General features: G+C 37.4%; 25 protein-coding genes, 1 long non-coding RNA gene, 4 other non-coding genes and 12 pseudogenes across 43 annotated transcripts; 12 read left to right on the top strand and 30 right to left on the bottom strand.

Annotated features, from left to right (window-relative positions):
• Positions 1-7,223: 7,223 nt before the first annotated feature.
• LOC148292515 (uncharacterized) lies at positions 7,224-7,760 on the top strand. The gene has a single exon (XM_088245846.1). It carries the CDS (start codon positions 7,224-7,226, stop codon positions 7,758-7,760), a length of 537 nt encoding a protein of 178 aa, XP_088101972.1.
• A 26,232-nt stretch (positions 7,761-33,992) lies between these two features.
• LOC110772321 (disease resistance protein RPV1-like) lies at positions 33,993-37,807 on the bottom strand (annotated as a pseudogene). Its single transcript, XR_015826347.1, has 5 exons — positions 37,313-37,807; positions 37,106-37,203; positions 35,552-36,034; positions 34,532-34,791; positions 33,993-34,330 (listed from the first exon to the last, which is right to left on the bottom strand). The product of XR_015826347.1 is annotated as a disease resistance protein RPV1-like (transcript).
• Positions 37,808-46,443: 8,636 nt separating this feature from the next.
• On the bottom strand, positions 46,444-54,515 carry LOC110772314 (putative disease resistance RPP13-like protein 1). 6 transcript variants are annotated; one of them, XM_088245985.1, is made up of 9 exons: positions 50,261-54,515; positions 50,090-50,164; positions 48,623-48,714; positions 48,435-48,544; positions 48,284-48,333; positions 48,096-48,173; positions 47,905-48,012; positions 47,457-47,479; positions 46,444-46,956 (listed from the first exon to the last, which is right to left on the bottom strand). In XM_088245985.1, the coding sequence occupies exons 1-2, from the start codon at positions 54,400-54,402 to the stop codon at positions 50,116-50,118; spliced, it is 4,191 nt and encodes a 1,396-aa protein (XP_088102111.1). In that variant the 5' UTR covers positions 54,403-54,515; the 3' UTR covers positions 46,444-46,956; positions 47,457-47,479; positions 47,905-48,012; positions 48,096-48,173; positions 48,284-48,333; positions 48,435-48,544; positions 48,623-48,714; positions 50,090-50,115. The 6 variants fall into 6 exon arrangements, 5 of the variants coding, with proteins under 5 accessions (XP_088102111.1, XP_088102113.1, XP_088102110.1 ...); XM_088245987.1 differs by having other exon boundaries at positions 47,905-47,975; XM_088245984.1 differs by lacking the exon at positions 47,457-47,479.
• Positions 54,516-58,547: 4,032 nt separating this feature from the next.
• LOC148292514 (uncharacterized) lies at positions 58,548-64,302 on the bottom strand. The gene is made up of 3 exons (XM_088245845.1): positions 64,073-64,302; positions 63,929-63,986; positions 58,548-58,604 (listed from the first exon to the last, which is right to left on the bottom strand). The coding sequence occupies exons 1-3, from the start codon at positions 64,117-64,119 to the stop codon at positions 58,548-58,550; spliced, it is 162 nt and encodes a 53-aa protein (XP_088101971.1). The 5' UTR covers positions 64,120-64,302.
• A 346-nt stretch (positions 64,303-64,648) lies between these two features.
• LOC110772318 (uncharacterized) lies at positions 64,649-65,785 on the top strand (annotated as a pseudogene).
• Positions 65,786-76,341: 10,556 nt separating this feature from the next.
• On the bottom strand, positions 76,342-83,619 carry LOC110772320 (L-type lectin-domain containing receptor kinase IX.1-like; annotated as a pseudogene).
• Positions 83,620-86,355: 2,736 nt separating this feature from the next.
• On the bottom strand, positions 86,356-88,630 carry LOC110772316 (L-type lectin-domain containing receptor kinase IX.1 pseudogene; annotated as a pseudogene).
• A 9,547-nt stretch (positions 88,631-98,177) lies between these two features.
• Positions 98,178-99,155, top strand: LOC110768071 (uncharacterized; annotated as a pseudogene).
• A 2,581-nt stretch (positions 99,156-101,736) lies between these two features.
• LOC110773655 (disease resistance-like protein DSC1) lies at positions 101,737-115,984 on the bottom strand. The gene is made up of 5 exons (XM_088245844.1): positions 115,844-115,984; positions 115,381-115,662; positions 110,715-115,279; positions 102,391-103,201; positions 101,737-102,246 (listed from the first exon to the last, which is right to left on the bottom strand). Exons 3-5 carry the CDS (start codon positions 110,822-110,824, stop codon positions 101,737-101,739), a joined length of 1,431 nt encoding a protein of 476 aa, XP_088101970.1. The 5' UTR covers positions 110,825-115,279; positions 115,381-115,662; positions 115,844-115,984.
• Positions 115,855-118,628, bottom strand: LOC110773656 (TMV resistance protein N-like; annotated as a pseudogene). Its single transcript, XR_015826403.1, has 3 exons — positions 118,409-118,628; positions 117,052-117,560; positions 115,855-116,933 (listed from the first exon to the last, which is right to left on the bottom strand). The product of XR_015826403.1 is annotated as a TMV resistance protein N-like (transcript).
• A 2,764-nt stretch (positions 118,629-121,392) lies between these two features.
• Positions 121,393-125,319, bottom strand: LOC110773654 (L-type lectin-domain containing receptor kinase IX.1 pseudogene; annotated as a pseudogene). Its single transcript, XR_015826402.1, has 2 exons — positions 125,056-125,319; positions 121,393-123,605 (listed from the first exon to the last, which is right to left on the bottom strand). The product of XR_015826402.1 is annotated as an L-type lectin-domain containing receptor kinase IX.1 pseudogene (transcript).
• A 2,537-nt stretch (positions 125,320-127,856) lies between these two features.
• Positions 127,857-131,124, bottom strand: LOC148292513 (disease resistance protein Roq1-like; annotated as a pseudogene).
• A 532-nt stretch (positions 131,125-131,656) lies between these two features.
• Positions 131,657-133,054, top strand: LOC148292512 (uncharacterized; annotated as a pseudogene).
• A 14-nt stretch (positions 133,055-133,068) lies between these two features.
• LOC148292511 (uncharacterized) lies at positions 133,069-137,889 on the top strand (the record flags this gene model as incomplete). The annotated part of the gene is made up of 2 exons (XM_088245843.1): positions 133,069-133,418; positions 137,616-137,889. Coding segments are annotated over 2 exons (624 nt in total), but the record flags the coding sequence as incomplete, so codon positions are not given.
• A 914-nt stretch (positions 137,890-138,803) lies between these two features.
• On the bottom strand, positions 138,804-140,530 carry LOC110773662 (TMV resistance protein N-like). The gene is made up of 2 exons (XM_021978183.2): positions 139,889-140,530; positions 138,804-139,745 (listed from the first exon to the last, which is right to left on the bottom strand). The coding sequence occupies exons 1-2, from the start codon at positions 140,389-140,391 to the stop codon at positions 139,079-139,081; spliced, it is 1,170 nt and encodes a 389-aa protein (XP_021833875.2). The 5' UTR covers positions 140,392-140,530; the 3' UTR covers positions 138,804-139,078.
• A 9,063-nt stretch (positions 140,531-149,593) lies between these two features.
• LOC110773657 (disease resistance protein Roq1-like) lies at positions 149,594-151,202 on the bottom strand. Its single transcript, XM_021978179.2, has 2 exons — positions 150,676-151,202; positions 149,594-150,537 (listed from the first exon to the last, which is right to left on the bottom strand). The coding sequence occupies exons 1-2, from the start codon at positions 151,167-151,169 to the stop codon at positions 149,856-149,858; spliced, it is 1,176 nt and encodes a 391-aa protein (XP_021833871.1). The 5' UTR covers positions 151,170-151,202; the 3' UTR covers positions 149,594-149,855.
• A 2,051-nt stretch (positions 151,203-153,253) lies between these two features.
• LOC110773660 (CDPK-related kinase 5-like) lies at positions 153,254-160,989 on the bottom strand. The gene is made up of 11 exons (XM_021978180.2): positions 159,876-160,989; positions 157,960-158,090; positions 157,654-157,695; positions 157,441-157,549; positions 156,423-156,501; positions 156,030-156,326; positions 155,836-155,948; positions 155,296-155,403; positions 155,156-155,218; positions 154,881-155,048; positions 153,254-153,793 (listed from the first exon to the last, which is right to left on the bottom strand). The coding sequence occupies exons 1-11, from the start codon at positions 160,416-160,418 to the stop codon at positions 153,656-153,658; spliced, it is 1,791 nt and encodes a 596-aa protein (XP_021833872.2). The 5' UTR covers positions 160,419-160,989; the 3' UTR covers positions 153,254-153,655.
• Positions 160,990-167,010: 6,021 nt separating this feature from the next.
• Positions 167,011-170,064, top strand: LOC110773663 (rRNA 2'-O-methyltransferase fibrillarin 1-like). The gene is made up of 7 exons (XM_021978184.2): positions 167,011-167,163; positions 167,397-167,728; positions 167,906-168,001; positions 168,099-168,176; positions 168,257-168,433; positions 169,510-169,578; positions 169,721-170,064. Exons 1-7 carry the CDS (start codon positions 167,148-167,150, stop codon positions 169,895-169,897), a joined length of 945 nt encoding a protein of 314 aa, XP_021833876.1. The 5' UTR covers positions 167,011-167,147; the 3' UTR covers positions 169,898-170,064.
• LOC148292510 (small nucleolar RNA snoR60) lies at positions 168,689-168,761 on the top strand. Its single transcript, XR_015827263.1, has one exon. It is a non-coding gene; the product is annotated as a small nucleolar RNA snoR60 (small nucleolar RNA).
• On the top strand, positions 168,911-168,983 carry LOC148292509 (small nucleolar RNA snoR60). Its single transcript, XR_015827262.1, has one exon. It is a non-coding gene; the product is annotated as a small nucleolar RNA snoR60 (small nucleolar RNA).
• LOC110773664 (small nucleolar RNA snoR60) lies at positions 169,210-169,279 on the top strand. The gene has a single exon (XR_002529343.2). It is a non-coding gene; the product is annotated as a small nucleolar RNA snoR60 (small nucleolar RNA).
• A 340-nt stretch (positions 170,065-170,404) lies between the features above and the next one.
• On the bottom strand, positions 170,405-171,180 carry LOC110773659 (protein DETOXIFICATION 35-like; annotated as a pseudogene).
• A 339-nt stretch (positions 171,181-171,519) lies between these two features.
• Positions 171,520-172,213, bottom strand: LOC148292508 (blue copper protein 1a-like). Its single transcript, XM_088244910.1, has 2 exons — positions 171,961-172,213; positions 171,520-171,782 (listed from the first exon to the last, which is right to left on the bottom strand). Exons 1-2 carry the CDS (start codon positions 172,211-172,213, stop codon positions 171,520-171,522), a joined length of 516 nt encoding a protein of 171 aa, XP_088101036.1.
• A 3,279-nt stretch (positions 172,214-175,492) lies between these two features.
• On the bottom strand, positions 175,493-176,279 carry LOC148292507 (blue copper protein 1a-like). Its single transcript, XM_088244914.1, has 2 exons — positions 176,024-176,279; positions 175,493-175,755 (listed from the first exon to the last, which is right to left on the bottom strand). The coding sequence occupies exons 1-2, from the start codon at positions 176,277-176,279 to the stop codon at positions 175,493-175,495; spliced, it is 519 nt and encodes a 172-aa protein (XP_088101040.1).
• A 3,167-nt stretch (positions 176,280-179,446) lies between these two features.
• Positions 179,447-179,985, bottom strand: LOC148292506 (uncharacterized; annotated as a pseudogene).
• Positions 179,986-184,100: 4,115 nt separating this feature from the next.
• Positions 184,101-187,537, bottom strand: LOC110762926 (protein disulfide isomerase pTAC5, chloroplastic-like; annotated as a pseudogene).
• Positions 187,538-188,280: 743 nt separating this feature from the next.
• On the bottom strand, positions 188,281-189,380 carry LOC110762928 (blue copper protein 1a-like). Its single transcript, XM_021965654.2, has 2 exons — positions 189,060-189,380; positions 188,281-188,752 (listed from the first exon to the last, which is right to left on the bottom strand). The coding sequence occupies exons 1-2, from the start codon at positions 189,310-189,312 to the stop codon at positions 188,490-188,492; spliced, it is 516 nt and encodes a 171-aa protein (XP_021821346.1). The 5' UTR covers positions 189,313-189,380; the 3' UTR covers positions 188,281-188,489.
• Positions 189,381-191,835: 2,455 nt separating this feature from the next.
• On the bottom strand, positions 191,836-192,955 carry LOC110762924 (uncharacterized). The gene is made up of 2 exons (XM_021965652.2): positions 192,634-192,955; positions 191,836-192,310 (listed from the first exon to the last, which is right to left on the bottom strand). The coding sequence occupies exons 1-2, from the start codon at positions 192,884-192,886 to the stop codon at positions 192,048-192,050; spliced, it is 516 nt and encodes a 171-aa protein (XP_021821344.1). The 5' UTR covers positions 192,887-192,955; the 3' UTR covers positions 191,836-192,047.
• A 1,953-nt stretch (positions 192,956-194,908) lies between these two features.
• LOC110762950 (ARM repeat superfamily protein) lies at positions 194,909-198,393 on the top strand. Its single transcript, XM_021965677.2, has 8 exons — positions 194,909-195,195; positions 195,400-195,690; positions 195,795-196,078; positions 196,208-196,336; positions 196,687-196,809; positions 197,184-197,291; positions 197,777-197,955; positions 198,095-198,393. The coding sequence occupies exons 1-8, from the start codon at positions 195,045-195,047 to the stop codon at positions 198,216-198,218; spliced, it is 1,389 nt and encodes a 462-aa protein (XP_021821369.2). The 5' UTR covers positions 194,909-195,044; the 3' UTR covers positions 198,219-198,393.
• A 1,482-nt stretch (positions 198,394-199,875) lies between these two features.
• On the bottom strand, positions 199,876-203,954 carry SQN (peptidyl-prolyl cis-trans isomerase / cyclophilin-40 (CYP40) / rotamase). 2 transcript variants are annotated; one of them, XR_002527650.2, is made up of 10 exons: positions 203,665-203,954; positions 202,517-203,017; positions 202,292-202,379; positions 202,135-202,187; positions 201,560-201,664; positions 201,237-201,312; positions 200,846-200,883; positions 200,693-200,767; positions 200,492-200,600; positions 199,876-200,139 (listed from the first exon to the last, which is right to left on the bottom strand). XR_002527650.2 is itself a non-coding variant. In XM_021965678.2 (9 exons), exons 1-8 carry the CDS (start codon positions 203,833-203,835, stop codon positions 200,711-200,713), a joined length of 1,089 nt encoding a protein of 362 aa, XP_021821370.1. In that variant the 5' UTR covers positions 203,836-203,954; the 3' UTR covers positions 199,876-200,139; positions 200,693-200,710. The 2 variants fall into 2 exon arrangements, 1 of the variants encoding a protein (XP_021821370.1); XM_021965678.2 differs by lacking the exon at positions 200,492-200,600.
• Positions 203,955-210,717: 6,763 nt separating this feature from the next.
• Positions 210,718-212,180, bottom strand: LOC110762942 (uncharacterized). Its single transcript, XM_021965665.2, has one exon. It carries the CDS (start codon positions 211,444-211,446, stop codon positions 210,979-210,981), a length of 468 nt encoding a protein of 155 aa, XP_021821357.2. The 5' UTR covers positions 211,447-212,180; the 3' UTR covers positions 210,718-210,978.
• A 2,274-nt stretch (positions 212,181-214,454) lies between these two features.
• Positions 214,455-216,419, bottom strand: LOC110762941 (Peroxidase superfamily protein). The gene is made up of 4 exons (XM_021965663.2): positions 216,130-216,419; positions 215,378-215,569; positions 215,113-215,278; positions 214,455-214,966 (listed from the first exon to the last, which is right to left on the bottom strand). The coding sequence occupies exons 1-4, from the start codon at positions 216,361-216,363 to the stop codon at positions 214,560-214,562; spliced, it is 999 nt and encodes a 332-aa protein (XP_021821355.1). The 5' UTR covers positions 216,364-216,419; the 3' UTR covers positions 214,455-214,559.
• A 1,870-nt stretch (positions 216,420-218,289) lies between these two features.
• TRNAI-AAU (transfer RNA isoleucine (anticodon AAU)) lies at positions 218,290-218,363 on the top strand. The gene has a single exon. It is a non-coding gene; the product is annotated as a tRNA-Ile (tRNA).
• A 371-nt stretch (positions 218,364-218,734) lies between these two features.
• On the bottom strand, positions 218,735-223,005 carry LARP6C (RNA-binding protein). The gene is made up of 10 exons (XM_021965666.2): positions 221,795-223,005; positions 220,770-220,851; positions 220,587-220,681; positions 220,399-220,470; positions 220,232-220,311; positions 220,048-220,126; positions 219,886-219,933; positions 219,749-219,817; positions 219,537-219,665; positions 218,735-219,289 (listed from the first exon to the last, which is right to left on the bottom strand). The coding sequence occupies exons 1-10, from the start codon at positions 222,110-222,112 to the stop codon at positions 219,056-219,058; spliced, it is 1,206 nt and encodes a 401-aa protein (XP_021821358.1). The 5' UTR covers positions 222,113-223,005; the 3' UTR covers positions 218,735-219,055.
• Positions 223,006-223,804: 799 nt separating this feature from the next.
• Positions 223,805-226,782, bottom strand: LOC148292505 (uncharacterized). 2 transcript variants are annotated; one of them, XR_015826057.1, is made up of 3 exons: positions 226,367-226,782; positions 224,869-224,930; positions 223,805-223,990 (listed from the first exon to the last, which is right to left on the bottom strand). It is a non-coding gene; the product is annotated as an uncharacterized LOC148292505 (long non-coding RNA). The 2 variants fall into 2 exon arrangements; XR_015826056.1 differs by having other exon boundaries at positions 224,869-226,782.
• Positions 226,783-231,891: 5,109 nt separating this feature from the next.
• Positions 231,892-234,910, bottom strand: LOC110762944 (transcription factor HHO6-like). The gene is made up of 5 exons (XM_021965668.2): positions 234,368-234,910; positions 233,779-234,032; positions 233,313-233,691; positions 232,717-232,793; positions 231,892-232,529 (listed from the first exon to the last, which is right to left on the bottom strand). The coding sequence occupies exons 1-5, from the start codon at positions 234,579-234,581 to the stop codon at positions 232,269-232,271; spliced, it is 1,185 nt and encodes a 394-aa protein (XP_021821360.1). The 5' UTR covers positions 234,582-234,910; the 3' UTR covers positions 231,892-232,268.
• A 9,873-nt stretch (positions 234,911-244,783) lies between these two features.
• Positions 244,784-250,466, bottom strand: LOC110762947 (uncharacterized). 2 transcript variants are annotated; one of them, XM_021965673.2, is made up of 8 exons: positions 249,885-250,466; positions 248,389-248,491; positions 248,099-248,273; positions 247,080-247,233; positions 246,448-246,565; positions 246,133-246,304; positions 245,517-245,573; positions 244,784-244,927 (listed from the first exon to the last, which is right to left on the bottom strand). In XM_021965673.2, exons 1-8 carry the CDS (start codon positions 250,190-250,192, stop codon positions 244,917-244,919), a joined length of 1,098 nt encoding a protein of 365 aa, XP_021821365.1. In that variant the 5' UTR covers positions 250,193-250,466; the 3' UTR covers positions 244,784-244,916. The 2 variants fall into 2 exon arrangements, with proteins under 2 accessions (XP_021821365.1, XP_021821364.2); XM_021965672.2 differs by having other exon boundaries at positions 245,517-245,570; positions 249,885-250,465.
• Positions 250,467-251,881: 1,415 nt separating this feature from the next.
• OTP51 (endonuclease) lies at positions 251,882-254,932 on the bottom strand. Its single transcript, XM_021965669.2, has 2 exons — positions 254,275-254,932; positions 251,882-253,960 (listed from the first exon to the last, which is right to left on the bottom strand). Exons 1-2 carry the CDS (start codon positions 254,875-254,877, stop codon positions 252,074-252,076), a joined length of 2,490 nt encoding a protein of 829 aa, XP_021821361.1. The 5' UTR covers positions 254,878-254,932; the 3' UTR covers positions 251,882-252,073.
• A 6,503-nt stretch (positions 254,933-261,435) lies between these two features.
• On the top strand, positions 261,436-266,553 carry OST1 (Protein kinase superfamily protein). 3 transcript variants are annotated; one of them, XM_021965674.2, is made up of 9 exons: positions 261,437-262,217; positions 263,393-263,467; positions 263,543-263,644; positions 263,716-263,769; positions 263,862-263,954; positions 264,299-264,391; positions 265,237-265,341; positions 265,424-265,522; positions 265,916-266,553. In XM_021965674.2, the coding sequence occupies exons 1-9, from the start codon at positions 262,041-262,043 to the stop codon at positions 266,204-266,206; spliced, it is 1,089 nt and encodes a 362-aa protein (XP_021821366.1). In that variant the 5' UTR covers positions 261,437-262,040; the 3' UTR covers positions 266,207-266,553. The 3 variants fall into 3 exon arrangements, with proteins under 3 accessions (XP_088101699.1, XP_021821366.1, XP_021821367.1); XM_021965675.2 differs by having other exon boundaries at positions 262,069-262,209; XM_088245573.1 differs by lacking the exon at positions 263,716-263,769 and having other exon boundaries at positions 261,436-262,217.
• Positions 266,554-267,283: 730 nt separating this feature from the next.
• On the bottom strand, positions 267,284-271,939 carry LOC110762946 (uncharacterized). Its single transcript, XM_021965670.2, has 7 exons — positions 271,600-271,939; positions 270,929-271,005; positions 270,653-270,838; positions 270,458-270,556; positions 270,304-270,375; positions 269,140-269,256; positions 267,284-268,346 (listed from the first exon to the last, which is right to left on the bottom strand). Exons 1-7 carry the CDS (start codon positions 271,811-271,813, stop codon positions 267,480-267,482), a joined length of 1,632 nt encoding a protein of 543 aa, XP_021821362.1. The 5' UTR covers positions 271,814-271,939; the 3' UTR covers positions 267,284-267,479.
• A 268-nt stretch (positions 271,940-272,207) lies between these two features.
• EMB1273 (embryo defective 1273) lies at positions 272,208-274,954 on the bottom strand. The gene is made up of 4 exons (XM_021965645.2): positions 274,628-274,954; positions 273,699-274,127; positions 273,029-273,295; positions 272,208-272,747 (listed from the first exon to the last, which is right to left on the bottom strand). Exons 1-3 carry the CDS (start codon positions 274,733-274,735, stop codon positions 273,053-273,055), a joined length of 780 nt encoding a protein of 259 aa, XP_021821337.1. The 5' UTR covers positions 274,736-274,954; the 3' UTR covers positions 272,208-272,747; positions 273,029-273,052.
• Positions 274,955-275,823: 869 nt separating this feature from the next.
• On the bottom strand, positions 275,824-281,351 carry LOC110762923 (Putative N-acetyl-gamma-glutamyl-phosphate reductase). Its single transcript, XM_021965651.2, has 14 exons — positions 281,081-281,351; positions 280,773-280,913; positions 280,493-280,600; positions 280,151-280,237; positions 279,997-280,047; positions 279,820-279,891; positions 279,448-279,567; positions 278,752-278,812; positions 278,567-278,647; positions 277,719-277,798; positions 277,536-277,625; positions 276,703-276,831; positions 276,456-276,593; positions 275,824-275,999 (listed from the first exon to the last, which is right to left on the bottom strand). The coding sequence occupies exons 1-13, from the start codon at positions 281,132-281,134 to the stop codon at positions 276,486-276,488; spliced, it is 1,182 nt and encodes a 393-aa protein (XP_021821343.1). The 5' UTR covers positions 281,135-281,351; the 3' UTR covers positions 275,824-275,999; positions 276,456-276,485.
• Positions 281,352-282,508: the final 1,157 nt, after the last annotated feature.

Below are 282,508 nucleotides of genomic sequence, written 5' to 3'. Positions count from 1 at the left end.
GAGTGCTCTCTATACTATATATATATATATATATATATACGTGCGCCATGCTTGTAGTGAACAGCGCCATGCTTGCGATGCTACCCCGTGCCGATCGAGATCGGGATGTCCCGATCAGAGTTTTCGACAACCAGAAGCTCAAGGTTTACGAGTTCAAATTATCCAGCAGACAACGGGGCAGATACAAAAAGCCAGTTTTCCAGTCTAGAGGATGGAGAGTGTTTGTCAATGATAGAGGGATTATAGCTGGGGACTTGCTCTATTTTTGGGAGGAGGATTACCAAATTCATGGAACTCGATATCGCATTGCACTCAGTGGCGGATCCAGGATTTGGAAGTTGAGTAGGCAGAAATTACACATTGCATGAATACGTGTACGGATATGCTGATACAGAAAATTTCCAAAAATGCAAGGCACCAATACAATAATTAAAATAATATAAATAGCAAAATTAATATTACATCCTTCATGTTATAATCATCCTAAGAAAAAAATATGAATCAAATGCATTTTGATTAAAAAAAAGATTAATACATGTAAAAACAATTACAATCTATTGCTAAAAAAACTACACTCTAGTGTTCAAGAAATTGGATGTCCAAACAATTTTATCCAATCCAAAATAATCATAGTCCTATACCACTTATATATAATCACGTGATTCTTTACTACTTTTATCCTTCTATCCCCCACTCCCCTTCTTTGTCTTTTTTTATTATTATTTTTTTCACTTTTCCCTAGGCTTGTCGATTCCTTCTTCTCTCTCTTTTCTATATTTTTTTTCTTCTTCTCTTTCTCGTTTCCTTCATCTTGTTGCTTCATATCTAACTATTTTTATTTCCTGACCATTTTCGGGTAGGCAGCTGCTTACCCAAAACATGGCTAGATCCGCCACTGATTGCACTGTACAAGCCAGATCTTTTTCCTCATCTTTAATAATTCCAATCAGGTGTTGTATGGTCCTACTGGTAGAAGCAAAGTGTATGGATTTCTAAGCTAAACTCTCATCTGTCTTTCCCTCTCTTAACGTATAGTATAGGAATGTCTTCTTTGTTTTGAGTGCAATATCTTCTTTTAGGAGAAGCAAAAGTTCTATTTTTACTGAAATTATCCGTTTGGTGAGTATTTTTAACTGATACAAGTGTATTTTTGGATGAATGGATGCATGTTGCTTTGTTAAGGCTTTTTGGATGGTGGCCGGAGTCGCCGGAAAATGCTCCTAAGCCACCGACACTTCCAGTCGTTTCAGCCACCAATTCTTGGGTTTCAGCCACCAATCGTGCTTGAAAAGGTCTCTGGATGACGAAAAAATCTCCCGGTCAAAGTTCGGAGTCGTAGAGAGGGAATAGAGAGAAGTCGGGGAGATAGAGAAGTAGCACGGAAGAGAGAAAATGATGTGTAAAAAATCTTAGCATGGATATTTAAATTTTAAATTCTCCAAAATTACTATTGGTCTGGGGCTAAAAGTTTGGCAAAGAAAAAGAAAAACAAGGGACCGATAAAAGCGTTGACAACTTAATGAAGGAATTTCAAATTCTGAAAGAAACCCATATGATTTGAAAATAAGGGGAAAGAGGTAAATTGACCTTTGTCGTCAATGACAACACAGGGTCTTTCGAACGGTGATGGAAGATGAGGAAGCCAGTCCCTCTGTGTCGTCACCATCCCAAGAGAGAAGTAGAGGAAACGAAGATGAGGAAGTTAAACTCAGGTTTCATTTTTCTTTTTAAATTATTTTATTAATATAAACCCCAAAAAAAATATTGTACTATGAATCTTACCAAAAAAAAAAAATCGTGTTATTTGAATTTCAATTTCCACTTAAATTATCCCAAAAAAAAAAAATTTAAACAAATAGTCTAATCTGATGTTATCGTGAACAGCATCAAACACAGTATAACTTAGTCTGACTATTTATCCGCAATAGCACCAAACACCTTCTAATATTATAGATAAACAGTCAGTACTCTCCGAAACAGATTAATACTATCCGACAGAAATTAGTCAGTACAATCCGACGTACCAAACAAGCCCCAAATGACTAAAAAATAAAGGTAGGCGTGGTCTGAATGGTCTTTTTATATATTGGCTGCATTGCTTTACCAATCCCACCCCTATTTGCAAATATCTAAACTCCCAGTTCACTTGAACTGAATCAATGTTAAAAAAATTAAATATTAGCAAAAGTTGGATGCATGAATTTTCAAATATTAGCAAGAAGAAAGGGTGCAGATACTTTGAATGTAAGCAACTATGGGTGCCAAGAAATGAAGGTGGCTGAGACTTTGGGTAGTGGGTAAGCAGGGCCGGCCCTTGGCCAGGGCAACCAGGGCCACCGCCCGGGGCCCACGATTGAGAAGGGCACAAAAAAAAATTATATTAGCTTATATATATGTATATGATCAGACAAAAATATATATATGTATATGCAAAACAAAATTATAAGTACTCATAAAAAAATAAAATAACTAAAAGTAATGGGTATGGCTACATTATATTGCCCCTATGCTCAACTGGTGTACATATTACCTTATTTTCATTTTCAACATTTAAGTAAATGTCTTTGTCCTTTTACTTTCATTTATTTTTATATTACTCCATTTACTTAAGTTTACAATGTAAATAAGGAAGTACCCCCCATTTAGATTCAAATAAAAATACTAGAAAATCAAATTCCTACCAAATAAAAATATGAAAAATCGGTTTTAGTGCAAAATACGATTTATGCTAAAAATGATGGCTCATTAAGTCAATATATACTTCATACTAAAATTCCATAAAATCAAGTTTTCTTATTTGATGTGTAAGGAATAAAAGCCGCCAAAAATTATCTTGAGAAAATGATTATTCCGAAAAACCATTTTTCATACTTAGTCCACCTTCGCTAAAAAAATTATGGGTCACCTCCGCTAAAAAATTTATGGGTCTGCCAACCAATGGTGGCAAGCATAAGAATTCTCTCTCTCTCTCTCTCTCTCTCTCTCTCTCTCTCACCCAAAGCACGCATCCCCTCCCTATGTTTCTCTAAACAAGGATTTTCTTATCAGGCTTTTGGTTTTTGTCTCAAATGGTGAGGAAGGCTATTTCAATCGATTCTCATACTTGCAAATTGCAATACACTAGTTAATGAGTTTTGTCAAATTGGGTCGGTAATTATTTAGAATGGGTTATGGATAATTTGGTTTGATGGGGATTAGGTGTCTTGAGAGCTAGCTGGGTGGGTGGGTGCTATTCGGCTTCTGGTAGATGGTGGTTGCTAGGTGGCTGGTGGTGTTTGGGTGGTGGCTTGTTTGGTGCAGCCTGGGAAGGAAGTGATGAAGTTTTTCATGTTTTTTTAATATTCTAAAATAATTTTTTAAAATTGTTAACATCCATGTTGGATTTACACTTAAGATGAGTTACATAAGTCCTTATAAGTTATTTTACAAAAAGATAAACTTGTCTTTAAAATTTTAAAGATATGATGGGTGGGAAAATAGGATAAGATGATGGAAATAGCAGCACTCAATTAATTATTTGATTAAAAAAATAATAATTTATGAATAAAGGGCACACTCTTAAAGTTTTGCCCTGGGCCTTCAATCACCCAGGGCCGGCCCTGTGGGTAAGGGAGGGGGTGTGATATGATGATGTGGTTCAGGGAGGAGGGGGTTTGGGTCGGAGAGAGAGAGAGAGAGAGAGAGAGAGAGAGAGAGAGAGAGAGATGTACCAAATCCCTCATGCCCAACTATCTTGGATGGATGCTTTTGCTAAATGATGTCATCCCTTTTGCTAAATGAAGTTACCTTTTGCTGCATGGAGGAAACAGTCAATTCGCCGACATTATAATTATTTTAGTGTTGCCACATAATTAACTAGTAAATAATATATTAGGCTCATTTTACTGCCGGTATTTTGGATATTGTTAGAATACTATCAAGATTGATTTCCTGTTTAAGCATAGAGTTAAGGTTGAGATAGCTGCGTCGTATCATTATCAAGGAATTAATGCAACAGAAGAATCAACTTAACTTAGATTCAAGTCCTCTAGGTCATCCTTTGGACCAGTCAATGAATAAATGCAATTCCTTCTGCATATTCCCTAATTTTAAAAATGTGTTTTGATTCATTAATTGTAAATTGTAATATCAACGAAAAAAAAATAGTAATATTGTCTTATTAGTTGAATTAATTGTTTATGAATTCGCAAGCATGAAAATACTAAATTGTCATAATCTTATGAAGATTCGAATTTGGTACTTCATCTGAAAACCTAATTTTAAAAATGTATTTTGGTTCATTAATTGTAAATTGTAATATCAACGATTGAAACAGTGAGAAATAAATTATGGAAGAATATGGTTAGTAAAAGAATCGCGTAAAAGTAATAAACAATGATAAACAAATTATAGAAGAAAATATAGTGGGCTTTAATTTAAATGTGGGGATGAGCTAAATTTATATGTTACAAATTTAGAAGAAATTTTAGCCCACGTGTTAGGACGTACCTACCAACTTTTTCTTTCCAAAGTATGCATGCACTTGGCGACCTTCATGTGATGTAATGGCTCTCACTTTGCATGGGAACAGTCAAAGTTAAACATGGCACTCTTGTCGTTTGGTTCGGATGGGGTGTATGTTTATAAATGGGTTTTGAGTGTGTGTAATGATGAGTTTTGAGTATGTTTATAAAGTGTTTTGGGTGTTGGGTATTTTTATAATTTCAGCCCCATTTTGGGTATTTTAGTGAAACTCCCTTTAAGCCTTAGTTATCCAGTATAACTAATGCTTTTATTTTATTTTATTCCTAAGCAACTCTAAAATAGAATTATAGGGACAAGAGCAAGTTACATCGAAAAAATGAAACTTAGCAACTAAGGCTTATTTTTATTTTTATTCTCATGTCATGCTAATAAGCAACTCTAGAATAATATTATCGGGACAAGAGCAAGCTTGAGGGTTAGAGTTTACATCGAAAAAATGAAACTTAGCACTACAGTATAAATGATTGGGAATGGATTATCACCATAAGCTTAATTTGGGCTTCCAATCATTACATGATTATATGTTCCGCATAATTAACTAGTACATAATATATGTTGTAATTAAAATATGTTTGATATTGGACGCTGAGTGTTGGGGTTTATATTTTGGTCTGAAGCTGGCAGTGGCAAAGGGGCTGTCTAAACTTATTGTGGAGTTGGACTCGGGCTGTGGCTGTTCAGCTTATCCACAAAGCTGATCACTTGGAATGCCATCCTCTTGCCCCCTTAATTAATAGCTGCTGTGATCTAATGAAGCAAGTTGGGGATTGTGTGGTCCAACACATTTACAGGGAGATAAACTGTGTCGCAGATAGGCTTGCTAACTGGAGCCACAACCTGGACCTTGGTGTTTGTGTCTTTGATACTGCTCCTCTGTGGGCAAGTGACCTGTTGGATGAGGACTTGATTGGGATTCCCAGATCCCGTTTGTTTTGTTCTAAGGTCTCTTAGGTGTTTGTTCCTGGGGCTTTGTCCCCTCTGTTTATCAAAAAAAAAAACTTATTAATATATAAAACTAATTAGTATTAGTTGAAAGACAAAACATTATAGTAAATGCGTTGAATTATCAATTTTTCTGTTCCTGTCTCGCTTGCCTTTTCAACTACAGAGGCCACCTAAATTAATTGTGACTAGGTAAATTAATTAAATGTATTTCCAGATGTGGACCATCCCCTCCGACACCCTCCTTAACTTTAAAAACAAATTATTAAAATAATAATAATAAAATGATCAAACCCAACCCCATTTGCCATCCCACACGCCAGCCGTCGCCACTTCACACTCTCTCTCTCTCTCTCTTCGGGGTCAAACCCAACCCCGTTAGCCCATCCCACACGCCAGCCGTCGCCACTTCACACACAGTCTCTCTCTCTCTTCGGGGTCTCTCTCACCGAAGATAGAAAGCAAATAATCAATAGAATATTTATTAATTAACCAACCAAAATCATACTATCCATTCATCAACCTCTCTCTCTCTCTTGAAGAAGGCATGATAAGGAAAGCAATTTGACCAAAACTAGAGATGGAATCCGCACTAAAAGCCAGGCCCTGACACTAAAAGTCAAATCTGTAAAGCAAGGTTTTGACACTAAAAGTGAAATCTTTAAAGAAGCTCTCTCTCTCTCGCTCTCTTGAGTGTATTCAATCTTATATATATTGAGATGTTCCTACAACAAAAAGTGCAACCGACCAGAGCAGGACAGAGAGAGAGCTCCATGGAGCTTGATCGTTTTGAGAAAGTGTTAAAGGCCTCAGATGTTAAAAGACTTGTAGTGACCACTCGAACTAACTTAGGTATCAGAGGGCCTTTGGCCAACACCCCCGGGTGTGGTCTATTTACTCAATTTTTTTTTTTACAGGAATCGAGAAGGAGAGAAAAGGAAGATCGAAGGTTGAAGGATCCAGAAGCGAATATTCGCCCGTGAGATTATTTGCACAAAATAGATCTTCGGGGCCCCCAATGATTTTTTCAGCTCTAATGGTAGAGTATGCGGAATGAGATGGTTTTTTTTTTTTTTTTTCTCTTTCTATACAAACGATACATGTTGTAAAATATGTCTGATATTAGGCTCATTTTAAACATCGCCTTCAGATCTTATTAATGCTATATTTCTCATGATAATAATATTTCTACATTAAACTTATATCAAAATAATTAGTACTAGTTAAAATGACAAAATAATTAGTACTAGTTTAAACAAAAGTAGAGATGGAAAGCGCACTGAAAGCGAAGGTACGTGTGAGGCCCGTTTTTTCTTCTGTACACGACCAATCGATCATTGGCTTCTATTTTAGGGGTGTATACAACGTATAAAAATTTCTCCTAGATATGAGATTTGAAAAAACGTGTCACGTATGCCTATAAGGGAAAGACCAATTTGGTCCATCTAAAGCATACTTTGAGTCCCCGTTTCCAAGGAAAATGACAAAAAAAATGAACTGCGGACGGCATACTTGAGTATGCAGTCTGACTTTGACATTTCATCCTTTATTCTTAATATGGCCTCTTAAAGCGTGTTGTATTTCTGCCTTATTATCAAAGGTTCACATTTCTAAGTAATAATTAGGGCAATTAAATTGACCAATTGAGTAAAAATAATAATCCCAGTTATTGAACATATATATGGTTGTCTTTTTCTTGTAAAATTTATATTGGATGGGTAGTTACTGCCTTATTCAATGGGCTGTTAAATAGTCAGATGTTAACCAATTTCCAAAGAGTTTGCGTTCTGTCTTTGGTGAGTTTTATCTCGTGGGAGATATGGAAAACAAGATGCAAATTTATTTTTGAGGACTTTACAATTGATCCCAGAAGTGTGGTGGAATATGCTGTCTCAGCAGCAGAAGAGTTCGAGGCGGTAAGGTGTCAAGCTGTCTCCACTGGGAATGAGGCTAGTGTTTTGACCTCGACAACTGATATTTGGAAACCGCCTGTCAGTTGTGTAATTAAGATCAATTTCGATGCTGCTTGGAAAAATCACGAGGCAGGCTTGGGTGTGGTGATGAGAAATCAGAATAAGGAATTCTGCTATGGTTTTGCTAGTAAACGCTATTGTAATAGTGCTTTGAATGCAGAAACTGAAGCAGCCATTGAGGCTCTAAGATGCGCAAGACTGAGAGGCTACTCTAGGTTAGTAATGGAGTCAGATTCAAAAGTCCTCATTGATAATATCAAGGGTAAAGTTTGCACGAAGGCATGGACCATTCTCCCTTACTGGATGAGATTAGGCGCCTAAGTGCAGGTTTCTCTGATGTGGAATGGTGTTGGATCCCTCGTGGAGCAAATCGAGCGGCTCATGTGACCGCGGCGATAGGTTTAAGGGCGGTGTGTCCGCAAGGATGGGCTAACCAGCCACCTCCGTCCCTAGTGCGTGTTCTGGTTTCTGATGGACTTCCAAGTCCCCCTTAAATTGTATTTTTTATGTTGTTTTGTCTCTGTGGGGAGAGTTTTGGTTTCTAGACTATGCGAGTTTAGCAACTTTCCCTGAGTCTTAGTTCTTTGTCTGTTTGTTTTCCTCCGTTGGTTTCAATGAAAGCTTCTTTGTCCAAAAAAAGAGTCAATATAGTAACAAACAAACAAACAAATTAATAAAGTCGACCGACCACCCAAGACGGTTTTTGATAGGGCTGCACACGGGTCGGGTCGGATCGGTTATGGGCCCAAATCGTACGCCGAACCGGGCCATGTCAGCAGGCCCAAATGGTGAACCGCACACCTGTTTCTTAAGCCCATTTTCGAGTTAAATCGAAACTCGAATTAGGCGGGCCGGTTTGGTTCGATTTGGATGTCTGCCGAGGCCCAACAAAAAGCAACAATTGTAGGATTTGTTTTTTAAAGTTTTCCAGGCCCATTCTCCTTTTTTGGTAAGATTTCTAGGCCCATTCTTCTTTTTTGGTCAGATTTCCAGGCCAATTCAAGTTTTAGGGTTCCTTACGTTTTTCTAGGTTGTTTAATTTTGCATATTTAAAGGACTTGGGAAAGCTAAGGATTGTGGGCTTTGTTGAATAGAGGAACATGCACTCATATTTGTTGGAGTGCCTGCAATTTCCATTGGAGATGGCTTGCATCCCTGTATCCAAAATAAAATAGACTGTTGGCACTAAAACTGAACAGATAGAGATGAGTGCAACTTACAAGCGAGATGGACGATCGAGAGATCGATTGAGTGTTGGATGCCGATTCTTCCTGTCCTTGGATGCTGATCCTGAATAGAAAGAAGTCGAGACTCGTAAGGTCTATGGAATCGGTGTGGAACCAGCCTAAGACCCTCCGATGCCGAAGTACGTTTGGTTTCTAAGAGCTATTGCTGTTGACAATATATTAGTATATAAGTCAAGCTGAAAAGTCTTACCCCTGTACTGTGGTGAAGGGGTGTATTTATAGAGGGCATTTTGTATGCTTAGAAATTATTGGCAAGTGCTATGCTTAGAAATTATTGGAAGAGTGTGCATTGCATGGTTCACTAATAATTGTTGGAGTCAATGCATTACGTGGCTTGTACGTGTGAGGCCCGTTGTTTCTTCTGTACACGACCAATCGATCATTGGCTTCTATTTTAGGGTGTATCTACAACGTATAAAAATTTCTCCATTTTAAACGTGTAACGTATGCCTATAAGGGAAAGACCAATTTGGTCAATCTAAAGCATACTTTGAGTCCCCGTTTCCAAGGAAAATGACAAAAATAATTAGGGCATACTTGGGTATGCAGTCTGACTTTGACATTTCATCCTTATTCTTAATATGTCCTCTTAAAGCGTATTGTAAAATTTATCTTGGATGGGTAGTTACTGTGGTGAGAGACAGGGACGGCCCCATTACTCATTTGTGAATAATAATTTCTGCATGGGAATGTTTGCAACCTGTTGACAAAGTCAGTACTTTAATTTTCAAATATTCAAATAGTGGTTTCGTCCCGCAAATTCATTACTCAACCCCATTCAAATAGTGATTAAATTTACTTTGGTGTGCATATTAATTCACTAGTAAATAGTATATGTTGTAAAATATGTCTGATATTAAGCTCATTTTAAACATCTCCTTCAGATCTTATTAATGCTATATTTCTACATTTAAACTTATATCAACATAACTAGTACTAGTTGAAATGAAAAAAAGAAGGCATGATAAGGAAAGCAGTTTGATTGCGAACTTGGACTCCTCGAAGATGATATGTCTGAATTATTACGGAGTCTTGGAATGTTCAATTGTCATCAAAAATTTGCTACATGTTTTCCTAATGACTGAATTCCTTTGTGTTTTTTTCTCTCTTTTTGAACAGATGAATTAGTTGCAAAGGTGCATGCATGGATGGGAGTACGTGTAGGCCCGTGGTTTGATTCCAACTAAACTAGGATAGTCTTTCCTATATATCAAAGATAAGGACATTAATTAAGATAGTCTTCCTATCAAAATTAAGTGGTTGGAGATCACAAAGGAAAATGAAAAATGTCACGTCAACCGTCCATTTCATTTTCATTACTCATTTGTGAATAATATTTATGCATGGAATGTTTACAAAGACTGACTTTGTGAGGATGAAGAGAAATATCTACTTAATTTACAAAGACAGTGACCTAAATCTATCTAGAACATCTACTTAATTTACAAATATTCAAAATGTGATTAAATCTACTTAATTCACTAGTAAATAGTATATGTTGTAAAAAATGTCTGATATTAGGCTCATTTTAAACATCTCCTTCAGATCTTATTAATGCTATATTTCTCATCATAATAATATTTCTACATTTAAACTTACATCAAAATAATTACTACTAGTTAAAATTAAAAAAAAGAAGGGATGATTGAACAAAAGTAGAGATAGAATCCGCACTAAAAGCCCAGGCAATGACACTAAAGTCAAATCTGAAAAGGAAGGTTATGTATTCACTCTTATATATATACATATTGAGACCAGAGCAGGGCGTATAACGATCAAAGTTGCAAGCTTTTTTGTTATAATTTTGTCACAGGGAGAGAGAGAGAGAGTTCGGGCTTATAGAGCAGATTATCAATCCATGGAGATGGAGCATGACCGTTTTGAGAAAGTGTTGAAGGCCAGCAATGTTGAAAGACTTGTGGTGACCACCACCATGCTTGAAATGCTGCCTCCGGTGGATCCAGATCGTGATATCCCGATCAGAGTTTTCGACATCCAGAAGCGCAAGGTTTACGAGTTCAAATTATCCAGCAGACAACGGGGCAGATACAAAAAGCCCGTACTCCAGTCTAGAGGATGGAGATTGTTTGTCAATGACAGAGGGATTGCAGCTGGGGATGTGCTCAAGTTCTGGGCGGAGGAAGACCCATTTCATGGAACTCAATATTGCATTGCACTGTTCAAGCCAAATCTTTTCCATTAATAATTCCAGTCAGGTGTTGTAACCCATGATAGGTATGTATCTTGTATGGTCCTCTTGGTATGGAAGGAGAAGCAAAGTTTATATGGATATTTGTAAGCTAAACTCTCATTTCCCTTATAATTAATATTTTTAATATTTTGGTATGGTCCTCTTGAAATGTGAATTTTCTGCTCAATTTTCTCTCTCTCTCTCTCTCTCTCTCTCTCTGTATGTGTCTGTTTCTGTGCTCTGCTTCTCCCAACAACATCAAGACATCCCCCAAATTGAAATTCGTCTCTTCCCCCATCAAAACTATCACTACTACAAAAATTGAAATAGACGACGGGGAAACACCGTCGTCTTTTTCTTTTTCAAACCGTCGTTAAATCGACAGTCATCTTTTTGAAAGTCAAACTACGACGGTAATTAACCGTCGTCTACTATATGTAAAAAAAACCGTCGTCTATTGAATGTAAAGACGACACTTTTTTTTATAGAACCGTCTTCTATTAAATGTAAAGACGACACTTTTTCTGAAAAAACCGTCGTCTATTTAAATGTAAAGACGACACTTTTTTTTGAAAAAACCGTCGTCTATTTAAATGTAAAGACGACACTTTTTTTGAAAAAACCGTCGTTTATTATATCCAAAGACGTCTATTAAATCTAAAAAAGACGTCTATAATTACAAAATACCATATCCAAAGCATTAACCTATGGTTGTTGTATCTTCCACAATTTGTACTTGTTCTCCGCATTCAGCTGTCATCTTGGAGTAGTGTTCTAAGTCATCTTGGTCAAATGGATCTTATATTCTTCTAAGTTGCCTACCAACTAGGCCTTTGAGCTGCACTCGATATAAGCTGCAGCACCTATTTGCCATGTCATCTTACCTGAGCAATCAAAAACCACAATAAGATTACATTATCTTGCTGTCATCTTAACTAACAAAAAATATGCATCATCTATACAAGCATAAGCTTATGCAGGAAAGTTCATTTGTAACACAATACAGAAGAACATTTTGACTAACTTAGAGTTGCTTTTGTGATGTTTGTACCATATCTGACCCTCCACTCATCTAGCGACACGTGGATCAAAGAAACTCCCCCAAGTGCCCAAGGCTCTGAATAATCAGCATCGGCTGCCGATGATATAGTCCCAAAACAGCAAGCGGTCGCTGCAGACCCAACATAGTCTACAATCAGTATGCCCTACCGATTCTGCAGATCAACCTCGAAGTACCCGCCTGAAATATCTAAGGACTCGTGTCAACCTCATAGGGCCCTTGATCGGTGCATATTTACATATCATTTTGTACCCTTCTAGCTTATGATTTGGTTATGTTTTTTAGTTAAACTTGTGCTTTTAATCCTTTTTGTGTTTATCTTTCAGTTCATTGAGCTTTAGGTAATAATGATGGCTTTAGAGAGCATAATTCATGCAATTCAAGCATGTTAAGGCCTAATTTGGATGAATGGATGAAGAGCTTAAAGACAAACTCATTTTGGCTACAGCCCCCTGCCAGTCCAGTTCCGTAGGTCATATTGCAAGCTTTGTTTCAACAACCTACATAGCTCGAATGAGGCCACATTCTTCATGAAAGTTGTTCCAATTGGTGTGTACTATAACATATCCAAAATTCAGCCCCATTGGATAAATCTGGAGTCCGTTACCTAGCAAACACAGAACCATGCTCAGGATGGATCTTATCAGCGCGGAAAATGAGTTAGCAATTTGTTTCGGCCTTAACTTCTTCCTCCGACTTTGGATTGGCCCAAATAACATATGGCTGGAAAGAAGACATTCTGAACTTCAATTTCGAGTGCTTAAAGTCCTAATTTGATTAAGAGAAGCCCAATAAATAGAGAAGCCTTCAAGTTCCTCCCTCTTAGCCCTATAAATAGAGAAGCCTTCAAGCTTCAAAACACACCCCAAGGGGGGGAGCTCTCAAACACTTCTCTAGAGCTCCCTTCCCTTCTCTCCCTCAAATTCTCTTAGTTTCATTTTCTAGTTTTCAATTGTAACAATAATGTTTTTACTAAATTTTCCTTCAAGTTTTCTTAGTTCCACTTTACTTTTATTTGTAATGTACATTCTTTCTTAAGTATTCAAGTTTAATTAGTTTCCAAGTTTCAATTATGGTTTTTGTTCTTATTCATTATGCTTATAAGTTAATATGCTAGTTTGAATGATTGATCACCATTTAGGCTTGCATGTTAGCTATCTTGGTTTGAATTAAGAGTAGACACCATGCTTTAATTCGAATTGAACTATGAATAGGAAGAGTATGTATGGACATTCGACAACAGGGATTAGATACATACTTGGTTGTTTAAATTGTTCTTCTATGCTTAATGGGTTCCTAATGCTTAATTTTAGGTTAGACAACAAATGATCAAATTAGGGAATTAGGAACACAAGGTTATGACCAAACACCATGGCTTAATCATACTTTAGCTAGAATCAATCCGTTAATCTAATTGAACTTGGGAACTTATTTGCTTGACTTATTTCCTTTTTTTTCTTGTTGTATTTATTTCCTTTCTTTTTCATTTCTGTTTTGTGTAGGGAAAATGAATTGAATCATTCAATCACCAATCCTCGTGGGATCGACCTCGCACTTACATACGCTATACTACCGAACGGCTCGTGCACTTGCGAGTATCACAAGTTGAGGATGCAACTGAATCCATTTTGGTGCAGCTGTATCTACACAACAGCCCTCCCACGAGTCCTACATCGAAATTAAGTACTAAGAGCATACAAAATGCCCTCTATAAATAGGCCCCTTCACTACAATACAGGGGTAAGACTTTTCAGCTTGACTTTTATACCAATATATTGTCAACAGCAAAAGCTCTTAGAAAACAAACTTACTTTGGCATCGGAGGGTCTTAGGCTGGTTCCACACCGGTTCCATAGACTTTACGAATTCCGGCTTCTTTCCATTCAGGATCAGCATCCCAGGATAGGAGGAATCAGCATCTCGCACTCAATAGATCTCTGAGATCATCCACACCACTTGTAAGTTGCACTCATCTCTATCTGTTCAGTTTTTAGTGCCAACAGATTGGCGCCGTCTGTGGAAATCGCTTATCGATTAGCCCATATCTCAAAACTCCAAACTCCGAGACCAAAAAATGAATCCATCCTCGGTCCTCCCTGCCGATGGCCCTATCCTCGGCATCGGCGGCGAGCCAGGTACTACTCCTCTGCTTCACACACCACGAACAGAAACGCCTGCTCGGCCAAAAACTCTGGAGGCTCGCATGGAGACTCTACAGCAGGAAATGACAAGGATGCAGGAGCACAACAATATTCTTGCCTCTAAACTGGATGACACCCAGAGGCAGCTGCATGATCAACAAACACACTCCACCCAGTTGCAGAACGGTCTAGAACGAACAATGCAGCTTCGGCAGGAGAAGTCGTTTAAAAGCGTGCAGAAGCCCATTGCTCAGGATAGAGGAAAGCAGCAAGCCGCAGGCGGGCCATCTGCCTCCCGAAGGCTGTTTGTGCCCACCCCAAAGGAGCGTTATCCGGAATATCAAGTTTACTCCGACTGCCGCGATAGGATCAACGATCAACGCAAAAAGCGACAGCCTTCGCCCATCAGGATCCAAGCCAGACTCAACGATCAACATCTGAGAACACTCGGACCGAAATCCCCTATACGCCGAAGGTATGACACGATTGGCTTGGAGGAAACGGACGAATCAGATTATGTTCCAACTTCACCAGGAACCACAATCTCCCATCGATCGGTAGGACCTTCAAAAGAGCACCATAGCCACCGGTCGAATAGAGAAAACGATCGGCACACGGGAGGCTATGAAAGAAGCCCCAGCCGAACGGCAGGTCAAGTAGCTCAGGGCCACCGCGCTGACTGGCGCACGGAGAAAGAACCAGAAGAACCCTTTGGTGACGATCTTCCCTCTACCGATCCTACCATCCGTCTCCTCCTCCAGAAGATGAATCGCATTGAGGAGGAACTGTTTATGCCTAATAAATCGCGGCCCTAAACTGGCCGAAGGAGCTCCTTTTCTCGACCCAAGCACTTCCTCGAGAAGCTGAAACGCGGCGTTTCGCCATGGCCCTTTCAGAAACAAAAGGAAAAAAATGCTAAGGCATGATCATCTCGGCCTCGATTATAGGCCGAGGCCGAGGCTGAGGCCGAAACAAAGTCACGGCCAAAGGTAATAAAGTCAGATCATCACGTGACAGCAGGGTCCCATGCTTCATTTAATGAAGTAATGACTCTATTTATTGCAGCAAACCCACTGACCACAAATAAACATTTAATGCATGAGGGAAGGTGGGAAGTGACTGAAGTCAGAATTTGGTGATGGAATCAGAATGATTAGACGTAGACATTCTCACAAGAATTCTTGCAGCTTGAGAGATTGGGTGGCTAACTATCAGAGCAATAAATGCGTCCCCAAGGCCAGAAGCGCAGAACCCACGATCAGGGCGGCGGCCGAGATTCACCACGATTTATGGGGTCACGCCACCATACTTCACGATCCCAAATGTCGATTAGACTACCCACTTGCTTTAATCAGGCTCCACCATGCAGATGTTCAGCCTCGATTACCCATCCAGGAGTTTTTCCTATAAATACAAGGCTCAAACAACATTCAAAGGGTTCAAACACCAAACCAAAGCCTCCCACGGAGCAACTTATTTTTTTCCTATAATGCACTTTCAATGTCTTTACTTGCTTTCCTAGGAGTAGTGTTAAATTGTAAGGAAAATCCATTCATCAATATATCATACGACCCTTGATTTTCAAGGCGCCGAAGCACCATTCTTGTTGTTCGCTCATTCACCCCATATATCATACGACCGTCGCTCCCTAAGCAGCGCGCCGGAGCACCGGCCAAAACCCACCAACACCACCACTCAACGGCCTTGTAGTTCAGGCCGTGAACCTAACAGCCGAGACTAGTTCCTCTCTCGGCTACAATCGTTTGATTAAAAGTCAAGTCCAAACAGGCGCACCATTTCACCACATCTCGACGCACGGTAGACCGTGCTGGCACGCCCGCGCACAATCGCACCACACCCAAAAGCAAGAAACCGCGTGTCAACGCATATCCCCTCGGCCCGGAACTCCAGGCCGTGAGATTTGCGCGGCAGGCACTTTTGGCACGCCCGGTAGGACTCTTGTAAAAAACTTATGGTGGAAACTAGGGCACAGGCAGGGCTCAAAGACAAAGCAGTCGAAATGACTCCTGAGACTCCTGAGTCCACCTCACCAATCACAATCACCGAGACCGAACATACGGTCGGGATCTCGGCCAGCGTTCCAGTAACGACGGATCGCACGGCTGAGTCCATGCAGGAACAAGCAGTGGGGGAGGATATGATGACCAAGCAGGCTTACAGGATAGAAACATCCTTTATGGCCGGAATGGACAGATTCTCCTCGGAACTGCGGACGCTTTTCCAGGGGAGGAGCCAAGAGCGCGAGAGAATCGAGCCTTACGGCGAAAGCAGCAGCCTCGGTGTTTCGGCCCACACCCAAGCATCAGGCTACGGCCAGCATTCTTTGCCGCCGACAAATAGCTGGGGGCAGTCCCAGCCGACATGGGCGAATTCTGGGCCAACCTACTCGGCAGAGACAGCGCGCGGACCGCTCCATGCTTTAGCCGTATCACTAGGGCACGGCAGCCTCGCGCATCCTGTGATCCACCCGCTCGGCCCAGTTCGTACTGCGGCTGTCCACACCCATCCTGGCCCAAGCAACGCGACCGCTGTATCATCACAATAGTACGGTCAGAGCAATCCGACCGTCTCGCCACCATTACAGGCGTCGTCGTTTCCGTTGGGCTCTCACCTTCACTACGGTTCGGCCAATCCGCCGGCAACGCATACGCACCTTGGCCAGACCCACGGCGCTCATCTGGCGTCAACCGGCTCGGTCATCCCGGCCTAGCCCCTTGTTCAAGTGGTCCAGCAGGTAAGGCCACAGAACGAGGTGCAACAGGTCACGCGGCCGTATGCGGCCCAGCAGGAGGCGCCACCTCAAGGGGTCCGATTCGAAGACGTCCGGCGGATGATCGAAGACGTCCTAGCCCAGAGGCGAACGGACGCACCAAGATATACGAGGCCGTACCCGCCAGAATTCATGCTATTCTCCGGGGATGGGCAGACCTCCTCCATTGAACACATAGGCCGTTTCACAGCCCAGTGTGGAGAGGCCGATTCGGACACCCAGATGCTCCGCCTATTTGTTCATTCTTTGACCGGCGCAGCGTTCTCATGGTTCATAAACCTTCCGCTGAACTCAATAAAGGATTGGTCTGATATGGAAAGGGTATTCCACGAACATTTCTATCAGACCAACCGAGAAATAACGGTCGCCGAGCTGGCAAGGATGAGCGAGGCGTCGGACGAATCACCTCGCGATTACCTACAACGATTCAAAACATGTAGGAATTGGTGCCGCACGAACGTACCAGAAAGGGAGTTCGTCAAGATGGCCGAGGAAGGCTTGGAATTCGAATACCGGAAGAAATTCGAGGGAATCAAATTCCGGGACATGCATGACTTGACCAACAAGGTGGACAGGTATGCGTCCTTGTTGAAGGAAGAGATGCAGAAGAAGACGGCCTTAAAAGGGACCTACTACAGGAATCCCATCATCAGCTACGCCGGAGCAGACGGCTCCGCGGAGGCCGAGGGTGATGAGGTAGAGATGAGTTCGGCCGAAGTCAGCATAGACAAACCCTTCGTCTGCAAAGGGCTTGTTAAAACTGACAACAGCCGCACAAAAATCCCTGATGCCAAGTTCACAACGCGGGAGACAAAGGCCTACACTTTTGACTTAACAAGGGCCGAGGCTATTTTCGACCTGCTATTGGCCGAGGAAATGGTCAAATTATCTTTCGGCAATAAAATTCCGAGACCCGATGAGCTCAAGGGGAAGACGTTTTGCAAATACCACAGTTCTTGGTCTCACAACACCAACAACTGCGTTGTCCTGCGAGACGTCATCCAGAAATTGATAGACGGAAAGAAGCTTCAGTTTCCGGAGAAGGCGGCCATGCAAGTTGACTCCAAGCCGTTCTCTCCACTTGTCGTCAACATGGTCAACGCCCAACTCCCAGCCGGGTATAGGGAAGCTCGGTGGACGGCGAAAGGAAAGGGGCCATTGGCCGAATTGGAGCCATTGCTTTGCGAGCAATGAAAGCATGAGGTCGGTCGGCCCAGGCCGCAGGAGAACAAGAGGAAGGCCGTCGAGCCTTCTCAAACGACCACAAAGAAAGTCGGTGGTCAGTACGACCATCAGTCGGCCAGCAGAGCCGTTTTCAGCCGACTGGGGCCACAGACTCCCGGTACCTCGGTGGGCTACAAAGACGAGGCCGCGACGAGACCCCCCGGGGATCAAACCATCCACAACCGATAGCCCGGGGACCTCAAAGCCTATGATCGAGGGTTTCGGAGATCCTTTCTTCGGGCATGAGGCCGAAGATGACCCCGCTTTAGGAATCTCCGATGAGGAATATGAGGGAATTCTCGGGATGGTCGAGGAAAGGGTCCTCGCCAAAGGCGGCTATGGGGCCGAAGGAGAAGCTGGTAGGGGAGACCCGCGGGAGCCGGAGGAGGTCGGCGTCAACATGGTCATGGTGTTACCATCTGAGTTTTTAGCCCCAGGAGGGCAGATCAACGGCTTGGAAGATGACGTGGCCGAGGAGCAAACTCAGATGACGTGGCTTTAGGAATCTTTCCAAGCCGTTGATCAACGGCTAGAGCTGTACTGTGGTACCTGTGCTGCTTAGTCAGGGCTCTCCATAAATTTGTTAAGGTTTTCGTATTTGAGAAAAACTCAAACTCTGCTTGTCTTGGCTTTTGCTGAACCAAATTTGTAACGAGAGAAATCTCATTTTTGTTGATTTGTGAACTGGGATTCGAATTAGAAGCAGTATTCTAACTGTCTTTGCTGGGAAAAAGCAGGATGATTCTGCAAGCTTGTTGAGAAGCTTTTGAAGTGCTTCAGACTCTGGGTCTGTTGGACTTTGTTTGGAATTTTTCTGTGATCAAGTGATCATTTTGAATGTTTGTCTTTTGACTGAATTTTTGGTTGTGTTGATTGATTGTCCTTTGCTCTGTTCACCCTCTCTTGTATATATAAGAAATGTTCTTTGAGAGTGGGAGTTTTGATTCTTTTAATATTGGGCGGTAAATAATCTCAAAAGATCTTTAATTTTTAAAGGAAAAAGAAGGGGGTTCTATCCATTTTCTGGCCAGCAAACACTCAACGATCAGTTCCTAAAGTGACCACTTCTCTGTATTTTTGATGGGGTGCCATTCCCTTCTTCCATTTCAACTGCTTTTGCAAGAGTCTGAAGCTTGAGATGGTAAGTTCTCAGTTTTCGAACAACTCCCTGTTTCCCGCTTATCTCCTTTTCACAGAAACAGAGTCTGCTTATCCTTGAAAATGGTGCATTTTCTGAAAATAGCAGAATGTCTTTAAATAAACTAAATGGAATTTGATCTCCTGGCATCAGAGTTTTTTCAGAGACGTTCTTCTTTATACCTGCCCCTGTTCAATCTTTAACTTCAGCCGAAATTGTTGACTTTTCCAAGTCAGGGGTCACATGGGTCTGTTCTTTTTTTATGATCAATTGAGTCCAGTTTGTTTGGAGCCCAATTTGAGTTCCTTCGAGGCCCAAGTCTCTCAACTGTTTCCAGGCCTCCTATTTTTGGGCCAAGTACATCGCTTTGGCCTTTTGTTAATGGGCTGGGCGCGCCGATGGGCTAAGGGCGTCAATTTTAGGTCCAGACAGGTGGCCTAAAAAAAAAATGTTGTGGGCCTTTGCCTTTGGACTGGGCGTGCCAAATTTAGGCCCAAACACTAATAGAGTTAGGAATCCCAAAAGCTTTAGAATTTTGTTTAACATATTATCAAAGTTGCTGGTCGAGTAAGTGTATTGAGTTCTTGATCAACTTGGAGTCCTAGCAATCCCTTAGTGATTAGAAGATCACTTTAATGAGTCAAAGATGTATTACCATCTTACAGATTTATGAGTGCTTATTATTTACCAGTGTAACAAGGTAAAGAGAATTTGTTAGAGATGTAAATCAAGTCCAATTTATAAGTAACACATTGAATACTCAGAAATCAACCTATGATTATCAAACTGTTTAATTTAATTTAAAGCAAGACTGCAAAACGCAGCATTAAAATTTCAACTTACTGAAGCAAGTTCTTCAATGACAATTGCTCTGTTTCCATCCCTCTCAAAAAGTTCACACACACATCGAGCATGTTGTTCGCAATGATCAAATGCCTCGAGCTAATGAACACTTAATGCAGCGGCACAGTGATAGAATTCATAGTTTCTGTAACTTATATTTTGTATTTTGGATCTGTTTGGGAGAAAGGAAAACAAACTTAGATGAAAAAAGGAGAGCGTTGCTCTGAATTTAGAAAACTGAAGAATGTGTGTACTGTTCATTCTATTTTACTAAGCAAAATATATCTGTTGAGGAGAGAGAGAAGAGAGATTCTTCTCTAACTGCCTTTACACAAGATTTGATCCTAGCTGTTAAAACTATCATCCTATGAGATGATTACATCTGTCACAATCTAACACAACACTTAAGAAGCCACTTGGACTATGATCCAACGGTCCATATTACAACCAGCAGAAATAGCATTTAAACTAAAAGAATAAAATTCAAACTGAAAATAAAGCTTTGGCGCCAGGGACTTCAGCTCAAAGGGTTATACATCAACACTCCCTTCTAACCCTTTGGCTGACTTTACTCCAAGTAGATCTCTGAGATGCACAAAACGATCCTTGGATAAAGCCTTGGTTAGGATGTCTGCAATTTGATCTTCAGTTTTGCAGTAGATTAGCTCAATCTCCTTTGCTTGGATAGCTTCTCGGATGAAATGAAACTTTCTGCTAATATGCCTGGATTTCTGATGAAAGACAGGGTTCTTTGCCATTGCTATGGCAGAGGTGTTATCACACAAGATTGGTGTGCCTTCCACTTGTTCCTCTCCAAAGTCTTCAAGTACAAACCTTAGCCATTTAGCTTGTGATGTTGCTTCAGCAGCACTCACATATTCTGCCTCTGCAGTGGACAGAGCTACTGTATTTTGTTTAATTGAAGCCCATGAGAACATACCAGATCCAATAGTGAATGCATACCCTGAGGTACTCCTTCTGTCATCTTCACTTCCTGCCCAGTAACTGTCACAATACCCTATCAAGGTAGCTGCCTTCCCCTTTTTAAACTCAATTCCATAATCCAGTGTGCCCTGAATGTATCTCAAGACCCTTTTGGCTGTTCCCATGTGTTTCCTAGTAGGATTGTGCATGAATCTGGCAAGCAAACTAGAAGCAAACATTATGTCTGGTCTAGTAGCTGTCAGATATAACAGGCAGCCTACAATCTGCCTATATTCACTCTCATCTGCCATCTCACTTCCATCTTCTTTGCACAGCCGTTCATTAGCAACCAAAGGAGTTGCCACAGACTTACAGCCTTTCAATCCAAACTTCTCAATCACTTTCATTGCATATTTCTTCTGATGAAGAAATATATATTTATCAGTCTGCACTACTCCCATGCCAAGAAAATGATAGAGTAGTCCAAGATCAGTCATCTCATATTGCTTCATCATGTCATTTTTGAATTCTTCAAGCAGCTTTGCACAACTTCTAGTATAAACAATATCATCCACATAGAGAGAGACAATAAGAATACCTGAACCTTCATCAGTTTTGATATAAAGTGTAGCTTCACTAGGACTTTTCTTGAATCCTGCTTTGTTGAAGTAGGAGTCAATCTCATCATACCATGCCCTTGGGGCTTGTTTTAATCCATACAAAGCCTTGTTCAGCTTATACACCTTGATTTCTTCATTCTTCCTCACAAAACCCTGTGGCTGCTCCACATATACCTCTTCCTTTAGAACTCCATTCAGAAACGCAGATTTGACATCCAGTTGGTATAAATGTCATTCCTTCTGTGCAGCCAGAGCTATCAAGGTCCTAATGGTGTCTAACCTTGCCACTGGGGCAAAGGTTTCATTGTAATCGATTCCAGGCTTTTGTGAGTAGCCTTTAGCCACTAATCGAGCCTTATTCTTCTGTACAGTGCCATCTAGATTAAGCTTGGTCTTATAGACCCATTTGACACCAATGACAGGTTTGTTAAAAGGTCTTTCCACAAGCTGCCAAGTGTTATTCTTCTCAATCATTTCTAACTCAGCTTCCATTGCCTTTCTCCATGACTCATCTAGATCAGCCTCATCAAAATTCTCAGGTTCCACAATGCACATATTGCACTGAGCCATAATGTCATTAATACTTCTCCATTTCTTTGGTGTATGATCAATAGCTTGAGAACTTTCTCCAATGCTTTCATCCTGCAGAGTAGTGTCTTCATCTACTTGTGTTTGTGAATCCAAGCTTTGACTTGATTCATCTTGTGCTGTGACTTCTTCATCTATTTGCAGTGGTGTATCCAAGTCTGGATTTAGAGCATAGTCTTGATTTCCAGTAGGCACAAGTACTGTCATTTCTCCTTCTCTAGCATTCTCCCATTTCCATAAGCCATTTTCATCAAATTTCACATCTCTGGACAGAATAATCTTCCTAGTATTTGGATCAAACAGTCTATATCCCTTTTCACAGAGACCATAGCCTACAAAAATACACTTGTGACTGTTTTCTTCAAGCTTATGCCTCAATGCTGAAGGAATAAGCACATGACAAGGAGATCCAAATATCTTTAGGTGTGCAATTCCTGGTTTTCTGCCAGTATAGGCCTCAAATGGTGTTACCTTATTGAGAGCCTTGGTAGGACATCTATTCAGCAAATAGACTGCAGTATTTACAGCTTCTGCCCAAAACTCATAAGGGACACCTTTCTCATGCAACATTGATTTAGCCATTTCAACCACTGTTCTATTCTTCCTCTCAGCTACTCCATTCTGCTGAGGGGAGTATGCCACTGTTAATTGCCTTTGAATGCCAGATTCTTCACAAAACCTGTTAAATTCTCCTGACAAGAATTCTCCACCCCTGTCACTTCTCAAACTCTTTATCTTGAACCCACTTTGCAGCTCAGTCATAGCCTTGAATTTCATAAAACACTCCAATGCACTTGATTTGTTTCTAATGAAATACACCCAAGACATTCTAGTATAGTCATCTGTAAACAGCAGAAAATACCTGTTTCCAGATAGTGATTCTGTCTTCATTGGTCCACAGATGTCTGTGTGAACCAATTCCAAAGGGTTTGAAGCTCTCCAAGTGGATTCCAAAGGGAAAGAATCCCTATGCTGTTTTCCTTGCATACAACCATCACACACCACTGTCATCTGCTCCAAGTGAGGTAAGCCATGAACCATCCCTTGATTCTCAAGCAGTTTTATACTTCTCTCATTTAAATGTCCCAGCCTCTTATGCCATGTCTGCAAGCAATATGTGACACTTGCTTTTAGGACCAACTCACTCGCAGGCATCATTGTCAATGGAAAGCATCTGTTGTTTGTCATTTGCACCTTCACAATCAAGTTTTCTATTGACTGATTATCATAAGCACTCACCATATTTCCTCCAAACACAAGGTGATAGCCATGTTCCATCATTTGCCCAATACTAAGCAAGTTTTCTTCAAGACCAGGCACAAGCATTACTTCATAAATATGCTTCTTACCCAACTTGGTTTTTATCACCAAAGTTCCTTTTCCAGCAACTGGAACCACTTCTCCAGTTCCCATCTTCACCTTAGAGGTCAAATCCCTTTGAATATTCACTAAGAGTCCCTCATCTCCTGTCATGTGGTTACTACAACCACTGTCAATATACCAAGAGTGATTAACCTTTACATCAGTTGCAGCATTACAGACATAGAACAAAGTACCAGTTTCTTCCATCTCATTTGCATAATTCACCCTATGTGCATTCTTATTTCCATTGCAGTCTCGGATCATATGTCCAAATTTTCCACATCCATGACATTTAGGCTTGCCTTCATACCAGCATTTGCCATAATGTAACCTATCACAATGTTTACAAGCTGCTATGTTTTCATCATTAGGCTTCCAATTTTTCTGAAAACTTTGATTTCCAGGAAAACTTTTCTGAAAACTCTGATTTCCAGAAAAACCTTCATTCTTAGGCTTCTTTTCTTCAATATTCAAACTAGCAAAAGCCCTCTCTGAAGAGTTCTCAGTGTGCCTATCCAATCTGAGCTCAAAACTCTTTAAAGAAGCAACCACTTCTTGAACTTCCAGAGTTTCAAGATCCTTAGAGTGTTCTATCACAGAGCATATAGAATCATATGACTTTGGCAGACTAAACAATAGTTTCTGCACAATTCTCTCCCTAGATAGCTCTTCACCATAACTCTTCATTTGATTCAACATATTAAACAATCTAACAAGATAGACAGATAGAGATTCACTATCCTTCATGCGAGTATATTCAAATTCCCTACGCAACCCTTGCAATTTGACATTTCGTACCTGTTTATCTCCTCTGAATTCCAGCTTCAGAATATCCCAAGCTCCCTTCGAGGTCTCCTCATTCACAATCCTTGGGAATAGCTGATCTGAAACTGCACTTTGGATCAATCCAAGTGCACGAGCATCCTTCATCAGAGTCTGAGCCACCATGGACTTCTCAGTGTCTACAGCCTCCTCTTTCTTCTTCTTCAAATCTGAGTCATTTAACCCATTCTCGACCAGATCCCACAGACCATGCGATTTCAGAATAGTCTTCATTCGAATACTCCAGAATTCGTAGTTTTCTCCATTGAAAACTGGTGTTCGAAGCTCAGCTGGTCCCGATCCTGCCATATGAGACACCTGGATGCAAGAACTCGCCACTTCGATCTTCAAATCAGCTCAACGATAGCTCAGATCGAGCTCGATTTACTGTTCACAGATCACGCCCAGCTCAAACAATCGAACCTGGCTCTATGATACCATGATAGAATTCATAGTTTCTGTAACTTATATTTTGTATTTTGGATCTGTTTGGGAGAAAGGAAAACAAACTTAGATGAAAAAAGGAGAGCGTTGCTCTGAATTTAGAAAACTGAAGAATGTGTGTACTGTTCATTCTATTTTACTAAGCAAAATATATCTGTTGAGGAGAGAGAGAAGAGAGATTCTTCTCTAACTGCCTTTACACAAGATTTGATCCTAGCCGTTAAAACTATCATCCTATGAGATGATTACATCTGTCACAATCTAACACAACACTTAAGAAGCCACTTGGACTATGATCCAACGGTCCATATTACAACCAGCAGAAATAGCATTTAAACTAAAAGAATAAAATTCAAACTGAAAATAAAGCTTTGGTGCCAGGGACTTCAGCTCAAAGGGTTATACATCAACACACAGAACTCTTCAAAATCCATTCTTCTGTATTGAAGTGCATTTAGCTGTCATGGAAGAAATAACCAGTCAGTACTTTTACAACACATCTGATACCATAGAAAAAGTCATGGAACATCAAAGCAAACATTAGCAACCAAATTATTACCGATGCAATGAGATTAGAAATCCGAGACTCCTTCATTGCATCTGTAGCATTTTTCATCAGAGCCTGCCGAGGACAAAATGAAAAGAACAGTTTGAGCATTAAATTATCTGAGAGAGAGGGAGCAACCATTCTAATTGGGACTTGAGGAGTAAATAGGAGGCAGCCTCAGGGGTAAAACAGGAAGAGAGAGAATTGAGGTTGTGGAGATGGCGTTTGAGGTATGTGATTGCTTTTTCTGCGAGCAGGGTGTCGGAGGGAGCACAGGGAAAGGAAGATGGCTTGTGAATATGAGGTTTCAGGAGGGGTATTTCTGGAATCGAAGAAGTTAGATGTTTATCAGAAGCACAACGGTCAAAAACCATCTTCGTCAGTCAAAACCAATAAAAGCTCTGATACCAATTATTGTGCTTAGAGTGCCAAATGCATGGTCATGCATAATGACTACCATGCATGATCAAATCGAGCCATACGTTAACAGAAAACTCCTCTATGTTATTTACTCCCGCATTCTAACCATTTCCTAACATCGAGCTAAAACAGTCAATATAGTGAAAATGGACAATCGAGTAAGTAACAAACAAACAAACAAATTAATAAAGTCGACCGACCACCCAAGACGGTTTTTGACAGGTACACGATACACGAAGCAACACACGCATTATAATTGCAATGCATTGCATACCCATCTCCATCAGGGGCCCAACAAATGCAGAAAAACTAAAATACGTACTCGTTACGGAGGTTTGGATTATTTTTGCAGATATAAAAGCCATCTGGCGATTAAAAACAAAACTCCGTACATACACCGTAATGGAGAAGGCCCCGAAGAGGTTTGGATTATTTTTGCAGATATAAAAATTGAATGCTGGTCCCTCCCTCCAAACCCCAAATTGGTTTGGATTATTTTTGCAGATATAAAAATTGAACGCTGGTCCCTCCCTCCCCAAAGAGGATGCTGGTCCCTCCCTCCCCAAAGAGGTTTGGATTATTTTTGCAGATATAAAAATTGAATGCTGGTCCCTCCCTCCAAGAAAACGACATGCCTAAACTTCGTGGCTGATGGATTATGGAGAGGACTTGACTTGAGTGCGTAGTAGTAAGTATTATTGTCGTTTTGGCTGTAAAGACAAATATTCGAATTTAAAGACTTGGCATGCCGCCCAATATTCGTGGCTATATATATATATATATACAACCAAAACTTAAAAACCAAGCTAGCACAACAGGCATATTATACAGTGCAGTGCAGGTGATCAAAGTAGGTTTTTGGTTATAATTTTTGTACGAGAGAGAGAGTGTGTGTTGAGTGGATCCATGGAGCTTGATCGTTTTGAGAAAGTATTGAAGGCCACCGATGTCGAAAGACTTGTTGTGACCAGCGCCATGCTTGCGATGCTACCTCGTGTCGATCCAGATCGTGATATCCCGATCAGAGTTTTCGACAACCAAAGGCGTCGGGTTTACGAGTTCAGATTATCAGGCAGGCAACGGGGCAAATACCGAAAGCCAGTTTTCCAGTCTCTTGTTCTATTCTTGCTTACTCTCTCTCGATACTTCTAGTTTGAGAAGCTTGGTTAGGTTCATCCATGGCTTCCATGAAGAAAGCTTTCAAGAAATGCTTCGCACTAATCAATTTGTACTGTTGGAAAAGAAAAAAAAAGATCAACAACCACATCCCGCCCTCTAGGGGTGGGCATCAATCCGGACGAACTGATTAAACCGGCCAATCCAAACTATAATTACGGGTTTAGTTTGGTTTTAACCAAAAATAAGTTATACGGTTTAAAACTCGAACCGAACTTTAAATGTTTTGATTTTGAGCTTTCACAAATTTGCCTAAATTGAACCGGACTGTCTACCTATATTTTTATGTATTTGTATGTTATTATAAACATGTAGTCCTCATAATAATGTACCTTAATCTTTTTAATTTTTTACAATTTGGTTTCGGCGTTAATTAACTTCACTGTCAAAATTTACATTAATTGCCACATGGCAGACTTCAGTCCCACCTACTTTAAACTTTAAACCTTATGTTTCGTCCAAAAACAATTTGAAAAGTACTAATTTTTCAACACTTACAACTTTTCTTAGATGGGATTTTTATCGCATCTACGAAACCGATAACTTTCTCAAAATAAATTTTGTTTATTTTTATAAAATGATTGATACAGGCTACAGCAGTATTTATAGATGATCTCAAAAAAAGACTAAGACATCTTCAAACAAGAATGACAACTTGTTACCAACAGGAGTTGGTCCAAGTGGAAGGGGCTTGGATCCTTTAAACAAAAGGTCCTGGGTTCGATCCCAGGCGCTTGCGAATAGAGCAGACTTTGTTGGGAGAGGTCCCCGCTTTGCGCCCGACAGTACCTCGAGGGTTAGTCCCCGCAATCGCGCGGGGTATACCTTGGTTTTCACCAACAAAAAAAAAAAAAAAAAAAAAAAAAGAATGACAACTTGTTATTTAAAGTAGTATAACAAAATCTAACCAATGCGAGTCTGAGAGTTAGGTAATATAGGTGATGATGTTCCAGTGTGCTTAGGTCCATGTAATATCTCTCAATACCAATTCGTACGTGAGCATGCATGCATGCATGTGTGTACGTAGAAGCTTCCGATCATTACATGATTATGCCGCATGATTAAATTAACTAGTAAATAATATATATGTTGTAATTAAAATATGTTTGATATTAGGCTCATTTTAAAGATCTCATTGAGATCTTATTAATGCTACATTGAGATCTTTTCCCTTGCCTTTAATTCAATCAAGTGTTGCAATCAGTTGTTGAGATACTTTTTGTTGGAGAGAGAGAGAGAGAGAGAGAGAGGGATCCCAATTCAGGAAAAAAAAAAAATTTAAGAGGGAGAGATTACTTTTTGTTGGGGGGGAGCAGAGACGTAGAGACAAACAGAAGCCAGCTCCTTTGACCAAAGAAAAGAAATAAAACAACTTTTTTTGTGGGACCAAGACTCTTTAGCATTGGAAGAAAGTGTTATGATAATTTTAGCTCCCATGTGTTCAAGATTCTTCTGTTCAAAACTCTCCCCAATACAACGCGGTATCCCCAATACACGCGGTATCTGTTTCAGTTTCAGAGACGAATACTTGTCTTTTAGGTACTGCAAATTCTGTATTTTAACAAACTACTTTTGTGCGTTTTTAGGTACTGAAATTCCTATATTTTAACAAACTATTTGTTTAACAAATGAATCACCAAGTCTGCCCTACTGTGTGCCCCTTTAGACAAATTAAACACTAAAATTACTTTGGTTAATTAATTGAAAATAGTAATATCAACGATTGAAACAATGAGAAACAAATTATAGAAGAATATGGCTAGTAATAGAATCTCATAAAAGTAATAAACAAACAAATTATAGAAGAAAATACAGTGGGCTTTAATTTAAATGTGGGGATGAGCTAAATTTATATTTTTGGGTAAATGGATGAGCTAAATTTTTGTGTTGTGAAATTTTAGCCCGCACGTTAGGACGTACCAACTTTTTCTTTCCAAAGCATGCACTTGGCCACCTTCATGTGATGTGTTGGCTCTGACTTTGCATGGGAACACTCAAAACTTAAACATGGCATTCTTGTTGTTTAGTTCGGATGAGGTGTCTGCGTGCCAGCGCTTCAACTTACAATCAAATATTTGAAAATTACGTATCCAATCTAATTTGTTAAATTATCGAAACTGATTAAGATTGGATTAGATTTGATCTTTTACACCCCTAATTGGATATGTCATTTAGGAAGAAAAATTTGGGTTCAATTTTTTTTATGAATTGTTGATGATTGGTTAGAGGGAGTCTCAACCAAAAGAAACGAGGTTTGATATGCTATTAATAGGGAGAATTATTTATAATTAAGGAAGTTAATGACATGATTGAAAATAAATATAAAGGTAAATAACATGTATTGTAATTTAGTTAATAATACTATGACAAATATATTTCACATGACAACTTATTTTAAATTTGAGTTTTAAGTAATCCGACCAAAGTGCTTAAAGGCAAAACTAAACACATAAAAATATGACAATATCCATTTTCTTCTTTGATTCCACGTGAAATCTAGTCATTTCCAAGCTAACCTAGTCTAGTCCTCTGCATACGTGGCCTAACCTACACTTTTTCATTCAAGTTTTCAACGCGCATAAGACAAATGGTTTAGATTCAAGTTTTGCGGCCACAGTTCCAATGTTAAAAAGGGGTAGAAATTAATAAAAGTATTCTTCCTCTGTCAATGCAGCAACTACGTAATCACATGTTATTATATTTACAAGTATTCTTCCTCTGTCAACTACCTTATGGCGGAGGTCAGGGCAGAATAAAGATAATCTCGTTTCCTTAGCTTAATGTATCTATACAGGGCTGTTTATAAAATACTCAATGTCAATATTTTACACGGAACTATGACTTGTACAACCTGGGCTATAGCCTAGGTGAGTTTTTTCTTTCTTTCTTATAGTTAGTGTTAATGTTAAGTCCATTTAGAGTATAAATATCAATTAACTAATTGGATAATTGTAGTCTTACCTATAGATGTCGTGTGTCTATCTAACTCTCTTTGTGATGATAAGAATTTCTAAATCCTAGGCAACTTGCTGCAACTTCGAGAGAAATTATAAAGGCCTACAACTTCTAACATTTTATGGATATTTTTTTCTTATGATGAGTAGAGGAACATACTTTGGTGTTTTGAATTTGGTATCTCTTCTGAAAACTTAATTTTAAAAACGTACTTTGGTTGGTTCGTTAATTGAAAATGGTAATATCAACAATCAAAACAATGAGAAACAAATTATAGAAGAAAATATAGTGGGCTTTAATTTATATTTTTGGGAAGATAGATGAGCTAAATTTTTCTGATGTGAAATTTTAGCCCACACGTACACGTACCAACTTTTCTTTCCATAGCATGCTCTGACTCTGCATTGGAACATTCAAAACTAATTCCAGGGTTTCCGCTTGACGAAAACAAAATAATAATTTCTAGGGTGTCTGGGTGCCGGCGCTAGCGACAAAGATATTCAACTTTCCAACCAAAACAAACAAATATTAAACAGTTCGTGAAGTTCGCCTCCTGTGATAAGCTTATGGCCTCTTAATGTTAAGCATTAAATTAATATAAGATTTGATTTTATCTTATATTAAATAACATCAAATAAATTTTCTATACTACTGGTACAATCAGTTCTATACTATTTTAATGCCCAACTTGGAAACCATGAGCAGAGAAGATGACCCCCAGCTCCCAAAAAACGAAGAGAGCTCTCTCTCTCTCTCTCTCTCTCTCTCTCTCTTACTTATATATATATACGTGCATCTCAAGCCAGTATTATTATGAACTCAGAGTCTTTCTGTTCAAGGATCTCAACCTAAGCAGCTAGCCTAGCTACGTCCGTAAGGAGCTTGAAGTTTGAGTTTGGTGCTCAAACTTTGTAAAAAGAGGCCGGCCGGAGAGAAATGGAGCGCTGTGAAAAAGAGTTATCGCCCACTGACGTCAATCAAAGACTAGCAGTGACAAAGGACATGCTTGAATTCCTGCCCCCTATAGATCCAGAGAACGATGTCCCAGTCAGAGTCTTAGACGAAACGGGTAAGGTCTATGTGTTCTATTTATCTTGCAGACAAGGCAAGCACCGGAAACCAGTTTTCCAGTCAAAACACTGGAGAGTTTTTGTCAAGGAGAGAGGCATTGCTGCTGGCGATGTCATGTATTTCTGGGCTGAGGAAAATGCATTTCATCAAACACAATACAGAATCGCGCTGCTGAAAATGCTTTTTTCCTGACCAAGTAACCAGATCTTCAAGAATATTATAGTTATTCCTGCAATTTACTCTGGCTTTGTCCAGTTTGCTCGTTAGAGAGTGCCTAACTATGTTAGATAAATTAATGGGTACTGCTCTGCCCTATCTTGGTTCTGTTGTTTGTATCCTGTTGTGTATGCTTTGTTCCCTGATGGATGCATATGGTATGTACATATATATTGCTCCTGTAGGGGATTGTATCTTTTTGACTTAACGTTGGGTTTGTTTATATAGCTCTACTTCATTTTAAAAGTTGTACAATTTGTGTTACCTCAGTGGTTGAGGTCCTTCTCATCTCCCCTAATGGCACCAGTTCGAAACCCGCCAAGTGTGAAATTGTCTTGTTGGAGTCCAACATATTTCGCATTAGAATGTTCTTTTCTCTTTAATATTTGATTGAAATAATCTTAAAAACAGATAGTCCATGTGATCACCATTCGTGCATTCTCTTATTCCCAGAAATGGGTAACTCACGAACTGAAGAATCTCTATATCCAATATAAAAAACACTCTCATCTTTGTAGATCCCAGAGGAACAAATGGAGGATTCCAAAACTTGGTGGGACCAACTAATCCCACTCCCACCAAGTGCTTAAAGGCTAAACACATAAAAATAACCCTAGGGCCTCGGGTATTGGAAACATAAAACTTAGCACTACAGTAGAGATCAGCCTGTAGTGTAGCTTGGATTATAGCTAAATGATTAAATTTTACGTGTTTTAAGACATCAATTTTTTATGAATAATTCATCTACTCCTCTGAATTAAGAAGACAACATCCTTGTTCTTTTTTGATTCACGTGAAATCTAGTCATGTCCAAGCTAACATAGTCTAGTCCTCTGCATACGTGGCCTAACCAACACTTTTTCATTCAAGTTCTCTTCAGGGAGTGTCGGAAGCGGATGGTCTTCCAGGACCACCAAACTAATGTCTTTATCTATATTTTGTATTGAGTTAGCCCTCTCCACTTGCTTGCTTTGGCTGAGTGTGTGTTGGCTTAATTTTTATGTTCTGTTCGTGGCTCTTGCCTCTTAATGAAGTTTCTTTTCGTCCCAAAAAAACAGAAAACAAATTATTTGCTATGAATAAATAATGTCAAGAGTGAGCTGCCACATCAATTGGTATCCACAAATGAGTATAGTAAATTAGCATCTCTACTATATATTATTAATTACTCGACAAATTATAGGCCGAGCATAGAATTTGAAAATGTAGTTAATTGGTTTTGGTATATGTTTTTTTTCTTCCCATTTCCGTTCTCCAACTCTTGTTTGATACTAGTAATAACATTGCATTTTCTCTCATATTTACCTTTCAATTAAAAATAATAATGAAGTCATAAATCAGAAAACAAAATTTTAAGAACTGTGGAATAAAAAAAACATAGCATAATTGTTGCACAATCTAAGGTCTATTATCAATTTGAAATTCAGAACAGCAAATTGACACACATAACTTTAAATATCCCTATGGCTACTCATTTTGCTCAATGGTCTCTCATCCATTCCATTCCAACTCAATCTTGAAGCAGCCGAGCGCAAACATGTAACAGAAGAAGGATCTAAATGCACCGAGATGGGTCATGCCACCAACTAATCCATAAATTTTCAGGAAGACTACCACAACATTCCCCACCTCCTCAATTCATCTCTTTCCCATGAGCGTTGTGAACAAGCTCCCAAATGAAAACTGAGGTTACTTGGTGAGGAAGCCTGACCATGGGCACGAAAACAAAAACCCCACCACCGACCTCGCTGCCTCGAGCCAAGAGCTGGACCCTATTACCCATGATTATTTGGCTGGACAAATTCAAGATATATGATCAAGAATCCCACCAATCGTCATTAATATGCCCAACTCCAGAAAACTATGGATTCTTAGTTGGCCGATAAATTGATATTACGCGATCGTTACTGTCCATCTTTATCAGCCAACTCCCCTGTTTCCATCTTTCCTTTGACCAACGAGTCCTCGAACCAACCTGTCCCCCCCCCCCCCCCCCCCAAGGCTCCTGCTAGTGCATCCTCCCGGAGAAATGAATCGAAGGGCTCAATAGCGCCAGTGGCTCCATCTCTCCCTAGCCGATTTAATGCTATATTTAATTGAACCATCAGCAGTGGGAGATCTATAGTATGGCGTATTCACCAGGTAGGAAGGAAGGTCGGTAAACCACAGTAAAGAGACTACCCTTACTTCGTAGCCTTCGCATCTTTGTCCTATCGAATGCATTCTCAGCGCGGCGCTGTAGGAATCGGTCGGATTCGAACCGACGAATAGAAGTTTTGCGGACTCATGCCTTAGCCACTTGGCTACGGTTCCCTATCAATTCTATGTCTTTCCCCCTTAGCGCAAGCACTAAGTAAGCAAGTAAGCAAGCTACCTTTCCTTCCTCCTTTTATATATATATTTTTTCTCTCAAAACTGATGGCGTCACAGCTATGACTTTAACTATCTATAAACCAAGGACTGAGATTACTGGATCCTTAATTTCTTCGACTGGGTGTCTTTAGTAAATCCCCAGAGCCCAAGAGGCCCAATAACCATCTTTGACTAAAGTCATACCCATAAATAAAAGTGGCATATGCATGGTGAATGGAATGCGGCTATCAAAAACTGAGTTTTATTTTATTTTTCTAAGAAAAGAAATACAAGAAAAAAATTTCACAAAATTGTTGTCTTGAAATTTTCGTACCAAATCAAGAATTAAGAGAACCCTTTTGTGGCTTCACCATTTCTTTATCACATTGACTCTCTCATCAACATTGCTCACCCCAACTGCTACCTTCAAATTTATAGTCAATTGAATCATAAACAGCTTTAACAATTGTTGTCTTGCCTATTCCTTCAATCCCCCCATACCTATCATGCGAACAATTGTTGAAATGTGATGGGCTCAACTCTGGAAATAGAAGAAAACCCACTAGAGAATGAAATCAAACAACAGATTGGATCCATGTCCATTTTAATTGGATATATCCTGTCCAGTCTAACCCACCAAACACGGCCAAAAGCTCTTTCATATCTTGTACACGAGTTCTTTGTTACAGTCAAATAGGTGCGTTTAATACTTGTGTTGAAATCTCTTCAACAATCTTATGAATGAAATTAGATTTGTGCCTGCCAGTAAAAAACATATGAAACATTAGTGATATGACATTTTGATATTACATATAGGTTTTAAAAAAAGTCAACTAACTCATGGGCTGTAACTGAAACAAAGAACATGCTCTAGATGTACTCTTTTCAAGCAGAATCGAAGGAACTAGTTCATGAAAAATATTTGGTTATGTAATATATAGATATCATATTATTACATACCTTTCATATTTATTGCAGTTTTAGACAAATTTAAGAATTCAATGTTACTTGGCATCTGCAGAAGATATTTGAGATTCGAGCATTCTCCCAGGTCAAGATGAGTGAGCCTGTCAAGACACTGAAAATACGAAGGCATTTGAACCAAACTTGTACAGCCAAAAAGATTTATATGCACCAATTTTCGACTTTGAGAGAGATCTGGGACTTCAACAAGATAAGTGGAGAAACTAAGATCCATCACTATTTAAGTTCTCAAGCTTCTGTCATAAATAAAGAGAAATGACAAGACTTAATAACTTTGACAGAAAAAATAATCACACTAAATTTGATACAATAAGCGAAATAAGCATCAACGAGAGTGGTCTTGTCAATTTATACCACCCATGCCCAAAATACCTGCACTAAAACATCTGGTGAATTAATGCATAATGACCCTTCTATTTGCTCAATTTTCCATTCAATTCCGACTAGGCCCCTTAAATCACTTGACAATTTGCGATTCAATTTGGTCAAAATATATTCGACAACATTCGCAACGAAATTGGCCCTTGTCCTGGCAAATATGATTATTGTTAGTGTTTTGTATTTTAGCTGAGTTATGGAATGTTGAAGAGAATGAATAGAAGAATGAAGAAATGCCGAGTGATGAAATGTTCTGCTTCCCTCTTACTGAAATTGCAGAGAGGAATATATTTAGATATCTTCTATCAGAATGAGCATACAAGGCGTGTACTACATAACCGTTAGCCTTAGCTTGATTCACACACAACATATTGAATCTCAGCCACAAATCTAGCTATTCTAGGATCACTACATGTGGCTATTTCAGCCTTACATTTTGGAGCCTTACACATGTCATTCTAAGAGACTAAGTGCATACGCAATTATCGTTCTAGGCTTAGACTATACTAATCAGCTCACTACTTACAGTTCTACAATTATGAGGGCAAACAATTGTTTAGCCTTAAGGAATCTTGTTTGAATTAAATGGTCACAAGTAGAAATAGCAGAGTTCGTTACCCGGTTTTGTTTGAATTATCAAACCCAGCCATATTGCCTGCTTCCTTCAAAGCATCTCTCCACTTGCACACCTTCATAACTTCCCCCGTTCTGTCCTTGAAGTTTCAAGTTGAGCAAATGCATATGCATAACTTCCCTGCTGATTTCGAACATGTGATGGGTCGATGCAGTAAAAAATCGGTAGACCAAACTGTCCCCCTCTTGCCTTGCATCGCAGTATATGCACTAGTTCATCCAAACACCATGTGGATGAAGCATAGTTTTTCGAGAAAATGATCACTGAAAGCTTTGATGTCTCAATTGCTTCGAGAAGGGCAGGTGCAATTTGCTCTCCTCTCTCAAGTATGTCATCTATGTAGGTTTTGATTTTCTTTGCGCATAAAGCAGCATAAAGATGGCTTCACCTCTGAAACTAAGAAACACATTATACTTTTACTGAGGTGGGATTGCAGCAGCAGAGGAAGAAGCAGCCATATTGATAACCTGCAAACCCACTACAAGTCAACACTCAAAACTTCGCTATATTCTTGACCAAAAAACCCATGCATATTCGTAACACATGCAAATTAACAACACTAGCTGCACATTGGCTGTAACATATTCAGAATGAGAAACATGTTGGACTTTCTTATAATACTAGCAGCACTAAGAGATCAATATGCAAACACCAGAAGAGGATAAAAAAGACAGTGATGGTGAACTCAAAGGTCGGCTTCTGCTTCTGGGACCAGACTTGTTTTTCCTACCTTGATAATCTACTTTCCTTGATACATATATAGAAGAGTTGTCTTCTGGGGAAAGGCTGATAATATCAACCAGCCGTACAAATATAAGAAGCAAAGTGGCTTCTTAAAGTACTTACAAACATAATACAACAAAAACAGTTTCTGACTGAACAGGCTCGAGCCCTTTTCCACATACAACAATTAGCGCGAGCTCTTTTTAACATAATCTCAGATATATAACAAGGACATTAACATTAAATTTAACAAAATAAGGAAAAAAAATCCACAAAAATTGAAGATCTTTGTACAACAGAGATATCCAAGATAAGTTAGAGGCAGTCTCGAAGGGGAAGTCGGGATTACCTCAGGCTCCAGATCAAGAAAGAAGTAAAAAGTATTGATATTATTGCATTCGATTGAAGTCCCAAGCACTAGCAGAAACCATTTCCAATTGCAGGTAAAACTTCTTTGAAGATGAATTAAACACAACCAAATTACATGTGATAGAGATGTACATATATAAGATGCATCAAACCTGTAAATAAACAATAAAAAATCTCACACTCTAAAATTCAGAGATTCCAAAACCAACTAAAACAATCTCTAACCATTCCCCAAAATGAAAAACAGACACAAACAGACCAAACATTTTTTTTTTCTTCATAATTCCAGCTTTCTCAGACAGTTTTTTTTTTTTTTTTTTTGGGTGGTAATTAAAACTTCATTAACGCATCAGCCAAAGACACAAAGGCCAACAAAACAAACCAGAACGACAATCAAAAAATAATTAAGAATAGAAAAATAGCTATGAACTCAAGGAAACTAAAACCTGAGAAAACGAGCACAAAGGGAACCCCCCAGGCAAAAGAAAGCATTGCTGGGACCAACATGCGTCATTATGGATGTCCTTTGCACACCACATTCCCTCTGTTCAAATTAAATTCACCAAAATTTAACAAGAAAGGAAAACAAAACAAAATTATTGTTGAGAATGAATAAAAATCTAAGCTTTTTAAATGGACCTTGAAAGACGTACTTAAAGATTTCTCTCCGGTTCTTCCCTGGAATTATCAGCCCCAAATTACACTCAAATGAAAATAATTTTAAAAAGTTAAAATCAATACCTAGAAGCTCCAAATCTGCGAGGAGAAGACTAGCTTCACCTAAATTAATAAAAAATAAAAATTCTCAAAGCAAATGAGTGAGCTGATTAGAGATATGCTAATGAGACTAGAGCGATTTGAGATCTACCTTTTGAGCGAATGAGCTAAAGAGAGATTCGTGCAACGTAAAGAGAGACGAGCAACAGAGCGACACTCGTAAGAGTTGTGAGAGGAGAGAGCATAGACGAGAGAAGAGAGAAGGGAGAGAAACAATCTCAGAATCGATGAGCTCAATAAAAGAAAATTAAAAGGGGAAGATGCTTTGTGAAGTATGCATAATCTTGCCATCAACACCCTCAGAACTTGCCATCCTTCTTGCCATTGGGCGGCTGCTTTCTTTTCATTGAGCTAAGCAACCCACAACAACCGGTTTGCCAGTTTTTTAGGTGATTTTTTTTACACTTTTTTCTGGACCATTGGATCAAATAATTCGAATCTAACCATTCAAAAGTTGATGTATCTATACTTTATGTATATTAGAAGCCAGCCCTCTTGCAGGAGAAATTATACAATACTACTGTAGTACCCAGCAAATACATCTTACATTCAAATATAGCCACATGTCAATTTTTGTACAGCCAGTCCTCTGCCATCTTCTCCCTCTGTTCTCTCTCTCCCTCTGTTCTCTCTCTCCTTCTAGAGCGCAGGTGGCCCTATCTTAAATACCTTGAAGAAATTAATTGTAAACTTTGATACCATTTCTCATTACTGTGGCTGCATAGTTGAGCCCAACATACAAGATTTCATAGTTAGTATCCACAGTTCATGTCGAGTACCTGCATCTGGGTTAATGAATCACATCATGACAAGTACAGAAAATCCTCCAGCCATCTTCATAACAACAGCAAAGTTTATGTTTTTTCATTCAACATATATAAGCCACAATGCTAGTACATTATAACAGTACTTGCAACAAGTACACACAGACAAACACCCAAGGAATAAAAATGACTAAATGCACAGATGGTGATTGATTGACAGGGACACTGACATGAAGACGAAGAAGCACACACTATGAATAACCGACTAGACCATAGAGATAGGTAGGGCTTTTGGATTATTATAACACAAAACAAACATGTTGCTGCTGCTAACTCATTAATTTCTAGACACCATGAAGATCTGGGTGGCCGGGAAAAAGATGTGGTTTGAACAGTGCAATTCGGTATTGTGTTTGATAAGTTGGGTTTTCCTCCTCCCAGAAGCAGACGACGTCCCCAACAGTAATGCCTCTGTCGTTGACAAAGCGTTTCCATCCTCGAGACTGGAGAACTGGCTTCAGGTATCTGCCGCGCCTACCAGCTAACTTGAACACGTAAACCCGATCTGTTTGCCTATCGAAAACGTTGATTGAGATAGCATTACCTGGATTGACAGGAGGCAGCACAGCAAGAATTTCTCTGGTCACTACAAGTCTCCCAACATCGGTGGCCGAGATCACTTTCTGCACACCGTGTGCAGGCTCCATCGATATCATCACTCCCTCTTTACAAATGAATTCAGTACCAAACTACAAAATGTTCACTTAGCTACTTATCTTCTGATGTTTTATTGCTTTAGAGGAGCTCAGCTCACTCGGATGCTATTATATAAGAGAAATCTGACATCACCAATTCACGTAAGTGCTTTCTGATGTTTCATAACAAAATATTTGTTGGTATAACAGTCACAATCAGAAAAGGGTCCAGACCACTTTAGTTTGTCCAAAAACAAGTCATTTTAATTGCCTTTTAGTGTAATAGGGTCAAAAATCAAGCAAATGATGAGAGGAGAGCTCCACCTCCTAGGAATTAGGAATGGAAATAATATAATGAAAATGGAGAATCTTGTTGTAAAAGGGCTTAGCTGGGATTCGTTCCTCGCTTTGTGGAAACTCTCTCTCTCTCTCTCTCTGCCATCCTCTACCACTGAGCTATAGTAAAATATATTAAGTAGCAAGATTATTAAATTGTACCAAATATAGCACAGATCAAACCGCACTTGATTGATATAGAGGGTGCAGCCTATGATATATATTACTATTACAGTACGCTTAAAGTTAAAGATGTAATGTATGGCATGCATGTTTTTGCATATATGTTGCTCCTGTAGGGGATTGTATCTTTTCGACTTAACGTTGGGTTTGTTTATATAGTTCTACTTCATTTTAGAAGTTGTACAATTGGTGTTACCTCAGTGGTTGAGGCCCTTCCCTTCTCCCCCCATGGCACCAGTTCGATCACCATGTTTGGTACGACGGACTGTTATGGACTGAACTAAATTCTGGGACTATCTTGAATTGGCTTGGCTTGGTTTAAGTTGGATTAAGTACTGACCTACATTTAGTGCTGCGTTGGACTAAGAAGCTAGATATTATCATGTGTTTGGTTTATGTTCGGACTGGGACAAAAAAATTTAAAATTTTCGTTGAAGTGATAATATTTTAATTATCAACTATTTTTACTATAATTCCAAGACCAAAAATTGGTATTAAATTTTCCAAAACTTGCCTATATTTTAAGAACATTTCCCAAATGTGAAAGCTCAACTTCCCTAATGCAAATTGACAAACCGTCACTAAGTAATTGCAAAAACAAAATGTCTGTTTGTCAATTGCCGAACCATTAGGCACATGACCTCTACCCTTTTATTCTTCATTTCTTCATTCAAACATGGTGGTGAGACAAGCTCCAAACCATCCCAACATCATATAAAGCAAAATTCATACAATATTTATAGATGCAAAAGTTAAATATTTTATATATGTGCAAAAGTCATCCACATGGCTTGAAATTACAAATTCAAGTTCACATATTACTTTCCACAAGCGCACAGACTAACAATAATAATAATCAACCAAAAACCCGCTAAATAACATATATAAATAAACATCCACAATTCCAAACTGAGACTGATAAAGCAGCAAAAACAAAAGCTATAGCAGCTACTTATGGTGTTTCTAAGGTGGGAGATGCACTTGTGGTGTTTTCAATATATCAGAAAATCCCATTTCCTTGACTTCTTTGGCAATATCAGATCGATCTTCATTACCTTTTAAGAAAACATCAGTCACCATTTGCATCCTTTTTCCAGATACTTCAAACAATTTTTCCAATGCATTCACAATTATGTCTTCATCACTTGAGCCTCTTTTCCTCTTGTTTTGACTAGCTTTCAACAACCCAAAATATCATTCTATTACATTTCTTGCTTTTGAATGCCTCATATTAAAATATTATTGATGATTTGCAGCTGTATATCCATCTCTCCATTCAGATATATGATATCTTGTTCTTATAAGAATCTCTATATCCAATATATAAAACACTTTCTCATTTTGTAGATCCCACCAAGTGCATAACCTACACTTTTTCATTATAAGACAAATGATATAGATTCAATTTTTGCGGCCGCAGTTCTAATGTTAAAAAGGGGTAGCAACCTATTGGATCTCACTAATTAAAAAAATAAAAAAGCCTCAATCGATGCAGCAATTACGTAATCATATGTTATTATATTTGGTTTATCGATAAGGGATTTGATTGAGTATTTATTAGACACTAAAAATTTGATTCAAACTAAATTAGGACAAATTCAATAAATACACTAACTTATTGCACTAACTTTTAGACACTAATTGACGTTGCATTTTCTTATTTGCTGTGAATAAATGATGTCAGAGTGAGTTCATAATAAAAATGAAACATTGTCACATTAATTGGTATCCACAAATGAGTATAATAAGTTAGCGTCTCTAGTATATATTACTCGACAAATTATAGGCCGAGCATAGAATTTGTAAATGTAGTTAATTGGTTTTGGTAGTGCTTTTAGCATCAGGTATATGTTTTTATTTTTTCGCATTTCCTCTCCAACTCTTGTTTGATACTAGTAATAACATTGAATTTTCCCTCATATTTACCTTTCAATTAAAAAAAAAACATAATGAAGTCATAAATCAGAAAACAAAATTTTAAGAACTGTGGAATAAAAAACACATAGCATAATTGTTGCACAATTGAAAGGTTATTACCAATTTGAAACTCAGAACAGCAAATTAACACACATAACTTTAAATATCCATTCCATTCCAGCTCAATCTTGAAGCAGCCAAACATGTAACAGAAGAAGGATCTAAATGCACTGAGAGATGCCATGCCATCAACTAATAATCCATAAATTTTCAGGAAGACTACGTACCACAAAGCCACCACAACATTCCCCACCTCCTCAATTCATTTATTTCCTTTGAGCGTTGTGAACAAGCTCCGAAATGAAAACTGAGGGTTACTTGGTGAGAAGGAAGCCTGATAAAAAAACAAGTGACAAAATCTCTAGGCAGATCGGCTGATCACTAAAAAGGTCCACTTTGTTGAAGCAGCCGACAAAATAAATCAATAATGTTGGTTATTTATGGTTATGAGTTTTGAACACCATAGTACTCAGTTTTACTGTAGCCAACAAGCTTTATCAAGGAATTAATGCAACAGAAGAATCAACTTCAACTTAACTTACATAGGAGCTTAGATATTCAAGTCCTCTAAGTGAGTGATTTCAGTGAAGTTGGTCATCTTTTGGACCAGTCAATGAATGAATGCAATTCCTTCTGCATATTCCCTTTTAATTAATTCTGTGCACTCTACCAATTCTGGTATCAGAGCTTCTTCCCGTTCATGGGCAAAAACAAAAACCCCACCACCGACCTCTCGCTGCCTCGAGCCTCGAGTTGGCACCCATGATTATTTGGCTGGACAAATTCAAGATGATCAAGAATTGATTTCCTACATATCTTACGCCAAAAAGAAACCCACCAATCGTCACTAGCTCAACTCCAGAAAACCATGGATTCCTAGGCTACCTAAAAGCTGAACCCTTATAGTTTTGTATCCAAGATTTTCAATCAGTAAAGGGACTAGTGAGGATGATGGGTTTGATATATCAAAAACGAATATTTTAAGAAAGCGATGGAAATGGAAATGGAAAGACACAAATATATAGGTGAGCTGCGTGGCTGATGGAGTATAGGGAAGCCTTTTGTGTTTGGTAATCGAGATGGGTTTCAGTATATTGTAGTGTTACAGGGCAATTCCCCTTTGGCAACAAAGTTTGTGTTTGGTAATCGAGATGGGTTTCAGTATTGTAGTGTTACAGGGCAAATCTCTTTGGCAACAAAAATACAAACCGCAGTTCGCATAAAAGGATATGTCACGCCAAGGTGCACATCATTCTTGGCCTATGTATATGTACATATATTAAACTTAAAACTAGCAGATACAGGATGGCATGTAGCGCCGGTGATCAAAGTCGCTAGTTTTTTGGTCATCATTTTGTCAGAGAGAGAGAGAGAGAGAGGGAGAGAGAGTTCCATGGAGCTTGATCGTTTTGAGAAAGTGTTGAAGGCCTTAGATGTTAAAAGACTTGTAGTGACCAGCACCATGCTTGCGATGCTACCTCGTGTCGATCCAGATCGGGATGTCCCGATCAGAGTTTTCAACAACCAAAGGCGTCGGGTTTACGAGTTCAAATTATCCGGCAGACGACGGGGCAAATACAGAAAGCCAGTTTTCCAGTCTAGAGCATGGAGAGTGTTTGCCAAGGACGGAGGCATTGCAGCTGGGGATGTGCTCTCTTTCTGGGCGGAGGCAGACCCATTTCATCGAACTCAATATCGCGTTGCACTCTACAAGCCACATCTTTTCCCTTAACTTTAATTCTCAATGTAGTGTTGCAATCAGTTCTTGTAAGTTGTAACGAGATTGACTCTCTCTTTTTCTGTTTTCCTACCTGGTCAACACATATATATGTAAGTTGATTTTTGAGATATTTAGTCGTATATCCATTCTTAGCACTAAAACTATAAATAAATTATACACCATTTAATTTCTATAAATAAATCCAAAAAATAACAGCGAGCCCAATTGAATTGAATTTTAATTATTAAATTACTTTGATACTCTATTAAGTGTTTTGAGCTTTTTTATAAGGTTTTGGGGTTAGGTTTGTTTTAAAAAGTCAATGGCAGTTTTGTAATTTAAAAGAAGTTAAAAGCCTTTTTGTTATGTTGTAAATGAGTTTTGGGTGTGTTTCTAAAGTCCATTTCATATAGAGTTTTTTATAATTTGAGCTTCTATATTAGGTATAATAGTGAATCTCTCATGATTTTTTGAGTTTCTTTTAATCAATAATCCTTTTATATATTTTTTTCTCTCAAAACTGATGGCGTCACAGCCATGACTTTAATTATCCATAAACCAAGGACTGAGATTACTGGATCCTTAATTTCTTCGATTGGGTGTCTTTAGTAAATCCCCAGATTCCAAGAGGCCCAATAACCATCTTTGACTAAAGTCAAACCTATAAATAATAGTGGCATATGCACGAACGGAATGCGGCTATCCAAAACTGAGTTTTGTTTTATTTGTCTAAGAAAAGAAATACAAGAATAAAAATTCACAAAATTTTTGTCTTGAAATTTTTGTACCAAATCAAGAATTAAGAGAACCCTTTTGTGGCTTAACCATTTCTTTATCACATTGACTCTCTCATCAACATTGCTCACCTCCAACTGCTGCCTACAAATTCATAGTCAATTGAATTATAAACAGCTTTAACAATTGTTGTCTTGCCTATTCCTTCAATCCCCCATATACCTATCATAGGAACAATTATTGTTGGAACTTGGATATATTATCAACAACATGATATCGAAAAAAATTAATTAATCAAAATGTGTCTCAAAAGAAAGAACAGAACATGAAGCGCAACTAAAGTAAGGAAATCAATACCTTTGCAAAAATGTGATGGACTCAACTGTGGAAATGGAAGAAAACCCACTAGAGAATGAAACCAAACAATAAATTGGGCCATGTCCATTTTAATCCAATCCAACTCACCAAACATGCCAAAAGTTCATTCATATCTTGTACACAAGTTCTTTGTTACAGTCAAATTGGTGTTTTTAATACTTGTGTTGAAACCTCTTCAACAATCTTGTGAATGAAATTAGATTCGTGCCTGCCAGTAAAAAAATAAGAAACATTGGTGATATGACATTTTGATATTACATATAGGTTTTAAAAAAAGTCAACGAGCTCATGGGCTGTAACTGAAACAAAGAACATGCTCTAGATGTACTATTTTCAAGCAGAATTGAAGGAACTAGTTCATGAAAAATCTTTGGTTTATATTTTAAAAAAATATATATGTTATTACATATCATAGTATAGAGTATATAGATGTGGGTTAAGCTATGGCAGCGTGCAGGGACGGACCCAGGATTTCAAAATGGCGTGGGCTAAATTTACCTTATGTACCTATTGAAAACTCAACGACACGAGTAAATTTCATTGATAACAAAAAAAATACAAAGGGGGACATAATGAGCCCTAAAATTTCATTGATACTTCATAAACCCTAAATAATCCCCAAAATTTCAAAAAAGAAGAAGATGAAGAATGGAAGATTACCTTAGTTTGCTTTAATTAAGTATGAGGACATGCCTAATTTTCCTTTTTGTCGAAGAGCAGGAGTTAGCCGCTAGCGGATGGTCTGCTACTGCGCAAGAGATAGAGGGAATTTTTTTTTTTTTTTTTGGGGGGTAAAGGAGAGAGGGAATGTCTCTACCTAGTATAGTGATTTTGGAATAGACAGGCACAGTAGCGGGATAAGGTAATAACTGTGGGGTTTAGTTCTTTTTATTTATTTGTTGGTCAGCCTAGTCCTTAGTGGGATTAGTTAATAATATTTTATTTGGGTGATTAGCCTAATCTTAGTAGGATTAGTTAATAATATTTTATTTGAATGACCTAGGCTAGAGTATTAATTTAGTCTTCAAAAAAACAAGTTGTCTGGGCTTTAGCCCAGGTTAGCATGCTAGTGGGTACGTCCCTGGCAGCGTGCTTGCTCCCATAAATTAGAAGTTTAGAACATCACTTTGTCCAAAAAAAAAAAAAAAATTATCAATTTTAAATAGAGAACGAGATTAAAAAAAACAACTTAAAAAGCTAGTAATAGCATGGTTAAAAAAAAATACCCGTGCAAGAAATACCACCCAGACAACTTCGTTGCTTCTGTAAGAGCTGCCCTCCATCCCAACACCTTCTCTATGTTATCCTTGAATGTGCATTCATGATTAGCAATTGCCTCACCAAAACTACCTTGCTGGTCACGTACATCCAAAGGATCCACCTTGTAATAAATTGGCCAAACAATTTGTTTCTTTGATTCTCTACATTGGAGGATCTTAACCAGTTCAATCAAGCACCACTCGGAGGATGCAAAATTTTCAGTGAATATGATGATTGAAACCCTTGATTCTTCAATAACGTTGAGAAGCATTGGCAATGGAAGTTCTTCTCCTCTTCTATAAAGGTAGGTTTTTATTCCCTTTTGAAGCAACTTGCTGTGCAGATTGTATGTAAAATTGTTGTGTGCATCGGCGCCTCTATAACTGAGAAAGACATCATGTATATATATATTATACAAAGAGATTTAATTGAGTGACATCCTCATTCGGCATTGTATTTAATTATTTGAACCTTTTATTTTTTAATTATTACCTTACAGATCATTCAAAATCACTCAAATCCGAAACAATTTAACCTCTCACTTGAATGATTATGGTTTTAGTCTATGTATAGTATATACATATATAATAGTAAGCCACTTGCTTAGCAGCTTCCTGCTTTGTTATAATTGATGGTAGTGGTGATATTATATGTCTGCAATGCCTAATATAAACTATTATATTAGCGCCTCATTTCTGACTGTGCACTGGATCCTAAATTTTATAGTCAACTTTCCATTGCATGATAATAAAGATTGACTTAAGAGGATCGAAAAGATAAAAACAAAATCAATTGACAATTAGTTCTTTATGCTATTGATTTAATAGGAGCAACTCCTCTTTTCTTCTTCTTCTTTTCATTTTTTGATGGGTCATGCTAAGCAAATACTCCTAAATAGAAGCATTAATTTAAGGGCCTGGGCGTAAGCCCTTGGGATTAGCCGAAGTAATGAGAATGAGTGGGAAAATGTTAGCATTAGAGTATTGCTAGTCAAAGCCCTGCACTGATGCCCAAACTAATATTTCTTCCATCATTGTCTTTTCAATCAGAGAAAATGACGTCATAATAAATCAGAAACAAAGAGTCAAGAATTGTGGAATCCAAATCACTTCAATCCTAGAGCAAAAACTGCATCCCAGTTCATGCTACAATTCAAATTCAAAACACAACAGAACACCAAATTGACTTGCATATAACTTTAACTGCCCCTGCAGGCCAAAGAGGATAACTATATCGGACAGATGCACTGAGAGATGCCATGCCACCAACTAATCCATAAATTTTATGGAAGACTACCACAAAGCCACCACAACACTCCCCACCTCCTCAATTCATCTCTTTCCATTTTAGCCTTGTCAACAAGCTCCCAAATGCAAACTGAGGGTTACTTGGTGAGGAAGCCTGATCAAAAGCATGTGACAAAATCTCTGGACAAAGGCTGGTGAGTAAAAGGGTCCATTGTTCAAGCAGCCCTACAAAATAAATCAGTAATAGGTTCAATTAAATGTGAATTTGTTGATCTGATATAAGAGCTACAGCAGTGCTCTAATACAACTATAGAAAAGTCACTATTATAAATTCCTTGCGAGCCGTAATTCAGTTGAAGCAGCTCCGCACGCCTTCTTAAATGACTAAATATGGCTTACAATGCACGCCGTAAAAGAGTAATTAATTCCCATTTAAGACGTTCATTGCATGCCGTGTTTAACTTTAAATTTAATATATATATATATATATATTAATTCCCTGCCTGCTCCTCCTATTTCATATTTACCAATCATAATCAATTCCAAATACAAACTCTATAGAGTATTAAAGAAACACATAATAGTGCTCCCAATTCTACAATTAACTTGTACACAGCCTCCAACTCATTCACTCATAATAGTGCTGACAAACCTACAACGTAACCTATGCAAAAACCTCATGATAGCACTGGCCGTAGACATTATCTAACAAGAATCAAACTCACACTTGATCTGCGGCAATGGCCACCTGCATTTTGTTTGAAAACTCATTTTAGCAACCTAACCATTGTAATTTGCCAAAGGAAAAACCTCATGATAGAAGGGCAAAACTAAGCCTGAATGTTATGATTGAAGTGAGCATTATTAAGGAAAGAATTTGCCAAAGGAAAGAATAAAAACAAAAACAAAATAAGAATATTAGAAGACATATATTATGATTGAAGTATGCATTATTAAGGAAAATGGTGGAAAAATATTTGTCTCCTGTATATCCAGAAAATTATGTGTATGCCTTTTCATCAATACAGAAAAAATGAACAGAGGCAGAACTTGTTGTTCTTCACTTTGTTCTTTACACAAAAACAATCACATTTCACTAGAACAATTTATATCTTGAAAGACAGATAACGCATCAAACGTACAAGAACCAGATAAATGACTGATAGATTTTACCTCTAATGTTTCCTCTGCTGCCATATCATCCAAAAGAAGTTTTTTCTTTGCGACTCTAGAATGAATACAACCTAGCCAAGATATGCTTAGCCTTATAGCCATAACTCACTACAAAGAGAAAGGCACTAAATCCCTTAACAACGATAACAACAATTAATATATGAAGGAAAAATGTGCCACATGAAAGTTACCTGATCTATACTAAATTCTGCATATTGAAATTGTTGCCTTTGATGGGTATTCTGGAACCTGTCAGCGCCATCTAGAGCCTGATAAACAAAAAAATTGCTGAAGTTAAACATGAAACTACAAGTTCCTAATATAAAGTACATAACTTTTTGATTCTTATATGAATTGGAACATTTCAACAATATTTTACCTCTCTCAAACTATGAATAACAAGTTGAATTTGTCTCTGAAGTGTTTCCTCTGCCATTAGATGAACATTTCAGCAACAAGTGGAATATCTATCAAACTATGAATAACAAGTTGAATTTGTCTCTGAACATTTCAGCAACATAAATGCTTACAATGAAGGAACACATATGAGAAATAAAATCTCTTAGCTGAAATGGTTTTCAGCAGCTTCGCATATCTTTTCAACTTTAGCCTCAGATAAACCTTTGATTCCAGTCAAGTTCTGCCAAACAGAAATCAGAGTAAGGAATCGGGCCTTAACATGCTCAGTATAAGAAATTAGAGTTTAAATTCGTTTTACCTTCTTCATATGCATCATCAAGCCATTGCAGGTGTAGATCCCAGCGTCTTCAAACTTATTAATATCTCCGGCATTGATTCCCTGAGCAATCACTGCACAAAACCCACACGTTACTATTAGAAATTCGATTCCTCAGTTTTGAAGCAAAATTCGCTCAAAACTTACGTCTACAGAATCGGGGAAAACTAGTTCGATCTCACCGAGAAATCTAACTGAATTACTTAAACGAAGAGATACTCATATATTTCAGGAGTTTTTTTATATTAAGAAAAACAGAGCAAATCAAACAGAATTTTAAAAATACGAAACGAAAATTGAAATCCGATTCAGCACTGAACACTGAATCCAAGACGTACAGAGATCGAGCTTGAAACAATGAATATTTAAATTAATCGAGAAAAATAGTATAGTTAACGATATCAATTTTTCTGAATTTAAACGAAAATAATATGTTGTATAAATCAAGAATTAAAGCAATGAGGCCTCTAACTACATGAATGCAGTAGGGAACATGATTCTAAACTACAAGAAAACTCATAATCAAGCATTAGGGGTTAGGGCTTTTGAGAATCGCACCTTGGGACTGTCACTGAGCATTCAACTTTGAATTAATAGGGCTCGAGCAATAGTCTTCTAGCAAACAAGGAGCTAGAGCTCTTGAATGGTCCAGTGAAAGAGAATCCTAAAATTGCTTCCAAAAAAAAAAAGAGAATCCTAAAATTGTGAGAGAGGGAGAGGGAGCGAGAGGGAGAGAGAAGTGATGAGAATGTTCCGGTCTGAAGGAAAACTAAAATGAGGGAAATTTAAAAAAAGGCCATATGTTTAGCGGGTTATCAAATATAATTAGGGGGTTTCGTGAAAAAGCCAAAAAAACAAAAACAATCAGGGCGTACTTGCACGCCGTAATAGATTTAAAAAAAATAAATAAACTTTACGGTGTATATCTAAACATGCTGTTAAAAGACACAAAATTACTTTTTTAAGACGTGTTTTCACATGCCGTAAATATCAGTTATTAACGGCACGCTTTGTTATCTTTTTAAGGTGTGCTTTGCCATATGCCGTAAATATTAGATATTAACGACAAGCACAAAAAGCATGTCGTAAAAGCTTCAATTTGGTGTAGTGAATAAAATAAAGGAAAATGCTAGGCTTATCACATTTTTCATACCACATTCATACCATCTCTCTAATAAAGGTGGGCCCCATTGTATTGGTGGGCTCCACTTCACCCTTTTGATCCCAACTAACATTTGACTCAGAATTGAATTTAGTAATTTTTTTATATATATGTTAGGGTTATCTCCGAACCATGTCATAGGTAAGCATGGCAACAACAAGCATGGATTATGAAAAGGATAAATCAGTGACAATAAAACACTGGTGTTTTTTTATGTGTTCAGATTACCAAAAGGTTTGGTCACTAATCTAGTAGGAATATAAAAATAGGATGATGATCTTGCTTACCGTAATTGATCTCCGATAAGATCGCTTTAAGGAAAGAAATTTATGTGTTGGTGATAGCTAGCTTGGTCCTCTGATCTGCTCGTGAAATATAATAAATTACATATCATAAAAGTTTATAATTAGTGAAAACAAATAATAATGGTTTTGATTGTTGTCTCATGTTGGAAGTACCTGGAAGGAGAGCACGAGAACGGGAGGCGCGGGCTATGATCTGGATTTGCTCTATGCACGTGGTTATGAATCCTTATGTAAGGGATGTGCGCTATGGAGGGCCAATATCTTCCCTTACTTGGTTTGCATCTCTCTTCTAGCAGCGGACAGTGATAGATAGTAAGTTGTGTAAGTGATAGAGGAAGACTCTCCTCTGCCATTGATGCTAGCTTAGGACACCCCTCGATGTGAAAAGATTGAAGACAGTTGAGGAGTTGAAAGCCGTTGCTGAGTTTAACGAGATTCGGGAAGTCCTGAATTGTAAGTCGAATGAGAGATTTAGGAAGCACCATCTCTTTCTCAGGAGGGAAGAACAACACGTCTGGGTCTTTGCTGCGAATTTCCAGTTCTCTAAGAGAGGTGAGCCTGTGCAACCCCAAGTCCAAGAATGCCTTACAGCTCTTGAGATTATAAATTGTAAGCTGTATTAAGTTAGGGGGAAAACCATCTTCTAGAAACGGCGTGAAACCTTCACAACAAGAAATGCTCAATATCTGAAGAGAGTTGAGGTCATGTATGCCTTTGGGTAGCGCCTCCAATTTGTTGCAGTAGCTGATGTCAATCTCTCTTAGGTAGGCAGCGCTTTGTGGCAACCCTCCTTCGGGGAAGGAAACAAGACTTGCACAGTCATAAATACCTAACTCTTGAAGATTGGTGAGGTAGCATAGGCCTTCCGGTAAACACTTGAGATTTGTACAACGCGAGATCTTAATTTCTTCAAGGCAAGTGTTATGCTTGAACCTATTGGTTATTGTCTCTAGCTGTTCACAATCGCTTATGCGAAGGTGTTTAAGCTTCCTGGGAAGATGGTCTTCGAATGACAAGGATGTTAGCAATGGACAATCCTCTATACTCAAGTACTCAAGACAAGATTCCTCTTCTTTCACCAGGTAAGGAGAAGGGGAAGACGAAGAACCCTTTACCTCCTCTTCCTCCAGCAGTGATTTCAAATTTTCGCATAACATAATATCCATTCTTCTTAGATTTGGAGGTATCCGGTATCTTGCAAAATACACAAGAGAACTGCACCGCTCAATTTTTATTTCCTTGACAAAAGGTGGCAAAAGAAACTCTTGAAAAGAAATCAGACTTGGGCAGTCATATATGTGAAGCTCTTGGAGTGATACAAGATTTTGAACAAGATGGGGGTGAGGGTTGTCTCCAATAACCAAACAATGAAGAGAAATCAGGTCATGGAGCAATTTATCTTCATTCTGCCATAAAGATGTGAGCTCATCACAACCGCTAATAACCAGATCATTAAGCTTTGGTAATCCTCCCATGAAATCCTTTATTTGGAGTTTGAACTCTGCAATACTTGAAAGCTGCAAGGCCTCCAATAACTCAAGCTGAACTTTTATATGGACCACCCTTTTGCAATCATCAATATCTAATTTCTGAAGTTGTTTATAGTCAGAAATTGAAATCACCAACTGCTCACATCCACGAATCACAAGCTTTGACAGTGAATCAAGGTTCTCGGGTAACCTGCCCTCCAATTTGGGGCATTTGGATATGGAAAGCATTTTCAGGCAAGGGAAAACTCTAATTCCTTGATCTTGATCTTGTTCGTATGGAAACCACTCCCTCCAATGTTTCATATCCTCAAACTCAAGGATCTCTAACAGTGGAAAAGGCAATCTAGGCGTTCCATAGAACTCAAGACCCACTACTTCCACTGCATACAATCTTTTTATAGAAAGCTTTTTGAGAGATGGCAATTGTCCAAGTGATGGCAAGAGACAGCAATAGTTGCAACCCTCTAAGCACACCGTTGTCAAGCTAGAGAGTAAAGGATGTCCAATCCATTTTGAAAATTCCAAACCACCATATCCCTTGATGCTGAGCCCTTTGAGCTTCCTATGAGGTTGTAACATGTCGAGCACGTCGGATTCCTTTTCTCCTAAGCCATTCCATTCTAGTAGCAATACATCAAGCCCGACCTTGCTAATTAAGTCCGCCCTCTTTACATCCTCAATGTCATTCACATTCTGCAATCTTGAGAGGCGCAATGTCCCCTGGAGATGCAATAGGGGCTCTACCTCTCTTATACTCGACTCGCTACCTTTGCTCACCACAAAATTATGCAATGTTTTCAAATTCGTCAATTGACCTAGTTGTGCAGGCATTCCTTGCAATGAAGGTGTGTTTGAATTGTTGAGATGACGCAGATTAATTAGGTTCTTCATGTTTGCAGGTAGCGCCTTCAAACTATAACAATTCTCTAATATCAACGTTTGTAAGTTGCAAAGTGTGCTTATTGAACGAGGCAAACTCGTTATTTCCGTGTGAGAAAGATCTAGGTATCGGAGAAACTTCAACTCACCAATTGAATTCGGCAGCTTGATTAATCGATAACCATTCAAAGAGAGCACTCGTAAGTATTGCAACTTTGGCAATAACTCAAAAGTAACCCTACAAGTCAAATAATTACATGGGTCCTGTGAAATTGAAAGTGGTAGAAAAGTCCGCAAAACTTTTGCTTTAGCAAACCCCTCAAATCTTTTAACTCCATCATATTTACCAGCAGTGTAAGACAAATGACGAGTCTTCGGAGACCATCTACCATCCAAGATATCCTCCAATCTTAAACAGGTTTCTCCGGAAACCCTTTGTGCCAAATCACTAATGAGGTGATGCATCACATATCTTGAATCTTGTTTGCTTGATTTTTGAAATAATGACCTAGACACAAGCTCTTGAAAGTACTCACGGCCTACGTCTTCCAATTGTTTATTTTCTTCTGGTTTCTGAATCAAATCTTCTGCCATCCATAGAAGGATCAACTGTGTCTCCCCAAATTCATAGTCATTTGGAAGTATTGAGCAATAGGCAAAACACCTTTTCAAAGTTGAAGGGAGATAATGGTAGCTAATTTTTAATACTGGGAGAATTCCACTCTTATCAGATAGAAACCACAATTTGTTGTTCAATATTTCCTCCCATTCATTTATTTCTTTACAACCTAAAAGACCACCAAGAGTCCTTGCTGCCAAGGGCAACCCACAACATTTTGCAAGAATTTTCTCCTGAAGTAATTCATACTTCGTTGGTCTGGAGCTTTTTTCAATATTAAAAAATGCATGTTGCACAAATACTTTCCAGCAATCACCATTTGATATACCGCTCAAATTGTGAACTTCAGTGGATCTCATCATTCTTGGAACTTCTGCATCACGTGTTGTCACGATTATCTTACTTCCCAATGCTCCAACACAAAAGGGGGATTGCAGCATTGTCCATAGATTATAGTCACATGTATTCCAGACATCATCTAAAACAATCAGAAACTTTTTTCCTGCCAATGCTTTGCTCAAATTGTTCTGAATGTTACTGAATTCCTCCAAATCACAGCGTTCGGACATGACTGATTCAAGAATTGCCTTTGTTACTCTTACAACGTCGAATTCATCAGACACGGATACCCATGCCTTAAGATCAAACTGTTTCAGGACATCATCCTCATTGAATACAAATTGAGCCAGTGTTGTTTTCCCAACTCCAGGCATGCCAACAATCGCAACTACTTGAAAATTGATAGCATTAGGCTCATAGTTTCTTGACAACAATTCAACAATCTTTACTTTGTCACTATCTCTTCCAACAACAGGCACTCCATTCAGAACACATGAACTTGGTGGCCTTGGCCAAGGCTTAGTGGAGGAAGATCCAATACCATCTAAACTTAACCCAAGTTTATCTTTTCGTTCAGATATGGCTTGTAGCCGATTGGTAATCTCCTTTATTTCGAAGTTAATATTAAAGTGGACTTCAAATCTAGGAATTAGGCTTCGTACCTTACTTGTTGTAGCCCCACGTTGTTCGTCCAACTTGCGCCGTAACATCTCAGTATAAAACTTGTCGAGGATATCTTCGATATCATAAGCCAAGTCTTTGAGATCATCCAGCCACAGCTCCACTGCACTGCTCGTTAGTTGCTTCTTCTCTGCATCACGAAGCACCAGTTCAATTGAAGACAACATTTCACTCCATTTCTTCAGTTTTTTGCCAACACCGTCCGCGAGGAAGTTGAGTGGAGTCAATAACCTGTCCAGCAGAAACCGAAGGAGTGCCCCAAGAAAGACCTCTGCTACTGCTACCATGTTTTATCTTGTCCAAAAGGAAGCAATCAAGATTGTAATTTGTAAGAATGAAGAGTTTCAACCAATCAAAGAAGTAAGGAGTTCTTCTGTGAAAGCATGATATCAAGATTCAAGTCTCAAGATATTGAGTAAATGAACAAAAAGTCAATGGATTAGAGGATGGTTATCATCGATGGGAGTCGATTGAGTGAGACTATTACCGCGTTTTCATTTTATTATTATTATTTTCTTGCTAGGTACCTTTTTTTTTCCAATGAACTCAATACGTCTCTTGTCATACCAAATAAAAAATTTAGTCATATACAATTATTCATACTTTTTAAATACTTTTTGGAGGTGTTATTGTTTACTTTACAAGTCATATAATAGGGAGTTTTTTTTGAAAAAACTCAATAAAAACTTTAATATTATGAAAGACACCACCTGTCCTCTAATCTATGTCCTTTTGTATATGACATAGTCAATATTACATATAATAATTTGTTCAAAACCTTACTTATATAAAGATTTAAGTGGAGTTCCTTCTACGTAGTTTCTCTTCTTTTAAATAAGGTCAAATTTCACTCTTTGTCCATGTAGTTTGCCTAGTTTTCGTTTTTGGTTGTTATATATTTAATTTTTGCAATTTTACCCTTCTAAATTGAGTGTAGCAATTCAAAGATAAATCCCAAAATTATGTTAATTTGGTACACAGAAGAGGCACGTGACTTGCACATGTCAAGGCATTTCTGCCTTTTGTTTCCTGTTTTCCCCACATTAATTCATGTGCCAAACCCTCAAATTTTTCCACAATTTCTTGCCATCCAAACCAAAATCTCACTCTAGTATGCCCCAATCTTTAATTCCGCTTCAAATTCACACAAAAATATATAGGCAGAGGTTTTAAAACAAGAAAGACTATACAAGGACATCCCCCTAAACCCAAAAGCATCCTCAGCCTCAACATATACCAAGTGGCATTCAATTCAACAGTACAGGAGGGGGGAGAGCCCAGAATATGAAAAGCACACAACATGAAGAAGTAGTTTTCTCTTTTTTCTTTTAAAAAAAAAAATCTACAAACGCGGTTAATCTTGCACCTACAATCTTCTTTTCTTTTCAATTCTCTCAGGAAGTAGTTCATCTTCCTGTTCCTCATAAGAGAGAGAGACTTACGTGTTATTGAATTTTCTCTAACACATTTTCCACAAAAAAAAAAAAAAAAAAAAAAAAAAACAGCTCCCTTCAAATTCCAGTTAAAAAACTATGAATTTTTCAAAATAAAAATAGTCGAACAGAATTGAAACAAAACATGCTCTTGTACTTTTTTCAAACAAAATTGAAGGAATTAGTTTGAAGTCGTATCTTCATGAAAACTATTTGGTTAATCTTAATTATGCAATATATCAATATCATATTATATATAAATATATAAATCAGTCCCCTTCTATTGAGGGATCCCTCAAATAATTTTATTTGAGGGACGTCCTTTAGGATACCCTACAATATTTTTTCCAATGATCCAAACCATCTATTTTTTAGGTCTTCATTCATAGATCATCCTTAAAAAAATTAGACAAATCAGAACCGTTTCGACATCCAATTGTGTCTTACAAAATCAATAAACACGGTGTTTCAAGAAAGTACTAAAATTTCAATAACTCAATTGAGTCGTCAAATGATATCGGATTCAAGTGATTTTTTGTAGAGATGATCTTTGAATGAGTATCTACAAAATAGACGGTTTGGATTAGTGAAATACAATCCGGAGTGGGGCCTACAAGGGGTGTCCCTCAAATACTTATTTGAGGGATCCCTCAATGGAAGACACATGTGGGTTAAGCCATATCAATGTGCCCGCTACCATAAATTAGAAGTTCAGAACATCACTTTGTCAAAAAAAAAAAAAAAAAAAATCAATTTTAAATAGCGAACAAGATTTAAAAAAACAACTTAAAAAGCTAGTAAGCATGGTAAAAAATATACCCGTGCAAGAAATACCACCCAGACAACTTCGTTGCTTCTGTAAGAGCTGCCCTCCATCTCAACACCTTCTCTATGTTATCCTTGAATGTGCATTCATGATTAACAATTGCCTCACCAAAACTACCTTGTTAGTCACGTACATCCAAGGGATCCACCTTGTAATAAATTGGCCAAACTATTTGTTGCTTTGATTCTCTGCACTGGAGGATCTTAACCAGCTCAATCAAGCACCACTCGGAAGATGCAAAATTTTCAGTGAGTATGATGAGAGAAATCCTTGATTCTTCAATCACTTTTAGAAGCATTGGCAAAGGAAGTTCTTCGCCTCTTCTATAAAGGTAGGTTTTAATTCCCTTTTGAAGCAACTTGCCATGCAGATTGTATGTAAAATTGTTGTGTGTATCGGCGCCTCTGTAACTGAGAAAGACATCATATGTCCACGAAGGGGTGAGAGAAGAAGAGGAAGAGGCTCCTAATTGAGTGGTTACATAATCCATGTTGTTTGATTGTTCAAGAGCTGAAAGAGTTGGGAATGTTTAGTGATGTTATAAAGGCTCTCTTGTTATAGCCCCTTGGCACATGCGTGTGAGTTTTATAACTTCAAAAAATATATATAATCTAAAATGTTTTACAGTCTTGGTCTTGGAGGTGGTTGTCTCCTATAGTTTTATGGGCAAGTGCAGATAAGGGTTTTTGTTTCTTTTATTATTTATTTAATTTCATTTAAACATGTTGTGAATGTACTAATTTAACATTATCTAATAAAATGTTTTCTGTTTTAATATTTTCATTAACCAAGGTTAATTTGGGGATTTTGAAGTTTCACTTTTAAGACATTCTGCCTTTATATATAGAAAATTATACCAAGATCTTCAATTAATGTCACTCTTAATAAGGACTCACTCTGCATTTTATTTTAATTATCTAAACCATTTATCTTTTAGGTATTGCCTCATAGATCGTCCCTATAAAAATTCACCCGAATATAAAACCATTTAATTACTTTAATGAGTAATTATATTTTAATTATTATTTGATTAGCGAATATTTAAATATTTTACTTATTTCATAAATTACTTAATAAATAGTAATTAATTATTTTAAATTATTTTCTGGACTACTCTTTTTATTTTATTTTTATACAAAATTAGTTTGGGTAAATCCAAGTTCCACTCCCCTAGGCCCACCTTGCATATAGCACGTGTTGGAAGACTCCCACTTATAAATAGTTGATACATTCTCTTCTTTTCTAATGTGGGTCTCAAGTTCATGTATTTCAATCAAACGCCAACAAGTACTTGATATTATCAAATCACGTTATGACTTGGATTTAAGTTTCAAGGCTAAATTCCATTTTTTGAATACTAAAATACTTGGGTACCAAAACTAAATTTCCAGGATTTTTATAAAATATTTAATACTAATTATTCACTAAAGAAATAATAATTAAAACACAATTACTAATGAAAGTATTTAAATAAAGCTAAGATATTATTTAATTACTAAAAAGCGCAACTTTAAAAAAAAATGTTTAAAAGAATATTTTAATAGTATAGCCGCATGGATATACTATTCCATTTAAAGCGTATAGCCAGGCGGTTGTTCTCAACAAATAGAATATTTTAAAAGTATAGCAGTGCGGCTTTAGGAATATTTTAAAAGTATCGCCACACGGCTTTACTCCAGAATATGTTAGAAGTATAGCCGTGCGACTTCACTCTATAAATAGACTATTTTAAAGGTATAGTCGCGCGGCTATACTCTTTAAATAGAATATTTTTACATATAACCTTGCGGCTATACTCTTTAAATAGCATAATCTTGATTTCACTTTTCTAATTACTTTATTTAGTAGTTATGTTTTAATTATTATTTACTTAGTGAATAATTAGTATTTAAATATTTTATTAAATTAAAGATACTAAACTGGTTTTTTTTTTTTGAAACCTCTCCCGATGAAAGTTCATCGGTACAGATCTATCCCAGCGAACATTTGCCGGATTATACTTCTCCCGACGATGGATTCATCGACAAAGCTGAGTTTCGTAGGGAGAGGTATAATCTGGCAAATATTGCCGGCATAGACCTGTGCCGACAAAATTTCGTCGGGAGAGATTTTCTTGCTTTTTAAAATTTATTTATAAATTTGAAACATATAAAATTAGCTTCTTTAATTTTATTTATAAAGTACAGCCGTGCGGCTTTACTATACAAACAGAATATTTTAACGGTATAGCCTCCAGGCGTTACTCCAGAAATAGAATAGAATATGTTCCGCGCAACTATACTCTTTAAACAGCATAATTTTGATTTCTCTTTTCTAATTACTTTATTTAGTAGTTATGTTTTAATTATCATTTACTTAATGAATAATTAGTATTTAAATATTTTATTAAATTAAAGATACTAAACTGGTATTTTTTAAAATTTATAATAATAATAATAATAATAATAATAATAATAATAATAATAATAATAATAATAATAATAATAATAAAACCTCCCCAACGAAAGTTCGTCGACACAAATATATCCCGGCGAATTTTGCCGGAATAGACCTCTCCCGACAACTTTTCGTCGGCACATATATTTAGTAGCAGGCACTTAACGATTCTTGAATATATGAATGAAATGGTCACAAAGAGTTACCCTGTTCTTCTTGAATTATCGAAGCCAGACATATTGGCTGCTTCCTTCAAGGCATTTCTCCACATGAGCACTTTGTCCATGTTGTCCTCGAAACGTTCTTCAAGTTGAGCAAATGCATCTGCATAACTCTCATGTTGTTTCCGTACCTGTGATGGATCTATGCCGTAAAAAATGGGTATGACAATTTGTCCGTATCTTTTTTTGTATTCCGATATGTGCACAAGTTCATCCAAGCACCAAGTGGAAAAAGCATAGTTTTTTTAGAACCTTTTATTTCTCGATCGCTTGCAAGAGGGCAGGTCCAATTTTGTCCCCCATCCCAAGTTTTTCATCCATGTAGGTCTCAATTTTCTTGTGACCTAAAGCAACTTTGAGATGGCTGGTAAAAGTGTCTCAGGTATCTGCACCCCTAAAACTTATAAACACATCATACTTTTGTGGAGGGGGATTAGCAAAAGGGGGAGGAGAAGAAGAAGAGGAGGATGAGGCCATATGAAAAACCTACAAACCCTAGAAGAGTATTCAAAAGGATGAAGCCTCTATGCACCTCAGAAATGAGGCTAGCTAGCTAATATATAATATTCATCAGAGATAAACACGTAAAAATGAAATAACCAAGGACTGGAACAACTCAAATGAAATGAGTGAATAAATCAACTCTTGATGGCTTGTGGAAGAGATACCGGCAGCCCCCAGCCTTTCGCGACCTGGCAAATGGTCATGTTCGTGTTAATCCGTTAACTTAACGGGTTGACGGGACACGACCCGTTAAGCTAACGAGTGAGAAATACCATACCCAAACATGACCCATTAAAATTCATGAATGAATCGACACGACCCGTTATAAATAAACCAGGAGGAAAAAAAAACTATCACCCAACTGGCCAGCAACCCCCTCTCTCCGCCCTTTTTCGCCTAATTTCCATCTTTCATAAACACCATCCAGAAGTCTACAAGTTCGGGATTAGTCTTGCATAAAGATAAAACAAGAGAAACAAAATAGTTGATTTATTAGATTATTTATAAATAAAAAAAGATAGCGAGGGAGAGAAGAAGAAAAGAAAAAAATATTGGAGAGAAAAGAGAGAGAGATGGAGAGAAGAAGAAGAAAAGGGAGAGATGGACAATTTTTGAAAGGGGAGAAGAAAAGGAAAAAAGTGAGAGATTGAGAGATGTAGAGAAGAGTAAAAAAAATAGAGAGGGGGAGATGAGAAAGTTGACGGAGAGAGGAAGAGGAAGGAAAGAAAAATAATATAAGAGAGAGAGAGAGAGAGAGAGAGAGAGAGAGAGATGGAGATAAGGAAAAGAACAAAGAATAAAAAAAGGAATGCCTCTTTGTCTGTTGGTGTTGGGAATTTAAACTATTATTTTACAAAATTATAGAATTACCTTCTTTATCGGGTGGACGCAAATATTCGCGAATTGATCCGACATGACCAGTCTTAATGGGTGGTTAACGGATTCATCATTTTTCAACCCGACCCATTAAGCTAAACCCAAATACTAATAATTACGTGCGAATTCATGTCGTATTAAAGGGTCATGTGCAACATTGCAAAGGCCACGTGACGTGACTTTTCCAAATCATTGAAAGGAGCTTATATTGGAAGATTTCTAGGAAAACGAGTTGAATGGTTCAGCACTAGAAAGTAGTTGCAGAGACGTTGCCTTTCTTATTAGGAAGGAAGCAATAGATTGTTGCAGTTGCAGGAAATTACAAAAGGTGGACCTGAATATTAACCCAGACTAATGGCGAGACGATAAAACTCCCAATCATATGGGAAAGTTTTGGGCATGAGGCTTGTGCAATGAAAGTGAACTAACTTTGTTAACTTCACCCTGGATGAAAGTCAACTGTATTATACTATGTGTAATTCTTAGTCTGTTTTTTTTAGGCTTCTTAGATCTAAGTCCAAAACGATTAGCTGTTATTGGATTAAGTCCACACGTTTTTGGTTTTAGATGTAGGTCATTTGACATTTATTATTTTTTTTGCTGTGTCGATTTTACCCTTGAGGTAAATAAAGAAAACACATTGAAAATCTAAATTAAATGCATTATTTCCTTGTAATTGAATTTCAGAATTTAAATTTTGAATTCTTTCCTTGATAACATTTACCTATATATGGATAAAATACAATTTAATCAATGAAAAATTAAGACCCACATATTATACCAATTATTCAGGCAAGCACCCACATGAAATTATGTACCTAACATATAGGTCAATAGTGTTATTACTAGCAATGGAAAAAACTTAGTTATAAATCGTGTTACCTATAAGTCAGGAACATAAATTAAAAAGACTACCTATAGGGTTTAGTTATTAACTAATTCAAGGCATAATGGTCAACATTGGAACAAAAAATGAATTTTTTTTTTTTTTTTTGCATCCGAAAATATTTAAAAATGAATGTAATCTTATGTTGCACAAGAGTCAAATGACTTGTATCAAAGTCACAAAATCCGAGGATTAAGTCCAACTTCTCAATGAAAATTTGGATCTATATCAACTTTTCCTTTCTGTTTTTTAGATACCAACTTGGTTTTATAGTTTTGAATATAAAACCATTTAACCACTCAATTAAAGAATTATAATTTTAATATTTCTATACACTCATATAATACTAAGCCACTTGCTTGTCATCATATTTGCGAAGCAACTTCCTGCTTTGTGATAATTGATGGTAGTGGTGATATATTTTTTTTGGGTCAAATGGTCGTGGTGATATTATATGCCTGCAAGTGGTTAATTGATCATAGTTTCTAATACTATATTTTTATAGCGCGGTTAAGGCTGCAGGATGGAGTTGGTGTAAAGAGATATAATTAATTTGTAAATGAGAGATGCATGTGAAATTGTGAACAAAGTGAGGAAGGTTACAATTGGCCAGCAGAGTGGTTGGGTTGGGCTGGTTGGTCACTCACCCACTGGGGTACGTACGGTCCGGTTAAGGCTGCAGCCATATCTCTGACGGAAACACCAATCTTCAATGCCGATGAAATCAATCTGTACTTACGACCAAACTTGTAAATCTTATCATGATGAACAGTTTTCTTAATTAGACTCCTATCTCTACTAGTTATAATGATTCTACTTCCAGGGCCGAACTTAAGATGACCACCACATGCTAGATATTCTATCTGGCTTGAATCATTCACATCATCAAGAACAATGAGGACCTTTGTACGGCTGAGCCTTTCTCGAATAAACGAGGATACAGATGGAGTCCGGATCATAGAACACTTTTTGGAGTACCCAATTGGTTCAAAAACAATTAAAACACATACTTAAAATATCAATTACCTTCTCCATTGCTTCAAGTAATTATGTTTCTATCCCAAAAGTGAAACTCAACAAATTGGCCCTTTTCATGGGTTACAAAAATGATATTGGGCCTAGAATCTTCTAGAATGTTTTTCCTATGTGACTCGCGGGTTGGGATCCTGATTAAGTTTTTTCTTCATTTTTATTTTTATTCAACACTAATAATATTGGCTAACGATTACTTTTCAAAATAAGAATAAGAACAATAATAATATTGGCTAACAAAATTGTACACACAATCTCGACTGCTTATAACGTGTCCTTTTTGCTGTCCTAGAGTTGCATAATGTAGTGTAAACAAAAAATTTCCGAAGGTAAATGCTCTACCACCAAAATTATGAATTCCAAATTTTCCGTAACCTTGGAGCAGAAAGGGCTAGGAAGACTTAGATGAGAAGAAATGCTAGTACAAAAAAGTAATAAAACATAAGAATGTTGCTTGCAAGAATCAAGACAACACAAAAAACGCCAACGAATGAAGTAAAAATAAAAGGGTGAAACAGGAGAAAAGACCAGTCTTACACATAGCTTCTTCAAGGATACTACTTATGCAACTACAAAAGAACAATCCGAAAAGGCTGGCACTCACTCAGCCTATGGTTGAAGCTTCTAAAGGGTACTAACTAAAACATAAAATAAACGTTCTTCTGGCAAGAAATTATAATGATGTTGCCCTGCGGCAACCATTTCAGCCCGTCAATGTTTAGCCTTGGCTTCAGCTTTCTTATGTGACTTGGCCTTCATCCAATAATCAAAAGAAGAAAGTAAATAAACGTCTATACAATGCAAGAAAAGTTGAAGGCAAGGCAAGTGAAGGTGCTTTCTCATTCTTAATTTTTTCCCAAGGCAAAGCAAATGAAGGAGAGGAAAAGTTCAACGTATCTACTTTCAATAGTATCTGAAAATTCCAAAACACTTCTGCAAAACTAAAAATCCTGAATTTCACAAAAATCTGAAACTTCGGAATTGAATTGGCATATAGGAATCCAGAAATTTCGGACTTGAAATCAAAAGCGCATTTGAAATTCTGAAAGTAGTTTCAAGGACCCCGTTCAGGCCTCGTAGTAGGACTTAGGATTGGGACCTAAATGCTACGAAACAGGCTGATTTTATGCAAAAGAGGCATATCACCAATTGTCAGTTCTCATTTTACTTTGCAAGAGCAATTAAAGGGCCATAAAATCCAAGACGGTGATGCCTAGAAATCTCCTAAAATGAAAAGGCCTAAAATCAACAACAACCACCCAACTGAAGCATATAAAATTAAATCTAACAATGATTATGGCATGCAATATATTTATATATGAAGACCAGAACCACAGAACAATAGACAAGTTGAAATGGCTAAGGGAACAAAGATTAATTTCAACAAGAAAACGTAGGTATAAAATGCTCTGTATGCAAATCTTTGTACAAAAGTTGAAGCATTTTTAAATCCCAAAGAAGAACATGAAGAAGCAGACACGCAAACAAGATTGCCAATCAGTTCGAAATATACTCATATACAATAAGGAATTTTTAGCAAATATAGTATTCAATAAGAACAAAGTCAAATCGAAGGAGATCAGGAAGCACCTTGAGAACCCTGAGCTTCACGCTTCCATAAACCAGACCGAAAGTGAAGGCCGATGCACGAGCAACCTATCAAACATTCAAAAGTTAAAGAAATAAACTTTACGATCACATTCCTCGGCAGAAGAGATCAGAGGGAAAGGAAAGGAGTGCATCAAGGCGAGGGTGCTGGTGCCAGAGTAAGGGCCTGGAGGAGGTGCCATTGGATTTGGTGATGACGATCTCAGCTTGACTCGTCGAGTGCTTGCGGCAAAACCCTAATCGGATTGCAACCCCTGAGCCTGAGCGGTGGTTCAGTCGCTGCTCTCCACAATTGTATCTGTAGTCTGTATCTTGGACCCGAACTGAAAAAAGGTCGGGTTGCTGGATTTGGAAATTAAGATCCAGTCAATAACCGTTACCCGAAACGTGGCATGATTTAAGCATCACTCCTGCCACGTGGCCGTTTCCTCACCGGAACAAAACGACACCGTATTGTGAGATCGTTCTTTCTAACTTCTAACTAAAGAAACGCAGACAGACAAGTCGGTAAGTTGGCGCAATATATTATATTGAGTTGAGAAAAGAAAAGAATATCCGGTTGCGGAGAAAATCCAGTGAAAATGGGAGCATCAACTTCGACGGAGCAGAAGGTTTCGATCAAGCAACGAGAGGCGGAAACCCTAGCAGCATCCACTGGAGCTCTTTCTATGCTTCAGAAATCTTTCTCCAACCTCGCCGATCCTGATTCTAATGAATGCAATTCCCCTCAACTCTCTTCAGGTAGATTCAAAACGCCAACTCAACTCCTCGAATTCAATTTTCATTCTATGCCTCTATAAACCAGAAATTGAAGCTTTTGCGTTTCAATTTTTCAGCAATGCTTCTTGTTAACGTACAAGAACCCAGTATGTGAAGCTCTTACAAATTACAATGCCTGATTCATTTCCGATGCTGTTGGATCATCTTGGTTCGTCAATTCTGGACCTGTTTTTCGTCTCGGAGAATGGCAAAGTGAGCTGGGTTGAGTTCGTTAGGGGCTACAATAAGTGTTGTGCAAGAATGTCTGCGTCTGTGTCGCTTAATATATTGCTCAGAGTGTTTGTTGTGGCACTTCAAAAAGCGGGTTCGCCTTCGAACTTGGATTTTGAATCTGATGGTGTTGACTGTAGGATAACCGGGTCGCTTAAGCCCGTGGACGTGCTTATGCTTCTTTGGATGTGTTGGGCCATTTCCTGGAATTCTAGGACTTCGAAAATTTCCAAAGAGAAAACAGATTTACCTCTGCCGGATATTAATCAGATTGTTTCGTCGGCTATTGTTTCATGCGCTGAAGTTGGCAGTGGCTTGAATGTGTGGGATTGCCAGCTCTCGGGTTTGGAAGTTGAACTTCCTGTGGGGAAGTTTCTTTCTTGGGTTTTGAGAACAGTGCCTAGTCTCCCAGATTGCTTTTCACAGTTTGTGTATGCAATTCTCAAAAACTGTGTTTCTCACAAGGTATCTAGCATCTTCTCAATTGAACAAAATCATAGGCTTTTATTTTTTCCATTTCTCTTATATTTCATTATCTTGTTGCCTTGTCAATACGATATCGTGTGTTTGAGCTTATGGGTGAAGGACTCGTTAAGACATAATGGGAAGTGCACTCGGAAACCTTTAAGTATTGAGGCACTTGTTATAGAAGGAGTTGCGTATTTAGATATCTCAAGTTGTCTTTGAACTTGGAAATTTATATTACCTGAATGCAACGGATTTTGATGGCAGGATGGACAAGAATGCTCGACTTCATCAGTGGTAGAGAATTCTTCAACCATGCCATACAGTTCTCATCTTTTGTCCAGTGGAATGGCATGGGCGATTTTCCTTACATTGAGAGGCACAATAAGTTAAGAGATATCAAAAACATGCTTCCCCAGCGAGGCTGATGGAATAGATAAGAACCTACTTTACAGGTGTGCCTTTTTATCCTCTTGATCTTGTGTTGTTTGAATTCTTCCCTGCCTATTCTGGTATATGCAATATCACCGCAGTACCAATATATACAAGCATAATATCCTGAAGTATTTATTTTATTGTTTTCACAGTCTCGGAATCCAGTAAATGATGATAAGGTAGTTAGTTGACGTTTTATTTCGAGAAGTGAGGCTATTGGAAGCTTGGCATGCCCACCCTTGCATGTAGCCTGCGCACATCATGCACGAAGCTTGCACGCACACAGCATGCGCACAGAGTGCTGAAAATGTCGACATAAATTTTCAAACCTTGTCATGCCATGTATCACATCCCGGATCGGCTCCGCCGTAGCTCGATTGTCCGCTTTGGGCCCCCCCTCTCTAGCCCTCACGGTTTTGTTTCTGGGAGCTCACGACTAACTTCCCAGTGGGTCACCCATCTTGGGATTGCTCTAGCCCCCAACTCGCTTAACTTCGGAGTTCCCATGACTCCGAAGCCAGTGAGCTTCCAAAAGGCCTCGTGCTAGATGAATGCGAGTATGTACAAATAAGGCACATCACCCCCTCTCCATTGGTCGATGTAGGATCTTACAATCCACCCCCCTTAGGGGACTCAACGTCCTCGTCGGCACACTCGCACCACACGGCAGAGTGGCTCTGATACCAAATTGTCACATCCCGAGACCGGCTTCGCCGTAGCACGATATTGTCCGCTTTGGGCCCCCCCCTCTCTGGCCCTCACGGTTTTGTTTCTGGGAGCTCACGACTAACTTCCCAGTAGGTCACCCATCTTGGGATTGCTCTAGCCCCCAACTCGCTTAACTTCGGAGTTTCCACGACTCCGAAGCCAGTGAGCTTCCAAAAGGCCTCGTGCTAGATGGATGCGGGCATGTACATATAAGGCACATCACCCACTCTTCGTTGGTCGATGTGGGATCTTACAATCCACCCCCCCTAAGGGCCCAACGTTCTCGTCGGCACACTCGCACCACACGGCAAAGTGGCTTTGATACCAAATTGTCACATCCCGGATCAGCTCCGCCGTAGCACGATATTGTCCGCTTTGGGCCCCCCCTCTCTAGCCCTCACGGTTTTGTTTCTGGCAGCTCACGACCAATTTCCCAGTGGGTCACCCATCCTGGGATTGCTCTAGCCCCCAACTCGCTTAACTTCGGAGTTCCCACGACTCCGAAGCCAGTGAGCTCCCAAAAGGTCTCGTGCTAGATGGATGCAAGTATGTACATATAAGGCACATCACCCCCTCTCCGTTGGTCGATGTGGGATCTTACACCATGGCTTGCACGTAGCTTGCGTGCAACATGCTGAAAATGTCAACATATAATCAAAAGAACATAAGCATAGCATGCCATCCTCGAAAATAAAGACCATACGTAAAATATACTATTCAGAAAACCAGTATTCATAATTCATCAGTTCCAAAATTCCACATTTCAATTCCAAACCATGGAGCACATAATTAAATATAAATCCAAAATCAAACATTAATTTAATCTTTACTGAAACCAAACCCGGCTATCAGGCCATTTTCGACTCATGCACTCATCCAAATCCCTAAACATTTCGTCACCACTTAAATTCATTCCAAGCTAGTGCTGAAAGTATAATCAACTCTTTTCTACAACCATACCCTATCTAAGGCGTATATTGCAAAACAACAATTCCCAAACAACCCTCACAAGTACTCATATACATACTTTACCCAACTGGATCAACAGCCAATTTGGCCAGAAAGCACCTCAAATCACCGGAAAACCGATCGGAAAAACCTAGAAATTTCTAGGTTTCGATATGTGAAATCACGGTGGAATTTGGCCAAATCTTTGAGGGGTTATGCCAAAGAAGGGTGGGGGAGTGTTTTGGAGAAGTTTGGAGGGTGGCCGTGGCCGATGGTGTTTGGAAAACCACCTAGTTTTTCACGAGTTCGAAGACTGTTTTTGGGACGTGTGTTTCGTTCAAATTTCTGCAAAAATCACAAGGATTCGAGGTTAGTTAAGCTTGCAGGGTTGTAGAGGAGAGGGAGAGCAAGAGATTGGGTGGTGGGTTGTGGCTTGCCGTGGCCGGAAACAGCCAAAAACGCCGCTGGAAATGGTGGTGTCGCAGTGGGTGCTGTTGCGTTGATTCAGCTGCACCAAAATGGATTCAGCTGTATCCTCAACTTGTGATACTCGCAAGTGCACGAGCCGTTTGGTAGTATAGCATATGTAAGTGCGAGGTCAATCCCACGAGGATTGGTGATTAAATGATCCAATTCAGTTTTCCTACACAAAACAGAAAAACAAGAAAGAAAAAAAAGAAAATAACTCAAGCAGATAAGTTCCCAAGTTCAATTAGATTAGCGGATTGATTCTAGCTAAAGTATGATTAAGCCATGGTGTTTGGTCCTAACCTTGTATTCATAATTCCCTAATTTAATCATCTGTTGTCTAACCTAAACTAAGCATTAGGAATCCATTAAGCATAGAAGAACAATTTAAACAACCAAGCATGTATCTAATCCCTGTTGTCGAATGTCCATACATACTCTTCCTATTCATAGTTCAATTCGAATTAAAACATGGTGTCTACTCTTAATTCAAACCAAGATAGCTAACATGCAAGCCTAAATGGTGATCAATCATTGAAACTAGCATATTAACTTATAAGCATAATGAATAAGAACAAAAACCATAATTGAAATTTGGAAACTAATTAAACTTGAATACTTAAGAAAGAATGTACATTACAAATAAAATTAAAGTAGAACTTGAAAACTTGGAGGAAAATTCCGTAAAATCATTTTGTTACAACAATTGACAACTTGAAAGGAAACTAAGAGAATTTGAGGGAGAGAAGGGAAGGGAGCTCTAGAGAAGTGTTTGAGAGCTCCCCCCTTGGGGTTGTGTTATGAAGCTTGAAGACTTCTCTATTTATAGGGCTAAGAGGAAGGAACATCATGATGAATTCCAACACCACCATTCCTCTTTTAATACAATTCATAACTCCCACATCATCTTGTCTATGTTAGTGTGGTTGGAATCAATCTCATCCCATACTTCTTTTGCTGTACCTCAAGCTTTCTTCACATGGGATATCAAAGGTGTTCAATTGTGGCTGCCTTTTGCTGCCAACCCATGTGGGTTTTCTTTTGATTGCTGGAAAAAAACTATTCTTCTGAACTAGGCTTGGTGTAGGAAGGCCTGAGGTTTCAATATGTATCCAATGGGGCTCAAATTTGGATGTGTCATAATAGACACCCATTGGAACAACTTGTATGAAGAATGTATTCCCATATGAGCAGTACAAGTGTATGTTTTGGGCCTTGCAAGTTGACTGCCGAAAATAGACTGGAATTGACTTCATTGCAGTCAGCTTGTGGGCTTATTTTGGGCTTGATCTTCCCTCCTACAAAATCTGGAAAAATCTGGATCTTGAAGCTCTTTGAATTATCTTTCCAAGAATATGCAGCCCAGCTCAAGGAAAAATCGGAAAGCCCTTCAAATGTGATATTTGGCCCATTAACGTAGATGCTGCCGAATTTGACCTTAAGTTGCCAAAACTTGTATAACTTTCTCTAGAAGACTTGGAATCATAAACCGTAAAATTCTCCAGAAACTAGACTTCCGTATCTTTCCAATGATGTATGGCTCATCATCTGGTTCTTCTTGAGAAAGTACAGTCCAATTCGTGAAGTTGACTGATCTGCAGTCACCGATGAGCTAACTTGTCTCCAAAATGCATTTAATGACTTTCAAGCTTATTACACTGAAACAAACACAAAACTTATTAAAAGCACAAGTTTAACTCAAAAACATAACCAAATCATAAGTTAGAAGGATACAAAATGATATGTAATTATGCACCGATCAGGTGCGAGACCGAAGAGAGAGAGAGGGGAGATCGGGTTTGGGAGAGAGAGAAGGCGAGTGCCACTGTGCACTCGCGCACTCCTTGGGTTTTGGGGTTATTTTTGGGTTTTAAGTAATTTTTTAATAAATTTCCATAATTACCATTATGTCCTTTTTATTCGTTAATTTCCCAAATCGAGCATGCCGCCCGTCTACGAACTCTTTTCAACAAGACGGACGCAATGGGGCAACTCGTTTTGCCAAATTCTTTCCCGAAATCAAAATTAACCATTTTGCCCTTTAAATAATATTAATTATTAAATTTCAATAATTATTATTAATTAATTCATATTAGTTTATTTAATTTACTTATTTTAATTTATTTATTATGTTTTAAATTTAATTCTTTCATTTTGGGGTCGGGATGTTACAATTTTAGGAAATAAGTTGTTGGTTTCATCAAACCATTTGACACTCCATTGACGGATGAATGTTTTCGTGTAGTGTGAATAAAATGGATTGAATGGGATTTTGTAAAATGGAATTGTAAACAAGGGTAGAATGAAGGAGGTATCCAGAAATAAATTCACTGAAGATTGTTTAGAATGGAGGAGGTAGCCAAAGTGTTTTTGTTTATTTCTTTCTGGGTAATCAAACACCTACTCAACTCAACTACATGTTTGAATAATTTTCAGCAATAGCAGTATACAAACAAATTTGAGCACATCTTGATTTTCAAATTCAACGTCATTTCATTAAATTACTATATCAAAAATAAGGTTTACCAAAGAGATTAGCCAAGTATCTTCCTAATAGATTCTTAACCTGCAAAGCGAATTAAATAAAACTTGATCATTTCCATTTTCCAAATGCAAATCACGAGAAGAAAGATCATCTTTTTTTTTTTTGGGTAAAACAGTAGCCTGTCTAAAGCTGAAAAATATTAATGGCAATAATTCCGATGAGAAATTTGTACAAACTGTGAAAGTCGTACGCTTTTGTTACCAATGCCTAAGGGTCTGAGCTCATGACCAAAAATATATATATATATATATATTTAAAGAACCTGACCCGCCCAGGCGCAGCTCAACTCCCTGCCTCCTCCCTAGGGCTCGTCAATGGGCCGGGCCGGGCTGGATTTTTTTAGAAAATTCAAAGCCCAAGCCCGACCCATGGGCCGGGCTTGAGAAAGCTGTTTGTGCTTGATAAATCACGGCCATAAGCTGGCCGAAGGAACCTCTTCTCTCGGCCCTGGCACTTGTTTGTAAAACTAAAACGCGGCGTTTCGCCAGGGTACTTCGCCTTTCTAAAGACAAAAGAAGAAATGCTAAGGCATGATCATCTCGGCCTTAAGTGCAGGCCGAGGCCGAGGCCGGGCAATTTCACGGCCAGGGGCATTAAAAGAAAATCATCACGTGACAACAGGGTCCCAGACTTCATTTAATGAAGTAGTGCCTGTTTAAATGTAGCAAACCCACTGGCCACAAAGGAGCATTTAATGCACGAGGGAAGGTGGGAAGTGATTGAAGTCAGGATTTGGTGATGTGGATCAGAGTGATTAGACGTGGACATTCTCACAAAGAATTCTGACAGCTTGAGATATTGGTTCACCAGCTATCCAGGCCATAAATGAGTCTCCACGGCCAGAAGTTCAGAACCCACGATCGAGAGCGGCGGCCGAGATTCACCAGGATTTCGGGGGTCACACCACCATACTTCACGATCCCAAATGTCGATTGGACTGCCCACTTGCTCTAATCAAGCTCCACCACGCAGATTTTCAGCCTCGATTACTCCTCCAGGGACTCTCCCTATAAATACAAGGCTCGAGCTACATTCAAAGAGTTCAACACCAAAACAAAGCCTCCCACGGAGCAACTTATCTTTTCCTGTAATGCACTTTCAATATCTTTACTTGCTTTCCTAGGAGTAGTGTTAGGTTGTAAGGAAAATCCATTCATCAATATATCATACGACCCTTGATTTTCAAGGCGCCGGAGCACCATCCTTGTTGTTCGTTCACTCACCCCATATATCACACGACCGCCGCTCCCTGAGCAGCGCGCCGGAGCACCGCCCAAAACCCACCACCAACACCATCACTCAACGACCTTGTAGTTCAGGCCGTGAACCTAACAGCCGAGACCAGTTCCTCTCTCGGCTACAATCGTTTGATTAAGAAGACGAGTTCAAACAGGCGCACCACTTATCCATTCAACACTCATCAACATCTCGACGCACGGTAGACCGTGCTGGCACGCCCGCGCACAACCGCACCGCACCCAAAAGCAGGAAACCGCGTGTCAACGCACATCCCCTCGGCCCGGAACTCCAGGCCGTGAGATTTGCGCGGCAGACAAAAGCCCATCGGGCCAGGCCGGGCCTACTTCAATAGAAAAAAATCATAAACTTAATCATAAGGGCATTTTAGTCCAAATTTGAGATTAAACTCACTTAATTCCAATATTTTCACATCAAACCAAATTCATAAAACACCTAATAAAGTCACACAACTTAATAAGATTTTCTACAAAAATAATAAAACCAAGTATTATTTTTGAGGTTATTACATAATTAGACCGTAATACGTTTTAAGAAATAATTTTAAAAAATAATAAGTATAAAAAAAATATTTTTTTTAAAGGATTGTATGAATAAATATGCAAATGTTTGGTGATGTGTTCAAGAAAAGCATGATTATATTTGGTGATACGATTATGTTTCGTGATATGATTATATTTGGTGATATGATATGTTGTTCATCTTATTTATATATATATAATTGTTGTATTAATAATTGACACAAATTAAATTAATGTGCTAATCATCCAATTATAAACTAGGAATGAGTAAAGAAAAGTAAATGAAATGAAACAAATTATATATGTGATTTAAGTGATATAATCCAAATCCTAAACTCTTATTTATACATAATTATATATGTATGCGGGCCTAACGGGCCGGGCTTTTTTGGGCCTAATCAGGCCGGGACGGGCTTCAAACACTCAAGTCCAAGCCTAGCCCGGCCCAAGGCGGGCCGGGCCATCTCAAAGCCCATAACGGGCCGGGCGAGCCCCCATCGGCCCATGAGCCCGCGGGCCAAATGATGAGGCCTACTCCTCCCCCTAATAATTAGGGTTAAATTGCGGCAGTTCCTCCCACCTAGGCCGATTTTTCGAACACTACTACCAATTTACTCTCTTGGGGTTTTCTGCCTAATCAAATGCGGTGTTTATAACAGAAAGCGAATGTGCTGCGAGGAGCTCGGTATCATCACTGAAGTCGAAGGCTGAGGCATCGTTCATCTGGTCCATAACCAGAACCCTCTCTTCCTCTCCCTCGTTACGCTTCTCGAATGTTGAAGCCGGACGGTGAAAAAATGAAAAACGAAACTAGCCCTCGCCCAACAGGCCTATATTTGCAATTGGTGTGTTAGATAAAAAATGTAATAACGTAATTAAAAATTCACCCAACATAATTTCACTCTTATTTACCAATAAGAGTTTTTATTATTAATTGAGTACGACCCATTCAAGATAAAAAATATCTCTTAATTATAATCTCTTTGAGAAGAGAACACCCTTTGATTCCAATGTGAAGAATGAAATAAATAATGGAATTTGATTTGATGTTATGGCTGCATCCAGGAAACCCTAGACTACCTACATACCCCCTGTCGGGGATCAAGCCTTTTGTACTTCACTAGAGAATTTGATTGGACTTTCAAGGAATGAAAGACCCCTTGAAAGAATTTGCGGTGTGAGAAATATTTTATGGAATTTGGATGAATGTGGTTGGACCAGGGATTCAATTTGATTTTATGGTTGGAAAAGTGTTTATGGCTAATTTGGTTAAGGTAAACCAGGGATTCTGTTTGGACTTGCGGTTGTATCTGGATTGAATTTCCAAATTGCCTACGTATCCTTGGCGGAATCAAACCGGATGTTGTTCAGAAATGATTTGTGTGGAAATAGATATTTGATTTGTGGGAATTTGGTTGATGTAACCAGTGATTCAAGTTTGATTGCGGTTGCGTCTATTGGGGTGTTAGACTGCCTACGTACCCTTGATGGGATCAAACCAACGTAGTTCGGAAATATATTTGATTGAATTTTCAAGGAATGAATGACCCCTTGAAAGAGTTTGTGGTTGAGAGATTTAAATTTGATCTCATTGAAATTTATATGGGTAGATGACCCATGAGAAAATTTGGAACGGTTTTGTACCATTTTTTATTGTCGATGTCCAAAGAAAATTAACAGGCATTTTAATGAGCCCATTAATTTGCTCCCATATAACTTTGAGATAACATAATTTATTTGGACCACCCATCAAATATTTTGGGTTGTTGAAAATTAATGGGTAATTTGTTTTGTCAACCCATTAATTATGTTTCCGGGCCTTGACATTTCCATTAGTTAGCCCATAAACAAAAGTCCATGTCAGAAAGGTTTTGAGAGCCAGCTGCCATTTGAAACTGATATCCATTTGGAGTAGTAGAGATCAATCCAAAGTGAGTCACTCCCATCTTTATCTGGAGTAGTTTAAATTAACTCAGATTGGACCAAGCTATGTATCTCTTCAGCTACCCGTTAACCATAATCAATTCAGAGTTTTGAGTTTGAGACGCCAGGACCAAGGAGACATCAAAACAAGGTTGATACTTTCCTGTGCTCCTTTCTGTCAGATTTAGACTACATAACCCATTAAAATATTAAATTGATGTATGGGAATTAGAGGCAGCGTCTTGTTTGTCTAAGTATGGAGCCTTTGAACCAAAAAAAGAAGTACAGCCTCTATTATTCTTTATTTGCCACTTTCCTTCTTTTTGTCTTTTTTTGTCAATCCTTTTACTTTCCTTTTCTCTCCCTGCGAGCTTTCTCCCTAAGCTATTGTTGCCTGGCTTTCAATTGCTCTGGCGTGAGAGAAGGTTTTGGAGCCTCAACCTTGGTGTTGATTGGTACTGATGGCATTTGATCTATGTTTGGATCATTCTCGTGTTCAACCAACCAAGTGAAGTGCACGGGTTGGGTTTCATGGAGAGAAGGGAATTTTCAAGGCCATGCGGCCTCAAATTGGTGCAGTGCATTCAGACGAGCCTTTACATGGCTCCTTTCTTATTATTTGTCTTGACAGAGCAACTGGGCGTTTCTTGTTGGCTAAGACCTCCATCTTTTCCTTTTGCTTGCTGATACCTTTCTTCTCTTTTGAAATCTCTGCTTTTTCTTTTTGTGTGGCTATTTGTCTTGGTGACTTGTGTCTTCACACTAAAAGTGAATTGGGTTGATTACCCTCTGTCTTGTTTGGAACAGCTGTGCGTTTCTTCTTTGATTTGTGACTGGGATTTTTGCTGGGGCAAAGTCCCATTTAGACGTCAGAGAAAGGCTTGCTGCCGATTACCCTCTGTCTTGTTTGGAACAACTGTGCGTTCCTTCTTTGATTTGTGACTGGGATTTTTGCTGGGGCAAAGTCCCATTTAGACGCCAGAGAAAGGTTTGCTGCCCACTTGTGCATTACTTTTCTTCTTTATTTGTCCAAGGCTCCAGGGAAATTGAGGGGTACAAATTTAATTCTCTTGTGCTTGACTTGGAGAATTTTGGTCTGACAAGAAAATAGTTTTCTTTTTGTACAGAAACCTCTTGAATATCTTTGTCTTTATGTCTGTTACTCAATAGCACCTGTATATTTTCATCGAGTATTTCTATGAACACCTGCCAATTGCTCATAGAACTTAATACAGTGGGATTCTTGCGAAAGCCCACCTGTATATTTTCACAATAGGGAGGTCCTTGTGAGAGCTCCCTCTTGTGTGATTTCTTGAGATTTCTCTAAAAACAGAGACATGATTTCTTCAATTATTTTTGAGAATGATGAATTTCTTTTGCCTGCAGTAATCTCATGAGACTTCTTTGACAGTAAGGACATGAAGAAATTTCGCAGTGCACATTCTCAAAGCTTTTATGGCAGACAGCAGCGGAAGGGGACTTTTAACTTTGATAGAAAATCTTGTACAGAGAAACATGATGAAATTTTCCAGAGAAGAAATAAACTTTATACCTTGCCTTTCTTCTGCCCTTTTCTTTCTCTTCCTCCTCAACCAGAATCCCAGCAGCCTCTTCAGACCTCTGCCTTCCTTTCTGCAGCAACTTTTATTTTTGCCTCTGTTTCCTCTTCTTCGTCCCCTTTTTTCTTTGCTCACCAATGGTCTCTTTTTATAGACCCAAAGAAAACTGAAAGGAGTGGAGCCAGTTAAGGGCTCACGTATTGTGTGGGTGCTGTACGTGGGAGTAACTTCCCACTTTCTTTCAGCCCCTCAACTCCGTTCATGAAGCATATCCTGTTACTGCTTTTAATTCATTAATATTTTCTTGTAAAAATATTAATATTAATTCATTTTGGGCCTAAACTAATTTAGCAACAAGTCCACAAGACCATTTTAGCCATGAGCCCAACTTCTTTAGACTTGGGCCAGAATTTAATTTGCTGTCAATAAATTTTTTTATTTCAACATGGTGTAAACTGATGTCCACCAAATCCAGATAACACCCTCAGCCACACACATATTTCCCCCCTTCCTAAATAAGAAGAATTAACACTGAAATGAACATCCCTACATTTAACTTCATCTATTTGCCCTTGAAGTTGTTTGGTGTACTACTTTAACGACCCACAGTTTCGAAACTAGAAGTTAATGATTGCTGAGAGGAACCAGCTTCTTGTTGAGGTTGAGGTGGCGGATGATCATGCAAGTCTTTTGGAAGTTGAGGCAATGGTGCTTCAAGCTGAAGAACCCTCATCACTTGCCCTGCTTTTGGTCTTTCCTTGTTGTTGGGATGAGTACACCATAATCCCACAATTAACAAGCATTCCATTTCATTTGGAACAAAATTCATATCCAATCTCTCATCAGCTGAAGAGAGCAGATTTCCGGCAAGGTACAGCTGCCAAACCCACCTGAAAAGCGGCACGTGATATTCTTCATCCTGATAAGTCCTCCTTCCACATGCAAGTTCCAAGGCCACAACTCCAAAACTATACATGTCTGACTCTTTACTAGCCCTACCTCCATTTGCATATTCCGGGGCTATGTAACCAAAAGTCCCTACCACTCCTGTTGTCTGAGCCCTGAACCGCGGATCCACGAGCTTAGCAATCCCAAAATCACCAAGCTTAGTCTTGAAATCGTAGTCCAACAATACGTTAGCTGATTTGATATCCCTATGCAGTGATAACAGTAATAGTTAGCTAAGAGTTTGTTAGTGTTGGCACGTGTGGTTCACATGTTACAGCTGTAGTTACAGCTGTTAGTTAGTTTGTTTACAGCTGTAATTAGTTAGTAAACATCTGATATAACAGATCTATCTCTCTATAATTGTTCATACGATTGAAAATTCAATAAAGCAAATTCTCTCTTATTTCTGAGTTCTTCTTCAATATTCTTCTTCTTCCTTCAGCCTCAATTCTTCTTCCTTATACTGTTAACATGGTATCAGTCGCCAGGAATCGATCCTGATCTTCTTTCTCTTTTCTGCTGCGTGATTTCTCCTCCTTCTCTCTCTATTCTTGTTCTCTGCTACACGTTTTCCCCAAATCCTAAATTCTTCCCGATTTTTTTTTTTTTTTCTTTTTCTCAAACCCTAAATTCTTTGTGAGTTCTTCAATCTCATGGCGTCTTCTTCGTCTACCTCCTCTCTCAAGATTGAGTCTCTTCTCGGCATGCTTACCATTCGCTTGAGTGATGACAACTATCTGAAGTGGAGCTATCAGCTTGAGTCGGTGTTACAGGGCTACGATCTCTTTGGACATCTTGATGGATCTGTGACTGCTCCTCCGAAATTTGCAATTTTGGATGAGGAAGGTGTTACTTCTGAAGTCACCGCTGCTTACAAAGACTGGCTGCGCACTGATAAAGCTCTCCTAAGTTTGCTGATTGCCTCTCTCTCCGATGAAGCTCTTGAGTATGTCATTGGAAGTCGCACTGCTCGTGAGGCCTGGCTTAATCTTACGGATCGCTATGCTTCAATTTCTCGAGCACGTATCAACCACTTGAAGACTGAAATGCAGACATCGCAGAAAGGTGGTGACTCGATTGAACGATTCCTTCTTCGTTTGAAGCATATTCGTGATCAATTGCATTCTGCTGGTGTGAAGATTTCTGATGACGATTTTGTCATCGCTGCTCTCAACGGTTTGCCGCCGGAATATGATATCATCAAAACTGTGTTAATTGCTCGAGATACTTCCCTTTCTCTTAAAGACTTCCGCGCTCAACTTCTTGTTGCTGAGCAAACCGCTGAGGCTAGGGTTGTGACCCATTCTGCAATGTTTACTTCTCAATCTGTTCCTAGGTCTGCAAGCTATGGTCCTTCGTCTGGTCAAGGTTTGCTTCCTACACCGGTGCAGGGTCCGGTTGGCTATGCTGGCTCTAACACGCGTTTTCCTGGTCCTCGTCCTAATTTCAATGGCAATTATGGTCGTGGCAATTTTGGTTCTGGTAAATCTGGTTCATCTCAATTCCGTCCTTCCTCTGCTGGATTTCGCAATGGTTTCTCTACCAATAAATCTGCAGTTCCAGAGTGTCAAATTTGCAGTAAGCGTGGGCACACTGCTGCTAATTGTTACCATCGCCATTCTTCTCCTAATCCTGCTACCTCTTCTGTGATAATTGAGTGCCAAATTTGTGGTAAAAAGGGGCATGGTGCTTTGGATTGTTACCACCGTTCCAATTATGCATTTCAAGGTCAATCTCCTCCTTCGTCCTTGACTGCAATGACTGCTCAGACTTCCTACAATCCTGATCAAGTATGGATAGCTGACAGTGGTGCTACACATCACATGGTCTCTACTCTCGATCACCTTAATAATGTGGCTGCTTGTGATTCTGCTGAGAATGTGACTGTTGGCAATGGGGAAGGTTTGCAAATCCGTCATATAGGAACTGCTAAGCTTTCTTCTTTAACACTTCCATCCGTGTTTCATGTTCCACATCTCACGGCTAATCTCTTATCTGTGCATCAACTGTGTAAAGATAACAATTGCAATATTATCTTTGATGTTTCTGGATTTTATATACAGGACAAGCTCACCAAGCAAATTCTGATCCAAGGCAAGAGTAGCCAGGGGCTCTATCCAATACCAGTGTCTCTGCAATCTTCCGTTTTTGTACCATCTCCCATACAACATTCTCAGCATTCTGTGTCTCCGTCAGTTGCGTTTCTTGGTCAGCAGGTTAAATCCTCCTTATGGCATCACAGGTTGGGCCATCCAACTAATGAAGTGGTGAAGTATATGCTCAAAGCTGCTCAACTTCCCTATTGTGATGATTCTCAATTTTTCGTGTGTTCTGATTGTCTTCATGGCAAAATGCATAAACTCCCTTTTCCTACTGATCATGTAAAGGTTACCATTCCATTTCAAAAAATCCATAGTGATGTGTGGGGTCCCTCTAGAATGAAATCTATTGATGGCTTTCGGTTTTATGTGATCTTTGTTGATGAGTGTACTGGCTATACGTGGTTGTATCCACTTTATAATAAATCAGAAGTTTATGCTACTTTTCTCAAGTTTCATGCCATGCTTGTTACTCAATTTACTGCTTCTGTCAAATGTTTGCAAAGTGATGGGGGATGGGAGTTTACTAGTAAGTTGTTCACTGATTATTTGGCTTCTAAGGGCATTGAACATCAATTATCCTGTCCTTACACTCCTCAGCAAAATGGTTTAGCTGAGAGGAAGAATAGACATCTCATTGAAACCTCTATTACTCTCTTGACTGCTGCTCATCTTCCTAGTCAGTTTTGGTTTCATGCTACTGCTCATGTTGCCTATTTGATTAATAGGATGCCTAGTAAGAGTTTGGATCTTCAGTCTCCTTATTATAGACTATTTGGCTTGGTTCCTGATATCACACATGTTAAGGTGTTTGGTACTGCAGTTTATCCATATTTGAGACCTTATGCTGAGCATAAGCTTCAACCTCGCACAACTCAGTGTGTTTTTCTTGGATATGCACAAGGTTATAAAGGTGTCATTTGTTATAATCCTTCCACGGGAAAATTGGTGATATCTAGGCATGTTCTCCATGATGAAACTTGTCGTCCTTTTAAGAGGCTTCCAGCAGATGTTTCTCAGGTATTCTCTATGCCCTCACCGTCTACCTCTATCCGAGTTCCACTTCTCGTATCTGTGCCTACTTCTGCTATTCCTAATTCCGTACAAGGTTCTGAGAATTTGGCACCTCCTCATGATCACTCTGTGTCTGTGCCAACCTCTGATTCTGCATCATCTAAACATTCCATATCTCCAGACCCTAGTCCTTCACTTTCTCATGCTGTATCTCCTTCAGATTCTATAGCATCTGTTTTAAATGCTCATCAATTACAAGTCCTTGTGCCTACCATTTCTGCATCTGCTATTACTTCATCTTCTGTCTCTGAGATATCTGCACCTTCTATTCCATCTGGTAATACACATCATATGCAAACCCGAGCTAAGAGTGGAATTAGCAAACAGAACCCTTTTCCAGATTATCAATGTTATCATACTATCATTCCTGTTATTTCTGCAGCGGATGAGCCTTCTTCCTATCGCATGGCTGCTCAGTCTCCTGCTTGGGTTAAAGCAATGCAAGAAGAACTTGAAGCATTACAAATGCAAGGCACTTGGTCTCTAGTGCCTTATCCTTCCCAGAAAAATATAGTTGGCAGCAAATGGATCTACAAGATCAAGCGCAATGCCGATGGTTCAATTGCAAGGTATAAAGCTCGTTTGGTGGCTCAAGGATTCAGCCAACAACTGGGTCTGGATTTTAGTGAAACTTTTAGCCCGGTTGTCAGACATACAACTGTGAGACTGATACTTAGTTTGGCAGCTATGAACAAGTGGTGTTTGCGTCAGTTAGATGTTAAGAACGCATTTTTACATGGTGATCTTGAAGAGGAAGTTTACATGCGACAGCCGCCAGGTTTTGAAGATTCCCAGCATCCAGACTTTGTGTGTAGGTTGGCCAAGTCCCTCTATGGCCTTAAACAGGCACCAAGGGCTTGGAATGCCAAGTTTACAGGTTATCTTCCAGCCTTAGGTTTTAATTCCTCCCATTCTGACCCTAGCCTGTTTGTCAAGCATGAAGGTTCTGATATTGTGATTTTACTGCTGTATGTAGATGATATTATTTTGACTGGTTCAAGTCCTCAGTTGGTTCAAACAGTTATTGATGATTTAGGAGCTGTGTTTGACATGAAAGACATGGGCAGACTTGCTTATTTTTTAGGTCTTCAGGTGTCTTATGATTCAACAGGAGGGATCTTTGTTCATCAGACCAAGTATGCTCAAGAGTTGTTAAATAAAGCAGGAATGACCAATTGTAAAGCTTGTCCAACTCCTTGCAAGCCACATAATCAAGTATTACAGACAGCGGGGCAGCCATTAACTGATCCAACTTTGTATCGAAGTCTTGTTGGTGCTTTACAGTATTTGACCTTCACAAGGCCTGATTTGTCATATTCTGTCAATACTGTGTGTCAGTATATGACTACACCTACAGAAGCACATTTTGATTTGGTCAAACGTATCTTGAGGTATATTCAAGGTACCATACAGTATGGCATTCACTTCACTACAGGCCATTGGCATCTGCAAGCCTATAGTGATGCAGACTGGGCTGGAGACTTGAATACACGCAGGTCTACCACAGGATTTGTGGTATTTCTTGGAAATAATCCTATTTCTTGGCAGTCTAAAAAGCAGGGATCTATGTCTAGAAGTTCGACTGAAGCAGAGTATAGGGCATTGGCCAATACAGCTGCAGATTTAGCTTGGGTTCGACAAGTCTTGTTGGATTTGAAAGTATGTTTACCTGAGCCTCCTACAATTTCATGTGATAATTTGTCTGCATTGGCTCTTAGTTCTAATCCTATATATCACTCACGCATCAAGCACCTCGACATTGATTTTCATTTCGTGCGTGAAAGGGTGCAAAGGAATGATCTTACTGTCCAGTATATTCCTACTGAAGAACAACTAGCTGATGTCTTTACTAAAGGACTACATAGTCCTGTTTTCTTGAGCCATTGTGCAAACATGAGGCTGGGCAACCTAGAGCTCGATTTGAGGGGGAATGATAACAGTAATAGTTAGCTAAGAGTTTGTTAGTGTTGGCACGTGTGGTTCACATGTTACAGCTGTAGTTACAGCTGTTAGTTAGTTTGTTTACAGCTGTAATTAGTTAGTAAACATCTGATATAACAGATCTATCTCTCTGTAATTGTTCATACGATTGAAAATTCAATAAAGCAAATTCTCTCTCATTTCTGAGTTCTTCTTCAATATTCTTCTTCTTCCTTCAGCCTCAATTCTTCTTCCTTATACTGTTAACATGCAGGACACACGTCTCTGCATCTTCATGTAGGTAATGAACGGCTGTGGCTAAGTGTAAAGCTATCTTGTACCCTCAAATGCCATTGCAAGGTTGTTCTAGAGCCGAATAGATGTGTGTCAAGGCTGCTGTTAGGCATGTATGCATAAACAAGTAAGCACTCGCCTTGCTCATGACACCATCCAATGAATTGCACCAGGTTCCTGTGTATCAAGCGGCTTATTATTTTCACTTCGTTGATGAAGACTCTCTCATAGTGCTCGGATTCTGGGATGATTCTCTTCACAGCAACTGTGCAGCCTAGATCTTGTATGATTCCTTTATAAACTTTCCCTGACCCTCCTTGGCCTAGCCTTCTGTCGTTTGCAAAGTCATTGGTGGCTGCAACTAATTCTTGGTAAGAAAATCGTCTTGGCAAGGCTTGCCACACAAGATCTGTGGAGGCTACTGAATTGGAGTCATTTCCATGTTCATCAATCCTGTTTATCTGCCTCTTTACCACCAACCAGCATATGGCTACACCAACAATCAAAATGAAGACAGAAACTTCAACGGCCACAATCGAGAATAACCTCCTCTCCTTTTTGGTACTTAACTCCTTTGAGTTTGATCCGAAATCCCATGTATATATAGCATTCCGCTCTCGGGCACAGCCATTGGCAGTTGAAAATCCAATTGTAACCCACTCTGGGAGAACCTTTCTCAGGTCAGTAGTGTAAGAAAGCGAAGTGTTGGCCACATCAGTATATTCCTCATATGTCCAAAACACAGTGAGGTTATTGGTGGTAGCACTGTAAGTTATCTGTACGTGAACCTTCTTCCCACGTTTGCCGAGAGCATCCCAACGGGCATTAACAACTGAGGACATGGTATTGATATTGATCCCAACGTGTGGCCAGAGTGGATCCCATGTGTTTGGAAAAGTGTCAAACTCAACCATTACAATTTGGTTTTGGTTGTCAAAACGAGTGGTGGTGTTTAATAATCCTAGATCACCACCAGCAGAGTTTGGTGGAATTGGATAGTGAACAGGGGCAAGGAAAAACACAAGTCCATCACCAATGATGGTATCATTACGAACAGTGTCGATAATGAAAGAGAAATTAGTAGTGAAGTCTGCCAGTTTAGCAGAGTCCCATAAGTGCAAAGGTTCTGCATACGTAGCCCGGCCAGTGCGGCAACATATATCCTGTATATCTGTGGCTGTGATCCTGCTGAGTTCAATCACTCTTGAAGAAGGCGCGGCATCACCTTCATAAAGTATGTTGTTTGCATCTTGACCAAAGTCATTGATGCTGAAGGAAAGTGGATGAACAAAGGGTTGGAAAAAATTGAAGAACATGAAGAGAACAACAGAGCAGTTTATCAAGGATTGAAGACGGGAAGTTGATAGCCTGCTTAGAGACATCGCAATGCAACCAACAACAAGAACGTGAAAATCTGCAATGCAAGGAATAATGGTAATGTATGTGGCAACTATAATGAAGAAGTCAGAATTATGAAGAGTGTAATGCACACCAAGGATTGCCATGTTTTAAAGGGAAAGAAGCCCAATACTTTGACATTGAAAACAAAAGCACAAAGAAATTGAAATGGTCCATGTTCAAAAAATAAATATCAAGAAATGGTCCATGTTATGTGTTCTCGACACTCTGCAAGATGAAATTAACTTTGAAAACAAAAGCCCAAAGAAATTGAAATGGTCCATGTTCAAAAAATAAACATCAAGAAATGGTCCATGTTAGGTGTTCTCGACACGCTGTAAGATGAAATTGACATTGAAAACAAAAGTTCAAAGAAGTTGAAATGGTCCATGTTCAAAAAATAAATATCAAGAAATAGTCCATGTTAGGTGTTCTCGACATACTGCAAGATGAAATTGACATTGACATTGACTCAAATTGGGAACATGCAGATATTTGTTCCTTCTTGATTCTTCTGTCTTCCGTCCAAACACAATGTCTTCTTTACTCTTTGGCAAGTCAAAAGGCATGTTGTGTGCATCTCTGCTCTCCAGTCTCCACCACACCTCTCTCTCTCTCTCTCTCTCTCTCTCTCTCATATTAGAATTTAGAAATCATATGTTGCATTTGGAATTAGCCATCATATGATTGCAAGAAGTGTGAATCTTGAGTGTTGCTGGTTTTGTGGTATTTTGCTTCATTTTGCTAGGTGTAGTTCTTTTGTATGCAAAAGAAAATTGAATACATGTATGTGAAAATAGACGAAGGATGATCTTGATTCTATTTGTGGGTTCTAATGTAATTGATGCCACATAATGATTTCGGTTTAATTTATGATTTATGAATTTTAAAATTTGAAAAATTGTTATTTTACTTATACATATAGGGCCTCATCAGCTTTCTTCGCATAGGGCCTCAATATCTAATGGACCGGCTCTAACTCAAATCTTTTCAAATTTGTAACGCGTTGCTTGGAGATCAAGGGGTCACTTCGTCCACACACAAAAAAAGGGGCCATTTGGGGGAGTTAGAAATTTCCAAGTTGTATTTCTAGAAACCACTCATTAATTATTCATTTAGACTCTTAAAAGGATATATCATATAACCCTTTTCCTCGTCATTGTCTTTTGTTTTCCTTTCTTCCCCCAAACAATCACCGTAGGACTTGAACCAAAGAAAAATTGCAATATCAAGAAAACCTCAAATAATGAGAAAAATCTACATAAACTTCCAGGTAGCTGCCGGTTCCTTTGTAGCAAAGTTAACTGGAATAGTTCTAAGTGGCTCTTTCTACTTTAACACATAGCAAAGAAAGCACCTACTAAGTACATGCAAAAACACCCAACTGAAGCATATAAAATTAAATCTAACAATGATTATGGCATGCAATATATATATATATATATATATATATATATGGCAATAATTCCGATGAGAAATTTGTACAAACTGTGAAAGTCGTACACGTTTGTTACCAATGCCTAAGGGTCTGAGCTCAGGAAAAAATATATATATATATATTTAAAGGACCCGACCCACCCAGGCGCGGCCTAACTCCCTGCTGGCTCCCCCTAACAATTAGGGTTAAATTGCGGCAGTTCCTCCCGCCTAGGCCGATTTTTTGAACACTGCTACTAGTTTACTTTCTTGGGGTTTTCTGCCTAATCAAATGCGGCGTTTATAACAGAAAGCGAACGTGCCGCGAGGAGCTCGGTATCATCACTGAAGTCGGAGGCTGAGGCGTCGTTCATCTTGTCTAGAACCAGAACCCTCTCTTCCTCCCTCGTTACGCTTCTCGAACGTTGAAGCCGAATGGTGAAAAAATGAAAAACGAAACTAGCCCTCGCCCAACAGGCCTATATTTGCAATGAGTTTTTCTATTTAAACCCCACACTTCTCTTTGTTCACCCCATGTTCTAAGTTCACCCCAACTTCTAATTCAAATTTTCATAATTTCTAAGAAAACCCCACTATCTTCCCAAAACTACCCTCAAATTAAGTATTAATTTTCACACACCCCACACACCCCACTTAACCCTAGAATTGATCTAATAACTTATTAAGTTCCTATTTCGTCAGTTTTGTAGTTTGCCCAATTTTTTTGTCTTGGTAACATAGTTTGCCCAATTCAATTGCAAAAGAACCCACCTTTACAAACCCCACAATTTCTGGGAAATTTGGAAAAAGGAATTGGAACCCACCTCCTACACCCCAAAGAACAATTCCTGAACCCAAAGGGCAGGACCTTGATTTTGTTAATGTTGCATACAACCATCTAATTCACTATATGACTGGGCTAAGCTCAATTCCTCGTCTAATGGTCTAATTGCTTTCAAAGTGAAACATATACTTCTAAAGATTTAAGCAGGACTATGTTCTTTCCCTTGAGTTTTTCAATTGGGTTGCAGCTCAAAACCCCCGTTAAGGGATATGGAGAAAAACTTAGTTGCAACGGGAATAGTACTGTTTTGTTATCCCTGACAAATAGTGCTTTGTCATGTGTTAGTGTTGTCACATGTGCCATGGTGTTATTGGTAGAAGATAGCAAAATAGTTTTATCCTCGTTACATAGAAGTCCTTCTCCTGTTAATGTCATTGGCATTCCTTCACATCCTCTTAACATTCTTTTATTTATTTTTTCATTTTTGTTTTAAGAAACTGAATTCATGGTATGACCAATTTTGAATAAGGGAAATGCTGTTCAAAGTTCAAAACCCTAAGCCAAATTTCTACATTGACTTTTAGCTGCAAGCTGGAGTGATTTGCTTCATCATGACAAATTGTTTGAACCAATCAGTTTTTGTCTGTCGGGGAATGCAGTGATCATGCATATCATCTAGCGGGTCAAGCAATCAGTTAAGAAAGATACACAAAATTTTAGAATAGAAAATGTTACAAGTGGTGTAAACTGATGTCCACCAAATCCAGATAACACCCTCAGCCACACACATATTTCCCCCCTTCCTAAATAAGAAGAATTAATACTGAAATGAACATCCCTACATTTAACTTCATCTATTTGCCCTCGAAGTTGTTTGGTGTACTACTTTAACGACCCACAGTTTCGAAACTAGAAGTTAATGATTGCTGAGAGGAACCAGCTTCTTGTTGAGGTTGAGGTGGCGGATGATCATGCAAATCTTTTGGAAGTTGAGGCAATGGTGCTTCAAGCTGAAGAACCCTCATCACTTGCCCTGCTTTTGGTCTTTCCTTGTTGTCGGGATGAGTACACCATAATCCCACAATTAACAAGCATTCCATTTCATTTGGAACAAAATTCATATCCAATCTCTCATCAGCTGCAGAGAGCAGATTTCCGGCAAGGTACAGCTGCCAAACCCACCTGAAAAGCGGCACGTGATATTCTTCATACTGATAAGTCCTCCTTCCACATGCAAGTTCCAAGGCCACAACTCCAAAACTATACATGTCTGACTCTTTACTAGCCCTACCTCCATTTGCATATTCCGGGGCTATGTAACCAAAAGTCCCTACCACTCCTGTTGTCTGAGTCCTGAACCGCGGATCCACGAGCTTAGCAATCCCAAAATCACCAAGCTTAGTCTTGAAATCGTAGTCCAACAATACGTTGGCTGATTTGATATCCCTATGCAGGACACACGTCTCTGCATCTTCATGTAGGTAATGAACGGCTGTGGCCAAGTCCAAAGCTATCTTGTACCTCAAAACCCATTGCAAGGTTGTTCTAGGGCCGAATAGATGTGTGTCAAGGCTGCTGTTAGGCATGTATGCATAAACAAGTAAGCACTCGCCTTGCTCATGACACCATCCAATGAATTGCACCAGGTTCCTGTGTATTAAGCGGCTTATTATTTTCACTTCGTTGATGAAGACTTTCTCATAGTGCTCGGATTCTGGGACGATTCTCTTCACAGCAACTGTGCAGCCTAGATCTTGTATGATTCCTTTATAAACTTTCCCTGACCCTCCTTGGCCTAGCCTTCTGTCGTTTGCAAAGTCATTGGTGGCTGCAACTAATTCTTTGTAAGAAAATCGTCTTGGCAAGGCTTGCCACACAAGATCTGTGGAGGCTACTGAATTGGAGTCATTTCCATGTTCATCAATCCTGTTTATCTGCCTCTTTACCACCAACCAGCATATGGCTACACCAAGAATCAAAATGAAGACAGAAACTGCAACGGCCCCAATCCAGAATAACCTCCTCTCCTTTTTGGTACTTAACTCCTTTGAGTTTGATCTGAAATCCCATGTATATATAGCATTCCGCTCTCGGCCACGGCCACTTGAAGTTGAAAATCCAATTGTAACCCACTCTGGGAGAACCTCTCTCAGGTCAATAGGGTAAGAAAGCGAAGTGATGGCCACATCAGTATATTCCTCATATGTCCAAAACACAGTGAGGTTCTTGGTGGTAGCACTGTAAGTTATCTGTACGTGAGCCTTCTTCCCATTGTTGCCGAGAGCATCCCAACTGGCATTAACAACTGAGGAGATGTTATTGATATTGATCCCAACGTGTGGCGAGGGTGGATCCCATGAGTTTGGACAAGTGTCAAACTCAACCATTACAATTTGGTTTTGGGATGCTTTGTTAAAACGAGTGGTGGTGTTTAATAATCCTAGATCACCACCAGCAGAGTTTGGTGGAATTGGATAGTGAACAGGGGCAAGGAAAAACACAAGTCCATCAGAAATGCTGGTATCATTATCAACAGTGTCGATAATGAAAGAGAAATTAGTAGTGAAGTCTGCCAGTTTAGCAGAGTCCCATAAGTGCAAAGGTTCTGCATACGTAGCTCGGCCAGTGCGGCAATATATATCCTGTATATCTTTGGCTGTGATCGTGCTGAGTTCAATCACTCCTGTAGAAGGCGCGGCATCACCTTCATAAAGTATGTTGTTTGCATCTCGACCAAAGTCATTGATGCTGAAGGAAAGTGGATGAACAAAGGGTTGGAAAAAATTGAAGAACATGAAGAGAACAACAGAGCAGTTTATCAAGGATTGAAGACGGAAAGTTGATAGCCTGCTTAGAGACATCGCAATGCAACCAACAACAAGAACGTGAAAATCTGCAATGCAAGGAATAATGGTAATGTATGTGGCAACTATAATGAAGAAGTCAGAATTATGAAGAGGGTAATGAAGACCAAGGATTGCCATGTTTTAAAGGGAAAGAAGCCAAGACTTTGACGTTGAAAACAAAAGCACAAAGAAATTGAAATGGTCCATGTTCAAAAAATAAATATTAAGAAATCGTCCATGTTAGAGCATCTACAATCATAGTCCTTATTTTTTTAGTTAAAATTTAGATAAAAACACACAAAAGTTATTTTAGGAGCTCTCTATAAAATTTGAACTCTAATCATACTCCCTAATTTAGAGAGTCATAAATACTACAGTTATTTTTTAATTCAATATGATTGGTCTATCTCTATAAAAAAAAAATATATTAAAAAAACAGCATTAAATTATAGGGAGCCACTATAAGTCATTTCTCTCTCCTCAGATTGAAGAGCTCCTAGAGATCTCCCTATTTTAGGTGGTGGATAGGGAGCATGGTTGGAGTTGCATTTTTCCAATTTCTCCCTAAAATTTGTCTAAGGAGGTGATTTAGGGAGCCCATTGTAAATGCCCTTAGGTGTTCTCGACACGCTGCAAGATGAAATCAATTATAAAAACACCTAACATGGACCATACCAGTGTTTGTGTCATAAGATAATTTTCACAGCATTTCTGCTGATACATAGAAATGCCAAATACTTCACCTCTTACCATCCATTTTAACACATATCTAGCCTAAGGAAAAAAAAAACCCATACAGATGACAAATACATACAAAATAATTGAGATATTAGAGCACCTACACCCCAAAAGGCAAGGCAAGGGCAAGAAAAAAAAAGATTATGCAACAAAATATAAACAATTTAGAAATGTAAGAAATAAAATGATTATGCAAGAAATTTACAAATGCAAGAAGAAAAAAAATGATTACAATTTACAAATATTGGAAGGAGAAGAGTTTGTATGAGGATTTGGTGTGGAAAAGTGAATAAAATTGTTATGTATTTATAGAGAAAATATCTGTAATTTTTTGGTTTTTTTTTTTAAAAAAAATTGAAATTTTTTTCTATTTTTTTCGACTAACGTCAGCGCCTTCGAGCTTGAGCCGAAGCAGAAATTGCCCGTGGGCTTGCCAGGATTGGTGGGATCCAGGGCTTGCCCGGGCTGCATGTCGCGCACTAGAGGGTCTTTTGCCCGGATTGGTGGCATGCGACGCTGGACTTGCTCTTAATCAATCTTCAAAGTAACAGCCCCACAGTTCCACCTAAAAACTATTCTAGAAAATAAGTTGTTGGCTTCATCAAACCATTTGACACTTCATTGACGAATGAATGTTTTCGTGTAGTGTGAACTTATTAAATTGTAATGAATAAAAGCTAAAGTGAAAAAAAAAAAATCAAAAAAAAAAATTTAAGGGCCACATAGGTAGGTAGGTGGCAAAATTGGCTTTGCATGGGGCAGCCATATTCCATATGTTGTCTATAATGTGCGACGTTACTAACAATGTGACGTTAAGAAAGAGTCCGGTTTACCTGTTACCAAAGTTCCTGTGCCCCCTTTTCCTTACTAGTTTTGTGACATGTGGCAAGCCACTTAACACCGCTTAACTCTGTTAACTCTTTTTGCTTCTTTTTTCTGTTTATCTTTTTGCTTTTTCTCCCTGTTCTGCCCCTTTCTCTCTTCTCTGGTTTCCCTCTCTCCCTCTCTCCTTCGTCTCCCCTCCTCTCTTTCCTTTTTTGTTCTCTTTTCCAGATCTCCACCTTCCCATTTCTTTTTTGGGTCCCTAAACAACAAGTTATGTTACTATCAGACAACATGATTCAAAGAAGTTGTCGAAGCTTCTTATTAAACAAACATCGAAGTCAAAAGTCAAGCCGTGCAACTTGTGCAAACGCGTTTAGAATCTCTAAAATTCTCCAACATTTCACAATCAAAGACCCAAGAAAAAGAAAATCAAAATTTCCATGAAACTCATCAGCCTTTCCAGTTCCATATATATATATATATATATACAGTTATTCTCTTATCCGAATGTCCGCACGTTATTATCGTGCGGATCCTATTGTAAACAGGCAGGAAAACAAAGAGGGGTAGTACAAAATACACTGCGTCCGCACGATAATAACGTCCGAATGTCCGCATAAGAGAATTTATGTATATATATATCTCCACCCACCATTTTTGCTCCCTTTATTTTCCAAACCTCTCTGAATCACAGCCATGGCTGCCAAAGAACAAGGCAAGCCCCTAGCCCCAGCCAACTCATGCCATCTCCGCAGTGATGAAGGAGGAACTCAGTAAAGAAAGAAAAAAGGAGAGGAGAGAGAAAGAAAAACAAAGCAAAAGCAAAAAAAAAAAAACGTGGAGGTGGAGACCTGGAAAAGAGAACAAAAAAGGAAGGAGAGGAGGGGAGACGAAGGAGAGAGGGGGAGAGGGAAGCAGAGAAGACAGAAAGGGGCAGAATAGGGAAAAAAAGCAATAAAATAAACAGTAAAAAAAGCAAAAAGAGTTAATAGAGTTAAGTGGCTTGCCACATGTCACGAAACTAGCAGGGAAACAGGGGGCACAGGAACTTTGGTAACAGATAAACCGGACTCGTTAAGAAAGGCATAAACGTTTACGTACAAAGCCAACGCACCTTGCTTTGACGTTTGACAAAAGCATAACGGTTTATTCCGTTTGATTTTAATATCCATATCAATTTGCCGTATATTTTGTTGGGCGGATAATAATGAACCAAACATGTGGATGACCAATAAAATTATTAAGAAACTAAAATGATATAAAAGCTATTTCTCTGAAAAAAGGAGAGAGATAAAAATTAAAAAATTAAAAAGAATAAACAAATCCATGCAATGCAAGTATCTGCTGTGAATATTTCCAAAGTGGGAAAGTACAGCAACCTTGTAAGATGAAGCTTCAACCTTGCATGAAGGGTAGCTGGGTGGATTCCCTGAGCGGTGGGCCCACAGTACTCAAGTGGATCAAACAATGTGTGTCATCTGAGGTAGAGAAAATAATAGTTTGGAATATGCAAAGGAGGTGTAATTGGCAATGGCAATGGCAATGGGAATGCCATGTGAACTCGTGAAGGAAATTCTAACGTGAGAACCCAACTATAATGAAGAAGTCAGAATTATGAAGAGTGTAATGAAGACCAAGGATTGCCATGTTTTAAAAGGAAAGAAGCACAACACTTTGACATTGAAAACAAAAGCCCAAAGAAATTGACATGGTCCGTGTTCAAAAAATAAATATCAAGAAATGTTCCATGTTATGTGTTCTCGACACGCTGCAAGATGAAATTGACATTGAAAACAAAAGCCCAAAGAAATTGAAATGGTCCATGTTCAAAAAATAAACATTAAGAAATAATCCATGTTAGGTGTTCCTGACACGCTGTAAGATGAAATTGATATTGAAAACAAAAGTCCAAAGAAATTGAAATGGTCCATTTTCAAAAGATAAATATCAAGAAATAGTCTATGTTAGGTGTTCTCGACACGCTGCAAGATGAAATTGACATTGACTCAAATTGGGAACATGCATGGCAGCTGTGCCCAACTGAAGGGTAGACCTGTTGACTTGACTCCACTGCCACTCGAGTTAGAGTCGGCCCATAGCATGTGCGGGCTGTGCGACTGCACAGGGCCCCCAAAATTTAGGGGCCTCCAAATGTTTTTAAAAGTCCAACATTATATTATATCTTTTTTTATTCCAAAAATATTATTATTATTTCCTAACGAGCGGATATTTGTTCCTTCTTGATTCTTCTGTCTTCCGTCCAAACACAAAATCTTCTTTACTCTTTGGCAAGTCAAAAGGCGTGCTCTCTCTCTCTCTCTCTCTCTCTCTCTCTCTCTCTCTCTCTCTCTCTCTCTCTCTCATATTAGACTTTAGAAATTATATGTTGCATTTGGAATTAGCCATCATATGATTGCAAGAAGTGTGCATCTTGAGTGTTGCTGGTTTTATAGTATTTTGCTTCATTTTGCTAGGTGTAGTTCTTTTGTATGCAAAAGAAAATTGAATAGATGTGAGTATGCAAAAGAAAATTGAAAGGATGATCTTGATTCTATTTGTGGGTTCTAATTTAATTGATGCCACGTAATGATTTCGGTTTAATTTATGACTTATGAATTTTAAAATTTGAAAAATTGTTATTTTACTTATACTCATAGGGCCTCATTAGCTTTCTTCGCACAGGGCCTCCATATCTAATGGACCGGCTCTGACTCGAATCTTTTCAAATTTGTAACGCGTTGGTTGGAGATCAAGGGGTCACTTCGTCCACACAAAAAAAGGGGCCATTTGGGGGAGTTAGAAATTTCCAAGTTGTATTTCTAGAAACCACTCATTAATTATTCATTCAGACTCTTAAAAGTATATATCATATAACCCTTTTCCTCATCATTGTCTTTTGTTTTCCTTTCTTCCCCCAAACAATCACCGTTGGACTTGAACCAAAGAAAAATTGCAATATCAAGAAAACCTCAAATAATGAGAAAAATCTACATAAACTTCCATTGAACTTCCAGGTAGCTGCCGGTTCCTTCGTAGCAAAGTTAACTGGAATAGTTCTAAGTGGCTCTTTCTACTTTAACACATAGCAAAGAAAGCACCTACTAAGTACATGCAAAAATACCCTTTCCTCCCCTTTCATGAACAAACACAACCAATAAGGAAGCCCTATTAAAAAGACAAGGAACTTGATCATTTCAATTTTCCAAATGCAAATCACTTAAGCTAATTTCAAGAAGAAAGGCTAAAACCCCGAGGTAGGAAAGAGTACTGTTCGGTTCATTTTTACACATGATTTATCATGTTATTCACCCATTATTTTGAGTTAGTTCTTGACATTTTATAGCTTTTTACTTCCTTTTTGTGTTTTCATAGGTTTTACCTTGGTAAGAATGAAAATGAGCTAAAAGTGCATTATTGGTTATAAATTCTGATTTTTGTTCATTTTCGTAGGTCAACTTCTTGGCCTTGGATCAGCATGCTCTGGTGCTCGGATGAGGTGAAGATCTTCATGAAACTTGTTCCAATGGATGTTAACTACAACATATCCGAATTTGAGCTCCATTGGACAAGTGTAGCCTATCCAACTGATCTAACAATTGATGCTGGCTCTGGAAATCTATTTTGGGCCAGTTTTACTTTCACCTGGTGTTACCTCATTTCTACTTGTTACCATGCCTTTTGGTAACAAGAAATTACCTTGGTTAAGAGATATCTTCTGAAGCAATGAGCATCTTTATGAAGACAAGAACAAAAACAACCCATCATGGCAAGGGGACAAAGGCTAAGGCTTTGGCAAAAGAATGTGTTTTATATTGAAGAATGAGCTGGAAAGCAAGGAGAGAGGAGTGCAAAGAGCATCAGCCATTGCAATCAGATTCATTATTGAATTTTGCATAGATTTTGGAGTTGGAGATGAAGCTTGGAGCTAGGGAGATCAAGGAGGAAGACAAGGGCAACAAAGCAAGAAGTGGAAGAGATTTCTTTGAAAAAAGGAGAGAGATAAAAATTTTAAAAAAAAGAAAAAGAATAAACAAATCCATGCAATGCAAGTATCTGCTGTGAATATTTCCAAAGTGGGAAAGTACAGCAACCTTGTAAGATGAAGCTTCAACCTTGCATGAAGGGGTAGCTGGGTGGATACCCTGAGCAGTGGGCCCACATTACTCAAGTGGATCAAACAGTGTGTCTCATCTGAGGTAGAGAAAATAATAGTTTGGAATATGCAAAGGAGGTGTAATTGGCAATGGCAATGGGAATGCCATGTGAACTCGTGAAGGAAATTCTAACGTAAGAACCCAACTATAATGAAGAAGTCAGAATTATGAAGAGTGTAATGAAGACCAAGGATTGCCATGTTTTAAAAGGAAAGAAGCCCAAGACTTTGACATTGAAAACAAAAGCCCAAAGAAATTGAAATGGTCCGTGTTCAAAAAATAAATATCAAGAAATGGTCCATGTTATGTGTTCTCGACACGCTGCAAGATGAAATTAACTTTGAAAACAAAAGCCCAAAGAAATTGAAATGGTCCATGTTCAAAAAATAAACATCAAGAAATTGTCCATGTTAGGTGTTCTCGACACGCTGTAAGATGAAATTGACATTGAAAACAAAAGTTCAAAGAAGTTGAAATGGTCCATGTTCAAAAAATAAATATCAAGAAATAGTCCATGTTAGGTGTTCTCGACATACTGCAAGATGAAATTGACATTGACATTGACTCAAATTGGGAACATGCATGGCAGCTTTGCCCAACTGAAGGGTAGACCTGTTGACTTGACTCCACTGACACTTGAATCAGAGTTGGCCCATAGCATGTGCGGGCTATGCGACTGCACAGGGCCCCCAAAATTTAGGGGCCTCCAAATGTTTTTAAAAGTCCAGCATTATATTATATTTTTTTTTATTCCAAAAATATTATTATTATTTCCTAACAAGCAGATATTTGTTCCTTCTTGATTCTTCTGTCTTTCGTCCAAACACAAAATCTTCTTTACTCTTTGGCAAGTCAAAAGGCGTGCTGTGTGCATCTCTGCTCTCTCTCTCTCTCTCTCTCTCTCTCTCTCTCTCTCTCTCTCTCTCTCTCTTCTCTCTCTCTCTCTCTCTCTCTCTCTCTCTCTCTCTCATATTAGAATTTAGAAATTATATGTTGCATTTGGAATTAGCCATCATATGATTGCAAGAAGTGTGCATCTTGAGTGTTGCTGGTTTTATAGTATTTTGCTTCATTTTGCTAGGTGTAGTTCTTTTGTATGCAAAAGAAAATTGAATGATGTGAGTATGTGAAAAGAGACGAAGGATGATCTTGATTCTATTTGTGGGTTCTAATTTAATTGATGCCACATAATGATTTCGGTTTAATTTATGATTTATGAATTTTAAAATTTGAAAAATTGTTATTTTACTTATACATACAGGGCCTCATCAGCTCTCTTCGCACAGGGCCTCCATATCTAATGGACCGGCTCTAACTCGAATCTTTTCAAATTTGTAACGCGTTGGTTGTAGATCAAGGGGTCACTTCGTCCACACAAAAAAAGGGGCCATTTGGGGGAGTTAGAAATTTCCAAGTTGTATTTCTAGAAACCACTCATTAATTATTCATTCAGACTCTTAAAAGTATATATCATATAACCCTTTTCCTCATCATTGTCTTTTGTTTTCCTTTCTTCCCCCAAACAATCACTGTTGGACTTGAACCAAAGAAAAATTGCAATATCAAGAAAACCTCAAATAATGAGAAAAATCTACATAAACTTCCATTGAACTTCCAGGTAGCTGTCGGTTCCTTCGTAGCAAAGTTAACTGGAATAGTTCTAAGGGGATGTTTACGTATCAGTAATGGGTATGGGAGGAAAAGGAATGATTTCAATTCCTGACTTCCCCTGCGTTTACTTGCAATCAGGAATGAAAAAATAAGTGGGCTCCACCTCAAAATCCGTAATCACATCCCCTCAAAACTAGGTATCAGATCAACTAGGGGGGAGTAGTCGATACGATTCCCATTCATGTTTTCTCTTATTAACTTCCAAAAATACCCTTATCACTTTACCATAATTCCAAAACACCCCAAACCGTAAAATAAAAATAAAAACTCACGCCAAGAAATTCTAAGACGCTCCAACTTTTTTTTCACGTTAGCTTTACAGACACAACCTCCCAGAAGCAGTAGCAATGCCTTGTGCTATGTAAGTCATTCTATCTATCTGTCTTCTTCTTCTTCTTCTTCTATCTTCTGTCTTCACATTCATCACAAAACAAAGTACGGTCATGGATAAAGACTTTTGTGGAGATTATTAATCTTTTTTTTTTTTGGTAGTATAAAGATATTATTAATCGCATGATATTATGTAGGTTATTATTATTTGATTGTTTACTACTTACGTAGGTGAAAGATATATATTTATTGGAGTTTATTTTTTTGTTTGAAATTGGCTCTAGACAAAGATGTTATTAACATTATCATTGAACTCGGCTCTTGTTGTCGCATATATATTCCTCATGTTTACACCGCCTTACTGTTTTGCTGCAGGATTAGTTTGGTCTCCTTAGCCAATTTGAGAATTATATATATGTGCTGTGGTGAAAATGTGCAGGGCATTTTAGTAATCAAATTAATTTGGATTCTTATTCATGAAAATTAGTAAACAATAACAATGGGAATCAACCCCATTCCTTTGCAAATTCCATATGTTTAGTAAACAGCTTAATGGAAATGATTCTTTCTATACCGATTCAGTAGTTCCCCGATTCCTAAATTCTCTGATTCCTTACTTTCTCCATTACTGATACGTAAACATGCCCTAAGTGGCTCTTTCTACTTTAACACATAGCAAAGAAAGCACCTACTAAGTACATGCAAAAATACCCTTTCCTCCCCTTTCATGAACAAACACAACCAATAAGAAAGCCCTATTAAAAAGACAAGGAATTTGATCATTTCAATTTTCCAAATGCAAATCACTTAAGCTAATTTCGAGAAGAAAGGCTAAAACCCCGAGGTAGGAAAGAGTACCACCCATGCTATTGACTAAATAGACGAGTCAAACAACTTATACAAAACAGACAAACCTAAAACCTAACCACAAAACCCTTAAAATAACATCCCATCACTCCGTAGGTACTGTCAAAGGAGTCCTCATATGATCTAGAGAAAGCATCCTAATTATTTGTACAAAGTCAAAAACGTACTATGGGTATCAGAATAGATCCAACCAATTACCCAATCGCAAAACCATTGAAACACATCCCATCACTACACATGTACTGTCAAAGAAAGCCTCCTATGATCTAAAGAAAGCATCATAGTTCTTCGTACAGAGTCAAAAACGCATTGTGAGCATAATAACAGATCCAGCCAAACACCAACTAACACCTCCAATTTTCTTGATCCAGAACCCTAGTTGACAAGCAAGGGAGACCAAGGTTGGCCTCTTAGCCTGAAGAAATTTCTGAAGAAAGATATTCATAGTAGGAACGTTCATCAGTTGCCAAGCCCACGAATGTTCCATAAGAGAATAATTAGGGAGACCTTGGAGACCCCTTGAGGCTAGTCTCCTCCGCCTTGTCAACAAAATCCTCAATACAAAAACTACGCTTACTAGAAAAAGACATGTCACTAACAATCAGATGCCTAACACCAGTTTCCACAGGCTTCTAATTCCCGCTTGGTGCCGCATACTTGTCATCCCCTTGAGCAGAAGAGATGGTGGTCATCTTCATAGCTTTAAGATGGAGACCCCTCACCAGCGACTGCCTCCTTGGGAACCCAGAAAGGAAGAAGGCGCAGCTACCCCACAAAGAACAAAAGAGCAACAACAAAAAACGTAGTACCCAATACACCAAGAAGAATCCAGAGAGACAATCAGAGAAGACTGAGATAGACAACGCAGAGAATGAGTAAAAAAAACTGGAGAAACCCTAAAACTAGCCATCAAGGCCCTCCTCGCATGAACGAGAGAGCGACCGTGTGGTAAAATATATGTTTGTGGAGGTGAAAAACGTGTTTCACATATTGAGTTTGTCTTTTTTTATGCTAGTGATGATGATATGTGCTACGTTTTTATACTAGTGATGATGATATGGCCCCCAAGAATGTTGATGGTGAGGAAAAAGTCCAATGGCCTTTCAAACATGAAGAGTTTTTTTTTATACATTTATTGCATGATCATGTGAAGAAGGGTGACTTGCAAGCATCAACCTTTAAAAAGAAAGTTTGGCCCGAAATAAGTGAGGAGTTGTTAGCAAAATGTGGAAAAAAAATGCACTATTAAGCAACTTAAGTCTAAGTTTAATAGGTTGCAAATTGCACATCGTGAGTTCTCGGATCTAATTGAGCACGTTGGATTTGGGTGGGATCTTATTGCTAACACAGTCACTGCCTCAAATAATGTTTAGGCTAGTTACATTAAGGTATACCAAGTCTTTGTTTTAGTGGTTTTTTTTTTTTCACTTCACTTCACTTAGTTCAGTGAATTGCTTGTGATGTATAATTTTCATGGTTTGTAGAGTAAGCCAAGAGCGAAGCAATATCGCACTCAAGGTTTAGTGCACTATAAGCTTTTAGGGAAGATATTCAACACCACTACTGCAACCGGTCAGTTGCGTTATGCCTCTAATCAACTTCCTCCTAACTCAAATAAAGACCGTGAGTTAGAGAAAACTTCCTTAACATCAGTGTTCACATTGATGTTGACTTGGATGATGATGGTGTTAACCTGGAAATTGATCATGGTAAAGGAAAAAGAAAGTGTGTAACTGCTACCCCAACCGAACGTCATCCAAAGAAATGAGATAAAATGGAATCTTATTTGGAGGTTTGCAGTGAAGTTATGAGTCAAAGATTACAAACAATTCAAAAGGAAAAGAGTCTTGAAGCATCTAGCACCTCCAATGAGATGTATTATATTGAAGAATGCATCGGACTTGTTGAAGAAATTGGGGATATTGATAATGACACATTCAACCAGATGCTAGAAAAAATTGTGCTTGTTGAATGGAGGAAAATATTTGTTACAATGTCGGATGCTAGGAGGAGAGCTTGGTTAGCTAGTCTTTAGGAATACTAGAGATTGTGGTTTTTCTTTAGTTGAGATTATGAATATCTTTTATATGTTATTTGAGTTTATGAATTTCTTTTATATGTTATGGATAGTCTTTGTGTTAGTTGAGATCGTGGATGTACTACTTATGTGTTATTTGAATTTATGAATTTCTTTGATATGTTATTATATTGATAGATAGTCCTTGTGTTCTTTTATATGTTATTAGTATACTTGTGGACTTCTATGTGTTTCCTCAGGAGCATTTCTTATAAAACTGTCAATTTTTTATATTTATAATAAAAGCGCATATGTGCTAAGTGCTGAAGTACTTCCTAGAGAAGCAATCCCAAATGAGCCCTGAGATTATGGGTTAAACTAAATAGGAGGCTTTGGAATAACACTGATAGTGAGCTTATTTACACCATATTTTTAGTTACCACACTTCTCACTACATCTCTCATGAACTCAGGTACTAGAATGGAATCCACATATGTAAGAGACGTGATCTAACAATTATGCGGTACATGTATTCATCAGTAGCTGCATCACTTTGAAAAGTAATTGGTTTTCAATTGAATTGAAGTAACAGAGGAGTTTTACAGAGGCAATTATTCAAGCATGTTTCACGGTAACTAGAGAGATGTTGGAGCAGACGAGGATAATCTAACGTGTACAATGCATCTATAAGGGGTGGAAGAATTAGTAATTTCCTATTTAGGCAAACTAACTACACCTTTACGCACAAAATATCAAGAACACAACATTCAAACTGGTAACCAAGCTTGCACCTGCAGTGATCTTCCCATCAGTGTGCCAAATCCAGTCATGGAGAACCACATGAAGCGGGATTGGGATTGAGGGACCAAGTCGAAGTTCCTGAAACACATTTTGAAGGGAGCATAAATAACACTAGCCTCAATTTGCTACAAGGAACATACATAAAAGTAGTCACAGTAACTAGTTCAAATATTATGATTACTCATAGAAATTGGTTAGAGATGTAAATTAACTCCAATTAGTAAGTAACATGTTCAATTATGCTCAAAATGGGGTTCAACTTAGATAGATGTGGAGTGGTGGATAATGTGTGAAGACGTGGGCCTTTAGCATGTGTACGTGCCTTCGGCAGTCAGTGACATTCAACGTAAGTAAAGTAAATAAGCATGTAGAAGACAAAGTATACGTGGTTCACCCGAATGATGGGCTACGTCCACGGAGAAGGATGTTCTCATTATGATAATGTTTGTTTACATTTGTACAAGGGGATTAGATCCAAAGATAAAGGGACGAAGGCCCAAGGCCTAAGGTACAAAGCTCAAGAGTCCAAAGCCCAAGGGTCAAGACCTAAGACCCGAAGACCAGAAGAGAGAGTCATGTTTTAAGGGGAGAGTAGTCTTCTTTTATAGGTGAGGGGAAGTCTCCATCTCTTGTAGTTTTCCGATGTGGGACTCCTTGCCTTACTTAGAGTTGTGACTTGTGGTAATGCTTATTTGGCTAAGGTCTCAAAACATGGCATGTGGATGATCTAGCCTAGCTAGTTGCTCGGCTAGTTACGGTATCAACACTCAGAAATCAACCTGTGATTATCAAAGTCTTTAATTTAATATATAGCAAGACTGCAACATGTGACAATAAAATTTCAACTTACTGGAGCAAGTTCTTCAATGAAAATTGCCCGGTTTCCATCCTTCTCGAAAAGTTCAGATGCACATCGAGCATTTTGTTCCCAGCAATCAAGTGCCTCTAGTTGATGAACGCTTAATGCAGCGGCACAGAACTCTTCAAAATCCGTTCTTCTGTATATTGAAGTGCATTTGCCTGTCATAGAATCAGTGCTTTTACAACATATGAGACCTAACACAATAGAAAAAGTCAAGGAACATCAAAGCAAACAATTAGCAACCCAAATTATTACCGATGCAATGAGAGATGCCATGCCAACAACTAATCCATAAACTTTCAGAAAGACTGCCACATCCCCCCACCTTCTCAATTCATCTGTTTCCATTTTAGCCTTGTGGGCGAGCTCCTCCAAATGCAAACTGAGGGTTACTTGGTGAGGAAGCCTGATCAAAAGCAAGTGACAAAATCTCTAGGCAGAGGCTGTTGGTCAGTAAAAAGGTCCACTTTGTCGAAGCAGCCTACAAAATAAATCAGTTATATATTCAATTAAAGCTTAAAGATATCTAGGACAAAATATGCACATGAAAAATGTTGGTTAACTATATGGTTGTGAGTTTTGACCACTAAAGTCAGTTGTCCTTTAGGCCCCGTTTGGTAGGCTGGACTGGACTGGTTTGGATTAGAAAAAGCATCTTCAGCCACAAGGCTTGCAACACGAGAGGAGGTGAGAGCCCAAATATGAAAAGCGTAACAATAAGAGAGATCCCAACGAGCAAAGAGCATCCACTACCACATTTTGTTCTCCATAAATCTGACCTTGCCCCTACAGTTTTGTTTTCTTTACAATCCCCCGAAGAAGTAGTTCCTTAAAAGAGCCAAAAGTGTCACTTCCGCTTGCTTCAGACTCATCACGGCATCTCTTAGTTTTAGTAGCTTCTTCTACTTTTTGTCCCCCAAAAGTGACATCAAATTTCTAGGTATCTTTGGCATACAACAACCGAAGCCCACACCTCTTCACCTGAACTTGGAAATCCTTAATGGGCGGTCTCTTAAAACCATCCACTTGGTTGAAGTCAAAAGAGGCCTCAGTGACATTGTGAAAACCAGGGGAGAAATTTGCTCCCTCTACAAGTTCAAAGGAACTGTGCCACAAAAACACGTGATCTGAATTGAAATTGTAGTCATTGCTTTCTCCATTGTTCGTTTCATGACAATACAGAACAAGCATACGACAATTGTATTCACAGATTTTACCATTATTTGCTTTGAATTTGGATTTACATCCAAACCCCAAACTCCCTTTAACATTATAGTTGTCGAATCCAACAACAACAGATAGAGCGAAACCCAAGAAATCTGTATCAACCCAATCTGGAGGAAACTTGATATTTATTGCGGATCCCTCGTTTTGATAGCTGAACCAATTTGGAATTTCATGTCCCGGACATACAATGATAATTGAAGGTCTTCCAGAATAATAGTTCTGTGACACAGATGGACGTCATCATTATTAAACAAATTAAGAAAAAAAGAAAAAAAGAGAAACAGATGCACCAGGCTTAATTAGAGGCTCAACTGAACAACAGAACTGAGAGAGAGAGAGAGAGAGAGAGAGAGAGAGACGTACATCTGATGCGATTTCAATTTTTTCTTCAAGTTCTACATCTGATGCTACTTTGATTTCTTCTTCAAGTTCTACATCTGATGCATCTTCAATTTCTTTTTCAAGTTCTACATCTGATGCTACTTCGATTTGTTTTTCTTCTTCTTCAGGCTTTGATACTGCAAGTGCGAATTGTATAATTCTAGGCTCTGCATCTGCCATTACATGCTTCCAGCCTTGTGTCAGTGCAGTCCTTGAGCTTGACACTGCGTTCAGCGAGGTGCAGCCATGTGCTTTAAGAGAACATAGCATTAATGGGAGCTCTGGTAAAGATTGAAGGCTCTTGCAATTGATCAAGCACCGAAACAACAACGAAGAAGCTTGTTTGATGTTTACAGGTACGCTCTTAATCATTGTTCCACTTAGATCTAAATTTCGTAATGAGGTTAAGCAAAGGAGATGATCAGGGATCTCTAAGGTACTACAGTAACTGAGGTTTAGTTCTTCCAAAGAGTGCAAACCGACTGAGAAGGGAGGTAATTTCTTAAGTTTCAAGCAACAATCAAACCTTAGGCTAATAAGACGGTTCAAATTGTAGATGCTCTCAGGTACAAACTCAAGGTTCTTGCAGAAACGAAGATCTAATTTTTGAAGCCCAGTTAGATTTCCAATCGACGAGAGTAGCCCTTTAACCGATGTTCTTTCTAAACCCAGGAACTCCAGCTCCCCCATAGGGTCCAAAATTTCAGGTAAGTTTTCAAATTCAGAGCAACCAGTAAGATCAAGTTCCTTAAGAGATTTTAACTTACAAATGCTTGGCGGGAGACTCACAAGCCTTTTGCAATTTTTCAGTCCAATTCTTAGGAGAGCAAAAAGACATTTGATTGATGAGGGTAGTTCTTTAACAGCTGTTTCGTTTGACAAAAGAACCTTTAGATGTCCCATAGGCTCCCATATTTCAAGGAAGTCCTCAATTTCAGAGCAACCTGTAAGATCAAGTCCATAAAGAGATTTCAACTTTAAAATGCCTGGCGGGAGACTCACAAGCCTTTTGCAATTTTTCAGTCCAATTCTTGTGAGACCAAAAAGACATTCGATTGATGAGGGTAGTTCTTTAACACCTGTTCCGTTTAACCAAAGAATCTTTAGATGTCCCATAGGCTCCAAGATTTCAAGGAAGTCTTCAAATTCAGAGCAACCTTTAAGATCAAAAGTCTATAAAGTGACTTCAACTTTAAAATGCTTGGCGGGAGACTTGTTGTATTAGTAACCGGCAAAATTAATGTGCAAACAACCAATTAAAAATACCTGCAAGTGCACGAATCTATTGAGGTATAGATTATGTAAGTACGGGGTCGATCCCATGAAGAACTGTCGGCTTCCTATAAGTTATAATTTGAGTACGTAAAGAACACTAATTTAACACACTACACATGCAGAAATGCAAATTGGAAACTAAAAAATGAGTAAAGAAAGGTAAAAGAAAAGAGACAAAATAAGAAACCAAGGAAAAACACAAACAGTAATTTCTATCACCCTTTTATCACCATTTTATCACCATTGTATCGCCTGTTTATCACCTATGAACAGTGATGCGAACAGTGATGCGAACAGTGATGACCGGTCGTTTTTCACAGATTCTTCGATGACCGGTCGGTTAATGGCGACGACCGGTCGCTTGCCCCTTTTTTGCAGTTCCGACCTCTGTCCAGTTTTTAGCATATATCTTTCCAACCGTATGTCCAAATTTCATGTTCTTTATACAGTTGGATTCAGCACACAAAAACAAAGAACACAGCTCAGATCAAAATCCAAACACAAGTACAAAAATAGACAAAAGCGATGACAAAAACACACCACATTTCAAACAATGTAAACACACAAACACAATTTGGGGGGGGGGGGGGTGTTTGGTTTGGTTCAAGTGAATGAACTTTAAATTTAAATGAGAATGGCAGAGATGAGTTATCAAAGTGTGAAAGTACAAAGTAACAAACACTAGAGTTTCGGAATCCAACCTAAACAATCCTACTCAAGTTCGTGAATACTCAAATGATGAACTCTAAACGTGTTGATGAAGATGTTCGCAATCAAGACCGGGTTTAGTGGCTCAAGATGCAAGATTCTCTCTAAAATAAGTAGAGTGCAGGGTTAGTGTAACGTCCCGACCCAAAATAAAAGGAATAGTGGATTAATTAATTTCAAGGTTTATGAATTTACAATTTTGCCCTCGAAGTAGGGGTAATTTGGTCATTTTATTTTCGGAAGGAATTGGGGACAGCGGGTTATATTTTTACGTAGATCGTACCGAGATGAGTCCGTAGACACGTAGTGGGCTTGAATCGGACTTGTAATGAGAAAGTTACGATCAAAATACTTTTAGTGGCACAATCGTAAATATTTCGAAATTTATTTTTAATAAAATCAGAAATTCTCTCATTTTCTCTATCTCTCTCTCTCTGCGCGCAGAACAGCCCCCCCTGTTACTGTTTATCACTGGGGTTTTTGGGCCACCACCGGCACATCCGGCCACCATTTTGGGTGGTACCGGTACCAAAAGAACCAGCGCGACGTCGCCTACCCATCCCGACCCTTCTCAGCCGCCACCGCTGCCTGTGCTCGCCGGAATATCGAGAAATGTCGCCGGTTTTACCCAAAACTTCACGGAGCTCGTTCGGGTGATTTCGGCAACCAAATCTTGCGATCCAGGTATGCTTTCTCAACCTCTCATGGTGTTCTAGCTGCTGGTTGAGTTGGATAGGCAAAATTTCTGCGTTATGGTAGTTAATTAAGCGATTGAAAAATCTGCCGGTTTCGACCTCAGTTTTCAGCCACTTCCGGTCATTTTTTGGGGTATGTCCAAGAATAAAAGTGACTCCAAATTAGGTGTTTTACCTAGGGTAGGAGTCTTGGCCCGAGATTCTAAGATTTTCCGGCAATGCGATATCGCTTTGGACACCCACGCGCTGCCAGCGCGTGTGGCGGCGCGTGGGTACTGTATCAGAGGGGAATTTTATCCCAATGCGATCCCCTGGTTGTCACGAGCGCGTAGGATTTTACGGATCTCAATTCGGATAACGTTTGAACCCCGAACGGATTTTACATAATGTGTGATTTCCGGGTTCGATAGGTTAGAACCTTTGGATCGCTTCCAATTTCATATGTATTAATCTAGGTATTCCTAGAATCGTGTAGGAATTCGCGGATCGGGAATCGGAGCCCCGGATGTTCCGATTTAAATAGTTAAAGTTTGCGTTTTTCGATAACCGTCCGATCGTGCGATTGCGAGCGATCCGACCGTCCGATCTGAACCAAACTTGCAGGATGTGTATCCTAGACCTTGTGGAACCTATAGGAACTTTCGGTTCGTAAAACGGAGATCGTGGGCCCCGCGGGCCCGGTTGACCAAATGTGGGAGGTTAGACCCTCGGTTGACCGTAAGTCTTCCGAGGTAGTTTCACTCTTCGAGGAGTATTAGAACGACCCTTTAGGATGAGTTTTGATCATCTTTTGTTTTATGTTGATTTTGAGGGTCATTGAGATTATTTTTATGGTTTTGTGATGGAAATCTTATACTTTTGAATTTCATGGTTTATTTAAATTCCGTTTATATTTATTAGTTGAATTCTTTATTTTTGTAAAGTATTTGTGATATATGTGGGTTTGACGTATTCGAGTGTCTTGAGTTTATATATAATAATTGAGAAAGTGCTATCTTTGTTAATTTTGTGTGGGGTACTTAGAATGTTAAATTGAGTGTTATTAGCACTACCTTAGGTCCCTCCCCGGTTATGGGTTTTATGTTTCAGATTTATTTTGCCCAGGCCCGTCGGAGTTTGTCCAAGCCTTTCGGATGATTTATTTTGCCCAGGCCCTTCGGAGATTGATTTATTTTGCCCAGGCCCGTCGGAGTTTGTCCAGACCCTTCGGAGATTGATTTATTTTGCCCAGACCAGTCGGAGTTTGTCCAAGCCTTTCGGATGATTTATTTTGCCTAGGCCGTCGAAGTTTGTCCAAGCCCTTCGGATGCCTTCTTAATACGATGCCTTGGGAAAAAAATTGGATTAAGGAAGGGAGTATTACTTTATAATATTTATATAAGGATTACGAACTCCACCATCATATGTACCTTCCCCCTTGGATGATGATATTTGGAAACAGTGGATATAGACACTAGGATACATGGAAATGGATATACTATTCACACACGTGCCGGGTTTCGGGCGTGTGGGCTTTATTGGTCACGGATCCTGGAATTGTAGGATGCCGGAAAAATTGTGGATATGGTCTGGATATGATGGAACCCGGGGCATACCTTAATGGGGTGTCGCTGTAGACCCTTGATTGGGTAGTCTGCGCGCATAGGACGGTTTTCAGACGTACGGGTCTTGATTCTTCGTCCGTACGGGCTGGTTAGAGTGTCAGTCCCCCAGTTGGACGACTCATCCCTAGTGTAACAGGGGTGAAAAACGCCTTTAATTTTTCGGCCCTTGTTCAGCACTTAGACTCCTCCTAAGTCAGCCTTCTCTTCACCTCTAAACTTGCGAGGCTTCAGGGTACACGCAGCGGAACACATAAACACCAAAGCTTACGGGACAACTCACTCCCAACCTTTATATTACTCCACAATAAAAAGGAATACAAGCTTTTGTTTCGCATTGGGTCACCACACACATTTGGTGCCTCAATGCCGCCCACCCTAAGGCACGGTGCCTCTCTAGACACTCATTCACAACTCAATGGGTTTCACTCGAGACATGGGTAGGTCAACACAACACTTGCTGCCTTACCCCTCTCTATGTCTCTCTATGCCTACTCTAGACACACTCCCCCATTTTGTTGCCCAGACTAGTCTCCCTTTGATTAGTCTCCAGTGATCTCCCAAGAGTCTCTACCTCCTAAGAGTCCCCACCTAGTATCTCTAGTTTTCACTAGTTGTACCAGTTGTACCACTTGTCTACAATGCCTACACAAAGACATATTTATAGACTATCATGACAGGTAGTTTTCCTCCTAAAAACCGCCATGCCACTATCCCACTAAGGAACCCATGAACTCCTACTTTCAAGGCTTCCTTTTTGCTTGTGGCGCCATGTGTCAATGTCAAGGCCATGACATGTTATCATGCCATGTTGTATGCCTACAAAGGTGCAAGGTAACCGCCCACTCCTTCCACTGACATTGCCTTCTCCACATGATGCATCCCCATGCGTGCCACTCCGCATGACCGCCCAGACATGCCCTTTAATCTCGCTGCACATCTGCTGGAAATACTCCTCACAACTGCCCATGTAACTGCCCACACAATCTGCCAGCAACCGTCACACAATCTGCCAGCCACCTGCTAGCACGATCTGCCAGCCACCTGCTAGCACGATCTGCCAGCCACCTGCTAGCACGATCTGCCAGCACTCTGCGCACCACCTGCCAGACAACTGCCCACACGATCTGCCCATGATCTGCCTGTGTGCTGCCTACGTGCGCTGTCTGCATGCTGCCTGCGCGCTGCCTGCATGCCGCCTGCATGTTGCTGTGCTGTACGGCGCTACTTGTGCTGCCAATGTGCGCTGCGCACTTGTCCCACATGCGCTGTCGAGGCTTCCAAGGCAATTTTTCGATGCTTCTCGCAAGCTTCCGTCGACACCCTTCAACATCCATCTTGCCACGCTCGTCTTGTCCTTATGCCCACTCAAGACACCTTCCCTTGGCATGGTCCAAGACATCAAACCATGTTGCCGCCTATGGCAAGTGTCAAGGGTCTTACACCTAGCCACATGGACGTTTGAGGGCCGGATAAGTGTGAGCTAGTCAACAATCCCCTGTTGGATTGTTTCCCCCAGTACGTGATGTGCATCATCATATGTACCTCCCCATGGATTTGTGAATGGATTATGGAAAGGTGTGATACTTGGAAATGTCGGAACCCGGAGCATGCCCTAGCGAGGTGTTGCTGTAGACCCTTGATTGGGTAGTCTGCGCGCGTAGGACAGTTTTCAGACATACGGGTCTTGATTCTTCGTCCGTACGGGCTGGTTAGAGTATCAGTCCCCCAGTTGGACGACTCATCCCTAGCCACATGGACGTTTGAGGGCCGGATAAGTGTGAGCTAGTCAACAATCCCCGGTTGGATTGTTTCCCCTAGTACATGATGATGGTGAGAGGTGGGTGTTATTATATTACATATATGTATATGTGGTTTTGATTCTGGCTTGAGATTTGTGAGTTTGTACATGTACGAATGTTTAAGCCCTGGATTGGGAAGTGTTGTTCGGCAACATACGCATTGGATAAGGTATGGTTACGTGGAAAGAATTGACATAAAGGGAAGAGTTTGAGAGTGTGTTCATTGTGTTTTGTTGGAATTTGAATGGTGATAAATCTGAAATGTATTTGTTGGTTCTGCTTTGAATAATGGTATATTATCGGAGTTGTGGCCATTGATGACGAGAACTACGTGTGGTTGATCCCTTGTCCAAGGGTACGTAGGCAGCCTGGGGTCTCACCTAGGTGCAGCCGCAAATTATAGTATGTTTTAAAGGTTTGATCAATTCTAAGTATGTGATTGGATGCTGTTGTGATTTATTGGATTGGAATCCGGTTTGAGGTTTTCGGTGGTATTTGTAAAGTTGTTTGAGATCATTAACTGCATGGTTTATGTATTGTTTGACTTAGGAGCATTGTTGGTTTTGTTTCGAATTATCTGAAGGCCGGAGGCCTATTATGTGTTTGCATGTTGATAACTTGTGCATGCTACCAGTTGGGATTAAATTGTGAATTTTTTTTAACAAGTTGAAATTTGGGGAAAGTCCAATTTATAGGGGAGACTCTGCCGAAATTTCGGCAGACAGTCTCGGTTCTTAGTAAGTGGGCCCGGCATTGTTGTGATGTCAGGAATTCCACAGGATTCGTCTCGGGTTCCGAGGAATTCGGGGTGGGTCCTGTCAGTTAGTGCTACAATACTCGTGCCCTCCCCATAACCGAACCTAGGTGTGTTTAGTACTTCGATTCAATTACAAGGAAAACCCATTAAGTTCAAAGAGAATATGAACATCACAAGAATCCTAATAGCATGGTGTTTACATTAGGCATTCAAGAAACCAATTCACATGGATGGTTCTTACTTCATCCATTTGTTGCTTAGGAAAATATGAAGATACACACAATCCCAACAACCTCAAGAAGCATGCTTTCAAAGATGGCCAACCAGGAAAACCATACATCAAGGATAGATTAAAATAGTGAATTGAAATTCATCAACAAAATCTAGAAATTCATACACTTAAGCATCAAAACAATAGAGTAATCATGTTTAGGTCTTCAACCTAAGCCCTAGCTATGGAGTTTAGTTGCTCATATTTAATTTAACTACAAATTCAAAACAAAACTAGAAAGAGTTTACAGGTTTTGGAAGTGATGTAAGCTTGAAGTCTTCAATGGTGGAAGTCTCCTCCCTTCTCCTCCCTTCTTCCTCTTCTAGCTCCAAAAACCTGCTCTCCTTACTCTGCCAATTGTGAATAATACGTTCCAACCCAAGACAATCTGCCCAAATGAATTCATGAAGATGCCTTCTCTATGCTCCTCTCTCTCATCCTTTTTCAACTTTTGGTAAAGTCTTTGTCCCCTTGTCTCCTCCTCATGACGAAGTTTTGTTTTTCAATATATGCTCTTTGTCTCAGAAAATCCCACTCAAGCAAAGTAATTCATTGTTACCAAATGGTATGGTAACAAGTAGAAATGAGGTAACACCAAGTGAAATTAAAACTGGCCCAAAACAGATTTCCAGAGCCAGCATCAATTGTTGGATCAGTTGGATAGGCTACACTTATCCAATGGAGCTCAACTTCGGATATGTTATAGTCAACATCCATTGGAACAAGTTTCATGAAGATCATCACCTCATCCAAGCATCGGAGCATGCTGATCCAAGGCCAAGAAGTTGACCTACGAAAATGAACAAAAAACAGAATTTATAACCAATAATGCACTTTTAGCTCATTTTCATTCTAACTAAGGTAAAACCTAATAAAACACAAAAAGGACGTAAAAAGCTATAAAATGTCAAGAACTAACTCAAAATAATGGGTGAATAACATGATAAATCATGTGTAAAAATGAACCGAACAAGACTCACAAGCCTTTTGCAATTTTTCAGTCCAACTCTTGTGAAACCAAAAAGACAATCGATTGATGTGGGTAGTTCTTTAACAGCTGTTCCGTTTCACAAAAGAACCTTTAGATGTCCCATAGGCTCCAAGATTTCAGGGAAGTCTTCAATTTCAGAGCAACCAGTAAGATCAAGTTTATAAAGAGACTTCAACTTTAAAATGCTTGGCTGGAGACTCACAAGCCTTTTGCAATTTTTCAGTCCAATTCTTGTGAGACCAAAAAGATATTCGATTGATGAAGGTAGTTCTTTAATAGCTGTTCCGTTTAACAAAAGAAACTTTAGATGTCCCATAGGCTCCCATATTTCAGGGAAGTCTTCAAATTCAGAGCAACCTGTAAGATCAAGTCCATAAAGTGACTTCAACTTTAAAATGCTTGGCGGGAGACTCACAAGTCTTCTGCAATTTTCCAATCCAATTTATGCGAGACCAAAAAGACATTCGATTGATGAGGGTAGTTCTTTAACAGCAGTTCCGTTTAACAAAAGAATCTTTAGATGTCCCATAGGCTCCAGGATTTCAGGGAAGTCTTCAAATTCAGAGCAACCTGTAAGATCAAGTTCAAAAAGAGACTTCAACTTTAAAATGCCTGGTGGGAGACTCACAAGCCTTTTGCAATTTTTCAGTCTAATACTTGTGAGACCAAAAAGACATTCGATTGATGTGGGTAGTTCTTTAACAGCTGTTCCATTTAAGAAAAGAACCTTTAGATGTCCCATAAGCTCCAAGATTTCAGGGAAGTCTTCAATTTCAGAGCAACCTGTAAGATCAAGTTCATAAAGAGACTTCAACTTTAAAATGCTTGGCGAGAGACTCACAAGCCTTTTGCAATTTTTCAGTCCAATTCTTATGACACCGAAAATACATTCGATTGATGTGGGTAGTTCTTTAACAGCTGTTCCGTTTAACAAAAGAACCTTTAGATGTCCCATAGGCTCAACGATTTCAGGGAAGTCTTCAATTTTAGAGCAACCTGTAAGATCAAGTTCATAAAGAGACTTCAACTTTAAAATGCTTGGCGGGAGACTCACAAGCCTTTTGCAATTTTTTAGTCCAATTCTTGTGACACCGAAAAGACATTCGATTGATAAGGGTAGTTCTTTAACAGCTGTTCCGTTTAACAAAAGAACCTTTAGATGTCCCATAGGCTCCCAGATTTCAGGGAAGTCTTCAAATTTTGAGCAACCTGTAAGATCAAGTTCATAAAGAGACTTCAACTTTAAAATGCTTGGCGGGAGACTCACAAGCCTTTTGCAATTTTTCAGTCCAATTCTTGTGAGACCAAAAAGACATTCGATTGATGAAGGTAGTTCTTTAATAATTGTTCCGTTTAACAAAAGAAACTTTAGATATTCCATAGGCTCCCAGATTTCAGGGAAGTCTTCAAATTCAGAGCAACCTGTAAGATCAAGTCCATAAAGTGACTTCAACTTTAAAATGCTTGGCGGGAGACTCACAAGTCTTCTGCAATTTTCCAGTCCAATTCTTGTGAGACCAAAAAGACATTCGATTGATGTGGGTAGTTCTTTAACAGCTGTTCCGTTTAACAAAAGAAACTTTAGATGTCCCATAGGCTCCCAGATTTCAGGGAAGTCTTCAAATTCAGAGCAACCTGTAAGATCAAGTCCATAAAATGACTTCAACTTTAAAATGCTTGGCGGGAGACTCACAAGCCTTTTGCAATTTTTCAGTCCAATTCTTGTGAGACCAAAAAGACATTCGATTGATGTGGGTAGTTCTTTAACAGCTGTTCCGTTTAACAAAAGAACCTTTAGCTGTCCCATAGGCTCCAAGATTTCAGGGAAGTCTTCAATTTCAGAGCAACCTGTAAGATCAAGTTCATAAAGAGACTTCAACTTTAAAATGCTTGGCGGGAGACTCACAAGCCTTTTGCAATTTTTCAGTCCAATTCTTGTGACACCGAAAAGACATTCGATTGATGTGGGTAGTTCTTTAACAGCTGTTCCGTTTAACAAAAGAACCTTTAGATGTCCCATAGGCTCCAAGATTTCAGGGAAGTCTTCAATTCTAGAGCAACCTGTAAGATCAAGTTCATAAAGAGACTTCAACTTTAAAATGCTTGGCGGGAGACTCACAAGCCTTTTGCAATTTTTCAGTCCAATTCTTATGAGACCAAAAAGACATTCGATTGATGAGTGTAGTTCTTTAATAGTTGTTCCGTTTAACAAAAGAAACTTTAGATGTTCCATAGGCTCCCAGATTTCAGGGAAGTCTTCAAATTCAGAGCAACCTGTAAGATCAAGTCCATAAAGTGACTTCAACTTTAAAATGCTTGGCGGGAGACTCACAAGTCCTCTGCAATTTTCCAGTCCAATTCTTGTGAGACCAAAAAGACATTCGATTGATGTGGGTAGTTCTTTAACAGCTGTTCCGTTTAACAAAAGAAACTTTAGATGTCCCATAGTCTCCCAGATTTCAGGGAAGTCTTCAAATTCAGAGCAACCTGTAAGATCAAGTCCATAAAGTGACTTCAACTTTAAAATGCTTGGCGGGAGACTCACAAGCCTTTTGCAATTTTTCAGTCCAATTCTTGTGAGACCAAAAAGACATTCGATTGATGTGGGTAGTTCTTTAACAGCTGTTCCGTTTAACAAAAGAACCTTTAGATGTCCCATGGGCTCCAAGATTTCAGGGAAGTCTTCAATTTCAGAGCAACCTGTAAGATCAAGTTCATAAAGAGACTTCAACTTTAAAATGCTTGGCGGGAGACTCACAAGCCTTTTGCAATTTTTCAGTCCAATTCTTGTGACACCGAAAAGACATTCGATTGATGTGGGTAGTTCTTTAACAGCTGTTCCGTTTAACAAAAGAACCTTTAGATGTCCCATAGGCTCCAAGATTTCAGGGAAGTCTTCAATTCTAGAGCAACCTGTAAGATCAAGTTCATAAAGAGACTTCAACTTTAAAATGCTTGGCGGGAGACTCACAAGCCTTTTGCAATTTTTCAGTCCAATTCTTGTGACACCAAAAAGACATTCGATTGATGAGGGTAGTTCTTTAACAGCTGTTCCATTTAACAAAAGAACCTTTAGATGTCCCATAGGCTCTCAGATTTCAGGGAAATCTTCAAATTTAGAGCAACCTGTAAGATCAAGTTCGTAAAGAGACTTCAACTTTAAAATGCTTGGCCGGAGACTCACAAGCCTTTTGCAATTTTTCAGTCCAATTCTTGTGAGACCAAAAAGACATTCGATTGATGATGGTAGTTCTTTAATAGATGTTCCGTTTAACAAAAGAAACTTTAGATGTCCCATAGGCCCCCAGATTTCCGGGAAGTCTTCAAATTCAGAGCAACCTGTAAGATCAAGTCCATAAAGTGACTTCAAATTTAAAATGCTTGGCGGGAGACTCACAAGTCTTCTGCAATTTTCCAGTCCAATTCTTGTGAGACCAAAAAGACATTTGATTGATGTGGGTAGTTCTTTAACAGCTGTTCCGTTTAACAAAAGCAACTTTAGATGTCCCATAGGCTCCCAGATTTCAGGGAAGTCTTCAAATTCAGAGCAACCTGTAAGATCAAGTCCATAAAGTGACTTCAACTTTAAAATGCTTGGCGGGAGACTCACAAGTCTTCTGCAATTTTCCAGTCCAATTCTTGTGAGACCAAAAAGACATTCGATTGATCTGGGTAGTTCTTTAACAGCTGTTCCGTTTAACAAAAGAAACTTTAGATGTCCCATAGGCTCCCAGATTTCAAGGAAGTCTTCAAATTCAGAGCAACCTGTAAGATCAAGTCCATAAAGTGACTTCAACTTTAAAATGCTTGTCGGAAGACTCACAAGTCTTCTGCAATTTCCAAGTCCAATTCTTGTAAGACCAAAAAGACATTCGATTGATGAGGGTAGTTCTATAACAGCTGTTCCGTTTAACAAAAGAACCTTTAGATGTCCCATAGGCTCCCATATTTCAGGGAAGTCTTCAAATTCATAGCAACCTGTAAGATCAAGTTCATAAAGAGACTTCAACTTTAAAATGCTTGGCGGGAGACTCACAAGCCTTTTGCAATTTTTAAGTCCAATTCTTGTGAGACCAAAAAGACATTCGATTGATGAGGGTAGTTCTTTAACAGCTGTTCCGTTTAACAAAAGAATCTTTAGATGTCCCCCAGGCTCCCAGATTTCCGGGAAATCTTCAAATTCAGAGCAACCAGTAAGATCAAGTTCATATAGAGATTTCAACTTTGAAATGCTTGGCGGGAGACTTACAAGCCTTTTGCAATCAAGTAGTCGAATTGTATTGAGATGATAGAGATACTCTGATGAGGGCAATACTTCTATTTTTGTCCCCACCATCACTAATACTCTTAGATCTCTTGGAAGTTCCGAAAAATTGCGAATAGATGCGCAGCCCTCTAGACTAAAACCAGAGGTTAGTTTCAGGTTACAACTGTTGCTTGGAAGATTCCTAAGGTCTTTACAAAATCGAATATCCAAGTATGAAATTTTTTTGTGTGACCAAACTGATGAAGGCAATTCCTCTATTGCAGTTTTAGACAAATTTAAAAATTCAATGTTGCCTGGCATCTGCGGAAGATATTTGAGATTCAAGCAATCTCCCAGGTCAAGATGAGTAAGCTTGTCAAGACATTGAAAATAGGATGGGATTTGAACCAAACTTGTACAACCAAAAAGATTTATATGCACCATTTTTCGACTTTGAGAGAGATCTGGGACTTTAATAAGATGAGTGGAGGAACGAAGATCCATCACTTTTAAATTCTCAAGATTCTGTAACAAATTAAAGACAAATGACAAGACTTAATTAATGAGCTAGCCAGAATAAGTTTTCGCACTAAATTTTAAACAATAAGAAAAATAAGCATATATACCTGGTCTTTATTCCAAAGTTGCTCAACTTTGCTTCCACACATTCGAAGCTCAACAAGATTTTCTGGAGAAAATTTTGATGGCAAAGACTTCAAAGGATATTCCTCCCAGCAAAGATAACCAAGAGAATTGGGAAGAGAAACTTTTAATTTGCAGTACTTTCCAAAGCTAGAATCAACATTGAGTAATCTTAGATTATACATCTTTTTGAAATCTGCATGATCCAAGCGTAGTTGTCCACTCTTAGAGCTGTTAAAGAATATGGCTTGAACCGTTTCAGTCCCCTGACAATCAAAAGCAAAATATAAATATGATGCAATATACAACAAAGTCTAATCAAAATTACATTTGTATGTATCTGACTTGTTTATTGTATAAATGAGTGTTTTCCCAAGTAGTTCATAGAAAAATTCGTGAAATTTTTATTTTTATTGTTTAGAGAAAGTGAATGTATTTGGTTCTTACTGTATTATTTCTCAATATACGATAGATATCATGAGCGATGAACAATCTACTGCGTCTTCCAGGCTCTTCAATACATTGTTCGTAAACTATTATCCTGCCCATTTCCTGTACCAAATCATGCATCTCTAGGCAGTTCCATCTTGATATTGATACTAGAGATTTCTCAATAAGAACCTTAATTCCACCCGCAAATAAACCACGAATATGTAACATTTCTTTTGCAAAATCTATTTTCATCCCCTTATAGAAACATGCTATATCAAGAAATATCTCCTTCGCATTTTTTTCTAATCCATCATAACTTAGTCTCAACATGTTCTCAATTTCTTGGTTGGGAAATTTTTTCAAGTTATTCAATTCATCTTCCCATTCATGATTGTTGTCACAGTGAAGGAATAAGGAACCCAAAATCTTAAGAGCTAATGGCATGCCTCCTGCATAATCTATCACCAACTCTGTATAACATATTTCAGTCGAGTTATTTTTTAAAGCATGTAAATGAAATAGCTCACGAGCTTCATCATAAGATAATCCCTCAACCTTGTATATCTTATCATCATCAACCTTTTTCTTAAGTAGGCGCCTGTCCCTTGTCGTTATAATTATTCGACTCCCAGAGCCAAACTGAAAATGATCACCAACTAGAAATTCTAATTGGGTTGAAGCACTCACATCATCTAGAACAATGAGGACCTTTGTATTGCTGAGCCTTTCTCGAACATAAGTTGATCCTATAGATGGAGTGCCGATGGTTAGATCTTTTTCATTTAATATCTCACGAAGAAGGACATTTCGCAAGTGCTTTAGTCCATTTTTTTCTGACTCCTCCCTAACATTTGCAAGGAAGCAAGAAGCTTCAAATTTAGAAGAAAGTCGGTGATACACAACATCAGCAAGAGTGGTCTTGCCAATACCACCCATGCCCCAAATACCAATGGTGCAAACATTTGGCGAATCACTGCATAATAACCTTTCTATTTGCTCAATTTTCCTTTTAATTCCAACTAGTCCCTTTAAATCAGGTGACGATTTCCGATTCAATTTGGTCAAAATATCTTCGACAACTTTCTCAACGAAATTGGCCTCTGTCCTGGAAAATATGATTATAAGGACAAACTATGTTTAGTAAGAGTAAGTGTACCCTAACGATTCTTGTTCAAATTAAATGGTCACAAGTAGAAATTGGTACAAGTTGCAGAATTAGTTACCCTGTTTTGTTTGAATTATCAAACCCAGCCATATTGGCTGCATTTTTCAAAGCATCTCTCCAGTTGCGCACCTTCATAACTCCCTCCGTGCTGTCCTTGAAACGTGTTTCAAGTTGAGTAAATGCATAAGCATAACTTCCCTGTTGATTTCGTACATGTGATGGGTCGATGCAGTAAAAAATTGGTAGAACAAAGTGCTCACCTCTTTCCTTGCATCGCAATATATGCACAAGTTCATCCAAGCACCAAGTGGAAGAAGCATAGTTTTTCGAGAAAATGATTACCGAAAGCTTTGATTTTTCAATTGCTTCGAGAAGGGAAGGTGCAATTTCCTCTCCTCTCTCAAGTATGTCGTCTATGTAGGTTTTGATCTTCTTCGCGCATAAAGCAGCATAAAGATGACTGGTAAAAGTATAGCGGGTGTCCTCACCTCTGAAACTAAGAAACACATCATACTTTTCCTGAGTGGGGATGGCAGCAGCAGAGGAAGAAGCAGCCATATTGATAACCTGCATACCCACTTCAAGTCAACTAAAAACTTCACCATATTCTTAACCAGAAAATCAATGCATATTCATGACACATGCAAATGAACAACACTAAGAGATTAATATGTAAACATAAGCGAAAAGGATAACAAAGACAGAGAGGATGAACTCAAAGTTCGGCTCCTGCTTCTGGGACTGGACTTGTTTCTCCTATCTTGATAAGAGTACATATAAAGGAGTTGGTTTTTCACACTTTTCACTCTTAATCAACTAAGAGGAATGGCTGATAATATCAACCAGCCAATAAACCTACCCAGCCATACAAAAATAAGACGCAAAGTGGGTTCTTAAAGTCCTTACAAACATAATACAACAAAAACAGTTTCTGACATGAAAGGCTCGAGCCCTTTTTCACAGACAAGAATTAGTCTGAGCTCTTTTTGACAGAAACTCATATATATAACTGTTGAAGTTAATACTTAATTGTAGAATTTTATGTTTAGGATATATTAGTGGAGTTGGTGAGAGAGATTTGTGGTAGTGTTTTGTGTAAGAGAACAATAAAGTCTAAGTGCAGAAACGTGCAAAGGTGAGACTGAAAGTCTCAGGGAGTACACAAATGATTCCTCTGTTTTTGCTCCATTTTCTTCTCCTTTATTATTGTTTGTGTGCTTAATCCAAATTACAACAATAACAACGACATTAACATTAAATTTAACAAAATAAGGAAAAAAAATGTCCACAAAATTGAAGATCTTTGTACAACACTCTGTTGTACGAATATCTTAGATATAGATCTGACATATCCAAGATATTAGTACAAAATATAATAGGTAGAGGCAGTCTCGAAGGGTAAGTCAGGGGATTACCTTCAGGCTCCAGATCAAGAAAGAAGTATAAATTAAGAAGACGTTGCACCTCAGGATTGTCCTAAGCAAGAGAGAAGGATCGCCAAGAAAGCCGTTGCAGAGAGGTTGCCTTTCTTTCTTATTAGGAAGCAATAGATTGTTGCAGTTGCAGTTGCAGGAAATTACCCAACCATTCTCTGCTATAGGAAAAAAACAAGGGCATAAAATCGAGGACATGGATGCACGCCATTGTTTTTGGGTCAATATAGAACTCTCATTGGACAAAGCCCAACAACCCAAAATAAAAAATCAGAAGTTTGAGGCTTTTGTGTAATGAAAGTCAACTAAGATAAAATTCAACTGTATGCTGTGCAATTCTTTAGTCATTTTAAATTAATATTTATGATTGCTGATTTTCCCACTAACATGCAATTTCCAACAAGTGAGTGTAAGTAGATAAAAGAAGAATGGGACAATTTCTCAATAAAAGGAGTTTAAGTGGACAAAAGAAGAGTGGGAAAATCAGCTCCCATATTTATAATAATATTTAGCAAAACTCTGAAAAAGATGTGTTGTCTTTGTTGGAAACCATATCACCACTATGCATAATTTTCTTAGGGTCAATGGTTCGAATTCAAGTTAGCCAGCGTTTAAGGGTTTTATTTCAGGCTTAATTCATGTTTTACCCCTTGAACTCTTTGCTCGCTCTCAAATTACCCCATGTAACTCAAAATTTCTCACTTAATCATCCAATGCCTCGCTCCGTGTCTAACGTTACCTTTTTTTTTTTTAAACTCCGTTCAAAGAATCATTAAGTGTGCCTACGTGGCAGGGAAAATGCATCATTTTGGAAAAAGCCCAACAACAACAAAAAGGGCAAAATGCCGTTTTTAATTTAAGCACTTCAAGGACAAATTCTAATTTTTGTCAAAATAGAGTAACTATCTTTAGTTGTTGAGAGATATTTCGGCCCAAATTCTAATTTGGGGTTGTATGCTTTTCTTTAATCCTAGCACCCATTAAAAATACTAGCCTCGAATTTAATAAACTACCCCTTAACGATTCTTGTATGCTTTATATAAATATATTGTAAATTTGAAACAGGAGCAGGCAGGGAAATAATAATTTTAAAAAAAAAATTAATGTTAAACATAGCGTGCACTGAACATCTTAAATGAGAATTAATTACTCTTTTACGACATGCATTCTATGCCATAATTAGTCATTTAAGAAGGCACGCAGAACACGCCGTAATTATTCTTTTAAGGCGTGCAAAGCGTGTCGTAATTGTTTCAACAAAATTATGGCTCTCAAGGAACGTCGTCTTAAGTTTTTATAACGACGTTCATTCACGCCGTGATTGAGGAACACTATTTACGACGAGAGCTTTTACTACTTGTGCGTTTCGCTTCATGAATGATAATTCACGACATGCTTTGTGCGCCGTAATATATGTGTTCTGGTATAGTGGTTACCGATGGTTCTCTTGTTAATTATAGCCCCTTGGCACATGTGTGAGTTGTATAACTTTTAAAATATATATATAATCTAAAATGCTTTACAGTCTTGGAGGTGGTTGTCTCCTATAGTTTTATGGGCAAGTGCAGATAAGGGTTTTTGTTTATTTCATTATTTATTAAATTTCATTTAAATATGTTGTGAATGTACTAATTTAACATTATGTAATAAAATATTTTCTGTTTTCATATTTTCATTAACCAAGGTTATTTTGGGGATTTTGAAGTTTCACTTTTAAGGCCTTCTACCTTTATATATAGAAAATTATACTAAGAGCTTCAATTGAATGACACTCTTATAGAACCTACTCTACATTGCATTTTAATTATCTGAACCGTTTATCTTTTAAATATTGCTTCATAGATCGTCCCTACAAAAATTCGCTTGAATATAAAACCATTTAACCACTCAATTAAATAATTGTGATTTTAGTATTTATATGCACTCATATAATACTAAGCCACTTGCTTAACATCATATTTGCGAAGCAACTTCCTGCTTTTGTGATAATTGATGGTATTGGTGATATTATATGCCTGCAAGTGGTTAATTGATCTTAGTTTTTAATACTATATGCTTATAGCGCGGTTAAGGCTGCAGGATGGAGGTGGTGTGAAGAGATATAGTTAATTTGTAAATGAGAGATGCATGTCATCAAATTGTGAACAAAGTGAGGAAGATTACAATTGGCCAGCAGAGTGGCTGGGTTGGGCTGGTTGGTCACTCGCCCACTGGGGTACGTACAGTGCGGTTAAGTCTGCAGCCATATCTCTAACGGAAACACCAATCTTCAGTGCCCATGAAATCAATCCGTCCTTATGACCAAACTTGTAAATCTTATCATGATGAACAATTTTCTTAAGTAGACTCCTATCTCTAGTTGTTATAATGATTCTACTTCCAGGGCCAAACTTAAGATGACCACCACATGCTAGATATTCTGTCTGGCTTGAATCATTCACATCATCAAGAACAATGAGGACCTTTGTATGGCTGAGCCTTTCTCGAATAAACGACGGTACAGATGGAGCGCTTTAAAATATTCCAAAGCGCAAAGCATAAGTGAGACTCTGTTAATGAAGAAAAACTTAGTTGCAACGGGAATAGTACTGTTTTGTTATCCCTGACAAATAATGCTCTGTCATGTGTTAGTGTTGTCACATGTGTCATGGTGTTATTGGTAGAAGATAGCAAAATAGTTTTATCCTCGTTACATAGAAGTCCTTCTCCTGTTAATGTCAGTGGCATTCCTTCACATCCTCTTAACATTCTTTTATTTATTTTTTCATTTTTGTTTTAAGAAACTGAATTCATGGTATGACCAATTTTGAATAAGGGAAATGCTGTTCAAAGTTCAAAACCCTAAGCCAAATTTCTACATTGACTTTTAGCTGCAAGCTGGAGTGATTTGCTTCATCATGACAAATTGTTTGAACTAATCAGTTTTTGTCTGTCGGGGAATGCAGTGATCATGCATATCATCTAGCGGGTCAAGCAATCAGTTAAGAAAGATACACAAAATTTTAGAATAGAAAATGTTACAAGTGGTGTAAACTGATGTCCACCAAATCCAGATAACACCCTCACCCACACACATATTTCCCCCCTTCCTAAATAAGAAGAATTAATACTGAAATGAACATCCCTACATTTAACTTCATCTATTTGCCCTCGAAGTTGTTTGGTGTACTACTTTAACGACCCACAGTTTCGAAACTAGAAGTTAATGATTGCTGAGAGGAACCAGCTTCTTGTTGAGGTTGAGGTGGCGGATGATCATGCAAATCTTTTGGAAGTTGAGGCAATGGTGCTTCAAGCTGAAGAACCCTCATCACTTGCCCTGCTTTTGGTCTTTCCTTGTTGTCGGGATGAGTACACCATAATCCCACAATTAACAAGCATTCCATTTCATTTGGAACAAAATTCATATCCAATCTCTCATCAGCTGCAGAGAGCAGATTTCCGGCAAGGTACAGCTGCCAAACCCACCTGAAAAGCGGCACGTGATATTCTTCATACTGATAAGTCCTCCTTCCACATGCAAGTTCCAAGGCCACAACTCCAAAACTATACATGTCTGACTCTTTACTAGCCCTACCTCCATTTGCATATTCCGGGGCTATGTAACCAAAAGTCCCTACCACTCCTGTTGTCTGAGTCCTGAACCGCGGATCCACGAGCTTAGCAATCCCAAAATCACCAAGCTTAGTCTTGAAATCGTAGTCCAACAATACGTTAGCTGATTTGATATCCCTATGCAGGACACACGTCTCTGCATCTTCATGTAGGTAATGAACGGCTGTGGCCAAGTCTAAAGCTATCTTGTACCTCAAATCCCATTGCAAGGTTGTTCTAGAGCCGAATAGATGCGTGTCAAGGCTGCTGTTAGGCATGTATGCATAAACAAGTAAGCACTCGCCTTGCTCATGACACCATCCAATGAATTGCACCAGGTTCCTGTGTATTAAGCGGCTTATTATTTTCACTTCGTTGATGAAGACTCTCTCATAGTGCTCGGATTCTGGGACGATTCTCTTCACAGCAACTGTGCAGCCTAGATCTTGTATGATTCCTTTATAAACTTTCCCTGACCCTCCTTGGCCTAGCCTTCTGTCGTTTGCAAAGTCATTGGTGGCTGCAACTAATTCTTTGTAAGAAAATCGTCTTGGCAAGGCTTGCCACACAAGATCTGTGGAGGCTACTGAATTGGAGTAATTTCCATGTTCATCAATCCTGTTAATCTGCCTCTTTACCACCAACCAGCATATGGCTACACCAAGAATCAAAATGAAGACAGAAACTGCAACGGCCACAATCGAGAATAACCTCCTCTCCTTTTTCGTACTTAACTCCTTTGAGTTTGATCTGAAATCCCATGTATATATAGCATTCCGCTCTCGGGCACAGCCATTGGCAGTTGAAAATCCAATTGTAACCCACTCTGGGAGAACCTTTCTCAGGTCAATATTGTAAGAAAGCGAAGTGATGGCTACATCAGTATATTCCTCATATGTCCAAAACACAGTGAGGTTCTTGGTGGTAGCACTGTAAGTTATCTGTACGTGAGCCTTCTTCCCACAGTTGCCGAGAGCATCCCAACGGGCATTAACAACTGAGGATATGGTATTGATATTGATCCCAACGTGTGGCAAGAGTGGATCCCATGAGTTTGGCGAAGTGTCAAACTCAACCATTACAATTTGGTTTTGGGATGCTTTGCCAAAACGAGTGGTGGTGTTTAATAATCCTAGATCACCACCAGCAGAGTTTGGTGGAATTGGATAGTGAACAGGGGCAAGGAAAAACACAAGTCCATCACCAATGTTGGTATCATTATGAACAGTGTCGATAATGAAAGAGAAATTAGTAGTGAAGTCTGCCAGTTTAGCAGAGTCCCATAAGTGCAAAGGTTCTGCATACGTAGCCCGGCCAGTGCGGCAATATATATCCTGTAAATCTGTGGCTGTGATCGTGCTGAGTTCAATCACTCCTGAAGAAGGCGCGGCATCACCTTCATAAAGTATCTTGTTTGCATCTCGACCAAAGTCTTTGATGCTGAAGGAAAGTGGATGAACAAAGGGTTGGAAAAAATTGAAGAACATGAAGAGAACAACAGAGCAGTTTATCAAGGATTGAAGACGGAAAGTTGATAGCCTGCTTAGAGACATCGCAATGCAACCAACAACAAGAACGTGAAAATCTGCAATGCAAGGAATAATGGTAAATTAATGTATGTGGCAACTATAATGAAGAAGTCAGAATTATGAAGAGTGTAATGAAGACCAAGGATTGCCATGTTTTAAAGGGAAAGAAGCCCAAGACTTTGACGTTGAAAACAAAAGCACAAAGAAATTGAAGTGGTCCATGTTCAAAAAATAAATATCAAGAAATGGTACATGTTAGAGCATCTACAATCATAGTCCTTATTTTTTAGTTAAAATTTAGCTAAAAACACACAAAAGTTATTTTAGGAGCTCTCTATAAAATTTGAACTCCAACATACTCCTTAGTTTAGAGAGTCATAAATACTATAGTTGTTTTTTAATTCAATATGATTGGTCCATCTTTATAAAAAAAAATATTAAAAAAACAGCATTAAATTATAGGGAGCCACTAAGAGTCATTTCTCTCTCCTCAGATTTAAGAGCTCCTAGAGGTCTCCCTATTTTAGGAGGTGGATAGGAAGCATGGTTGGAGTTGTATTTTTCCAATTCCTCCCTAAAATTTGTCTAAGAAAGTGATTTAGGGAGCCCATTGTAAATGCCCTTAGGTGTTCTCGACACGCTGCAAGATGAAATCAATTGAAAAAACACCTGACATGGACCATACCAGTGTTTGTGTCGAGAACATACAAGTGTTTGTGTCGTAAGATAATTTTCACAGCATTTCTGCTGATACATAGAAATGCCAAATACTTCACCTCTTACTGTCCATTTTAAGATATCTAGTCTAAGTAAAAAACTCATACAGCATGAACTCAAAGGCCGGCTCCTGCTTCTGGGACTGGACTTGTTTCTCCTATCTTTTCACTCTAACCAACTAAGAGGAGTGGCTGAAAATATCAACTAGCCAATAAACCTACCCAGCCATACAAATATAAGACGCAAAGTGGGTTCTTAAAGTCCTTACAAACATAATACAACAAAAACAGTTTCTGACATGAAAGGCTCGAGGCCTTTTTCACAGACAAGGATTAGTCTGAGCTCTTTTTGACAGAAACTCATATATATAACTGTTGAAGTTAATACTTAATTGTAAAATTTTATGTTTAGGATATATTAGTGGAGTTGGTGAGAGAGACTTGTGGTAGTGTTTTGTGTAAGAGAACAAGAGTCTCTATAAAAGTCTAAGTGCAGAAACGAGTAAAGGTGAGAATGAAAGTCTCAGGGAGTACACAAGTGATTCCTCTGTTTTTGCTCCATTTTCTTCTCCTTTATTATTGTTTGTGTGCTTAATCCAAATTCCAACAATAACAACGACATTAATATTAAATTTAACCAAATAAGGAAAAAAAATGTCCACAAAATTGAAGATCTTTGTACAACAGACTCTGTTGTACGAATATCTTAGATATAGATCTGATATAGCTAAGATATTAGTACAAAATATAATAGGTAGAGGCAGTCTCGAAGGGTAAGTCAGGGGATTACCTCCAGGCTCCAGATCAAGAAAGAAGTATAAATTAAGAAGACGTTGCACCTCAGGATTGTCCTAAGCAAGAGAGAAAGAGCGCCAGAAAGCCGTTGCAGAGAGGTTGCCTTTCTTTCTTATTAGGAAGCAATAGATTGTTGTAGTGCAGTTGCAGTTGCAGGAAATTACCCAACCATTCTCTGCTATAGGAAAAAAACAAGGGCATAAAATCGGGGACATGGATGCACGCCATTGTTTTTTGGTCAATATACAACTCTCATTGGACAAAGCCCAACAGCCCAAAAAAAAAAATCAGAAGTTCGAGGCTTTTGTGCAATGAAAGTCAACTAAAGATAAAAGTCAACTGTATTATGTGCAATTCTTTAGTCATTTTAAATTAATATTTATGATTGCTGATTTTTCCACTAACATGCAATTTCCAACAAATGAGTGTAAGTAGACAAAAGAAGAATGGGACAATTTCTCAACAAAGGGAGTTTAAGTGGACAAAAAAAGAGTGGGAAAATCAGCTCCCATATTTATACTATTATTTAGCAAAACTTTGAAAAAGATGTGCTGTCTTTGCTGGAAACCATGTGGTATGCATAATTTTCTTAGGGTCAACGGTTCGAATTCAAGTTAGCCCGCGTTTAAGGGTTTTATTTCAGGCTTAATTCATGTTTTACCCCTTGAACTCTGTGCGCCATAATATACAACGTGCTTTGTGCGCCATAATATATGTGTTCTGGTGTAGTGGTTACCGATGGTTCTCTTGTTAATTATAGCCCCTTGGCACATGCGTGAGTTTTATAACTTTAAAAAATATATATAATCTAAAATGCTTTACAGTCTTGGAGGTGGTTGTCTCCTATAGTTTTATGGGCAAGTGCAGATAAGGGTTTTTGTTTCTTTTATTATTTATTAAATTTCATTTAAATATGTTGTGAATGTACTAATTTAACATTATGTAATAAAATATTTTCTGTTTTAATATTTTCATTAACCAAGGTTATTTTGGGGATTTTGAAGTTTCACTTTTAAGGCATTCTACCTTTATATATAGAAAATTATACTAAGAGCTTCGATTGAATGACACTCTTATAGAACCTACTCTATATTGCATTTTAATTATAACCATTTAACCACTCAACTAAATAATTGTGATTTTAGTATTTCTATGCACTCATATAATACTAAGCCACTTGCTTAACATCATATTTGCGAAGCAACTTCCTGCTTTGTGATAATTGATGGTAGTGGTGATATTATATGCCTGCAAGTGGTTAATTGATCTTAGTTTTTAATACTATATGTGTGAAGACCGTATTTTTTTAAAAGTATATATATTAATAATTTGAAGAAATAAATATTTATATCTTATTTTATTACATATATTATTCTATTAAGATAAATATCTTATTCTATTATATATATATATACATATATCTTATTATATATATGTGTATTACATAAATATCCTACACTATATATATATATATTGATATGCTTAGTCATGGTAGTGTTGTACGTGTCAAAGAAAAAACAATGCTTAGTAAACATAGCTAGAATATAACTTGAATGGTAAGTCTTAGTATGTTCTTATCTATTAATTGTTAACTTGGATGGTAAGTCTTAGTAAACCGCCAAACACCATCCAATAAGAAGGAACTCACTGCCGACATATTCCTATATATATATAGGACACTTTGTGCATAGAAAATGAAGAGAGAGAGAGAGAGAGAGAGAGAGAGAGAGAGAGAGAGAGAGAGAGAGAGAGAGAGAGAGAGAGAGAGAGAGAGAGAGAGAGAGAGAGAGAGAGAGAGAGAGAGAGAGAGATGAATTTCTTGCGGGAGATATAGAACGTAGCTTGTATTTTCTTAACTTGGAGCAATGCCTTGGAATCGAGGTAGGGATTTCTTGGAGAACCTTTACGGAGATTGATTTAATTAAATTTCATGAGCACTATATTATGCATGATATTATTATTATTGATATTGGATGTTGAATTGTTGTTAATTATCTATATTATTTTATTAATATTGACATGATCATATGTTATCGGTGATGGCTGGAATTCTTGGGTTGATGGAAAATAGGGTAATGGAAATAGTCTTCTGTGTAGTTGAGTCTAACTCTTGGCAGGTACCAGGTCTCAGGGATCCCACAGTGCACATGATTTTTATTGGGTGATTCGGGACTGGCGAAAGGGAGTTAGACAAGATGACTAACAAAAGGGGAATTATGGGATGATTGAAATGGGTGTTAGTTCATATAAATGGGCATTCGGGACCAAGTGGTATAAGCATGGTATGGGACGTGCAGGTCTGCTTGTCCAATTATATGAATTAACGGGATTAGATGAGAAGAGCATTCATGCATTATTATTAAATATATGATATTTTGTTGTGTGATTGCATGTCACTTAATTTAGTTATATCAATCTACTGTAGTAAGGTCTCATGTCCCTACTGAGCGGTGATTGCTCATCCCTCACCCTGTTTAATTTTTTCAGATGAATTAGTGGGCAAGACAAGGACTAAACCGGTTGAGGCTGAATTAGATGAGAGTGATAGAGCTTTATTTATTTATTGTAAAGTTGTAAGATTTTTGGGAGCTATTTTTATAAGAGAAGTTTATTTTAAACCCATATTTCGGCTTCCTTTTTATTTTTTTTTATTTTTTTTCTCACGCACCGGGCGCGGGGTTTCCGCCTACCCCCGGGTCCGGGGCGTGACAATATGCTTATAGTGCGGTTAAGGCTGCAGGATGGAGGTGGTGTGAAGAGATATAATTAATTTGTAAATGAGAGATGCATGTCAAATTGTGAACAAAGTGAGGAAGATTACAATTGGCCAGCAGAGTGGCTGGGTTGGGCTGGTTGGTCACTCGCCCACTGGGGTACGTACTGCGCGGTTAAGTCTGCAGCCATATCTCTAACGGAAACACCAATCTTCAGTGCCCATGAAATCAATCCGTCCTTATGACCAAACTTGTAAATCTTATCATGATGAACAGTTTTCTTAAGTAGACTCCCATCTCTAGTTGTTATAATGATTCTACTTCCAGGGCCAAACTTAAGATGACCACCACATGCTAGATATTCTGTCTGGCTTGAATCATTCACATCATCAAGAACAATGAGGACCTTTGTACGGCTGAGCCTTTCTTGAATAAACGACGGTACAGATGGAGTGTCGATACTTAGATCTTTTTCGTTTAATATCTCACGAAGAAGTAGATTTCACAAGTGCTTCAGTCCATGTCTTTTTGACACCTCCTTAACATTTGCAAGAAAACAAGTAGCTTCAAATTGACAAGACAACCGGTGAAATAAAACATAACCAAGGGTGGTCAGCCAACTCTTGCCCCAAATGCCTATAGTGTAAACATCTGGTGAATCAAGGCATAATAACGATTCAATTTCCTCAATTTTTCTTGAATAAAATTGATCCAGGTCCTCTAAATCACTTGACGATGCGAGATTCAGTTTGGTCAGAACATCTTCGGCAACTTTCTCAATGAAATCAGCCTCCGTCCTGAAAAAATATGATCATGAAGAACAAAGAATAATATTTAGTAGCAGATATGAATTAAATCAAAAAATATGAATTAATAATAATATTTAGTAACTACCCCTTAACGATTCTTGTATGAATGAAATGGTCAAGAGTTACTGTTGCATTCCTAAAATGACACAAATTAATGTGCAAACAACCAATTAAAAATACCCGCAAGTGCACGAATCTATCGAAGTAAAGATTATGTAAGTACGGTGTCGATCCCACGAAGAACTTGTCGGCTTCCTATAAGTTCTAGTTTGAGTACGTAAAAAATACTAATTTAACACACCACAAATGCACAAATGCAAATTGGAAACTAAAAATGAGTAAAGAAATGAAACAACACAAGAAACAAAAGAAAAACAGAAACAGCACTTTCTATCACCCTTTTATCACCTGTGAACAGTGCCGTGAACAGTGAAAATGAACAGTGCGACCTGTCGTGAACAGTGACGACCGGTCGTTTTTGGACAGATTCATGTGCGACCGGTCGCCTGAACAGTAACGACCGGTCGTTTTTTGGTCAGATTCGTTTCTCTGTTTTTCCAGTTTCGACCTCTGTCCAGTGTTTTGCCTATAACTTTCCAACCGTTTATCCAAAATTCACGTTCTTTATACGGGTGGATTCAGCACACAAAAACGAAGAACACAAAGCAGACCAAAAGTCCAAAACAGTTACGAAAATAAACAAAATTCAGTAAACAAGACACACAACGTAACAAACACACAACTCACACACACATTGGGGGGGGGGGGGGGTTTGGTTTGGTTCAAGTGACCTATTTCTATTGCATGAAAGTAAATGGACTTTGAATTTAAATGAGAATGTAGAGATGAATTATCAAAATGTGAAAGTACCAAGTAACAAACACTAGGGTTTCGGAATCCACCCTAAACAATTCTACCCAAGTTCATGAATACTCAAGTGATGAACTCTAAACGTGTTGATGAAAATGTTCGCAATCAAGACCATGGGTCGTGGCTCAAAACGCATTGATTCTCTCTAATATACGTAAAGTGCATGGTTCGTGCTACAATACTTGTGCCCTCCCCATAACTGAACCTAGGTATGGTTCGTACTTCGATTCAATTACAAGGAGAACCCATTAAGTTCAAAGAGAATATGAACATCACAAGAATCCTAATAGCATGGTGTTTACATTAGGTATTCAAGAAACCAATTCACATGGATGGTTCTTATTCCATCCATTTATTGCTTAGGAAAACATGAAGATACACATAATCCCAACAATCTCAAGAAGCATGCTTTCAAAGATGGCCAACCAAGGAAAAACACACATCAAGGATAGATTAATTTGGTGAATTGGAATTCATCAACAATATCTAGAAATTCATACACTCAAGCATCAAAACAATAAGGTAATCATGTTTAGGGCTTCAACCTAAGCCCTAGCTATGGAGTTTAGTTCCTCATAATCATTTCAAACACAAATTCGAAATATAACTAGAAAGAGTTTACAGATTTGGAAATGATGAAAGCTTGAAGTCTTCAATGGTGGAAGTCTTCCCCCTTCTTCCTCGGCTGCACCTCCTTCTCCTTCCTTAGCTTTTAGCTCTCCAATCTGCTCCTCAATTGTGGAAAAATGATGGAATCATCCAATACCCCCGTTGAAAAGCCTCTCCAATATCAGATTGCACTTCCTTAATGCTTCCCTCTCTCCTCCTTTCCAGCTTTACTTTTAGTATTCTAATGCAAAGTCTTCACCCATTGTCTTCTTGTCCCCTTGCAAATGATGAAGCCTTGTCCTCACAAAGATGCCAAATGCTTCAGAAAATATCTCATCTACTAAGGTAAATTCTTGTTACCAAGTGTTATGGTAACAAGAATAATCAAGATGACACAATGGAGGTAAAAGCTGGCCAATTCCGGATTTCCAGAGCTGTGGTAACATGCTGGATTGGTTGGATAGGCAATACTTGTCCAATGGAGCTCAAATTTGGATATGTTGTAGTTAACATCCATTGGAACAAGTCTCATGAAGATCATGACCTCATCCGAGCACTAGAGCATGTTGATCCCAGGCCAAGAAGTTGACCTACGAAAATGAACAAAAACAAAATTTATAACTAATAATGCACTTTTAGCTCATTTTCATTCCAACCAAGGTAAAATCTAAGAAAACACAAAAAGGAAGTAAAAAGCTATAAAATGTCAAGAACTAACTCAAAATAGTGGGTGAATAACATGAAAAATCATGTGTAAAAATGAACCGAACAGTTACCCAGTTCTTTTTGCATTATCAAAGCCAGACATATTGGCTGCTTCCTTCAAGGCATTTCTCCACTTGAGCACTTTGTCCATGTTGTCTTCGAAACGTTCTTCAAGTTGAGCAAATGCATCTTCATAACTCTCCTGTTGTTTCCGTACCTGTGATGGATCTATGCCGTTAAAAATGGGTATGACAATTTGTCCGTTTCTTTTTTTGCATTCCAATATGTGCGCAAGTTCATCCAAAAAACAGGTGGAAAAAGCATAGTTTTTCTAGAAAACGATCAACGAAAGCTTTGATTTCTCGATCGCTTGCAAGAGGGAATGATGCAGAATGCATATTATTAGTTTTCCTAATTCTACTTGGATTAGCTTTCCTATTATTAGTTTTCCTAGTTCTACTTGGATTAGCTTTCCTATTATTAGTTTTCCTATTATTAGTTTTCCTAGTTCTACTTGGATTAGCTTTCCTATTATTAGCTTTCCTAGTTCAGTTAACGATTCCTTGTTGAAGGATCTCTTATTAGTTAATTTGCTTTCCTATTTCTTAATAGTTTACTTTTCCTTTTCCTAGACTAAAAAGGGTTTTGCCTCTATAAATTGAGTTGTTTGTAATCTTTTAAGGCAGACTTGATTAATGATAAATTGCCTTACTTTGAACTCTCTGATTCCTTCCCTTTCCCTTTGTCACTTCGATCCCTAATTCTTCTCCTCAATCTCTTATTTCTCCTCTATTCTATTGCTAAGTGTTTACTCTGAAAACCTACGGGCTGTTCTACATCAATTGGTAATCAGAGCCTTCCCTCACTTTTGTTTGCGTTTCTCTCTACGATGGCACCCCAAACCGTGGCCAACCTTGCGGAACAATTTCATGTTTCCAGGACAGTTTCTGACGATATTGCTGGCGTGGAAACCCAACTCTCCAAACTCAGCGCTGACCTCAAAGACGATTTGGTACATGCTCACACACATCGTGCGATGACAAACCTTGCCATCACCAAACTCCAAGACTCCGTTCAGTTGCTTATCAATCACTTTCGGGCTGGACACACTGAACCTTCTTCTACCTCAGTGGTGCTCTCGAGTTCGTCTACGCCACCACCGAAAAGTGGCCTTCTGCCCAATCCACCGGTGGATCAAAAACTCAAGGCCACCATGCCATACGACATGCCGCATAGCTCAAATGGGCTCTCACTTGATACGCCCAAGGCTCCATTGGAACCCCCCTTTTCTTTTAGGTCTCTGCCACCGCCCCATTATACCCAACATACAACAAGCCCTTATCCAGTGACTACTCAGGCTCCTACCCTGCCACCCGTTCGACATGATCAGTACACTCATCCCCCTCGCCATTTTGACAACGATGTCCTCCGCCACATCAAACCTACCGCTCCTACTTTTGATGGTCGTGGGGATCCTACGATGTTTCTTGATTGGGTTCAAGCCATAGAGGATTATTTCGCCTGGTACGACTTGACAGATGCTCATAAACTTCGCATTGGTAAGATGATGCTACAAGGAGCAGCTAGACAATATTGGAATTCCGTGGAGGAACAACTATACCAATTTGGACAGCCGCCTGTGACTCTCTGGGATGAGATGAAATTAAAGCTTCGTGAACAATATCTTTCCACCTTTTATTGCCATCAATTGTATGAACAATTATGAACCCTTTCACAAGGAAGTTTGACTGTTACTGAATTCCACGCTCGTTTTATAGAACACAAGATACGTGCGGGAATTCGTGAAGAACCTGACATCACTATGTCTCGCTTTCTCCATGGTCTTCGTGACGATATCAAGCGTGAAGTCCGGCGGTTATGTCCGCATACTTTGGAAGATGCATATTTCCACGCATTGGAAGCTGAAACTTTTTTGCGTCCACAACGTAGATATACCGGGCATTCTGGGCACTCTTCCACTCCTACTCCAAACCGTAGTACTCCTAGCTCTAAATATGGCGTTGCCGATCCACCTGCTCCTACAATACCCGCAACAGAAAAAGGACCAACCATATCCACAGCTGCTCACAACGAATGCTATCGTTACCACGCTAAGGGCCACATCGCCTCCCGTTGTCCCCACCGAACTTTAACCCTTGGCTCCCTCAATGAGGACTCTTGTGTGGACGAGTATGTGGAACCCTTTGAACCTATTTATGATCCAGACCTTGATAATTGCTGTGAGGAGGAGGCGTTTCACTAACTGAGTGTTATGCGTTGTATTTATTCCGCACCTACAATTGCGGTAGAGAGAACACCTATACTTTTCAACATGAGGGAAAGAACATAACGTTAAAGCCTTCCAATTCGGCCATCAAACCAACTAAGGATGTTCAACCAACACTATCAGTTAACGAGAAGGCTTCGGAGCATCAATTGAGTATTCTATCACCTATAGACTTTGCACACGAACTGCAAGAAACTGGTGTGGTCTTTCCTCTCTTGCTTAAACCGGCATCTGACTGCACCCTAACGCCACTTGTCGAACCCATACAGCAGCTCCTCACTGAATTCTTTGATATCATACCTGATGACTTACCAGATGCCCTACCTCCAGCGAGAGAGATTCAGCATGCCATTGACCTTGTTCCTAGTTCGCAAATTCCTAATCTTCCCCATTATCGTATGAATCCACCTGAGCGAGCAGAATTGAATCGACAAATTCAAGGGTTGCTGGCTAAGGGCTTTATTCGTCATAGTTTAAGTCCTTGTGCTGTTCCAGTTCTCCTTACCCCCAAAAAAGATGGCTCTTGGCGAATGTGTGTGGATAGTTGCGCCGTAAATAAAATTACAGTTAAGTATCGTTTCCCCATACCGTGACTTGAAGATATGTTGGACGATTTGGCTAGTTCCCAATGGTTTTCTAAGATAGATCTTCGCAGTGGCTACCATCAAATCCGCATTCGTGAAGGAGAGGAGTGGAAAACCGCGTTTAAAATCCCTGATGGTTTATATGAGTGGCTTGTTGTGCCATTTGGCATGTCCAATGCACCTAGCACGTTCATGAGGGTGATGACTCATGTGTTACTGTTAAGCTCATAATTTCATACATATACATGCCCAAATTTACTTACTTCTTTTGCTTAGTTTCCTAGATTCTATGTTATTTGCCTCTCTTTGTGTGTTTTGTAGGCAAAAAGAGCAAGAGAGCATAATTCATGCAATTCAAGCATGTTAAGGCCTAATTTGGATGAATGGATGAAGAGCTTAAAGACAAACTCATTTTGGCTACAGCCCCCTGCCAGTCCAGTTCCGTAGGTCACATTACAAGATTTGTTTCAGCCACCTACACAGCTCGGATGAGGCCGAATTCTTCATGAAAGTTGTTCCAATGGGTTTGTACTATAACATATCAAAAATTCAGCCCCATTGGATAAATATGGAGTCTGTTACTTAGCAAACACAGAGCCATGCTCAGGATGGATTTTATCAGCGCGCAAAATGAGTTAGCAATTTGTTTTGGCCTTAACTTCCTCCTCCGACCTTGGATTGGCCCAAATGATATATGGCTGGAAAGAAGACATTCTGAACTTCAAGTTTGAGTGCTTAAAGTCTTAATTTGCTTAAGGGAAGCCCAATTTGTAAGCCCTTGAAGTTGCTGGTCATGCTGACCTCAGGATGAGCTATTGTTTCTGGTTGGAAGCTTGGTCATGGTGAGCTAGGCATGAGCTATTGAGCTGGTTGGAAGCTTGGTCATGGTGACATGAAGATGAGCTAGGGCTGCTGGTGGGATTTATTGGTGAAGTGCATCAACCAATTCAAATTTTCTAATACAAGTGCATCAACCATTTCAGATTTTATAAAACAAGTGTTGTATGCATTAGCCATATTGAATTCAGATTTTTCACTTCCTTAGGCCTATAAATAGGGAGGTTCTCTAAGCTTGTAAACACACCCCAAGGGGGGGAGCTCTCAAACACTTCTCTAGAGCTCCCTTCCCTTCTCTCCCTCAAATTCTCTTAGTTTTCCTTTCTAGTTCTCAATTGATTGTAACAAAAATCCTTTTACTAAATTTTCCTTTAAGTCTTTCCAAGTTCTACTTTAATTTTCATTGTTATGTAAATTCTTTTCTTTAGTTTCAAGTTTGATTAGTTTCCAAGTTTCAATTATGGTTTTTGTTCTTATTCATTATGCTTATAAGTTAATATGCTAGTTTGAATGATTGATCACCATTTAGGCTTGCATGTTAGCTATCTTGGTTTGAATTAAGAGTATACACCATGCTTTAATTCGAATTGAACTATGAATAGGAAGAGTATGTATGGACATTCGACAACAGGGATTAGATACATGATTGGTTGTTTAAATTGTTCTTCTATGCTTAATGGGTTCCTAATGCTTAATTTTAGGTTAGACAACAAATGATCAAATTAGGGAATTCGGAACACAAGGTTATGACCAAACACCATGGCTTAATCATACTTTAGCTAGAATCAATCCGTTAATCTAATTGAACTTGGGAACTTATCTGCTTGAGTTAGTTATTTCTTTCTTCCTTGTTTTATTTATTTCCTTTCTTTTTCATTTCTGTTTTGTGTAGGGAAAATGAATTGGATCATTCAATCACCAATCCTCGTGGGATCGACCTCGCACTTACATATGCTATACTACAAAACGGCTCATGCACTTGCGAGTATCACAAGTTGAGGATGCAACTGAATCCATTTTGGTGCAGCTGTATCTACGCAACAGTTACCACCTCATATTGGTAAATTTCTGGTAGTTTCTTTTGATGATATACTAATATACAGCCGCTCTAGGGAGGAACATCTCCAACATCTTAGGACGATATTCTTTACTTTACAAAAGGAAAAGCTGTATGCTAACTTAAAAAAATGTTCGTTTCTTCAACCACAAGTTTTATTCTTGGGGTTCAATATTTCTGCGACTGGGGTTAGCACAGATCATGCCAAGGCGGAGGCTATTATTGGTTGGCCAACCCCCACGACTTTGACAGAGGCACGCAGTTTTCATGGTCTCGCCTCTTTTTATCGACAATTTATTCTAGGGTTCAGTACTATTATGGCACTAATAACTGATTGTATGAAACAAGGAGCTTTTCTTTGGACCCCTGCGGCTGCCAAGGCCTTTACAATTTTGAAGCAGAAGATGACTCAAGTGCATGTTCTTCGACATCCTGATTTGACTAAAGTCTTTGAAGTCGCATGTGACGCTTCCGGAGTCGGGATTGGTGGTGTGCTTAGCCAAGAAGGGCATCATGTAGCATACTTTAGTGAGAAACTTAATGAAGCAAAGCAGCGTTATTCTGCTTATGATAAGGAGTTTTATGATGTGGTACAAGCACTTCGGTATTGGCAATATTACCTCCTGCCAAACGAATCTGTGTTGTATTTAGATCATCAAGCTTTGAAATATCTCCACTCTCAACGCACCATTAGCAGTAGACATGTTAAGTGGTCTAAATATCTCCAAATCTTTACGTTTGTTTTATGACACCGTCCAGGCATTGACAATAAGGCAGCCGATGCCCTTAGTCGCGTGGCTACTATTTTGCATACAATGACAATTCAGGTAACCGGGTTTGATCATATTAAGACTGAGTATTCGTCTTGTCCAGATTTTGGAATTATTTTTCATGAAGTTTCCAATGGTAATCGTCGCGAGTATGTGGATTTTATTACAAGGGATGGGTTCTTATTTTGAGGAACGCAATTATGTATTCCCCGTACTTCTCTCCGTGAATACCTTGTTTGGGAACTACATGGTGGCGGCCTCGCAGGACATTTTGGCAAAGATAAAACTATTGCCTTGGTGGAAGATCGTTTCTATTGGCCGTCGTTAAAACGTGACGCTGCTCATCTCATCTCCCAATGCCGCACATGCCAGCTAGCTAAAGCTCGCAAATGTAACACAGGTTTATATACCCCTCTGCCGATACTTCATGCCCCATGGAAGGATCTTAGTATGGATTTCGTGCTTGGTTTACCTAAGACTAGTCGTGGCTATGACTCTATCTTTGTCGTAGTTGATCGTTTTTCTAAAATGGCACATTTTCTGCGTTGTGCCAAAAATACTGATGCTTCTTATGTGGCCAAATTATTTTTTAAGGAAGTAGTCCGTTTGCATGGCCTCCTCTTCTCTATTGTTTCTGACCGTGACGTCAAATTTGTTAGTCATTTTTGGAAGACTTTGTGGAAGCTTTTCGATACTACTTTGAAGTTTTCTTCTACTTTCCATCCCCAAACGGATGGTCAAACTGAGGTGGTTAATCGCAGTCTTGGTGATTTACTGCGCTGTTTAGTTGGGGATAAGCCTGGTAATTGGGATTTCTTGTTGCCTGTGGCTGAGTTTGCTTATAACAACTCAGTTAATCAAAGTACAAGTAAGAGTCCTTTTGAGGTTGTTCATGGGTTTTCTCCCCGATCACCTATTGATTTAGTTGCTCTTCCTATGGCTGCCCGCACATCAGATTCCGCTACTTCGTTTGTTGAACATATTAGGCAACTGCATGATGACGTCCGTCGGCAGATATCCATCCACACCGATACTTATAAACTGACTGCCAATGCTCATCGTCGTCAACAGGAGTTTCAAGAAGGGGATTTTGTTATGGTGCGAATTTGTCCTGAGCGTTTTCCTAAGCAATCTTTTAAGAAGCTTCATGCTCGTTCGATGGGTCCTTATCGTATCATTAAGAAGCTTGGGTCCAATGCTTACTTGATTGAGTTGCCCGCAGATATGCATATAAGTCCTATTTTCAATAATGGTTCTAATTTATCTCTTTATCGGGGAACCTTTTCTCCACCTATTTCTATGGATGTTGCTCAGGGTTCTACTCCTCCTATGGTACCGCATATTCCTTCTACTAGTTATGCCCCTACAGATCAGATTGAGGACGTCTTGGATCATGAAGTTGTGGCCCCGTCTACTGGAGGTTCTACCCGTTATCTGGTTCGTTGGGTTGGAAGGCCTCCTACTGAGGATACTTGGATTACAGAAGCTGAATTTCGCCAGTTGGATTCCACTCTTCTGCACAGTTATCAGGATGCTCTTCATGATCTTGATTTGGCTGCATCCCTTCCTCCCATCATCCATACTTAAAAACGCCGTCGTCGTCCTTAATCTTGGTTTACTCGCCGGTGTCGAGTTCTTTTCCGGTGGGGGAGAATGATGCAGAATGCATATTATTAGTTTTCCTAATTCTACTTGGATTAGCTTTCCTATTATTAGTTTTCCTAGTTCTACTTGGATTAGCTTTCCTATTATTAGTTTTCCTAGTTCAGTTAAAGATTCCTTGTTGTTGAAGGATCTCTTATTAGTTAATTTTCTTTCCTATTTCTTAATAGTTTACTTTTCCTTTTCCTAGACTAAAAAGGGTTTTGCCTCTATAAGAAGAAGAAGAAGAAGAAGAAGAAGGCCATATAAAAAAAACCAACAAGGACTGGAACGAGTCTAATGAAATGAGTGAATAAATCAACTCTTCATGACTTTTCCAAATCATTGAAAGAAGTTTCTATTGGAGGATTTCTAGGGAAACGAGTTGAATGGTTAGTGCAATCCTGCTCATTTTAGGGTGTTTACGTCATTTTTTAGGTCCGTTGTACTTTTGATTTTGGGCTTTATCTGCATTTTTTGGGGTTCTAACTCTCAAACTTTGGACCCTTATGAGTATTGTCTTAAAGGGGGCTTATTCAAGCAAATATATCTTCAATACGTAAGAGTTAGGTTATTCTTGTAAAACTCTTTGTGGATTGAACATCTAAGGTTTTTTTACTTAGATTGACCTTAGGTCCCTTCATGCATTCATATTATACCAGAAAAATTGTTTTATGTAAAAATATTGGCTAAGTATGGTTTTCAGAATAATCATTTTCTCAAAGATAATTTTTGGCGGCTTTTATTCCTTACACATCAAATAAGAAAACTTGATTTTATGGGATTTTAGTATGAAGTATATATTGACTTAATGAGCCATCATTTTTAGCTTAAATCGTATTTTGCACTAAAACCGATTATTCATATTTTAATTTGGTGGGAATTTGATTTTCTAGTATTTTTATTTGAATCCAAATGGAGGGTACTTCCTTATTTACATTGTAAACTTAAGTAAATAGAGTAATATAAAAATAAATAAAAGTAAAAGGACAAAGAGTAATCTGCTTGCTATGCTGGTGTGCTGCGCCCTCTGGAGCATTTCATCAAGCAGTTTATGAGCAATTTGCATGGGTCGACATCTTTGCCTCCAATGGTGAATTTCAGGCTTGCATGGGTCAATTGACCCCTCTTTCCCCTATGTGGATCCGCCCCTGCGTATGCCTTTAATGATGCAGCCATTATCTCTAACGGAAACACCAATCTTCAATGCCCATGAAATCAATCCGTCCTTATGACCAAACTTGTAAATCTTATCATGAGGAAGAGTTTTCTTAAGTAGACTCTTACCTCTAGTTGTTATAATGATTCTACTTCCAGGGCCAAACTTAAGATGACTACTACATGCTAGATATTCTATCTGGCTTGAATCATTCACGTCATCAAGAACAATGAGGGCCTTTGTACGGCTGAGCCTTTCTTGAATAAACGGCGATACAAATGGAGTGTTGATACTTAGATCTTTTTCGTTTAATATCTCACGAAGAAGTACATTTCTCAAGTCTTTCAGTCCAACATGTCTTTTTGACACCTCCTTAACGTCTGCAAGAAAACAAGTAGCTTCAAATTGACCAGACAGCCGGTGAAATAAAACATTACCAAAGGTGGTCAGCCAACTCTTGCCCAAACTGCCTACCCAACTGCCTACATTGCAAACATCTGGTGAATCAAGGCATAATAACGATTCAATTTCCTCAATTTTTCTTGAATAAAATTGATCCAGGTCCTTTAAATCACTTGACGATGTGCGATTCAGTTTAGTCAAAACATCGTCGGCAATTTTCTCAATAAAATCAGCCTCCGTCCTGAAAAAATATGATCATGAAGAACAAAGAATAATTTTTAGTAGCAGATATGAATTAAATCTGAAAATATTAATTCATAATAATATTTAGTAAACTACCCCTTAACGATTCTTGTATATATGAATGAAATGGTCAAGAGTTACCCTGTTCTGTTTGAATTATCAAAGCCAGACATATTGGCTGCTTCCTTCAACGCATTTCTCCACTTGAGCAATTTGTCCGTGCTGTCTTCAAAACGTTCTTCAAGTTGAGCAAATGCATCTCCATAACTCTCCTGTTGTTTCCGTACCTGTGATGGATCTATGCCGTAAAAAATGGGTATGACAATTTGTCTGTTTCTTTTTTCGCATTCCAATATGTGCGCAAGTTCATCCAAACACCAGGTGGAAGAAGCATAGTTTTTCGAGAAAACGATCAACGAAAGCTTTGATTCCTCGATCGCTTGCAAGAGGGAAAGTTCAATTTTGTTCCCCCTCTCAAGTCTGTAATCCATGTAGGTCTCAATTTTCTTGCGAACTAAAGCAGTATGGAGATGACTGGAAAAAGTGTCACGGGTATCTGCACCTCTGAAACTTATAAACACATCATACTTTTGTGGAGGGGGATTAGCAAAAGAAGAAGAAGAAGAAGAAGAGGATGAGGCCATATAAAAAAACCTACAAACCCCTACAAGAGTATTCAAAAGGATGAAACCTCTATGCACCTCAGAAATGAGGCTAGCTAGCTAATATATAATTTTCAGCAGAGAGAAACACGTAAAAAGGAAATTACGCAAGGACTGGAACGAGTCAAATGAAATGAGTGAATAAATCTTCATGACTTTTCCAAATCATTGAAAGAAGTTTCCATTGGAGGATTTCTAGGGAAACGAGTTGAATGGTTCGGCACTAGAAAGCAGTTGCAGAGAGGTTGCCTTTCTTCTTAGAAAGGATGTTAGCTTGTGTGTGAAAGCAATAACAGTGTGTTTGGATGCGGTAAAATAACTCGGGATTTTAATAAAAGTCGGGATTTGGAGCGTGGAAAAGGGAAAGTTCAGCATTTGACAAAATCAACTCAGGATTTGCCAAATTACATGCATAAAATATCGTGGGAATTGCACATCTAAAATTCCAAGTTGAAATTCCCTGGTAATAGGCGGAATTGTACAATTCCCAACAGAGAGGGAATTGTCATCTTCTGCCCGCGAAGACCCATTCCTTGTCGTTGGCCTTTTTTTGGTCTGCTATATTGTAAGTCCTCTCTCTCTCTATTAACTGCAAACGCCTTTCTTCCTCAAGCGCCTCCAACTTTTCGGTAAGTCCTCTCTCTCTCTCTCTCTCTCTCAACAACTCAGGATTTGCCAAATTACATGCATAAAATATCGTGGGAATTGCACATCTAAAATTCCAAGTTGAAATTCCCTGGTAATAGGCGGAATTGTACAATTCCCATCTTCTGCCCGCGAAGACCCATTCCTTGTCGTTGGCCTCTTTTTGGTCTGCTATATTGTAAGTCCTCTCTCTCTCTATTAACTGCAAACGCCTTTCTTCCTCAAGCGCCTCCAACTTTTCGGTAAGTCCTCTCTCTCTCTCTCTCTCAAGTGTTTTCTTCTGGCTTCTCTTTCTCTGAATCGATGTCCAAAATACATGAAAACGTTGAAAACTCTCCTTTTGCACATAGAGGGATTTGAACCTCTTCCACTACGCACCAAACCCAGCGCCTTAACCAACTCGCTGAAGATGGGTTTGTGATTAGAGTTGCGGCGTGTAGTATTTATAACATCTTTAAAAATGTCTGCAATCTAGGATAAATTTCTATATTAAAAAACACCAAGGGGATTCGAACCCCTACCATTTTATTCTTTCAACACCTTAACCACCATATCACTTATGTCTTTGTGAAAATATGCTAAACTATTTATATATATATACATGGTTTTGTTTTGAATTCTTTTTGCAAGAAACAAATTTTCACATGATCTTCATCACAAAAAATAAAAATAAAAAATAAATTCACATGACCATTCTTTTTCAAGTTTCTACTTTTGAACTACTCGCCCCCCACGTTTCAACTTACAGCACTTACCCAACATTCAACAACTCACCTAACTAATTAGTTGTAGTCATATTTCTATATATATAGTTAGGTAGTCCTATTTGTATTTATACAAATAAAATCAAATGGTCCCATGTATCTTACCATGCAATGTATAAAGTGTAAAATATTGTAGTAATTCATTATATATAAATGATTATGGTGTGTTTAATCTTCTTTCATTAATTACTACATATTTTCTACACTCACAGTGTTTGCCAGCTCGCTATATAATCAACTTAAATAAGTTAAATCCATCATGTAATGTATTTCCTTCCAATTTTTTGTGATAAACTAATAGAGAATTGACTAAATAAACATTATGCAAAGTTTCGATAAAAATTTCCAAGTTTTTCTTGCAATTTCCGTGGTTTTTATTCAATTTTTATCAATATCGATAATATCCCGATATTTCCATCGAAATTTCCGTGTTTTTGGACTATCGATATTTCCGATATCATCGATATTTTAGACCTTGCTTGTAATTAATATTGAGCTTGGTTAGCAAGCCTTTTCTTCTTGTATAAATTCCTGCTGTAAGTCAAAGTTGAAAACCAGAAAAATTATCTTCTCTTGTTCTCATATTCTCCCATAGTCTCATATTTTAGCCTCTCATATTTTTACAAAGGAAGCAATAGATTGTTGCAGTTGCAGGAAATTACAAAGGGTGGACCCGAATATTAACCCAGACTAATGGCGAGACGATAAAACTTCCCATCAAACGGGAAAGTTTTGGGTATGAGGCTTGTGCAATGAAAGTGAACTTTGTTTTACTTCATCCTTGATGAAAGTCAACTGTACTATACTATATGTGTAATTCCTAGTCTTTTTGTTTTTTCGATACAAGCGATGTTTTACTTTACAATAATCTAAACTATGGGGAGAGAAATTCACACTCGGGTATAAAGTGAGGAGCACATCCACTCTAACCAACTTGGCTAAGCACATGTCTGAAATTCTTTAAAAATTTAAATTAATATAGACACTAATTATTACCAAAACTCTGAAAAATAGGTGGTGTCTTTGCTGTGTAGCACCAATACATTTTTCATAGGATCAAAACGAGTGGTTAGCGCCGTAGAACTTACTAACCAGTAATCGTTTGACTCGTGTTGTAGTTGAATGCTAACAATTTTCGTAATTTAAAATCCAATTGTGTCGGTACCCAGGAGACCCAAATTAAACAAGAAATACTTTTGGACATCCCTAAGCCTGATAAACTCAAAAGCATCCTCAGCCACAAGGCTTGCAACAGCTGGAGGAGATCCCAAACTCAAAACTCAACTTTTCTTTTTCTAATTTTTCCTTTTAATTCTCTGAGAAGGTAGTTCGTCTTCTTGTTCCTTCATCCAGAGCTAAAATTTTTACCTGCAGATGCTTACCGTATGTGAGATTATTTACACGGTTTTTAGTTACCACACTGCTTGTAAGCTTGGTTTTCAATTGAAAGCCACAGAGGAGTTTTCCAATACTGAGGCAATTCATTCAAGCATGTTTCACAGTAACTGGACAGATGTTGGAGGAGACGAGGATAATTTAACGTGTACAATGCATCTAAGGAGTTGAAGAATATGTAATTACCCATTTAGGCAAACTAACTACAGCTTTACACTCTGAATATCAACAACACAGCATTCAAACTGGTAACCAGGCTTGCACCTGCAGTGTCCGGGAAGTTCAAGCTTCTCTCCCCAAATTGGCACAGAAGGCTCATTCTATGTGCCAAAGCAGATTGTAAATTGGCCATCTTATCAGATCTCCAAATCTTGAAAATCAATCATTGGATGCACGTCGTCTATCAACACATAGCACATCTCGTTTGGTTAAAACGCATACCCAAATAATGTTCCATAACTTCACTATGCTTTCACAAACGTCCGGCTGGACACACCATGCAACAACTTCACAAAGCCAAGGAAGCTTAGCTTCCCATCAGTGTGCCTAATCCAGTCATGGAGAACCACATGAAGCGGAATTGAGGGACCAAGTCCAAATTCCTGAAACGCATTTTGAAGATAATGTAAATAACAGTAGTCTCAGTTCGCTCCAGTCCAAAATGTACTAAGCCTTATAAATCTTTTGTTTCTAGAATGGTAAAAATAAGAAGTAAAAGAAAAGGCAAATCAACATGTCAAGATCATCTTTTCTAAATGGTTTGACAACGGGCAGATCCTACTAAAATGCAGATGCATAGGATGCACTGACGTACAAATTAAAAACCCTAGACCAACATACTCTTTGGGAGTATGGTCCTTACTTTTTCAATCATTTGAACTGGAAAAAAATTTGAAAAAAAAAACGGAGATCTCACAAAAAGTATCCAAAAAGATAATCCTTCTTATTATAATTTTATTTTATATCTCATTTCCTCATCATAGTTATTATATATACACACAGATGGCTTTTCTTCCTTTTTTTTTCCCCTCTTTCATGGGCTTTTTCTATATAAAACTCTTTCTATATACGTAGCTTTGTTTTATGTCATTCATGTATGCAGAGGAGGAATTATATAATAGCAGCCAAGTGGTCAATTTGCATGCAATCTTGTGGTTCTCATTAAGTCAATTGAAAATCACTTAGCTTATAATTGGATATGGAAATCACATAAATTAGAGATGGCAATCAATTTGTGTTCAATAGCATCATTTTTGCTTTATGTTGAATGCTAATCAATGCATGTTAGTTAGGTATCTTAATAATAACTCGATTTTAGACCAGTTAACTAGGGCAGTGAACCCGCATCCTTTTACTCAGATTTGAATCCTTCTTCCTACAGGTTAATTAGACTATTACTTGTATAAGAAAAAATTATATAAAAAAAAAAAACTCGATTTGTTTAATAATTGTGTCGTATGTTAAAATTATGATTATGATATTCATTTCTAAACTAAACATATCACTTGTATTGTATACTTCTCATATCATCTAAATGTTAGCAAAATCAAGAAACTTGGTAACTTTTTTTATATCCTCCTTCATACAAACACAAACATCTTCCTTGGGATAAAAATTCATTGCCTAAAATCTTATACAACTTATCATTTTCAATCTTTTTTTTCTTTTAAAACAATATTCTTTTGAAAAGTGGTTTTATCTAATGATGATGATCGTATCGTATGAGTTCGTACTAAAATAAATCTTGTTATTTATGAGTTCGTATCAAGTAATGCTAACCCTAACCCATACATGTCTCGTATTGTTTTGAAAAATTGTCATCCAATGAAAATGATCGGTAAATTATGATATTGACTAAACATAATCTTTCATGACTATCACCAGCAGTGCTAATTATTGTTGTTTTGGTAATCCTATGTTAATTAAACGGTAGTAAAAGGACAAGGAATTTAATATTTATCTCAAACTCAACATGGACCCATCCGAACAAACGCATGCAATAATAGGAGGATGCTTGTATACTTCTTATAAATCCCCTCCTTCACTAAAACTTATATGCAACGAGGTGTATATCTATTTATATATATATATTATCTTATGACAAGAAAGTGTACACTTCATGACATGTAAGTTTCTCTCTTTTGTTCTCCCATATATATATTTGTACAACTAGACACAAAAGAGTCGGCCATAAAATGTTAAACATCACGAGAAATAGACAAGCAGTGTCCATAATGACAAGTCATTACTTGCTCGGAAATATGCTCAAGAGAGCAGCCCCAAAGGGCCATATCTTATAGCTTTTTCCCTATAGTCAATTCCCCTTCAATTATGATCAAATCCAATAGACTTTTCTTCTTCTGTTTCTACAATGATCATTTTAACTGCAAACCTACAAAACCAAAGAAAATTCAATGATTCAATCCATATGATCAAATATATTTTAGGCCTTGATGGTAATGTAATTTTCTTTTTCTTTTTTTCTTTTCTTTTTTTACCAATTAATGATATGGTTAGAATAATAACACTTTCTAGGATTTGATATATTCTGTTTCACTCTGAACAGTCCATCCAAAAAAAAAAGTAAAAAAGAAGTCTTCACAACGATGGTTGTGACTGAGTTCGATCAACAGAGAGGCCGTGGATTGCCAAAGTGGGTTTCCAATCTCTCATGGAAATTCCCACTTAAATTTTCTTTTTCTTTTTCTTTTTTTATTTATTTTCCTTTTTGACCCTTCACCAACTTTGTTGTTTCTTAAAGGGTCCTCAAAATTATTCATTCCAAGTTCAAGTGACTTTGAAATTTCATCCCCCATTATCCCATTTGGAACTTCAATGAGTGGGTTCCCCACTACATGACATTGTTGTGAGGGAATAAACAGTCTCTCTTTCTCATCAACATGTTTTTGACATTTGGACACACATTTGACCTCCTATAATATAAACTAACATTTTCGCGCCTAATCAATGCCACTTAAAAATGAAGGAGAGGTCACCTACCTGCACATAAAAACAGTTCTGGATTAACCACTCTAATTACCCTTTTGCATTTGTAATTACATGTTTGGGAGATCTTGTGCATGAAGCCATTTTTGCCAAATAGCTGGGTAGTATTTTAGGTATGTATGAGAAGCTTACATATATAAAAACTTTTAATAATAATAAGAAAATGCTTTCTGCACCCTTCTTATATAAATGATATTCTATTTTAATATAATCTAAACTATATATGAAGGGAAATTTGAACTCGGGTGCAGAATAGGGATCACATCCACTTTTACCAACTTGGCAAAGCCCATATCTACTGATGTAAGAAAAGAAGGAAAAAAACCGTACCCTTCTTTCTACCAAGGATGGAGACTAATTAGAGATTTCTAGGTTATAATTTTTACTTTTGCAATTCTGAAATAAAGTAGAATTAAAGTGAATTGGGTTGTCACAACCATAATCAACCTCATTGATGTTGATTTTAGACTTGTTTTGCAGTTCTCAGTTCTGACCTCTCCGCAGCCTTACCCCATAAAATTAATCAAAAGACTGCCCTACTAATGAAAATGATGCACATTAAAGTTGAAGACCCATGATCATAACCCTTTCTGAAAACAACCACTGCTATTAGTTCCATCATCTTCTTCAATGAATAACTTAAAGCTTATTTGAGCTCATGTCCTTTTGATTTCAACCCCTTCTGAAATCATATTCAACTCTTTTGAAAACAATATCTCCTTATTTTGCAGAACATTACCTTTCACCTACAGCAAGTGTTCCACTACTCTTGTACATGAATATCTCTTTATTAATTAAGCTTTCAAACAATGCACAAAGCCAGTTAAACTACACATCACAGACTGGTTGTAAGCCCAAAGACAAATTAGTGGTTACCCATAAATTGATTATAGACTAATGCTCTCTTGTTAGATTATTAAAGTATGCTTTTTGTCTCTGAATGTGCACTACTACAAAAAGGGTAAAAGACGACTAGAAAAAAAATGACGGAAGAAGAAAATACTCACATTTGTCTAAGTAGCAGATACAGTTGCTGGCCAGTTATCTTAGTTACATATAATCTCCCACCATGGCTATGCATGAAACGAAAGTTCATGATGTTGACCTTATTGATTTCTGGTCCTAAACAACCCGGAAATAATATAGACGTTTACTTGGAGCCTTTGAATGATGATTTAAAATCTTTGTGGGATGAGATTAGAGGAGTGTATGATGCACATATAGGAGAATACTTTACACTCAGAGCTGCATTACTGTGGACAATTAATGATTTTCCCGCCTATGGAGACTTATCTGGTTGTGTCGTTAAAGGATATAAAACTTGTCCAATATGCGGTGATGATACACCTAGTCACATGTTGAAAAATGGCCCCAAAATCTGTTACATCGGCCATAGAAAATGGTTACTAACATATCATCCATATCGGAGGCAGCGTGCAGCTTTTAATAAGAAGCAGTGCTGCAAATGGTTGAATGTTTTAATCATACATGGGGCTCGAAAAAAGGGGGAGGGGGAGGTGAAAATGATGGTGACAGAGTTTGTTGGAAGAAGAAGTCAAAATTATTTGATCTCGAGTATTGGAAATACTTTCCTGTGAGGCATGCCCTCGATGTTATGCACATTGAGAAGAATGTTTGCGATAATATTATTGGTACGTTGTTGGAGATCCCTGGAAAAAATAAAGATGGGATTGTGGCTCGTTTAGATTTATTGAACATGGGGGTCAAGACTGATTTGCAACCCGAGTATGGAGAAAGACGTACTCGCTTGCCTCCAGGGCCTTGAAATTTGTCAATAGCAGAGAAGAGAGCGGCTTGCAATTCTTTCTATGGTATGAAGGTCCCTGAAGGTTATTCTTCAAATATAAAAAAATCTTGTATCTTTACAAGATGCAAGACTTCTTGGCCTTAAATCACATGATTGTCATACCTTAATGCAACAATTGCTCCATGTGGCAATTTGTTCTGTTTTGGAGAAGCCTGCAAGGTATGCAATAACTCGTTTGTGCTTCTTCTTCAATGCTATATGTGCAAAAACGGTAAATGTTTCCAAGCTAGATAAATTGGAAGAAGATATAGTCGTTACTTTGTGTTTGCTTGAAAAATACTTTCCACCTTCATTCTTCGATATCATAGTTCATCTAGTAGTACATGTTGTCAGAGAAGTTCGTCTATGTGGGCCAGTTTATTTTAGATGGATGTATCCGTTCGAAAGATATATGAAAGTGCTAAAGGGGTATGTTCAGAACCGTACTCATCCCGAAGGTTGCATTGCTGAGCGGTATATAGCTGAAGAAGCTGTAGAATTTTACACCGTCTGATGTTAGTACAATTGGAGTGCCATCAAGCCAGAAGATAAACTTCACTAAAGAAGTCACTCTTGAACCTTTCGAGCGCGACCATGCTTGTGTTGTTGGTGGCTATCGTGTGCCAAAGAAGTCAAAAACTGCTGCTTAGAATTGTTGGCCATGTATAATATGATCACCATGAGCAGCATGGCTTGATAAGTGTTCCTTTCTAGTTTTAACTACTTACTAGTTAGAGTTGCCTTTTATGTAGTTCCGAACTCGTGGTCACCATTTGATACATTTTTGCTTTTTATAAAAATAGTTTCGTTTGATCATTTGGTGGAATGCAAAATTTGTTGTATTAATGTTGCATTAGAATGCTCGCCAATTTTTTTCTCTATTATGTTTCCGTTGTGTACTAGCAGTTAAAACAAATTGACAATATTTATGATGAAAGAGAACCCTGAAAAGGGGAAATCAGATAAACTAGTTGAATGAAATTGATGCTACACTATATTTATAATTTTCAATTTTTTTTATTAAAAATTTCGTTTTAAGTTATATATATTTATTAATATATATTTTTATATATTTTTATGTTAAATTTTCTAATTAAAATTAATTATTAAAATAATTATTTTTTAGTCTGACAAAGCACCAAACATAGGTCTTCACTATTTTTACAATCCAGCTTCTTAGTCCGATGCAGCACCAAAAGTAAGTCAGTACTTAATCCAGCTTAGGCCAATCCGAGTTAATCTAAGACAGTCCCAGGATTTAATCCAATCCATGACAATCCGCCGTACCAAACGACCCCTTTGTGGATTGAACATCTAAGGTTTTTTTATCTAGATTGATCTTAGGTCCATCATGCATTCATATCATACATGAAAAATTGTTTTATGTAAAAATATTGGCGATGTATGAAAAATGGTTTTTCAGAATAATCATTTTCTCAAGATAATTTTTGGCGGCTTTTATTCCTTACACATCAAATAAGAAAACTTGATTTTATGGGATTTTAGTATGAAGTATATATTGACTTAATGAGCCATCATTTTTAGCCTAAATCGTATTTTGCACTAAAACTGATTTTTCATATTTTGATTTGGTGGGAATTTGATTTTCTAGTATTTTTATTTGAATCCAAATGAGGGGTACTTCCTTATTTACATTGTAAACTTAAGTAAATGGAGTAATATAAAAATAAATAAAAGTAAAAAGACAGAGTAATCTGCCTGCTGTGCTGGTGTGCTACGCCTTCTGGAGCATTTCATCAAGCAGTTTATGGGCAATTTACAGGGGTCAACATCTTCGCCTCCAATGGTGAAATCCGGGCTTGCAAGGGTCAAGTGACCCATCTTGCCCACCCATGTAACCCTTGTTTAATGAGGCAGTCATTATCTCTAACGGAAACACTATTCAATGCCCATGACATCAATCCTTCCATATGACCAAACTTGTAAATCTTATCATGAGGAAGAGTTTTCTTAAGTAGACTCCTATCTCTAGTTGTTATAATGATTCTACTTCCAGGGCCAAACTTAAGCTGACTAGTACATGCTAGATATTTTATCTCCCTTAAATCATTCACATCATCAAGAACAATGAGGGCCTTTGTACGGCTGAGCCTTTCTTGAATAAACGGCGATACAGATGCAGTGTCGATACTTAGATCTTTTTCGTTTAATATCTCACAAAGAAGTAGATTTCTCAAGTCATTCAGTCCATGTCCTTTTGACCTCTCCTTAACATTTGCAAGAAAACAAGTAGCTTCAAATTGACGAGACAGCCGGCGAATTAAACCATCACTAAGGGTGGTCAACCAACTCTTGCCCAAACTGCCTACCCTACGGCCTACCCAAATGCCTACAGTGCAAACATCTGGTGAATCAAGGCATAATAACGATTTAATTTCCTCAATATTTCTTGAATAAAATTGATCCAGGTCCTCTAAATCACTTGACAATGATTGATTCAGTTTGGTCAGAACATCTTCAACAACTTCCTCAATGAAATCAGCGTCCGTCCTGAAAAAATATGATCATGAAGAACAAAGAATAATATTTAGTAGCAGATATGAATTAAATCAAAAAATATGAATTAATAATAATATTTAGTAACTACCCCTTAACGATTCTTGTATGAATGAAATGGTCAAGAGTTACCCTGTTCTGTTTGAATTATCAAAGCCAGACATACTGGCTGCTTCCTTCGAGGCATTTCTCCACATGAGCACTTTGTCCATGTTGTCTTTGAAACGTTCTTCAAGTTCAGCAAATGCATCTCCATAACTCCCGTGTTGTTTCCGTACCTGTGATGGATCTGTGTCGTAAAAAATGGGTATGACAATTTGTCCGTAACTTTTTTTGCATCCCAATATGTGCACAAGTTCATCCAAGCACCAGGTGGAAAAAGCATAGTTTTTAGAGAAAACGATCAACGAAAGCTTTGATTTCTTGATCGCTTGCAAGAGGGAAGGTCCAATTTCGTCCCCCCTCTCAAGTTTGTGATCCATGTAGGTCTCAATTTTCTTGCGAACTAAAGCAGCATAAAGATGACTGGTAAAAGTGTGCCGGGTATCTGCACCTCTGAAACTTATAAACACATCATACTTTTGTGGATTAGCAAAAGAAGAAGAAGAAGAAGAAGATGAGGCCATATTTAAAAAAACTACAAACCCTACAAGAGTATTCAAAAGGATGAAGCCTCTATGCACCTCAGAAATGAGGCTAGCTAGCTAATATATAATATTCAGCAGAGAGAAACACGTAAAAAGGAAATTACGCAAGGACTGGAACGAGTCAAATGAAATGAGTGAATAAATCAACTCTTGATGACTATTCCAAATCATTGAAAGAAGCTTCTATTGGAGGATTTCTAGGGAAATGAGTTGAATGGTTCGGCACTAGAAAGCAGTTGCAGAGAGGTTGCCTTTCTTCTTAGAGCAAGTCCAGCAGCTCAGGCTAGACTCGGGCTAGGGGATTTTTGGACAAAAAATGGATTCCAACAGGCCCGAGATGGAGGTGGGGACCACGAAGACGGGCTGGCCCAAGGGCAGGTCGAGCCCGAGATCCAAAACGAGAGGGAGGCTAATGTCAACGCACAGAGTTTATTTTTTTTTCCCGTTGGTGTGTGCAATGCACACACTGACGTCAGCCCTGCGCTGCGCCAACTGCTCTGGGACACGTGGCGTCGTTTGGGCGCTCCAATCGTGATTCTCTCCTCCAATCCAACGACAGCCAATATTTTTGCAATAAAAATATGAAAAAAAATCCGAATTTTTTTTCTATAAATACCTACTGATTATCTGAAATTTGAAACCGAAAATTTTATCCGATTATGAGATATGAATAGTATTGACACGTTGGAACCCAAAAATCTTATCCAAATTAATTATTTAGGTAAACAAATTTGTGAAAAAAAACAAAAAAAAAAAAGAATAGTGATTGCCCTCAGCCATGGCAACTGCTGGAAACCAACATTGCTTTTTGCAAGGGCTGCCACTATTCATGTGAATAGTAGCTGCCCTAGCCCCCCACACTCCCCTTGCCATGGCACGGGTTTGACTGTTGGAATTGCTCTTAGGAAGGATGTTAGCTTGTGTGTGAAAGCAATAAATGTTGGAAGTGTGAAAGCAGGAAATATTAGCTTGACTTGTGGAGACTGCAGCTTTCAGTTCCAGGCCTTGTGGAGAGTATTCTTGAGGACTGTGTGATTGTATGGGGATTGAAGGATACTAATTAAAACATTAATGGCACCAGCTACCTACTTGTAGTTAATATTGAGCTTCGTTAGCAAGCCTTTTCTTGTATAAATTCCTGTTGTAAGTTATACAAAGTAATAAAGTTGAAAACTAGAAAAATTATCTTCTCTTATTCTCATATTCTCCCATAATCTCATATTTTTACAAAGGAAGCAATAGATTGTTGCAGTTGCAGGAAATTACAAAGGGTGGACCCGAATATTAACCCTGACTAATGGCGAGACGATAAAACTACCCATCAGACAGGAAAGTTTTGGGTATGAGGCTTGTGCAATGAGAGTGAACTTTGTTTAACTTCATCCTGGATGAAAGTCAACTGTACTATACTATATGTGTAATTCTTAGTCTTTTTGTTTTTTCGATACAAGCGATGTTCTATTTTAATATAATCTAAACTATGGGGAGAGAAATTCAAATTTGGGTATAGAGTGAGGAGCACATCCACTCTAACCAACTTGGCTAAGCACATGTTTGCAATTCTTAAAAAATTTAAATTAATATAGACACTAATTATTACCAAAACTCTGAAAAATAGGTGGTATCTTTGCTGTGTAGCACCACTACATTTTTCATAGGGTCAAAACGAATGGTTAGCGCCGTAGAACTTACTAACCAGTAATCGTTTGACTCATGTTGTAGTTGAATACTAACAATTTTTGTAATTTAAAATCCAATTGTGTCGGTACCCAGGAGACCCAAATTAAAACAAGAAATACTTTTGGACATCCCTAAGCCTGATAAACTCAAAAGCATCCTCAGCCACAAGGCTTGCAACAGCAGGAGGAGATCCCAAACTCAAAACTCAAACTTTTCTTTTTCTAATTTTTCCTTTTAATTCTCTGAGAAGGTAGTTCTTCTTCTTGTTCCATCATCCAGAGCTAAAATTTTTACTTCCAGATGCTTACCGGATGTGAGATTATTTACACTGTTTTTTAGTTACCACACTGCTTGTATGCTTGGTTTTCAATTGAAGCCACAGAGGAGTTTTCCAATACTGAGGCAATTCATTCAAGCATGTTTCACAGTAACTGGACAGATGTTGGAGGAGACGAGGATAATTTAACGTGTACAACGCATCTGAGGAGTTGAAGAATATGTAATTACCCATTTAGGCAAACTAACTACAGCTTTACACTCTGAATATCAACAACACAGCATTCAAACTGGTAACCAGGCTTGCACCTGCAGTGTCCGGGAAGTTCAAGCTTCTCTCCCCAAATTGGCACAGAAGGCTCATTCTATGTGCCAAAGCAGATTGTAAATTGGCCATCTTATCAGATCTCCAAATCTTGAAAATCAATCATTGGATGCACGTCGTCTATCAACACATAGCACATCTCGTTTGGTTAAAACGCATACCCAAATAATGCTCTATAACTTCCCTATGCTTTCACAAACGTCCGGCTGGACACACCATGCAACAACTTCACAAAGCCAAGGAAGCTTAGCTTCCCATCAGTGTGTCTAATCCAGTCATGGAGAACCACATGAAGCGGAATTGAGGGACCAAGTCCAAGTTCCTGAAACGCATTTTGAAGATAATGTAAATAACAGTAGTCTCAGTTCGCTCCAGTCCAAAATGTACTAAGCCTTATAAATCTTTTGTTTCTAGAATGGTAAAAATAAGAAGTAAAAGAAAAGGCAAATCAACATGTCAAGATCATCTTTTCTAAATGGTTTGACAACGGGCAGATCCTACTAAAATCCAGATGCATAGGATGCACTGGCGTACAAATTAAAAACCCTAGACCAACATACACTCCTTACTTTTTTCTTTTTCTTTTTTGAATGGAAAAAGAAGGGATGCAACACGAGGACTTCCCAGCATTACTTTTTCAATTGTTTCAATTAGATCTTTCAATTTTTCAGTGAAGCAATGTGATCTGTTAGGCACCATAATCACAATTTTGTTATCGAAAGTGTTGATGTGGACCACTGTTTACTGATATGACGTCAAAGGTCAGTATAGAGAAAATGCCATGCAGCGTTCCTGCCACCTACCCGTATTATAGTCTACACAATATAATAAGTCCATTTTTCCGAATTTGAGCATTAAAATTGCTTACAGTGAGGTCAACTAAATTACTAACTACAGTAGTTTCCTCTTTCTCTCTGGATATGAAGCAAACTAGTAATTATTATTGTGATGGAGGAATGAATGACATTGGATTTTATTTGAAAAATAAAAGGACTTGGTTAAAACAAGTGAAAAAACAAGGACCAAAAGTTTGGTTTATCCAAAACTCTTTAATATAATTAGTTTTCTGGAGAAAAAGACTACTAATTATTATTGTGATGGAGGAATGAATGGCATTGGATTTTATTTGAAAAATAAAAGGACTTGGTTAAAACAAGTGAAAAAACAAGGACCAAAAGTTTGGTTTATCCAAAACTATTTAATATAATTAGTTCTCTCCACAGTAACTAGTTCCAATATTCTGATTGTTTTACCAGGGTAACAAGTAACATAGAAATTGGTTAGAGATGTAAATCAACTCCAATTAATAACTAACATGTTGAATGCTCAGAAATCAACCTATGATTATCAAACTCTTTAATTTAATTTATAGCAAGCCTGCAAAATGAGACAATAAAATTTCAACTTACTGAAGCGAGTTCTTCAATGACAATTGCCCTGTTTCCATCCTTCTCGAAAAGTTCATATGCACATCGTGCATGTTGTTCCCAACGATCAAGTGCCTCCAGCTGATGAACACTTAATGCAGCTGCACAGAACTCTTCAAAATCCATTCTTCTGTATTGAAGTGCATTTAGCTGTCATGGAAGAAATAATCAGTCAGTAATTTTACAGCCAATGAGACCTAACACAATAGAAAAGGTCAAGGAACATCAAAGAAAAAAATTAGCATCCACATTATTACCGATGCAATGAGATCAGGAATGCGAGACTCCTTCATTGCATCTGTTGCATTTTTCATCAGGGCCTGTCCAGGACAAAATGAAAAGAATACTATAAGCATTGACTTATCTCAGAGAGAGAGAGAGAGAGAGAGAGACCAACCATTCTAATATTGTCCAGAGTTATAGTGCCATTTTTGTTTGGCTCCAATAGTGCAAACTGCTCCTTCAGATAAAAGAGCTCATCCACAGTCAATGTCTTAGATAAGGCCTGTCACAAAAATTGACAAAAAAAATGAACTCTTAAGAGATTGATTATACATACACCAAAATTTCAAGTTATGAACAATATAAAACATACAACCAAAAATTAAAAACACAACTATGCACACACATAGAAGAATAATTTGGATGAAGCAATTATCGAGTAACTGATGATAACACCTTAGCAAACCCCGCTACTTCCCTTATTTTTACCAGGCTTTGATGGGTTTATTGATCATCATAATAATTATGGATACTAATAATTATTCTCAAATTTTCACATGTTTTAGGACGCAAAAACAAGAATCCCATTCAACAAGAAAACTAACCCAATCATTTGACTTGATATACAAAATTCTTAAGACCAAGAATCTGATTCAGCATGGGCAAAATTCGAGACAAAGTTCTCTTTCTTTCATCAGTGAAAACATATACACACCCTTAAAGCAGCCTTTCGAAGTGATGATGATCGCATATAAACCTTCATGAGTCTAAATATTAAAATATCAAGAGGCACTTTTACATCATTATAATTCCTGATCCAAGGATGACCTGCCAACAAAAGATTATGGTCAGTGACTCAGGAAAGTGATGGCAGAAACTTAATACATAATAGAGATAGGGAAGACTCACTTAAAGCCTGCGCTGCTGTCATTCGTTTCCGAGGGTCCTTGTTCAATAAGCGTTTAACAAAGTCCTTTGCTTCAGTAGATAAAGACGGCCAAGGTGCTTCATCAAAACTGGGATCAGCTTTCAACACCGCTCGAAAAATCCCAGACTCAGTCCGGGCCCAAAATGGGCGACTACCACATAAAAGAATATATGCTATTACACCTATGCTCCAAACATCAGCCTCTGTACTATAAGATCTATGTAGAACCTCAGGTGCGACATAGTATGCGCTTCCAACAATATCATTAAGCCTCTCATCTGTAAGCCAGAATGAGTATTAAAACCCCCCTCCAAACTCCAAAGGCTGAGACATTGATAAGAAGATAGAGCTGGACTATTCAGGAAAAGGCATACCTGGTTTGGCAAAATCTGATAAGCCAAAATCAATGGCTTTCAACTGGGAATTCTCATCCTTAGCGGAATACAAAAAGTTCTGATAAGAAAAATGAAAAAAGAACATTAGATTGATACAAATATAATTACATATAGAACAATCAACAGTAACAAATATATCAAGCAGACCAGAACTTCTAGCTTTAATGATGGATATCTGACATATGTATCAAGGTATCTGGCACAGCAATATGGGGAGACATCAGTTTTCTTGTAAATTGTTAGGAGGAAACCCTACACTTCCCACATAAAACGTCTTTTGAACAAAGCACATAAAGATACCATATGGACCAAGCATATATGGGTCAATACTCAGGCTTTTTCTTCAGTTCTTCAAAAACACCTGTTAAAGAAACAGCTGGGAACCTCAGCTACAGCAATTACAGCAATGACATCAGAAATCTGGGAACTTATGAGACCCATGGAAAATCCACTGATACGAGTTTATGAGATTGGAAGCATCAAATAGTAATAACAATACTAGAAAAGAATTTTAGTCCAGGAGAAAAAATGGTTTAGTCCTGCTAGAGGATAGTGTTTAAACTTAGTCCAGAAGAGAAATAGGTTTTAGTTCTCCTAAGGATGACGTTTAATCTTAGTCCACAAGAATCAACCATGTATTAGTTTCACTAATTTGAAACAGTCAAGTAATTTTTGGGAAACTATGTATCCAGTCAATTGAAACATATGCGGATTTTACTGCAGCCTCTCTGTTCTATAAAAGCAAGCATCAGTTGTGGCAGTTCCATTTCTTGTAAAAATTGTTCGGGGTTGGGGAGGGGAACACTTGAATCTAACTTAAGAATGTTTTCCCCCCTAAACCCGATAGTGCAGGCAAGATTAATCAGCCTCATCCACTACCAGAAAGCCCCTTCATTTGGTCAATACCCACACCCACGTTCCTATACTCAGATCTTCATAACAAATGTAGCCTTTAAATAGGCATCTCATAACAAGAAAAGAAAGGAACATGTTCCACCTCTGGCTTAAGATCCCGATGCACCACGCCCTGAAGATGACAAAACGCAACAACATTCAGTATTTGAACCATGACAGTCTTCGCATCATCTTCCGAGTATTTCCCGCCCCTTCAGAAGTAACATGATATCAAGTTAGTGGCAACAATTAACAGCATCTGAAAGTCCCAAGGAAGATTTTTAATTTTTTTTATATACTATCATCTAAAAAATACCTTGAAAGTATTCTATCTAAAAGCTCCCCACCTTCGCATAACCTGAAATGTCAAAAAATTTGAATACTGTAAATTCAGAGACCATTAAGCGATCCTCCATGTAATGTAAATTAATAAAAATGAAAAACAGAAAACCAACTGAATCATACAACCTCACCAAGGGGATTACTTGCTCATACTCAATAATGGGACAAGTTTAGTGAAGTATTCATAAAAATATAAATTTTCACCTCAGTCAATAACTATTACTTGTGCAAAAGAAAAACCCGAAGTAGTATTAAATAGTAATTCAAATTTTAAGCTTACTCCATTACTATGTAGACATTATCACTGTCTTCAAATGCATCATAGAACTGAACTAGATTGCTATGTCCCGTCAAGGCACGCAATATCTTGACCTCCCTTCTCACATCCTCAATTGCAATGGCAGTTGTCATCTAACAACAAAGAATACATTGGCATGACAATAAATTATCATAACAAAAATACAGAAACTGCATATTATCTCAACAGAATGCATTGTCATGGCCTTCTATATACTTCTTTAAGTACTTCACATCTTATATTTCCCCTCCAAATTTACTCAGGAAACAGGAATTCAAATCCAATTAGATACCAGTATTCCATTGTACCAGTCATGATCTTGGACCTTTTTCCCAGGCAACTGGAGTATTTACGTCATCCAATTTTGCATTTGTTCAACATTCGTAATACGTAATCTACTTTATTTAAAAATAATTAAACTCTGTTCTCCCAGCATATGAGGCATAATTTTATGTTTATTAGAGGCTAGAAAGATGTCAGCTGCTATCCCTCAAGAGTTTTTTCTCTTCCCTGTCTTTCTTTTAGAATGACTTGTCAGGAAGGAAAGCAAAGTCGTCATCTTCTATTCTTTAATGAAAGAGTGGGTAGATTGAGTCAGCTTGACCCTGGATATTGGTTCAGCTTCAGTCCCTTATTCCTTAGTATTGGTTGGACATAGATCTTTTGTAACTTTGTTCAAAATAATATACTGTCAATCATATAGCTCCAATTATTGCTGAACCACCTTATGGTACACGATCATCAGAACACAAAACAACAAAAGATTAAGTACAATGTTTCTTTCCTCTTGGAATAAGTGTCAGACCACCTAATGAGGGTTCTGATGGTTACCATGTATTTAGTCAATATCGTGAAATGTGACCTATAAAAAGTTTTCGGCAGTTTGGGATGGCTGTGATCATGGGTTGTTACCGGCTGTGATCATCGATTGGCTGCCATATGATCTAGTTCAATTATATGCCACTGTGAAGACCAAAACCACAATTTGGACCATGACTTTTGTCCATATTTAGGTCCACTCACAACTCTTGGACTGTATGCTTTGTTTATCCTTTAGAAGGAACTGTCACATCTTAGACATCAACGAAGTGTTATATGGAGGAGAAGCCGTTAAAGAAAAGAAAATAAACAGTTGTGTTTATTCCTATTCCCACTACATGGAATTCAATCAATCTCCAAACATACTAATTGTTTAAAGGAAAAATGTACTTTCGTTCCAAAATGTGATTTGAACATAAAATATCCCAACTTGTGTGGCAAAACATGGTGTAAGCCATTCAGATGGATCAAGTAGGCCAAGAGATCATCAACACCTATCATTGACCAGAGAAAAGCAATAAACAAACAAGTTGGTCACTTTACACCCCTTTCACTCAAAGTTCCAAGATGTGGAGCTGTATACATCTAAAAAAATTAATGCCTAATATTCTATATCTAGAAGGATTCCTCAACAGTCAATTGATATGAACACATGACAAGATCTTGTAAAGATCTTCCTTGTGCTGCATTCAACCTCGAGTCTTCACTCAGGTAGGAATTAACATAATCACACAGTAAACTAGTAAAGTAACTAATTTAATAAACCACAAACCACCATTCCCTGGTTCCACCCACAAGACCCACAACAACAATACTAATAACAGGGATTCAACATAGGCCTAAAATCTCAGCTTTTATCTTGAAGTGAAGAATGACAAAAATAAATAATAAATAATAAATAATAAAAAGAACCCGACTTTTATCCAGCAACATTAAGCAAACGGGGTGGACCAAATCCAATTCTTAAAACAATAGGAAAAAAAAAAATCAAACATGCTCCTTATTATCAATTCAATCCTAAGCAAATGAGAGCTTTCATAGATGAGCTAAAGAGATAAGGAATTAAAGAAAGCACGAACCTTTGATTTGGGGATGACCTTGACAGCAACCTGCTGACCCTTAAACTCACCCTTCTTGAACCTAGCAGAGCAAGTATACCCAAAATGCCCTCGACCCACTTCGTCGCCAACCTCCAATCGGCTTGTTAACTCCTTAGAAAACCCAAACCTCTTGTCCAGCTCAACCCCATCTTCGTCCTCAGCATCCTCCGGTATCGCCACCGAAGCCGAGGCCTTTTTGCCGAGCCGCCGAGCCAGCACGGCCTTTATGTGTTTGGCCGGCGACGGCGGCGGAAAGGGTCGCCGGAAAAAGCGGCTGGGAGTGGAAGTGGCGCTCTTGGTCCTCGCCGGAGACGACTTCTTGAGGTAATGGGCGGGGCTCGGACTGTAGAAGGGGAAGTAGGGGGACTGGGACTGGGACTGCCGGGAAACGACGTCATCCTTGTGGTGGTGAGGGGTGAGGGACGGAAGGGATTTGGGGGTTTGTGAAGGGTTGGTTTGGTCATTTGGGTCTCTGGAGGAATATGGGTTGGGTTTTGGTGGCTTTGAAGTGCAGGTTCCCATGGTGAATTCAAATGAAGAGTGTGAGTGGGGGATTTGAGAGGTCTGAGCTCAACTGGGTCAAAGGTTGAAGCTTTGAGGTTGAATGGTTGCTTAATTCAATGGCTATGGCTGTGCCATTGTGGAAATGTGTGTCAGTGTAGCTCTAGCTCTAGGGTTTGTTTGTAAATGCTGTTGGGTGTTGTTGTTGCTCCACTTTTCTTGTGTTGCATAGAGAGAGAGAGAGAGAGAGAGAGAGAGAGGCAGGGGCTGGTGGAGCTGTTGGAGTTAATAATAAAAGGTGGGAAAAAGGTGGAAATGTGTTGAGAGAGAGAATGAGGATTTGTTGGGGGAGGAGGGCGACGAGAGAGAGAGAGAGAGGACTGAGGAAGATGGAAGTGAGGGAGTGAGCTGTAGCTTGTAGCCTTGTATGATCTCACTGGCCACGGGTCAAGCACATGGAGTATTTTCTATTTTTCTTTTTGGTTGAGGGGTTTTTGTTTGTGAATTGGGATTTGGGGGTTGGGATGGGAACTTGGGATTTGGGTATTTTTGAGCACTTGATGTTTCGGGGTGGTGCTCTGGTCTTCATTCTTCAAGATGACGCCAAGACAAGGAAGAAAGTTGGAAAGTGGATTAGTCATTGCCCTTGGTAAAGTCACTATTATTTTATTTTTAGACCCCAAAAGCACCAAATACAAAAGTCACAATTATTTTTTCCAATATACTTGCAAATTGAAATACTTCGCATTTTTACTTATTAACAAATTCTTCAGATTATGTTTCCAAATCTTTTTTTTTTTACAAAAGCAATATTATAAATTACTTTAATGTACGAAGAGAGGAATTGAACTTTGGTGCAAAGGAAGAGAACATATTACGATATTATAAGCTATTTTAATGTACGAAGAGGGAGATCAAACTTTGATGCAAGAGAAAATAACACATTATCTTTACCAACTGGCCTAATTCATGTCTACTTATGTTTGCAAGTTATATAATAAGTTCTTGGTGAGATTTTTTCTTCCAAAAGTATTTCTCACTATAATGCTATTTTAGAGCATTTCTCTAGCAATAGCCTTTTCTCATCTTCATATATAGGCAGAATTGTTTATTCGATTTAGTGGGGCAGTTAAATAACGTAAATCATAATTAAATTCTAATCAATACTCATGAAAGCACAATTATTGAGGAAAACGGGAAACAGGGAAGCATAGATTAGTACAGTGAGAAAATGATCCGTATCCCCATTCTTTTATTATTGCTCATGATCTCGTAACTCCTAATTCCTAGAGCAGTGAACATTTATTTATTTATTTATATAAACACACACATAGATTAATCAAATTAAAATGACGAAAGGAGTGCAGAATGTCAAGTGTATTGGCCTGATTTATTATCAGTTTTTTTTTCCTTTTTTTTTTCATTTTGTTTCATGTTTTGCTAATGAATGACCCATCTATTCAATCATTTGAACTGAAAAAAATAAATTTTAAAAAAATGGAGATCTCACAACAAGTATCCAAAAAGATGATCCTTCTTATTATAATTTTATTTTATATCTCATTTCCTCATCATAGTTATTATATATACACACACACATAGCTTTTCTTCCTCTCTTTTTTTCTCTTTCATGAGCTTTTTCTATATAAATAAAACTCTTTCAATGTAGCCTTGTTTTATGTCATGCATGTATGCAGAGGAGGACTTATATAATAGCAGCCAAGTGGTCAACTTGCATGCAATCTTGTGGTTCTCATTAAGTCAATTGAAAATCACTTAGCTTATAATTGGAGATGGAAATCACATAAATTAGAGATGGCAATCAATTTGTGTTGAATCGCATCATTTTGCCTTTATGTTGAATACTAGTCAATGCGTGTTAGTTAGGTACTTAGATTATCTAAGTTAGGTACCTTAATAATAACTCGATTTTAGACTAGTTAGCCAGGACAGTGAGTCCTCATCCTTTTACTCATGTCTGAATCCTTCTTCCTACATCCTACAGATTAATTAGACTATTACTTGTATAAGAAAAAATTATATATAAAAAAACTCGATTTGTTTAATAATTGTGTCGTATTTTTAAATTATGATTATGATATTAATTTCTAAACTAAATATATCACTTGTATTGTATACTTCTTCTCATATCATTTAAATGTCAGCAAAATCAAGAAACTCGGTAACTTTTTTATCGTCCTTCATACATCTTAGGTTAAAATTCATTGCCTAAAATCTTATACAACTTATCATTTTCAATCTTTTTTTTCCTTGTAAAACAATATTTTTTTGTTGCCAAAAAAACAATATTCTTTTAAAAAGTGGTTTTATCAAATGATGATGATCGTATCGTATGAGTTCGTATTATAATAAATCTTGTTATTTATGAGCTCGTATCAAGAAATGCTAACCCTAACCCATACATGTCTCGTATTGTTTTGAAAAATTGTCATCCAATGAAGATGATCGGTAAATTATGATGTCGACTAAACATAATCTTTCATGACTATCACCAATGCTAATTATTGTTGTTTTGGTAATCCTATGTTGATTACACAGTAGTAAAAGGACAATGAATTTATCTCAAACTCAACAAGAAGAATGCAGTTCGTGACAGGTATTTATTAACATGGACCCATCCGATCAAACGCATGCAATAATAGGAGGGTGCTTGTACTTCTTATAAAATCCCCTCCATCGACTAAAACTTATATGCAACGAGGTGTATATCCATTTATATATATAAATCTATTATGTTATGACAAGAAAGTATACACTTCGTGACATGTAAGTTTCTCTATTTTGTTCTCCCATACATATTTGTGCAACTAGACACAAAAGAGTCGGCAATAAAATGTTAAACATCACGAGAAATAGACAAGCAGTGTCCATAGTGACAAGTCATTACTTGCTCTCAGAAATATGCTCAAGAGAGCAGCCCCAAAGGGCCACACCTTATAGCTTTTTCCCTATGGTCAATTCCCCTTCAATTATGATCAAATCCAATAGACTTTTCTTTTTCTGTTTCTACAATGACCATTTGAACTGCAAACCTAAAAAACCAAAGAAAATTCAATGATTCAATCCATATATGTTAGGCCTTGATGGTAATGTAATTTATTTTTTTTATATTTTTTTTACCAAATAATGATATGGTTAGAATAATAACACTTTCTAGGATTTGATATATTCTGTTTCACTCTGAACAGTCCATCCAAAAAAAAAAAAAAGTAAAAAAGCTAAAGTCCTCACAATGATGGTTGTGACTGAGTTCGATCAACAGAGGCTGTGGATTGCCAAAGTGGGTTTCCAATCTCTCATGGAAATTCCCACTTAAATATTCTTTTTCTTTTTGTTTTTTTTATTCATTTTCCTTTTTGACCCTTCATCAACTTTGTTGTTTCTTAAAGGGTCCTCAAAATTATTCATTCCAAGTTCAAGTGACTTTGAAATTTCATCCCCCATTATCCCATTATGGAACTTCAATGAGTGGGTTCCCCACTACAAGACATTGTGAGGGAATAAACAATCTCTCTTTCTCATCAACATGTTTTTGACATTTGGACACACATTTGACCTCCTATAATATATACTAATATTTTCGCGCCTAATCAATGCCACTTAAAAATGAAGGAGAGGTCACCTACCCGCACATAAAAACAGTTCTGGATTAACCACTCTAATTACCCTTTTGCATTTGTAATTACATGTTTGGAAAATCTTGTGCATGAAGCCATTTTTGCCAAATAGTTGGGTAGTATTTTAGGTATGTATGAGGAGCTTGCATAAAACTTTTAATAATAATAAGAAAATGCTTTCTGCACCCTTTTTATACAAACGATATTCTATTTTAATATAATCTAAACTATATGGAGGTCAATTCGAACTCGAATGCAGAATGGGGAGCACATCCGCTCTAACCAACTTGGCTAAAGCCCATATCTACTGATGTAAGAAAAGAATAACAAAAGATGTACTCTTCTTTCTCCCGAGGATGGAGACTGATTAGAGATTTCTAGGTTATAATTTTTACTTTTGCAATTCTGAAATAAAGTAGCATTAAAGTGAATTGGGCTGTCACAACCATAACCAACCTCATTGATGTTGATTTTAGACTTGTTTTGCAGTTCTGAGTTCTGACCTCTCCGCAGCCTTACCCCATAAAATTAATCAAAAGACTGCCCTACTGATGAAAATGACGAACATTAAAGTTGAATAACTTCTGAAAACAACCACTACAATTAGTTCCATCATCTTCTTCAATGAATAACTTAAAGCTTATTTGAGCCCATGTCCTTTTGATTCCAACTCTTTCTGAAATCATTTTCAACCCTTCTGAAAACAATATCTCCTTATTTTGCAGAACATTTACCTTTCACCTACAGCAAGTGTTCCACTACTCTTGTGCATGAATCTCTCTTTATTAATTAAGCTTTCAAACAATGCACAAAGCCAGTTAAACTACACATCACAGCCTGGTTGTAAGCCCAAAGACAAATAAGTGGTTACCCATAAATTGATTATAGACTAATGCTCTCTTGTCAGATTATTAAAGTATATTTTTTGTCTCTGAATGTGGTTTAGATTCACAGTTTGGCAAAATAAGTATCAATTTAGTAAGCAATAATGCCAGTGTATGTGAGACCTACATGTATTAGAGAGGTGATCAATAAAAATGGTACAAATAAGCAATAGCAAGAGAAAACATTATTTGTTTTTCTAAAAAGAGGTACAAAGATGATGATGTTTGATTATGATGGTCAATGCAGAGACAAATGCTATGTATAGGTCGAATTACAAAGTCCCCGTTATCACATTTGTTACGCCCATATTGCACATCATAGTAATTTCCATCGATATTTTCCGCTTTCACACAAAATGGTCATGCTAGGGGGAATAGAAAATAAAACTTGGAAGCCAACTTAAATCCATATACATTGGTAATTTTTTATCCCAAGAAATTTTAGCCGCTCTCTCCTTTTGTGAGTCCTAAAAGAAAACTCCATAGAGGGGGGAGGAGGAAGAAGCGTCACTGTCCCTCCTTCCATTCCTCTTTTCTCATATTTTCCTTTTAGATTAGTGAATAAGTCTACTGGGGCATTTTGAATAAAAAACTCTTTGTGGTGGTTTCTTCTGAGCCATGGTTAGATTGAAGTTCCCCATCACCCCTTTTAATCTATGTTTTCAATCAAATCCTGCTTCCAAAACCCTCTCCCTAACGCAGCTCATCTTCTCTAAAGTTGATTCTACATTGTCTTTGACGGAGGTTACTGCAAATAACTTAATTGTTCTTTGGCAAAGTTGTTGTTTTGTTTTGTTTTTTTGCTTTTATGCCCAAGTAGATTGCTGGAAATCCTATTTTAGGGTCGTCTAGGCTCATGAGTTGTTTTAGGGTTTTCGTTATGTTGGGTTTGTGGGCTTTGTTTGGGCTTCTGGTTGATTGTGCTGTTATGGGCTAGTAGTTTTAGTGCGGCTTTTGTCCGGTTTAGTTTTGCATTTAGTATGTTAGTTTGTTGCCCCCTCGGGATTGATATTTTACATGTTTTGTTGATGTCTTTGATTGTACCGTTGAAGTTTATATTTGATAAAAAAAAATTCCAGATACATTTGTCTACCATCTAGTTCCGAGTGAAAGCTAACCCCAACCACAACCACAAGAAAATAGATGAAGGGAAGCTAACCACAAAATCAACAGAGGTACTATGTACCCTCCTCATTAGTCACATAATGGTCCATGAAGGAACGTTTTCCCAACTGCCAACCAACCCAAAGATTTAGACAGATTTGGCTCTTGATCATTGTATTTTTACATGGAGGTCATGATTCCGTTCTATGAGTTCTACATGGTTATAGCTAGGGACCAGGGTTCGTCCTTCCAATCACATGAGGCATGAGCAAAGAGCACACATGGTGTAGGCTATGCTATACCCATGGTCGTGAATGAGTCGACAAGTTAGATAAAAAGGGAAAAATTTGATAGAAAATTCACTAAATTCCAGAAGAGTTAAGTTAGAGAAGGCCTAACAGACTGACCCATTTAAATTGGGCCTTGTCAATCAATCCATACTAGTTAGAGGCCCTCTCAAAAGAATAAGAAACACAAAGGTCCATAAATCATTTAGCCCTTTGTGTATGTTCTCTAGCACTGTAATGAGTGGTTATAATGCGGGGGTCCTTAATATCCATTCGATTAATTTTAGAGTTATTATTGCACGAATGAATTCTTATATATATATATATATATATATATATATTTTTTTTTTTTTTTTTTTGGGGTAAAGTTAGGAAGGAGAAGGGGGGGTTTTCTCACACACAAATTGCCAAGATTCTATCCTAAGACCACTTGTCTACAAGTTAAGGCCCTTTTTCACCGAACTGACAACTTCGGCATTGCAAGGCTGAATTGAATCCCTCAGCATAGCCGCCTCATTATAAATGCTCCGTTTTCTAGTGTTAGGGCCTTGGGCTACATACAGCTTGTTGAGATAAATGCATTGCTTGGGCCGCTTTGGCCCAATGTTATATCGTGAGTTACCTCAGCGAGTTACTTCTGAGTAAATTATCACCACACCACACGCATCCAAGTAGGACAGTAACATCAAAACCCTAAACCCTAAAGCGCTCTTTCAACAAAAAAAAAAAAAAAAAACACCCTAAAGCGACTCATTATAAAGATTCTCGCTGCCGCCTCATCTCCGTATTCTCGCTGCTGCCTCATCTCCATAGCCGCTCACAACAACAATCGCAGAGATGGCACCTCCTCGAGGTAGAGCAAAATATGATTGATCTGTGTAGTCTGCTGAAAATACATTTTATGCTTTTGGTTTGGTTCTTCTGGGTAATTTGTATTCAACAAAATATAAATAAAATTTCAGTTCTTTACTATACATTCTTCATTTGGATTCTTAGTTTCTGAGTTGTTTTACTTTTTTGAGTTTATGGTTGTTATTGTTGGGAAGTTTTAGCAGCAGCCCTTATAGTTTTGTGAGTTTTGTGCAGGTCGTGGTGGTAGCGGTGGTGGATTCAGGGGCAGGGGTGATGGAGGGAGAGGTGGAAGAGGAGGAGGCAGGTTTGGTGGTGGTGGAAGAGGCGGTGACAGAGGTGGTAGTGCCTTTAAAAGCCGTGGCGGAGGACGTGGTGGTGATCGTGGAGGCCGTGGAGGAAGAGGCCGTGGTGGTGGAAGGGGAGGAATGAAGGGTGGAAACAAAGTAGTTGTCGAGCCTCACAGACATGAAGGGGTGTTCATTGCCAAGGGTAAAGAAGATGCTCTTGTAACCAAGAATATGGTGCCCGGGGAAGCTGTTTACAACGAGAAGAGGATATCTGTTCAGGTCGGTTTCTTTCGTTAGTTTTCTTATTTAAATGCCTTCAAAACAATTGATTTTCAAAGCAATAGCTTTACGGATGACTTATTGGTTCCTGCTGTGTCTTGCAATTTTTATTTTCATGGTTGATGAATGTAATAAAAAATTTGAAGATCACCTTAAAGTGCATTTTCTTCCTTTCAGAATGAGGATGGAACAAAAGTTGAATATAGAATTTGGAACCCTTTCCGTTCTAAGTTGGCTGCAGCTATTCTCGGTGGTGTTGATGATATATGGATTGTAAGTTTTGACTCCAAGTTTTCTTCCATTCTGTTTTGTCTTTTTTCTATCCATGATTTTGAGTTTACAATCTCTCTGTTTCTGTATGTCGATGAAGAAACCTGGTGCTCGTGTTCTCTACCTTGGTGCTGCTTCTGGCACCACAGTGTCTCATGTGTCTGACATTGTTGGCCCTGTAAGTGTTATTTTTAATACTGCAGTTCTTAAATTGGTTAAGCTGATAATAGATTCTTATAACTGCTGTTGTTTGTGTAGACTGGAGTTGTCTATGCAGTGGAGTTTTCTCATAGAAGTGGCAGAGACTTGGTAAACATGGCAAAGAAGCGCACGAATGTTATACCCATTATTGAAGATGCCAGACATCCAGCTAAATATCGTATGCTTGTTGGCATGGTTGATGTGATATTTTCTGATGTTGCACAACCTGATCAGGTTTGTTTCTTGCAATTCTTTTCTTTGCTAGTAGCTAACTTTAAATATGGAGAGACTTGGGGTGGTATTCTTTGGTTGAGCTGGTGGCAGAGCCTTTCTTGAGGCTTTTGCAAGTTCAAGGATTTCCATACTTCATGTGGGTTTGTTCTTTTAGCTTATTGATTTACTAATCCATATCACCTGTGTTGCATTTGCTATTATCTGAGTTGGATTTTTATGTTTTCGACAAAGCATAATTGTTTTGTGTTATCTTTCACGCATGTGATGATTTAACTCGGATTCCCCTTCAGGATGTCATGTATGATGTGAGCTCGAGTTTTCTGATGCGTAATGCATTTGTCTTTTGAAATGCCCTTTCTGTTTGTGTCTTTTTCATCAGCTCAGTGTATTAAGACAAGCTTTTTTCATGCTTATTCCTTTTTTGCTTACAAGGTTTTGTATGTTTTCAACAAAGCATAATTGTTTTGTGTTACTTTCACGCATGTGATGAGTTAACTCGGATTCCCCTTCAGGATGTCATGTATGATGTGAGCTCGAGTTTTCTGATGCGTAATGCGTTTGTCTTTTGAAATGCCCTTTCTGTTTGTGTCTTTTTCATCGGCTCAGTGTATTAAGACAAGCTTTTTTCATGCTTATTCCTTTTTTGCTTACAAGGTTTTGTATGTACTTGTTCTACCCATTCTTGTCATGGCTCAGTGCAATGAGTCATGCATTTATTTATTTTTTTCTTTATGTCCCTTCAATGTATTTGTAGAAGTTGTGTTTACTACTATATTGAGCATGTGACGAAGTACTCGGATTCCCCTTCAAGACATAATGGGTGATGTAAGTCGAGTTTCTGATGCTCCTGATGTCAAGTAGTTGATTTTGTGGTGTTGCTTGCCTTCTCTCTCTCTCTCTCTCTCTCTCTCTCTCTTGTTTTTCTGGTAGCCTGCACGTCAATGTTATGATCGTGTTGGCAAGGCACTCGGGGTTGAGGCTTTAGGCTTGGCCACAATCTCTTGCCACTGGTTTCTCCTAGCTCACTTAAGCCATTTGCATCTGAAAATTGTTTGCTCTCTTTAATGATTTTGCAGGCTAGGATTGTAGCATTGAATGCGTCGTATTTTCTCAAGGCTGGAGGTCACTTCGTTATCTCAATTAAGGTTTGCTTTCAAAATTCTCAGTAGTCTTTGTCATAAGACATGAAGTCCCTTAGCCTATTATATTCATTTAAGTAGTTTGACTGTGGAAAGTTGCCTCTCGCTGCATAGTCCAGTGTTTGATAAATGTAGTTTGTCATTTCAGGCCAATTGCATTGATTCAACCTCACCTGCGGAAGCAGTGTTCCAACAGGAGGTGAAGAGGCTGCAGGCAGATCAGTTTAAGCCTATGGAACAAGTCACTCTTGAACCTTTCGAGCGCGACCATGCTTGTGTTGTTGGTGGCTATCGTGTGCCAAAGAAGTCAAAAACTGCTGCTTAGAATTGTTGGCCATGTATAATATTATCACCCATGAGCAGCATGGCTTGATAAGTTTTGCTTTCTAGTTTTAACTACTTACTAGTTAGAGTTGCCTTTTATGTAGTTTCGAACTCGTGGGTCAACGTTTGATACATTTTTGCTTTTTATAAAATAGTTTCGTTTGATCATTTGGTGGAATGCAAAATTTGTTGTATTGATGTCTCATTAGAATGCTCGCCAATTTTTTTTCTCTATTATGTTTCCGTTGTGCATTAGGGTTTTGTGCGCGTAATGACGGTCATTTTTTGGCTGAAAGCAGTTAAAACAAATTGACAATATTGATGATGAAAGAGAACCCTGAAAAGGGGAAATCAGATAAACCAGTTGAATGAAATTGACAGGTAAATTCTGTACCACTCCAAAACATGACTTTCCAGAGAAATTCTGGCCAATATAAGCAAGGAGATTTTAGGTACTCAGGACTATCTAGTCTCTGGAGAAACATGATATGAATTTCTTTTAGGATCTTTATATGCTGTTAGCTATCTTCTCATCTTCAACGTCTCCCCCGCTTCTTCATTCACTCCGAAGATTGTTCAACCTGCCAAGAAAAAAAATTACGATTATTGCCTTTCACCAGGAATGCTGAAGTCCTTATCGATTTTTCTAGCAGATTTTAACTTACCTCCTTGTTCCAGAGGGTTCTATGAAGCACTATCAAAAGAAGCAACGTCTGAAGAGCAGTTCCACATATCATGCCTCCCCATATTCCCTACAACAATGAACAAATGTTGGTATTAAAACTAGCTGTAGCTGGACAAAACAAAGATTAGAGACCGTGAAGACGAAAGAATCTCACAAAATTTAGCTGTGGAACTGAGACTGAAATGTTTTACCTTCACTCCCAAGTTTGCTTTATAACCAAGAAGGAACCCAAGTGGGAGGCCAAAAATGTAATAACCAACAACCCAAGCTATATAAGCCACCAGTACTTGCCATCCACCTCCAATACCAACACCTGAAATCATGAATCCAGTGAAAACCTGCATACAGAGAGGGAACTGAGGAGAAGCAAAGTAACTCGATCGATACCCGAAATCAGGGTTAGACACTATTAAGAACCATGGTAATTCCATGAAGAAATAGGCTAGCTTGGCAGCAGCTTGTTGCAATTCCTTGCTTGTGAAGATGACAGAAAAGTAGTCTTTGGTTATCAAGACGACAATCATGCAAACCATTCCAATGGCCAAAGACTCAGGGACTGTCACACAGAAGGCGTATTTAGCTGCTCTTGGGGTCCCAATCCAAGTTCATATAAATAAACTAATAAATTAGTAAACAGAAAATGTCAAGTTGATGTAGTCCTTTTTGTGAATGTTTGCATGGACGTTTGGCTAATAAGGTTAATAATTTAACGTAGGAAGACAACGAATGTTTGAATGCTTGATTAAAAACTTATGTTACAAAAAAAAAATTGGCACACGCGTAATCATATAGTATTATATCTTTAAACTAGATAAAAAGAATTAACAATCATGAAATTATCAACTATACTTTCTCAAAACTTGCATAACAAGTCTTGTTATTTGCTCAAAAAGCTAATTAATAATTAAGAACATTAGAAAGGCTCCATAGCCAGAAGATCAGTAATGCCAGCCGCGATACATTGGGAAGACGATGAACCTCATCAGTCCTTCATTACAATGATGGCCATCATGCTCGCCGCAAGCGAAGTAGTAAGGCTTCCACTTCTTGAGCACAAACTCAAAGCCTTCCCCTCCTCCTTGTGTCTGATTTCCAACCATCCTAGCCTGGCTTAAGTCACAGTTCCTGAAGCTCCAAGGGTTTTGAAACAAGTACACGCTGTGAGGTCGTGTGGTGTCATTTGGGGGATCGTACTTGAAAACTGCAAGTTCATCATAGAAAAAGGGTTGCTTATAGTGAAGCAAATTTCGTAAACAAGTTATTATAATTATAACAAATATAAGTGAGGGAACTTTCTGTAGTTAGACATTTTGACATATTATGTTATCAGATTATCAATGTCGATAATCTTCTTTACTAAGCTAAAGATGAAAGCTCACCTAGAGTATCCTTGATGTAAAAGGGGCCATTCTGCAAAGCCCACTGTTTGTAGTTAAATCCGTAATGCCAGTTTTCTGACCCACCAACTGTGATTTTGTTGGGTCCTTTGGTCTCGTTGAGGTGATATGAGCCATGGTTGAAACCCCAACCAGTGTAGTTGCCATATTCCCAATCCTTGTTGGCTGAGCCAACTGCCAGCATTGAAGCAATTAGCACCATTGCTAGGGCTTTTGCAAAATAATGGGAACCCATTATTCACTTTCAAATGCTACTCAAGGAGAAGGAAGAGAGAGGGAAATTAAGAGGGTTGAGAGGAGGAGACTTAAGAATGAGATTATTGTGAATTCAAATGTTGGCGCTGGGTTCTTATGTAGGCAGATTGAGTGGTGCAAAACGGCCTAATGACCCCTTTTCAAAATTGGCGGGTAAGACGAAGAAAACATGATGTTAATTTGTAATGCTTCTTATTAAGTTCAAGTCTCCCCAAGTCAGTCCTCCACTTTCCCCTCTCTAACCTCAATTTCATTCCCTTTTAATAAACAATTCTTTTGATTCAAGGGAAGAAGAATGTAAGAATTAAACCCTATTCCTCGAATGTAGAGAGATGAAAGTATCATTCGAATTATAAGTCATTACTTTCAACAAATTGTTACGTTGTAAGTTGAAACACATATTGCAAAATTTTAAAGGGAAAAAAGAAACAAAATGCAAAATCCCAAAAGAGTTACCGCAAATTGACTTTCCTAAGAGTAACTCCAATTACTGCATATGTGGTTAGAAGGTTAGCAAATTTTACTGTACCTCTTCTTCACGGAAAATATACCATACCTAAAAGAACACTTTTGCTTTGTACATTTGAAACATCCATTAGAGAGGCTCTAATGAAGTTAAATTAACAGTATAAAACCAAATATCCAACAATTTCGTTGAAATGATACGAAGAAAAATGAAGCAAAACAAAATTTCTAAAAATGAATGACAAAGGTGAATGATAGTGGAGGGAATTTTCTCCATCAAATCTAGACGGAGTCAACCAAATACAAATGGGCTAATCCTTTTTTACTATTTCTTTTGAGCATAAAAGTTTATTTAAATATGTTTTTAATGTGAAATAGAAAATTAGGCATTGTTAACCGAACTAGATATTGGGGAAAACGAGTAAAAGTCGGCCTAAGAAGTTAGGAAAATATGTATTGGATTTAGGGAAAAACTTTGCCATACAATTGTGTGATATGACGATGACAGAGAGAAATAAATAGGGGAGATTCACTATTATACCCAATAAAGGGGCCGGAATTATAAAAATATCATATAGGAAATGGACTTTAGAAACACACCCAAATCTCATTTACAACATAACAAAGAGGCTTTTAGCTTCTTATAAATTACAAAACTGCCATCGATTTCTTAAAACAAGCCCAACCCCAAAAGCTCATAAAAAAACCCAAAACACTCAATAGGGCATCAAAGTAATTTAATAATCAAAATTAAATTAAATAGAGCCAGCTGTTATTTTTTAAGTTTTTTTTTGGTTTGTTCATAGAAATTAAATGGTGTAGGGTTTATTTACATTTTTTATGCTAAGAATGGGTATATGACTAAATATCTCAAATAGTATAACCACTGTGGAAGATTCTTGCTAGCTAACCATGTTCAAGACTTGGCAAATTTGGACTGAGATCATCATACACATGTTCAAAACTTGACATAGCATACATGTTCGAACAGATGCTTCAACTTGGCACGACATAACACTTTTTATTATATCAATTTGTTGAAATGTAGATATGAGTTAGGTCAGTTGGCTAAGGCGGTATGTTCGTTCGTTTGCATATGAGTCTGATCTCCTCTTCGTATATTAAAATAATTTAAAATAAAATAAAATATTAATTTGTTGAAATAAGTGGTATGTTCGTTCGTTTGCATATGAGTCCGATCTCCTCTCCGTTCATAAAAATAATCTAAAATATTGCTTGATAAAATTAAATATTAATTTGTTGACCAGGACTAAGATCACCATACATGTTCAAAACTTGACATAGCTTACATGTTCGAACAAATGCTTCAACTTGGCATGGCATAGCACTTTTTTATTATATCAATTTGTTGAAATGTAGATATGAGTTAGGTTAGTTGGCTAAGGCGGTATGTTCGTTCGTTTGCATATAAGTTTGATCTCTTCTTCGTATATTAAAATAATTTAAAATATTTCCTAATAAAATAAAATATTAATTTGTTGAAATAAGCGGTATGTTCGTTCTTTGCATTAGAGTCCAATCTCCTCTCTCCGCACATTAAAATAATCTAAAATATTGCTTGATAAAATAAAATATTAATTTGTTGAATTAGAGAAATATTATATTTATAAGCACCTGGACTGGAACAATACAAAGGACGAAAAGGAGTCTCTCATGAGTTGTGTGGAAGTTTCGGGTTTGAATTGAGGTATGTGGGCATCCTTTAGGTTAATTTGGCCAGCATACATAGGCAGGTATAGCTATCAAAGCTTTGGGTACCATTAATACATAAGCAAAATAAATTAATATTACAATTTCATCTTTCTACATGACAATCAATTCAAACACGATAATACCTATCTATTTCATTTTTCTATCTCTAGTCACTCATTCACCTTTCTATTTCCTCAACAGCTCTCTTCATATTAGTATAATTATAACCCAATGAGATTAAAGGACATTGGGGAAACTCAACATAAACAATTTTAATCATTTTTAAGGGAAATAACTAACTCTGCTATAATGATCACAAAGCCCTAAAATATATGCATGACGGTTGTTGCCCATACACCCCTAAACAAAGCTACAAAAATATATGCATGACGGTTTATTAATCTTGAAGAAAAGATTAGGAATTTATAGGAGGAGAAGAAGAAACTATAAGAGCATGCTTACTTGAAAATTGGCAACCCCTCATGTTTTTTAATGAACCGTCTTTTAGGACTTTCTTCAAATCATTTCTGCGACAAATGACTTAAATTCATATTTGAATTAAATGATTATAATTTTAGTGTTTTCTTGAAACACATTGGTCTTATTTTGTTGGTCACAATTAGAAATCTTAATGATTTTTAATTTGTCTAATTTTTTTCTTCAAAAATAACGTATGAGTTCCAATCATTGAAATAAATTTTGTATTGAAATTAGAAAGTTAATGATCGTGAACCTATTATCATCCTTACAAGTTGATGTAGTCCAATAGTATTGTGGATACGGAGTCCTTGTTGTGAATATTTGCATGGATGTTTGCCTATAAGGTTAATAAAAGTAGGAAGAGAATGTTTCAAAAAAAAAAAGAAGTAGGAAGACAATGAATTTTTGATTGCTTATTTATAAATTCTGTTACAAAAAACAGCACACGTATCATATAATGTATTACATCTTAGACTAGTTAACAAGAGTTAATAATATGAAATTATCAACTATACTCTCAAAACTTGCACACCAAGTCTTGTTATTTGTTTAAAAAGTAATTAATAATTATGAAAATTAGAAAGCCTCCATTGCCAGATGATCAGTAATGCCAGCCGCGATACATTGGGAAGACGACGAACCTCATCAGTCCGTCCTTACAATGGAGGCCATCGTGCTCGCCGCAAGCGAAGTAGTAAGGCTGCCACCTCTTGAGCACAAACTCAAAGCCTTTTCCGCCTCCTTGTGTCGGTTTTCCCACCATCTTGGCTTGGCTTAAATCACACTTCATGAAGCTCCAAGGGTTTTGGAACAAGTACACGCTGTGAGGACGTGTGGTGTCATTTGGTGGATCATACTTGAAAACTGCATGTTCATCATGGAGAAAAGGTTAGTGAATCAAATTGTGCAGAATAATTAGTGTAATTACGACAAATATAACTAAAGGAACATTTTGTTACTATATAGTTAGTTGTTAAGTTATCAGATTATTAATATGGATAATCTGTGTAACTGAGCAACTTACAGCTTGACAATAGAAGACAACATTTCATATGTACAGAATCAAGCTTTTTTTTTGGTTTTCCCAAAAGGCTTAAGGAAGCTAAAGATGAACAAAAAGTTGCAAACTCACCTAGAGTGTCATTGATATAAAACGGGCCATTCTTCCAAGCCCATTGTTTGTAGTCAAATCCGTAATGCCACTTTTCTGACCCACCAACTGTGATTTTGCTGGGTCCTTTGGTCTCGTTGAGGTGATATGTGCCATGGTTGAAACCCCAACCAGTGTAGTTGCCATATTTCCAATCCTTGTTGGCTGAGCCAAGTGCCAGCATTGAAGCAATTAGCACCATTGCTAGGGCTTGTGCAAAATAATGGGAACCCATCATTCACTTCCAAATGCAGATCAAGGAGAAGGAAGAGAGAGGGAAATTAAGAGGGTTGAGAGGAGGAAATTTTTTTTGGTCTGAGGAGAGAGGAGGAGACTTAAGAATGAGATTATTGTGAATTCAAATGTTGGCGCTGGGTTCTTATGTAGGCAGATTGAGTGGTGCAGAACGGCCTAATGACCCCTTTTCAAAATTGGTGGGTAAGACGAAGTTTGTAATGCTTCTTATTATGTTCAAGTCTCCCTAAGTCAGTCCTCCACTTTCCCCTCTCTAACCTCAATTTCATTCCCTTTTAAGAAACAATTCTTTTGATTCAAGGGAAGAAGAATGTAAGAATTAAACCCTATTCCTCGAATTAATTTTTTTTTTATAGTATAAGCACTATGTCTAAAGGGGAGGGGGATTTCTCACACACACACACACAACTATGATGTCGTGGTTCGAACATGAGATCTCTGGTTTGCAAGTCATTGCCCTTTTACACTGAGCTAGACCCCGTTGACTTGTATAATAAACAGTAGATATACATATGATATTTTCCATTTGTTTATAAATGCAAACTACCATTACACACATGTACCAAAGCATAAAACTGCACATGTCTTTATGGGAAGACATTTTAATACCTAAGCTACTGTTGCCCCTTCCCATACGTCGCAAATTGTAAACCCATGACCTTCACAATATGAACATTTTGCTCCCTCTTCCACCCAATCCAAGAACTGCTGTCATTTAACAAAATAATTAAAACTTCATCCTGGATGGATAATGCTCGAAAATAAGAATATTAATATCTCTGTTTGAAACCTCTAACCTGTTCTTCAATGTTTGGCTCGCCTATTCCATCACATTCTGCAACAAAGAAATACAGATAAGCTACCAAGGGGACTGAGGATAGTTGAAACAAAATATGCAAAAGTACAAAAATAAAACTAATGCATATCATCATCAAAGCCATTGGTGTTCAACATTATATTTAAAAATCAGATCAAACAAAATAAATATACAAATACATAGTATGGGTGCATTTAGAGTACTTCTGCAAAAGTTCAGCGTAGCAAGGCAATGGTTTATAAACTTGAATATAGTGACTAAGACAGGAGACAGACAGGAGGTACCTGTGCACAATAAGCGACCCTCCCCTCGACAAGTAAGACACCTTGTTGTGGTATTCATTGTCTTGCTTTCACCTTCTTTGTTTTTGGTTCCTGCTAAGTCTAGAAGAATCTTCCTAGCGGTTCTCTCCAAGGAGAAAAACACAATGCTCAGATACATCTACTTGCAATTCTTCATGTCAAATAACAGGAACATTATATTAGAACAAGTCGAAATCACAAATATTACATCCAAAAACGAAGCGAACACTGGAAAAGGAAAGAACCACACAAACCCAGTTATAGAAACAAAAGTTAACAACTTTCTATACTAAAAGAAAGTTAATACCCCCTTGTAAGTTGTAATAAACTGTATGCTGCTCAGTTTTCAATTTGCCAAATTTAAAAGTACCATTTTATAATTCAAAGACAACACTAAATCATAAACAAAACACAAGAAATGAATGATAGACTCCGAAAAATCAAAATTCGCGTTTCAAAAGCAAGCAGACTTGCATAGCTCGAACCTCTTCACCTTCCGACCACTTCCTCAAAGCATTTCTGCTCTTCTTCTTCTCCTTCACTTCCGGAACGGTAGACACCTCCTCAATCTCCTCCTGAATATGGTCCAATTCTATGGCTCTGGAACTCGACCCTGTCTATGCTATTAGATTTTTCTCCGTCAAAATCTGCAACAAGCCGGCGATGTTGGGCTAGGCGGGCGCTAGGCCGCTAGGCGGGGGCTAGGCGGTTGGGCGGGCCTCCTAGGCGGATTGGTCTTTTTTCGGTGCTGAACCAGGAGGACGAAGCAGTCGAAACCGAAGAAAACCAATCGAAGCTTGAGTTTGATAAAGAAGCGGAATGGCTGACTGCAAGTGCAAGCTTCGTGTTAATATTTAAAGCGTATAGCCGCACGGCTATACTCTTAAAATATTCGAAGATATTAATATTTAAAGCGTCTAGCCGTTCGGCTATACTTTAAAATATTCGAATCTATTTAGAGAGTATAGCCGTGCGGCTATACCCTTCAAATATAAATTTTTGTCATATCATTTTAGGGTTTAGGGCTAAAATACAACTCTAGCCCATTGGGCTAGAATTATTTCTTCAATTATTTTATTTATACAAGTGATATTGGGGAATGAAAATTTAAATTCTTTCTGATACCTCCCATTCTAATGATTTCCAGCTATTAGCCCATTGGGCAAGAATAAAAAAATGGAATTTATTTATAACAAATAATGCGGGTTAAACCCGTAAATACAAACAAAAAAAATAGGGATCTGCCAACATTTTGTGGATCAAAGAATGTTGAATTTCATAGTATAAAATTGCTTGTATAGGAATTTACTTTTTAAAATGTATCCATCGTAATTATGAATTAAACCCAATTACAGCCTTTTTTCTCATTGCACTTGACAACCCTTCTCTTCTGCTATGAGATATATCAGTCCGCGATGTATTCTATGTAGATGAAATTGGATACAAAACAGTCTAATGAGACAACGAAGAGAAGTTTGCAACTCTATTTTGAAATAAATTGAAAGTAACATAAATCATATGACATTGATATACGAACTATTCTAAATGAGAATTCAAACAACACGTGTTAGATGAGAATTAGCATCTCATTCTTAGGCCCTGTCTGGGATTGCTTTTTTTTTTTTGGCCAAAAACCTGCTTTACTTTAAAGTAAGCAGTTTAAGGTGTTTAGTAAAAATAAAATATCCCAATTATTTTAAAAGCCGTGGCCTTTTGACAGTAGCTTTTAAAAGCAGACTCTGGGTTGCTTTTCAAAGCTGCTTTCAAAAGAAGTAGAGATGAACCTTTAATGAATTTTTTTAATTCCCAAAATACCATCATTCATTTTTAAAAATGACACCACCTCCACTTCCACATCCAACTCCACCACATTCACTACCTCCACAACATGAACTTATAACAAGCCCTCATTGGAGTAACAATGTCCAAAAACACAAAATGAACACCACACCACACTCAACACACATAATTGCTCAATTGTGTTGTAAATATAAAAAAGATGAGATATCACTTTGTACAACAAATAGTTCTTCATTCCTTGTCGCCCAAATCATTGAACGCATCACGCAAATCATTGAGCATTTCATCCGACGTCTCCTCTACATGCAGATGAAATGAGTATCCATCAACAGGAAGAACCAAATGGTCCATACCATGAAGAAATTCAGGAAATTCAAAACCCTCGCACAGAAATTTACTAATATGAGACACATGTGCTTTGACATTTCATCGTCGTTGTCATTGAAACCATACAAATCTTTGGCGTCCAACATTACCAGACCTTTGCATCCGCACAGCAACGTGACAAGACCATCCTGATTAACTTTTGCACCCTTCAAATTTAAGTACTTGATATTAGGCACCAACTTCACAATTGACAATGCCTCACGTCCATGAACAGAGCCTTTGGACAAATCTAAACCATAAAAATTCTTGCAATGTGTTTGTATAATTGCAAGTATTTTGGCCAAATTTAAGCATGAACCCAATTCTAACACCTCCAAAATTTTCCACTTGCCAATCAACTCTAGGTTTGTCTGTTTGCAATGTGTTTTTATAAGTCCTGCCATCTTCCGTCATCCATCTGCAAGAGTATGACAAGGAATTAAAAAAAAGATCGAGCACTGAGACAAAAAGATTACTAAATAATAAATAGAAACCTGGGAAAACAATCACCTTAAGAGCAACTCCACCGCAGGTCCAAACCCGGGCAAAAGGCCCCCCTCAACAGCCCAAGGCAGCTCCAGCGCTGCAGCCTGCAGCCCGGTTTGGCGTGGGTCCCACCAGCCCGGGCAAGCCCAAGGGCAAGTTTCGCCTGGGCTTCAGCCCGAGGGCTGTGACATCAGGTCTGACGTCAGCGAGCAAAAAAATATTTAAAAAATCCAAAAAAATTTCAATTTTTTTTTTTAAATACCAAAAAATCTAGATGCTTTCCCTATAAATACATAACAATTTTATTCACTTTCTAAATTGTTTATATTTTGTTGCATAATATTTTTTTCCTTTCTTGCCTTAGACTTGCCCTAGACTTAGCCCCCATGGGTGGAACCACAAATGACAAGGCTGACACTATTCACATGAATAGTGGCAGCCCTTGCCCTAGACTTAGCCCTTATGGGTGGACATGCTCTAAGTTGAAGAATGCAAGGCTGAATGCATATTGTAATCATTTATAATAAGAACCAACAAGAGAATTAATTGATGGAGTGTTGGAAAATTGTTCATTCAACAAGGACTTTCCACATTCCAATGCAGTGCATGCTCTGGATGTTCAAAAGGACTTCTCGCATTCCAATGCAGTGCATTGGTTTCAGAGGCTGATTAGGGCTAAGCACAGTTTGATTAACCGGACCAAGTGGTTGGAACTGCCTACCAAACTGAAACTGATCAAGTTGATAAAGGAAATTATGGGACCAACATCGACTGGCCATTCACTCATCTACAATTATTTATGGATTTTGCACACGTAAAGCTCGTAATTACCAATTATCAAACACTATAAATATGGCCACATATGCATGTCCTGCATGTTATGTATTAACCATATGCTATTGTTGAATGGAATGGTAATGATATACCAAGGTCATAAACTCATACTTGCATAGGAAAGAGAATAAGTCAACTCTAAATTAGATCATGATAATCTTTTTTTAAAGTAGTTTAGTCTGCAATGCATAGAACCTTTAATTTAGCCAATCACATATTCGTAGCATAAAGTTTTCCATACCTTCAACCACCATCTCCTTCCCTTCTCTCTATATAACCTTCAAATATTAGTGAACCTCCATCCAAGAGCATAAAGACATCTTCCATTTGATGCTGCACACATGAAGTAACAAGGAGTTGATCATGAGAAACAGAAATATATAAGTTTAGGGGCATAATCCATAATAAGGTAACAAATCAATTAAGCAACAATAAAATTATTTTTATAAGTAACATTACATACAATGGTTTTAATGAAGTTTACCTCCTCAACAGTCTTCTGCTTGTGAATGTGGTCGTTCTCAAACAAAATTATTAATGATTCAGGATCCAGGGAACGGTGGTACACAAAGCATCAACCAGTTTCTATAGATTTGTACTTCTTTTGATCCTAAAGAAAACTTCACTTTCATCCTACAAGTGGAAACATAAAAATCACAAGACTAGAAATTGCAAGAAAAAGCATGATGCTAGATTGGCCGAAGAGATTTGACATTATTAATGGAATTGCTCGGGGGCTCCTCTATCTTCATCATGTAGGTATTTTAAGTGTCCAGCGTAACCCGGCAGATGGGCCGAGCATACCAGCTGAATGTTGAGTGGTGAAGGGTCATTGCCTCAACCTCAAAAACTTGGTTTTTATAGTGAAAGGGATCTCAATGAACTGGAAGTCGATCCTTCTTCTAAAGCATTTTCAGCTAATGAAGTCACATTCCTTTTACACTAATGGAGGCTCGATAAACGATATTCATGTTGGTGTGTTAATCTAGTGCTTTTGAAGTCAATTTGAAAAGTTAAATATAATTAAGAGATTCCCAACCCATGCGTTAGCAAATGCACCCTCTATTTTTTTTTTTTTTAATTTGTTTTCTTTGGAGTTGAGGTGGAATTCACACTACAGAAACACAGATTGAGGTGGTGAAATATTTCCATTTTTTTTTTTAGGTTCTTTGGTGGGTTGGTTTTGTGTTCCTATGCAAGAGGAGGAGGAGGAGACAACTCTTATTATTATTATTATTTTTTCTCTCAGCAAACACGACGGCATGATCAACTGTCAAAATCTATAACAGAAATGCAATATCCAAAGAATGAAAAGCAGTCCAACGAAGAAGAACCATCAATGGATGAATATTGAATGCATAAAGATTTATCAAGCTTCAAACAAGAAGAACCAAACCAATCAATCTATTGCTTAACCAAACCAAAAATAAATAGTCAGAATTTGAGATTGGGGCCAAAGAACCGAACCTTGTTATTGGTAAGACCATAGAAACTCCATGATAGAATAGCTTCATCATTTTCCTTCCACTGAAGACAGACACCTAGTCAGCAATTTTTGTTTTTTTTCTTATGCGCCATGTTGTCAATGCGAAGAGAGAAGAGAATAAGGCGGAGTTGGCAGAGGGAGGAATTGTCATCATTGTCGTTGGTGTGGTAAGGTGAACATGTCGTTTGGGAGAGAGCCAAGAGGGAAGAGAATAAGGCGGGAAACAGGGAGAGGAATGGAATTAGATGAATTAAGAGTCTCATGATCTTCTTCTATGGACCTGACTTGTGCTTCACTGCTTCCGCTTCCCAACCTCAAGCTCAAATTTGCAGCTAAATTTTTTCAATTTCGGGTTTCAGACTTTCAGTCAATCGCAGCGTTCGAAAAATCGGCCTAGGCCAGCGGCTAGGCAGTCGCTAGGCGGGCACTAGGACTCAGACGACAGAGGGCTCTGCCTCAGCAGACATTGAAAAAGCCCAATGCAATGGAATCAACGTAGCAGCCGAAACCCAAAAAAAAATAAATAAAAAAAATCGAAGCTTGAATTGAGAGAAAGGCTCAAGACCAAGTCTTTGAAGCTTGGAAGCACTTATAGAGAAGCGAAATGGCTATGACTGCGAGTGCAAGCTTCGTGTTCGTTTATCTGTCCCTTCATTTCACTCGCGCACCACATTCCTCTGCGAGTTTAAGCTTCGTGTTCGTGAGGAATATATTCAAAGAATATAGCCATGCAGCTATAGTTTTAAAATAAATCGTATAGCCGAACGGCTATACTCTTAAAATATATTCGACTAGTTTGAAAGGGAGTATAGCCGTACAGCTATACCGTTAAAAAGTGCGAATATATTTGAAGAGTATAGCCGCCCGGCTATACCCTTTAAATAAACAATTTTGTCATATTATTTTAGGGTTTAGGGCTAAAATACCATTTTCGCCCACTGGGCTAGAGTTATTTCTTCAATTATTTTATTTATACAAGCCATATTAGTGCTCAAAATGCTCGCATAGATTAATTTCTTTTTTTATAGAAAAGTTGATATAGATCCAAATTCCTATTGAGGATTTGAGCTTAATTCTCAAATTTGGTGACTTTGATCCAAGTCCTTTAACTTTTGTGCCACATATAATTACATTCCTATTTTAATATTTTACAATGTAATCTTTTTATTATTTTATTTTTAAAATCATTTTTTGTTCCAATGTTGCCCCTTATGACTTGAATCGGGTAATAGTCTTTTATGTCATGTTGCCTATTGTCTATTGTCTATTGCCTATTGCCTATTGCATAGGTATATATATATGTTTTTTCATATTTTCGACTATGTGTAATAGTATTTTATGTACCTTTTTCTTAGGTAACATACAATTTTATTTTGTCTATTTTTGTATATAAAATTTGCCGATTGTCAACTTCCCTTTTTATTTTTCTCTTTAATTTCCAAGTACAATATCAACTTGTTTTTTTTTAAAATTAATTATTTTTATAGGGGAGGGGGATTTCTCACACACACACACAACTATGATGTCGCCGTTCGAACATGAGACCTCTGGTTTGCAAGTCATTGCCCTTTTCCACTGAGCTAGACCCCATTGATTAGTATAATAAACAATATATATACATATGATTTTCTGCATTTGTTTATAAATGAAAACTACCATAAACACATGTACTAAAGCATAAAACTGCACATGTCTTTATGGGAAGACATTTTCATACCTAAGCTACTGTTGCCCCTTCACATACGTCGCAAATTGTAAACCCATGACCTTCACAATATGGACATTTTGCTCCCTCTTCCACCCAATCCAAGAACTGCTGTCATTTAACAAAATAATTAAAACTTCATCCTGGATGGATAATGCTCAAAAATGAGAATATTAATATCTTTGATTGAAACCTCTAACATGTTCTTCAATGTTTGGCTTGCCTGTTCCATCACATTCTGCAACAAAGAAATACAGATAAGCTACCAAGGGGACTGAGGATAGTTGAAACAAAATATGCAAAAGTACAAAAATAAAACTAATGCATATCATCATCAAAGCCATTGGTGTTCAACATTATATTTAAAAATCAGATCAAACAAAATAAATATACAAATACATAGTATGGGTGGATTTAGAATACTTCTGCAAAAGTTTAGTGTAGCAAGGCAATGGTTTATAAACTTGAATATAGTGACTAAGACAGGAGACAGACAGGAGGTACCTGTGCACAATAAGCGACCCTCCCCTCGACAAGTAAGACACCTTGTTGTGGTATTCATTGTCTTGCTTTCACCTCCTTTTTTTTTAGTTCCTGCTAAGTCTAGAAGAATCTTCCTAGCGGTTCTCTCCAAGGAGAAAAACACGATGCTCAGATACCTCTACTTCTGTAACACCTTCTTTCACAAGTGTTTGCTGGACCTCTGAAATTTCTGTTGCAGAAGTAACTGCAGGCTGCAGCTCCATTTGTATCTTCCTAAACAACAGAACCCACGCAACCATTAGAAGAATTACGATGTTTCAGCCTATGTAGTGGTTCGCTATAGCTTATACGAACATGATTAGGTTGCTATCTCAAGGCCAACCAGGAGAAGAAAATCAGTTTACCAATATAATCAGCTTCATTTATTAGTATCCAAAATAAGTTACGGTGTGTTAGCAATTACCACAGCACACTACGTCACTGTCATATCGTATTTGTTGAAAACTAATGCACACTTGAATCTAGAATAATCTAGAAACATTGAGAGAAGAAGACAAGTCAAATTTGAGCTCTACACTAGAAACATCCTATTAATTATATAATGTATTGTAACTAGACAATTCTAGATTCATATTATAACTAGTGGCTGGAAAACACTTTGTAAAGTTGGTTACTATGCAATAACCGACTTGACTAGATATTTGCCAACCTTGAGAGTCGGTTTAGCTACTCTATATATATAGCTAGCAGCCCAATTATGTATTCAAGTAAGAATAGCTAAAAACTACTGCTGTCTAACTCTCCCATCAGCCAACTCTTGTATTCAACCAACTCTAAAGCCATGTACCCTTCTTATTTCAATCAATAAAATAAAACTATTTTGTTACTCTTTCAAAAGTTTTCCTTTCCAAGTGAAGTTATTGTCCTAAACACTACCAACCATTTTCCAAATCTCTTCTCTCTTAAACTAATAGTGGTATCAGAGCAACACATCACACCTACTACAATTCTAACAGTATTTATTTGCAGGTTAAGTGATTGTCTCATGAACTGGAACCAAGAAACCTCATGTCTGAGTTACTGAAAATAGAGTCGGAGCTTCAGGTCCGTTTCTCAATTAAGTAACATAACTTCTTGGTTGGTGCTTAGTACTGTTTGCTACAATTCTTTACAATCTGGTTGAAGAAAATGAAGGCTTAGTTCACTTCAAATTGAACCATCAAATGAGTTTTTGGCTCCTCTTGAGGAATGCAAGTAATGACTTACCAAACCATTATGTTCAGTTCCAAGCGAGGAATGATATATTGGCACTGAAACTTAAAACATCAACGGCTTCCACTTAATAAAGGCTAATGGTATGTCGTTAGAAGGCTATACCTTTTGTGTAGCAGTCAGAGTACGCCCTTTGTTATCCAGACCCTCAATTTGTGCCACCGTATATAATTGTTCAAGAAGTTCTGCAGTCACTATGCCATCTTGAAGGGCGTCTAAGGAGGCTTGTCAAACAAGATATTACAAGTTGACTAACATATATATTTCGCGTTGTGAAATTTTTGTTCAACTTGATGATTCTGAAATTTTACTCTTCATGCATTATACATAGTAACATCTAGTGATAATTGAAACTTACTTGCCAAGTCTTGACAGCACGTTCGGTCCCGCTTGAGAAGCTGGAAAACTCCATGTCTTCCTCACCCGAGTAAAATCCTAGTTTTTGCAATTCTTATTGTCAAATAACAAGAACATTATATTAGAACAAGTCGAAATCACAAATATTACATCCAAAAACGAAGCGAACACTAGAAAAGGAAAGAACCACACAAACCCAGTTACAGAAAAAGAAAAGAAACAAAAGTTAACAACTTTCTATACTAAAAAGAAAGTTAATACCCCCTTGTAAGTTGTAATAAACTGTATGCTGCTCAGTTTTCAATTTGCCAAATTTAAAAGTACCATTTTATAATTCAAAGACAACACTAAATCATAAACAAAGCACAAGAAATGAATGATAGACTCCGAAAAATCAAAATTCGCCTTTCAAAAGCAAGCAGACCTACATAGCTCGAACCTCTTCACCTTCCGACCCCTTCCTCAAAGCATTTCTGCACTTCTTCTTCTCCTTCGCTTCCGGAACGGCAGACACCTCCTCAATCTCCTCCTGAATATGGTCCAATTCTATGGCTCTGGAACTTGACCCTGTCTCCGCTATCAGATTTTTCTCCATCAAAATCGGCAACAAGCCGGCGATGTTGGGCTAGGCGGGCGCTAGGCAGCTAGGCGAGGGCTAGGCGGGCGCTAGGCGGCTAGGCGGGAGCTAGGCGGCTGGGTGGGCCTCTTAGGCGAGTTGGGTCTTTTTCCGGTGCCGAACCCGGAGGACGAACCAGCCGAAACCGAAGAAAACCAATTGAAGCGAAATGGCTGTGACTATACTCTAAACTGCGAGAGCAAGCTTCGTGTTAATATTTAAAGAGTATAGCCGTGCGGCTATACGCTTAAAATATTCGAATACATTAATATTAAAGCATCTAGCCGTTCGGCTATACTCTTAAAATATTCGAATCTATTTAGAACGTATAGCCGTGCGGCTATACCCTTTAAATATACATTTTTGTCATATCATTTTAGGGTTTAGGGCTAAAATACCACTCTAGCCCATTGTGTTAGAATTATTTCTTCAATTATTTTATTTATACAAGCGATATTGGGGAATGAAAATTTAAATTCTTTCCAATACCTCCCATTCTAATGATTTCCAGCTATTAGCCCATTTGACAAGAATTAAAAAAATGGATTTTATTTATAACAAATAATACGAGTTAAACCCATAAATACAACAACAAAACATTTTTTGGATCAAAGAACGTTGAATTTCATAGTATAAAATTGCTTGTATAGGAATTTACTTTTTAAAATGTATCGATCGTAATTATGAATTAAACCCAATTACAGCCTTTTTTCTCATTGCACTTGACAACCCTTCTCTTCTGCTATGAGATATATCAATCCGCGATATATTCAATGCAGATGAAAAATTGGATACAAAACAGTCTAACGAGACAACGAAAAGAAGTTTGCATATGAACAATAAGAATTTAAACAACATATGTTGGATGACGGTTGTTGCCCATATCTATATATACACCCCTAAACAAAGCTACAAAAATATAGGAAGTATCAAATAGTTGACTTTAAGGAAGAGATAAAAATCTCAAGGAAACAACATGGTTTATTAATCTTGAAGAAAAGATTAGGAATTTATAGGAGGAGAAGAAGAAACTATAAGAGCATGCTTGATTGAAAATTGACAAACCCTTATGTTTTTCAATGAACCGTCTTCTAGGACTTTCTTCAAATCATTTCTGCGACAAATCACTTAAATTCAAATTTGAATTACATGATTGTAATTTTAGTGTTTTCTTGAAACACATTGGTCTTATTTTGTTGGTCACAATTAGAAGTCTTAATGATTTTTAATTTGTCTAATTTTTTTTCTTCAAAATAACGTATGAGTTCCGATCATTGAAATAAATTTTGTAGTGAAATTGGAAAGTTAATGACGTGGACCTATTATCATCCTTACAAGTTGATGTAGTCCAATAGTATTGTGGATACGGAGTCCTTGTTGTGAATATTTGCATGGATGTTTGCCTATAAGGTTAATAAAAGTAGGAAGAGAATGTTTCACAAAAAAAGGGAGTAGGAAGACAATGAATTTTTGATTGCTTATTTATAAATTCTGTTACAAAAAACAGCACGCTCATCATATAATGTATTATATCTTACACTAGTTAACAAGAGTTAATAATTATGAAATTATCAACTATACTCTCTCAAAACTTGCACACCAAGTCTTGTTATTTGTTCAAAAAGTAATTAACAATTATGAAAATTAGAAATGCTCCATTGCCAGAAGATCAGTAATGCCAGCCGCGAAACATTGGGAAGACGACGAACCTCATCAGTCCGTCCTTACAATGGAGGCCATTGTGCTCGCCGCAAGCGAAGTAGTATGGCTGCCACCTCTTGAGCACAAACTCAAAGCCTTTTCCGCCTCCTTGTGTCGGTTTTCCTACCATCTTGGCTTGGCTTAAATTACACTTCATGAAGCTCCAAGGGTTTTGGAACAAGTACACGCTGTGAGGACGTGTGGTGTCATTTGGTGGATCATACTTGAAAACTGCATGTTCATCATGGAAAAAGGGTTAGTGAAGCAAATTGTGCAGAATAATTAATGTAATTACGACAAATATAACTAAAGGAACTTTTTGTTACTATATAGTTGTTATGTTATCAGATTATTAATATGGATAATCTGTGTAACTGAGCAACTTACAGCTTGACAATAGAAGACAACATTTCATATGTATAATTAGAGCATGAAGCATGCTAGAGAACTTAAACATCCTTGTACAGAATCAAGCTTTTTTTTTCTTTTCCCAAAAGGCTTAAGGAAGCTAAAGATGAACAAAAAGTTGCAAACTCACCTAGAGTGTCATTGATGTAAAACGGACCATTCTTCGACGCCCATTGTTTGTAGTCAAATCCGTAATGCCACTTTTCTGACCCACCAACTGTGATTTTGTTGGGTCCTTTGGTCTCGTTGAGGTGATATGAGCCATGGTTGAAACCCCAACCAGTGTAGTTGCCATGTTGCCAATCCTTATTGGCTAAGCCAACTGCCAGCATTGAAGCAATTAGCACCATTGCTAGGGCTTGTGCAAAATAATGGGAACCCATTATTCACTTTCAAATGCAACTCAAGGAGAAGGAAGAGAGATGGAAATTTTAGAGGGTTGAGAGGATGAGACTTGAGAATGATATTGTGAATTAAGATGTTGGCAATGGGTTCTTATATGTAGGCAGATTGAGTGGTGCAAAACGGCCTAATTTTTCAAAATGGGTGGGTAAGACAAAGAAAACGTGTTGTTAGTTGTAAGCTTAAGTCTCCCTAAGTCAGTCCTCCACGTGTGTCTCTTTTTCCCTCTCTAACCTCAATTTCATTCCCATCTAATAAACAACAATTTTCATACAAGGGAAGCAGAATGTAAGAATTAAATTCTATCCCTCGCATGTATAGAGATGAAAGTATCATTTGAATTATAAGTCATCACTTTTAACAAATTGTTACGTTGTAACACATATTGCAAAAAAACTGGTGGAAAAAGGAAACAATGTGCAAAATCCCAAAAAGAAGTACCGCAAATTGACTTCCCTAAGAGCAACTCTAACTAGTGCATATGCGGTGAGAAGGTTAACAAATTTCACCGCACCTCTTCTTCATGAAAATTATATCATACCCGAAAGTACACTTTTGCTTTGTACATTTGTAACATTCATTAGAGATGCTCTAATGAAGTGAAATTAACGGTATTAAAAGAAAAGTACTCAATAATTTCATTGAAATCATCTGAAAAATGAAGCAAAAAAAATAAATAAATATATATATATATATATATTTTTTATTTTTTTTTAATTCCAAAAATGAATGAGATAGTTGAAGGAATTTTCTCCATCAAACCTAGAGGGAGTCAACCAAACGCGGCTATCCTTGTTTTTTACTGTTTCTTTTTCGCATAAAAGTTTATCTAAATATATTTAAAAAAATTTAAAGTCAATGTGAAATGGAAAATTAGGCATTGTGATCTTAACCAAACTAGATATTGGGGAAAACGAGTAAAAGTTGCGGCCTAAGAAGTTGGGAAAATATGTATTTCATGCTTGAGAAAAAAACTATGGCATACGATTGTGTGACATGACGATGACATAGAGAAATAAATAAATAACCGCCATGGAAGAGTCTTACTAGCTAATCATGTTCAAGAGTCTGCAAATTTGGACTGAACAACCCAACTTGGCATAGCATACATGTTCAAACGGATGCTTCAAATAAAATGAGGTTTTCTTCAAAAGGAAGGGCATGTTCTGAAGTATTTTCTCAGCGCCAAAAGCACTTTTTTATATCAATTTGTTGACATGTTGATATGAGTTACATCAGTTGTCTAGAGCGGTGTCTTCGTTGTTTTGCATTTGAGTCCGATCTCTTCTCTGCACATTAGAATAATTTTAAATATCGCTTTATTAAAGAAATTATAAATTTGTTGAAATAGATATCAGGCTATTTTTTAGGGGGGGTGGGATGAAGGACGAAAAGGAGTCTCTTATGAGTTGTGTGGAAGTTCATATGGGCATGCAACATAGCCAGTTATAGCTATCAAAGTTTTGGGTACCATTAATTCAGAAGCGAAATTAATATTACAGTTTCATCTTTCTACCATGACAGTCAATTCGAACAAGATAATACCCTTTTTTTTTTATGGTTGCTTTCCATGAAAAATAAGACGTTTTGAGAGATATGATTTTTGTCTATAAATTCCTTCGTCCATGTTGTTCTCTCGACAGGAAAACTAAGAGCTAACTATCTAGACTTCGAATTATCCGGACACATACTTTGTCAAATGGTTTTCATGCATGTTTGTTGACCGGGGCAACAAGATAAGTTGGTGAGGATTGAAATAGCCATTCATTTTTCCATCACTAGTCACTCATTCACCTTTCTATTTCCTCATCAACAGCTCTCTTCATATTATTATAAAAATAACCCAAAGAGATTAAAGGACTTTGGGGAGACTCAACATAAACAATTTAAATCATTTTTAAGGGAAATAACTAACTCAGCTATAGCCTATAATGATGACAAAGCCCTAAAAGTTTCTGAATCGAGTCAATTTTTGGGGACAAGACACATATATGTATGACCGCTGTTGCCCATATTTTATACAAATTATCAAATAGTTGACTTAAAGGAAGAGATAAATATCTCAAGGACACAACATGGTTTATAAATCTTGAAGCAAAGATTAGAAATTTAAATGAGGAGCAGAAGAAGAAATTATACGAGCTGGCTTGCTTGAAAAGTCCGCAATTCCCTCATGTTTTTCAATGATTCGAACCATTTATTTTTTTCAAAATTTCTTTAAATCATCTCTGCAACAAATTATTTGAATTCAAATTTGAATTAAATGGTTGTAATTTTAATGTTTGCTTGAAACACATTGTTCGTTTATTTTGTTGATTATAATTAGATATCTTAGTAGTTTTATTATTTTTTTTACAAAAATGATCTATGAATTCCAATCGTTGACTAGGACCTATTATCATCCTTTCGAAGTTGATAGTCCAATAGTATTATGGATGCGGAGTCCTTGTTGTGAATATTGGCATGGATGTTTGCCAATAAGGTTAATAAAAGTAGGAAGACAATGAATTTCTAATTGCTTGTTTATAAAGTTCTGTTACAAAAAACGGCACACGTATCATATAATGTATTATATCTTACACTAGTTAAACAATAATTAATAATAATTATGAAATTATCAACTATATACTCTCTCAAAACTTGCACACCAAGTCTTGTTATTTGTTCAAAAAGTAATAATAATAATGAAAATTAGAAAGGCTCCATTGCCAGATGATCAGTAATTCCAGCCGCGAAACATTGGGAAGACGACGAACCTCATCAGTCCGTCCTTACAATGGAGGCCGTCGTGCTCGCCGCAAGCGAAGTAGTAAGGCTGCCACCTCTTGAGCACAAACTCAAAGCCTTCTCCACCTCCTTCTGTCGGTTTTCCCACCATCTTGGCTTGGCTTAAATCACACTTCATGAAGCTCCAAGGGTTTTGGAACAAGTACACGCTATGAGGACGTGTGGTGTCATTTGGAGGATCATACTTGAAAACTGCATGTTCATCATGGAAAAAGGGTTGCTTATAGTGAAGCAAGTTGCACAGTAGAATTAATGTAATTATGATAAATGTAACTAAGGAAACTTTATGTTGCTTGATAGTTTCACGTGTTATATTATGTTATCAGATTGTCAATATATATATAACATGCGTAACTGAGCAACTTACAGATATCAATAGAAGACAACATTTCATATGTATAATTAGAGCATGCAGCATGCTAGTGAACTTAAACATCCTCGAACAGAAGCAAGCTTTTTACTTTCCCCCAAAAGGCTTAAGGAAGCTAAAGATGAACAAAAAGTTCCGAACTCACCTAGAGTGTCATTGATGTAAAATGGGCCATTCTTCCATGCCCATTGTTTGTAGTCAAATCCGTAATGCCAGTTTTCTGACCCACCAACTGTGATTTTGTTAGGTCCTTTGGTCTCGTTGAGGTGATATGGGCCACGGTTGAATCCCCAACCAGTGTAGTTGCCACGTTGCCAATCCTTGTTGGCTGAGCCAACTCCCAGCATTGAAGCAACTAGCACCATAGCTAGGGCTTGTGCAAAATAATGGGAACCCATTATTCACTTTCAAATGCAACTCAAGGAGAAGGAAGAGAGATGGAAATTTTAGAGGGTTGAGAGGATGAGACTTGAGAATGAGATTGTGAATTCAAATGTTGGCAATGGGTTCTTATATGTAGGCAGATTGAGTGGTGCAAAACGGCCTAATTGACCCCATTTCAAAATTGGTTGGTAAGACAAAGAAAACATGTTGTTATTTGTAATGCTTCTTTTTAAGCTTAAGTCTCCCTAAGTTAGTCCTCCACTAGCGTCTCTTTCTCCCTCTCTAACCTCAATTTCATGCTTGGGAGGTCAAAATAATTTTTTTTGCTTTTCTAATGGAGAGAGTTGAATATTTGTTTTGTTGGTGCTCATAATTTCTGCGCTTTTAATAAGTAATGTTTTGATTCTAAGGAAGCAGAATGTAAGAATCAAACTCAGCTTTTGGGTGTAGAGATAAAATCACTTTATAATTTGAATTTTTTTTATGACCTTTATTATTTGAATAATAAGCCTTCACTTTTAACAAATTATTAGGTTGTAACATGTTGCAAAATCTTTATTATTATTTTTTTTCTTCAAATGAAGCCAAAAGGATTTAAAAGAATTCTAAAAATGAATGACAAGGAGACAATGGGTTGGTGACTGAGTGAGAGTGGAATGAATTTTCTCCATCAATCTAGAGGAAAGTCAACCAAATGCAAATGGGCAATCGTTTTAACTATTTCTTTTGAGTTTGAAAGTAGATTGAAATTGCCAACAAGGGTTGGTTCAAGTGATAAGGTACATGCACTATGTATAACTCCACTACCCACCAGTGTTTAAATTCCGCTGTCAACAATTTTTGTGGGTGCTTTATCTGTAATTTTCTACATAAATTCATATCAGTGACAGCTGGCAGTTGGGTGCCACGCGTAAGTCTTTACGGCTCGAGGTTGTGGGTCTGCCAAGACACTGGTTGTGAGAGTAGCAAATCTCCTCCTAAACTTTTGTTCACCCAAAAAAAAAAAAAATGCATATTGAAATTATTATAATAAATAAAAATAAAAAATTTAGTCCAAGTCAGCAAATGAAATTTAGGCATTGCGATTTTAAACGAACAAAAGAGTTGGGGAAAACGGGTAAGAATTGCGGCGGCCTAATAGAAGTTGAGAATGCTTGAGGGAAATAGTTGCGCTATAACGATTGTGTGACATGATGATGACATCCACAAATTAGATAAGTCATGCTATAATATTTTTTTTTTCTTTGGGTAAAAAGTCTTGGTATAATTATTCCCCCTTTTTTTTTTTAATCATGAAAGTCATGTATAATTAGAAACCACAGAGACATGCTATGGTATTGTGTGACATGTCAATGACATTAGCAAAGGAGTAGTTTACCAAGCATTATCTCAAATTTTCAGTACCACATGTGACAGATAATATAGTAGTGATTCATACATTGTAAATAAATGAAGTTCAAGATTGCAATATGATTATTTTAGCAAATTACACAATGTTGGCACCTAAATTTGTTGTAACTTGTAACTTTTGTGCATCATATGAAAAGGCTTCCATGTGCTAACTTTGTCGATATTAACTTTTTGGTGTGAATATAGCACCAGGTTAGAATTTTAATAAATTAGTAACATTATGCCGATGTTAGATGATGTTATAATTAAAAACAAAAATTTCTCAATAAAACTTTTACAAATATTAAAGAAGGAGAATCGAGCATAAGCCATGAGGTACAAGAAGTGCATATTATGTGATATGACAAACATAACCATAAATCAGGAGAAAAGTTTCTCACACACACACTATCTTAGGTCGTCGGCAAGGCAATGCCCTTTTTTCATTGGCCATACCCGATTGGTTTTTTTGCAAGTTTTTCTATGTACACGAGCACAACAACCAATCATTTTCACTTGAAAGAAAAGTAAAAGGTGTGTTTCTCATAATTTTTTTTTTGACAGGTGGAGTAACATAATTGGTTGTGAGAAAAGTTTGATGACAGACAAGTCACCTAGGCATCAGCCCTCAAATCAAATCTCAGACCATCCCCTTATTTTCAAATCGGCGCGCTGCCTTCTTTGCCACCCACACTCTCCATTCTCAACTCTCCACAACTCTACTACCACCATCCCCAACACCAAGTCCGTATTTCCGATCGGACGGTACCGGAAACATCAGCGATGGGCCCACCGAAGAACGCGGTCCGTTCGATCTCTCAGGAGGCCTTCGACGAGGTGGTGAAGGAGAACATGGACGATCTCGGCATGGACCCCACCGAGGCCCTCCAAGATGCCATCCAAACCCTAACTCTCCAGGGCGTTGATCTCTCTGGTACACTACCCCAATCTCTCCAATACGATTCGTTTTGGTTTCGAAGAACTGTAGGAGGAAGAAAAAAAAACAGAGTGATTGAGTGAAATCAAATTGCCTGCATTGCATTTCCCGCATTTTCTCGGAAACCAAACAGACCCAATTCAGTAAGTGTAGCGTTTATTTCATTTCGATGTGTAATTTTCGGTTCTTTGTGTGTTACAGGGATTGTCACCTGTGTCCCGGGAGAGGGTAGTGTGAAGGACAACCCTGTGATACATTGTTTGGATAGATTGAACCAGTTGAATGCCGGTCCAAGCAATCAAATCGACGATGAGACGGTGGAGTTACTTAATAAACTTACAGAGCTCTGTAATTCCGAAGGTTCTGGAAATGCAGCAATTGCCTCCAGAAATGGAGGGGTTGAAATAATTTGTTCTATATGTTCTAAGGTTCAAAAGGGGTGCGAACACGCTATTGTTTCGGCTTTGAAGGCATTGGCTTTTTTGCTTCATGGTATGATGGCTAAATTGGCTTCTTTAGTTTCTTGTGAAATTTGATTTTTTTGAAATCATTATGTGTATGTTGTGCATAATTACTGGGCTTTTGTTCATTTGTAGATTTACAAAGTAGAGAAACGTTTAGGGCAAGTGATGGACCAAAGCTTGTGGTGGGTATTATAACTGATGGATTTGAGAATATAGACATATTGAGTAGTGGTTTTGCTGTCATTGATGCGGCCGCAACTGGTAATGAGGTTCTAAAAGAGCTATTCGTAGAGTTGAAGATTGAGGAGCTCATTCTGCGAGTATTGAGTGTAAAAAGGGAAGCCAGCATTCAGAGCGTATATGATGCTATACGGGTTCTCTTAACACCTGATGATAATCGCGTTTTGGCTTCACAAGTAAGTTGAGGTTTATTGCAAAATTCCAGAAGCTTCTGCAGTGAGGCAAACCTTTTTAAGTCAATTGTTACATGCTACAAATTCAAAAGAGAAACACATTCCTTATAAAAACAATGCTGTGAATTTCAGGTCTTTGGTTATGCTCGGAAATTTGCCAAAATTGGAATTGCCAGAGCTCTAGTTGACTCAATACGTGCAGGGCTTAGCTCATCTAGTCTTGTTTCAGCAAGCATCGCTTTGAAGGCTGTTGCTGTCAATGTAAGAATGTTATCTGGTGCGATGCCAATTTAGAGGGATGTTTTAATTATGGCCTTTTATATTTTAGTCAGTGTGAAACATTTTGGAATTCCAATTTAGACTTTATTAGGCGGATCAATCCCTTATTTTCATATAATGGAAAGATTTTTTTTAAAATTTTTTTTTTGTCATTATCTCTCATGCAAATATGTCTCATGGCAGTAACAACTGATAGTATGTTGATTGGGGATACAATCTCAGCCTCTTCATCTAATTTGTATATGGATTGTTACTAATTACAAATGTGATATATTGTACACTATATTTTCTTATTCTAATTCTTTTAATTATTGGTCTTCATTTTTCCACAGGATGAAATATGCACCTCCATTTCCGAAAATGGTGGAGTTGATGCTGTTCTCATATGTATTGATGACAGCAGTGAACAAGGCAACAAGACTGTTGCTAAAGTTTGCTGTTCTTTGCTCTGCAAGGTCTAAATCACATTTATAACCTTGATTAAGTGACATTATTTTCTATTTTTCTTTTGAGACACCATTGGCACGGTATACCTCTCACATTCGTTCTTTAATAACTCATATGTGAGCAATTGGAGGTCACAAGAATAAAACCTATTTTACTGACAGTGTGAAGATTTAAAGCAGTTTTAAGGCTTTATCTAGAACTCTTGGACCGCAATTCTTGGAAGTAAATACATTATCTATTGCTTTGTGCTATATAAACTCTTGGTATTAATTACTAAGTGCTAGATGCGTTCAGTTGCCTTTGTCAGTATTACTTAGAAAATTGCACATGCTACTGTCTGGTGAAGCTTGTTAGGTTCCTCTTATATATTGTTATATTTTAGTTGGCAGGAAGTGACGCAAATAAGACAACCATTGTTGAGAAGAAGGGTATGGATAGGCTAATTAAACTGTCGGCTAGATTTTTTGATGACCCAACTGTCCTGCAAGAGGTAAGGAAACTGCAATTGTTTCATATTGAATTTGCATATTTTGGACTAATTATGTGGCTGAGGTGCCAATTCGATTGAATTCCGAGTTCATATGCCATTACGTGGTTATATGTTAGCTGTATTGTCTGTGTGCTTCAACTGTTAATTGTTTCCCCTGTTCTCGAATGCATTTTAGGTTTTAGTAGTGTCTGACACTGTACAGTTGATTGAATGGCTTTAATGGCTCTAGATATGGCAGTTTGAACATGTTTAACATGACCTGAAATCAAAACATGCTTATTAACGGCAAAGTGCTATTTCTTCTCTGTTTAAGTATTATTTGCAAGAATTCTGAACAAAATATTATTAGTGATCAGATCCTCGCGAGAATAATGTTGTAATGACTTCCCGAGCAACTAATTCTAACTGTGATGTGATCTTCATTTCAGTCTTTACATTTATTCCGTAGTTCAACCTTTGCATTAATTATATCCACTATGGTACAGATCATGGCTGTTATTTCTGTACTCTCCTTAAGGTCCCCAGAAAATGCTGCACGTGCCATTGAAGCTGGGGCTGGAGAACTTGCCCTCCAAGCTATGCAGAAGTTTCCTGCAGCACAGCAAATGCAGAAGAATTCCTGTCTCATGATCCGGAATCTGGTCGCAAGAAATGCAGCCAACAGGCAAGATTTTTTTTTATAAACCCATCTCCCTCTCTTTTTGGTATCAGTATCACATATTTTTAATCATACTATGCATGCCATTCATTTGTGCTCTCGTTTTAACCTAACTGTTCCTACGTCATCTTTTTTCGCTGCACAGAACTCTTCTGCTCAATAGCGGTGTTGAGAAACACATAAGGGTGGCCAATCAAAACCATGTAAGCTGTAAGGAAGCCGCTACTGACGCACTGAGGGATCTCGGACTTGATGATTACAACGTTTGAATTTTCAGAGTGGATATACTCCGTTCCCTTGAACCACAATTTTGCATGCCCAAATTGATTTTCACTGTTCGCTTTGGCTCTTTTTGCTTGAGGGTAGCTTTCATGTATCTTATGCGACAGTATGTTGTTACACGCTCCTTCCGCTGCTATACATGAATATTTTGATTTTACGAAATTCAACTTGTCTTCCTATAGGAGTTCTTACTTACAAGGAAACGAGGGAAAGTATTTTCCCAATAAAAATAGCGGTTGTTAGACTACTTGATAAACTTGTCAAATATTAAAGGCTCTTTATCACAAATGGTCCTTTAGTTTTGCAAAATTATCACATTTCGTTCCTAATGTTTTTTTGTGACACCAATGGTCTCTAAGGTTATCCTCCACACATCAGAATAGTCTTTGTTGTTAGCTTCCATCAAATTTTCTGTTAAATGATTGACGTGGCACGTGTGTGGAGCCCACACATCCAATAGTATACATTCATGTGGCTTTAAATAAAATATATTATATTTTAAATATTTTAAAACTTATCCACACAAAAAAAAAAAAAAAAAAAAAAAAAAACCAAGAAAAGCTATACCATCTGCGTTCTCCCACTGAGCTCGTATTCACAGTGACCCATAGAGAATTTGTGTTTTGAAGCTTAGATTTGGCCATGGAGAAACTTCCTGATGTAGAAACTATATCAAGCTATGGTAGCTTGTAAAAATCAAGGAAGATGAGGGAGAGAGAGAAAGAGAAGGGAGGAAGAGGAGGGAGAGAGAGGCAAAGGCGCTGGCAGATGGAGAACGCAGATAGTACAGCTTTTCTTGGTTTTTTATTTTTTTATTTTTTATATTTTAAGTTTTAAAACCTTAGGGACGAAATGTGATAATTTTGCAAACTTAAGGGACCATTTGTGATAAAAAGCCAATATTAAAATAACTTATATACAATACAACGTACTACACATGTATATCTCTCGTCACATAACACTAGATTTAAGATAAAACACAAGGAATATTCACTCCATTGAGAGGTAAGTCTACGCCTGGGTCTACACCTGAAATTTCTAAATTATCAACCACTCTGATATGTGTGAGGTCGACGTGACCCACCAAAAAAAGGAGAAAAAGTGGTAAACGGCGGTGATGTGGAGCCACCAGATCCAATTTTACAAGTCAAAGCAGGTGATGGTGATTTGTGACTTGCACTAATCTGACAAGACAAAAATTCAACCCTAAGAATGATGCAACTTTATAACCAATCTCAGTTCGCCAGCTGTCTTCCTTCAGATCCTTAGAAACAAAGAACGTGCAATATACAGAAAGTTTTACGATCTTTTTGGGTTTTGACAAAAGCACCAGATAAGTCCATTTTCATTTGTAACCTAATTCTGAAGTGTTCGCGTAAATTTGGTGTATTCTTTGTCCTAAATTTTGCTCCCATACATCTAAATTTGAGATTAACTTTCAACCATAAAAAGGACCTTTTTTTTTTCTGCAATAAATATAAGCAGTACTAGCATGTGCATGGGTCACATGATTTTTGCCTATAACAGGACTTGAGGGTGACCGGAATTTATTACAAGTAGTCTTGCACGACTGATGTTAGCATAATTCATGACAATAAAAACTAATTAGTTAACACATAATATCCACCATAAAAAAAGAAAAAATCTAGCCCAAGTGAAAGTTTGTCTATCTCACCATCTTATCAACAAATGCTTCCAGCATGTAACAGGGCAAAATTGTTCGGTTTAACGTTTGATCAAGTTACAACTCATTGGCTTTTTGCAAGTTCCAAATAGTAAAGCTGTCTTGGTAGGAAAATGAAAAACAAAAGAGGGGAGAAGTTCAATTAGATGAGCTTCAAGCTTTAATTCTTTACAGTTAAATTTTCTTGCAAGGATCAGACTTATTCTCCTATGATCTGGAACGACCTGCGAAATAGGAAGGTGTCAAAGTAAATAAAGATCCATGAACGAACTACAAAAACATACAAACCAAATTTGAAGTATAAAATACAGAAGCAATACTGATGTGGAACCAATAGCTGAATGAACCTATTCTCCAAATTCTATATGAAACTTACAAAAAACTGTAAATATATAGACAAAATACATTTCTTGCCAACCTAAACTATTTGACTGTGTTAAAATCATATTTGAATGTGTGGTCCTAAGTCGCAGTCGAACAATGTGGTGTGCTAGATATCTGTCAAAACACATTACAACGTGTATACTTTGTGTATTGTCATTTGTGAAAATATCGAGAGGACAGAATATTCAGTACCTGATTTTCCCTCCAGAAAATCAGGGCTTGTGACAAAATAAGTCTGAACCAGTTGACACTAGGTATGATTGGGACTCCAAAGCATTTGTTAATTCAAGGTATAGGCAGCCTGTATTGGCAAATCACATTAGGCAGTGATTCTTAATATCAATGTTGAGTCAAAAGGTGAAAAAAAATCAAACCAAATAGTATCTTACTTACCAGTTGACTGCCGAAGTGCTACTTTTGGAACATCTTGCTGTAGGCCTTCTTCTCCTTATCACGTCTATCAGAAATCTGTCCAAAAATTATGAAATCAGAAATCAGAAACATCCATTTCCGCAGAATTTCACAAGTCTGGTTTAACATACGGACCTTCTTCTTTGCAGCAGCAAGCTCCTTTTTTATTCCAGCTGAAGATCAAAAGTAAACCACAGTAAGTTTTGGCAAACAGGTAAGCCCAAATTGCAAAGTATTTGCATCAACTTGACCATTTATGCCTACAAAGTACTAACGCAAAAGTATTCTCCTCCTTTCACAAGAAACGTCGTGTTACTTATATCTGAGACTGCTAATTGCTCTCCATCGAAAATACAACAAAACATTGGATCCAGATTGTTCAACTCCATTACCACCCACGTACAAATTTATGACTCTCCATAGTTTCACATGTTATTATCTACTGCTCACCAATCTTTTTTCTCAAACCACTAAAACTGGCATTAAAATAAAGCCTTAGGCTTATGACAAAGGTCTCTGTCCATACCATCAGTTGGCTCCAGATCCAATGCCCTTTTGAAGCTTTCAACTGCAGCATCAATATCATTAAGCGCCATGTATGCCTGACAGACAAGGAACATAGCCATCAGGATATAAGGACGCAATCCAATAAACTTCCCATCAGTAACTTAACAACCAGCCACAATAGTGAAGGCAATATTCACAAATTTCATGAATAACAATAAGGGCAGACTGCATGGATAAGACACTGGAAATATAGAATTAAATGCACCAGGAAGTGAAGTGTGATACAACTTTAAGCCGATACAGGACCACCGTGGCATACATGCATAAACAGAAGATACTAACCTGACCTTGGCGAAACAAAGCCTTAACATTATCTTCTCCATCCCTCATTGCAAAGTCGGTGTCTAACAGTGCTCCTTTCAGGTCCCCCAATTTCAATTTACAAGCCTAGAACAACATACCAAACATGGTAAGTAGTTAGACAAAATGCACTAGAAATACAATCAAAACAGGAAAGAATTTACAGTAATGGGATATGCTTTTAAGAAGCAGAAGAAAGGCATAAGAACTTCATCACTGCAATCTGTTCCCCAAACAAAAGAAAACCATTGATTTAGGAAGAGTAGTAATGAGTTATTCAGCACTAAAATAAGAAAACATGGCTTCAATAATAACTAAGTTGGAAGGGCATGTACATATCATAACAGTTTAAAGTACAACATATATCATGTTCAAGCAATAATCAAGTCCTGCCAACCTTTTATATTGGCATCTGGACCTTTTAAAAATACCCTGTTTTTTACATTCAAAATTCAAATAGATAGTCATTCTAGAGAGAAAATTACTTTCATAATACAATTTCGACTAAAATGATCAATATATTATACTATAAAGCCAACACAAAAAAGATAACTTACAGAGCTGTTTGTGAAAATCTGTGACTTGGTCTTTCTCAAACCTGAACTCCTCTCTGCAGAGTCACAGGGGAAGCAGAGTAAATCATGAGATGGAAACTTGTTGTCCAATACAATTAGGGAATAAACAGATTACAGAATTTTAGAAGAGCAAATTCACCTTCATCAATTCCATCTTTCTCCCAGCAAATATCCAGATAGCGTAAAGACTTTCGATACTTTTTAAGAGCCATCTTATAGTCTTGTTTCTGCTAACAGTAAATTCACCTTTTCAGTACAATCACTTATTTCTTTGTTTAATTTCTTCTTCTTTTTTGGGAGAGGGGGCGGTGGGGGGAATAAACATCAGAGAGATCAATAGACTGTAACTTAACATGAACATTACCTTATAATATTCATTACCAAAAGCCTTAATTGACTCTACAGAGGTCATCCACCAAGAAAGATCACTAGGACTCTCATCAATATCAGCTGGCCAATCAGGATAAATATCACCATCTTTGAATAGATTAGAAACTCCATCATCTTCCCCCTCAGGAATTTCTCCACAATCCGCAATTATAACATCAACATTGGGACAATCACTATCAGCAGTGGTTATGTGCTCAATTGAACGGACAACTCCCATTCCTTTAACTACCTTCCCAAAAACAACATGTTTCCCATCTAGATGAGCAGTGCGAGTTGTTGTGATGAAAAACTGAGACCCATTGGTGTCCTGACCAGAATTAGCCATCGATAACATGCCTTTCCTTTCGTGTTTCAGTTCAAAATTTTCATCCTCAAATTTCAATCCATATATAGATTCTCCCCCAGTACCATCTCCAGCAGAAATATCACCCCCTTGAATCATAAAACCTTTGATTACACGATGAAAACGAACTCCCTGATATGACATGGAATAACAGAAGATTTTCACAGCAAGACATTTTACATATCCCAAAGGCAGCTAATGAACCGCTATACAAACTGAAAAAGCACATTACAGTACCGAAAAACCAAAAACAAGCAGTTACAATAGGATATCATTGATTGTCCAGCCTTCAAATTTTCTATGGGTTTCAACAGTCTGTATGAAATTTCGTTTTCCTTTCAACACATATAATCGACCCTGGTAAACAATTAACTTTTCTTTATCAACAATCACAATTCTTTATCAAAATATCCCCAAAATTACGGATGAATAGTAACTAAATGAGCCTCTTTAAGACAAAACATAAAATCTTTGATACGATTCTCTTCACAGGTACTCCGGTGGCAAATGACTCTAAGCATATAAGAAGCTGGTTGTACAAAACCACAATCACCAAAGAAAAGCAACAACAAAAAGTTGCAGTTTTGCAAATGAATGTATCCTTAAACAAAGATTAATGACACATAAACCCAATAATCAAAATGGAAAACCCAGAAGTTCTGCATATCAATCAAGACTTTCTCAGTCTTTTACATCATAAAAACAAGTAAAAAGAACCCAAGATGCATTAACAAACACACAAACATAAACAAAGAAAGAAACAATGAAAAAGAGAGGACCTTGTAATGGAGAGGAGCACCAGTGTTTGGTCCAATGCCCTTCTCACCAGTACAGAGAGCTCTGAAATTCTCGGCGGTTTTAGGCACCACATCATTGTAAAGCTCCACCACTATCCGGCCTTCAAGTTCTTCTCCTATGCTAATGTCAAGAAAGCACCTTGGCCTTCCCATCTCAGCAGAGTCTCCCTTGTAGAGTTCTTCTAGACTATTCTCTTGCGTCTCTTCCGGTTCTGTCTCAAATGACAAATGTAGTGGGAAACAGAGTTAGTAAAACCCTATTTATTTATGTCTCTCCTGCCAACTTTTCCAATGCCGCTCTGTTTTGATTGTTTCTGTTCCTTTTATTTATTTTTATTACATGTTGTCCCCCTCAATATGGGGCCCTCCCCAAATCAATCACCATTAGTAGTCGCACTTGACACCCAAGTCAATTATATTGTAGCAATTAAAGCATCTTCAATAGTAGTTGCTAATTAATCTTTTTAAGTAAAAGTTTGTTGTATGTGGCAATTTGAAAATATTTATTTCCTATTTTTATAATTTGTAAACCTAATAAACTCTTCAATTCAATTAATGCAATGTTATTAAAAAATAAAGGGGAAAAAAACGAAAATATTTGAAGTCTATTATTTGAAAAGAAAAAAATGTAGGTTTTTATCATTTTCAATGTAGATTTTGTTCTTTTAAAGCAAAATTAAATGTTTTGAAGAGCCTTTGTCAACTAATCAGTCATGAATAGAGAGAAAAGGATTGCAGCTTTGATGACTGAGTTTGATAAGCCTGTTGGAGAGAGTTTTGGTGATGTGACTCGCCTATTTTAGCATTCAAAAGCTGTTGAAGATGCTATAGCTTCTTCAACAACTTTGGGATAATCAAATAGATGAGTCACATCATAAAAAGTCTCTCTAAGAGTCTTGTCAAAGTCAGTCATCAAAGCTTCAACATATTTCTCTCTCTTTAGAACTGGTAAGTTGACATTGACTCTTCAAAAGTTTTACTTTGGAAAAACAAAACCTACTTTGAAAATGTTAAAAACATGCATTTTTTTTCTTTTCAATTAATAAATACATAGATATTTTTCACATGTTTTCATATTTTTCATTATTTTCCATGATATTGCATTACTTGATAATTAAAGAGTCAATTGGAGCAAAAATTATTCAAGGTTGGAGCAAAAAATATTCAAATATTAAATAAACCTTTTCAAATTGCCACATAAGTTAACAAACTTTAATTTGAAGAGTTTAATTTGCTACTACTATTGAAGATGCTCTAATTACTACTATACAATAGGCTTGTAGTTCAAGTGCTCACAAATTTTCACACCGTTGTACTCAAGGTATCCATTTTCCACTGTATCAAAAGAAATGAGAAATTGCCAATGGGTTCCCACCACAGTGGTGGTGGTTTTCCCCTTCCCCCCATGGCACCCAGGATCGAACCCCAGTAGGGGTTTCTTTCCTCCAATGTAACCAAAAAAAAAGAAATGAGAAATTAAGTTAGGTCATTTTGTTTGCATGTATGAGGCTTACCCTAACTTGATATGTTCAATCAATCATGTTGAGCTATAAAGTTAAGATTAGGACAATCAAATTTCATACTCTTATATTATTTTTTATCCACGAATAGGGAATTCGGACATATAAAACATAACAAAAGGTGTCTTTCTTTGTTAACAAAGAAAACTTTTATCATTTAATTACTCATAATTATTTATTGCTTCTTTTGAGCTCGTGCTCGTGCGTTTACATCCGTCGAAGGCTGCGTGGAAAAGGGGTTTGTCTGGGTGTGTCTTGTCCGTCTGGATGTTGTGGTCGCATTGCCAAAGTGGTGTAGCCAACGTTTATGCCAATGCCAATGACAAACAACTAATTAATAATTATTGTCTTCTTCTCTATAAAAGTGGGATCTAATGAAGCTCTAGAAACTCTGTAATGTACCAATTTATTGGAATTTATCATACTCAAAAACCGAGGATAACAGAAACAGGATCTTCTACTTTTGGTTTTTTGGTTTTATTTTGTTTATGCCTAAAAAGATGTTGTTTTAGGTTTACCACATTATTCTATATACTTGAGATTTTTTTATATGTAAGTAATATTATATTTTAAATTAATCTAAACTACGAGAATGAGGATTTGAATTTGGGTGCAAAGTGGGAAGCACATCTGCTCTAGATTTTTGAGAGAAAGCCGATAATTGTATTCATAAATTAGGCACAAAGACCATGCCTGAACAAACCAGACATGAATCACAACGCCCAAATTACAACTACAACTTTTAACTCTCACAAGTACAAAATACAAGTAAAGCCTAGAAAACAATCAAACATCCAACTCACAGGGAGTTGATGCAATTATTACAAAATAAGAAAACTTCAAACAAATAACCAATAACCAAAAACCGAAAAGAGCCACTGACACCACAGACATCGTTGCCATCTTGGAGACAAAGAACACCATCGAGATTGTAACCAGTTACCTTACAACTAAAACACCAACCAACAAAACCACAAATCCAACCAAGCAAATCTAGACACAAGTAACCTCCCCCACGATTAAAACCTCAAATCCGGTAGATGAGGAAGGGGAAAATAAGTGGGGAGGTAAGGAAAAGAGAGAGAGGGAGAGTGGAAGAGGAGTGGCCTCCTCCCCCCTCCCCAGAACACAGCAGAAGAGGTTTAAGAGAGAGAAGGGAGGCTAGGGTTTAGAGAGAGCTTATTTTTCATATGCTCTAGATTTTATTTTCACACAAACGTACTTTTCCCCTTTCTTTTTCTTAATTAGCAAAAATAAAAGAAAGAAAAAGAGCATGAAGGACATGAATGTAAAGTTGCAACAAATAGTGGGAAGTGGGAAGGGGAAATAAACGCGTGTCCACTCTCTCATTACACTTACTCATATAAATCCAACATAATTGACATGGATGTAATTAAGATAATAATAATAATAATTGACATGAAGAGTTGCATCACTCAGAGCATCATTCATTTGCACTTTTCGAAGCAACAAATCACCTTCTATTAACGTACAACTCCATCTTTAAATAAATCCTTAATTAAAAAATTCGTAATTAAATCTAAAAAACCCTACTTTTGCAGGGTTGGTGCAGTGGCCATGCAAGACGCAAGCATGGCATCCTCCATCACTGAAAGAAGACATTACTTGCTAGCTTGTTAGGAGCATGGGTCCTCCCAAACGTGTATGTATAGACATGACTAGGATAAGGCACTACCTTTACCTTATCAAGATATGTAGCCATATATATCGTCCTGGCATTGCTATTTTCTACATGAGCTTACTATTCTATTCATTGTCGAAGCTTGACAATGGCTACTTGGGTGGGCCCGCTAACTGCATCCACCTAAAAACACTTGCTTTGCTTTGCTTTGGATTGGATTCAATGAGTTTAAGTGCGCAATGCTTTTGTATAGTTTATGTACGTCATCATTTGAATTATATCTTTGAATATAGCAACGGGATCTAGCCCAATGAAGAAGGGTTTTAATTTGCAAATCAGTGATCTCAGGTTTTAATTATTCCTTTACACATATAATGGTATGTAACAATATGATAACGTAAACGCAACAAACGAATTATTATTCATGATATATTATATTATATCATATATCATGAGTAATAATTCCTTATTATCTATATTTTCTTTAAAGGCAGTGAGTAAGGTGCTCGATGAAATCCCTAAACAAAACTGAGACAGAAGGAGAGCAAGAAAACTTCTTCATCTCTCCTTCACGTAGAAAAACACATGGATTTGCTGCCACTAGTTTGTGTCATGCCTGCCCATTGCTGCAACAGCAAATCTGACAGTTTATGAATCTTGTGCATATATAAACAGGGCACGTGGGTGTTAGCAACTCTGAGTTTCATGACCAAGCTCTGCAGTTTTGGCAAGGCCTACTTGATAAAGTTGTCTGTCCTGTTTTATACATAGAAACTGTGCATTCGCTAATATATCTCGAAGTGGTTGAAATGGCTGGCCCCTCCTCCCTCTTTGCATATTTAAAACTCTTTCTGCAGGGCAACCACCGCATGTGTTAAATTGCCCCACCCAACTCATTGCTTTAGCCCTTACCCATCGTACACAAACGCAAAACCAACTTATTGCTCGCTCCCACCATCTATAGAGACCAAAATGAGTGAAGTTATGTTTTGTGTACAGAACAAGACAGATAATACAAAAAATTTATGCCTGTCACATATGCATTTTATCCATTTGCACTCCTAACTTGTTACTTTTTGACCGAGTAAGTAAAATAAAGGGAACGAGTGCAAACGAACAAAAGTAGAGTGTGAAAGTCGTTACGCATTATAAAACCTGCGTCGACATGTTTACCTTTCAATTAAGAGACATAATTAAGGAAATAATTTTATTCTCCATAAAAATGAAATGATGGGTCAATACATATTGTAATTTTTATACCTTCTTTTTTTTGGGTCTTCAGAGGAGTTGCACCGAAGAGACGGGCTTTGGGAACCATAGCATGTCATATGTTACGTAGGCCCAAAAAGTGATGAAATGGAAAGCATGATAAGATCAACTTTTCTAGTGGTAGTGCACCTTCTAAATTTAGTGGTTGATCAAGCAATTCATATCATATCCATGGCAAAAGTTCGTAACTTCTCTCCACATCCTCCTGAAAAAGAAATGAGAAAACCCCTTTAATTATAAAAGAAATCGAAACATTATTCGTATATTGAATCGGATGTTTGCTTTTTTCCCAAAATGAAAACCCATTACAACAAGAGAGCAATCTAGAACTATTAACTTGAATTGAAAATTATAGTATACGAGGATGAACAGCATCTAGTACCAGACTTTAAGGAAAGGATGAGGCCCTTCCCTCTAAAGCCAAAGTCCCTTCCCTCTGTAAAGATTGACTGATAAAGAGGATGTCCTCTCGTCACAAGAGGCCAGTGGATATATACTGACGAAAATGAAAAGTCTCCAAAAAGCAGTAGATAATTGTTGCACAAACAAGAAGTGTACTCCCTACAATCCTAATCCTAGGTAGGTAGGGTCACCTTTTTATACACTTTGGCGTTTGATTGACTTGATGTATGTAAATATATTATTCTAATTACTATACGATAGAATTTTGATACATGTTATCAGCTTTTTATAACGATTGATAGATTGTGAGCCTCATATACATCAATAGTCAAGAATCGTTCATGTAAGCATGAGCGACTCATGAATGAATTTTCATGTGCTTGACAATAAATCTAATATATACATTCATAATCCTCGAGTGACTAAGTATGGCCCTGGATTTTCACGTGCTTGAGAAAAGGTCCAAAATGTTTGTCCACTTTTTCTCCATATATAGAATCTACTTGTTTGCCTTTTGTTTCCACAAAAGGAAATATATTTGGGGGGATTGGGCATTGTGTTGGAAATTGATGCATCATCATGATCAGTCTAGTTACATTTTAAAGTTTTTTCAGTGTACTATAATTTGAATTTCTAAGGAATGAAACGGGTCATGTTGTGTTATCTCGTTAATTTTATGAGTCATATTTATATTTTAGTTTTTTCATTTATTAACATATCATATTCGTGTCAATTCGTCCAAAAATGAAAAAACAACTTGTTTACCAAGTCTAGTTATCATGAAACGATAAAATAAAATCATTAGATTTGAGAGGTGAAGATGACTTCAAATGCATAGAATAACTCTTTTTATTTTATTTTTTATAAATGTATAAAAGAACGTAAAAACGAATAGAAGCATATTCAAAGTCAAAGCCCAACCCAAGTTGTCCAGGTATCGAGTGACACTTTTTATCGGCTATGCTAGACCACTCTTCAAAGGCACACAATTCAACACAATGCAACCTTGTGAGTTTCCTCTCTGACCAAACTCTTGTCTGAATTATATATCATCAGAGAGTATTTCACCGACACCGCGTTGGTTTTGCTCCAATAGTTTCTTGCTGTCTTCCAAAGTTTTTAACTTTTGTGTTATTTGATTCTTCGATTCAATTCTAAGAGCTTACATACTTTACAAATGCATAACTGGGATATCATCATCCAGCTAGAGATGGTCATAGGTAGTTATTGGGTTCAGATTAAGCTCTCTCAACTTGAGAAAAACCGTAGCGCTATTTCAAGCCAATCACTTATTGTCATGTGTTTTAATTTTTCGATATAACAATGCGTGATAGACTTTGAATTCCGCCACGTTACATGTAAGTTCTTCCCAACTAAACTTATGTGTGTGATTCTTCTCAATATAAGAATCTTACTTATGATATCCATCTCAACTAAACTCAATTTATCGGATTACACCATCAAATTCATCTCCTATTAATTACATCAGATTCAGATTAGATTCGAATCGGATCTAAATCAAAATTGGATCCATTAACAGCTCTAATTCTAATGAACTACCTAGTTGATTTTGTAATTTGAGTAACAACATTTTTAATAAATAATTCTAATGAAGCAAAATAATAAAGAGTATTCTTCTTGAAAACCATGTCACACAATTTAAATTGAAATAAAAATCTAATCGATATCGTTTCATTTTTTATTCATTTTTATTTTGTCTGACTCATTATCGTTTTTATTTTCTTGGGACCCCAAAAACCAAAAGTTGCATGGAACCACAAAGCATAACAAAGGAATGTTCAATACTTTAATTCGCAACTTAATAATATATGGATCACATCACAAGAAAAGAATCCAAAGAAAAGGGATAGAAACAGATTGCAGACAATAATGAGGGATATGCAGATATGGAATGGCCCTAAAACGAATCCAGAGAGCCAAGATATGTATATTCTACAGTCTAACACTACATTGCTATTTTTTTTTTTTTCGTTCTTGAATGATTAAGAATGTTTATTCATACACCAGAGTTTTGTGTTCGTTTTATCCTCTCTCGATATTGCTTGTATATAATAAAAAATATAATCAACACTAAATACACATTACATTACACAATACCATATAGAGGCAAAATACATAAACAAAGATTTATATATTTTCTACTTTTTTCTACCTTAGCAACATTCTCAATATGAACAAAAATTAAAAATCCCACCAATTTCATATTAAATATTCATATTTTAAATTGCCTCATGTTCATGAGTCATGAATCATGGTATACATCCCACCAAAATGGCAAACGAAAAAAAACAAAAAACAAAAGAAAGGAAACGAGCCCAACAAAACCAATGAAAGCAAGAAGCTTACAAATAAAGCCCAACCTTGGACAAGGAAAATTTCCACTACCCAATTAAAAACCATAACCCAATTACCAAATTAAAAGCATTAAGCAGCTCCCTCTCATTAACCCTCACTACTACTAGTTGCATGTAAATTGTGTTGTTCTTGTTGCTGATGTTGTTGATGTTGATGTTGATGTTGTTGTTGTTGTTGTTGTTGTTGGTGTTGTTGTTGCTGCTGCTGCTGTTGTTGTTGCTCTTCTTCTTCCTTTATTTCTGGTGATGTGTCTGCTGGCTCGGCCGCCAGAACATTCTCACCGGGGACTGCAGCCAGAGGCGGCTGAGGAGGGTCGAGTCTGCCATCTAGACACGATGAGCATTTTGTCTCGATCCATGCTTCGAAGTCATAGTACCGTCCATGACCCATGATCCGACGACCCGAGCAGAGCCTACCAATCATGCCGGCTATGACTCCGAGGATGGTGATTACTGCAACCACTGCAATCACGGGTCCCACCGACCCGTGACCCGAATGGGTCGTGTAGGCTTGCTGGGTCACTGCCATGGGCGGTGGCTGCAGCTGCTGCTCCATAAGTGAAATTTGTGGTTTTGTGTCAAGTTTTGAATCCAAAAAATGGTGAGATTTTTGAGGGTTTTAGAAGAGACTGAGAACAGTTGCTGCCTTTTTTCTTTTTTTGTTTTGTTTTCTGTTTTGGTTAGAATTTAACTTTTCAGCTGGATTGATAGAGTTTTCCCTGAAAAAGGAAGATGATGGGAAGCATGTGAAAGAATAATGGGGATTGTTTATTTTGTGAGAGGCAGGAAGAAGAGAGGTGGAAAAGGGAGTGAGAGGAAGGGATATATGGGAATGTTTTGGGGGGAACAAAACCCAAGAAAAGCCCTTTTCAAATGGGAGGGAGATTTAGCTTGTTTTGGGAGCTTTTTCTGGTATTGTAAAGAAAATGAGAAACAGCTAGCTTATATAATGCTTTTATCAATAGAAATGCCAAAGGGAGGACTTGGATCCTCTGCTTTTTCAGACCTTTACATAGTTGCATTAGGCAGTGAGAGAGAGAGCACTTAAATAAAAATGCATTCATTTAGCTTAAATGCAAAGCTGAACGGGTGATCTAATTTGGATTTTCCAAGCATAACCAGGCCAGCCATTAGCTTAACCAGTCTGTTTGGTTTGTCCAATTTGTGTGTTTTGAGGATAGAGGATAGAGAAAGAAGATGGAATCTGAAGATGAAGGGGAGAAAACATATATGGATGGACACTCTGATAAATTGTTATTTTCTTTTATTTAGAAAAAAGAAGATTCAAACTCGTGACTTCTTTCAACAAAGTAGAGAGAAATGATGAAGAAAATGCAAGACATTTTGACTTGTTCACATTGGGATCTTTTTATATTTTGTATTTTGTACTTTTTTTAAGAGAGAACATCATATACCATACCAATAATTTTTGGAATGGACTTTTGCGGACATTATTGGATTAATATTGTTGCCTGATGTTTGAAACTGTTCATTTTTTTGAAATCGTTCATGCAAGAGATTAGTGAAATTGAAAATAATTTAAACATTTGATTATCATAGCATGATGATTATTTATGTGATAAATGACTATAAAGTTTCTAATTTTCCTTTAGCAACCATCATCTTTACGTCTTAAAAATGGATGATTCTGATCATTCTATTGTATTGGGAGATCAGTAGGGCTCATTTGATAGGGAGGATTAGACTAAATTGGACTTTGCTACCAAAATGTCTACATTTCATGTGCATTCAAGGTATAATATGAATATATTACCTAATTTGGAGGATTAATGGGGACTATCTATAAGACGTTGATAACTAAAACTTATAAATAGTCCCCATTCATCTTCCAAGTTAGACAACAATATCAATATTATGCCTTAATTGCTAGTCTAGTCCTTCCTATCAAATAAGTCAAAGTTTGTGAATGTCGCAATAGGTTTGCTTTTTTTTATTTTTTTGGGGAAAAAAAAAAGTAATCACTTTTTTTTTTTTAATATAAGGAATAGGTTCGCCTTTTTCGATTGTCAAAAAGTGTAACATTTCTGCCAAAAAAATGTCAGAAAGTGTAACATTACGTAATTTATGGCAAAAAAAAGTTCAAAACTATGTCAAAAACTTTAAGCCAATTGGACCACAAGTCTCTCTTCTTTTCTCTGTCTTTTTCACCTCTCCAATTATATGTACTCGGAAGTTAAGGAAGCAAGGCCTAACCATCTTAGTGATGAAAATTTTATTTTGACACATTAAAGAATTATTCTAGAGAAAGGATTGATTGATTGCCCAACAATTGAAGCCAGCTAGATCATAGTTAATGTAGGCTAAATGTGTTTTGGCATTTAATCAAGAGCTAAATTATTTTTTTCTGAGTGATCAAATTGAAATTTCATGTAAAACTCAATGACTAAAAAGTTATTTAACCTAATAAGTTAACGATAAATTTATAAATTGTAAACTGTGGTTAATACAGTGATTAATATGACTAAATTTTTTACTCATTGACCAAATTGAAATTTCATGTAAAACCTAGTGACAAAAAATATTTAGTCTTGTAATCAATGAGTTTTACAATTAACCCAAGCTTGAATAGGGTGGTTGCTTGATAATTTGATGTGTTGGTCTTTCATTTAGTTTTTTTATTAAGTGAGACTAATTCTAATCCAATTAACAAATCCCAAAATTAATCTCACTAACAAAAAGGTGGCAAACATAGAGAGCCACAGAGAGGCCAAGGGTCAGGTTAGCATAGATAGAATCTAGCCTGAAAGCAGAGAATATGTCCCTGATGTGTTGTTGTTGATGATGATGATGATGATGATTATGATGGTTCATGACATACAATAATTTTTTTTTTTGGGCAGATCCAAATATATAAAAAGATGGTATTGGGGACTGGAAATTGGAGAGACAAGGACAAATATCTCAATGTGCTCGTACAGAGGTTACAACTTAGGCTCAGGCATCTACCAGCTTTTCTCTATATCCTTTTTTGAATCCAAGCACTCCTTGTCGGCTTCTTTTTTCAAACTACGTGCATTTTCAGTTTGGTTTAGAGCTAATTAACTCTCTCTCTCTCTCTCTCTCTCTTCATTTTGAAAGTGGAACTTAGAAACCAATGTAAACAACAAGTACTGTTTACTGATGATATCAGGCTTAGTTCACACCGGGTCACCACCTTCACTAGTCACACACTAGTTATAAAAAAGGCTCAGACTCAGTGAGAGAAGCTAAGCTGTCTACGTGCGCGTGAATGACCCATAATTAATTATGGGTGATTGCGAACCTCATACCTACTAACGATTTGAAAATATATGCGTATTTGAGCGATTAGAGCTAGCTTTTGGCAAACCCAAATAAACCAACTTCATTTGTGTTTCACAAATGACTGTGGTTTAAAATTTATAGCCTGACAATATAACATTTCAGATATTTGCCAAAACAATGTTACCTTTCATGTGTCATGCTGCAAATTAGTTAATATATTTATTCATATATATCAACTAGTTATAATGTGCTGTGCTGCATTTGGTTTTCCCATAAATGGCAAGAGTGAATAATACTTGAACACCAAACTAGTTATTCATATGTTCATGGTTCCATTAACAACTTCAACTAGATTACACAACTTTTTCATAGAGAGAAATGCCATTAATATTACAAATCATTCATTTAGTTCACAGATCCACATTTCTTCCTTATTTGCCCATCTTTCCCAGTCAATACTCCAACATTACCAAGCTTCACCATTGATGCAGCAAAGTCATTAGAGAAAAGAAAAGGGTTTGCACTATAAGAATTAACCATTGCAGCAGTATTTGGATCCTTTACCAATGCCTGATCAGATTCTAGAAGACCTGTATTGCTAACCAGGTTTGTGTAATAGGCATTGTCAAATTTCAGATTAGTGGAATCAAGAGGAGCAAGATTGCTGTTTGCTGAATCTTTCTTGGGACATATGCTTCTCAAGTTCGTAAGCGCTGAAGAATCAAGTGTTGGGTCAGGCTTGCCAGAGCCGTCGAAGTCGAAGAGTCTTCTCTTGAAGGTGAAGCATTGAGCAAATCCTAGAGTATGTCCACCTTCAAGAAACAAAAGCAAGAAAGATGTTCATGTCAAGAATATTAGGATCATTACTTTAGGCTTTAAAACTTTGGAGAATGACTAAACCCAAAAGAGAAAATAAAAAAGGGATGGTTTTGGTGGGAAGAAAGTGAAAAACAAGAACCTGAGAGGACTACAACATCTTTTATGTCAAGACCCTTTGATGTGAACTTGGCTGTGATATTCTCCAAAGGCTCAATAGGTGATGGTAGTTGTTCATTAACTGCCTTCTCACTTGCAGTTGTTCCATCTCTTCTGCCCAATGGAACAGGCCAAAAAGGCCCTCCTGCCTAAACCAGAATAATGAAATGAAAGTGAGACTAGAAGACTGCAAAGAGAAACAACCATTTTGGTATTGGCCATAAGATATAGAAATCTGTCAAGTATACCAGGCCAACAGCTTCTCTTGCTGCAAGAGTCAAAATATCAGCACACGAAACAGTTGATGGGCAAAATCTCTCAGCATCTGCCTTTATATTGTCAATTACTTCGAAACCCCGAAGTGACTTGCGATTTGGCAAAGCATTCTTCTCGCCCTTAAAGTCTTCTGTGTCATCAAGAAGCACTGATCCGTCACACCCCTGCAAAAGAACAACATTGGATATAACACCTTGTGTCAACACAGAGTTGCTCTTAAGATGCTTCATGATTGTTACTCGTAACTTCTTATTGGTAGAGGGAGATAAATATATTGAGTTTCTAGTAAAGGCTTCTGCAGAATAAATTATTAGGAAGTAGATTTTTCATATTGTCACATGAAAGTTGTAACTTTCATGATATTCTTGCTTAGGATATGAGGATTTCTTGAAGTTGCTTAGGACCAACTTCAGGCTATTTGTTTGGTTTTAGAACAAAGGATTTCAGCTAAAATGAGGGAAGCTGTATATGCCTATTTTCCTTTGCACCCAATATATCTGTTACAGTTTTCTAACTCTGTATGAAAATGTGAATTGCAGACATGTGTAAAACCAATATATCTGCTGTCTTAGGTCTTCTTTTGCAACCAATAAAAGGGTGAAAAGTAAAGGAGAAAGCTACTAGTAAACAGTCTAGCACTCAGCATTAGTAATTTTTACTTTAAAACATCCTAGTTCTTCAAAGGAGATAAAGATGTGGAAAAGGTTTAAGAAAGAACAGTTACATTGACGATACAATCGTGAAAATGCATCCGAAGAAGGGATGCAGCCATCCTGGTGTCATTCCTGATAGCTGCCCACAAATTGTACCTAACAATCATTGATAAGCGGGGGCATGATCTGTCGTAGAAATTGTAATCAAGCTGGCTATAAGCAAATGGATGCATATGAACAAAGGGAGACAAAGACAAGAGTAAACATAAAGAAAAAGTGGTGTAGGAGATGATTTTGTGAGTCATAGCTGGTGATCAATGTAAAAGGTTTGCTGTGAAATTCTGATTATGATGACATCTAACGGGATCTTTTGCTGTTATTTATACGCGAAAACACTGAAAATTCAAAGTGATTTCATTGGTTAAACTCAGAGTGGTAATGCCACTAGTTGGAAAAATCTAATGGCCAACTCTGCAACTAAATTATCATATTGGAGTATTTTTTTTTCCAGGTGATATAATCCATTTACTATTTTATTACTTCTTTTTTTCCATTCTAACAAAGCAAAGTTCCACATCATTCAACTGCTCTCTTTCTGAAGCAAAAGGAATGTTGAAATAACATGAACAATGTCTTTGCTACAACAAGATGTCAAACTTAAAAAGTTAAAACATAGATGATCAATAGCACTACAGAAACAGCCAAAACTCAGTGCACTGGTGACCTCTTGCTTCAAAACTTTTTATACATAAGTTGCTAGTGATGAATGAATCTGATGATTTTGGACAAAGCAAATTGAAGATTTGTTCTCAACTATTTCTTAATTGGTAAACTTTTATTTTCAATTCAACACATGCGCTTTTCACAATTGCTTGTAGTTTGAGATTGTTTCCAAATCAGGGCAATGGATAGCAATTTAGAAAAAGAAGTTTACTGACACTATTTCTGATCATGAGGTGAGAAAGACATAATTAAGTAATCTAAATAGATGCATGCCGTAGGAGCAAATTCCAAAACCTGACTAGGATCTCATATTAAAGATTCATGAGAATGTATTTAAGTCTTTAAGTCAATGTGCAGAGATAAGGGGCGGCCTGCACACAAAATGCCTAATGTTTATCATATAAATACAAAGGAGTGGAAGTACAAGTGTCACTGAGGTGAAGGCTAACCAAAGATATTTCACCAAGCACTTTGCATTATACAACTGCAAGTCTGCAACTTTTTCTGATAGTAGATATTTGATAAAGCACTTGGCATGGCATTTATGCCACTACATTTGCACTTCTGATAGTTTTAACTTCAGAAAAGAACTGGACTGGGTGGGTGTATGTCATCCTATTTTGCTTTGTGGTAAGGTAAGAGGAAAAAACTGGAGACCTAACAAAACCTATCTCTTCCATTGATGGCATATTCTATCAGAGGGGTGATTGGTGTTTGGTGATTGGAGGGTTCAAATCCAACGAACTTGGTAGGTTCAACTCTAAAAGAACTGAGAACTGAGATACTGATGTAAACCAACCTATATAAATAATTATGTTATGAAGTAATATAATTCTATAAAAACAAGAAGAAGAAAAAAAAGTATGGCATTTTTCGTAACGATTTAACCTTGGTGATGCAAAGTGAAAAAAAAAGAGGAGAAAAGATGAACACATAATTACAGAACTATTCCATGTATGTAAGGCTTGTTGAACTGAAAAAGCATTGTGTTCTATTGCTTCTTAGGTTGACTTGTTCATATCATGTACAACATAAAAAGGGTACAAAGATAAGTTTGCAAACATGAAGTAGTGGCCAATTGAAGTGAACTATAATGATGCATATGGAAAAACTGATGCTTAAAAATGGAAAATGACTAACCACATTGCCTGACATGATTGCTAGGAATCATGTATTTCATTTTGGGATCCACACCAATTGAAAAGGAGCACTCATGCTGAAATCCCATCACAAGATTAAGTTTTTACAAAACTGTAGATGGGCAATTGGCATTTGGTGGACAATGCCATCAATCAAAAACTCATCCTAAGATTCCCCAAAAGCACTTGTAATTGCATAAGTTAGGTTATACCAGTTAGTCAATGTAATGTGTTCTTCCCCTTGTACCCAAGTTCAAATTCCCTTGCTCTAAATTAGAATAATATGTGAAAGTTGTGTGTAGTAACAGGGATGGTAATCCTACGGGTTTCACGGTTATATTGTGTTTGGAGGTTGTTTCCATCAAACATGGCCTATTAGCTCAGCTGGTTAGAGCGTCGTGCTAATAACGCGAAGGTCGCAGGTTCGAGACCTGCATGGGCCACTTTTTCTAACTTCTTTTTTCTTTTTTCCGGGTTTATCCTCCTGAAAACAAACTGTTCCGGCTTTCAGATAATAAGGCCCTGTATATGGGCCCAGTGATTAGGGTTTGAAATTCTTCATTGAGATTTTTGATTCAATATTTGTTTCTTTCTTCTAGAGAAAAACGATTTCTGACAAGAACCCTACCATGGTTTCAAATTTTGCTGGTTATATCTCAAACCAGAAACCACCATGAATTCCACACCTGAACCAAATCCTGCTGATGAAGTCCTCCATTGAGCAAGTGCTTATGACTATTGTTGTGTCTAAATATTTTAGATGTTGTGATGATGAAGGAACCTTGAAAAGTTAAGCAGTAGAGAGAGAGAGAGAGAGATGTGCCCATCAACTTCATTATTCAAATTGAATTGTACAAAGAGAACTGAATACCATCCCAAATGCAAAGTACCTCTATAAAAAGATGCAAAACAAAAAAAGTGATCACTATGATCACTGCCAAGAGCTATGACATCCCCATACCTTTTTTTACCATACTATACATCTCAATTAAATCAATAAAAATCATTTCACAAATTATGGCTACTTAACCAAAATCCCCCTTCTTCTCAAGACTCCTCAGGGAAGGCAGAGCCATGCATGTACCAATAACTAAGTAGACCTTCTTCAACAAAAATGGGGCACCACCAATCACTCCTAAAGCGAATTGATGGCGCTTACGGGCTTGCCTCTTCCCATGGTGAAGCCCCTGGTCCCATCTGGCATTCTTGGGCCCTTGGCATTCTGTTTTGCAGGTGATTCACACTGGATGGTACAGCTTGACTGTGGAGATGGAGCAATCAGGCCGCGGCCACTCTGTCCCTGGCCACGCCCTCGGGCCTTACCGCGCCCCCAAGCCCATCCTTTCTTGGATGCCGCCAAATTTTCTTCCTACCCAAACATATTCTCATGTGAGATCAACATCTTATTTGAAATTGATAAAAGTATTTGTAACATATCATGCAGTATTGCTTCATTGTAAACATAGCATGCAATCTACTTTGTACAACTGACATTTGGTAATTTCAAATTCTAACACTATTCTCAGTCCATCTGAGGGATCTACATGCTGTAAAAAGACAGTGTTATGGTAATGTAATGGCATGATACTATGATTGGTATGCAAGGAAAGACTCACATTAGGACTATCTGTAACCAATTCAGGGTTGCTTGGCTGAGAAGTTTCTTCTGCACAGTCATATTGTGGCTCATCATCCTCTAAAATGCCATCGAAATCAGACTTTCGGTTCTTCAAAACAGATTTTGGCTGTAAATTAAATTACATCAGAAGTAATGAGGCTATGTCAAACAATTGGAGGTTACATATATAGAAGTTTTATATAGACATACCGAGCGTCTAAGCAGCAACCTTACTCGGAGCCCTTTTCTCCAGTTCCTTTCATCACTCAACTTATCAACCTGTAGCACGAAAAAATATTAAGAAAACCAATGGTGTAACTCTGAAGTTATAACAGCAATCAACGTACCGCTCTCTCTGCTATATCTGTTGTCTCATACTCCACAAGTGCATGAAGCTTCATAAAATAGAGAAGAAATTTAAGATTAAAAGAAAACCTATACAATAAGTTCCTTTGGAATTATATGTATGGCTATTAGATTTAAAAAAATGGTTCAATTTAATCTTGTACCTTGTTGCTGATAATGAAATCGCCTTTGGACCGGGAAGAATTGGATTCATGGGGATGGCATATTCGGATGGTTTTCACACTGTTCTTGACAGCAAATGTAAATATACAGTGATGATTCTCTTAAAACATATGATAACACAAAAGAAAAGGAAGGGAAATAATAAGCTCAGTGCAAAAATCCAACCTTCCAACCACACTAAATATCTTCTCTAGATTTTGATGAGAGTGATCTTCAGGCAAATTCTCTGCCACAACAGTACGCGACTGCAAGAAGGAGAAAAAGAAGACACAACATAAAATGATTCATGAAGCTATTTAGATCCATGTGGTTTAGGAAGAATCTGTTTTTACCTGCAATTCCTCTTTGTCTTTTTCAGTGAAAGGGTACTTACGTCTAACCTTCTTGCCATCTTCATTTACAACCTTTAATAAAATTATTCAAGAACAATAATGAAAGCTTGAAGACCAAATGAGAAATATTATTCAGACAAGAAAAGAAAAGGAAAAAAACTGATCAGAAATTATATCAGACAACTTACAAGCTTTGACGAGGACCGGAGTGCTTGCGCAAGCATGTGGTTGTTGCTAATAAGTGACTTCATTTTTTTGGTGGAAGCAACAACAGATATTGGAACTGTTTTACATAAAAAATCATGCATGAATCAAAAAGCATACCAAAAAATTTACTTAATCTATATAAATTACTCCTTGAAAATGCTTACCATAGCCTTCGGGATCTTTACTTATGTGTTTCACTAAAGATTCATTTGCCAGCAGACTCATGTCGCTGAACTGGTACTCCACCTGTTTTATGCAGAAATAGTCCTTAGACTCAGGAGGTGCTGTCATAGTCCAGTCCTAATTGCTTAATGACTAGCATCAATAAGGATGACGGGCAACCAATATGTAAAATGCCTTAACATCTCATGCATATTACAGAATTATAACATGAAAAGGAAACAAGATGATTTATCACTTGTAGAGGGATTTCTCATTGTTATCAACATTTAGAGATGGGTTATCTTATGGGACAAAAGCTTTCAATGACTTCTGGGGTAAATCTCCTGCCTGACAATCCTGGAATTGTTTCTCATCTGAAATTGGATAAGGTCCATATTATTTATGAAGATCCTACTACCGAATTTCATTCAGAAACGAAGGTGCTAGGTAGAGGGGAAACCGGCCGGGGAATTTGGGTTGGAAGGTTTGAACCCAACCTCTGGCAATTAGAGCTGCTACCATATTAGACATTCACTGGACCTCGAAAACTTAAACGGTTAGAAAAATTGGCCGACAAATGTATATCAAGTTAACAGTAAGTTCTTCAGATAGCAGGTGTGTGAATCTGAATCAATATAATCTGACTTGCAAAAGCCATGGAGGGGATGGGAATAAGTGAAGGACCTAAAAGGATGATACCACTTTGCCCAACATGATCCAAATCCTGACATATAATTTATCTTCCAAAAAAAAAAAACAGATCTTGCAGGTACATAGTTTAACAATATAATCTAAAAGAACATAAATAAAAACCAATACACAAATGTAGCCAATTTTAAGGAGCTCAACAGGAACAACGATATTTGCAAAGAAAAAAAATACATAGAACATAAGATAAGACAAAACCCATAAATGCATGAAAGGTAGGAAATTTAAACACAGAAATCATCCAAAGAATATAATCACAGGAAACAAAAGAGGCATTAACACATAAACTATAAAGGATGAACATTCACAGAAACATTACCTGTTTGATGATCTTCTGCTGAAGATCATCTGGGAGTGCATTCTTGGATCGATTGGCAAGAGGGATGTTGGGATTATTGGGGATCAAATAAGGAGGCAACTCCTGGTCCCCAATGTAAAACCAATCAGGGGAAGCAGAGTCACCAAGAAAGTGAAAGCAGGGATAAAAATAACCAGAAATGGGCATCTGGGTATGTGATCTTGGCACAAATTCAGGTGCTTGTGCATTGAATTTGAAGGATGGGTTTATTGGGTTTTCTTTCACTACCATTTCTGGGGCCTCTTGGGTTTTCTCCCCAGGTGGTTGTGCTTGTGCCATGTTTTTTTTCCTCTTTGCTCTTCTTCTATTCTCTCTGTCTCTCTCTCTCTATCTGCCCACTCTCTCTATGTGTTTCTGATTTTTTTAGAGTGTTAAGGTTTTTTCTGATTATTGTGTGCAAGTTTAGTAACTGTAATTTGATATTGAAGCCTTGTTTGGCGCCCAAATATTGGGGCATCCGTATTTCAATCTGGGATTTGTAGGGACTGATTTTTCTTACATATGACCGTTGCTTGAGGGTTTGACTGGTTATTTTGAGGTTTCCTTTTTGCCCAAGTGTCCTCTTTTTCTCTCTCAACTAGTCCTACAAATTTGGTCATACAATTACATTTATGATTCATGTGACCATTTTGGGAGATAGAGAGAGTGCACTTCTAACAACCTCTCTCTCTCTCTCTCTCTCTCTCTCTCTCTCTTCAAAAAGATAAAAAGGAAGACAATTCTAGCGTGGTGACACACACAAAAGTATTGTGTGCATAAAGTTGAAAGAAAATTAACTTCCAATTGATAATCTTGTTATAAATAAACTGATAAACTCAATGTAGAGTATGAATTAAATTATTAATACTGTTTTTGTTACTTTTTTCATTTTTAAGAGTGTTGTTATTTCCACCCCCCATCTTATTTTTCCACCCACCTTAGTTTCCACCTACCATATAAATTTGAAAAAACACAATCCTATCTTTCTACCCACCATTATTCCTAAATACCCATATCTAGGGTGACTGTGGAAATCTGGGGCTAGGGGTCTAGGTTAAGAAATAGAGGAGGAGGATGGTTCGAGTGGGTGGGTGGAGGCTAAGAGACAGAGGGTGGGGTTAATCTTTTTTGTATTTTTTTTATCTTTTTTTTAAAATCTATAGCAAAAGATAGAGAATGGTAAAACATTCAAAATACTAGAAAATGCCCTTGGTTAATGCAAACATTAAGAATTGAAATTATTAATTAAATGAGGATAATATGGTAAATTCACACTTTTTCATATTAAAAAAATTAAAAAAAAAAAATTCAGATAATGGATCCTATTTTTATGGAATACAACTATCAATTATCTTTTTTAATTCTAAAATACATTTAAAAATTTATTTAAAAAAAGCCTTGCAAGCACAGAAGTGTGTGCGGAGAGACTAGTGAGTTTTAATGTGTTTTCTTAAATTCTTAGAAGTCATTTTATAAAGGGTAAATTTGTCTTTGAGATTTTGAAGATAAAATGAGTGATGAAATAGAACAAGTATGTGGAAATAGCAGCACTCATTTTTAATAATGTAAAAAAACTATCTTCAGTTCTAAAACAATGAATGCATCATTAATGGATAAGTTTTAGATGAGACATTTTTATTTATCAAATGTGCATGACTAATAATGTAAGAGACATGACTAAAGATGAGTGGAGAAGAAATTATCTTCGTGATACTAAAGATGAGTGAAAAATAACACAAACTACACGAATTAAAAAGTGTAATTTAGCTTTTTTGGTTACTACTCCCCATTCAAAAAATTAGTGTATTTAAAAAGTGTTCGATTATAGTAGATATGGGCTTAGTCAAATTGACTAGTGCGGATACACTCCCCACTCTGCACTCCCTGTCACGACCCGATTCGAAAACAAAGAATATTCTCGAATCAGGATGTGAGTCATACCATAGTCATAAGAATAAAATCCTACAACCATGATATGATGAGAAAAGGAGCCACAAAATAATACAAATTTACTTAACATCACAAAATCAGAGTCGCAGTAGCTTGTAATTAACTATACACTAAGATCTTTAACAAACGGTTGACTCCTTACAAATATTAATTACACAAATCAACAATAAAAGCCCAGCAGCTTAGTTGAACCCGCTTCCTCAAACTTCTTCTTTAATCCTGCACAATCTATAAGGGTATGAGCATTCTAATGCCCAGTAGAGTACCGTCAAACCCCTCAACGTCAGCTATCACAGTTAATCAAAGTGTCATGCATCAAGCAACACAATGTATATGATAATTATGTAATCAAACCAGATAAATAAATTTGCATATGCGATGATGTCATAAACTCACTCTCTTCTAATCCCACTAATTCATATCCTAGGGCAACAAGCATGCATGTCCCATACCATGCGTTTTACCACTGTGGCTCCAAATACCCTAAAATATGAACTAGCGCCCATTCGTCCCTTAACCCATTTTTCTTTTGTTTACGAATTTCTCAACTTTCACTTATCATTAGAGGCCCTGCTCCCATCACCTCAATATATTCAAGCTCTGCTCCCGTCACCTGAATATATTCCACATTTTATTCAGATATATCTAAAGCCTTCTCCCACCCCTTAGATATATCTCAAACGATACACACACACTCCAAACACCACTGTATTTCTGATGCATATGTAGTGCAGCACAACCATCATTTATTTCTGCTGAATAATGCCACAAATAATAACAATAATATATCAGGCTTAATCACATGGATAATAATATTCACAAAACATCAAATAATATCCATGGAAAAACATCAATAATAATATTTACATAACATCAAATAATATTCACGGAAAAACATCAATAATAATGTTCACATAACATCAAATAATATTCATCGAGCAAAGCAACAATAATATTCACGGAAAAACATCAATAATAACATTCACATAACATCAAATAATATTCATCGAGCAAAGCAACAATAATATTCATATTTATAATACTATATATAAGCACCAAGATTAAAAGTGACATAGCCCAATCATTGGGAAATCAGGAAACCCTACCTCAAGTCCAGCTAGCTTAACCTTGTGCGGTTTCGTCCTCGAAAGTACGCAGAGTAGAACACCTAGTTAAGATAATTTACTGATTAAAATTTATTGGAAAATAAGGAAACAAATTTGAGTGTCCTACTAGCTCACGTAGACCTAAAATTCCAAAATACACTTGACAAGTTGTTTGACCCGATTGTTACTCCCTTAACCTCACATCCAAGCAAGCATAGAACCAAGCGTTAAGGAAAAACTAATCTATTCCCCTCCTATAATAGTTCTACTCTTTGGGATGTTTAAAATCAGGTGGTTCGGCTCTAGACTCATAAAGAAAATTTAAAACATCAATTTAAAACTAAAATTTCAGTTTTGCTAAACATTTGGGTTGGAACACGTTAACTTTGAAAATTCACTACATATTGAGTTCAAATCAAAATAATGTAAAACTTTCCAGATCACAACTAGACATAGAAACATTAAAGATGTCAAAATTTGATAAAAATTAGGGTTAAGGAAGCATGTCAAAATAGAAACCAAAACAGACTAGGCTGCATAACGTTCTTTTTTTTTTCAGGTCTAAATTTGTACACTTTATTTTGAAAAATCACCAAAATTACAATTTACAACCAAACTGGATAAAACTTTCCAGATTTGAAGAAAATACGAGAAAGTAAAACATAATAAAATTTCATGAAAATCCAAGTTTAGGAAGTTTTCAAACACTTACTTCAAAACATGGTATGCAGCAGAATCAAAACAATTCCAGCAGGATAGTCTCTACTTTGAAATTTAAAAAAAAAAATCAATTTAAATTCAAATGGCACAAAACCAACTTTGAAATAACCCTTGAGATATTCATTTTGATGTAACAAAACCCCAAAATGAAATTGAAACAAAAATCACATCGAAATAATCTAGAACTTCACAAAAACACCCTTTGAAAGATATATATATATACTTGAGGCATTCTAACCAACATTTGGTTTAAAATTAGTACTCAAAGAGACAATAAAAAGATGAGCTTCAAGCCTTCAAAGAATCATTTACTTGAGATGATAGTGGCTAACTTGAGCAATTGAATGATAAGCCATTTGAGAGAAAGTACATATCTATAACAAGAAATTCAACATAATAACAAGTTTTGTTCACACCAATTTTTAGAGAGTTATAATGATTGCGTTTGGATGATCTTTGGATATGTTATAAAGAGGAGAATTTGGAGTAACTATCATGAAGAAACCATAGTGTTTTGAGCTTTTGAAATGAGTGTTTTGGACTGAAAACGAGGGAAGGACCTAAGGTTGAAGACTATAAACAAGTTCCACTCTAAACATTCCCAAGGTGGCTATAGAAGTCCGATCAATCTGAAATTTTGATATGTTATAATAGACAGCATTTCAAACAACTTTGATGAAGGAACCAAAGTCATTTGAGTACAGGAAATCACAGAAACAAACTGAAACCGAGCATACTGCTGTGAAATCGGGAAATGGTAAACTTATTGTGATCATACCAACGTTTCAGAGCTTATACTAGTCGGATTGAGCTGAAATTTGAGTATGTTATAGGAATCACGTAAATGAACAACTTTTATGAAGAAAGTTTTCTCATTTGAGCTTCCGAAATTTGAGTTCTCGGCTGCTCCAAGGAAGTGATGAATTTTGGATTTTGAAGAGGAACAAAAGAAGAATAAGGGTGAAACTAAAGTGAATGAGGAAGAAAGGATGATACAATGAATGATGAGGATAAGAGTGAATTTATGATTGAAAAGCCTTAGGCTAGGTGAGTCATCAAGTTAAGAAAGAGTAATGATTCAATGAATGGGGAGGAAGAGAATAAGAAAGACTATTAGGCTAGGTGAGTCACCATTTTTAGACTAGGTGACTCATCCACCATAGGTTTACAACTCATCCCAAAATCAGATTTTTGAAGAGAATGTAAGTGGGAAGGGGGGAAGAATGAAGGAGGGAAGAAATGCTTGGCTTACACGTTGCCTCCTACTTTCTTTCTACAAGGGTATTTTGGTAATTATCCACACCTAGGGGTATTTTGGTCATGTTTGTCCAACTTGAAATTAAACACACTTAATTTAATAATCTCAATCCAAAATTACTTGATAAAATACTCATAATCATTCTCCACAATTATATTATTTTTCACTAAAATATGAAAATTTACCTTGAATTTTTCGGGATATTACACTCCCCCTTTCCGTAATTTAGATTAGATTAAAATAGAATATTATTTGTATAAAATTAAAAAAAAAGTTAGATTATCTATTTATATGCTCTCTATTATTGCTCCTTCACCCACTTGAGATTTGGCCCAATAGATTTTTTTAGCCCAATATAAATTCAAAAGCACAAAGTTGAGGAAAGCCTTATTACGGATCAAGCGCAAAACAATGGTGGCAAAATGAGGTGTTAAAAGGACAGCCATTTAGGCCCAATGAGATGTTAAAAGGACATAATTTATGACTTCAACTTTCCATTTGGTCCATTTCTAGAAGACAAGTCCGTGATGAAATAGTCAATATACTTCTTATTTATTTGTTGATAAATTACATTGTCTCTAGCGTTGAGATAAATTTACGAGTAACGGACTTATAATTTAAGTGATTAAGGGCTTATTTGGGAGTACTTATGAAAGGACTGAAAGCGCTTTCTACTAACTAAAAGAGCTTTTAATAGCGTTTGATAGAAAATTTTAGAAACACTTTATGGAGAAGCACTCCCAAATGCTTTTCCAAGAAGCATTTGAATTTTTTTTTAATGAAAATTCAAGATTTTTATAATGAAAACGCTTACGAGCATAAGTACTTTCTAAAGAACCGGTCCCAAACAAGCCTTTAGAGTATCAAGGAGATTCTCCAATAAGTATTTTATGTTAAGAATTGGTTACATATTTCTAATCTCAACCGTTAGATTACATGTATGTTGCATATTAAATCTATCAACACATCTAGTGAATCCAATCCAACGACCAAGATTAGAAATATGTAACAAATCGTTAACTTAGAGACTTATTGGAGAATCTCTCAAGAGTATCAATCCTTGCGTTAGAGGTTATGTGTTTTCGAGTACAAGCAATAGTCTAAACTACAGGTGAGGGGGGTTTCTCACACACACACAACCAAGATGTCATGGTGATTCGAACTTGAAACTTCTTATCTGCAAGTCAATGCCCTTTTTCACTAGGATAGACTTCGTTGGCTAGAGGTTATGTGTTTGATTCTTCCTCACTCAATATCAATTGTAGCCCCTAAGGTTCTATCAATTGCATCTGTTTGATTACCTTAATGAAGTTTATATGTACTCTTGAATTTTTTTTTTTTAAAAGGATAAAACCTATAAATTTAGAACATAAGTTAACATTTCAAAATTATACTGACCCAAAACTGAGGCTGTGAATCCAAAATCAGAAATTTCAACCCTAATCTAACCTAAGAGCCCTAAAACATGGATCTCATACCTTAGATCTTGGGCGTGGTTCCTTGGGCACTTGACCCCAAACAAAACATGTCTTATAAATTCCAAATTTTAAATCTCATCATACTTAGCAGCCGCGGTTAAATAAGTTCTAATCCCTTCTTGGCTAATCCACTCATAAACTCTTACATCAATTTTTATTTTTTTTATTTTTATAAATGAGTAATGTTGGAGACACTAACTGATACATTGTCGTTTTATTTATTTTCTTTCTAGACCCGCTATGGACTTTAAGTATTTGCAGCAAATAAAACATCGCCACCAATCATGGGGTAAATTGAGAATCAGATACAAACAACTGCCAGAGAATCTAAAATATGCGTTGTTTAAGGCACTTTTCTTATTTTATGGATGGTGAATTTGGTTCTGAAAAGCCTGAATCATAGAAAAACTGAGCAACTCCCACAACTGATATGTCAAGTTGCCAAATCTGCCAAAGCTGTCATGGTATTGCACAAATCTTGTCAACATGGATTATCAAACACAGTTTCCTTTGGGTGTATGCAACACATGGGAATCTCAGATAGAATTTAGGACCTTTGAAAAGTCCTGGAAATAGTTAGTTGCTTGGCCTTTGTACCAAATTTCCAAAACCCTATCTGTAATTGCCCAATTGAAGGTGTTTTCCATGTCAATTATTCCAAATTATGTCATCCCCATCAGAAGGGATCATTATCTATGGCTGGTCTTTGAAGGAATCTTTAATGAGAATGCTGTTGGTGTGGGCCAAGCACTTATATTTTACTTCTGCTTGCCATGTGACTTTCTCAAATGTGTGTAGCTGCTTCACATATTCTATCTCCATTCTACCAATAGAGGAAAGAGAATAGCTATTGGGTTTGAAATCTGATCAGCTTACTCAAAACCAGAAGAATAAAATAAACCCTCTTTTTAGCAAGAGAAATTAATTAGAACCTCCATCATTTTCATTCACTTCTGTCACCAAACAAACCATTTATAACATCCACAAAAATGGGCCCTCAGTATGGGCTCCCTTCATTATATCTTGTCTATAAGATTCTCTCTATTATTTTGCTTGTGAGAGAGACTGTTTTGTCATGCAGCTCAGATAAACATACCAACTGATTATGTTTTTTTTTAAGTGGGATATGACAGGGTTAGGTATAAAAGATAGAATCAGCAGGATTTAGTATAATTCTAATAAAGAGGCTTCTTTTTTTTTTTTCCACGGTTAGGAAGGAGAGAGGGGTTTTCTCACGCATACGCCGTCAAGGTGCAATGAGAGTTCGAACCTAAAGAAATTGACTAAATTATCATATCTTTTGGAATAGTTATCATATATTTGTTTAATTCATTATCATATCATTCCAGGGAAGAAAAAAAAGAAGCAAAAGATAGAGGTTTTTTTGTTTGTTTTGGGGTCAGAGATTAATGGTCTTGAGTAGCTGAAACAGAATTGCTGGAAAAGGAAAGGCTAGGTTGGCTCATGAGTTTCATTGATTTGGCCTTCTGCATATTTGAGCCCTTCATCATTTCTGATTTTACCATTTTTGTGTCTGCAATTAGGACAAATGTCATAATCGTTTTTGGTTGGATTTTTTGCTTTACCCTGCAACAGTTAAAATCTCTTAATTAAGAACTCAAACTGGTACTTATTAGGTTGCCTGAATTTGGGAGAATAATGTCAACTTATTCCTTGTCTACTTTTCATAAAATAAGAAACCATCAGTTCTCAGAGAGACTGAAGATAATGACAAGAAAATAGAGGAGATAAGTCCGGATCTTGTCCTTTCAGCCTGTTCAATACAGCTAAAACACTGCCAATCTGCCATCCACCAAATTGAACATTGACACTTATTTTTTATTTTATTGGTAGCCAAAACATTGAAATTAATCATTGCTCTCTTTCAAGCATGTTTATCTCCTGTCCTGGTAAATGCATTGATGGCTTTATTTTAGAGAATTGTTCATAAAATCTTGTTCAAATGCTATGTAAATTAGACTCAGTACTTGATGCAATTCAGAACAGAACATTTGAATGAAGCCAAAAGGGTCTCACGGAGCCTTGACAAAACATAGGGTTTTTTTATTTTTATTTTTGGCCACAGATAGCAAGGAGGAGGGGTTATTCTCTCACACACACACACCATGTCATGGGGGATCGAACAGCAGACCACTAGTCTTGACAAGCACTAACTAGAAGAGTTAAAGATAATTTCTTCTTTTCTTAGTACAAACGAGAGTCTAAACTACAGGGAATGAGGATTTCTTATACACACACAACTATGATACCGTGACATTTCGAACCTAAGACATCTAGTATGCAAATCAATGTCCTTTTCCACTGGGCTAGAAGCAAGTTAAAGATAACTTAAACAATAGAAATATTGGCAAAATGGGATTGAATTGAAGACTCAATTTCATTATAGCATCTCCAGCGCGCAAGGCCAGCCTGGGCAGGAGGGGGCCCAAGGGCCAGAATCCAACTCCATCGCGCCAAGTCCAACCTAGGCAATGGGTGGGTCCCACAAGCCCAGGCAAGTCCATGGGCAAGGTCAGCCGGAGCTGCTGCTTGGGCAAAATGACACAATGCTGATGTCATAATGATGTCAGCAACTAAAAAAAATGGAAAGAAAATTGAAAAAAAAAAAAAACCAATAATTTCATATATATATTTTTTAATAAATACATAGTCATATTCTTTACTTCCCACACCAAAAACTCTATACAAATTCATCCCCTCATATCTCTTGTGAATATCAATTGCCCTTCTCATGTGAATAGTAATTGCCCTTACTCTAGCCCATAGGGGTGGAAACAAAATTGTAAGGGCTGCCACTATTCATATGAATAGTGACAGCCTTTGCTTTGCCTTTGCCCATAAGGGTGGAAGTGCTCTTAATGCAAAACCATTTTTTTTTATTACTATAACCAATATTTTTCAAATAATATGATGGAGTAATTAATTATCATCTCATTTTAGCTTAGGAATGTCAAGCAGACGCATAGTTTCAAAATGCCATGGACCAAAAGAGGACAATAGTAATCTTGAAAATACCAAAGTTGTCATCTACTTGGGAAGGCATACCTCCAAGGACGTTAGAATATGTTAGCTGTTAGAAGATTCACCTTATTCTCCTGATAAAAGCTGATATGTGGTTCTGCAAAGTCCTAAAGGTTTGGTATCTGGAGTTGTCCAATCCAGGGTGAAAACAAGAAGAGAAAAAGCAAACCATTCTGCACAACTTTTTTTATTCTATTTGGATTTGTGGAAGTCTTTAGCAATTTTGACCAAAAAGAAAGAATTCATACAACAACTAGGCAAAACTGAAAACAAGATGGTTCGAGTGCCTGGATTTTAACAATCATAAAAGCATAGAATTTTGACATTTTTTTTTCTTTAGTTGAAATGTTCAATTGATGTTTGCTGTTGGATTTCAAACATTTCATCTGCGTCTTGGATTTCATAGTTTGACCAATACTTCCATCATTCCTCTGAAGATAATTTAGACAAAGGAGCTCTCTTCAGTCTGAGAATTAAAAAGGGATGAAGCTGCAGGGCCAGTTTTCAACAGATTGGGAGAGAAACAGATTCCTCAGGGTCCATTTAAGATGAGATCATGATTGAATTGTTCCACCACCTGAAATGCTCAAGAACCCATCTGAAAGACTTCAAATCTAAAACAATAAAACTTCCATGGAAACTATGAGCTTGATGTAGGAAAAATGGCCTTGTTTCTTCCATGGACATGAGGACCTAACCAAAAAATTCTTATACCAATTTCGCGACAATAAAACTCATACTCAAGACATAGGGGAAGGGAAACTAATCCTGCAAAATTTCATAGCCGCTCTGTCTCTCTCAAGATCCTTCTCCTTTTATGTATAATGTAATTATATTTTTCTTTATATTCATTGGCTCCTCCCATGTATAAATATATCTGCAAAATTGATAGTGGATAAACTCTATACATCATCTTTTCCAGGTTTTTGAATGTGACCTTTCCAGCTATAACTTTCAGATTTTGCATCTTCATCATCTTCATCATCTCCACCTGTTCCAGTTAAATGGAGGGGACCTTGGGGTGAGCCAGACTGGGAACTACTAGCCTTTGAAGAATCAGCATATTGATCTTGGGACATCCACAAGCCCCCCAAAACAACTACAGATTGATTGTCTGGGGCTGCAGTGGCAGCTGGAACTCTTCTTGTGTGAAGTCGGTATTTCTGCATTGAAAAGAAAATTCGCTCAATTTTCAACATCAACATTCAATGTCAAAAGTGATAAAAGTGTTCGAAAGTTCAATCTCATTCTTTCTAAGAACAAAGACTTCCACAATGCCTTCTCCTTTGTTATTTTGAAATTTTTTCACATAATCAAACAGAAGCAAGGAAAGGGTAACTTAGAACTGACCTGCAAATGACTCTTCACTTCGTCATTGGTCAAGCCATCAACCTGCATGAGTTCTCTAATTTGCTTTGGAGTGGCCACTGCAAAAGATCCAAAAAGTTCAAGTTAGGCACTAAATATGGTAGGGGAAAATAAAGAGAGTATAATAATCGACCACAGCTATGTATGCAGAGAGACAATCAATTTATCATTGAGCTAGAAAATCCATCAATATCTGTTATGCAACAAATATTCTGTCACTTGCCAGATTCATACTAATATCCTTATACATATGTTTGATTAATAGCACAAAATATTCTGGAGTTCAACCATTGAAAATTAAAGTAGCCTAGCCATAGAAGGAAAATGACAATACTTGCACCTTTTCCAGATTCAAACATTTAATAATCCACAATTCCATTGTGAACTCTAAAGAATCAAATCCATGAAACCAAAATAATGAGCAAACAAAACAAATTTGGAAACCAACTCCAATTTAAGTTTTAGAATCTAGACTCTCACAATCACGAAAGTAAGACATACATGTTAATTTACATTAGAACCTGAATTTCAGATTCAATATCTAACAGTTGACCAGAAAAAAAGTTCCAATATCTAACCTTGTGAACCTCCAAGTTGCTGCAAGGCATTGACGAATCTCCGATGCAACTCCGGCGACCAGCACCTTCTCTGTTTCCGGCTAGTTGGCTGCTGCGGGGGAGTCCGCATATTGGATTGAGCATTGGCAGTAGAGAAGGAGACTGCCCTGCCACAAGTGGATCTTGAACCACTGGAAGCTGATTCTTCCTTTGGATTCTTGATTCCTGGAGTGAGCAAAGACAGCCCATGAATTGGCAATTCCTCCTTGTCTTCCTTCCTCGCCGCCGTGACAGAGAAAGCAGGGTATGTCTTAAATGGCATAAATGCTCTTCCACCAGTCCTATTTCTACATGTCTGGAAGGGATCCTCATTTGCTAACCCATTTTCTGCCTCATTTCTCTGCCATAGTTTATTGTCTCAGTTAGAAGATAAAGTTCAATGCTTTGTTTAGTTTTGTTCAAATTTTTTGATGTTCTGTTTGTTTACCTTAGAATCAATTTCAGAAACTTGCTTTCGATCATATGGGAAATCACTAGAGGGATGTTGATAATTATCAGTGTTCCAAAGCTGGACAGAGCTCATCCAATTCTTCTTATCCCTACAGTCTTTTTCTTTCTTATTGTTATTGGTTCCTCCATTGTTTTTTTCACAATCTTTCTTCAATGGTATGAATTCTTCCAACACCGGTTGAACATTTGGTGCCGCACATTGCATTGCATCTTCCTTCAGAGCTAGAATCGCTGCAATCAATATGAAGAAAGCAAACCCAGAAAAAGAGTTAGAACGAAACAAAAACCCATTGATCAATATCTTCCAAACTAGAAACCCATTAACCATTTCGACCACACAAAAAAAAACCCATTAACCAAAACCAACAAACACGAAAAACCCAAATTCTCAAATCGAACTAATTTAATCATTTACTGAATACCCATCAATCAAAACCTTAAAAAATCCAAAACCCCATCTCCAGAATCGGTTCCTCTTTTCCCCCAATAAAAAAGTTTAAATGGAAAATATGTACTTCAAAATCGAAGTTTCAATGTTTTAGTGGAATGGAAAAACAAAAACCAACCATCATTCAAGAGAAACATGCAAAGAGGAAGCTCGCGCTTGAAGGCGTCGATCTTCCTCATCTCTTCCTCCAATCGCTTAACAAAATCGTCAAGCTTGGACAGCCTCTCGGACACATTACCGATCATTGAAACCTCCCTGAGGAAATCACTGATCGTTTTAGGCACAAAAGTGGGTCTAAAATCCAAGCTCAGTTCAGGAGGAACCGAACCCATTTGAGATTTTTGGAGATTTGGATCCTTCAGGTATTTTGGTTTCTCTTTGCAATCGCTTTGTTGCTTTGTGTTTGCGTGTGATGTACCAGAGAGAGAGAGAGAGAGAAAAACAGAGAGGTGAAAACCGAGAATCAGAAATAGTGAGGATCTATTTATATAGACAACGTTATAAATAATACAGTGAGTAGGGTGTTTGGGGGCAGAGAAAAAGTGGGAAAATTAAAAAGGAAAATTAAAATCGAAAAAGGAAAATTAAGTCGAGATAGAGGAAGAAGAAGAAGAGAAGTTTCTATTGAGGGAGAGAAAGCAGCGGCCAGTTTGGACGGGTTTTTAAAAGTCTCTTTCGTGGCGTCGCGTCTTTTATCTACCCTTCCGTCCCCCCGAGTTAACTCGGGCTTTTTTCTCTTCTGAGTGAGTTAGCTCGGGCAACGAAAGTCTACTTTTTTGTCTCTCTAGTAAATAGTAAACAGTAAATACTCGTATCAATTTGTTGCTATAAATAAATAAAGATAGTGACGGTGGTAGAAGAATAATAATATTCATATTCTTTGAAGAAGTGGAAACTATTTTTCCCTTGTATTGGATGAGTATGTATGAACCAAATAAGGTATGTTATGTTGCGTTCAAATTTCAGATATTTATTAATGATTATTTGGATTTTGGATTTGTTTTGATTGTTGCATATAATTATCAGATTACAAGCAAATTTTTATTTATTTTTGGGTTAAATACTTATTTGATCACTCAATTTAACACGAAAATTCAATTTGATCATTGAGAAGAAAGAAAAAAAAAACCAAATTGGTCAATGTGTTTCTCAAAGTTTACAATTTATAGACATTCCGTTATATTTTGGTTAAGTGCAGTTTTTATTTTTATTATTTCAAGAAGCACCTTTAGTCTTCTTCCTTTAACTCAACGAGTTAGGGTATGTTTTACTATTAGGGTTTAACAAATTTAGGAAAATCTTGTGTTGAAATCGAATTGTGGGGTATAAGGAAAATAAAAAAGCAAAACCAAATTAAAATGAAATCAACAACTTACCAATATATTTTGGTGCTCTATCATCGTGATTACATCTCCTTGCCATTCGAAGTCACAATACGGTTCTCACTCAATCCGAAGTCATAATTTCGACTTCAACACAAGATTTCTCCCAATTTCTTAAACCCTAATAATACAATATACCCTAACTCATGCTTCCTAGAAAAAGAAAAAGAAAAAAAAATTGCACTTGACGAAAGATAGCGGAATGTCTATAAATTGTAAACTTTGGGCAACATAGTGACCAATTTGCCTTCTTTTTATTTTTCTTTTTCTTTTTTTTCTCAGTGACCAAATTGAATTTTTGTATAAAACCTAGTATCCAAAATGGTATTTAATATAAGTGATAGTCTAAACTACAAGGGAGAGGGGGTTTCTCACATACACACTACCGCGGTATTATGAGGGTTCGAACTTGAGAACATTGGTCTGCAAGTCAAGATCCTTTACTAATGGGCAAGACCCCGTTGGCCAACGAAATCTTAAATAGGTATATTTTGTGCTTTCCAATTGTGGCTTAGCATTTATGAGATTAACATGAAGATATATTAAACAAATTTGGTCTAATAGTATGTCTCCGCTTGATTGGAGGAGATCTCAAGTTCGACTAACATGGATGACGATGATGATATATATATTTGTGATAAGTTCAATACCTAGTTAAATGTGACTAATCGTATAGCCTCGTTTTAGGTCTATGAGTCCGTTATATTATATTGTGTATGGAGGCATGCATCCTCACATGTGAATAGAGCTAAACATTTTTCAAAAAACTAATACAATACATTAACATACTTGGGCAAAATGAAAGTATAAACATATTAAAAAGAAACACTTGTGTTGGAGCCAGATGTTTTTGCCTTTTGGTCATGTATTTTAGGTCGCCCCATGAAGATCGACATACTAAAGCCCTACCCTAAGAAATCAAAATATAGTTTGATTGATGAACACTATATAAGGAGGATGTTCATGAAGGAAAAAGAGGTTGAACAGCCAACACTCACATGTAACATTCAAACCCATGATCTAAGCAAACAACTTGCAATCCAAAATCTATAATTTAATGACCAATTTAGCTCACATGAATGAATGCCTCTTTTATTCTTCAAAGCAACAAGATATATATGCTAGAGAATCAGATAAAGAAATTGATCTTCATTTTGCTCAATATCCCCACATGCTTACTTGAGTTGGCCAATTAGGGTCAATTATCTTAAAGCAACCCTTCATGGAGAAAAGGTGAAAGGAAATGGTCAATAGGCAGTCTAAGCCATAACCCTAAAAGCATCCAACCACCAATTTGAGGCCTCATCACCAACTTTGAACCCAATAGATTCTCTAGAATTTGGTCATTTTTGTTGTGTGAAACATTTCTGAAATGGCAGGTAAAAATAGAGTAAAAATAATATGGTAAAATATCTTGAAATGGTCAAATCTCACAACCTAAAAGTTGTTCTTCTTTCAAAGTTAATTATATTGAAATAGCTTTACATCTTTTATAATTTTGTTGTTGAGCATGGATCTTAACCCTCCAAATCCAATCTCCATTCTCAGTCAAATGGAGAATATAATTTTGCCCTAATTATAACCCACTTTTTGTAGCCCTGGCTTGTAGGTCAAAGTGGTGTTATTTCTTTAATGGGAACAGAAGGGCCACCAAAGTGGAATTTTCATGTTATAGTCAGTCTATGTCCATTAAGATTCCTACAGATATACAATATTTTATGACCTTCAGTCCTTCACCGCTATTTACTATTCATGTGATTATTTAACAATTTGTAGAAAAAATTAATTAAAAAAAATAGTAGTTGTTTGTTTACCATTGGCAGGGCTTTCTATGCTGTTGGGTAGTGGTTAGCTTTTTTTTTTTTCTACCCCAATTTCAAAGGAATCCACCCCACTTTCAAACCTTAGGGTTCGGCTTGGTGGATCACCAAATTTGTTTCTTATGTGCCTTTTTCTGGATTCCAAAATCCAAAATTTAGGTCATCTTTCCTTGAAGGTTCATAAGTCATTTGGCGTGTTCGAATAGGATTAATCCCTACCTAAAGTGTGATTTAAATACATTATCGCCCACTAGTTGGTTCGGAGCAATTGCTCCTCCCGAAATTAGTTGAGTACATGATGAAAATTAAGATCTCCCTATTTTCTTATAAAGATTAAAAGCAAAAAAATCAAAATAAATCTATAGATTCCGATTTGCATCAATTGATTAATGACACTTAGAAAACCAACAAAATCCAGAGCAATTATTAAGGGACTATGCAACATGTGATTGGGTGATGTTTATGGACCCATCAATTCAGCAAAGGTGGCTAAAAAAACTTAGAGATAAGGAATCTTGTGAAAAATGTTGGGGCCAACTTCGATATCGCCAGAGATTTCAGTAGGGAACAAATATATATGTTAACGTTGGCAGGAGGAGGGAGGAGGAAGAGAGAAGAAGATGCCCTTTTCAAGGAAAAAAAAGACAGGCTTTTACAGCCATTAGATTCCCATCTCTTTTCTTTAGTCCATAGAATTGAAGAATCTATCTCAATTCTAGTATTCTCTTTGAAGCTGCTCCACCAAATTCAATTTTCTTTGTTTTAAATATATTAATTAAAGAAAGTTTGGATTGGATCCGGCTCCAATTTCTCGCATCTCCATTAGTTTTTGTCGGATGCTTGTAAGCTAAGAATCTTTGTGTCTATTCCATTCCATTAGTTTCCTATCACATCCTTCCAATTTTTCTAGGTCTTTTTATTTACATAAGAAAGCACTAACGTGTGTATCCACCACACACACACACACAAAAACACTAAAATGTATTTTTTGTGTTCAATTTTCTCTCTTAAAATTGAAGGAAAAAAAAAAAATTAACGGAGTTTAGCCCAATAGAAAAGAGACTTGACTTGTAGACCAGAGGTCTCAGGTTCGAATCCCGACGACATCATAGTTGTGTTTATGTGTGTGGGGAATCCCTCTCCCTTATAGTTTAGACTATCGCTACATTCTCTTATTTAAAAAAAAAATTAAAGATATTCATTATTTTTCTCAAGCCAGAATGATAATTAATTGCTTTTTCTCAACCCACAAAGTTTTTTTTATATATATATAAAAAAGAATGATCATATTCTTTAAACCTAGATATATATCTGAGTCAAATGGGCTATAAAGTTGTTTTCTCGACAATATATAAATTTCTGTCAACAAATTCCATTGGCCAAAGGAACCGATATATTATTTTTATTTTGGCCGGTAGCACTATATTAATTAATTCATGAAAACAAAATACAATTGCAATTTTTTTTTATTTATACAAAAGTTAAGAGGGAGGGGAGAAACTCAAACGCACAGAGATCATGTGAACTTGAACCCAAGACCATTTGGGAGCAATATAATTGCATTTTGTTAAATACCTTGTACGGGAATAAGATGAAAGTAATTGAAATTTCCAATTTTTTCCCCATATCTTTATCTTCTTCCTTTAAAAAATTAAATATTCAGACGTTCTAAAAAAAACCCAATTAATGCCTAAAATTTCTACCATTTCTTCAACAATTTAAATAATCTCTTTATTTCCCCAGAACAACTGGTTGGGTTTCCCACGTTATGTTTTGGTTCAAGTTGAGTCAATAAGTTGAAAGAAAAAACAACAAGTTTGGTGGGTAATAAGAAGAAAATGATATGATATTTTCTTTCCTTTCATAATGCTATGATACCTCAATATAATGTAAGAATTACACCATGTTATGTTGTGAATCTACCAAATTCTTGCTTTACATATTTAAACGAAAACCTACTTGGTCAATGTTAATTGCTTTTTTGAGCACATCTACACTAGAGAGTCTACATGTTCACATGTATTTCATATTGACCATTTGAATTATTTTGTTGAAAAATATTCCGAGTTCAAATGTCGTAAACGAGAATTTGACGTGAAAAAAAAGTTTGACAGAAGATTTGATACACTGAAGCCTAATCCCAATTTGTTCACATGGCCATTGTGATAAATCAAAGCACAAGAAATGGAGAAGAAGAAATGATATCATGTGCAAACATCTTTCATGAGTGGTTTTACCCATGTGTAATTCTATCCCGTCAACTCCATTCATCCCCCCTTGGTGTAATTTCTCCAAAGGCACCCCAGCAAATGACACCTTACCTAACAAGACTCCGTTATTCCAGCAAGTGCAAAATTAGCTACTCTTGTAGAATTCTAACCATCTCTTAGTCTAATGAATGCAAAATGAAAATGGCAAGATTATGAGGGACTCGCGGAAGGGCATTTGAGTCATTTCACAGTGTGATCTTTCCTTTATTTTATTATTTTTAGTACAAGCGATGGGTGGGCGGTTACACAGATATTCATTGGGTGCCTAGAGGTTTCGAACATCGAGAGTTCAAACAATTGTGCTATACCCTGTTGTTTGTGTGCTTATTTAGTTTTATATTGTTCATATGATGGGTCAAAGAGGGATAAGATTCTCTCAATCCTGCTTCTAATGAAAGCAAATGATGGCATGGAATTGAAGCCAGGTCTTTGAACAATTCAAGAAAAAGATAAACAAAAGGGAAGGCATGGAATTTACTCTAAAGACTTTATAAAAAATATAGAGATAAAGGAGAAAATGAGAGAAAGAGAGAGGTAACTTGGCTTGACCGCTTGAAAGCCAACCAACTTGTGTTTTGAGTGCCAAAGCAAAGCATCTCAATTTTGATTTGAAGATATTATTTTGTAACTCTCTGGAATCCAAGAAATGGTATCTCTGTACCACCCAACTGTTCGGTACTTTTCTACCACACACAATATATATGATTTTATTTTTTCCACACGTTACCATCAAAGAAAGCAACACGCAGAATCACAAATAATTAATATATAAATTCGTTTTTTTTTATTTAAATTTTTAGTATAAAATAAATACAAAGATCTCTGAGTTTGAGTGCGAGTTGACTCACAGCCAACTCAACTTTTACAGTGAAATTAAGGAGGTGACTATTAATTCAACTCTTCCCAAAGGCATGTATTAGCTAGTGAGTTTCCTTGTTGACAAATTTTAACAAAATGCAATTGTCGGTGGGGATTAAGATTAATGCATTTTATTATTTATATAAATATATATATAGGTAGATAGATCATCACCTACTTTATTCTTCATTTGAAAAAAAAAACATAATTTTGATTACCATACGTTTACTCACGTCGCATCCACTGCTAAGCACGTTTTGTACGTTTTGTTTATTTATTTATTTATTTATTCATTGTATGAAAGGTTACATTTCATTAATAAATTTTCAATATATTCAGCCCTATTATGATGTTGATCGTTACCACATCCGAATTCCAGCCCTATAGATTCATTGAAAAAAAAAAAAACTTATGTAGATTATCACCCGGCCGTGGTGTATGTGTTAAGATTTTAGAGGTAGAGAATTGGATCCTCTACCCCTTTTTGTAGCTTTATGAGTTTCAAATGGTTTCATTTGAGTGTTTATAACGCTTTCTGTCGACATGATGCATATAATCGATGACATGGTATATAATTTTGATGTACGTACAGTTCATATTATTAGGCGATACAAAAATTTCTCTGATTTGAAAACAACAAATCTTCTGAAGAATGAATTGATTATACTCATTTTTATATAACGAGATAGGGAAAAGCATATGTATCTTGCACCTTCCAATGTGTACGTCTGAAAATTTCCACAAGATTCAGTGCATGAGCCAATTCCCTCTCACTTTCAAGATACTTACAAAGGCAAGTAGCTTCTTGTTGGGTCAATCAAAAGAACAAACACAATAAGATACCTAATTTAAAATGCTTCCGAAGAAGACACACACAATCCTTATCAAACCCCAAAAGCATCTTTCACGTGATCACAAGCTTTCTTCTTGCCATTTCAATTTCTGCGAGCCCTCCTCCTGAGGGAGGGTATCTTTTGCCTCTCTCTCTCTCTCTCTCTCCTCCCCCATTTTTTTTTTTCTCTTTTGCAAATAATAGTGGGTCCCCTTTTGCATGCCAAGGACGGATAGAATCTTTTTAAATAATGCTAGATATCAAAAAATTTACAGTTTTTTTTTTTCCTTCTCGCAACTTTTTGTGAGGCTGTTTTTGTCACTAGGGTTTTGGTGTGTCTTTGTCTGCTTTTAAAGGAGTTGTTCAATGGCATTATTGGTGTGTTGTGTTCTTGCTTGGTCCTTGCAAGGATTCCACTTATTGGGCCCTCCCTCAAGTCCTTTCCAACTACATCATCATCATTTTTTTCCACTCTCCCTTTTCCCATCGATCTTACCTTTCTATAAATCAAGAAAGAGTTTGCATTCGAAAGATATATTAGTAATTTTTTTGATGTATATAGGTTTGGTCTCATGTGAGATCCAACGTGCAATAGTAGATCTCACCTATTTTTCATTAGAATCTGGCATAGTGTTAAAGACGTATTAAACAATCACTTAGTAATATTCGGAATATCACATTTATAGACCACTTCCTGTAAGGTCGGATTCATTATAAGAGATATGAAACATAATGTCATCATGTTATCTCCCTAGCATTTTCCGTTATTTCTTACAAATTAATGCCTATATAATCTCTTTAATGTTTTGAATCTAATTGCATACAAAATGAGCTGTAAATAATTATGATATTTTGTCGGCTTGAACCTCCTCTCTTCATGCGCATGATGGAATTATACTACATTTGTCAAAGTCATAAATTCATGGTGTTCATTGTCACTAGCTAGCTACATGAGTTTGGACCACAAATAGAAACTTTGGCTGCAACTATTAGAAAAAAGTTCGTTCTAATTTGATTTTCTTACTTCCAAAATCAATTATATATTCTTTAATAAACAACAAAAAGACAGTCGAATTAAAGAACTCTTCCAATAGTAAAAAGTAAGAATTAGTTAATTTTATATTACCATTATATGCAAATCACACAATTTAAAATGTAGTCGGTAACATCTTAATTTGTGTGGTCGGTAAATACTCGGGTACCGAGGTAAATGCTCAATAAAATTACTTGAATTTATAATTTTCTATATTTTAGTGAGAAAAAAAAAAGAAAAAAAAAGGAAAAAGGAGACACTAATGCGTAGAGAGAGATATTGTGGAGATTCCGTCTTGAGTCTTGAATTGAAAGGAAAGCTTTTACGGTGGAGTGGTACGCAGTACGGTGAAAAAAACGTGGGGAGTGTCGGGAGGGCGATCATGGCTTATGACGTGGCAGAATGATGGGTAGGGAATCCGGATCGCCGCATACGAGCGGCGGTGCTTTTAACATTCAGGAATAATGGTGGGCCCAACACCCTCCTCCCATCAGATTCTCTCTTTTGTCGCCTTCCTTAATTCCATTTTCCATTTTCCATTTTTGGGCTTCTGTTTTCTACTCTTTTTCATTCTCACCCTCTTCTTCTTCTTCCCAGTTCTTTCTTCCTCTACAATTCTACACCACATATGCCCATGTGGCCAAAGTGTGCCTTTCACGACTCTCCATTCCATCAAATATCAATGGTTTGGTTTGTGCTTTGCTTGCAAATAAGGATATTATGCTTATATTTTCGATGTTGATGCTTTGTCTACGACTGAAATCTACTAAAATTGAGACATGTAACGCTCTTTTACAAGCATAATATCAATAAATAAATAAAATAAGTATAAATATCAAACTCCCTTCGTGTCGTATCTAACATATATTTTCATATTATGACTTAAAAGTGATCAGAGTTGCGACCAAATAAATGGTATCATGTGTTATATTTAATAACTCAATACGATTAGCAAAAAATTATGTAAAGTGTTCGTATTGATGATAAAAAATAAAAATATTTATAAAAAAAAACTTTTTTCATAAATAGATGGAATATTTGAATAAGATTTCATGTATTTCACCCAAAAATATGGTGATAACTTGTGCACACAGAATAATTGGCCCAATTTATAACCACAGACACCAATTTAAAAGAGCATGAACTCGAGACCTTCCTTCCTTGCAAGCATTTTCTAGGATATATTGATTGCGCATTCTTATTCTCCATGATGAGTTAGCTCGCTGGTCCCTGTCCCTATAATAATGGCATCGTGCCCTCCAATCTGAGGACACAAGTCTCACGATCTAGAGCTGCTGACACTATTCATCTCTAATTTTTTGCCCTTGTAATAAAGGAGTTTCTTTCTTTTATTTGGGAACTGACTTGCAAGGGACATTGACGTTTTGTTCATCAACCACCCAGAAGCCCAACAAACAGAGGGGGAGGGTTAAGTAGGTCGAGCAAAACCCAATTACATTTTGGTGGACATGTTTTGTAATCCCATTTGGAGTTAAACAAATAAATACATTCCCAAATGGAGTTTAATGATGAACAAGAAGGCCCAAACATTTAGAGCCCTTTTGGAAGATTCAGTGGAAAACATTTTTACTCGTAAGCACCTTTGCTAGAAGCGATTTTATTAGAATCACGTCAGAATTCTCTATTACAATTCCAAATGCTTCCTGAAAAATCCCCTAGCATGTGGTGTTCTCCCGAAAAGGCTTTTATACAGAAGCACTTCATGTTTTGTGCCAAATGTCTTCAAAATCGCTTTTAGCCATTCCAAAATCAGTCTCAAATAGATCAAACACAATTGTTCCACATCAGAGAAGTGACTGTCCATAAAGGATAGTGACGCCCAGATTGGTTACCAAATCAGCATAAAAAAATGCTGAGATTGAAGTGTGATCAAATTTCTCTCTTCGGATTGATGTATGCATGATATCTGATTCTTAAACCACAGTAAGAGAGAAAATTGGCTAAAGACTATCATGCACACCAGAAAAACAAATTATTTTGCAACGATTGAACAGCACTCCAGCAAGACAATAACAGGGATTAAAGTTCTTTTCTGTCAATCTTCAGTTTCAACTTATTATGCTTAGCATTTGAACAAAAAAAAAAAACGTTGCGCTAAGCTAAGCTGCCAAAATCCCTTGAAAAGGGAACGAAAAGAAAATGACACCGGGCCTGTAAACATATGCAGAAGAAAACTGTGAGGGGGGCATTGGTAGCAAGATCAAGCTTCTCAAAATTTCTATTTCCATTTCTTGGAGATGTTACGAGCATAAAAAGTACAAAACTTAGGAAAGGATAATGACTAGTGCAAAAACGCCCTCTTTTAATTGGGCTAAAACTATTTACACTAAAGCATCATTCTGTCCTGTCTTGATGAAATGAGCAGTCAGAAGCTTCGGGACTGAGAAGCCATTGAAGGGTTCGACCTCAGAAAGTTCTTTTAGCTTATCATAACACTTCATTCTCCGGTTATCAGAGGGATCCTTCAAGGGGAAAAAACAGCCAAAAGCAGGTGTGAAGTTAAGCAGTCGGTACCAAGATCTAGTGGCACCCTAAAGCAATGGCAATATGGTAGAAAACAGTCATTAATGTATCTATTCTATCAAACATAACATCTTCCCTCAGGTATGTCTATCCCATTGAACTTCAAGTAACTGGAAAATGGGCCAATTTTACCTGAATGATTCCCAGGCACTATAATTTGGATTTTAGACATACATTAATGGGAAATAAAAGTAGGCAAAAAATTAAGCTGCTCTGAAATAGTGTGTTGGATCAACATCATTCAATGTTGGGCCGAAAGTGGTAGGAGAGAAAGAAGACCCAAACCATCTTTCTTTAGTCGTTTTCACTTTGCTTAGGGTCATCTGAATCTGAATATTGAAATTGGTGCTGAGACTCATAAGTTCATAACTGAAAGCACCTTGGTTCATTTCTTAGCATATTATTTGGAAACATTATGCCAGTACCAGAATGCAGGATGTGGCATGAAGATACAATAACTTTGCAACCCAGCAAAGTTTGATAGCTGAAGACCTGAATATATTTTTTATATATATTGATATATCTCACCTTCTTCATGCTCCTGTTCAGACTGCTTATCCTTTTGTGAAGCGTTATCTGGTGCTGCTAGATTATAAGTGACACAATTTGTAAGTAGGTACCAAAATATTTGTCAAAACTTCAATGAGAGAGAATATAAATTCTGTGACAGCATAGCACAGATAGCATGGCATACACTTCTGATGAATTAAAATTCTTCCTTGAGAAAATTTATCACTTTTATCACTGGACATACAAACAAACTGAAAGCAGCACTATGTAGATAAAGAGACACTTCAAATTACTTATGTGCACGATGAAGCTAAATGGGTATAGCTCTAGGTGAAATATATGGAACCATGTTCCACCCAACATATGTCGGAGAGCGAGTACAATAATTAAATAATTCCTTCCTTCCTGCTGACCTATCACCCGTTCTTGTGAAGTTATCAATATATCATAATCCATATGCATGAAGTATAGAAATAAATGTGCAAAAAGCATCACATCCAAGAAACAGTTTCCCTATTCTACACAATGCATTTTGATTTATCAGTACTGAAAACTACAGGATTTATGACAATCAAATTCATCCCAAACCGTAAGTACGTAGGAAACATAATGCATGTCTATTGAAAATGTATACCTTCTCCATTTAAGGGCAATATGTGCTTGGACAGAGCTTTATTCATTTGAAACATATTGATAGAATCAACATCAAAAAGGGCACGCAATGACTCATCACATATTATCTCTCGTTTATTATTTGGATCTTGCAAATTGTTCTCCCGGATATAACTCCAAAGTTTCTTCACAACCTAATTCAGGAAAAGAAATGAGAACAAGTATACAATAAGTTTTGAAATTATACTTAAAGCGATATCATCTGGCTAAAAATAAAATAAAATATTTTCTTTTTCCTCAAGGAGAAAGGGGTTTTCTGAAAATCTAAAACTAGTACCTCTGTTCTGGCCAATTCTGGCACTCCCGTGAACTTTTGAAGTTCTGGAGAAAGGCTGCATAATTTGGTAAAGCCACCTCCTCCCCTTTTCTTGACTTCTTTATCCACTTTTGCAGACCTACTTGATAACACACTATATTAGAAAAAATAAACACCAGCCACCTCGGAACCAGGTGTATATCGTCCAAACAGCCATAGAGGGTCTTATGAATATCCAATAGGTTGCTATGTACCCAGTACATATCATTATACAAATAAACAGTAATGGACTTTATTTTCTTTTCTTTTTTTGGGCGGGAGCAGGGGAAAGCAGGAGAAGTCAAACTATCACGAGTAATAACTCTACGGGTGTTATCTTCTGATAAAGTAAATAGACAATAAGTGAATTCAATGATCGGATTTAGAAGTTACAGTTTTAAATATCCAGGAACTCTGTTTTTGCCTAGTTATGCAAATCAATAATGAATAAATCATTATTACATCTCTACAAGGACTTCAAGTTAAAATATCAAACTTCCAAATGTTGAACATGCATAATAGAAGAACTAAAAAAATAATGGAAACAATGACAAGGTCAACAAAATCAAAAACCTACACACAAAAGGATAAGACATGAAATTAAAGAAAGTAACCTTCGTTTCTTGCTTTCTTTTTGTTTAGTAACTTTTTCTTCCTCCTCCTCTTCTTCTTCTTCCACCTCTTCTTCCTCTTGTGCTACATTATTTACATCTCCTTCAGAGACAGAATGATCACTTTCTTCCCCTTTCTTCTTTTGCTTTACAGGTTCTGAGTTTCATCATGCTACGGTGTTAAAATCTCAAATAAATACTATAACATGCAACTTCAGGGTGACAATACTAAAGGTAAATGATAAACAAAATTTTAAGATACCATTACATGAAATACGGAAATGATCCTATTTGGAAGACTTTTTTTTGTTGGCAGATGAAGTTGTAAAAAAGTAAAATAAATTACAGATACCCCATGCTAAGCTAATGGACATACTGAAAAAGGAGAATAGTTTATGAGCCAATATATCAGTATTATACCGGCGCTACAGAAAGTCAAAATAACCTAGAAAGGAAAAAAATGAAATCATGCTCCGAAGAAAAATAACAACGCACAAATTTTAAAAAATCATGGTTTTATTAAGCTTTGTAACCAAATGTTATACCTTCTTCTTAGTAAGAAAAACCAACCACATGCGCAAAGTACAAGTGAAATGGATAAGCATCCAAGAGAACCTATAAGAGGAGGGTTCCATCCTATCATAAGCTGATTCATACAACTCCGTAATGTAAAATCATTCATAAACTGGAGAATAAACAATTAGTAATATTGCCTGTCCTCAGTGAATTACAGTATAAAATAGTGTACGTCTTGTAGGAATGTCCTTTTTTTCTCTTTCATTGAGTGCACATTCAAGTTTAGTAGAGTTGAAATGCATGTCAAGCAGCTGCACATACCATGCTCATCAAACGGAGAGTAACAAGAAGAAAAAAAAAAAACAACACTACGCACATTCTTGAGTATATGGAAAATCAACATGTAAGGTACTAAGGTAATATAAACAAGTTAACATCATGAACAAAGACAATTGGGTCACATATAAGTGTCATCAGAAGGATGAGGAAAGTAATTCTAGACATACCATCTTCTCTGCTAAGCGGCCATATATGCTTGGAGAGAACTTTATTCATTTGAAACATATTAATAGAGTTAACACGGAAAAGGGAATGTAGTGATTCATCACATCTTATATTCCGCCTATTTTTTGGGTCCTGCAAATCCTTTTCACGGATATAGGCCCAAATTCTCTTCACTACCTAAAAATGAATGAGGGAGAATAAGTATCACATTTTGGTTCCAAAATCTCCATACAACACAAGGATGCATTGAAAAGAAAACAATAAAAAATTGCATAAACCTAATAAATTATACCTCTGTCCTGGCCATTTCGGGCTCTCCAACAAATTCTTGAAGCTGTGGAGACAAGCTACATATTTTGTTGAAGCCACCTCTTTTGACAACTCCTTTATCCACCCTGTTTGGCAATATAAAATAACTTAGAGAAGTGTGCATAGCAGAAACTCAGAGCCCCAGCACGAATACGTATTTACAGAGTCAAATACATCACATAATCATTCATATATTGAGGACAAAAGTAACCAACCACAGATGGAACTTAAAAACAAGTACACAGAGAATTCATTCTTCTAGAAACAATGTCAAGAAATCCTCATCCCCGAACTGGATTTCAGAGATATGAGCCTACTCTGAGAAATTCCAAAATCATATTAGACAATTAGCCTATAGATTTTTTTTTGGTCATAAAGACAATTAGCCTATAGATGAATGCAAAGCTTTCTCAACATATATGTGCTCCTTAGAATAACAGGAGACAATGAATGTTAGTCGTACAAGTACTAGCCTCCAGCATATAGCGCAATATCCTTGACTTGTCAATGTAATCATAGTATGAGCTTCAACTCCTTTCATATAGTGCTCTAAATATGTAGTATTAACTATGTAGAGCTAAATGGATAAACAGATTTCTAGGCATACAAGTAATATCATAATAAAAAAGAGTACTTCCTTACAATGAGTAAGGTGGACTTTAAGGGCCATATCTCTAGATACAAAGTCACTGTTATTAAATGAGAACTAAGCCACAGATTCTGAACTGATCATTTCCAATTCACTGTCAATCGGTATACTTCCATATCAAATTCTTCACTAAACAGAAACTTCTCATTACTCCCCAACTCTAAATATGCAAACTTTAAAAAATGTATACTCTAAACTTTTAGGAGGCTTTTCAGTTTCAAGACAGCAAGACAGACTGCTGTCAGTTTGCTACCGGCACCGAAAACCTCAGTATTTGATAATTCAATGAGCATTCCATGAAGAAACACCGAAAAAATATTCATTATTTCTTCATTCAGGGTCGTATGTGTTTTTTCTAAGTGCAAAGTATGATATGTTCACATAAGAAATGTACTGCAATGACGTTGTGGATTATGAAACCAAAGTTTAAGACCAGAAAGAAAGAAATCAACTTCAATACAAATTTCAGCCAACCAATTGATAAAGAAAGGAAAAGGCAATAAAAACTGCAATTGGATGCACATAGTTGACAGAAATATCAAGAAAGGAATTTAGTTTACTTCTTGCAACTACTCCAAAATCCCAAAAGATTATTGACTTGGCTTTTATTTCAATAGAAAAGAAGAAAGAAAAAAAAAAGCCGCATTTCTCATCATGTGGGACCCAATAAATCAAAAAAAAAAAGAGAGGCCAAATTGGGCAACTGGTATCCTCATTAACTTAAAACCTCAATTTCTTTCCTACCGACTAACCCCATTTTCCCAGCAACCAAACACTAATAAAACAAAACAAAAAATGCAATTAAAAAATAAATAAAAAAATTAACTCACGTTTTTCTCCTTTTATTTTTGCCTTTATTCTCTTCCTCTCCTTCTTCATCTCCATCTTCTTCCTGTTCTGCATTCTCCGACCCTTCACCGACCTCCTCCCCCTCTGCTTCTTCTTCGTCTTGGGGTTTGGCACTGTGGGTCTCGAGGAAAATATCAATTTGGTCCCGGATAAACTTTTTCCGGTCCGATAAATCAACTCCGAAATCGTTTTCCAGTTGACGGCGAACGCTGCCGGCGGTGGCCGTGTCGAGGTCAGAAGTGCTGAGGATTTCTGTGAGCCGGGTCAGGATGTCCGAGTTCGAAACCATTTTTCCTAGGCTCTGAACTTTGCCAATATCTGGGCGGTGATTGGAGTTGAGAGATGCTTCGGCGAGGGAGAGAGAGAGAGAGAGAAGGGAAATGGAGTCTCATGCAAGTGAAACCTGTGAAGAAGAAGGAGAAAGTACAAAGCGGGTAATGGTGTGTAGCGTGTGGGCGGGTGGAGGGTATTTCTGGAATTTGAAATTTTATCTTGCAGCTTGCTTGGCTGGGGTCTAAGGTCTTCGAACTAGCATTTACACATCTTGGTGGTGTAGTCTAGGTTAACTCCATTCGCACTCAACAAATTAGGTGAAAATTTGGCAAAATTTTTTTTTAAAAACAAAAAAGGTAAAAGAGAAAAAATCTAGGATTTACTTTATTATCACATGCACTATTTTAAAGTAGATTATAAATACACATAATTATCGCGATCCATACAAATTTAAAGTGTCTTTCAACTTATGAAATTAAAACGTTAAATTCATAACTTGCCAAATACTCTTTCTTAAAGATTCGCAAGAAACTTGATTCAAACTGCCTAAAATCAAATTCATTCATGCGAAAATAAACTATACCAACAACTCGAGTGTGCTACAAGGCCCTTATTTTAAATAATTTTGTTTAGAGCTAAAAACTACGACTTAAAATTTTATTAAACAATATTGAGAAAAAATGCAATATTTTTTAAAAAAGAAAATTTGGCCTTGGAACTGTCGCACAGAAACCTATGTTCTTATTTTTGGACTGTTTTGCCCTTATGGTTGGGTTTTGGGCAATGTCCAATTGGGTAGGCTAAAGAGGCATTTCTCCAAAAAGAACACTGCAACTTTCAGAGCAAATATGAATCCAACTGGATCTTTAACTAAAGAAAGATTACAATAACAAACCAAACTCACTCATTGTTGATATTACCAAAGAAAATGACCAAAATGACCTTGTTGGGCACTTCTCTTTCTAGCTTCATAGGTAGTGTGTTGTCATAGGAATACCCACATATGAGATTGGAAACCTGATTGTGACCATGGTTAGCCATTGAATTTGATTCTACTGCTGGAAACTGCAGACAGGGTCAGGTTGTACTTGTTCAGTTGGGAATTAGGGTTTGGATTTTCTGATTTCTCAATTGATTTCTGTCAGGTAGGCTGTCGTTTTGTTTTTAGCTTTTTAGTTAGGGTGAGCTAGGGCTTAGGTTTCGTTTTTGGTGATTTCGACCAAAAAAAAAGGTTTAGTTTTGGTGTTGTTGTCTGAGTCTCTACTGTTTTGGGTTTTGTAGTTGGGCTTTGAGGTAGCTGTCTGTGCCTCTTTGGTCTTCAATTTCAAATCAAAGAAAGAAAACAAGAAAAAATATCTCTGTTTATCTTCTACTGATTCTTATTTCCTTCCATTCTTTCCACAAGTCTATATGAAAACAAAAAATATGCACGTGACCAGGAAGGAATTAAATCATTCGAGTCAAGAGGGAAACCATTCTGCAAGAGGGGAAACCATTCTACAAGAGGCTTGTAGCTCAATGGTTAAGAGTATTTATTCCTGCACTCAAGATCTTAGGTTCAATTCCCTTTCCCCCCCTCCCCAGTATCGCTTATATAAAAAATTTATAGAAAAAAGAAAAAAGAAGAAGGAAACCCATTCCTAAACTAAGGAGTTGTCAAAACATATACTGGATTATGACAGAAACAGATAATGCCATTCCAGGGAAAACAAGGAACAGGAGATTGTTTATAGACTAAAGATATATTACAAAAATATCAAGACTCATCTACTTTCTGTCATCAAGGTATGTACAACTCTCGAAGCGAAAGCCTTGAATTGATTGAGAAGTCTCCTAGCTTACTAAACACAGCAATAATAATCTGAGAATGGCCAACAATATACCACCTTATAGAGCGCTACACATTATTATCATTATCATTGTGATCAGATTCAGAAGCATCCTCATCAGTATCAGACCCACTACCAAAGTTGACGTTTTCAGTTTCAACCGCGCTGTTATCTGAGATTTGGCCACCCTTTAAAAGATGCTTCAAGTCATCTAGAATGTAAGGTTCTACTAATTTCCAGAACCAGGTAGAATTACTTCCCAGAAAACCAATCCAAAAAACTCTCCCCTTCCTCTTCACCTTGCAATCCAGGGACTTTGCCTTCAAGGCTCTGACAATCTTCTCAACACCCTCTTCATTTCCCTTTATCTTCAACAATATGTCACCTGTTGAAGTCCTGTGGCCCCCATACATATACCAGTAGGCAAGAGCACAGGGTGACAACCATCTATGGATTAGCTTTGGAATCACCAGTCTACCTTTTGGCCAAAACTGGTCCGCATAGAAACCGAAATAAGAATGTGAGATGGTTGAAAATTTATACAGTATGTCATCAGTACTCTCACTGGTTTTACAAGAAGGATGTAGCCACTCGTGGTATTGATCATACATATGTCTCCTTAACAGAGAATGTGTGCTAGAATTCTCACTGAACTCAAACCGGATCATGTGATTCTTCCTGTCTTCATCTGACTCAATCTGCAAACCACCCAACAGCATACCTACTAAAACTTCTCGTTGTTCTTTGCTCAGCTTCAGGCTTACAGGTCTCTTAACTACTTTTCTGCTCAAGCTCAAGACATAGTCAATCTTTTCCATCAATGGGGAGTCAACATCATATTTCTTCTGGCACATCAGATCAAATATTTTTTCTGCCTTGACATAATCTCCAGATGATAGGTATCCGCTTAATATGGTGTTGCAGGACCGAGCGTTAATACCAATTGCCCCATTACTCTGCATTTGGTCAAAGATCTCCTCAGCTTTATCAAGATTACCAACTTTCACCAAAGAATCCAAGTATATAGAATAAATCGTACGGCTGGGTCGACATCTCTCAAGGCACTGGAAGAAAGCCGATTCCAATTTGTCATGTGAGCCTAAGTTGAAGTACATGTTCATTAGATCAATATAAGATGGCATGAAAGTCTTCAAACCAGTGTTGATGAAATCTGTCATGAGGGACTCTGCAAGTTCAACTTCTTGAGCTTTACATAAGACCTGTATGACTTTATGATATGCCACAGCATTGGCTGAACCCAACTGTTCTTGCATCTCCCTGAATATCTCCAGGGATCTCCTAGGTTCTCCAGCCTTTGAATAGGCTTCCATTTTATAAACATATGCCTGAGATGGGAGGCCAATGTCAAGGTGGAGAAGTTTGAGCCAAGTACTTTCTGCTTCCTCCACATCCCCCTCCTTTGAGCAAGCTCTCAAGATAGACACGAGCACATCTCTGCCCACCTCAATTCCAGCTTGTTGCATTTCTTTCCTTAATGATGTCATCCTCTCTTTATCTATAGTATCCTGACAGCTATGTAGCCAAATTAAGCCACTATAAATATCCTTGTGAATCTCGAGTCCAGTTGTTACCAAATTATGAAAAATAAACTCAGCCTGTTTAAGGTAATGTTTCGAAGAGGTTCCAGGTTTGCTGACAAGGGCTTTGAAGAGAGAATTGTGCAAGCTAAGCCGGGGCTGGTAGCCTCCCAACTGAATCATACGATTGTAAATGCCACATGCTTCCTCCAAGCAACCTTGAACCGATGCACTAAGATATGCAACAACCAATATATGAAATGTAGATTCACTAGGCACACGCCCCTGATTAATTATATCATCAAATATATCCCTACACTTTGAGAATTTTCGCTCTTTACCCATGTAATCTGCTAACTTGGTAGCAAGAGCAAAATCAAAACGATACCAATGTTGTTGCATCATCCATTTGTACACCTACAGACATTTTAACAAAACTTAACTAAGTCCACATATATTTACATAATCAATGAATCATTTCTTTTACCAGGATCTATAGACATGCTAAAATCGTAGTCCAAGTGAAGCGAAACATGCATATTGCAAATTTTATTTTTGAAAAGAAACAGTTATATTGATAACAAAAGGATAAGCAATCCTCAATCAACAGTACAGAAGACTAATGTGACAGCAATCCACAACAAGAAAGCTAGAAACCCACATCAAAATACGCATATTGCAAATATCAACACAACGAAAACTCAAAAAGACTGAAAATTTAGTTACTTTACCCTAAACCCGACATCATTTTCCCGAATTCGCATACAATGCACTGCAACATAAGTGGCATCTTCTTGCCTCATCCACTTCTTCTGCGCATTGAGTATCCGACTCAACGTGCCGGCCTTATGCGCCGGCAGTTCCTTACAAAGCCACGCCAGCTTCGACCTTCGCCACTGCTCCGGGAGGTCCTCGAGCTCCGGAACCTCAAGCTCCGGAACCGCCAGGTGCTTCAAGTCGGTTGAAGAAAAGCACTTCTCTAAATCGAAAGCCTCGCCCTGCGCAACATTGCTCAAATCCCAATTCTCCCCTGGCTGCGAGGCCTCGCCCGAAAGGTGTTCGACGAAAGTACTGGAAGAGGGGAGGGCGAGTACTCGGCGGGATTTGGCGGCGACGGCGAGCGGGAAACCAGAGATGGGTCTCGGGAATCGGTGGGTAGGGTGGTGGTGGTGTGAGAGAGAAAGTGTGAGGGAGCGGAGGAGGGAGAGAGAAGAACGCATAGGGAGGGGTTTACGTTTAGGGTTGGAGGAGCACAGGGAGGAGAAGAAAGTGAAGGAGGAGTGGGTTAGAGAGAGAGTAGAGAGTGAGAGCTTTGGAGGTCTACTCGGAAGCATGTCTGTGCTTCAGCCCTCAGTTTTTTCGCAGCTGGGGATTTTGATTTTGGGAGGGTTTTATTTTGTAATTATTAAATTGGAAATAGAAGGCTTTAGATTATATAACGCTGCTTGGGGCCCACTACTTGGGCTTGACAATGGAGAAAGCTTATAATAAACCAATTCACTTTTAAAAAGTCAATTTTGGCCCAAAAGCCGAATCAAACTGTTTTAGATGGGCTCCCGTCCCGGTTTTCGCCTAGACAAAATCGATCCAAATTGAACCAATCCGGTTGTGTTATTTTACTCAATTAATATCCAAATCACATTATTAAACCCAAGTAGTATCTATCTAGATCCTTTAACCCAATTAATACCCAAATTCCATAGTCCAAATTTATAAATAATCCATTCTTACTAATTTGTAATTGGAATCAAAATAAGAAGTTGAATTCCGATTACGAATTACTCATATGTTTACTTCACAAAAAGGAATGAAAATGCAAGTGGGGCCTGCAAAAAATTAGGAATTCTCATGATTTTGGAGGAATTGGATTTTTGGGTAGGAGGTGGTATTCTAATTCTTGGAGAACTAACTCATCAAGAACTTATCTTTTTTTACACATTATATCCTCACACGATTTTTTAAATTCCAATTTTCCATCCACTTAATCCCAACAAGAATTTGCATATAAAATAATTTATTTAAACCAAGAGCATTTTAGTAATCAAATGGGTTTGAATCAAGGGAATTTAACTTATAAGGAATCAATATCCTTCCTACCCCAATTTCACATAGTTTAGTAAACAACTTCAATGGAAATCAAGATTCCAACTCATCCTCAATTCAATTCCTCCTTACCCAATTACGGATTAGTAAACATGCTTAAATAACAACTGTACACCTATTTCTTTTTCTTCTCCATCTCTTTGTTTCAGTGCACCATAGCCTTTTTCCTTGTTACCCCTCCTTTCTTTCTTCTCCATCTCTTTCTTTCCATCTCTCTTCATTTTTCTCTCTTCTTCACCTCTAGCTCAATTTGAAAATTTTGGTTTGGCTCGGTTTCCTAAATATTTTGTATGTGAATTGAACCAAATCAAATTGTGGGTAATTTTCAATTTCAATTCGAACTTGAGGGGTAAACTGGGTCAAACTAGACCCCTATTGGCTAGTCCCTAACAACATCGTTTGGTGACTTGGCATGTGACTAAAGTATTAACCGTCGATTAGTGAACTTGTAAATATTAGAACCGTACTTAAATTGGACAATAATCCAATACATTGTTTCTTATAAATCTCATCTAAAGAAGTGTGTTGTTTCTCATAAGTCTCATCTAAAGAAGCAAGACTCATAAAAATTGACTCAGACAATTCCAATCTAGTTGAAGGCGAGCCACCAAACAAGATTTGCGAGTTTAAGATTAGAACTTGGGGCTTTTCATTAGGGAATATATTGATATATATAATACAAAAGAGTGATGACAATAGGGTGTTATAGTCGTGCAAAAATGCAAATAGTGCCAATGTCAGTTGCTTTGCCAAACGGACTATCAGTATCCTTGGTTCCTAGTCATCAAGAAAACATGCTCTTCACATAAAAAAAAATTTAGTTGTTAAAAGATGGATAAGACAGATGGATAATGTGCCATTTAACCAATTTCCCTATGCTCGAGGAAACCACTTTCCACCTTACTACAGAAGTAGGTGACACATCCTGTTTTGTTTGGCATCAATTTTAGGACTTTGTAATCACCAAGGAGCCCAGCCAAGCATGATAAAGACAACAGAGAAATTGTATACATTTTTACAAAAAATATTTAATGCTCTATATTTTTGTCATGCGGTCCTGTCTTGTATTGAGAAGAAACATTTACATGAAACTGGAATAGCATTATTCCGAGAATCCTTTCTAGTTATGTTCAGTGACCATTATTTGTTTGGAAAGCCCAGCATTAGGGAATTAAAAACTCAATTCCAGCTAGCTAGGCTTGCAATTTGGTAGGTCAGTTTGTGGTTGGAAAAGATCAGTATAAGTAAAGTATTTAAATATTCAGTTAAAATCAAATTAGCATCCAGCTGCAGTTTAATATGAAGAACTGCCACTTACTTGACCAAGAGAATAAAATATAATAATAATTTGATGACTATCTTCCCATTGCCCACACCTTCTTGACACTTGTCAGGCAACAACAATCTCACTCACCATTGTTTCCTATTTTTTCCCCTTTCTTTTGCTGGCCACTCCCACTCTGTCTCTCACACCCCATTATAAAAATATAGGAGATCCAAGATTTGAACAGCGCAGGGAGCAGCACAAGATTTAGGTTGTCCCTTTCTTAAGCCCTTGAAATTTTACCTTCAAAATTAATGATATGCTGGTCTACCTACTCTAAGCTCATCCTTAATTAAGGATTAGGGAGTCAAAGATTCAGATTGCAGAGAGGGGTGGGTTTGACTAATCATCATGTAACACATACACAATGCTGTATATTTCTCAACCTTAATAACAAAAATTACTTCCTCTTAACCTAAGGAACCATTACGATCGTAAGTGATAATTAGGCAAATGGAATTATGGAACTGGCATTAATGTAAATGGGAAAGTAATTGATCTTAAAACATTTGTTCCACATATAAAAAGTATAGGGTTAGCAACAAAGGAAAGCAAATGAGAATGTAATTGATCATAAAAATATGAACCCTCAAATATAAAAGTATTTGTATATGTTCCACTTGCGAAAGATACTACTCCAAAATGATTTTCATAGACAATGAGTTTGTAGTTATGAAGCTAATTCACCCACACACAAATAGATGATGTTTTGACGCTTACATCAAAGGTTTATCATCTTCTATTAGGGTATAGCTTCATCATAAACCATGTGAATCCGCATTGTAAACAAAGTGAGGTTGAGCACACCCACAATGCGAATTTGTATTGAATGTGATCTAGCTCTTTTTATAATGGGAATTCGCATTGAAAGTGAACTTTGGTTTGACTCTTAGATCAACAGGTTCAAGGGCGGTCCTACCCTAAGGGCAGAGTAGGCAGCCCTCTACTCCATTTTTTGCCAAACCAAATATTACCCAATACTTAATACAATTATATCTCTTCTGCCTACTCAACCCCAACCCACTCAAATATTTTCCCTTAACAAAAACAATAGCCCAGCCCACTCAAACTTTTTCATTTAACAAAAACAATAAAAGCAATATCAACTCAAATGCTCCAGCCCAACCGACATTCTCCACTCCAACCCCATTGGCCATGCCCACTATATTATACTTCAAAAAAACAAAAAGAGTAAAAAATGCTTGACTGAATCTCAGAACTAGAAGATTATCTTAACTCAGGCACACGTTTTTGTTTATTAATAGGAAAAATAAAAAATCAGAATCAGCTTAAGTTTTTCAATATATTTGATCCTTGGAGTTAGCTTTTGTTATGCTGAAACAAAAACATAAACTACAGAGCAGCTCCAATTTCATTTTAATACTTTAGTCTTGGTCTTGCAAAATGAGTCTCTGGATATGGGGAATCTTTAATAATTGTGCAACACGATCTGGCCATTCACATTCCCCATGTTTCTATTGAAGTGAGTCTCCTAATTAATCAAGGAGATTTATTTCCTTGATTAATTAAGAGGTTTACTTTCCTATTTTATATAGTTGTCAAATCATTGTATAATTATGAGATACTTTCCTAATCTTTTACAGTATCTAATTCCTTGTAAGCACTCATGTAAACTCTTATATATACTTCCTTATGGAGAAGAATAAAATAAGAACCTAACACATTCAAACCCATATTCATATTTTAGCATGGTATCAGAGCAATCGATCCTCGGTTGTCTCTAAATTCCCATATCAAAATTTCTCCTCCCCTCCTCTTCAAGGGAGGGAGGGGGAGTGAAAACGGATATGTTTCTCTTTCTCATGAAGATTTTGCCTCTTTCTTGACTCCGACATACCCTTCTCTTCAGGGGGAGAAGAGGATTGAAGAGAAGTTTCTATGTCCTTAGCCGTGTTCACAGGGTTTCTGTGTTCTTTAAACTCCTCATATCAAATTTCTCATATTTCTTCCAAATCCAAATCTCCCAAATTTAAAGTCCTCAAATGCCTTATCTCAAATTTCTCATATTCAAATCCAAAACCCTAAATCAAATTCCTCATATTTTCCCCCAAATTCAAATCCCTCAAATCTAAAGTCCTCAAATGCCTTATCTCAAATTTCTCATATTCAAATCCAAATTCCTCAAATCAAATTCCTAAATCAAACGGTCGGTCACCAGTGGAAATCGACCGGCCCCCCCTTAGTTCTTCGAACACGGAGAATCTGCTTCAAAACTACAGTCGCCAGTGGAAAGCGACTGGTAGTCAGAGAAACTGTTTCAAACCGACCGGTTGCCAAAATTCAGTGACCGGTCACCAGAGGAAAACAATCAGTTTTCTCCACGCTATCAAAATCAGGAGGAGGAAATTGAACCGTCTTATGAGATTTTGCCCGCTTCAGCTCCAGTACCACACCAATCACCTGCTGAGGAAGTCATTTAGTGCGCCGGCTGACACACCCATTAAGATGAATCACAAGTTGTGTGAAGACATGGACCAAGAACCAACCAATAAGGAACAGTATCAAACGCCTTGTTGGAAGGTTGATATACTTGGCACACACAAGACCAGATAGTGCATATGTTGTGAGTGTGGTTAGTTAGTTTATGCATTCACCCAGTGTTTCTCATATGAATGCTGTTGATCGAATCTTAAGATACTTAAATTCAGCCCTTGGAAAGGTTTTAATGTTCTCAAAACATGAAGATCTTGAAGTTTTCGGATATACATATGCTGATTGGGCTGGGTTCATTACAGATAGATGCTCTACTTCTGGTTACTTTACATTCATGGGAGGTAACCAAGTCACTTGGTGGAGAAAAAATAAAATAAAATTTGGTGTCTCAATCTAGTGCAAAAGTAGAGTATAGAGGAATGACTCAAAGAGGTTGTGAATTATTGTGAATCAGAAGACTCTTGACAGAATTGGGTTTCAAGCCAGAAAAGCTAATGGAGTTACATTGTGATAACAAGTCAGCCATTGATATTGCCTATAATCTAGTTCAACATGATCAAACCAAACATGTTGAGGTGGATAGACATTTTATCAAAGAAAAAATTGAGAAGAAGATCATCCACCTACCATTCATAAAATCAGAAGATCAACCAGCAGATATCTTAACCGAAGCTGTTTGTGGCAGAGTATTTCATGACTCACTTACCAAGTTGGGCATTTGTGACGTATATGCACCAACTTGAGGAGGAGTGTTGAAGTGAGTCTCCTAATTAATCAATGAGATTTATTTCCTTGATTAATTAAGGAATTTACTTTCCTATTTTATATAGTTGTCAAATCATTGTATAATTAGGAGATACTTTCCTAATCCTTTACAGTATCTAATTCCTTGTAAAGCACTCATGTAAACTCTTATATATACCTCATTATGGAGAAGAATAAAATAAGAACCTAACATATTCAAACCCATATTCATATTTTAGCAGTTTCCAGCAGGAAACTGTGCCAAGCTAAGAGAGGAACATGATCTGACAAAATAATTATAATTTAAATTAAAAATATTTATTCCTTTTCATTTTCCAATAATTTATTAGATAGAAGTCTTGTAATGTTATAATTTGATGATAATTTACACATATTGAGAGGATCAAACCTCCAAAATATTCAGAGGCATATGCGCTTAGTCGTTGAAGTTTTCATGATTTGTTTCGTAATCTCAGTTTTCTTTGGATCACATATTGAGAATTTGTTTGATTTTTGGTTGTGATGTTTGATTAAATAGGTTATCTTTTATTATCTCGGATCACAATCGGAACCCTAATAAAACAAAGAATTTGTTCTCTTTTATTAAGAAAAAGAATTATGGGTCATCATTTAGTATAATGCTTTTGTTAAGCTTTTATTTATGTATAGATATGCATATTTGAGGGTAAGACTCATTATGTCCCCCTTTACTAGGTGTATCTTTTTATTTTTATGAATAAAATTCACTCGTACTGTCGAGTTTTTAAGGTAAGTTTTGCCTACTTGGATTTTGAACCCTGGATCCCCCACTGAACAGGTTTATCATTTTTTATACATATACAAGATATTCCTAGGAAGGGTTGAATCGAATACAAAATCTTAAATCCCAAATTTAATGATAACTGCTCTTAACTACTTGAATTACAAACTCTTATATTTGTCACTCTCAATTTGAATATAAACTACTTACCATCATTGGATTGTGTTCCCAATCCATACAAAGCCATCCCTTTCTTTATACAAAGCCATCCCTTTCTTTATGTTTCTCAATATAACAATTTTCAGGGTTTGAGGGACAATTCACAATATCTACCATTGACTGCATTCCAGGTGTGGGAAAACACAACCAGAAGAAACAGAAAAGCTTATCCCCATGTGGACAGTACTGATATGGTTAGGGGGTATTTAAATAATTGCACATGTTCTGAGTTCACTGAATTTGAGACAATAAATAGATATGGACCGTATGCCCTGTCTCCTAAAAATTTCTCGAGTTTTGGACTCTGGAGCGGATAAAATCATAAAAATTCATTTTCCATAAAAGAATCAGATAAATACCACACCCAAAAAAAAACAGTCTCACTCAGACTGAGAGAAAGAGAAGAGCGAGTAAGAGCTGAAACAAAAGAAAAACCACACAGTTGTACAAACAGAAAACACAGCACACAGAGAGAGAGAGAGAGTGGATGGTTGGGTTCACGAGCTCTATCGTAACGCCTCAGCAATCAGTGTGCTAAAATACCCAGAAAAGAAAAAAGGAAAAAGCTTTTTTCTTTGGCCAAAAATCTGAGAAACCCCCCATTTCTGAGGTGGGTGAAGCTTCACGGGCTCGAACCCATCTCGGTCTTTTTCTTCACCCACCAGCTTTTCATCAATCCAGTGGTCCACGTCCTGCCACGTCATCTCCACCACCGCCTTCTCGGTTGATTTGATCACTGTTTTGGGCCATTTTGCTATTGTTTCTGTCTCTCTCTCTCTCTCTCTGTAATGTAACAGAGAAAGAAAGCTCAGCTTGTGGAGGAACTTAATTAGGTTTTTTTATTTTTTATTTTTTAAAAGGTGTTGGTATATATAGAGGGTGAGAGGAGAGAGATGGATCGGTCTGTGCTCACGGTTGGGCCAGGCATGGATATGCCGATCATGCATGACAGCGATCGGTACGAGCTCGTTCGTGATATTGGGTCGGGAAATTTCGGGGTTGCCAGGCTTATGAGGGACAAGCAGACTGATGAGCTTGTTGCTGTGAAATATATAGAGAGAGGTGAGAAGGTTAGTGTCTGAATTTTACTCTCTTTTTGTTCTTTTTTTCTTTTAGATGAGTTTTTGAGGTCTGACTGAGTTGTTCTGTATGTGAGGGAATTCACTGTTTTCTTGGCATTAATTTTTTTTTTATAGGTCCGTTGATGGGTTTTTCGTTTTATGCTCGATTAAAGTTTCCTTTTTTGTGATCCTTTCAAATTGATTTTGGTGGGTCATAAAATGTTTTTGTCTTTGTGTGTCTTTTGAATGGAAATTTCCGGAAGTTGATTGTTTATTTGTTGCTTGAGGGTTAATAAGTTTCCTACTGAAGTGTCCAAAACAGAAACAGTTGTTTTTCTTAGATTTGAATTCTTAAATGCTCAGGATTTTGTTTGTAAAAAAGCTGGAACTTGACAATCTAATGGAGGATAGAAGATAAACATCTGCCCTCTGCTAAACTTCTGAATAAACCAGAGAAAAGAAAGAAGCAATGAATTTGAACTGCAAATTTACCTTACATTGGCCCAGTAGTTTCCTATGTTATGGATTGCAAATTTCTAAATGTTTGTTTTCTTTTATTTTCCCAGTTTGTTGGTCTGTAATTCCTCTTTGGAATGAATTTTTCTTCTCAGTTAGGTGCCGATGGATAAAATGAGAATCTGTGGATGTTTAAAGAATCCAGAATTAGCATTGGCTTTCTATTCTATAACCATGCATATAGTAAAACCACTAATTGTATGTCTGAGAAAGAAACTTGTAAAGAGACTAAATTTGAGTTTTAACTCTGTAACTGACTTCGATATGTAGCTGGAAAATAAGTATACAACTGTGTCAGATAGAATTTGACCATGTTAGAATTGATGACATTTGAGGACTGCAGACTAATGGTTTTCATTAGTAGATCACAAGCACTAAGACTTTTCCTGGATGGGTTATGCTGGCATTCCTTTGTAAATTGTTAAATTATTAAAAAAAACCTTTTAACAATTTTATGTTATCTTCTTATTGAGTGTGTTGAAGTTAATCTTATTTTTTAGTGATGTAGGTAGGACAAGTCATCTGATTGGTCAAGATCTTTTTATCTATGCCAGATAAATTTCTATTGTCCTGTATGGCTTGTAATAGGCCTTGTTGTGCTTGGTAGTTCAATTCAAATACTCTCTTATCATTGTTGATTTACCCTACTTCTATATTTTGTCTAACAGATAGATGAAAATGTACAAAGAGAAATTATAAACCACAGGTCATTGAGGCACCCAAACATTGTCCGATTCAAAGAGGTCTGTTAATTTCTAACATCTAATCACACAGATTAAATCCTCCATGGGATTCAGTAATGTTACTATTGATTGCAGGTAATATTAACCCCTACTCATCTGGCTATTGTGATGGAGTATGCATCTGGAGGAGAGCTCTTTGAGCGGATATGCAATGCTGGGCGGTTCAGCGAGGATGAGGTTCTTATCCAATACATTAATTTTGTTTCTAATTGTGATTCCGACTTATTTCTAATGGACTTGTGTTGCAGGCACGCTTCTTTTTCCAACAACTTATATCAGGAGTCAGTTACTGTCATGCAATGGTGTGCTGACTGATCAGTCTATCTCTGTTGTGATTCTTTTGATATCTACTAGATTTCTGACTGGATATATATTTTTGCATTTCATCATGAAGCAAGTGTGCCATCGGGATTTGAAGTTGGAGAACACATTGTTAGATGGAAGTCCAGCTCCTCGTTTAAAAATATGTGACTTTGGCTACTCAAAGGTACGTGACTCTCTCTCTCTCTCTCTCTCTGCACGTGCCCTTGCCTTCATTTTACAGAAGTCGGGTGCTAAATTATGACAGATCTCTGGTGATTAAACTTAAAACAAAAATGTATCCAGAAAATCACTAGAAAAGTATGGTTCCTTGAATGCAATGCATGTGTTTTCCTTTAACTGGTAGATACTTCATAGGAAGTTGTCTGCCCCTTGTACTTTTGTGATATTGGTGAAGTGTAAGCTAATTTTTCATTGCTAACCTGTGTGTGCTATTACCTTCTTTGTTCTTTGTTTGTTTTTGTTTTTTTTTCCCATATCCATCTAATTAGGCTCTGTCTCTTTTCTCAGTCCTCGGTGCTGCATTCACAACCAAAATCAACTGTTGGCACCCCTGCATATATTGCTCCTGAAGTGTTACTTAAGAAAGAATATGATGGCAAGGTAATAATGTTTTTCATCTATACGAATCAGTCTGTTTAAAGTTGGAGAGGATAATTCTTTTAACTAACATGTTAAGTAATCTTGATTAATGGTCTCTTATTATGTTTGTTGAATTTTAGTTATTTCTCTATTCAATTCTTTATAAGTTCATTTGTCACTGTATTTGCATATATTTAACTTAGCTTAAGACTTTCTGGGAAAAAAAAACTTACAACTTATAACTTGCAACATATACTCCCATAATCTTATAGTTATTAGTATGTAAAGCTGTCCTATTTCTATCTCAATTGTAATAATTTATGAGTAATCCAACCACCCTTAAATCAGTTCCAAATCTAGTAGGGCCAAAGTGCAGCTCGCAAGGTCAAAACAATTCCACCATGATATATGGAGTTCAGTTCTGAGTTCATCTGGCAGAAATTTAAAACACCATGACCATGGGTAACTAGCTGCAACTGAAAGGATGAGCCAGGAAAGATTGTTGGATATTACCACAATGCATAAATGTTGGGGGGTTACTTTTTTCTTCTTGCCTTATCCTTGTTTTTGGTACCTTACAAACTGTACTCTTGAGGGCTTTTGTGTTGACTGATGATAACCTGAGGCAAATGCCAGGAAAGCAAAAGTGCACTAGTTAGATGCACATTCTAAAATATGGCAATTTGATTACCCACCACCCCTTAGAAAGAAAGGGTTGTTCTGAATCAATGTTCGATCTCTATTCCCTGCATACATGATTCAATGCTGTGTACTTCTGCATGATGGATAAAGGTTATTCTTTCCTCTGCTTTCACATAAATTGAATACATCATGTCAATAGTTCTCCACTTTGGTATGCCTTTCAGATTGCAGATGTCTGGTCTTGTGGGGTGACCTTATATGTCATGTTGGTGGGTGCATACCCATTTGAGGATCCTGGGGAGCCTAAAAACTTCCGCAAGACAATACATGTAATTTTTTTGCACCATATTCAATACTGAAACAGGGAAGCTATGACACTTAACTAAATGAAAGATTATTTCTCTTTTGCAGCGTATAACAAATGTTCAGTACTCGATTCCTGACTATGTTCACATATCTCCAGAGTGCCGCCATCTAATCTCAAGGATTTTTGTTGCAGAACCAGAGAAGGTGGGTGATATTCTTTGTATTATAGGTGTGCACCTATACCAGTATCTTATTCCACCTTGATCCATGCCCTATTTGCTTATTGCTGGATTCTTGTACATGAATTTTTTTAGGATCTTGCATTTACTTATCCTTCTCATTCTGTTCCTGTGTATGTGGCATCCCTGAACCTGGTTTCACAAAATGCAAAGAGAATAGGCGGCATTTTGTGAAAGAAACCAGGAATGCAGCCTATTCTCTTTCCTGGTTTGCAGCCTATTCTCTTTCCTGCATATAGAAATATGCTTTGCAAGTTGTTTCTTTCATTGGCTTGCTCCCCATATCTGATCAGGGTTCAAAGGACAGAAAGAGCAATGTTCTAATTTGAGTTCCATTAAATATTTTTCTGTGCGACAGAGGATAACCATTCCTGAGATTAGGAACCATGAGTGGTTTCTGAAGAACCTTCCAGCAGATCTCATGGTTGAAAACACCACAAACAGCCAGTTTGAAGAGCCTGATCAACCCATGCAAAGCATTGATGAGATCATGCAGATAATTGCTGAGGCTACGATACCTGCAGCTGGGACGAACAGCCTCAACCAGTATCTTGCTGGCAGCCTGGACATTGATAACATGGAGGAGGATCTGGAGTCTGATCCCGACATCGACATTGACAGCAGCGGAGAGATAGTCTATGCAATATAGTTGGCAGAGTGCTTGGTCATGGTGCGGATGACGTGCAAGCAGGAATTTAGAAGACCTGCTTCTATGAAACTAATTATTATCTTCAGTCACAACTCCGCCGATGTGAAATTGGAGCAAGGGTTTTTAGCCTTTCCTGGCAATGGAGGGTTCAGTGCCTGAAAGTTTCTGGCAATGGAGGAGCCTGTGTTTCTTTTTTTCTCCTTTTTCTAGCGGCATGCTTCTGTTCATTTGCATTGCTTTGTTTTTGCCACTAATTACTAGTGGCATTTATCTACTGTTATGTACTTGTCGCAAGTAATGTAACAGGTGGTTTGCTGAAAATTGTATCAGTGCTCATTCTCCAGAAAGTTTCCCCTCTTCTCTCTCTCTCTCTCTCTCTCTCTCTCTCTCTCTCTCTCAACAAAACATGTTTTTGAAAGAATTGTAGGAAATATAAGCCGGATTTTGTCATAAGAAGAAAAAAACCTTATGTAATTGTGAACGCCTGTAGGATGTGGATCAACCCGACGTTAATTTGAATTTAGACATTATTGTGTTTCTAATTCGACAGGATTGTACTTAAATTTCCAAATCCCCAAAAAGGTTCAGGGTTAAGCAGTGATTAGCCTTTCCACACCACCCGATTTGTATCCATAATTACAAATAACGCAAAGTCACATAATATGTAACTTTGGATAATAGAGGTTTTACAAGGAACCCACGTTTTTTAATTTCAAACTTTCAGAAGTTTTTGGACCTTCTGAAAAGTAATTACAAAATTTTAAATCTTATTTAGGGGTAAGCAAAATAACAAGGATGTGCATTTGTGCGTAGAAGCAGGACTGTCTTTCCAAAGCAAAGCACTTAAACAGTACCGTATGTCTCAGCTTACAAAATCTTCAAAAGTGGGCATCCATCTTGTGCATCAACCATTGACATATTTGTAGCAAAAATTTTACTGCAAACATATTGTCAAACAACAAAATTACCTTCATAGCTCATCTGGTGCCATTCTGTTAAAATATTTCATGGACCTTGGGACAACAAATGTTATGAAGTTAAACAAACATAAAAACAAGATAACTCATGGACTAGCTGTTGACTGCTAATCATCACATATGAACATAATAAACGGGTGTCTAACAAGATATTCCTACATATAACGGCTAGAAATATAATGCTTTGCAACCACACAGATGGTATGTGAGAGCAATATGAAAAATCATTCCAAAAATGAAAAAAAAATAACAGAAAGGAAATAAGTAAGAGAGGGCATCCTTAACTAGCTAAAATATCAGCTTTCAGAACCAACAGTTTCCGCTGCAGGGGCTGAGCGATCTTCCTCCGAATTCCTCTCACCAGTTTTTTCAGCTGCATAACCTGATGGATCCGCATATCCATTGGTCGGTGGCTGTGACTGGTGTTGTGGCTGATGCTGTGACTCTCCATTGACAGGAGGATTCACTGCTTGGCCATAATGGGAAGGGTCTGGCTGAGGATACCCACCTTGTCCATATACTGCTGACTGAGATGCTGCAGAAGGGTCTTCGACCGCCTGCTGCCCTCCATAACTTGTTTGGTAATAGCCCGTTTGAGTATGTGGTTGCCAATACCCAGCTTGAGAGTTGGCCGGTGGCTGGCTGTATGGAACTGGATAAGCAGCTGATGGCTGAGTACTTTGAGAGGAAGCACTTCCATCTACACTGGATGGCACTGCAGGTGGCCCATATCCTGAAGTTGCATATTGGTGCTGCTGATCAGACCCTGGAGCTTGACCAGAGATGTTTTGTCCATAACTTGGTGGCTGCTGAGCGTAACCCTGTTCATAACCATGGCTGGCGACAGGGGGTGTCTGGTTGTAGTTGTAGCTAGGATTTGGGGGAGCTGACCCCATCGGAGGTTGTTGTCCATAGTAATTATATGCACTGCTTTCTTGAGGTGGTTGAGAGCTGGGTACTTGGTTTGACTGATCCCAACCTGCTACCTGGGTAGGATAGTTACCATAGTACGAGGCAGGAGGTGCATAGCTTCCTGGTTGTGTGTACCCATAATGAGGCTGCTGTTGCTGAATTGGAGCTTGTCCTGGTGGGGCCCAATTACCAGGAGGGGCATAAGACTGCTGCATATAGCTATTGGTTCCAGAGGTATTTACTAAACGCTTCTGCAGAAGTGAAACCAAGGACAGAATATATAGAACTAACCAAGAAGCAACAATCCAATAATTCAGAGGAATAATATGATGAGAAGGGTAACCAAGAAGCAACAATCCAGTAATTCAGAGGAATAATATGATGAGAAGGGTAATGGGAACTGAATGTTTCAATTGCCAATTATGTCTGCATTTGGACCGATCAGTACAGGAAGAATTTAACCAGAAACCGAGTTCAAATTTAGGCCAAAATTTCTGACATTCAATAAAAATTATAAGAAAAAATTAGAGTAAATAGAGGAAGAGTACAAAGTGATGCAAAGAGGACCAGTGCTCCAACCTTAGCTATCAGAACAATTTTAAAGAAAACTATACACCACATCAAGGAAGAAAACCAGTCCTAAAAACCACTATTTCAGTCCCCAAAAAGAAAACTTCTGAATAATCCTTATAAAATAGTTGCACTTGAAACCAATAATGAAGCAAAATATAATGTTCTCTTTCTCGCTCTCTGTCTCTCTCCCTCTCCCTCTTTGACAATTTGCTCGATGGTCATTGTATAGGATTACAATTGATAAAGAATGACCATCAAGCAACTTGTCAAAGAAAGACTCGGAAGAAAATCTGATAATGCTAACCCGAACAAGATTTTGTTCATCAGATTAAAAGGTCAATTGTTGTAAGTAGAAAGCAATGCTAATCCTTTATCATAAGATCATACTTTTTTTAAAATTGAACTTTTGTGAAAAAGATAAAAAAAGGTTGAATGCAAAAACAGGTAACCAACAAACCACTGATGACTCACCCCACTGATTACTTCGTTGACCAATTCCTTGGCTGCCTCAATTTGCTCTGTCACTCCATTTATATATACTGATCTCTCAGCTGACATATCACCAGGAGGAAGGTGCAATGGTACAACCTGAAGCAAAATAATATATTAAATATAACGGAGATAAGATGTAGGAACATACGAGACAAATGGCATGCAAGACTTGTTCCATGTGGTGAGGCAATTGTCATTCCATAAAAATGCCTATGCTATCAATTTTATTTCAGGAACATAATCTCAAATATGACACAGAAAAGGTTTGAGTCCTCGACAACTTTAGAATAAAAAATAGTAGATAAACATTTAAACCTAAAAAGAAAAAAAGCAATGCCCTAAATAACAGACCGATCATTGAACAAAAAGTGGCAGAGGGTCAAGTTTTAAAGGTTCAACCACATACTATGATGCTATACAAACATAACAATTATATTTTTCATATAAAGTTATTCGATAAAAATTTAAGAAGTTACATACCATGTAATTTTAACAACTCAAAATTTTGAAAAGAATATGTTATTTTGCTAAAATTAGTTCCAATATTTTGTATTTCTCATTGAGCATAAAATATCATTACATAAACATAACATCCACATTTTTTTAATGCATACTTCATGTTCATTAGGTTAAATTATTTATTTTTTAAAGCACTTATATATAAAGGATAAACATATTTCTTACTATGGTTTTCATGCTTTTTTTAATCGGACTTAGGTTCAGTTTTCCGAATAATAAATACAGTGTTTTCCAGGATTGGTTCAAATAAAGAGGTTACTATAACAAGAGAAGTGAGTACTATAGTAAAAAAAAATTTCCTTTTTTTAAAAAGGAGAAAAGTACTATAGTAATCTAATGGATGCAAACCCAACACAATGGCCATTTCTGCCCCCATACTAAAGTTATATGCTATTAATTTCCAATCCTTTTCATGCCGAAAAACTAAATGCTCTGAAACCATCAAACCAATCAAGTTGGCTTTAATGCAGTAAGAGTGCAAATATGAACCAAGTGTCATAATTGTATTTTACTATTTTGACAAGGTTGTTATAATTTCTATTTGAAAATACGTGTGACCAACCAATGGAATTATGAGATAGTATAAGTTCCCATGATTACTTTTACCCTCCTTAAAATACACACCTGAATACGAGCTCCTGACTTGCTTTGCATATTCCTGATAGTCTCACCTCCCTTGCCAATAATTAAAGCAACCTATGAAAATAACGAGTGCAAGCATGACACTGTTACATTAGCATTAGCTTCATCTAAAAAGAAAAATATCCAACAGATCTACCTTATTATTGGGAACTTTCATGACAAACTGTTCTGTTCCAGGTTGGATTGAGTTGAATCCCTGATTTGTAGAGGGAGGAGCAGCGCCCCCTGCATCTGCCTGTACAACAAAAATATTTTTTGAGAGAACGGTACTTTTTGAATCATGAAACTGCAAGAACATCAATGCACAAACCAATATAAACATAGCTTTCACCTCTGCTATGACATCACTGATAAGTTGTTCTGCCCTACTGATCTGTTCAGACGTACCCGTCAAGTCCACATCCCTAGTTAGAGAACTAAGATCAGCTTCTGAATCCCTGGTTATCTGGATTTTGGCCCCTGACTGAAGTTGCAGCTGTTTTATCGTTTCTCCTCCTTTTCCAATAATTACCCCAACCTGAAAGACAGAATTACCGAAACAAATCCAATTTCATCAGCATTATGCCATGAAAAAAGTCCAAGAAGCAGCAAGAAACCAACAAAGTACCTTCCCATTTGGTATAGTTATTTTCTTGCTTGTGCCTGGAGAACCATAAGACTGGCCTGATTGCGCGGTAAAAGAAACTGAACCAACTTTTTAGTTAGAAAACGAAGGTCTCATGCAGTTCTAAAAATGGGGATGCTTGTATGAAAATATAACACCACACTCCTAACACAATGGGAGAGGATCTTGGATTCAAACATGCAGATGCACTACAAGAAATAGCCCGAATCTTTATATTTAACTACTGTATGACATCCACGCAACAGGCTCTCTTTTTTCTTTTAAAAAAAAAAAAAAAAAAAGAGGACATTGACCACTCGTGGGAACTGATACCCATGATTGAGCACCAGATGCTCCACAAAAGCTCAACAGTCCAGGGGTGGAGTAGTTCATTACTTAATCCCAAGTGCTCACTATCACCTAAATTCCCTAAACCTAAAGTTAGGTTTAACGACCAAAGAGCTAGACTGAAAGTAGAACTCTCTTTTTTTTTTTTTTTCCATTCACACACAATCCAACCCCAAAATCTCCACATATCTTGCGCTATAGTTAACAATTATTTCCCTTTTTTATAAAAATTTTCAATTAACAGTAGAGGCGAATAGTAATAAATTAACAAAACTAGAAGACTAAAACCCTAGAAAGAGCAAAGCATTGGAAGAATGAAGGAGTACCAGGGTAGGGAGGAGGGTTGAAGACGGGGCTAGGCTGGAAAGGCTCCTCTTCGAGTCGAGGGCGCTTTGACTCGGCGTCACTGACGAGTCGGGCGGCGATTTCCTGAGCTTTCTGCTTGGCCAGTTCGATGCTGAAACTGCTGTCTTCCAGCTTTCGCTTTGCACTGTCGCCGGTGGCGGTGGCTTCTTGGTGTTGGTCTTGGTCTTCTTTCATGGTGCAATCGCTCTATGACTCAGTGAGTGACTCGCCGACCAATTGGGGAGAGAGAGAGAGAGAGAGACAGAGAGAGAGAGAGAGACAGAGACAGACAAGGTGAGGGAAGTGAAAGGAGGAAAAGACTTGGCATAACAGATTACATGGACATAGGGCTCTGATTGAAAATATGAAATCTGTCCAGACGACGTCGTTTCTAGATTAAATTGTGAATATTTTTTTTGGGTCAAAAAAATTAATGATTAAGTCTTGCTTGCTTCCCATTTGAGCAATTTATTTTAGGCAAAATATTAATTAAATATAACCCTTTTATTTTTATTTATTTATTTATTTTTGCAGCTTAATAGTGAATGGATGCCATGCTCTCATTGAATTAGGCATGAAAGTGAACTAATTTCAGCTATAAATATTCTGATCTACTTCTCAAAATTCAACCAAGAAAACATGTCCTTGCCGATAGACATCGCATTTAGCGTACAAAGAATTCCTCAAGATCAAATATCTCAAATTGACAATTTGAATGACCAAGAATTCCTCAAGTCATCGCTCTCATACCATTTATATGTTGGTAGCCCAAGCAGAAGAATGCTTGAGTGGATTCAATCAGGACAGAGAGCTTCAACAATTTACAGACGAAGTATCAACACTTCTTTGAGATGGTGCGATGCCGGCTGCCGGCTGCGTAATAAAGATGCTAGTGTGTTATACCCTAACAAAAAGAATAGTCTGACATTTGCAAAGTCTCCCTCTCCCACAACAAAGAAAAGAAACATAAAGAGCAAATAAGGCTGTCCAATTAGGCAAACGAGTGTAGCAGTTATCACCACCAAAGGCATCTTCAGAACCACCGTTTGAGCTCCAAATTGATGCCACTTCCCACTTTGAGTAATTTCACAATCAATAGCACTGATCACCGCATTGGATAAAATTTCACCTATATCAAAAGAGAGAGTTAAAATTATTTGATGAAGCCCTAAATCTTATTACTTAAAAGGTTCAAGTAAGCAAAAGCATACATGTCTGTGACATGAAAAACTTATGAACTGAAGGGAGACAGATTTATTACATGAAGAGCTCATCTTATTAACTAAATGAAAACCGAATGCCTCGGGGAAACAAGGGGGATGTATAATACCTACTCTAAAGTGGTAGGGTACAGGCTACGATGAACAGCGTAAAACTTAACAAAGAAAACCTGAAAAAGTTAACAAATACCTGGTGCAGGTTTGGACGCAAGAATTAGAGCTTATTTGGTTCAACTTCAGATTGACTGCCACTTTCAGAATTTTGTGACGGTGCCATTCTCAATACCCTTTGGGGTCTTCTATACCACAAAAATGCAAACCATAATGTCCTTAACAACCCCCCATTAGCCAAGTGTGGGATCAAAATTTTCCCCCAGAATGGGTAATATGGACCTGGCAATTTGAGCAGTGTGAAGAAGATTGCCATGACAATCAGATGCCAGGGAACTTCTGCATCCTGACAATTAAAACCAGACAATAAGCTTCAATAGTAAATAACCGAGTTTAATTTTCATTCCTTCACTTATGCAAGAACTGTTCCCATAGAATGAACTCACAAAAAGATTCAGGACACTCTAAGATACACTGAAAATGAGAAATTCAAATCAGGGTGTGCTGCAATTCTAAAGGAGGGAAACAAATAGACAGAAAAACAAAAACAAAAGGCAAATGGGGAAAACTATGTTGCAGTCATCAATTATTTCATAATATTGTCTTTAAATAAAAAAAATTATAACGATATTTTGAGTAATATAATAGCAAACAAAGAAGAACCAGATTCCTGAAGAAACCCACCCCCAACTCTGTACTTGTTTAAATCTTTCTGCCACAAGTAAGGGGTTTGAGCAAAATAACTTTACCTTAAGAAGTGGGGAAGCATCCAAGGCTGCCAGTTTTAAGACTTCCGCAATAGCCATTCCAATGAGGACTGGAATAGGAACTAAAAACAACTTCTTCGCATGTGCACAGTAGGACATTTCACTAAGGGAGGAAACAGCCAGCAAAGGTACAGATAAGTATTTGACAACTGCTAGTATAAGGTCAAGGATGAGTTGAATAAAGTTTTGCACGGCCCTTTTCCAAGGGAAGATCTTGACTGGCTGTGGAGAGCTTTCCCACAATTTTCTTGCTTTATTAATCAGGTGATTGAATTTTATCTTCCCAGGTTCATCGGACTGTCCTGCAGTCATATTTATCGCACACGAGATATAGTGCCGAGAATTCTGACGCAACCCAGAAAGCCTAACACTCTGACCAAAGGCATACAGTTTACTACACTGTGCCAAACCCTTCAACAACAAAATGAAACTTGTTAACTGAGGAAGCTACACAACCCAATTGAACAAAAGCTACATGCCAACTAGTTTGATATTCATGGGGAAAGTTACTCACTAAAACATAACATTGCCAAAGTCAGCGGTTCAAAATTCAGATAAATTAGATGATGTGAGGTTCTAAATTTATTTCCCCAGAAAACATAAAACGTAATCGTTTAAATCACAATATGATTGTGCTGACAATTCTAGACCCATTTTGTGCATTTGTTTTGCCCATCAACCAAACATATCAGCATACAATAAAAAGTTGAAAGCACATATAAATTTCTACCACAAATGAACATAAGATTGAAAACAATTCCAGAAACACGTTTCCTAACATTCAAAATGAAGAAAATTTAATCCTCACACAACAAGATTCAAGAATGCCCATTTCAATTCTGTTCTAAGGAGATTCCCATATATATTATCATAATTTTAAAAAATAAAAAATATATAAATTAGAAGCTCACCTTGAGCCCAAGAACAGAAGGAGGAGCATGAGCCCGAAGGTTGATTTTAGCGGAGCCTTGGAGGTGGGGGGAGGCAGATAACAAGTGAGAAGGATAAAGAGTTGCCATTGCTTACAATGCTCGAGCCCGTTTCCAGAAAAATTGAAAATAAAATAAAAAATTAGGTGATGATTTCTTTGATTCGAAACGCCATGGCTGGATTTGTTGGAGGATAAGATACTGAAGAAACTCTTCGATGTCGGAGTCGCAGACGGTATTTTCGGTGTGGGAAATTGAGAATGAGAGAGGAGGGTTTAAGGGATGGAGCTGGGATCCGCTACTGCCGCCATATTGTAAGCGTACCTTCGTGGCCGCCAGTTAATGGGCCGTCCATAAATTTTTATTTTTATTTTTCGGTTTGAGAAACACATTTTATAAAAATAAATACATAGTTCAACCAAAAGAAAATGAAGAATTATATATAAGTGAAGCTTTATTGAATAATTTAAATTAAATAGAGCTCTCGTTACTGATAAGCTCCTTACACCTTGGACTTTCATAACATTACACTTGTACACTAATTTAAAAACATAACTTTGGTCTTATGGATTATTAACGATTTGAGCTACAAATTCTATGTCTTTATATCATACATTCGAACTAACGGAAGTATGATGAGTTATATTTTTTGCACTACTCTTGCATCACAATCGCACAATTTATGCCCTAATAAAAACCCTGTATCCTAAACCAATAAGTCTCTCAAATCATGCTACAACGTACTCTAACACATTCATATAGAATAAAGGCCTCACATCAATCACAAAAAAACACTAAAAAAGAACAAAAAGTATAATTGAAAAACAAAAATCACAACCGTTCGAATAGCCTTTAAAACAAATCAAAGCCGTTTGAGCGTCACAACAGGAGGAAAGTTCGATTTTTAAGTCCTTGTAATTTTTTTCTTGACACAATAGATATAGGGAAGGGGGAACTGACCTCGGATGCAAAGATAAATGCTATCAACTACTTGAGTTACAAAGCTCTTGTAAGTTCTTGTAATTTCAACATAAGCATCCGACAAATTTTTGAGTATTTAATAAAGTTGTCTCGAGCTTATGAGTAATTGATTAATGAAAGTATGCATTTATTTTTAAGTTTACCACGATAAATTACATGGTAAATTTTATTGGACGCATAACAGTAAGACCGAGAAATAGGTGAAAAATTATTTCATGATTAAGTGCCATCAAATCAAACAGGCTAGCATTTAAGAGGATACAAAATCTCTAAATACAACAGGTAAAACATATTTCTAAACTTGTATAACCAAAGTAAACTCCCAGATATAGTCACGCAGCTCCTGCAAACGGCTTTTCTACACCTTAATTACCTGCAACACAATCAGCAGAATGTAAGTTATCAGGAGATCGGAATATGAAAATCAATTTGCATGAGAATAAAAAAAGGAAAAAATATTTACTCTTGGCTTAATTTGCATGAGAAGCAGCAGATCGGAAGATGAAAATCAAGGCCAAAATTATAACTTTGGGACAAGACAACCCCAGCTGAACTTGTGATGGTATTATAGAATACAGATGTCATAAAAGGTAGTGTTTTATGGTGGTCTTGCACCTCGGATGCTATTCGAAACATGGGATGATATGCATTTTGGGTAGCAACAATTTGGCTTTCCTATCTCCCGATATCAAATATTATAAAGTTGGTGCCATTTATGCAAAAGAGAGCCACTAGGACAATAGAACACCAAAATGGTGGGGATCGAAAAATTCCTAGATGAGAAAATGGGGTTTGCATAGCCAAAACGAAAGTTTTAGTCTAGACTTGCCTGCTTACTCATGTGTGATTAATTAACATGTCAAGGAAATAAGGGCTGATAAAGAAGCCCTGTGCTTTCTGGAAATCCCATCATCACATTAAGATTCTGTAAGGCTTGACCTGAAGCTCCCTTGACAAGATTATCAATCTGCACCAACATTTTGAAAGTTTAGCTGTCAGCCGATAATAACATAAGCTCACACTTACATAGAAGCACAATTTTTTTCAAAATACAAGGATGGGGAACATGAACATACAACAGAAATTATTATTGCTCTTCCAGGAATCCGATCAGGAAAGACATTGATGAAACAATAATTAGATCCTCGAGTATTATGAGTGCGAGGGACAATTCCTTCATCCAACAAAACTACAAAATCTTCATCCTGCAAAAGAAAAAAGGAAATAGAAAAGAATAATCAATACTTTCACCCATCACCCAAGAGAGTAGAGAAAAAACATGATATAAACATACAAGCAATATGATTGCACAAATAATGTGCTTCCTAGTGCAACTGCCAAATTGCCAAGGAGATTAAGGGACGCTGGTAATTTATCCGACTGAATTATGTTTTATTAATCAATGCAGCATAAGCAGAAGTCCTGCACTCAATATCTTGCCATTTAGCATTGGGTGTTTACACATTGTTTCGGCCAAAAGAAAAACTAGTTTGAACTGTGAATCCTATGAACCAAGTAACACATAATTCTGGCAGATTGTTAAGCCATGATAGTCTAGCTCCACTAATGCAAATAATTGTTCACTGATATGGGAATCTATGAAAGAAAATTCTTGCTTGACAGGTATGTAAATAACCTTTATTTATTAAACCAAACTACTAAACAGTTTTAACTATATGTGTGTGTCTGTGGGGTGTGCATTTAAACTTCAATGTATTGGCTTTTATTCCCACTGAGCATCAGAGATGCATCAATTTATTTATTTTGGTCGTTGATGCGGACATCTGTTTTCCGTTGTTTTAGCTTCCGCTAAATTACCTAAACACTCAATTCACCCATATCCTACATCAGTCGTAGATGCATCAGATAAGTACACAACCAGCAGAACAAAAATATAACCAGTATATACCTCATAGGATAACTTCAACTGTTGGCGTAAGTCCTTGATTTCTACCCCCGGAGCCAGTTCCACATAGATAGTTGATTGCATACCACGACTCTAAAAGACAAAAGTAAAATAATGCTTAGTCTGTTAGCAAAAAGTCAATTGTAAAATACGGAATCTCTAATTGCATATGAGAGTAATAGTTACCATTGGCATTAGATGTGGAGTAAAACTAACAGTTACTTTTGAATTTGCAGCATCAGATAGTCCCTGCTCAATTTCCGGAACTGAATTTCAAAGATAAAATCCAGGTCACTGCCTTAGGTAATCAAAATCAAATAAAAAAACACACATGCTGTCTACTGTTTATGTAACTTCGTACAAGTATCCAGAATATGCAGATACACCATTTTCTGAAGCCTAGACCTTCAATATGAACATCAGCTAGATCAACCAGTAAATTCCAGAATTATGTCATCTAAGAGAGACCACTCAGTCCAGTCAATGAAGGAACACAGTCAACCCCCACTTATCTATTCCATTCAGAAGACGCCAGTAAAAAGGCAAAACTATAGTTCCTAACCTTCATGTTCCTCAACAGTACAAAACTTACAAGCATCTGAATTTCAAAGGTGTAGCAAAGAAGCCCTTCACCCCTTGTTTCTCTTTATTTAAACCAGATTCTTACTACAAACATCGGAGTTTCGAAGTTCTACATCTATTATGTAAGACTAAAGTTCCCAAACTGCATGTTTGTTCAATGGTGTAAAAAACTTACAAGCATTTGAGTTTGAGAGGTGTAGCAAAGAAGTTGTTTACCTGTTGTTTCTCTCCACTTACCAGAATTCTTTAAGCATCTTTTCAGGCGTATGTTCTCAGTAAAGAAGTAAATACACACTTTTTAAAGTTATTTCCCATTATCTGTGTTTAGCTCAATAGCCCATTCTGTGTATTTAGCTTAATTACCCATTCTGTGTATTTTGCTCAAGTTAGGAAGTAAGATTGAACATGTCCTATAGTGTAAAATTTAAATATCTACAAATCCAAAATCTTACCATGGCGATGACGGGTAACGCCATAAGAATATATGCCTTCAGCTATTTCAGTGTACAAATTTGCCTCCTTGGCACCACGTCCTGCAAAAGTAACCAGGCCGCAGGCATAATTGATGGGAGCACTAGGGGCACATAAATGGTAAAGTTTCGCAAGGAAATGTTAGAAACTGCAATCAAGCCCTAACCTGCTCCGCTAACACCAGACTTTGAGTCAATAATAATATTTTTAGGTTGAACGAGATTAGCCTGCAAGGAAAATGCAATAAGAGAACCATAAGGCATGTGCCAGGACCATTGGGAATAAAGAACACCATAACTGGCATGAGGCTAGTGACTAGACAACTGCCATTTATACGATTATAAGTCTACCTAAAACATAATTCATGAGAAAGCAATGCTTATATCGAAACTTTAACACAGTTCGTAATTCATGCCACCTGCATACCTTTAGTTTCATATTTTCAAGGATCAAATATTTTTATTTCTTTTTTCTGCTCTGAAGAAATCTTTAACTTGTGATATCATATGTACTTCCAATAGAATCATAGATAAAACCAAGTTTTGAAGCTTCGCCTTTATACAAGTTTATCACTTTAAGATTGTATTCTGTAACATTCCAAGGAATTTTAATGTCTTGGTTTCCCTCCTAGTGCATGGTGGTTCAGTATGCATAATAAGTGTGCAGGAGTTTTAAGACATAGTATTTCATTTTTCCACTTTTGTTGCTCTCTAAAGAGTATCCAGGAGTTACACCCTCCTGTATTTATATGGGTTTGTATCTCAGCTACATTATTACATCTCAAACAGTGAGTGAATTGATCTCAAGCCCATATTTCATAAAAGCATGCAATTTGCAGAGAACTCATATACAAGGCACAAACCTTAATCAGTGGAACAAGGGGAAGCTGAACAGAAGTTGGATAGCAACCAGGATTAGCAACTAGGCGTGCACTTTTTACCTCCTCCCTTGAAATCTCCGTCAAACCATATACAGCTTCTTTCTGGATCCCGGAAGATAAATGCTTGTTAAAATAAGCAGAGCAATAATTTAAAGAAATAAGAGCAAGATGGTGCCTGAGTTTTATTTGTCATATACATTTGCTGCAAAACAAAGGTGAACTTTATGACAACAAATTAAACAGGCCAGAGTTTTTGTTGAAAGTTGAAGTTAACATTCAATCTATCCCTACAGTAATGCTTGGTGGACTTTATAATTCCGTAGAAGCCTAGGTATGCAGAAGAAATTACCTTACCTGCAATTCTGGTGCTCTATGTGCCTGACCATACCATTCTTCATACTCAGAGATATCTCGTAGACGGAAGTCCTGAAAAAACCATCACATAAAATTAAAAATGTGAAAAATTTATAGTTGATGAGTGCCAATAAAAAATCCCAAAAGCATTGCATGGTAGTGCTATTCAAAGCATACAGCAGACAGATCAACAATCTTTAAACTCTTGGGAAGGCCTTTGATAATTTCCTGCAATTGAAATAACAAACATATACATGTTAGAAATTCAGGAGGAGATTCAGTAAATCAGAAAGGATTGACTGATACAAAGGAAAAAAAAAAAAAAAAAAACCTGTGTGGTTCCGTGTGGTAAACAACAAAATACAGCATCAACATCAGAAAAATCAGCATCCTTGACAGCAACCATTTTTGGCAGATTCTGCAAACACAGAAGGCCAAGCAATGTAATTCCAAAGTATTGAAAATTATGCCATGATCAAACACCACCATCAAATGATTGAAACCCCATCATCAAATTGACCATGACGACAACTAACAGAGCGCAACCATACCATAGGAATGCACCAATATTTAAGCTTATATAAAGAGAAAGAGAAAAGGAAAGATATCATATCATATTTAAATTCAAGTCTTTGGCCCTTAGAGGAAACACATAAATCATAGAAATTCTTACTAGGGAAACCAGATGAGGAAACACCGATCCAATCGACTGTCCAGCTTTTCTATCAGCAGTCATCAAGGTAATGCCAAAGTGAGGATGGTTTGCCAGCAGCCGAACAATCTTCCAGAAAGAAGGATCATCTCAGCTCGTTGTAAGCCATAAAACCATGGAACTACTTAAATATTGAGTACATAATTATCTAACCCAATTCAATTCTCATCTATACTTAACATTACTGCTCTGAGTTAAAATAAGAAATGGTAAACAAAAGGGTTTGTCAGTGAGCCACTACCTCAGAACCAGTGTAACCACTGGCTCCAAGAACACCAAGTCGAACTTCCTTTTCTGCTTTCTGGGTTTTTGTATTCACGGAACATTTAACAAACACCTTCCCTACATTTCGCTTCTTATCCTTTGGATTGTTAAACCCGTCCTGCATTTACCAAACCTCAATAATAAGTTCAACTTTTATGATGGAAAACACTAACACAACAAATCAAAGTTTCCAATTGACTGATAATTTACAATGCAGGGCTTTAACTGGGTTTCCTTTTCCCGCATTTTCTGAGAAAATAAACAGAAATCTTAATGAGTACATACCTTCCTGAGGCACCCAGTTTGAAGAAAATTGGAGCTGAAAGTTGCAGAGCTCATCTTCTATCAGAAACTTGCACAGAGCAACAACACCTAGAAAACTTCAAATTGAATACCAGCTCTCACAAGCCTAAACTACAATACAGCATGTATATATAGGCCGTCAAGAATTAGATGCTGGGGAATGCGAAACTAGAAAAAAGGCTTCTTCTTTTTTGGCAGACAAAAAAGGTTCTTTTTTTCAGTAAGAAAACGGAGTTTCCCCGCTGCAGAAACTGACAGAGCATCCATGACGAAACATAGAATATATTCCACGGTAAAAAAGGCACAAGTGTGGGTGAAAAAGTAATAAACAGTAACTCAATGGAAAAGGACAAAACATTAGGGTTAGGATATGTTTTTTTTTGTTTGCCAGTAGGGTCTGGATTAAAGTGGACATATTAAGGGTGAGGTGAGTGAAATGATCGCTTGAAAATAAAAGGGAAATTTGCTATTATATCCAATATAGATACTCAAATTAATTTAAAAACTCTACATTTTGGAATTTTGGGAAAATATTTAGGAATACCATATATAGTTAAATGGTAGGATGTCTCTAATACACAGGAATTGTTGAATAAAGTAAATAAAAAAATTTCTAGCTGGAAATCTAATTTACTATCTAGAGCAGGAAAATTAATACTTTTTTTTCGTGTGGAAAATACTAATTAATTCTCATATTTTAAGCATGCCAAATATTTAATGGGTTGTTTTCCTTTTTCTAAAAATGTTATTACAAAAACTGAAAATTCAGGAAGTAAGAAACATCAATAAAACAGTGTATAGCCGCGCGGCTATACATTCTAACAAAAAAAAATAAAAACCGGGTATAGCCGACGGCTATACTATTTTTATTTAAAAAAGAGGAAAAACCGAGTCTAGCCGGGCGGCTATACTCTCTCTCTCTCTCTATCTATCTATCTATCTACATATACGATGACCCTCTTTGCGAACGTGTCAAAATAAATGTAGCTGAAAAGGAAAAAATCGCGTATAGCCGCGCGGCTATACTATTTTGTAGAAACATTAATAAAATATAGTAGCCGCCCAGCGATACCATTTATATATAAAAAGATGACCCTCCGTGCGACACGTGTCAAAATAAGTATCGCCGCGCGGCTATGCTGTTCTAAAAAATATAAAAAAACCTAGTATAGCGGTTAGGCGCCCAGGTGTCAAAATTAGTATAGCCGCGCGGCTATACAATATATATATACATATATATATATATAAAAGATGACCCTCCTTGCAATTAGGCACCATGTGTCAAAATAAGTATAGCTACACAGCTTTTGTGCTTATTACATCAAGACAATGAGATTCAATCTTTTCCCATACCTTCGGCTTGTTACTCACAAGCCTGTGCTTCTGTATGCAAATTCAGCTCAGAGATAT

This window comes from Prunus avium, chromosome 8 (genome assembly GCF_965620075.1).
Source record: "Prunus avium chromosome 8, drPruAviu1.hap1.1, whole genome shotgun sequence".
Taxonomy (NCBI): Eukaryota; Viridiplantae; Streptophyta; class Magnoliopsida; order Rosales; family Rosaceae; genus Prunus; species Prunus avium.
This window is presented reverse-complemented; position numbering and strand designations above follow the sequence as displayed.

Excerpts from the sequence above, each read along its gene's own strand:
- LOC110762942 (XM_021965665.2), bottom strand. The coding sequence starts at position 211,446 with ATGGAGCAGCAGCTGCAGCCACCGCCCATGGCAGTGACCCAGCAAGCC.
- LOC148292508 (XM_088244910.1), bottom strand. The coding sequence starts at position 172,213 with ATGGGTTCCCATTATTTTGCAAAAGCCCTAGCAATGGTGCTAATTGCT. Across the intron at positions 171,783-171,960 it reads TTACATCAAGGATACTCTAG|TTTTCAAGTACGATCCCCCA; the intron begins GTGAGCTTTCAT and ends ATGAACTTGCAG.
- EMB1273 (XM_021965645.2), bottom strand. The coding sequence starts at position 274,735 with ATGGCAACTCTTTATCCTTCTCACTTGTTATCTGCCTCCCCCCACCTC. Across the intron at positions 274,128-274,627 it reads CTTCTGTTCTTGGGCTCAAG|GGTTTGGCACAGTGTAGTAA; the intron begins GTGAGCTTCTAA and ends TTGTTGTTGAAG. Across the intron at positions 273,296-273,698 it reads ATGCTTCCCCACTTCTTAAG|GATGCAGAAGTTCCCTGGCA; the intron begins GTAAAGTTATTT and ends TTTAATTGTCAG.
- LOC110762924 (XM_021965652.2), bottom strand. The coding sequence starts at position 192,886 with ATGGGTTCCCATTATTTTGCACAAGCCCTAGCTATGGTGCTAGTTGCT. Across the intron at positions 192,311-192,633 it reads TTACATCAATGACACTCTAG|TTTTCAAGTATGATCCTCCA; the intron begins GTGAGTTCGGAA and ends ATGAACATGCAG.
- LOC110762946 (XM_021965670.2), bottom strand. The coding sequence starts at position 271,813 with ATGAAAGAAGACCAAGACCAACACCAAGAAGCCACCGCCACCGGCGAC. Across the intron at positions 271,006-271,599 it reads CAACCCTCCTCCCTACCCTG|TTTCTTTTACCGCGCAATCA; the intron begins GTACTCCTTCAT and ends AAGTTGGTTCAG. Across the intron at positions 268,347-269,139 it reads TCAACGAAGTAATCAGTGGG|AAGCGTTTAGTAAATACCTC; the intron begins GTGAGTCATCAG and ends TCACTTCTGCAG.
- LOC110762947 (XM_021965673.2), bottom strand. The coding sequence starts at position 250,192 with ATGGTTTCGAACTCGGACATCCTGACCCGGCTCACAGAAATCCTCAGC. Across the intron at positions 248,492-249,884 it reads AAAAATAAAAGGAGAAAAAC|GGTGGATAAAGGAGTTGTCA; the intron begins GTGAGTTAATTT and ends ATTGCCAAACAG. Across the intron at positions 246,305-246,447 it reads CAGAATTGGCCAGAACAGAG|GTTGTGAAGAAACTTTGGAG; the intron begins GTACTAGTTTTA and ends TTCCTGAATTAG.
- OST1 (XM_021965674.2), top strand. The coding sequence starts at position 262,041 with ATGGATCGGTCTGTGCTCACGGTTGGGCCAGGCATGGATATGCCGATC. Across the intron at positions 262,218-263,392 it reads ATATAGAGAGAGGTGAGAAG|ATAGATGAAAATGTACAAAG; the intron begins GTTAGTGTCTGA and ends TTTGTCTAACAG. Across the intron at positions 264,392-265,236 it reads AGAAAGAATATGATGGCAAG|ATTGCAGATGTCTGGTCTTG; the intron begins GTAATAATGTTT and ends TATGCCTTTCAG.
- LOC110762941 (XM_021965663.2), bottom strand. The coding sequence starts at position 216,363 with ATGACTCACAAAATCATCTCCTACACCACTTTTTCTTTATGTTTACTC. Across the intron at positions 215,570-216,129 it reads TTCACGATTGTATCGTCAAT|GGGTGTGACGGATCAGTGCT; the intron begins GTAACTGTTCTT and ends GTTCTTTTGCAG. Across the intron at positions 215,279-215,377 it reads CAAGAGAAGCTGTTGGCCTG|GCAGGAGGGCCTTTTTGGCC; the intron begins GTATACTTGACA and ends ATTCTGGTTTAG.
- LOC148292514 (XM_088245845.1), bottom strand. The coding sequence starts at position 64,119 with ATGGCACCTCCTCCAGGCCCTTACTCTGGCACCAGCACCCTCGCCTT. Across the intron at positions 63,987-64,072 it reads GGCACCAGCACCCTCGCCTT|GGTTGCTCGTGCATCGGCCT; the intron begins GATGCACTCCTT and ends GAATGTTTGATA. Across the intron at positions 58,605-63,928 it reads ATGGAAGCGTGAAGCTCAGG|GCTATACCGTTAAAATATTC; the intron begins GTTCTCAAGGTG and ends TAACGCCTGGAG.
- LOC148292515 (XM_088245846.1), top strand. The coding sequence starts at position 7,224 with ATGTTAACCAATTTCCAAAGAGTTTGCGTTCTGTCTTTGGTGAGTTTT.
- LOC110773663 (XM_021978184.2), top strand. Across the intron at positions 168,434-169,509 it reads ATGTTGCACAACCTGATCAG|GCTAGGATTGTAGCATTGAA; the intron begins GTTTGTTTCTTG and ends ATGATTTTGCAG. Across the intron at positions 169,579-169,720 it reads ACTTCGTTATCTCAATTAAG|GCCAATTGCATTGATTCAAC; the intron begins GTTTGCTTTCAA and ends TTGTCATTTCAG.
- LOC148292507 (XM_088244914.1), bottom strand. The coding sequence starts at position 176,279 with ATGATGGGTTCCCATTATTTTGCACAAGCCCTAGCAATGGTGCTAATT. Across the intron at positions 175,756-176,023 it reads TTATATCAATGACACTCTAG|TTTTCAAGTATGATCCACCA; the intron begins GTGAGTTTGCAA and ends ATGAACATGCAG.
- LOC110773662 (XM_021978183.2), bottom strand. The coding sequence starts at position 140,391 with ATGGCCTCATCCTCTTCTTCTTCTTCTTCTTCTTTTGCTAATCCCCCT. Across the intron at positions 139,746-139,888 it reads GATAATTCAAACAGAACAGG|GACGGAGGCTGATTTTATTG; the intron begins GTAACTCTTGAC and ends ATATTTTTTCAG.
- LOC110773657 (XM_021978179.2), bottom strand. The coding sequence starts at position 151,169 with ATGGCCTCATCTTCTTCTTCTTCTTCTTCTTTTGCTAATCCACAAAAG. Across the intron at positions 150,538-150,675 it reads GATAATTCAAACAGAACAGG|GACGGACGCTGATTTCATTG; the intron begins GTAACTCTTGAC and ends ATATTTTTTCAG.
- LOC110772314 (XM_088245985.1), bottom strand. The coding sequence starts at position 54,402 with ATGGTAGCAGTAGCAGAGGTCTTTCTTGGGGCACTCCTTCGGTTTCTG. Across the intron at positions 50,165-50,260 it reads TTCTCGTGCTCTCCTTCCAG|ATCAGAGGACCAAGCTAGCT; the intron begins GTACTTCCAACA and ends TTTCACGAGCAG.
- LARP6C (XM_021965666.2), bottom strand. The coding sequence starts at position 222,112 with ATGGCACAAGCACAACCACCTGGGGAGAAAACCCAAGAGGCCCCAGAA. Across the intron at positions 220,852-221,794 it reads AGCAGAAGATCATCAAACAG|GTGGAGTACCAGTTCAGCGA; the intron begins GTAATGTTTCTG and ends TGCATAAAACAG. Across the intron at positions 220,682-220,769 it reads TAAAGATCCCGAAGGCTATG|TTCCAATATCTGTTGTTGCT; the intron begins GTAAGCATTTTC and ends TATGTAAAACAG.
- LOC110773655 (XM_088245844.1), bottom strand. The coding sequence starts at position 110,824 with ATGGGACATCTAAAGTTTCTTTTGTTAAACGGAACAGCTATTAAAGAA. Across the intron at positions 103,202-110,714 it reads GGACTGAAAAATTGCAAAAG|GCTTGTGAGTCTCCCGCCAA; the intron begins GCTTGTGAGTCT and ends AAATTGCAAAAG. Across the intron at positions 102,247-102,390 it reads AAATTGAAATCGCATCAGAT|AACTATTATTCTGGAAGACC; the intron begins GTACGTCTCTCT and ends TCTGTGTCACAG.
- LOC110762923 (XM_021965651.2), bottom strand. The coding sequence starts at position 281,134 with ATGAGCTCTGCAACTTTCAGCTCCAATTTTCTTCAAACTGGGTGCCTC. Across the intron at positions 280,048-280,150 it reads TACCACACGGAACCACACAG|GAAATTATCAAAGGCCTTCC; the intron begins GTTTTTTTTTTT and ends TTTCAATTGCAG. Across the intron at positions 276,594-276,702 it reads GAGCAATAATAATTTCTGTT|ATTGATAATCTTGTCAAGGG; the intron begins GTATGTTCATGT and ends ATGTTGGTGCAG.
- SQN (XM_021965678.2), bottom strand. The coding sequence starts at position 203,835 with ATGGGAAGGCCAAGGTGCTTTCTTGACATTAGCATAGGAGAAGAACTT. Across the intron at positions 202,188-202,291 it reads GAAAGATGGAATTGATGAAG|AGAGGAGTTCAGGTTTGAGA; the intron begins GTGAATTTGCTC and ends GTGACTCTGCAG. Across the intron at positions 201,665-202,134 it reads AGATTTTCACAAACAGCTCT|GCTTGTAAATTGAAATTGGG; the intron begins GTAAGTTATCTT and ends ATGTTGTTCTAG.
- LOC110773660 (XM_021978180.2), bottom strand. The coding sequence starts at position 160,418 with ATGGGAACCTGCACTTCAAAGCCACCAAAACCCAACCCATATTCCTCC. Across the intron at positions 157,696-157,959 it reads AATGTCTACATAGTAATGGA|GTTATGCGAAGGTGGGGAGC; the intron begins GTAAGCTTAAAA and ends TTGACATTTCAG. Across the intron at positions 157,550-157,653 it reads TTAGATAGAATACTTTCAAG|GGGCGGGAAATACTCGGAAG; the intron begins GTATTTTTTAGA and ends TTACTTCTGAAG.
- LOC110762950 (XM_021965677.2), top strand. The coding sequence starts at position 195,045 with ATGGGCCCACCGAAGAACGCGGTCCGTTCGATCTCTCAGGAGGCCTTC. Across the intron at positions 195,196-195,399 it reads CCAGGGCGTTGATCTCTCTG|GGATTGTCACCTGTGTCCCG; the intron begins GTACACTACCCC and ends TGTGTGTTACAG. Across the intron at positions 195,691-195,794 it reads ATTGGCTTTTTTGCTTCATG|ATTTACAAAGTAGAGAAACG; the intron begins GTATGATGGCTA and ends GTTCATTTGTAG.
- OTP51 (XM_021965669.2), bottom strand. The coding sequence starts at position 254,877 with ATGCTTCCGAGTAGACCTCCAAAGCTCTCACTCTCTACTCTCTCTCTA. Across the intron at positions 253,961-254,274 it reads AAAATGATGTCGGGTTTAGG|GTGTACAAATGGATGATGCA; the intron begins GTAAAGTAACTA and ends AAATGTCTGTAG.
- LOC110762944 (XM_021965668.2), bottom strand. The coding sequence starts at position 234,581 with ATGGGTTCGGTTCCTCCTGAACTGAGCTTGGATTTTAGACCCACTTTT. Across the intron at positions 233,692-233,778 it reads TTTCTGAAATTGATTCTAAG|AGAAATGAGGCAGAAAATGG; the intron begins GTAAACAAACAG and ends AAACTATGGCAG. Across the intron at positions 232,794-233,312 it reads GCAACTTGGAGGTTCACAAG|TGGCCACTCCAAAGCAAATT; the intron begins GTTAGATATTGG and ends GATCTTTTGCAG.
- LOC110762928 (XM_021965654.2), bottom strand. The coding sequence starts at position 189,312 with ATGGGTTCCCATTATTTTGCACAAGCCCTAGCAATGGTGCTAATTGCT. Across the intron at positions 188,753-189,059 it reads TTACATCAATGACACTCTAG|TTTTCAAGTATGATCCACCA; the intron begins GTGAGTTTGCAA and ends ATGAACATGCAG.